Here is a 279,009-nt window from a genome sequence, read left to right on the forward strand (position 1 = left end):
TACAACATACAATAAAAAGTTGAAAAGATGCAGAAACCATAAAACTAAGAACGAAGGCAGAAACTGAGAACTCTAAAGAAATATGTACAGTTTCGAGATGAAATGCCCCACACAGGCTCATGATTTTTTCCCTACTGGGGACACTATTTTGGGAGAGTCTAGAAACTTCTGGAAGTTGAAGACTAACTGGAAGAATTAGGACAATTGCAGGTATATTATCCCTGACCACTTCTTGTCAAACTCTAGTTTCTGTGTGTCTTGATCTGAACAGCCCACCTCCACTACACGCTCCCTCCCACACTGTTCTGCTCAAACTCAAGGGAAGCCTGCCGCAGCCTTTCAAACCATAGCCAAATCAAATCTTTCTTTAGTTCCTTCTGATGGCTGTTTGTCACAAAGATGTGAAAGTAGCCAACTCTGCATAGTCCATCTGCTAGAAAGAATGTTGGGAAATTCACTTCGACTGGAGATAGCCAAGTGATTAAGAGCACTTGTTGCTCTTGTAGCCCATGTGGGGTGGCTCACAGTCACTTAAAACTCCAGCTTCAGGGGATCTGATGCTCCCTTCTGGTCTCCACAGGTACCTGCACTCACACACATACACCCCTACACACACACACATACACATACACACAGATTCAAAATCAATCTTTAAAAATGTACTCAATAACATCTCTGCATATTTGTGAAAAGATTCTTTCCAAGGAATTTGGTCCAAATTCTTAGAAAATAAGATCTGATGTCCAGTCTGTTCTCAAAGAAAAAAAAAGTCTCGTCCTCATCCACAAACCTGAGAAAACACCACTGACACACTCACACATGCACACACATGCATATGCACAGACACACTCACAAATGCACACGCATGCATATGCACAGATACACACTCACACATGCACACGCATGCATATGCACAGACACACTCACACATGCACACATTTGCATATGCACAGACACACTCACACATACACACGCATGCATATGCACAGACACACTCACACATGCACACGCATGCATATGCACAGACACACTCACACATACACATGCATGCATATGCACAGACACACTCACACATGCACACGCATGCATATGCACAGACACACTCACACATGCACATGCATGCATATGCACAGACACACTCACACATACACATGCATGCATATGCACAGACACACTCACAAATGCACACGCATGCATATGCACAGACACACTCACACATGCACACGCATGCATATGCACAGACACACTCACACATGCACATGCATGCATATGCACAAACACACTCACGCATACATGCATGCATATGCACAGACACACAATGGCTTCTGGTCGATAGTTGGGCGGGAAGTAAGCAGGGCTACAACCCTGAAGGACCTCCCTCCAAACTCCTAAAACAGCACCAACAATTGGGGAGAAAAGATTTAAACGAATGAACTTGTGAGAGACATTTCACGCCAAACACATGAAGAACAGGAAAGTTTGAAGGCATCCAAAATAATGGTAAATGCCATACATGTTTGGAGCATAGACAAACATGGATGAGAATCGTAGAAGTCACACTTAGAATGGAGGTAGCTTTGAGGAAGGAAAAACAAGACCAGGTTTGGGTAGAAATACAGGATAGAGATGTATTCTACTTACAAAACTAGGGGGCAGTTGGGGGGATGTTAAGAGTCTATGAGCTGAGAGGCAGGTTGTTTTCATGACTATTCACTATCCTTAAAGATGTGTTTGAAGTCATTAAATTCTTTTAAAGCCCCCAAATTTTAAAACTATGTAAGTGATGTAGTAAGTTCAATTTTCAACAAAATCTGAGGGCTGTAATAAACTCAATTTTGGCCCGCTTGTGGAGAAAACACAAAGTAAAGTATATATAAGCCATTTTGGCTTATTAATTTAGCTGATGTTAATAAGAGTGAAGTGTGGGGAAGAGAGGGAGGACGTGGCCACTCGCTGTTAATGGGAACTTGAAGTGAATTTAGTTAATCTGACAGTTTATGTAAAAGGTCTGGGGAGTGGATTCAAGGGACAATGAGACGGATTGTAGGTTTCCCGGAGAGTAAAGTTTGTTGGAAAAATTATTAACATCATGGGCAGACAGCAGCATGGCAGGGGCTCTAAAGAGTAGAAATTGGGGCTCTCATGACTCATGTGGGAGTTCTTACACCTATTCAAGGATGGGGATGATTTTACAGCACAAGCCTGCAGCCAGGCTCTCTGGTTCTCAGCAGAAGTAGGGGGCGGGGTTGGAAGCAGGATATGTGGCCACCAGCACCCCCTTTAATGTAGACTCACTTCCCCAGGTGAAAGATCCTGGGACTTGGAAGTCTGTTAGCTAGAGATTCATGGTCTCTCAGAAGAAGCCTGTCGTTATATCTCATAGGAGATGGGCTGCTGCTGCTATTGAAGCCTGAGCAACCGCTGGTTCCAATGTTACATTCTTATACTTCCAGCCTGCGGTTTATATGAAAAAAGAGCCAGGCGGTGGTGGCACACACCTTTAGTCCCAGCTCTCAGGAGGCAGAGGCAAGCAGATCTCTGTGAGTTCAAGGCCAGCCTAGTATACAGAGCTAGTTCTACGACAGGCTGCAAATCTACAGAGAAAACCTGTCTCAAACAAACAAATAACAAAATATGGTGAAATGGTTTTCCAGGAAAAGAAGAGAGAGAAGGAGGCCTAAGGGATAGTGAGTGTTGATTTAATATTAAAAAATATAATAAATAAAGATACATGGGTGTGAAAACTTTGCCTCAGTAGTAATAAAAATAAAGCCATCATTTGTGTGTATAACGACTTTGTTCACAGCAGTCTTATCTTGATGCATTAAATCTAAAGAACACAGTAGGTAAATAGAGTCAATTGTGGTACATCTATAGAATACAATAGTCTACAGCTATTCAAATAATATTTTTGGAAACATTTATGCTAGAGCTAAGTGATGCCTGCCTTACCATCAGAGCCGGGTTCAGTTTCCAGCACCCATGTGGTGACTCACAACCATCTGTAACTCAATTCTAGAAGACCTGACACCTTCTTCTGGCCTCCGCAAGCATGCAGATGGTGCACAAACATACATGGATAAAATACCCATATGCATAAAATATTCTTTTAAAAAACTGTAAAGCAATGAACCTTGTTAATAAGTTTTCAGTATACAGGATGCTAACAAGTTTATATACTGTTTTACAGCTGTATTTCTCTAGCTAGAAATATTTTTTATAAAGTGTTGGTACTTCTGAATATTTCTGATACTTTAAATAAGTTTAAAAGACAGCACTCTCTTGACTATTGAAAATGAAAGTTGCCACACAAAAATAGAATGAAAGTGTCTGGGGAAACAATGGGTCTAATAATGGGGGTTGAGTAAAGGAGGGCGGGGAATACAGAAAGAATCTGCTCAACTTATAAACCTGCATGAAATCTTCAACATAATATTTGTATCAATTCTTTGAGAATGTCATACATGTATACAATGCATTTTGATCATATTCACCCCGGTCCTCCCCTGAACTCCTCCTAGATAAAGCCCCCCACTCTCCAAGCATTTCTTCCACCTTCATGTCCTCCTAAATTAATTTAATAACCCATAGTTTTTAAATAATTCACTGAATCCAGTTTGTGCTGCCCATACTCTCATGGGTGTGGGGCCATCCACTAGAGCATGACTGATCTATTACTTTTAGAGAAAATTAACTCTCCCTCCCCAAGAATCCATCAGTGCAGTTGTATTTGGGGATATATATATATATATATATATATATATCACATATATTTAATATATAAAAATTAATTTTGATGTATCTGCATCTCCTAAGTGTTCATCTTAGATGTAAAATTACTGACCCTCTTATGTTTTCTTTCTGTTCTTTACTTTTCCTGGTTTCAGTGATAAACACTTATTGATTTTATAATAGAAAATGTTATGGAAAGCAAAGCACTCACCAAAATAAGACTTGATTGATAAAAGATTTATATTTTTAAAAAACAATTATTAGGGAACTTACACAAAATTGAAAAAAAATTGTTTATCAGCCTTCAGGGTGCTTTGAAGCAATTGAAATGGTGCACTGCTGAAATTAGCATTGCTAAAGACTTTTTTAAAGAGAGAAAATATTTCTATCAAACATTATCAAGATCTATCATAAATAGCTAATTCAAATTTGTAAAATAAATATGGAGAGCATAAAAGACAAATGGGAAAAAAAAACAGGGCCAGTCCCATAAGGGAAATACAATTAGTAACAAACATAGCGGAGAAATATGGATTTGCTATAAACATCACAGGCATGCAAATGAGGACATCTGACGATGATGATTTACATACTCTGAAAGAAAGACAGGAAATGCCCAGTGCTAACATCTCCCATGGGAGAAAATTACCCGGAAGTTGGCCCATATATTCATTTGTAAATCCTATTGTTTGCACCCTTTTACCAAAAAATGTCACCACTAAGAATCCACCTTTGAGAAGTAATTTGGCAAAATCAGAAAGATCCCTTAACGTCTCCTTGGCTTCCAAATGCTAAAATGTCCTCTGGAGTAATCCCACCTACACCCTAGATCTCTGTGCTCACAGGTCTGCAGGGAGAAAGAAAGTCAGCAGATTTCCCTGGGAGGAAAGCAAGGTTCTGGAGAGGACATTAGATCGAAGAGAGGAGGCAGCAGGTAAAAGAGAAGCAACAGAAGAGGGTGTCAGTTGTCTGAGGTGAGCCACCACGGGGTCAGACTGGAGGCATTCATCCCTTCATGTACAGGGGGGAATGTTCACATGCACACACACACACACCCTTTCATACCTTGTGTGCTGGTTAGTATTAAATGCCCATGTGCCACTACCACATCGAATCATCTGAGGAGGGTGCTTCACTTGAATCATCTATAGCATGTCTGGGGAGGGGTGGGTATTGTTGGGGTTTTCTGTCCTGCCTGGTTTCCACAGTCGTTAAATCCCAAAAGAAATCACACAGAAGTCTACATTAGTTATAGACTGATTGGCCCATTAGCTCAGGCTTCTTATTAACTCTTATAACTTATATAGCCCATGAGCCCATTATTCTAGTATATGTCAGCCACATGGCTTGGTACCTTATCCAGCGGGGTAGTCACATCCTGCTTCTTCTGTAGCTGGGCAAGGACTGGCAAAAGAGCTTCCTTCTTCCCACAATTCTCCTGTTCTCATTGACCAGCCTCTACTTCCTGTCTGGTTGTCCCGCCTATACCTCCTGCCTGGCTATGGGCCAATCAGTGGTTATTTAAGATATAATTGACAGAATACAGACCATGGTCCCACACCAGGTGGGTCTTAGGAGTGCATTGATGTTGGAAGACTCAGCCCATGGTGGGCAGCACCATTCCCTAGGCAAGGGCTCCTAAACTGTATGAGAGTGAAGAAAGCTGGCGAGTAGACAGCAGGGATGTGTTTATAATCTTAGCTCTTGACTGTAGATATGCTGTGTGTGAGTAGCTGCTTGAGTTCCTGCCTTGGTTTCCCCTTAAAGATGACCTGTGACCTGGAATAGTTTGGTGACAGCAATATTTCTGTCCACCTATCTCTCAACATGGCATAAAGCTCGAGTCTCTTCCTTCCCTAGCCCTGCTCAGGCAGAGCAAACCCTTGCTGAATGCCCATTTCTCCCCAGCAGGCTCCACATTTTTGCAGGAATCATTTCCCAGTTCCTCAGACATCCACATTGAGACTGGATCTGATGAGTCAATCCACGCAGGTGCGGAGCTGAGAATTCTCCTCTGAGATTAAAGAAGTCCCCCATTCCACCTATCCTAAGAGAGAACACACGCTTCCCAGAAACAGCTGTGTGCGGTTTCTGACATGATGACAGGCACCTAAGAGAAATGATTTACAATGAGGAAATGTTTGACTTGGCCCATCGTTTTAGGAGTTTCAGCATGTGCCCAGCCTGTTCTGTGGCTGCTGGAGCTGGGCTGAGGCACAGCGTCATTCTGACAGGGTGTGGAGGGGCAAAGTTGCTCAGCAAATGATGTCCAGGAAGGAGGGTGGGGGAGTTTGTGTTAGCCAGTGTTCCTCATCCTCCTCATCCGCCCCCTCTGCCTCTGACCTACAGGATGGCACGGCTCATATTGGGGTGGTCCTTCCCCTTAGTGAATGGCCTTAGAAACTGACTTCCAACCCAGTTAGACTGACAGCAAAGTTGAGCCACCACAGCAGCTTCCTTCCTGGGAAGGGACTTGAGCTTTGATGGCTGTGGGGTGGGCCCGGCAAACAGTTTTCTCTAGCACTGGAAACATAACAACAGAACACATCCATGTCACACTCTGTCCCTAGGACACAATACCCGGTGTCTGAGAGACCAGGAATAGACTCAGAGGGAAGTCCTGGATTACCTCACCCTGGTGAGTCACCCACAGGCCTAGGTGTCCGGTCCTAGCAACACAGGGGGGAAACTTGAGGCCTTTCCCACTCCATCAGTTTGTTTTCTCAGGCCATTAACTACAGAACCTCTAAGCAAGTGGCTCATTTAAATTTATATTTAGAGCTGGCTGGTCAATGATACTTGATAAGAATTATTCCAACATGAAAATGTGACTATTAGAGGTTAGGACTGTTCTAGTTAGCTTCAGTCGTCAACATGACACAGCCTAGAGCTGTCTGAGAGGGGACCCTATGCTAAGAAAGTGCTCACATCAGATGGACCTGTGGGGTCTGTGGAGGACTGTCTTGATTTTTTTAACTAATACAGGAGGGCTCGGCCAACTGTGGGCAGCACCATCCCTAGGCAAGTGGTCCTGAGCTTCTTAAGAAAGCTAGCTAAGCACAAGCCAAGGAGTGAGCCACGGCATGTGTGTGCAGGTCGGAGAACAACTTATTAGTTAGTTAGTTCTCTCCTTCTACTGTGTGGGTCCTGTGGCTGGAACTCGGGCCATAAGGCTTGACAGCGTGTGCCTTTTCCTATGGAGCCATCTGGTCAACCCTTGCTTTTAGAGGGTCCCAGGCATGATTTCTCCCAATGGTTTTCCAGGAAATCGGTTGTTAAAAGATAGCATTGGATCAGGTGTTTTGCTGCACAGCCTCATTCTGCCTGCTTCCTGTCAAACACAAAGTTGCATGGACCTTTGCTCTGAGTCCCCTTCTTGGCTAGTCTTTTTTATGAACTATAAATTTTATTATTCCATCCCACTTCCTACAATGTGTGGTTTTCTACCATCAGTTAATCTCCTATGCTATTACAGAACTTATCTTTCTTAAATAGTTGAGAAAAGACTGAAGAACTTTGTTTGACTAAGAATGCATCTGATGTGTGTGTGTGTGTGTGTAATACAAGAGACATAATTCCATTTTAAGACCTTAGATGCATGAAAATCTCACAAATAATTACTGCTCTGCTTAACAAAAGTGTTTTCATTGTATGAACTTTGAAATCAAGCCTACATAGTTCAAATCCCTTTCTACCTCTGACTACAACAAGGATTTGGGTAGTTCTGTAATCTCCCTTTCATTGTTGCCCAGTGTAGAAGGGTAATGGTGTCTTAAGTCAAGGGCTCTTCCTGAGACTCAGATGCCCTCACATAGAGTCTGGCATTGTGCAGGCACTTGGGAGGTTGACCCCTAAATTGTTAGCCCCTGGTATTAAGCATCCCTGGAGATCAACTACTAACCTGGCATTGATTGCTGAGAATAAAGGGAATAAATGCGAACTAATTCCCGGGATTCTTGCAGCCTTGAATTGCAGCTGCTAATCCTAAAAGGCCTCTGTGAGAATCTAAGTCACATGGCACGAAGACCAGCTATCACAGAAAGGCATAGCTCATTTCGGTTTGACCCCAGGGTGAAGACAATTCCCCTGGGGATGCCCCATGGTTGGGAGCATTGGAGCCAAGAAAAAGCAGGCAGCTCCATGCTGGCCATCCCGCTCAAGTTTACCACCATCAGCCACAGCTACTGGTGCCTCAGTTGGTCTCTGAAGAACCCAGTACCCCACCACAAGCATCACCCACTCAGATAGATAGATAGATAGATAGATAGATAGATAGATAGATAGATAGATAGATAGATAGATATAGAGAGATGGACAGACAGACAGACAGATAGATAGAGAGATGGATAGATAGACAGACAGACAGACAGACAGATATAGAGAGATGGATAGATAAACAGACAGACAGACAGACAGACAGACAGACAGACAGATAGATAGATAGATAGAGATAGATATATAGATATATAGAGAGAGATGGATAGACAGACAGACAGACAGACAGACAGACGGACGGACAGACAGATAGAAATGCAGACAGAGAAGGCAGGCCACAACTTCCACACTGTGCCCTCTCTCTTTCCTACAAAGGAAAAGACCTCAGCAAACCTTAGAGAGCAGCAACCATCACTGCTCAAAACAGAGAAAATCTATCTATTTCCCTTTGCTTCTAAGTGTAACACAAAGAGGAAGAAAGGCTTTCCATTCTCCTGGGGCTGCTGAAATCATAAAATATACTAGTGTATAGAATTTAAAGCAGTGGTTCTCAAGCTTCCTAATGCTGTGACCCTTTAATACAGTTCCTCATGTTGTGCTGACCCCCAACCATAACCTTATTTCTGTTGCTACTTCATTACTGAATTTTTGCGACCCATGGGTTTGAGAACCACTGCTCTAGAACCAGAAACAAACTCCTGGTTTGTTTTCCAGCCACCGCTAGAATTCCGATAGGAGGAGTCAGTGGGCCTACCCAGATGGGGAGGTCTGCCAATGAGCTTAGGGAGAGATCACCGCTAGTGCTCAGGTGAAGAGGTTGGAATTCACCTCAGCTCACACAACCAGTTAGAGAAAAGCTGACATGAAAGCACACCCAGTCACCAGTGTGATCCTCAAAATACTCAACACAGCGAGATGGCTCAGAGGGCAAAGTACTGGCCACCAACCCTGGTGACTCCAATCAACAGAACCCAGAGGGTGGAAGAGAGAACTGACTCCCACAACTTATCCTCTGACCTCCGCACATGTGGCGTGGATACCCACATGTATATACACGTTTACAAATCAACAAACAGAAAATCAGTCTTAATGCTCACAATACCTTGTTCTTTCAAGTAGTCTAAAATTGGCTGTTTCTGTTTTCCCCTTCATTTATTGACTCATCCTTTTCCCCACAACATTGATAAGAGAAGGGTCAAATTCCAGCTCAGTTCTTTTCCAAGTGAGGGCATGTTCCCTGCCAAGACACATTAATGAGGTTTCCCTGTGTCCTTGGCTACCCTCTGCTTGTTTTTGGTCACAGAGTAAAAGAATGTCCACCTGGATCAATCAGTGACCCAATAAAAGCTTCTACGTCATTTTCTCCCAAGGTCATTCCCGGGAGTCTGGAGCCAGACAAGAATGCAAGAGGGTAGAGATGGGCTGGGAAGATGGCTTAGTCAATAAAGTGCTTGACTTATAAACACAAGGACCTGAGTTCAACCCCCACAACCCACATAAAAAAGCCAAGTGTGGTGGCCCATGCTTTGTAATCCCAGTGTTAGGGAAGTAGAGACTGGAGAACTCCCTAGGCTCTCTGCCCAGCCTAGCCTAGTCAGGGAGTTCCAGATTCAGTGAGAGAGTCAGTCTCAAAAAAACCAAATGGATAGTGCTGAGGAACCCACCCAAGGTTGAAGTCACTCACACACACATGTACACCTGCACACATGTGAACATAGTGCACTATTTCCCTCACGGTTGAGCCTCACCATAGTCCCTGCTTTCCCCACCCCCAGCCCCCAGCTGGGAATTGCTCTTCCTCAGTCCCACAGAACATTTGTTTCTTACCTCCTGATTAGTTTTCTCACTCTCATGACTCTACAGGAAAAGATTGGTTTCAGGTCACCAAACGCCAGACTCTTGAAATTACTGTTTCTTTAAGAAGTTCTTCAAATTAAAAGACAGCCAGGGCTGGGAACATTTTAAAAAGCCAATGATGAAAACATTATTTTACAAACCAGAGTGCAGTGTTACCCAAATTAGAATGGCCTTTGAGGAACCATGTTAGAAGAAGTGAATGAGGACAGCAGCCTCTTTAGGAGCTTGGGCCTTCCCACAGAGGTTCATGGGAGAAGCTGGCTAGGTGTGGGCCAGAAAGGCAGCTCGGGTGATAGAGACCCAGAAGAGAATCTGTGATACTCTGAGTCCTAGCCCCAGTGTGACATAAACTTGGCATGAATGCACGAGGCCACTCGCTTGTAATCCTGGCACTTGGGAGATGGAGGCAAGATCACATGGGACCCAGAGTCAGGTGTGGGGGGAGAGAAAGAGGAAGAGGAGTAGGTAGAGGAAAAAAAGGAAGGAAGGAAGGAAGGAAGGAAGGAAGGAAGGAAGGAAGGAAGGAAGGCAGGAATGTAACATGAGAGCTAGCTTGTTGGGGTTTCTGTCCCTCCCAGTCCCCCAGCCATTTAGTCCCAGAGAAAATCACACAGAGATCTCCATAAGTTATAAACTGATTGGCCTTAGCTCAGGCTTCTTATTAGCTCTTATCACTTATATTAATCCATTGTTCTTATCTATGTTAGCCACATGGCTCGGTACCTTTTTCAGCGGGGTAGATCACATCCTGCTTCTTCAGTGGTCTGGGCAGGATTGCGGAAAGAGCTTCCTTCTTCCCAGAATACTCCTGTTCTCCTCGCCCCTCCTCTACTTCCTATCTGGTTGACCTGCCTATACTTCCTGCCTGGCCAATCAGTGTTTACTTAAAACGTGATTGACAGAATATAGACAATTCTCCTGCACTGGCTTTCCAGTGATGGGGAGGTAGAAAATTCTTCTCCCTTCATGTCTCTTTAAAACATTTTAGCCCAACTTGAATCCTCCATGTCCTACGACTCAAGTGTGTGGTGTTTTCAATAATGGAATCTTGCCGTCAAGTTCTGGAGGATAACCAAGAGCAATGGCCGTAGTCAGTAATGTTTATAGAACTTTTTGCAATTTATGGCTGTGGAAGAGGGAGGGAGAGCCAGTTTTCTTTAGGGATGCAGCCCCAAGAGGATCCCTGTACTCAGGTAGAATGTCTAACATCTGTTCATCTATCAGCAGCACTAAACAGACTCAGTGAGGTTGTTTTAGAAAGAGCACAAGAAGTTGGGAATTCATGGTGGTTGTAGGGATGTAGAAGAAATTGGAGGGGAGGAAAAGGGGGTGTATTTGATTAAAATGCATTGTGTGTATTATATATACATTATATGCATATCATTTTATGTATGAAATTCAAACAATTAAAAAATAAGTTTAGCCCTTTGCTGGTCTTGGTTGGTTAGAGCACCCCTGCCCTGGAAGACGCGCACCGTGTAGTCTTACATTTCTTTATCGCTCTTAAGCGGGCGAAAGGGAGAAGGGACAAGTTAGAGGGAAAGTACATAGGAATCTTAAAATATTATCTCAGGCCATGCTATCCCCACTTTAGAGATAAGATAATATATGCCACCAATGTCATTTAGCATTCTTCAGATAGCAGGTAGCAGAGCCAGGAAGGCTCTAGAAGCCTGGTGCTCATTAGACTATGATCTTCTTGCCTGCTGGGAGAGGACACTACTCCTCCTTGTCACTGTGAAAGCTTCAGGGAGCATAAGATGGAGAGAGGAGAAACCTGGGGTGGAGCGACTGACTGAGCTAAAGGAGCTACAGCTTTGGAGGTTTCTTCCTCTGTGGGAAGCGGTGTTTCTTTTTCCTTCTCTTTCTTTTTTTCTTTTCTTTTCTTTCTTTCTTTCTTTTTTTTTCATAGAAAAAATGTACTGGTAGAGAATAGAGACAGGCGGGCAAACTCACTGAATTTGGTAAATTCACCTGCAGAGTGAGATGGGGGTTGGGAGTTGTTGCTACAATATCCAGAAAAGAAGAGAGGAGAGCGAGTTAGTGGGAAAGGGACCCAAGGATGCTGGTCAGATGGTTTTAGGGGCTGAACTCTTAGTACAAAAGAAGTAAAAATTTCAGGTCTTGCTTAACTGTGCGAAACAGGAAGGAGACGACCCAAACTCCAGAACCCCAGTCCTTGCTCAGTAGTCAGGAATCACACATCATACTGGTGATGATTCTGGTGTTTCAGGAAGGAGACAACCCAAAATTCAAAACCCCAGCCATTGTCAGGAGTCAGAAATTATGCGTCTTACTGGTGATGGGTCCTGTGTTTCAGGGAGGAAGCACAGCCACAGAGCATACAGGTTTGGGTTGGAATAAAGACTGTTCATAGCTACATACAGTTCACATGTATGTGGGAAGCAAATGTTGACGTCAGGTGTCTCCCTCAAACACTCTCTACCTTGCTGTTTGAGACAGAGTCTCTCACTGGGACCTACAGTTTCTAATTATGCGAAACTCACTACCCAAAAAGTTCCAGGAATCCACCTGGCTCTGCCTCCCCAGCATGAGGGAGGGAGGTTACAAGAACATGCTCATGTCTGGATTTTTTTTTAATTAATGTGGAGTCAGGGGACCAAGTCAGGTCCCCATGTTTGCACAGCAAACAGTTTCACCACTGTCTTCCCAGCCCCTTCAGAGAGTTTTAAGTCAGTCATTGGCAGACAACACTTGACACTTTATCTAACTGCCTGTTGGTCATTTCTACAGTTCACTGGGGGTGTCTAAGGGCCAATCAGACTCCACAAAACCAAATCTGAACTGTTCATCACCCACCACACCAGACCCATTCTATTCATAGCTCCCCCTGTCTCAGTTGGTGGTAACCCCATTAATCTATTTGCTTAAACTGAAAGCCTTGGGTTGTTCTTCACTCTTTTCCCACCTCCCCACGCCCAGAAATCCAAGGAATCTACTAGTTCCACTTCCAAAAGCAATCCAGCCACCCCCCCCCCATTGCTGCACTGAACTAGTCACCATTAAAGCCTGGGGTTCAATGGCAATGCCTTCTTCAATGGGCTCAATTGCAATGCCTTGCTCACCTGCGAACACCACTGATGATGTTACTTACTCTTTGGCTGCTTGTGTCTCTCTGAGTCTTTATGTAAAAGCCATGGGCCTATGATGAGTCTCTCTGTGCTCACTAGCTGTCTTTGTATTCCTAGAACACACTAACCATGTTCCAACCTCAAGACCATTGCCCTAACTATAGCAAACTCCTTTCTCCCACAGAACGACTCGTTCACGTCCCTCAATCCTTTGTCTCCAGTTCAATTTCTGAGCAACACTCATTCTGACCACTCTATTTAAAATCACTGCCTTCTTCATTACCCCTGTCATTTCTTTATTTCTTTTTAACTTTAGTTTTTGAGACAAAATACCATCTAGCACAGGCTGAATTTGAACTCACTGTGTAGTCAGAAATGACCTTGAATTCTTGATACTCTGCCGCCACCTCCCAAGTGCTGGAGTTATAGGCACGTGCCACCATACCTGCCGCATTAGGGATTCAGCCAAGCACTCCTCCAACTGAGCTACGTTCCCAGCCTCACGGTTCTCATACATGTATCTCTGCTTTATTACATCTGCTTTCTATCACATAGTTCTTCTCACCCCATGGTACATAAATCCCCTAAGGGCTGGAGAGCTTATCTGTTTTATTCACTTAACTCTCTCAAGAGCCAAGAACAGTGCCCGGGACACAGTGGTGTTCAATATGCAGCCTTTATTTTTTCAGCGTGCACATACAAAATAAATAAAATATAAACAGCACCAGAGAGCCAAGAAATCCTGCAAGAGTTGCACATCATGGCTTCTTCCCCACTTGCTTTTGCTGAATGACCTTGCTTCATAGCCTTCAGCGCTCAGCTGAACACTAATTAACCCAGTGAGTGAGTTTATCCCAGGGTATCTCTCAACAGGGCTCCCAGAAGACTCTGATCTTTGCTTCTCACTCAGGTCCTTCTTAACCTGAGTGCACCACTTTTCGGCCCCTCTTTCAGCTGTAGAATTGCTGCCCCGCTATGCTTACATTGCAGGCGCCTGAAACTTGACTGACCTCAACAGGAAGCTGAGTCCCTGGAGATGTGGGCTCTTCTCTCTCTTTGGGGTCAGTCTGTTACTTGAAAAATGATGTTCATGACCCCACCTCTCCTTCAAGGGGCTTTAGAGTGAAACACGGCCAATGATGCAGAGGTTACCTTTCCCACCTTTGATAAAATTTCCAAACACAGCACACTAACTCTCGATTGATTCTGAACTATGAGCTTGACTCAAAAGGAAAAGAGACCTGGTGAGGTGTTTTATTTACAAAATTTATCAAAATAAAAGGTGTTTCGGTAGGTCAATCTTTTTGATACTAGATATTGTTAGATTTGGACTGGGGGAGGCAAAGAAAGAGTCCAAACACTAGGTAATATGTTTTAAGGTTAATAATTAATGGGGGCCTTCCCTAACTGAGTACTAAGAAACAGTCTGGTCTCTTTAGTTCTAGACATTAGCAAGAAGACCACGAACCCCAGGGCAAGACAAGAGACATGGGAAGTCCCCTCCATGCTCCCATCTTCTTGGTTGTATGCATCTTTATCCAGTCAAGTGCCTGCGGACAAGGCTTGGGGACAGGTAGGAATTTATCTTTTCTCTAGATTTTTCTTTCTTGAATGTGGTGCAGAGATTGACGGTGGGGGATGGAATTTGCTTCAGAGCACACGAAGTGGTTCTGTTATTGGCACCCGAGGCACCCAGCGCTGTGCAGCTAGATCTTTATAAGAGGGACTGGATTTCCAGAAAGCTGCTTGGAGAGAAGATGTTGTAAAAAAAAAAATTTAAAAAAAAAAAGCCCTTGCAACTAGCAGTGCCGTCTCTTGCCGGGTGATGTGGACACTGTGGGAGATTCCCGCAGCAGACAATGACCTGAAAGACTTGGGATCTTCCTAAGGGTTCATTTGGATTCAAATTTGCCATTTTGGAGTGTGGTGTGCAGTCAAATGTTCTACCTTTCTGGAGTTGTGAGGTCGCCTTGCTGTCTCCGAAGAAGGGGACACGATTCCGAGTCCTGTGTCTAGTCCAGTCTGAAGGAGAGATGTCATTGCATGTTTCCTAGTCTTTAGTGTTCTAACAAAGCTTTTTTTCCTGGACTAAAGAGCCACCAGCAATCTATCTGTTTAGTCTGTTGCTTAGTAAACTTAACTAATGGCCAAGGATACTCTTATATGTTCCATTTCACAGCGGGAGTCGGGTTCCTAGCTGAATGGTATGTTAGACCAGGAAATTACAGAGTTGAAATAACTGAACAATTTGACCAAATTAGACAGGAAGGATGGATGGCTTTGGAGACAGGGTCTATGCAGCTATCTTAGTTAAGGTTTACTATTGTAGTGAAAAGACACCATGGCCACAGCTACTCTTATAAAGAAAATCTTTAATTGAGGGTGGCTCACTTACAGTTTCAGGGGTCCAGTTCATTATGATCATGAAGGGGAGCACAGCAGTGTGCAGGCAGACGCGGTGCTGGAGCCGAGAGTGCTACATCTTCAGGCAACAGGAAGTCATACTAACTGTCAAACTAAATGAAGTCTGAGAAAAAGATCTTAAAGTGTGCCCCCTCAGTGACACACTTCCGCCAATAAGACCACACTTCCTCTGACAGGGCCACACCTCCTAATAGTGCCACTCCCTTTGGGGGCTGTTTTCTTTCAAAACACCACAGTAGCCCAAGTTGGTCTCAACCCTGAGCACTGAGGTAACAGATTTGAACCTCTACCTCCACCAGAGTCTTAGACTTTTCTTTCCTCAAAGGCTATGCTGGGGGCTGGAGAGATGTCTAGTGGTTAAGAGCACTGGCTGCTCTTACAGAAGACCCAGGTTCAGCTCCCAGCATCCACACCACGAAGCCCATTCACAATTCCCTGTAACTCCAGAAGATCTGACACTCTTCCGGCCTCCACAGACGCTGGCACTTATGTGGTATACCGTCTTAGTTAGGTTTCTATTGTTGTGATAAGCACCATGACCAAACAAAACTTGTGGAGGGGAGCATTTATTCCAGTTTACATGTCCCAACCATAAAGGGAAGTCACAGAGCAGGATCCTGGAAGCAGGAACTGAAGCCGAGACTTGGGAGGAGCAGGGCTTAATGGCTATGCTCCTCCTGGGTAACTGAGCCTGCTTTAGCAACAAGGACCACTAGTCCAGGACTGGCACCACCCACAGTGAACTGGGCTCTCCCACACGATCATCAATCAGGAAAATGCACCAAAGAAGACTTGCCCACAGGCCGATTTGGTGGTGGCAATTTCTCATCTTCAGTTCCCTCTTTCAAAACAACTCTAGCCTGTGTCAAGTTGGCAAAACAAACCACACATGCACATGAGTACACACACACACACACACACACACACATCTTTAAAAAAATCCTGTGCTTGAAAGGAGTTCAAAAAATTTGAGAATCAATAACTTTCTGGTAAGATGTGTACCTGAAAATTCCAGAAAGCCCTTATGAAAAATGGCTGTTCTTTTGAACTTATTATTTCATAGCATACATGAGTTATTAATTTCATATTGTTACTTTTCATATTATCACCTACTAATCATTTTGTGTGCCACATATAATGCTAGCATTTTTCCTTGATCATCTTATTCTTAGTGTCCTGCCTAAAAACATCCCCCACATCATAATTTAGATCCATTCAAGTAAAAATCCTGATGATTTTTTGCTTTGTATTTTTATTGACTTCTATACTTGAATGAAAATATTAAAATATAAATAGTTTAGATCAGATTGTAGCAACAGCACTGAAGATCGTTTTCTTGCTGTTTACCACATCTGTCAAAAAGGAGAATAAATATGGCCCCACAGAGCACACGATGTTGCCTACCAGAGAATCAGCCCGAAGATGTGAGGCCGGCTAAGTTCTTGTAGAAACAGTGGGGAATTCTAGAATGCACTGATAGTTTTATCAATCTCTTGGTTCCTCTTTGGAGAGAGGGGCAGGGTAAGACTAGGGGCCAAAACAGGAGCAATGTCTTTTCCACTCTTCAGGCAGAATTTTCTGTATAAGATGGAAACCTACATAAAATGAGTCTGGAGACAGAAGTTAGCTGAGAGAAAGAAAGGAGTGTTAACCATCCACCTATTCAGCTAACAACATTTTTCGAGATTTACTGGGTATTTGGGAAGTGTGCAAGTTGATGGAGAGCCAGGGACAAACATAATCCGCTCAGAAAGACGTGTGACAATTACTCAGATCGTTTTATAACTACAGTGTGTGGCAGACGTAATGGAGGCCAGGGTATAGTCAGAAACGAGCAGAGCAGATTGAGCTCAGGTCTAACCTACAGTGGACGAAAGTGACAGAATTCTATGGAGCAGGTACTCTTTAATCCACACCCCAAAGCTAAGTCTGTATGTGGAGAGGGATGGCTGAGGAGGGGAAAGGATTTGAACTACAAAATCACACGTGACCAGGAAGATCCCTCCTGATCAGTATGTCAATCTTTAGTCCCTGGGTTCACAATGGGTCAGGCTTTCTCTGCCTCTTGGCCAAGCACATTGTACATTGTATTTGATTTTTACTAAAATGTATAATATAGGGGCTGGAGAGATGGCTCAGAGGTTAAGAGCACTGACTGCTCTTCCAGAGGTCCTGAGTTCAATTCCCAGCAACCACATGGTGGCTGACAGCCATCTATAATGAGATCTAGTGCCCTCTTCTGGCAAGCATACATGGAAGGAATGTTGTATGCATAATAAATAAATCTTTAAAATGTATAATATATATTATGTAATGAAATATATATAGAAAAATATATAGCAGGACATCATACCTGGAGCTGCAGCACTGGGGAAGCAGGAGCAGGAGCACTGTTGTGAGTTAGAGGCCTACTTGAGCTATTTCACAAAAGGAGGGATGGCAGAGGGAGGGAGGGAAGAAAGAGCCTATATCATACGTCCTCAAAGAATGTCTGCAAACTGAGCTCACACCCCCAAAGCCTCCCTTGAGAACCTCTTAAACCTTAACATGTCACACTGCCCTTTGGGAACTCTTCCCTTCAGGAGAAATCCCTTGAGGCAGCGTTCTTTCGTTTAGAGTTAAGTCCCATCTACACACTTCCACGTGGTGATACGTTCATTCATTCTCTTTGCTGGTGTCATTGTGTAACTACACAACTTCATTCACCCATCCTACTGCCAGGTGTAGACCGCTGTTGCCATTGAAACTTGGGACTTGGAAGTAATCCATGCCGAGCAGGTTTGGCCTCTACCCCACCCAACCTCCCACGTCTTGGCACTCTCTGGGTTTTTCTCAATGGTCTCCTCATCCCACTATTTGTTTGGGTACTGGTTTATCCAAAAGCTGAGGGAAGTAGTGCTGATTAGCAGAGGTGACCTCAGAACAGAGGGCGAGAGTCAGGACGCCTCTGGTCCCAGGAAAGCAGAATTTTCTCTGCAGAATGCAAGTTCATCTGTCAACATGGCATGGTACAATATGCTTCTAGGAAAACTGCAGGTCCACCAGCATCTCATGATGGAGCTCTCCAGCAAATGGCTCTCCATGGGGGTGACTTTGCCCTCCTGGGAACATCCAACAGTATCCAGAAGCAATTTTCGTTGTACATCATGGAGAGAGCACTTCTCCAGGCAGAGGCCAGGCATGCCACAACCATTCTGTTGTGCACGGGGCGGGGGAGGGGGGGTCCCACAACAATGCAGCGTGGGACCCACAATGCTAAAGTCAACGATCAGCTTCAGGCTCATTGAGTAAAGCGCTTGTCACACAAGCCATGAGGACTAAGTTCAGATCTCCATATAAAGCCAGACAGGGTGGCACACAGCTGTAATCTCAACACTCCTGCAGAGGGGTGGGAGGTAGCCACAGAAGACTCCCCAGAGTTAATTAACATGGTATACGCAATGATGAAAAACAATGAGATCCTGTCTCACGTAAGAGAGAGAGCTGAGGACAAACACCTGAGGTTGTCCCCAGCCTCCGCGCATGCTCTGCACGCCCACACTCGTGCACATTCTACTTACGGAACTTTGGAGCTCGGAAGCAATCGATTGTGCTCCGTGTGAGTGTGCAGAAGCTCAGAATCCTGTCTCTCGCAGGCACATTTCACATCTCCAGCCTTCCACGTTCTTAATGCCCATCCCCGCATTCCAACAGGAAGCTAAAAATAAAAATGACAGGGTAGAGATTGTAAAGATGAAGCTACAGGATTTCATTACTTCAATTCTGTTTCCTTACGTGACACCCATCCACTAAGGTTTTTTTGTTTGTGTTTAAAAACAAAAACAGATTGTGAACCATAAAGTTTAAGAATTTGTTTGGCAAGTAAAAATTTGAGCTCACAACAGAATACTTACTATATTTGAATATCTTAAAGTTAGAATTTAATCTTCTTTTTATAAAAAAAAACTACCCATTTCTTTAAAACTAAAGAATGAGTTGAGAAAATAATTACTACTTTTGCAAAAATAATACTGCAAATATTTTTATATTATGGACAGAAGGGAATTAAAATGATCGATCTATGTGTCAAATCCAATGTATAAGACGGCCCACTGAGAATAATGAAGAGATCAAACATGGGTGTATATTTTTTCTCCACCACAAAGTGGCATACAGTGAGTCTCACTCGAGAGAACTGAGTGTGGAAGAGCTCACTCCCAAGTGCCCGTGCAAAAAAGGCACCTCAAGGGGGTTGCGATTGAGTGAGGTCTTGTAGTCTGGCATTGGGGGAAGAAGGAAGCAAGGCATTCGCCTTGCACCGGCATAGGCTGGGAGCTCATAATGCACCTGCGTCTTTCAAGTTTGAATATCTTCTGAGTGTAAATTATCTAGGGGGGAGGAGGGAAAGGTAGAAATGGAGGACAAAGGGAGAACCAAGGTGATGGAGAAGGAGATGAGACATGGAAGAAGAAGAGGAGGAGGAGGAAGAAATAGAGGCAGGGGTGGGTGTGGGGGAGAAGACAGAGGACATAAGAGAGAGAGAGCGTGTGTGAGCGCATGCACGGAGCTAGGTAAATTGCGACAGACTGGACTCCACCACCAATGGTGGGATCCCAGAAATTGCTAAGTCCACCATTAAATTTAAATGCCTCCTACCAAAAGTTGCAGAAAGTTTGGAGGTTAGTAACGATGGGATTATGGAATAAATCGCTTATTATAGACCCTGAGATGCTCATAGCTCAACACTGGCTATCTTTATTCAGCCCAGGTGGTGAGTTTCAGAATCCCAACCCCGCCTGAGATAACAAGGCTGTGTGTAGGTTGGGGTTTGAGCAGGGGATGGAGGTTCTTTGCCTACTGGTAAAGGTTACCTCTTGGTAAATTGTAAAAGGGACCTATAACCTCAAAAAAGAAAGTTCAAAAGCAATTTATCTTGCTTCTTTTGAAAATAAGTGTAAGGAAATTTGACATGAAATAGCAGGGCAGAAAATAGGAAGGAATAGCTAGCATATTGAATCATTCTATGAACAGTCTGTTTATGTATCTTACTGGAGGTTGGAAGTTTGTTTGAAAGCATACTGAGTTTCAAAACCATGGTACGCTCTTTGGGGCAGGAGTGAGATTTTAATGAATAAGAATAAATGAAGGAAGGGAAGGAGGGAGGGGAAGAGGAAGGGAGAGAGGTAGGCAGGCTGGCCTGATTGCCTACAATTAGTTTAGACTGGGGGGGGGATCTCAGTGGTCATCTAGCGTATGATTGAGTTTGATCTCCAGCTGGGAAGGAGATAGATCAACCTTGGGTTTGTCCTGACCACAGGGCCACTAGAAAAGAGGAATCTTGCACTGACAGTTCTGACCTGTTACCTCCGCTCACCTTTGCAGGCCCAGCCAGCTTCAGATTACTGCCCAAAAGGAACTGCTAATTCCTCCCTTCTAACCACTGTTAGCCGAGGGAGGCAGAAATGCAATGTGTACCCCAGATGAGCACACCCAGGGATGCACAGAAGCTGAGGACCAGCTCCCAGCATTCTGCAGAAATCCCCCTTCCTCTTCAAGAGACTCTCCTGCCCATCACCAAACACCCTGCCCCTGCAGCCCAGTGGGTCCAGAACCCTCCTGGTGGGTGTCACCTAGATAGGCAAGCCACAGACCAAAGGACAGACATGTGATTTGCACCCTGCCTGCCTCCCACCGGGACCTAGCACTGCGCAGGGAACAACTGCAGCGCCACTGAAGGCCTTGGGCCTGCAAACTGACCTAAAAACACAAATCACCCAGAGAGCGCTCAGCCAAAAGCCAAAATTGGGTATCTAGATTCCCACTATGGTCTTCCCCTCCCTCTGCCCTATTTAAGACACCAGCTGCTATGCCGGGTACTCACAGGCGACTCAGCAGGAAGACAGGCTGCCCTGATTTAGGCCTGGTTTACAGACAGAGCGGAGCAGTCCCAAATACATTCTCCAAGATTATATTTCTGACACCATACTGACGGAGTCTACACAGGGCAAAGGGGCCAGCGTTCTCACTGCCATAAAGATGGCTGGCCACTGGTTCCAAGGAGAGTGTTTGTTTTAGAGTGGAGCCTTCTCAGTAAAGAACTGGGGTCCAGCCTGCCAGGGAATGGGGTTAGCTAGGGGTGGGCAGGGCACCCAGATCCCTGTCAAGAGGCCACAGGCACCATAGCTGGACTTGAGCCGCAGTGGGAGATCCAATCCTGCATGGGGCAAAGGAGTCACAGTAACTTGGGCAGTGTTGGGACTCACAGGCACAGGTCTGGGGACCAAGACCAAAATATTGATATGCAGACTGAAGCGTCCTAGGGAGCCTGCTGGGTTACTCCAAAACAAGTGCAGTTCTCAGTCATTGCCACTAGGGAGCGCAGTGACGTCTCCTTGGCTTTTGAAAAGGCAAAGCTATTTGCTGTCTACTATTCTGTTTATAATTCTACTTCCAAAAACACTCAGGGTTTTTATTTCTCCCCATGGGGTTGGGGCTGTGGTGGGGGGATGGCGAAAAGACTCAAAGCAAGGGAAAGGGTGGTCTCCTTGCAAACATTTTCACCTCTGCGCTCTTATCTTCACATCCACACGTATTAGCTCACTTTTGGGATCCACCCTCTGCTACCCAGTAGGGTGTGCGGAGGGTGTAGGAAAACATGTCCGTGACAGCGCAAGTCGTATTAACGTTCCAACAGTAGGTGAGAAAAGGGCAGTGTGCTTAGCTGGATTTGTCCTGTAATCACAATTGTGTGAAACTCTGTTTATTTGAAGTGTTGAAAGGGAAGAACATATTGGAAGAAAAATACACAGAAATGGCTCTACTTCCATTGAGTTTATATCTGAATTTTTATATCTTCCAAATTTTATGTAAAATATAGCATAGTCACTTTAGTAATCTGAATGATTTAAAAGTGTATCAGCTTCACTATAGTGGAATGCAGGGTTCGCCCAGAGCCGTGGAACTCTGGAAACACCTGGAGGATTTGTTAAGTGAAATTCCTGGGGATTGGAGAGACGGAGCAGGGCAGAGACTCAAAGCGTTGGCTGCTCTCTCAAAGACACGAGTTCAGTTCCCAGCGCCCACACTATATGACTTACAACTGCCTGTAACTCCAGCTCTAGGAGACTGACACCCTCTTCTGGCCTCCTTGTGCAGTCCAATTCACGTGTCGGGTGCACGCACGCACACACACACAAAATAAATAATTTTTTTTAAAAAGAGAGTTTCTTTTAAAATAAAGTAATAAATCAAGATTCCTGGCCATCCACAGAGCTCTGAGCTCAGCGGGCCTGGGGTGCAGCTGGTGCTCGGCATTTTGAAGACTTTCTGAGGGATATGCTGCTAGGATGCTGTCCTGGTTCCATTTCTGTTGCTGTGACCAAACATCCTGACAAAAAGCAACATAGTGAAGAGAGATGTTTCTTCAGCCCACCAGAACAGCGATGCCATGGTGGGGGGTGCTCAAGGCAGCTAATCACGTGATGCCCATCGCCAAGAGCGCAAAGAAACGCCAAGAGCTGCTTTCTCTATTCTTACACAGTCCAGGGCCCCTGCCTAAGAAATGGTGCTGCTCACAGTGGACGGGGTCTTCCCACATCAACTAACGATCAAGCAATCTCCACAGACACACCCACAGGCCACGCTGATCTAGACAGTTTCCCAATCAAGATTACCTTTCCCGGTGATTCTAAATTGTGTCGAGTTGACAATTAAAAACTAGCTACTGCAAGTGGAGGTCACGGAGACCCCACTAGAAAATCCCAAACAGTCAACAGAGGAACAATCACCTGCTTCTGTCCCCCATCTTCCAAGATGAACCCCCAAGGTGGACCTGGCTTCATCTCTAACTCCAGACTAAAAAGCTGGGACTCAGTATGTATTAATTCTGTCCACTGACCTCCCTCACCAGTAGCTGTGACATAATTTACTTTTATCTATAATGGGCTTCTTTGGGACATTATATGCATGGACATATTTTGATCATATTTCACCACCATTACATTTTCTCTTTTCTTGTCTTTCTCTCACCCCTACTGATTCCCCTCATCTTCCCAACTAGTCCTCATTCGACGTGTGTGTGTGTGTGTGTGTGTGTGTGTGTGTGTGTGTGTGTGTGCTCGCTACAATGAGTTTCATTGAATTGCTTATACCAGCATGAGTGAGAAGTCATTTACAGGACCGTGATCATTTGCCAGAGGTTATAACACTAAAGAAAATGTCTCTCCTTCACCCAGAAATCACCAACTACATATTAACCCTCATAGAATGGTGGGCCTTGGGAGCTCCTCCCCTGCCTCCATGAAAGAATGCTGGTGGGCCCAATTTTATATATATCCCAAGGTGTTCATAAAAATGCGTTCTTCTAAAATAAAACATCTGCAAGCTGAAAAGAAAGTATTTCTTGAGGAGAAGCATCCAGGCTGAGACTCGCTGGCGATGGGTAGATGAACAGTCAATTACAACAGCTCTGAGCCACTCCTTGCCACCCTGAAGTTCTGCTTGAGGACATTCTTTTCACATGAGTTGGGCATTAGCACAACATCTGGGCAGGGCCTGTGAGCGCGCAGAGGAGAAGATCTGCCCTGCCCATGATTAAGCACAATTTTCTAACTTCAGAGGTTCCAACTCCCTAGTTCTCAGAGGAACCAACGTAATGAAAGAAAAAAAATCTACTAATTTATATTGAAACATAAGATCAACAGCATCAAATGGTGGAGTTTATTAACCACCCACTGTGTTCCAAGCCCTGAGGTCAGTACAGAAATCACCATTTCCTTCCCACAAAGCCCCAGTCTCACAGAGTCCAACCCCGCAGAGGAATGTGTGTGACCACTTCAATTCAGTGTAGTAAGTGTGCAAGCTTATGTGGTTCTGAGAGTTCTGAGGCGAGAATGGTCAGCCAGAGGGCATTTCAGAGGAGAAGTACTTGATTTGTGGGGGTTTTGTATTTGTTTTTAATGCGGTTGGAGTATTTGCCTGCATGTGTGTGTGCACACTATGTTTGATGCAGTACCCAAGAATGCCGAAAGATGGCATTGAACCTCCTGGAACTAGAGATATAGACAGACATGAGCTGTCACGTGGGTACTGGGAGCTGAACCAAGGTCCTCCCCCAGAGCAGCCAGTGCTCTTAACCACGGAGGCATCTCTCCAGCCCTTGATTCACGTCTCAAAGTAAGAGACGTAGAAGAATGTCCCAAGGAAAACGTATAAACCAGTTTTGACTTCAAAGGTTGGGGGAAAAAGGCAAATGGAATTGAGAATTCATGAGACTTAGGTATGGCCCAGAGTAAGACACAGAAAAGAAGTGAGCAGAAGCAAGGGCCTCCAAGCCCACCCTCAAAACCCTGACCCTGGCCCTGGAGACTGTGCTACCCACATGCAGGTTGACATTTGAGAAGAAGGTGCGTGCGGGCAACTTGCTAGCTGACTCCTCAGGAGCGTTATCTCCCAGCTGGTGGAGACCCTGGCCACTGTCTTCTGGAGAGCAATGATATCAGCAGGAAAGGACAAGGGCGGGGCCCTGCGCTCCCCAGTTTTGCCATCTCACTGGGCCCTCACACAAACACTCGGCTCTTCCTTCAGCAAGCTCCAGCTCTGGGCGGATCGGAAGTATTCTTGTCCATTGCTATTCCAGCACTAAGTCACGGGAGGAGTTCCCATGAAACTGAACCAGGACATGTAGGAATCTTCCATCTTAAAAATCCCTTCCTGGAAAAAGAGAACCATGTGCAAATTTCACAAGGTACTAGCTTACTGACCAACAGCAATGTTACATCAAAACATTCACTCCCACCTGTATTAGCCAAACGAGTTCTTCCCGTAACCCTGTAGACAGGCACAAACACCCCAGTTTGCAGGTGTCGATGCTTGCCCGCTGTATTAGTTACTTCTGTCACTGCTGTGACAAAAACACATGACAAAATGATCTTAAGGAAAGAGGGGTTTGTTTTGGCTCACACTTTTACAGCCTGTGTGTCAGGGACAACACGGTAGCAGAAGCATAGGGCAGCTGGTGACAATGGATACACAGTCAGGCAGGAGAGAGAGAGACAATGCTGGTGCCCAGCTTGATTTCTTCCCTTTTATTCAGTCTGGGACCCAAGGCTGTAGGATGGTGCTGCCCACATTTAGGGTAGGCATTTGCACCTCAATTAACCTAGTCTAAAACTCCCTTATAGTCATGCCCAGAGGTGTGTCTAGGTGGCTTTAGGTACTGTCAAATTGACAATCTTAACTATCACAACAGCAATTTATACCAAACGATGTGGGGTGCCCTTCTGTATATGTGTTGCTTTTATTGGATGATGAGTAAAGCAGCCAAGGGAGGTTTCTTTGGCTTACTGCAGCAAGAAAAGGGGAGGGGTTGAGGCTGCTTAGGAGAACTGGGCTTGTGTTGATGAGTCTACAGAAGGCCCAGTAAACAGAGAAATTCTGGGCTAGATTCCATCAAAAGAGAAGGCAAATCTGAGGCCAGGCAATCATCCCTGACTAATTATTACACCAAGTCAAGCATGACCTCATAGGTGAGGTGGGAAGACAAAAAGGAGACTGAGCCGAGGTTTGCAGTCTGAAGGACAGAATCCAGGACAGCAGGCTTGCTGGGTAACCCTCTACCACTGAGCTACACCCCCAAGTCTTGAGCTGAGGTTGACACAGGAGCATCCATCACACATGCCTATAGTCAGAGGAGGGGATGGTTTCATGACAGTTGGGACCTCCACAGCCCCCATCTCTGTCCTAACACAGAGATGGAGGATTCCTACCTACCTGCTATACCCTGTGAATGTTGTGTGTGCTCAGCTGGCCTCTTGGGACCTGGCTGCAGGTGAGGTGAACTGTTGTTTCTTTGTTTTCATGCCCTCTCACATAAAGGACTCCAGGGGATGTCTGCAGAGCCTCCCATCCGCTCTTTGCCCCCTGCCCAGCCTGTAGCGCTCCCTTTACCTCCAATGTGCTTGAGAAATGAGCCCGCTCCCTTCTGCACTGACATCCTAGGTGTCCTCTGGGTAATTCAGTGGCTGTCATGGTGCAAGGAGACCCACAGTGCTCACATCCCCCGGTTCAGTACTTTACATGACAGGGAAAGGAGAGAACAGAGGGGAGGGGGTTCTGTGTCTAATATGACCTTGTGTCCTGATGTAACCCTGCGTGACTCAACTGCCTGAGGGCTTCAGTTCCCAGACAAAGGCGTGATTCTGTGTGAACTGTATAAGCACTCAATGACCAGAACTCCATGTCTTCGTCAATACTCTCTGGAATGGACACGCATCAGTTTTTGACCAAGTGCAAATGAGGACAGTTTAGATTTGATGCTCTGGGGGAAGAAAGGGGCTCTTACACTGCTTCAATGGAGTAGAATCAAGATGTGCAAAATGACAGTGCTGCTCTTCTTCTGATTCATTTACTTTAAGTTTATGTGTATGTGTGTTTTGCCTGTCTGTGCACCATATGTGTGCAGTGCCCGCAGAAGCCAGAAGAGGGTGTCCAATACCCTGGACCTGGAGTTAGAGATGGTTGTTAGCTGCAACATGGGTACTAGGAATTGAACTCAGGGCCTCTGGAAGGGCAACCACTGCTGAGCCATCTCTCCAGCCCAGGCAGCTACTATTTTTTTTAAATATTTATTTGTTTGTTATATATGCAGCATGTTTGCCTGCACACCAGAAGAGGGCACCAGACCTCATTACAGATGGTTGTGAGCCACCATGTTGTTGCTGGGAATTGAACTCAGGACCTCTGGAAAAGCAGTCAGTGCTCTTAAACTCGGAGCCATCTCATCATCTGAAATGCTTTTTCATTTCAGCTAATATAAGGATCCACACTGTGAAATAGGTATTATTGACCCTCTTCTACAGATGGGGACATAGTAGCTCAGAGTCATGAAGTCACCTGCTATGACTAACACAGCTAAGGAGTGGCCAAGTCACTAGTCACAGCCAGACCCGTCTGACTCAACCTCTCAGCCTTCCAGCAAGCCTAGAACTGCTTCCCTGATTCAGTCTGGGAGATGTGACAGGAGGTATCTCCTGGGGTCCCCAGGAGAGCACCTTAGCCTTTAGTGCATCCATTCTATTGTGTATGTCAAGGAACTGGGGACATATTCTGACCCTCTAATGCTCAGCTGAGCTACTTAGGGGTGACAAGCAGAAACAACCTCAGTGGCCCAGGAGCAGAGTCATCCACACACAAAGTCCCAGTCCTCCCTCCCCTCAAATTCCATCCTAGCCTGTAGCTCCCAGGAGTCAAGTTGGAACAAGATATGAGCACTAACCCCAGAGGAAGGCGCCACCCTGGATCAAGGGTGGACATTGTAGGCCCGTGTTAAGGTGACCATGCTTTCTCCAGAGGGCGCCGCCCAAGAGTCCTCTAGGTCCAGTTCTATGAACTGAGCTGGATCCTCATGGCCTCTATGGTTTAACTAACACAGGGACGTCTGCTCTGAGAATAACCTTCTTGCCAATCATTCAACTCGCTCAACTGTCCCGTCATTAAGTAATCCTTGCCACCACCATCAGTCACACATAGGGACACAGACTAATGAGTTATCAGTGTCTTTGTTACTTTACATGGTGTATGATACAACACCTGACAGGTGCCCTTACAGGGGAGAAAGGCTTTATGGGATTCCAGCTTGAGGTTACAGCCCGTTGTGATGGGGGAGGCATGGTGACAGGAGCTTGACCAGGCAGCTGGTCACATTGTGTCTACAGTCAAGAAGTAGAGCCCTATAAAGGCCTGAACTTGCTCACATTTTCCTGTTTATACAATCCAGGATCCCAGTCCAAGGAATGATGTCAGTGGTGTGTCCCAACACCTCAATTAAGCTTATCACGGTAACCACCTCCATCGTAGGCAGGTAAAGAGTTGAGAGGTGATGTTAACGATCGTAATCAGGAAAGGAGCTGCCCAAGCAGGAGAAACTCCATGCACCCTCTCAGGAAGGGACACCCACCTACCTACCACCCCCGAATAACTAAAGAAAAAAAAGCCACATTCGGGATGACTGTGGATACTATCAACTTCCCAGAGATGGAGCCACCCACGATATGTGTGCCAGGTCTTATGCTAGACTCCAGCAAGATTATTGAACATTCAGAGTGTTTTCTGCCAGAACTGTCATAACAAAGAGCTACAGGCTGGGTGGCTTACACACGGAAATTGTTTATCTTGTGGTTCTGGAAGGGAGACACCCATAATCAAGACGTCCATAGGGTCCGCTTCTCTGGAGTGGTCGCCTCAGTTCTCTGATGTGTTCATCTGCCCACCCCATGCCCCATGGTTCTATTTCCTATCCCCTCCCCCCACCTCCCATGAGCATGAGTGTATATGCACATGTGTACATGCAGGGGTTCATGCATGTGTATGTATGCACAGGCCAAAAGAAGTCTCAGGTGTCATTCCACAGGTGCCACCTACCTTTTTTGCTGTTATTGAGAAAAGGTCTCTTGTCCTAGAACCCACCAAGTAGCTTAGGTTGGCTGGTTTCTACTGACAGTTCAGGCCTGATTTCCTTTTTAATGTAAGTCCTCATGTTTGCCTGTGAAGCACTTGACTACCTGAACCATCTCTCCAGTCCCTACTCTCTTCTTCTAAGGTCACGGGTCACGTAGGATTAGTGTCTACACCAATGACCTCATTTAACCCAAATCAGCACTCTAAAGACCCTACCTGCCTGTCTGCACTTTTCACTTTTTGATGTCACTTGAGGCAACACAGGTCCCCTAATCAGGATCCTGGGCTACAGATGAGGATGCTGTAGACATCATACATATGTCTTTCTTTTATAGGCTCAATGACAAATCCTGGGAGAAAAGAGGCTTAGATACATTCACGACATTGGACAGAGAGTAGTAGGTTCCTACCAGACCCAAGCGGGGTCCTTTCCTGGCAGGGTGAGAAGTGATAGCCCAGCTATGCAGGAGCCAGCTGGCGGCTGATAGGGAGGGGGGCAGCCCCCTTTCAGCCAAGTGTTCAAGACCTGCTGGCAGCTCCAGCAGTAACTGGCAGGAACCCAGGAAGGAGTGTTTATCTGGCTCACACAGAGGGGGAGTGATAAACTCACTCTCTGGCACGGACCCAAAATGAAGCACCATCTACTGAGGGTGTGTGTGGCATGAACCCAAAAACATACAGCCTGCCTTGGGAGTGGTTTCTCCCCTGTGTTCACCCAGCCAGGCATCAGCCAAGGAGAAAGGGCCCAAGGCCGTGTGCCACCCTCCTCTGGAATGCCTTGCTTCCTCTCCCCACACTCCTGACAAGCCCAGAAGGAGGGTACAGTGATAGCCAGCGCCCAAGAGCAGAGCAGGGTTGGAAGAGCACCCTCCCACACTCTGGGATCCTGTGCCTAGGCTAGGGCTCCTGATCTGCCAGAGACAAGCAACTCAACGGATATAAAACAGGGAATCTGGGGAGATAGCTCTGTCAATAAAGTGCTTGCCTCATAAGCCTGAGGATATGGGTTCCATCCCCAGAACACATGTAAAGAAAGACAGGTGTGGTGTACACCTGTAATCTCAGAGCTGGAGAGGAAGACGCAAGACACCTGGGAGACTCTGTGGCCAGCAAGCCTAACCTAAGCCCGTGAAAGAACCTGTATCAAAGGAGGTGGACAGTGTTTCTGATGATGACAAGCAGGGGCGTTCTACTGCCTCCACATGCACACCATACACACGCTCACATGTATATGCATGCACACACACATGCTCACACGCATACACGTGCACACCATACACATGCTCACGTGCATACGCATGCACACACACATGCTCACATGCATACACATGCACACCATACATATGCTCACGTGCATACGCATGCACACACACATGCTCACATGCATACACATGCACACCATACACACACTCACATGTATATGCACACACACATACATGCTGACATGCATACACATGCACACCATACACATGCTCATGTGCATACGCATGCACACACACATGCTTACATGCATACACATGCTCACATGCATATACATGCACACACACATGCTTACATGCATACACATGCTCACCATACACATGCTTACATGCATATACATGCACACACACGCTCACATGCATACACATGCACACCATACACATGCTCACGTGCATACACATGCACACACACGCTCACATGCATACACATGACACCATACACATGCTCACATGCATACGCATGCACACACACTCATGCATACACATGCTCACATGCATACACATGCTCATACACACATGCTCACACATATGCATGCTCTCACACACACAGAGAAGCATAATAAAAAGAAATAAATTGTGGGTTCCTGAGAAAGATTCTAGAAAGCCCAAAAGAACATGTGTGGGATCTAGAGACCTGAGTTGTGTCCTGGCTGTGTCAGCTTACACCGGTGGTTATGGGCCAATCACTTATAAGTCTTTGGACCTCATGTTCACTCATGATGAGGTGACCAGTGAGAGCCCCCTAGGCTGTTTTGAGGATGAAATAAGATGAAATGCTTTGCAGTTATTCCTTGATGGTTGTGAAACAAACATTTGCAAATGTGTTTACCAAGTAGTCTGCACTGGGAACTCGCCTGATTCATGTGCCGCCCCCAAGGTGCTTCCCACCTTTTGTTGCAAAAGTTGAAATAGATGAAAAAGTTTAAAGGATGTTGAATTAGCATATTCCCTCCAGACAGTTCAGTAATTGTTAACATTTCCCTGTATTTGCTCTCTCTCTCTGTCTCTGTCTCTCTCTCTCTCTCTCTCGTGTGTGTGTTTGTGTGTGTGTGCGTGTATGTGTGACTTGTAAAACAACTGAGAGGAGCAGGAGACCAACATAGGCACACACACACACACACACAACCTCAAAATTATAGACACCACAATATTTGAATTTTTTCAGTATGTATGCTTGTGTGATGTGCACATGAGTTTATTTGTTTGCGTGATGTGTGTGTACTATGCACATGTATGAAAATATATGTAGAGACTCAAGATTGACATCAAGTGTCTTCTAGATTATTCTCCACCTTATATATTGTGGAAGGTTCTTCTCACTGAATCTAGAGCTCACTTGACTAGACCACTCAGCCAGTTTGCTCCGAGGATTTCTTGTCTTGGCCTGGCCTCTATTTGGATTGCAAATGAGCTTTCATTCCTGGTTTTCACATGAGTTCCTGGAGTTCTAAACTCTGGTCCTTAAACCTGGTAGGGGGAAACACTTTATGTGATGATTTTTTTTTTAAATATTTATTTATTTATTATGTATACAATATTCTGTCTGTGTGTATGTCTGCAGGCCAGAAGAGGTCACCAGACCTCATTACAGATGGTTGTGAGCCACCATGTGGTTGCCGGGAATTGAACTCAGGACCTTTGGAAGAGCAGGCAGTGCTCTTAACCACTGAGCCATCTCTCCAGCCCCCTTTATGTGATGATTTTATATTATCCAGTATCTTGTCCACATTCAAATTTGTCCTTTCAAGAATCTTCTCTTTGGTATTTTTCCTAACAGGATCCAGTCAGGATTCCTTTGTCGCCTCTTGGGTCTCTCTGGTGTGCTTGGCACCCACTTGAGTGCTTGTTACCCACAGTGGCACACAAATGCGCTGCCCATAGTCTTCCACGGCCCCTGGCTTCTTGCTCTTTCATTATCTACCTTGTATATCTTTCCCTGGATGGGGAGCAGCGCCTCCAGGACAGGGCCTGTCTTAACCCCCCCAGACTTGCAGGCCCAGTATACAGTAAACTAGAGGCAAATGACTGTGGAATATTTGCCTCGTCAGAGCATGGGAGGTGATGTACACTTTTAAAAGCAAGTGAGTTTCATGTCATTTTGCTGGTAAATCCCATACCCATGCTAGACGTGAAAACACCCTAGAGGCAAAGAGGACCCAGCTCAGGTCTGGTCTTACTCTCCCACGTAGAACCAGAGTTCTCTCCTGAGCATATGAGCAACTGCCTGTGCTCCTGTTATGGATCTCACAGACGTCCTTTGGGTTTCCACGGAGCCAGGAAACCACTTCCGGATGGTCAAGAGTTGAAAAAGCCTTTTCTCTTGGTGTGTGTTGTTTGTCTGCCTGTCCATCGCCACTGTGTTCACTGCCTTTATGGGAGTCTGAAGCTTCTCCCACCCACCCCCACCCACCCCCCACCCCCGGGCTTCAGATGTTGCTCTCAAAGCAGCACTTCTCAAACTTCCCCATGCACGTGGCCTGCCTAGGGAGCTTGCTGTAGCCAGGGACTCTTCCTATCAGATCTGAGATGCGCTTCACAGGCCTGCACATCTGACAAGCGTGTGAGCGACGCTAATGTTGTGGGTCCCCAAAGGACATTTTGGGAAGCAACATTCCAAGGTGTAATTAGCCTAGTGGAAAATGAAGATATTCTAAAGAGGCATTTGTGTCTCTCCATCTATTAGACTATTGAAACAATGGACCCCAAGAAACAGGAGTGCCACCCCCACCCTCCAGGATTCTCATGTGGGAAGAAGGGAAAGGCACCAGCCAGAAGGGAGAACTTGTCTCCAAGACAAAGACGTACAACTTCTCAGACCATCTTACAGGACGAGACAGAAGCCCAGACAATGATGATTATTGTGGGCCACGCCTTTAGCAGGACGGAGAAATACACATATCCTTGGCTGGTGTGAAACTATAATCTCACTTTGGGACCCCAACTATTGGAGTGGGGTCACTGGATCTCTTCGTCCCTCTTCCCAATGTGTCCACATTAAACAAAGCTCCTTTTTTGTTTTTTATTATTAATTTTTCTACTTCAATTGACTTCTCAGAGAGGGATGACCCCATTTGGCTTGTTGGGGCATAGAGTTTGCCCTCAAGTTCAGTAACAAGGAAACAGTAACTGGCTCCCGTTGTGACTTCGAAATTAGACCCACTAGTAGACTCCAGGCAACGTGTGTGCAAGGGAGGGGCCCAGGGAAGGGAAGAAATGCAAAGAAATATAAAACTCAGCCCCCTGACTCAAATCCGCCTGCAAAGGCTTTTTAGTATGGCTAGGACTTTGCCTAAATCAGAAGCTTCACTCTTGCAACAACCTCGAATCTGTAAAGGGTGTGTGTGTGTGTGCGCGCGCGCGCGTGCGCCCACACGCGCGTCCGTGTTGGTGCTCGGGTATGTGCATGTTTGGAGTCCAGAGGAGGATATCCGGTGTCCTGCTCTATAACTCTGGCTCACTCCCTTGAGACATGGTATCTCACTGAATCTAGAGCTAGGCTAGCCACCGGCATCAAACCCCAGCAATGACAAGCAATGACAATAAAATTGTCTTTATTGAGTTGAACCCTCTAAGCGGGGACCCAGCAGCTTACCTCTCCAGGGGCAGTCTGGACCAAGGTTCCAGCGGTTACAGATGCACTGGGGGATGGTAGCGGGTGTGTGGAGGCTGCTGGGGAATCTCTGGAGCTTGGTGGGTGGGGTTGGAGGAATGGGGAGTTCCTCCCTGGACAAGGGCCTAGAGTGCTGAACCCTGTAAGTGGGGACCCAGGACACCAAACCCCAGCAATTACAAAGGATAGTTTAAAATATTTTTATTTATTCTTTGACAATTTCATACATGTAGACAATGTACCTTAATCACATCCATTCCAACCCTCCCTCCCACTACCCCCAGGTATCCCCGAACCTTCCCCTTCCCACTTCATGTCCTCTCTAAAGGATATGTTTGTATTCTTGTTTTAAATATGAGGAAACGGGGGTTGACACAGCCTAACTATCAGGCATCAGCTGATGGCCTGTCACAGTGAGCGAAGTCCGACTGACTCCATGGTCTGTACTGTTCTCAAGGCTTCATAAGCTTCCTACCAAGTCCTCCAGGAGAGAATGGGCCAGCCTTTTAAACCTATCCAGCTGGGGAAGGCTGCAAGCAAGCAGGAGGCTCTGAAACCCACCAGAGGGGAACTGGGGCCTAGACAGTAGTTGCTTAGGGCTGCTTCTCCGGGGACTGTTTCCTGTTCCCAGCGATTATGTTTACCTCATCAGGTCCAAGCCCTTTGTAACAAGTTCCGAATGCACTGTAAGATGCTGTCCCTACCCATGCTAGCAGGTGCCAGGCATGAGCTAGGGCTCAAAGCTTGTTACCAGAAGGTCATATGACCCTGGGTGACTCACTGTCTTTGCTGGATTTACAGAGTCAGGGGCTCCACACAGCAGACACAAAATCCCCAACAGCCCTCTTTCAGCTTCCAATAAGCCAGGGAAAAACAATTCATTTCACACACACATATTCTTACACACACACACAGAGCACACACTTTCATATATATATACATTATTATACATACACAATATACACTCATCTACACACACACTCATAGATTCTCTCAGGACTTCTACCCCATTTTCTTAGTCCAGGCCAAGTATCTGGGTTCACTGGCTGACTTCTCTCTTTCCTTCCCAACTACCTACACATTGATTGAGTGCAGACACTGGACCAGAGCGTGTGCTCAGTACTGGGAGGGCGGACAAATAAAACCCGCCTCCCCTCCTCCCTCCAGAGGAGACTTAGCCTGAGCCACAGGTACTCAGGCTCCAGAGGAGGGAGTCAGGCTGAAGGAGGGCAAGCAACCAGTCCAAAGTCACACAGTAAATTAGAGTTAATGAGATGATATACGTAAAGGCACTCGGCAGAGTGTCTGGCGCCAGTAAATAAGTAGAAACCAAATGTCTGTTTCCAGTGGCGGACCAGGGAATGGGAGTCGGTTCTCTGCAGTGCGATCATAAACTATTAAGAGAAGAGGCCTCTTGTCCACCCTGGAGGACTGCAGAGAGGGAGAAGCAGAGAGCTCCCCAGAGAGCAAGGTCGCTTGAAAGCACTCACTGAGCACACACAAGGGCAGTGGGCATGCTAGCAAGGGCAGGGGCCTGGGGAGAAGGAACAATTAGCCAAGCCGGTGAGGCTCCCCAGGGCCCTTAGTCTTTCCTAGATGGCTGCTCAGAAGCCCATCTCTGAGTGCCCCCGCCCCCCGGCTCAGCTATTTTGGCTGCCATGCTTCTCATCGGGATAATGGGGTGTTATGAAGCACGGTGGAGGTCATCAATTAGCACTTACGTCCCCGCCCATTGGTCCGTGCGTCTAAGCATGCTCCACGAAGACTCACAGCAGAGGTAAATCTCTCCCCTTCCTCATCCCATGGCTTGGAATTAAAATGCCACCCAACATTCTCTCCCAGCAAAATTGAGATTTATGGGCCACTGTCAATATCAACACATGCTGGCCATTATTTGAAAGTCCCCTTGTTCCTTGGGACGACTGATCGCTATTTACTTTGAAAGATAAATGTGACTTTCCAGCGGGGAGGGGTCTGGATGCTCCTTCCCTGGAGATTTTTCTATTCTTTTGTTCTGCTTTTGCTGTTGATATGAGCCCCAGCCCGCCCTCCTCCTTCTCATTCGGGCCTTCCCGATGCTGAGGCTCTGGAATAGTGCCAGGGGCCAGTTCCTCCTCAGTGACCAGTGTGACAATGTGTAAGGACTCTTCTACACTCTCTGACTTTTTTCTTGTTTGCCAAAATCTTGCAAGAAGCATCTTAAAGGAAGGCTTGTTTGGGTTCACAGTTTAAGAAGGGACTCTGTCCGTCACGGTGGGGAGTGCATGGTTACAGGGGCGTGAGACACCTGCTGGCATTGTAGCCACTGCCAGGAAACCGACAGGAGACAGGAACTGGGGCTGGGCTATATAAAGCCTTTAAGGCTACCCTAGTGACCCACTTCCTCCAGGAAGGCCCTACTTCCTGAAGACTCCACAGCCTTCCAAATTCTATCACCAGCTGGGGATCAGTGTTCAGACACTCGAGCCTCTGGGACGTTTCTCTCTCAAACCACAATACCCACCTTAGCAAGCAACGTTGTCCGTGGCTTCTGGACCTAAGTCACAAGTCTATGGTCCTGGCTCGGGCTGAGCCTCCCAAGGAGCTTCCTGGAGGACCAATAGGTGGCTCCTTCATAAATGCTTCTCACCCTGAGTGCTGTACAGGGTATGGAAACTGAGGCAGGCACTGAATTGTTTCAGTCACTGGGTCCCAAATGAGTGTGTGTCTGAACCCCTGAAATACAAGTATACAGTGTGGATTGCTATGCCCCGTGCATAGCTACTGAGTGGGTGGGTGTTGTGGAGAGTCAGAACTGTCATGTTTCCAGCAAGGTCCTAGACACTACTGATAAACATTCTAATGCTCCTGGTGCTTGTCCTGGATCCTGTGTGATGATCTTAGGGCTAGATCAGAGCTGAGGCTGTGAGCAATCTGGCACTCAGGGAAAAGACTGTCAACCCTTAAGGGTTGGGGTGTCATTCAGACTGTAGAATACCCCTGGGTTTGGTCCCCAACATCATATAAACCGGGCGTGGTGCTCCGCCTGTGACCCCAAGACTTAGGAGGCAGAGTAAGGCAATAGAATCTTGGCGTTCTTCTAAAACTTTTCTCTCACATCTAGTGAAGTGTCTTAGGCCCTCCTTCGTAATAGGACCAGGATCTGAAGAGGCGGGAACCCTGCCTGTCTGCTCTGACTCGCGCGGGGGCACTGTGCAGTGAGGAGGGAGAGCCAGTGGAGGCTCTGGTTCCGGGCCTCTCACCTGCCCTGGCTGGTGCCAGCCCATCAGAGAGGTGTGGGTACAGACAAGATGTAGGCATCCTCATTCCTTGGTTGGGAACCTTGCTCTAGTTAATTCTGGTCCCATCTGCTGCAGATGGCCTTAGGTCACATGACAGTAGTGTGAATACAGTGTATGTGGTTTCCTGATGTCTCATCTGATGCCAAGGAGGATGCCCCCATTGTCCCCTCCTGTGGGCCACACTGTCCCCATTTACAAAGCCTCAGAAACTGCCTGGATACCATACCACACACATACCACAACACATGCAGGCACACACATACTCATAGATACCACAAACAGACACACACACACACCAAACCACACATACACACACAGATACATACACTCACACATATATAAAACACATACTATACCACAAACATAGACACACACACACACCACAACACACACAGACACAAACATTCACACACTCATAGCACACCATACACACACACACACACCATACAACATACACAGAGACATACATATACTCATACAGACCACACACAAACACACATATACTCATATATACCACACGTACACACACATCCCACAATTCTTTTCTTTCTTGGTTCAGCTTCCATCTTCAAATGGGTAAAGTAGCCACATACCCCATGGTCACGCAAACTCCAAAAACCCCACTACCAAGTAGGTCAAGGGCTTAAGATACTTCTTATAGAGGACCTAAGTTTGGCTCCCATCACCGACACTAGGTGGCTCACAGCTGCCTGTAACTCCACCTCCAGGGGACCTAACACCTCTGCTTTCCACAGGCACCTGCACCCACATGGATAGACCCACGCCAACACTCAGCACACACATAATCAAGATAAAAATAAAATCTGTCTTTAGAAAACTGTAAACACCCAGCTTAAGCCCATAGGCCACTTTCTGCCTCTCCCGCGAAGCTCACCCTGATCACTCCTTGAACTTGCCCTCAAGAGCAAAGCTACTACAGGAAGAAGAGATGGAAATTGTTACCCCAGTAGCTCCTATTCCCTCTCCTCCCACTTTTCAATCTCCGTGAACTGGGACAAGGTATTGACATTAACAAGACTGCTCCTTTCGGAGCCCTGGGGTGGGGAGGGTCTGGCTGTAATGACTGGCAACTCTTTGCTGAGAACATGCGTTTCTTAGCACCTGGTGTTGCTGGCAGAGACCACGGTGCAGCGTGCTGCCTGCCCTCTCACGCTTGGTGTCTGTGTAAATATCTCACACTCACCAATCACACCACTGGAGCATGCTCACACTCGGTATCGGTAACATGTGGCCACAGGTGGAGCCATCAACTTCATCGTCCTCATGATGATCCCATGCGGAGACAGATTTAGGGAGGTTGAGGACAAGGCCAGAGTGACACCAGGATGGGAACCCAGCCTCGTGAGCCTGAGCACCCGTCTTTTCCCTTCTGCCAGAGGCAGATGACCCAGTCACGTTTGTCTCCCAGCTGGGCATGCGCCTGTAGCCACCAGCCACAGAAATGCCTGCTTCTGAGCCCACTGAGCAGCTAGAAGGGGAGGACTTAGGGCATGGGATTCCCTTAGTGAAAGTGCCACCTGACTCAAGTCAGTCATCTTCAGAGACACCATATGGACCCTAAACACTGTCATCCCCAAAGTCAGATGGCCCCAGGGACCCTAGGTGGCTTCCGCTGGCCAGGCCCATTCTAGGGAAGGTCAGAGTGGGACTGTACATTGGCACTTCTAGAGCAGAGAGCCCGGCTTTCTGGGTGAACTGCTGGCAGGCCAGACCTTATACTCCCATTCTGTGGTGTGCCCTGCCCAGGTCAGCCGAGGTCAGGGCTCCATCTGTGCTTCCTGCAAGTTCCTCAAGAATGACTCAGTTCCATGTGTGGTGGGTGGAGGGTCACAGTTATCTTCCTCTGCAGTATGTGACTCTCCAGCCCTTTCCTGGGGCAGAGGGCCTCTGCCTCTCGGGGCCTTCCTTCTTCCTGTTTGAGATCACAGCAGAGCCCAAGGGCTCCTGTCCTCATTCTGAGCAGAAGTTCCCCAGGCTGTGTGCAGCAAGCTGACCCACCCCGAGGGCTAGGATTATCCCTATACATTCCTTTCTCCATCCACAATGGCAGCCCACCTCCGTCACACAGTTGGGGGCTAAAATGACAAGAACTTCACGGACTGATTTAAACACAGCAAGCTGTAAAGCTTAAAACGAGCTAAGCTTTGTTGAAAGACATTGTAATAAATACTCCAGAGTTCTATATTTCTTCTCATTGTGTTGCATTTTGCTAGTATCTTGGTCCTTTTAAGTGTTCATTATTATGGTATCTGGAAGAAATGTTCTATTATGGTGTGCTGCAACCCATCTCTTCTCAGGTCAGGTGTGGTGGCACACGCTTGCAATTCCATCCCTTGTAGGAGCTGAGGGCAGAAGGGATGAAGGTTCACAGCCAGTCTGGATTGCATAGGAAGACCCTATCCCCTCAAATAAAAAGTATTATGCCCAATATCACACTGTTAATTTAATAGCAATTGTAATGGGATTTTGGTTGTTGTTGTTTGTTTTTTGAGAGATCTTACTGTTTCCTAGACTGGCTGTGAACTTAAAGACCTTCCATAGCGTTTCCAAGCACTGAGAATATGTGTATGTACCACCACACCCAGGACAACAGTGGTATCTATCACACGGAAATTGAAACACCACAAAGCTATGTTTCATTTATTATCGGTTGACTAATAGAGCAAGGGTCATCAAAGAGCCGGAGAGTAAATACTTTTCCTTGCGTAGGACCTGAGGTCCATCTTGATATTCCACTCTACCACGGCAGCACACAGCCAGCTCTAGGCAATAGATATACAAACAAGTATGGGCACAGCTATGTTCTAGTAAAACTTTATTCACAAAAACAAATGGAAGACCAGGTGTACTTTGGGCAAAGGAGCACAGGTTGAAATTCGGACACAGTCGGAGACCCCAAGAGAAGAAGGCTAGCACAGGGGGGCAGGAGGAATGAAGTGAGGCTGGGTGTGGTGAGGGATGTGGAAGCATGCCATGATGTTGACCCAAGAGAAGAGCAAGCTACAAAATGCACTTTCACCTTAAGAGGAAGAAACTGAATAGTCTAGAAGAAAATGTGCTTAAACGCCAATTGCTCCGGGTAGTAGGACTATAGCTGAGGTCGTTTTCCTGTTTCTTGATGCTTTTCTATACATCCCTATTGCTCTGAAGTGGTGTGTGTTGGGGATAATCATAAAAAATGTATTTCTAATATAGAGGTTACTGAGCACTGAGCCAAACCTGAACAAAGTCAAAACTAATGATAGGCACAACTGGCCAGATGTAGCCAAGAGGCCCCAGAAGGGAGGGAGGCACTGGGTGTGGCTGAAGAGATGGCAGGGGCACCACTCCCTCCTGGGAGAGCTACAGGAGCAGAAGAGCAGCGTGGCCCCTCCTCTGCCTCCTACCCCATAACTTGCATAGCTTTCTCTTCTCTTCTCCACTAACACAGTTTGTAGACGACCCCTTCCCCATTCACAAAGGCGGCCTAGATCAGGAAAAGCAAGGAGTGCTGGGTCTTCATGGCTTTGCCTCGCGATTTCAGCAACTGGAGAAGCATAGTATTGGACTGAATGGTTGGTTCACTTGTTAGATTTTTTTTTCTCGGTCTGGTACCATGCACTGTGCATGGACCTGGAACATGACAGTGGATCTAGCGAATGTCTTACCCAAGTCACTGATTTCACAAGTAAGAAAATGGAAACAAAGGACACCAAGGGTGATGCCTGAAGAGTTGGCTACAAACTCATTCCCAACAGAGGCCCCCATGAACTGAGCCCTTCTTTTCTCAGCACTCAGAGGACAGGCTGCACAGACACACAATCGATTCTCATTCCTCCTCCACTCCATCTCCGGAAAGCACCAGTCCCTCCAAGGCACTCAGGCTGCGATATGCTCTGTGCTGTCTCCAGGGCGGGTGTGTCCCACACCTAAAATATCTCCATGTGTAACATCTTCCGGACTACTTCCAGACTATTAGCGGGTGAAGGCCTTCCAATGCTGTCTTCTCCACCTTTGCAGACTTAGACCATGCCACTCAACACCAGGCGTCTTCATCACCCTAGCTTCTCCTCCCCCAAACCCAGCCAGCTAATCCCATCTAGTAAGCCAAGGGTCAGAAGGAGGATCAGAGTCGTGTCCTCCCCAGACACTTGAGTAAGTTGTTGGGAGGTGAGATGCCGCATCTTACGTGAAGCATGTGTCTGCCTTAGGATTTACATCATTGCTTTCCTGTGTCCCGGGCCCATGGAGCCACTCTGTCACCAATACTAACTCTGTTAGCGTTTTCTAGGCCACCTTCTATGCCAAGGTCATGTTTCCAGTCTTAAATTACTTGCTTCTGGAGTATTGAGGATAGACTGGTTTATGCTTTCTTTGGTCAGGGACACAGGAAGCAAGAGATTTAAGAAATACATTGAGCTAGATAATAACAAAAAATCAGAGGGTAGCAGTCTTCACTGTCCCCAGTAACTAGAGAGTTTTACAAATACAATAAATGAGCACTTGTTTCTGCTGGGGTTTTTTAACTCCTACAGATTCAGGGAACTTACTTTAGAAAAATTATGCCCATGTTCTCTGAGTTGTACCTCTTGGAGGAGGAATAAAAAGTTAAGTGTGGTATCAGAAAGTGCTCACTAAATGTGATTTCGCAAACTGACCTTTCAAGTCTGGAGAAAGACTGAGCAAGATCAGCGTGGGCCATAGAGCAACAGCTGAACCTCCCACCAAGCCTTCTACCTCTGCAGTTAAAGGACAGACCAGTCAGATTCCTATGTGTGCGCATCTACGATGTGGCAATCCACAGCAGAGGCATTGGTCTTCGTCCCTGGCTTTCCCACAAGTCAAACGTCCAGGACAGCACTGTCCGAAAGCTTCCTGCCTCCAAACCTTTCCCCTCGACCCACCTTGGGAGCATTCAGGCTTAACACTTGAGTCCGTCGTGTTTCCCAGCAACTGAGCTGAGGCTTTGCCCAGGGGTTTCCACCTGCCCTGGTCCCTGCAGCACTGCCATCTCAGCTCCTTGCTCCTAACCATTCACCTTTCCTGGAGGGCAGAAAGAGGCTCAGTTTGCACTCTTGAGCACAGGTGTGTGCGCACGTGTGTCTTCAAAAGGCTGTGTGGACGCTGCTCATTCTGGTAGGAGTGACACTTATTTTAGTCTTCGCTAACTTCAGATGACACAGTCTTTGCCTCACCTTCAGAAAAGTGGCTTCACCCCCCATCCTCGTTTGAAGGTCCCTTTTAGCAAGTTAATCATAAATAAATAAATGAAATTAGAAGCTAAAAATACATCAAAAGCTCAGGCTTGCTCCAGGTTTCAGGAAACCAGCAGTTTCTGGAGGAAGTTCCTCCCACTCCTAGACCAGATCAAGTAAACAAGAAGATAGCCCACCAGAAAACAGGCGTTTCATGGTTTTATGCTTTATTTGTTTTATCCATAGATTCTTGCAAGTATGAAAAAGCAACGAAGCATTCCTCATATGGGCACATCCTCCCTTAAAACCTGAACGCGGTGCCATGTTCTAGCTGCTTCCACAGCTGTGGCAGGAAGGGATCCCAGCCCTCCCCAAGGAGGTGGGACTGGAATAGATTCAAGCTCCTTTGTCTTGTGAGGTGAATGGAGTCACCCCAGAGTCTTGGCTTGGGCCACTAGACTTCCCAACCCTCAGAAGGACAGCCAAGCCCTCCCAGTCTCTAAGGAGGATAAACATTTCCTGGTTCACACTGGAGGCTCTCAGACAAGGCCATGTGGGTCACACCTGCCTGTTTCCAAGCTTACCATGGGAGGACAGGCTCCTGATGAACCCCAGTTTCGAAGTACCCACCACCTCTTAGTTCTGCATGCCTCTGCCCACAGAGCCTGCCTCTAGTCCTTAAGGACCATCAAATGGTAGCTCTGAAATAATATTTTGACTTTTCCTAGATCTCTGACTCTGTAAGGAAGGTGATGAGACCCGATGGCAAGCTTTCTAAAGGTGGTAACAGCTCACTGTGGAGGATGGAGGGGCCTGGGGGAGCTAGCTGAAGGCCCGTGGAAGGACTTCAAAGGTGTTTGTGCAGATCAGAACAGAAGTGCCTGGATGAGAGGCAGGTTGGGCAAGCAATCATGGCTGACAGATAGGGCTGCCCACCTGTCTAAGAATCAAGTGGCTTCTCATTCCACCCGCTCAGTAGTGTAGGCCGGACTTTCCACCGAGCCCATGGTTTCAGTTATAATCACATCTCTCACCCTCACTCCCACACAACAAGAGTTCTTTCTTCTACTTCTCTCTCAGTGCCTGGAAAATCCCCACCGGGATAGTTCAAGGACACCCAGCTAGCAAGGGCAGGGCTGGGCTCAAGCTCACTAAGAGCACAGCTCAAGCCAACCCACGCCCCACTCCACCACCACATGTCCCAGGAGAGTGCAGAGACGCTGACTCTCCTCACATGGGCCTCTTTCCCTACACACCCCCTGCTCTAGATGCCCATCCAAACACCAGCTCCCCCGTGAATCTTCCAGGCTCTCTGCTGCCCGCCGATCCTCACCTGCCTCCTGCTCGTTTCCAAGGGGCAGATCCTGTAGAAGACCTGACAGAGCTTGGCTCATGCCACCCCCTTCGTGTCCATCTGACAGTCAACGCTTCCTCCAAATATCTGCATCCCTCCCTCCCCAAGCTGGGTCCACCTTTCTCTTCCTCTCTTTTCCTGTCACTGACCTGTTAAACTGTATTTGTTAAATATATTTTTATATATTATAATACATTGTCTAGTATAGGCCTTGTTTATATTGTTTATATTTGCACCTTCCCAATAGGACTGGGAACACTCTGAAGGTGGAAAGAAGCTGGGCCTTAGACAGTCCACATACAGTGCATGGCACCTAGTGGCTGCTACAATAAGGCCATGAATTAGTTAACATAGTTCATTGATTGGAATGAATGAATGAACATCTGGGTTCAGGAGAGAAGTCTTTGTGACTCCAACCTCATCCCACCATAATAAGCATCATCACCTTGATGTTTATCATAAAGACTTCGGTACCTCTTGAAGGGCTGGTACCAACGGTCTACTTCCTGCTGTGTCCATCATCCATCCTATTGGTTTACACACACACACACACACACACACACATACACATGCACACACACACACACACACACACACACACACACACACACTTCTCTGACTGGACCTCAGATGAAAGCCAAATAAATAAATGTCCTTCCTCCTGTTCTGGTTATTTCTTTAGAGAAATTAATTTTGAGCACCAAAGGCCTGGAACCTGGCAGGAAGGCTGGGCTGCCCCCAAGCCAGCCCTTGAATGCATGGTTTCCAGAAACAGGAACAGTGCTAAAGCAGTTTGCTCGCCTACATCACAACTCTCCATGTCCCCCTCCAACAATGTGACAGCCCAGCCATGGCCTAGAGGCAGTCCCAGGTCATATGCTCCCCCCAGGAAGTCTGAAAGGACCCTTGGGGTTGGGCTCTGGCCTCTGCAGACCCAAGGCAGCCCTTCCAGAAGCAGCTGGCCTGGCTCCTCCCCTGGGCCTGCTTGCAAAGACAGGTGAGTTATTGTTGGTGCTCGTTAGCTCCTGTGACAGCTGTTTAACTCTTGCTGTATTGCAAAGGGCCCCCAGAAGGCTGAGCACTCAACCCCACTTCTGAAGTTGTAGAGAATCTGAGTAGTTGAGACCAAGTCCTCCTTCCCATTAGGGGACCCCATACTGTTCCAGTAGCTGGGTGTTAAAGAGAATGGTGGCCAAGGCCAGGACCCTGTGGAAGGACAGGGATACACATCAGGGTGGGAGAAGCTTGACAGCTTTGCTTTTGTCCACTATGTCCAGCAAGGTGGAGGAGGGACTATGTGTTAATACTGCAGGGTCTTGATGGTGTTTCCTAGGGACACAGAAGACAAGTGGGGTCTTGTGGGTTCCAGTTTCAATAAGTTCTGTGGCCTCAGAAAAGGGACTCAGACTCTGTAAACACATCCACCTCCTTACTGGGCAGATCTATGGCCACCCATGTGAGAGAAAGCTGAAGTACAAAGACGAACATCCATGTGACACAGGGTGGAGAGTGTCACAGGAAAACTGTCTGAGCTGTCACTGCACTCTAACACAGCTCTGAAGAGAAGAACTGAAATCAGACCACACACACACATACATACACACGCAGACACACACACACATACATACACACGCAGACACACACACGCATACATACATACATACACACGCAGACACACACACGCATACATACATACATACACACGCAGACACACACATACATACATACATGCAGACACACACACACACATACATACACACGCAGACACACACACGCATACATACATACATACACACGCAGACACACACATACATACATACACACGCAGACACACACACGCATACATACATACATACACACGCAGACACACACATACATACATACATGCAGACACACACATATATACATACACACATACACATACACACACACACACACACACACACACGTCCTCTCTTTTCCCCTCCCTTCCCCCTCCCTCTCCCTCCCTGCACTGCTGGTTTTTCAGGCAGGTCCGAAGAGCTGGCTTCCTGCTGCTTCCTGGATGCTTTGACTATAGAAGATAGATAGCAAGGGCCCGGTGTCTGGTGGGGGTTCCTGGTGGCCCTTAGCAAGCGCTCTTATCTGGGTCATCTTACACATGGTCCTGGAGGGACTGGGGGAGAAGCAAGGGAGAAAGGAAGGGAAGGGAAGGGTCTCATGACTTGGGATGGTTAATATCTCCTCATAGCCAAACCAAACCAACAAGCCAGGCCATTGAAACCACCCAAAGATACTGATTTGTTTCTCACATACCTGACCAGACCTCTGCCAACCTGTTCTGTGTGAGATCAAGTGTGGGCAGAAGTCAGAGAGCAAGTCACTAAGTTTCTAACTTACTGAGAGCAGGTTAGAAAGCAGCAGAAATAGGATCCCCCCCCCCCCCACACACACACCCAGTCACTAAGTTTCTAACTTACTGAGAGCAGGTTAGAAAGCAGCAGAAATAGGATCCTGTGCACACGCACACACACACACCAGGACCTGATCTCAGTCCCCTACTGTTCCCCTTTCTTTCTAGGATTCTCAGAGGCCATATGACCCAAGTGCCCACAGTGGTCCATCCTAATATTCCCAAGAGGGCAAGCAGTTCAAGGTTTCTGCAACTTCCCTCATGACTCTATTTGGCCCGAGGATGAGTTTAAACTAACAAAACCAACCCTTTCTTCTGCCTGCCTTGGCCTTCCTCCCCGGCTCCTCCTGACACACTTGCTTCGAACAGCTGACTCTCCCCAGGTCCTCTTTCTCTTTTGGGTTTATCTCAGTTGACCTGTTTCACTGACTGAGATCAGGTGCCAGCCCTCACATGGAGGCTTGTGATCCTCCCCCCGCCTACTCCCCTAACTCTGAACAACATAGCATGCCAGTCACAGCCAACTTGCACTGGGCACTGACAGTGGCAGGCATTATGCCCAACACGGTAATGAGCCGTCTTCTTCCATCTTTCCAATAATCCCATGATCTTTCCATCAGATGGAGAAACTAAGATGAAAGGAGTTTCCAAGCTGGGCTGGAGAGACAGCTCGGCCTTTAAAATCACATATACTGCCTTTGCAGAGGACCCAAGTTTAGTTCCTGGCACCCGTGTCTGGCAGTTCACAACCATCTGGAACTCCAGCTCCAGGAGTTGTGATGCCTCTGGCCTCCACAGGCACTTACATACACAGACATACAGGCATACACATAATTAGAAATAATTTTCCCAAAGAGGCTACATCATGACCCAGAGCTACATAGCTAGTAACGGATGAGCAGGATTTAAACTCAGGGCCCTGTACCATGAGATGCAAAGGACGCAGCCTTCGAGCCTCAGCTCTGAGTTTGAATTCAGTCTCCTCTACAATGTCTGGGGAAATCCTGCTACACTGAACTTCAGAGTCAAGACCTAGCTGTGTCAGACTGTGGATGGGGTTCAAGGAATGTCCCAGTAAAGCCTATGTCATTGTACTTGTCTATCCACGCGGTTTTAACACGTACTCTAATGGCTTGTCATCGCCTCATCCCATAAGCAATTCTCAGTGCAAACTTGGAGTATTCTGACTAGTCCAAAGCCCCCAGCATCCTGGGTACCACAACCTAGAAGGTCATTCCCAGGAGGAACCCACAGAAGGGATAACTGGACAGCTGAAGTCTTCTACAGGAGGTTCCCAAAAATGTGTTTGCTTCAAATTAAACCAAGCCTTGGGCGGGTCTACGTTGCATCCTCCATCCTCCCGCCCCTCCACAGCCTTCTCTCACCATGGTGAACCTATGATGTAACTCCCGGCCTCCTGCCCATCTTCATAAGACCCAGCTTGTTGCTCCCAAATCTAAGCTCCTGCAGCAAGCCTAGCACAGCCGCACCCCTCCCCACCAGAAACAATAAGAGCCAAGCCTGGCACAGCTGTGGCCCCTACCAGAAACAGTGAGACGCAGTTCTCAGTTCCTTCCATCCTGCCCTGTCTCACCTACCACCTCCAGAACTGTCCCCTGCCCTCTCCCGCAGGGACCCAAGCTCTGAGTACTGACAAGCTTCCTTCCCAATATTTCCCACTCCCTTGGGAGCCCTCAACTGCTGCACTTCTCTGACGGAGAAAAAAAAATCAAAATTACTCATTGTCTTAGAACATTTGATTTTTACAGAACTTCTTGCGTGGCTCTCAGATATAAGGTCAATACAAATAAAATCATCTAAATTGCCCAATATCAAACAGTTCTAACTCAAAACAGCAAAAGGCCTTTTAAGTGACTGTTGCAAAGCTACGAGAGTCACAATGACAGGTTCCAAAGATGAAAGTAATGGATCAGAAAATAGAACAGTTGAGAAAACAGAGATGAAAGGCAAATAACGCTGTTTGAAAATTCAATGCTTTCATTTAAAAAAAAATGCCAAAAGCACTATCCTTGGTTAAGATGATCATGATGAAAGGAACCGGCACTTGCCACCTCTGGAGCTTTCAGCCCCTCTCTTCTCCGTCCCTGTCCTTAAGTACTGGCGCCTCTGTCGCGACTGCATTGGCATCGACTCCCCGGCCGCTTTGCCCACAACCTGCCTGCATCTTTCCAGCTTTACCAAGGCAAGCTATAGACACCTATGGGCAGGTAGAGTGACTGGACCGAACTCCCAAAAACCTCAGGCCTCATCCCTGTGGTTAATACAGTCAGGTAGCAGCTTCCCATACAAAGCCAGAGCCCGGCAGGTCTTTGCATTAAAATAACATGTTGTAAAAAGCGCGTCGCCAATACAAATAGTGTTTTATTTAAAGCAAGACTTAAAGACATAAGCGTCGGGACCACTGGGTTTTCCAGTTGCTATTTATCACTAAGCCACTTTGGGGGCACGGAGGTGGAGGGGCTCACAAACTTGAGCAGAACACAGTTTCTAACTCACCTTTCACTTTCTGGAGTCGGTGCTTCCCAGTTATCTTCCTTTTCTAGAAATTTCCATGACTTCAGCACATACCAAGATATGCCTTCCCCTTTCAAGTCCACCTGCTGCTATGACTGGTTAGCATGTGAATAAGGAGAAGCCACAGTCACAGCAGGGTCACTCCTCTGGACACTCAGGGTCTTGTAGCTCATCCCTCGGGGACCACAGTAACACACACCTCACACACACACACACACACACACACACACCTCCCACACACCCCGTCACTCCTACTCCATTGGTCAAAAGAGGTTGTCTTCCCTCTTTGCTGCCTCGCTGACCCCAGCTGTCTGACCTTTGGAACAGGATGTGTCTACTGACTGATGGGCATTTACACCCATCAGTTGTGAAGCCCAGTGAATTTTTATACCTATTTGTCTTCTGAGACACCATGAAAACTGAAGGTTTTTATTTTGTTTGTTTGTTTGTTTGTTTTTTAATCACACTTGTAGAGAATTCAAGGAACCTCCACATGAATAATGAGAAAGGATATAAATAGTAAACCAAAGCCATCAATTAAATAACAATTATAGACAGTTATTGACACATAGACCCTGTCTGGACAGAAGAGACAAAGAAAGTGACAAAGTCACTTTTCAATTTCCCAGCAAAAACGTGGTGACATATCAGAACCAGATCGGGTAGATCCAAAGAGGACACAGAAAGTTGGCGGGAACTGGGTGACTCATAGGCAAAGGTCAAGGAGAGCTGAGAGGAAATAGCTGGGATGTAGCTAGGCTGGGAGGGTTGTGCCTAGCATGCACGAAGCCCCCAACATCAAAGAAACAGGACGTGCTGTACTGCAAGCGCAGTTGGAGATAGATGAACACATCTACCTGTGTACAATACAGTCTCCAAGAACAGAATAGCTCTCTGAGCTTCCATTTTCTCACCTATAAAACCAAAGTTATCAGCAGGCTCTGTGGTCGCTATGGCTCCCTGCATTATATAGCTGAAGAGTTACCTTAAGCATTTGGTTAGCTCTCTTGACTAAATAGCATCATGGGTAAGAGACAAAGACCGCATTCTCTTCTAGTTTATAAAGGTTAGGTCAAAGCTAAGCATGTTATCTGTTGCTTAGGTCCATTTGTCCCACCACACCATGACTTTCTCTGCCCTGAAGGTCATTTTCTATTTTGTCTTGTAAGATTCCATCATTGCCTTCTACCAAGCATTGCATTTTCTTTTTTCATATATATATTTAGATTCCTGGTTTGTTTGATTAATGTGTATGTATGGGTATCTGTGTGTATGCACACATGAGTGCAGGTAACCAACAAGACCGGACAAGGGAGTCAGATCCCCTGGAACTGTAATTACAGGGACTTACTTGTAAGTTGTCCAACAGGGGTGCTTAGAACCAAGCTCCAGCCCTCTGGAAGAGCAGTAAGTGCTCTTAACTGCTGGGCCATCTCTCTAGTCCCCCTTGTAATTTGTGGAACACATGTGAATTCTTTCTTCTCTTCTATTACGCAAAACTCAACCATGGTGGTTACTACAGCTACTAGGTAATTTTTCCTCTAGACAATTGTCCCAATTGCTGTGTGCATATTTACTCTCTGAACAATTCCAAATTTTAGAGCACTTTTGAAATGCTCAGTGTCTTATCTGCTCCTCACAACTTCAGCTTCTTTAGTGCAATTTGCTCTACGGCATTCCTGTCTATGTACAATGGCAATAACAACCCTTACTTCTTAATAAACTTTGACATGACACGTCATCAAACTCAAATTTTTTCATCTATTGCATTCTTATTCAAATGTTTAGTTACCGAGGGGAGGGGCAGGAATTTGGTATCTCAATAGAAATCAGATCTAAGAGCCAAAATAGAGTTCCATGGTCATCGTTTTCAGTGATCAAAAGGCACATGTTCATCAGGTGCTTCCTGACTTGAAGAGCAAAGCCTTTGCTCAAAGACCTCATGGATCTGCAAGCTCACCTGAGTTGCTCTTGAATTCACAATGTCTGATTTGACCATATTGGTTCCCAAATGATAACATGGTAGGTGGTTAATCTTCTCAACTTGGAGGGATTTAGAACCGCAATGAAAACACAACTCCTGGCAAGGCCGTGAGGGAGTTTCTAGTCTGGGCTAACTGGGGTGACAAGACCTACCCTAAATGTGGGCAGCCCCATTCTCTGGGCTAGAGTTCTTGACCGAATGGACAGGAAAAGGTGAGCTGAGCACCGGCGTTCAACCCTCTCTGCTTCCTGCCTGTGGATACAACGTGAGCAGATTCTTCGTTCAAGCTCCGCCCACCATGACTTCCCCGCCCCGATGCCCTATACCCTCAAAGAACAACTCATAATAAACCCTTTCTTCCTTACGTTGCTTTTATCAAGTATTTTGTCATAGCAAGAAGAAAAATAACAAACCAGTAACCTCTCTGTCCCCTCGCATGAGCCCTGTCTCTTCCAAGTTGCCCTTTCCCCAAGATGACCGCATTTCCTACTTTGGTGAGTCAGTGGCCCAGCTTGCCATCTGGCTCCAGGCATTCTGAGAGGCAGCCTCCCTGGGCTTTAGGCAGGCTGCTGCAGGGCCCCTTTGTCTGCCTGCAGGCAGTTTGCTCCTTTCTCCTCCTAATTAATGCCCACATCCTATCAGAGTGGCCCATTCTCAGACAGAGCAACTGAGTCATAGCTCTGTTGTGTTTTCTTCTGAAACCCACCGTTCTGCCCAGACCTGAATAATTGGGGTTTGCTCACCTTAGCATAGGGATTTGCCCTCTGAGCATGCCTTTGTGTTAAATCCTGCCCACCACTTAGCAAAACCACAGCTTCGAGTTTGGCTAGTCTCGGTTTTCACAGGTTTACCATGAGAGTCAGAAACCATACAGTCATGGGGTGCTTGTCTGGTGCTTACCCACTCCAGTCAATGATTGGGCCTAAAGACAGCCCAGGTTGACAGCCTCAGACCTACAGGGACACCAACCAAACCCCTGAGCTGGGCTCAACTGCTCATCTTTTTATTTTATGAAAGTTTCTGTGCTCTTGATACCAGCAGGAACTTCCCTTAATGAAGCCAGAACTTTCTAAACTCAGGCTCTTTCTTTCCTTCTTCTTTCCTTTTAGTATTTTTTCCTTCATTTTATTTAGTTATTTATTATTCGTGTGGGGGTAGGCATGCTATTTTGGGAGTCAATTCTCTCCTTCCACCACAGAAGCTTCCAAAGCTGTGGCCCCAACACCCACGGCAGCAGCACCTGGAACTTCTTAGATTCGGCAGTTTAGGTCCCATGCAGACCTAAGGGATCAGAAGCTCAGAGGATGGGGCCAGCTGCCCCTCACAGTAAGCCCTTTGTGAAACCTAGATACACTCTGAAGGTAGAAGCACCACTGTAGTCATTTCCTCTGACCTAAACAGGCCACGCATTTCTGAAGCTGAGTCCAGGGAGCTTAAGGTGACCTCCAGCAATGACTTCCAAAGCCTTGGGGCAGGCACACAGGATTCCTGGTCAATAAAACATTCCGATTCCATTCAACTGTGACTGTGGTTTCCTCAGTCTTGGATCCTGGGGGTGTAGGGTTGAAATAACACAAAAAGCCCAGCCAGACCAGTCAATGTTCAATTCTAAAGATGGCCCCGATGGATAGACCCAGACCTACGGGGCCACCGTCCGGCTCCAGGGAACCATTTAGGCTGGCTGTCTTTTTACATCCCAGAGGTTTCTGTGCTTTTCAAGCCAGTTCCAGTACGCTGGCTTCTCCTCCTCTAGACCCTGAACTCTCCGGTACAGCCTCCACCTCGTGCTCACTCATTGCTACAGCTGTGATTGCTCATGCAGATGTATTTACCCAATGGCGCCCAGCTCCCCTGCCCAAGGTTATCATGCTGATCTCAGCTGGCAATGAGGAAGCAGGGTGAACATCAACACTGATTCACCCTCGTTCCTGTTTTTCTTCTCTTAGGAATAGAGGGGGTCTTATGAGCCTTGCTAGCGTAGTGACATCCCACGTTTACCCCCATAGCCCACCAAAGTAACAGTTATTCACAAAGTGCTGACTGACAAAGAAGGAATGAGGTCAGCTTTCCTCTCCCGACAGAGATGGATTTGTCTTTGAACCTAGACAGGTTTTTCCTGTGACAGGGGCACATTGATTAGCTAATTCAAGGCTGACCTTGAATTTACGCTTCTCCCACCTCTATCCTTCGTCTGCTGGGATTACAAGCATGCATCAGTGTGCCCAGCCTTCCAAACCCTTTCATCTAAAGGTCATGTTGTTTTCCAGAAAATGGCACCCCAACTGGCCTAGGGAGAGAGGCTGTGAAGTTGGGCCTGGCTCATTCACCAGTCACCAGGGAGATGGACAGACTAGGCAATGGGGGGGTCTGTCCCTGGAGGCCTGGTTCCCAGTCTTAAAGCAAGACTCCATTGAGGAGGTGCCTTGCCCTCTAGGAAAGTAGTCAAGCCACCCACACAGGCTGCAAGTTTCCAGGCTTGCAGAGTGCAGTGTCTTTGAGCTCTTTGAACCCTAGAGATAAGGCTCCATATACCTCAGCCTTTAGTCCTTTACTGAATACATCCAACTTAGAGGTGAGAAGAATAAAAGCCATCCATCTAAAATATAAATAGATCCTCACAATTCTTTAAATTCTGGAAATAAGAGCAACTGAGTGCCGGGCACAGGGTTCTCTCTCTATTTATTTTCTATATTTTTCCCTTGTTCATATTATGTATTTCCTGGTCTTGTTACTACAGTTCTGTGAGATTTACAGTGAAAGAAACTGAGGCTCAAAGCCTTTAAATGACTCACTAGTCAGTGGGTGTGTCAGGAACTCTTCTGGCTGTACCAAAACATCTAACAAGAGCAACCTGAGGGAGGAAGGGCTTCTGTTGGCTCACAGCTGAGGGCACAAGCTTATGACCAGGAGGTAGCAGTGGCAGAGTGGAAAGCAAGTGGTCGCATTGAACCCAAAGTCAGGAAACTTTGGGGAGATGATGCTGGTGTTGGGCTCCCTTCCTCCTTTTTCAGTCCCCGACCCCATCCTGTGGGAGGTACGGCCCATTTATTGTGGAGAAAGTCCCTCACAGACAAGTCTGCTAGGTGAGTGTCCCAGGTGAATCTACATCCCATTAAGTTGCTGGTCAATATGAAGCTTCAAATCAGAGAAGCCGTGACTCAGACCCAGGTCTGTTTGAGTATCAGGGTGTATGTACTTTCAGTATGGAACTTGGAAACTACCTTCCTGTCTGATAGAGGGAGCTAGACAACTGAGAGAGGCAAGAGAGCAAACAGTAGGATCTTCTTCAGGGGCTACCCAGACCAGGCCTGGCCCGTGAGCAACAATGAACTCAGCTCCAGGAAGGTGCAAGGCCTACACTTCCTGTTTGCTGTACTCATGCTCCTGGGGCGTGTTCTATGGCTAGAGAGAGGCCGGGGAAAACTGAAGAGAAACCAGAGATCTGTCAGGGAGCCAGAAAGGAGCCTCAGGAAACGCTTTATCTAAAAATATGCCGGTTCGGAAAGGAAAGCAGTCATTAGAGGGTGTGAGAAGCCCCCGTGGTGAGGGAGGCAAAACAGCGAGATGCACGAGGAGGCCAGTGGAACAACACAGAGACCCATTACCCACCCACTTCCTGTGCGATTAGCCAGGCAAGCAGACAAAATGACAACCCACAGACAGCGCTCCAGGGGAAGTGTCTGAGGACAGCAGCAGAAGACGCAGCAGGGAGGTGGGAGGGGAAGAAACTGTTCCAGTTAATATTTCTCTCACATCAGCTGGTCCAGCTACAGATTCAATTCGGCTAACATTTCCTGTGTACTGACTAAACACCACCATCTCCCACAGGCCTTCCAGTGACAGGCAGGGAAGGGAAGGAACCTGTCTGGTCAAGTGGCTTGCCCAAGGTTACACAGCTGCTAAGGGACAGAGGCAGGACTCCACCCCAGATTCCTTGACTCCCTAACCTCACACTAAGTCTGGCAGACCTAACTGCTCCAACAAATCAAGAGGCCTGACTGTCCTCACCCACGAAGTTCAAGGCCACTCATTTCAACTTTCCAGGCAGGTTACAGGGATTTTACGTTCTTTTTCTTTCTTTTTTTTAAATTTAAATCTTTTCAAAAGATTAAATTTATTTACCTATTTGTGTGTGTGTGTGTGTGTGTGTGTGTGTGGTGTGTGTCCGTGTGTGTGTGTGTGTGGTGTGTGTCCCTGTGTGTGTGTGGTGTGTGTCCGTGTGTGTGTGTGGTGTGTGTCCCTGTGTGTGTGGTGTGTGTATGTGGTGTGTGTGTGTGTGTGTGGTGTGTGTGTGTGTGGTGTGTGTGTGTGTGTGTGGTGTGCCCGTGTGTGTGTGTGTCCGTGTGTGTGCGTGTGTGTGTGTGTGTGTATCCATGTGTGTGGTGTGTGTGTGGTGTGTGTCCGTGTGTGTGTGTGTGTGTGTGTGGTGTGTGTCCGTGTGTGGTGTGTGTGTGGTGTGTGTCCCTGTGTGTGTGTGGTGTGTGTATGTGGTGTGTGTGTGTGTGTGCGCGTCCGTGTGTGTGCGTGTGTATCCATCTATGTATGCAGGTATGTACAGAGGCCAAAAGAGAGTGATGTGCATCTCCTCTGTTTCCACCTCCTCCTTTGAGGCAGACTCTCCCAGAACCAGAGACTTGAATTTCCTCTATCAGTCTAGAAGCCAGCAAGCCCAGTGACCCTCTTATCTCCTCCCTACTTGGAGCTGGGTTACTGCTGTTAGCAAGGACACCTACCTAGCTTGTTATGTGGTGTTGGGATCCCCACGATTACAGAGTAAATGTTCTCTACGGCTGAGCAGTCTCCCCAGCCCCCGTTTTTACATTCTTTGTCTTGTCTTGTTTGAAGTAAATCTGGTAAAAGAAACTTGCTGGTTTTTATTAGTGTTGCAGGCCCTAAGATAGTCTGGAGAGGTCTGCCCTTGAACTTGGAAGGGGATTGCTGAGCCACTGGGCCATGAGTCCTTCTGCAGCAAATGCGAAGCAAACGACCCGCCTCTGCTGAAATTGCCAGGCACTGAAGCAGGAGACATAGGAACCTTGGGTAGAGGGAGAGGGGGCAGTTCCTTTAGAAGCATCCAGCCATTGAGGTGTAGTAAGAGGAGCGGCCACGTCCCACCGCCCGGCTAGCTTAACCCCAGAAATAACCACACAGAAATTGTATTAATTAAATCACTGCCTGGCTTATTATCTCTAGCCTCTTATTGGCTAACTCTCACATATTAGTTTAACCCATCTCCATTAATATGTATCGCCACTTGACTGCGGCTTACCGGCAAGATTCTAACCAGCATGCATCTCGGGCGGGAGAACCATGGTGTCTCTCCCTGCCTGCCTTCTTTCTCCCAGCATTCAGTTCTGTCTACCCCGCCCACCTAAGTGCTTGGCCCTATCAAAAGGCCAAGGCAGTTTCTTTATTCAACCAATGAAAGCAACACAAATACAGAAGGACCTCCTACACCACTGAGGTATGCATCCTCTCTTCCAAGCACAATGAAGGGTGGTGTGGTTCTCGGCTGGCTCTCATACCCTTGGCCCAGGCAATTCCTTGGTGTGTTGTAGATGAGATGCTCTGACCTTGAGCTCAAAGCTGGCTCCTTTGAGTCTGTAAGGGCACATTAACTCTTCCTGCCCTCTGAAATTCTGATCATTGAGTCTATGAAATAAACTGACAGGAGACAGGACAAACCGAAAGGCACACAGACGTCTGCCGCATACAGAGCCATCACAGAAGAGAAAGAGTATGTCAAGGCCCAGTAAGATTTAGAAGGAGTGAGTGGGGTGATTAGCAGGAAAAAAGGAACGGACCAAGGAAGAGGTGGTGAGTAGAAACAGAGTCTGCGTGGGTGTGGCACCCACCTGAGCCCTCCTCTCTCTGGTGCCAGGCAGTCCCCATCCACGATGAGATTCCGTGGAGATGGGGGACTCATTGACAAGTGAATTCTTTCCAGAAGGTCCATCTAAAGGCAAATAAAGGGGCAAGCGTTATGGTTCAGTGAGTAAAGGCAACTGCCACCAAGAATCCCGACCTGAGTTCAATTCCCAGAACCCACAGAGTGGAAGGAGAAAACCAACCCCTGCAAGATGCTCTCTGATAGACACACATATGGACTAGCAGGTGGACCCAGACCCCCCCACACACACACATACATACATGCATACATATACATACATGGAAAGGCAAATACTAAAACCCCCAGCCCCCCTCTCTCTCACACACACATGATTGTGATAGGTCAAGTCAATAAGTCAGTTGCAGTAGTATACACGTACAATTCAAGCACTAAGGAGGATGAGGCAAGAAGATTGTCAGATCAAGGCCAATCTGGGCTACATAGCAATACCAAGAAAGTGACAGATCATTTATGGTACAGCCCTTATGCTCAGCAATATGCCCAGTATGTTCTGTATACCATCATTTCCTCACAACAGCCATGAGCCCACTCCACAGATGAGATGCTGTGTTGCTCAGGGACCTGGATAAGGTCTTTAGCTCAGAAGGAGTGGACACTGGTCTCTCACTTGGCACCTGGGTTCTCAGAGTCTCTGGCCATCCCTGGCACAGCTGAGAAGAAAGCAGGCCATGATTTTCCAGACAGAGCCAGATGGGGTGTCCAGAGAAATAACGTGCTACTAGAGGACTTGCTCTTTCGCCTCGTGTAGTCAAATATTCTACTTTACATACCGTCCTCACAGGGGTACACTTTACGGGACACCATGGAGCCTGATTCCTCTTGATGTCAACGATATCTAGTTAAGCTTTCCTTATGAGAAAAAGGCAGGCGGAGCCACCCCCCTACTTTACACAGCTGGGTAAACTGAACCATGGCAATAGTGACTCACACGAAGTTACATGGTGGGCAGGGTCAGTTGTCAGTGATGCAAGACTCATTCTGCTGGCTGCATTCCAAATGGCAGTGCCATGGAACCTCCGGAGGCCAAGGGATGGGGACCCTGGATAAGTCATTTAGCTTGCCTGAGCCTGTCTTCTCATCAATGAAACAAGGCCGATGTCTCATTGCTCAAGGATCTCTGGTCAGAATCAAGAAGATAGCTGTGTCTTCATGTTTAGGGATCTGGAGAATGTTCTAGCTGCCACCTGTTAGCAGTGAACTCAGAGGAGAGATTATTTGGTCTGATACTTGTTGATCTATTTCTGGGAAGTTTCTGTGTGCCCAGAGTGAGCCAGGCCCTATGATAGCAATGGAGTTCATTCTAGCCCAATCTGTATGCCGTTTGGGATGACCTGGTCTCTAAATCAGTCAAACTGGTTACACAGGATCATCAGACTGAGTTCCTGTTCAGTCAGTTCCGGCCGAGCCCAGTGGGGTTATCGCCCAATCTGTTTCCAGCTGCCATGTTTTCTTTTTTAAAGATACTTCTCCCTCTTCAGGCACTGGATGATGAAGCCAGCAAGTTGTACATAGACTTTCTTCCAGGGCAGAAAGTGTCCCCACCATCTCCTATCTTTTTAAACAAAATCCATCTTGCTTCTCTCTCATGAGGTATATCTTTGATGGGGAAATGTTGCTTCTAAGGCTCTATGAGCCACATTATAAGCAAAGAGAGAAGGGAAAGAAGTGGAGGGGGAGTAATAAACACAGCTGGGGTGGGGTGCACTCCAGCTTCCTCAAAAGTCTGACTAGAGCTAGTCCTAGTGGGCCCTAAGGTTTTGAGGACAGACTTTGAAAGGGCAGAGAGAACTGTGGATGGAGCCTAAAGACACTGTATGGGCCAAAGACTTCTTTTATTCATTATTTTTCTTTAGTAACAACCCCCCTGGCACTTTCATAATACTTAGTTTTGATTTATGCTTGTCCCCATTGTTCCCTTCCTTCTCCATATTCCCCCTTACACCTGTATATTACTACCCTTCCCTTCCCCCTCCCTTAAAGCTTCTTTTTTTAGATGTCATAGGCCCCTTTCTAGCTTCCTGGCCTCTCCCCACATTTACTTGAACATCTAGTATTAGCAGCTAGGCTCTGCATGTGGGAGAGAACACCCCATATCTGTCTATCTAGCTTAGTCAATACATTCTTTTCCATTTCTATTCATTTTCCAGTAAATGCTACTGTTTCATTTATAGCTATATATTTATAGCTAAATAGAATTCCGTTGTACAGACAGACCTCATTTTCACTATTCATCTGCTGATGTCCCTCTAGACTGTTCCTAGAGGTTCCTAGCCATTGTGAATAGAACAGCAATGAACTTGACCATACAGGTGTCACTGTGGTAGGATGTGGATTAATGGGACAAACACATGTGAGGTAATAGTTTGGATAGGAAATATTCCATGTTATCTTAATAGGAAAGAAATTCAACACAGGAAATAAAAGGATTAGAGAATCATTATGGTGTTTCCCCTTTATACTTATAGCTGTCATGTCCTCCCACTTACCAAGACAGTTCTCTGCTGAACATCCATCTCCGCGGAGTCTTAGAGACAAGTGAGGGAAAACTAGAAGACACCTGTGTTCTGTTTTCATTTGGGAAATTGTCTCGCCAAGTACTGACTGAATTTCACTGATGGAATGAAATAATTGATCCCTTCCTTACTTTTCCCATGTAAGCATCTTCCAAGAGGATGCTTTTATTTGGGTTTATAGCTTCAACAGGAACAAGTACATCACGCTAGCAATAAGGCCCAGTGGAAAAAGCACATGGCAGCTGGTCACATGGCCTGCTGCTGCTCGGTTCCCTTTATCCATTTTTTGTGGTATAGGATTCCAGTCAAGGGATGGTGTTACACACAGCGGACAGGTCTTCCCATCTCAAATAGTGTAATCAAGATAATCCCACATTGGCAGAGCCAGAAGTCCATCTCCCAAGTGACACTAGATACTGTCAAGTTGACAGTGAACACTGGCCATACAGTGACTTGTCCACCTTTCTCCAAGAAGAAACACTACTGAAGAACATTATGTGACTGAAGCTTTAGCTCAGAGGGAGAGGCAAGAGTTGGCAGCTCTGAACTGATTCTACATCCACAGCACACAGCCTTTCCCAATAAGCTTGTTTTCGCATTCCCCATCAGGCACTGCTAGACTTACTGTATGCTTTGGTATCCCTTACTGAACTATGCTAGTGCCCCAAGCCATGCATGATTCTCTTTTAACTTTCTTTTTATTTATTCTTTGTGTCTTTCACATGTTTCATCTCAATCCCACTCATTTCCCATCCCTTCATATCCGCCCTTTGCCCATGCAGTCCCCCACTCCCCAAAATAAAATTTAAGAGAAAAAGAAATGGAAAAAAATCTCATCATGGAAACTGCAATGTGACACAGTGAGTCACACAGTAAATCCCTTTGTCTGGGTTTCTTTACTTGCAAGTGTTCTTTGCCAAGAGTCATTGGTCTGGTTCGAGGCCTCTGGTTTCTGCTACCCTATCAATGCTGGGCCCTCACTGGGACTCCTCTTGGATATCCTGCTGTTATCCTGTATTGTGGAGATCCTGAAGCTTTGGGTCTGCAGGACTGATCCCTTCCCGTGCTCCAGCAGATCACAGATAGGGTGAATATGGGGGTTGGCCAACCCATAACTCTGGTTCTGGGCCTGGGTAGTTGTAGGGTTGGTTGATCAGCCCGCCAGCTCTCCCTTGTCCTCACCACCAGGGTGAGCTCTCCCAATACATGATTCTTAATGTCTCCAACAGCACTGAAGCCTCAGGAAATAATTAATTAATTAATGGGGAAATGCCCGCCAGACCCATACAGTAACTTTTATAAACATTAGTAAGAGATTACGCCATCAAAGATCCATGAAACAACCATGCACCCCAGGTGAGATTCTGGGACTCCCAGACTTGAATTTGAGGTCCCCCAGACACTCAGAAGTTCTATGAATTCCTATTTTACAACCTATAAGACCAGCCTTCTCTCAAGGGCTGATTTTTTAGTCTCTTGGCAGCTTCTCCACTTATTATTGCTTGGCAAACAATGTGATTTATGCAAGAGAAACACACACTAAGATGCAGTGTAGTTATTCCAGCTGCCATAACTACTAAATTGAGTTGACTGGCAATCTACTGATAACCCAACCTCTGTAGGGAAAAAGACATCAGCCTGAAAATAACCGGAGTAGTCGGATTAGAGACGTCACCAGAAATGACTGTGCAAAACAGAAGAGGTGGCAGAGTGACTGTCATTTATTAATGGACAGAGTTCAGATGCTCTGCACTGAGATGACGGCCACTGGAATGTGAAGTTAAACTGTCCAAACAGAATTTCTAATAAATGCTTCAGATTCTTCCTTTGTCTCCATCCTTCACCAAAGACAGGCAATTAACAGCTTTTGCAGTATTACAAGCAAATGAAATTGGGTCTCTGCCCAGCCTGCCAACAAAGGACTTTTGCGATAATAAAAATAATCAATTGAATTCTTCATTTATTCTGGGTCCATGTGATTTCCTTAACAATGTCAAGGCAGATTGTAATTTTCAGTGAGAAAAAAACATATAATAAATACTGCTTGCATGATGTGTGAAATTTCGGGCCACAGAAATGTCATCTTTTCTTATAGAATTGTTTTCTTACAAGGGCGTGTGTCTTGGCAATTACAATAGACCTCAAGGCTGGTGCCCACATTATCTGTCATAGACTGACCTGTATTCTTTCTCCTAAGCATAGCCCAATGATTACTGAAGACAGGCACAGTTACAACTAGAACACTAACTCTGATCCCTCCCCTCCCCCTCAGCTTGGTCACTCACTCTCTAGGCATTGAACCTGTGAGCTCCTCTGTAAAGGAGGCAGACCAATGTGAAAGTGTTTGAAATCTAACTTTCAAAGGCACCTAAGACAAAGCCAAGGGGCATGAGCCGACAAATGAGCCCCTTACCCAGAAGTTGGTGTATGGTCACTACCAATTAACTGTCTCTTAAACGTTAGTGAGCTGCCTTCATCTTAATGTTCACCATCTTCCTCTTGGCCCAGCAAAATGTTACCCATTGGTTAAAACTATCATCAGCCTCTGCTTTGTCTGTGCAACTTTCCCAAGACCACACCAGCTGCGAAGGGACCTGAGTCCAGCAGCTCTTGATGCTTCCAGCCTGTAAGGCTCACTGTGCTCTTGGAAGTCTGAGACTTTAACGTTGCCTCCTAGGGGATTTCTAAGAGGTCCTGTCAGATCTCACATTTCTTGGAGACAATTCAAGGTGTTTGGTTTCTGGTAATCCCCACAGTTTCAGGTAAAGAAGACAATACAAGGGAGTGGAGAGCTATCTTTGCAGGTAAAGTTATCTTTCACCAAGCCTAATGACCTGAGTTTGATATTTAGGACCCACATGGTAAGAGAAGGGAATCAACTCCTGAAAGTTGTCCACTGACCTACATCCACACAGAGAAACACATAATAATGATAATGATGATAATAATAACAATAACAATTTAATTGTAATTTTTAAAGAATTTTTAGGGCTGGAGAGATGGCTCAGTGGTTAAGAGTACTTGCTGCTCTTGCAGAGGACCTAGATTCAATTCCCAGCACCTACATGGAACTGTAACTAAAGTTTCAAAGGGGTGATACCTTTTCCTGACCTCCTTAAATACTCCTTAGAGTGTTTTGCATGCAAGCAAAACACTCACATATAAAGTAAAATGAATAAATATAATTTTAAAAGAATATTTTTGAAGACTAGAGACAATTTAAATGTTTATTAACAAGGAACAGGGTAAATAAGACACGATTAATCCACGTAGAAAATACCATGCAGCCTTTAGAAAGAATGAAATACATGCATTTATATACATAGGGAATCATTGGTAAATGAAAAAGCAAAGTATCAACAAGAATGCCTGATCTCATCTAGCCAGTGTAGGGGCAGTGTGTGCACATGTGCCTGACTGTACACAAAGTGTCTCTAGGACAAGAACTGTGGTTGAGTTAAGGAGTAGGCAGGAGGCTGGGGTGAGATACCATGGGAGATTGTCACTGTGTGTGTCCCTGTCTGTATGGAATAAATTCATTAACAAGAATATGCATGAGCTTTCTCTCCTTTTCCGATAAAATTTTAACTTCATAGCTTTCTATAAAGTAAGCCGTTCACATGCACACAATTATAAACAGCACAAAACCGTATAAAGTGAAACATCTCCCTCTTGGCCTGTCTCCAGTCATTGAGTCCCCACTTTGGAGGCGATCACTGGGATCCTTCCGCTTCTTTTAAACATGGCCCATGAGCTTAAATGTTCTTTTAAAAAAGAGTCGTCATGAAGTGAAAGGAGATGCGTCTCCGACTTGTGCTGTTCTCTGGCTGTGGCTTCTATGGAGTGCTGTTGGCATGCAAAGAACAGAGCAAAGACAGACCCAACCCTGCAATAAGTCACCTAACCCTTGTGGGCTTTGCTGTGTCATTGACATAATGAACAATTAAGTCCCAGCTCTTAGGTTGTAATAAAGGTAAAAACTGCTCACAAAAGGTCCACGGTTTACTTAACCATGGCTGTTCTAAAGTTCTGGAGACCAGCTCCCTCTGCCTCAGACACAACCACCCTGAGCAGAGTTCCTCAAAGCCGTGGAACACCACAAGACCTCTGGCTGACCCTGCATGTCCCTCAGCACACCCCATATTTCTGAGGCAGCCAGTGAGCAACTTCCAGAGCTCAGACTCAAGGCCCCTCTCCACCTGCATCGAATGCCTTGGAAAGGGTTCAGGGTTAAACCACAGGAAAGCTGGCAGTAAGATATCACTGGGCCTCTCTGCTCTCACTGTGCCTCCCTCCCAGGGAGGCTACCACCGGTGCTTTACATAGCTGGGTGATTTCTGATAGTCAGGGCCTGGCCAACCTTATGGCCTCACCTTTAGGGCTACATGTTAAAAAAGGCTTCACTCCGGGAGCAGGTAGCTGAGTTGGTGATGAGGTAGTAAGTGTCATTTACAGTCCCAAACAGGATCTCCCTAGAATGGATTTACACGTATATAGAAAAGCATAATCATCTCAAACCAAGTAAATTTAAATTGTTTAAAAAGGAAGAACTCGGGTTTGTCATTACTGAAAGTCAGTGAAAATCCACTGACTATGAAATATTGCAGCACAGCCCTCTGCCTATAGCTAAATGCCAAATTACTAAAATCATAGTGTTCAAGAAATGGCCATTAATATCAAAAGTCCCCACTGCAGAGCAGGGAAGAGAGAGGTGAGCAGAGATCCACAGGTCCTCTGATTCCAGCAGGCTTGGATCTGGTGTTTGACAAGGCAGCAACTGTGAAGTTCTGACAACCTATAAAGTGACTCCTGTGACCCTGGAGGCAGACACTTTGCACCTGACAGGTCTCTCTGAAACAAAACATACACATGTACACACATAAACATGCATATACAAGTGTGCACATGCATATGCACACACATACATGTATGTAAACATACATACACACATATGATGTATACACATAAGACATGCATGCACATATATAAACATATACATATAAACATATATACATGCACACATACACACAAATATGCATGTGTGTACACATGCATATGCCTAAACAAATACACACATGTATACATATACATACATATGCATTTACCCAAGTGACATGGATGAGATCAGGGAAAGCCTGTTGTTAGGAAAGAAGGAGTACCCTGTTTTCCTTCCCCCATGTCTCCGTTACCACCTTATTCAGAATTCAAGCACCATTCCCCCAATTTGACCACAAATAGAAAGGAAAGGGTTTCCCATCTGTTTTAAGTGTATCTAGGGCGTTAAAGAGCACAGGCTCTGATAAGGGCAGGCTCATTAAGTAAAAATATCTCCTAGCAAGTTGTCCTGAATCAATTTTTTTCTAATGAGTCCACGTTTTCCTTACTTAGTGTTGGTGATTTAAGAGTGCCAAGGAAGTGCTATTCGGGCAAGAAAACTAAGTATTTCCTAATTTGTTCCCTGGGCAATATATCTGCTAAATCAAACATCTTAACTCTGGCCATTTTGAAGTGACAACCCCAGCCATTCTAGGTCACTCCTTGAAGCTTATTGTTTTTTTTAAGTTTATATCAAACAGGAGCTGTGGGGGTGGAGCTTTATCCAAAAACCTCAGTGGGAATTTTAGGTGAATATCCAGTGGTGTCCTATTTCTCAAGAAAGTGGTTCAGGAACAAGGCCAGGGCAGACCTCTCTGCCTCTTGGCTGTCTTTCTGGCTATTTCCCTTCCAGTCGTAGGCAGAGCTAAGCACACAGGCAGCTCTGGCACCCGGTTCCACCAAAGCTGCCCCCTTTCACGTGTTATCTCTTCCCGTGCATCCCATTTCCCTATTCCATCTCCCTCTGTGGAGGATCCACCATGCTCTCCAACCTCTCTTGGGGTCAGTGCACAGTGAGACACCAAGGCGACAGTTCTTGTCCTCTGAAGCGCCTGACTGGGGGTGGGGGAACTGCTCAGTCAGTAGAGTCCTTGTCACATGAGCATGAAGTCCTGAACTCGGTCCTCAGCACCGATGTAAGAAGACAGGCACAGAAGTAGGCCCAGGCTGGCAAACACAGGAGAATCCTGAAGCTTGGCTGTCCAACCAGTCTATCTGAAGCAGTGTTCCGGCTCAGTGAGAGACCCTGCCTCAAAGACTAAGATGGAGAGTGAGGAAGAATGGCCTGGTGGCTACCTCTGGCTTCTGCATCACATAGGATCACACACAAAAAAGCTGACAACATCATGGATCCCACACCCACAGTGTAACGAATGCTTGTATGGTACTACTAGGGGGTCACAAATGGTGGCAGTGAGGGGTTTGCCACTATTAATCCACTTAATCCTCATACCAGTTCTAGATGGGTACTTTTTTTCCATTGGGATTAGGGGAGAAATTGAGGCACAGAGCTGGGAAGTGACTTGCCTAAGGTTCAGCAGCTAGTCAAGTGGGGACTCCAGGTGCTGACCCCAAGCACTCCTGCTCCGGGCTCCTACTCTTGCCATTGGGCAACACTATCCCAAATTGGAAGACTTCTCATTCAAGTCCGTCTCCTGACAGAGGACAGGCAGGCTAAGGCTGTGGATGCTGCTGAGGAAGTGGCGCTTGCTGAAAAGCATGAATGACAGACAGGAGTTAACTCGGTTAACCAAGGAGGAAGTAGATTGCAAGCTGTGGTTCCGGGTGGGGAAGGAGTGAGATGTGTTCTGGTAGCTGAGCAAGTCTTCTGTGACAGAGGGTGAGGGAGGAGGAAAGCAGCCCCATCACAAGCAGGGCCTTATCTTGCAGCACCTACGTGCCAAGGGCTATTTTGTGGTTGGATTTCCCCGACAATAAAAGGAATCTGCTCCTCTGGTTGGGCAGGAAGAGGTAACACCAAATTCAATTACCTTCAGTCCCTTTAGGCTAGTGGTATAGACTGGATAGGGCAGGTGGGTGGGGAGTAGAATCCAGAAGAGAGATGTGGATCCATGGGTGGGGCCGTGGTGGGTAAACGTGAACTCAAGAGAAAGCACAGAGGACCAGCATCGTGCTGATCGAGGAGGGGGAGACATCAGGGGTGGCTCTAAAGAATCTGGGTACTCCAGGGTTAGGCAGCAGGAGGTTAGCTGGATGGAACACGAAGAAAGGGTAGTAGTAGTCATCTCTGCCCTACCTCACACATTCCTACAGAGCCCCAGGCCCTCGTCCACTGTGATCCCTCTGACAGACCTTCTCCCTCTTCACCTGAGCCCTCATCCAAGCAATGACTCTGGCCTGCAGCCTCTTTCTGCAAACTGGTAAAGCCATGAGCTGGCAGCGGGAGCCCATAGCATCTATGTCAGTTCTCTTATTGGGACCTAACAAGATACCTAATAAGAATACATGGCCACCTCCACTTTATAGATCACAAATCAGAAAAGTCTCTGAGAGAGCCCGATCATCCCATTGCTGCCTCCCAGGGACATCAGAGTAAAGAAGAATATGGCATTGAGGACTCTTCTTATTGAGGCGTTGAGGTCACCTGCCATGTCAATTAGGGTTAAAAGCATGAGAAATTCCAAGAAGCATGCTTTTTGTATGTGCAGACATCAACCAGGGTCCAGGTGTAACATCAGCTGGCAAACAGGTACCAAATGCCCCTCTTTTCATCTCTGGGATCCATCTAATGAAATGTCTCCCAGCATCTAGTAGGAGGGCTTCAGTTTGTTCCCAGAAGTTAGACAATCCCTATCTCAGACTACATGACTCAGTTTTCTTACAGAGCCCACTTTGCTTCCTCTCCTACCTCACTGTCACACAAACGCTCCTCTCCCACCATGGCCCTCCCTGATGCCTGTGCCCAAGACTCTGCCCAGCTCTTCCTCCATCTCCCGTGGATCCTTCTGTAAAGACCACACTCCCAGAATCAATCTGACCAGAGTATCCCCTCCACACCTCCTCAGCCTGGGTGTTGGTAACTCTCCTGCTTTGCCTGCAGCTGAAATATCCTCTGGTTTGTGGGACTTTGCTAAATCAGGGCAGCTACATACACAGCAGGGTGCTTGTGCACCCTCATTAGGCCCATGAATTGCTTCTGCCTGCTGCAAGCCCAGCAAGGGTCCAGGCTGCCTTGGATATCTCTCTCTTTCTATAAATGTAGGCATTTCGGGTGGGGTCCTGTGTCTGGCCTTTTGTCTGGTCCAGACCAGTCATGGATGCTAAAGTGGGATGTGTACTATGAGCATAGCCTCCAAGTGAGTGATAGAAAACGGCCCCTGGGTCCAGAAGAAGTCAGGCAGATAGAGAACACCATGCCAAGGAGCCCACGAGAGGAGACCTGAGAGCAGTAGAAGCCTGGCCCATGGAAACAGCTGTTTGCTCCCTTAATGGCTTTATCTGCCCACATAAGCTTGGAGGATGATGCAGTGGGATCCCTCCACAAGTGCATTTCACTCAAAAGAACTCAAATGCAGGTGATTGGCAAGCAAGTCTGAATGAGAGACAGGCGACTGTCAAAGTGACAGAGGGTGAGCTGAGCATTTCTGGTGTAGGAAGACACTTCCCACGTAGTGCAATCCCTGAAGTTAAAGATCCTTTAGCCAGGGCTCAACTGAGACAGACGCCAGCTGCAAAAAGCCATGCTTGATGTGTGCTTGCTTGTGTAGCTCTGACAGCAGATTTCCATGAGTGGCACACAGGGTCCTGGGTTCAAGTCCCAGAGATGCAATTGAAGACTGACAACCTAACCTTGCAAGTCTTTGGTCGTCATAGGTGAACTAGGATAGTCTCTGTCTTTGATGACATATTGTGAGGGCCAAATGAAGAGACGGCGCGCCTGGACGGCATGCTGGTACACAGTAAGTGCTCAATAAGGCAAAGCTAGTATTTTTAGGGTTGGCAATGGTGTCAGTTTGGCACAGGAAGCTGTGTAGGCCATCTGGGCATATCACCAGCTTTCTGAAGCAAAAGACGGCCTCTTAATACGTAGCTTCCAGAAGGCCTGTTGTTGAAAACTGACTGTATCTTTGCTTCTTGCTTATCGGTCTCATTATTTCCAATCTGATGGTCTTGCACTGGAAGGTTCTGGCCCAAACAAGCTGTCTAATTATAACATTTGTAGAGCTCATGGCATCTGTCAGAAGCAGCTTTCTCAAGAGCTGGGACTGAAATAAATAGGCAATTAGCAGGTTTTGCTGGATATTTTGCCTCGCCCCGCCTTTAGTACCTCTAACACATAAAGCTGATCACAACTATTTCAAGGGCATTCAGCTGCGATACAAATGGGGTTAATTGCAATCCTGTGTCTATCATAAATTCCTGCTACCGGCAGCTATGTGGCCTGGGGTCGGTCTTTCCTCAATTCTGGTCTCAGTTTCCTGCAGATATAAAGTAAGGAAATTAGGCCAACCAATCCCTAAGGCCACTTTCAACTCGGGAATCAGATGGTTCTTAGAGGTCAAAGATCACACTGGGGTTGATGCTGAATTACACAAAGGTGTATGCCTCAGTTTCCTTATGGCTATATGTTTTGCTCTCCTCTGTGTTTCTGTGATAAAACACTCTGACCAAAAGCAACTTGGGGTGCAAAAGTTTTACTTGGCTTACACTTCCAGACCACAACCAGTTACTGAAGGAAGTCATAGCCCTAACTCAAGGCAGATCATGGGAGGCAGAAACCATGGAAGAAAACTGCTTCCAGGCTCACTCTTGTTGCTTGCAGGCATCTTCTTGGGCTAATGCTTAGCTAGCTTTATTATACAGTCTACGACCACCTGCCAAGGGATGGCGTGGCCTCCAGAGGGCTCTGCCCTCCTCCAATCAAGGCAGTCCCTCACAGACATAGCTACAAACCAACCAGATAGAAACACTCAGTGGAGACTCTTGCATTCTTCAGATGATTCGAGGCTATGTCTGGGTGACAGTTAATTCGAACCAGGACACTGCCATTCACTCCCCAGCTGTCCTTTAAGCTCCTTGCAGGGTCTAAGAGCCACGCTGGGTGTTTGGGATAGCCCCATGCCCACCTTGGCTCTGCAAACCTGTAGGAATGCCCTCACTTTCAGCATGTTTGCCCCAAAGCACTTAGTCCCAAGCTTGTTGCCCTGCCCATCTCTACCTCAATGGAGACTGTCACCGTCACAACATGCCCCATTCCCTCAACTGTCGGAGGGGCAAAGCAACAGCTTGGGACCTCTGGCACAGAGGGCCTGGTCTTGGGAAAGGAAGAAGTTTAGGAATAAAGGCATTCTGGGAATGTTTCTTGCGCCCCAGTATCCAGAGATAATAAAATGATTCCAAAGAAGAGTAAATTACTCCTTTTCAATATTCCTTTGGACTGTGTCCAGGAGCATGTGCCCCAGTGTCTTCTAATAACTAAGGGTGCTTTCCTTCTTCCATCTCAGTGGGAAAGGGAGAAGATTTAGGAGTCCTGGTTCTGTCATTTGAGAAGGAAATTCAATTTTGGGGGTGGTTGTTGTTGTTTTTATGACAAAGTCTCATTATGTAACTCTAACTGTCCTGGAACTCACTGTGTAGACCAGGCTGGCCTTGAACTTACAGAGATCTATCTGCCTGCCTCTGCAAGTGCTGGGATTGAAGGTGTACGCCACTATGCCCACCTGGGAAACTCAATCCTAATTTTTCACTTCTGGTTCTATGACCTTGTTGGCTACTTGACAAAACTGTAGAGGGGCTAAAGGCAGGGGAATCTGTGAAAATAATAGCTATGGATCTCTTTCAGCCTTCAACTACATGACCATACAGAACTGACCATTCAAATAACCCAAAGAGACAGTCACTTACATAATAGAATTTGAATACCAAAAATTTCACCTCTCCAAAAATATCATCCCAGTGGCCCCAAATTCAGCTGTTTATGACCACTGAAGGGAGCCTGGAAGCCTTGTTATTGTCAGCAGATGCCTCCTAAGGAGTCTTACCAGCCATGACCCACTAATACGATGAAGAAAAATGATGCTCACTGGGCCCTTGACCTCTCTCAGACTCTATGAGATTAAACTCATTTTTCATGAAACTAGTCTATAAGATAGGGTTTATGAGCCAATGTATTAAAACCAGCAAACTGAGGCTAATGTGGTTTAGGGACTTGCCATAGGGCCACAGAACTGATGGAGTCAGGACTTAAGTAATGCAAGTTGGGTGGAGGCCGTGGTAGCTCATGGGAAAAGGTCAGGGAGGAAGTGTCTACAGGAGAACTGTGCACCAGCCAGTGACCCTCCCTCTAGTTACCAATGCCTGGCCCTGCTCCCCAAATACCTCATCACCCCCACCAAACAACTAGAGCTTCCAACAAGAAAGGAAGAAAGAGCATTGATCCTGTTTCTTCTGCAATGCAGTGGGCGCCACCCCCATAACCTGCAAGTATTGTGTGCAGAGCTGTCTGCAGCCTCCTTCTAGAGGCAGCAAGGTGCCCTCTCTCCAAGCCCCGTCCCTTCCACTCACATCACTTGTATTTTTAGAAATTGCTTTACCGTGATAGTTTCACAACCTCTAATCTCTATTCTCTCCAGGAGAATACAAATTAAAACCCAAAAATGGAATACGGAAACATGTTTCACCCCCGTCGTCATCCCCCTGCTCTCTGAACCCAGAGTCTTTAAGTGGGTAGAGCCCCTGATCTGTCTCTCAAACAAGAAAGGAGAGGCGGTGAGGAGAGGCGTCACCTGACTGCTCGTGGCGCTGATGAACGGCTGCCAACCGGTTATTAAGGACAGGAGACACACTTGCAAAAATTTCAGGTCTCAGAGAGCCGGGAGCTGGGGAAGTGTGGAGGACCTGTAATTACAGCAGGTGGAAGCCCAACTGTAGCACACCTGCCAAGCAAGAGTGATCCCATTACAGAGCCTATGGGAGCAGGCTTCACAGGGAATTGAATTTCCAGGTTGCTGCCTCAAAGTCCTTCTCAGATTTACCTCCTACACCGGGGGTGGTGGAGGAGCGGTGAAGGAACAAAAGAGCCCTTGCAGATTCAGGAAGGGAACTCTATCCTGATCCCGAGTCCCTGAATGTCAGGGCTGCCGGGAGACAGACATCCAGACTTACCCAGAAGCTAGATGATCAGAAACTGGCCTTTCATGGGGTGATCGTGCCTGCCAAATAGGAAGTCACACAATAGTCTTAGTCCCCAAGACAATGCCACAACCTGACCAAAGCTGGGGCTTCCAGACAGAGTGGAAGTTTCTAACCCTGGTCCTGTTCTTCACAGTTCAACTCTATTCCTCGGTTTCCTGGCCTGTAAAGTGGGAATGGTCAGAACACTGTCACGGTTGGGACAAAATGACTTTAAAATTGCAAACATGCCCAGCTTTTTGATATCCCTACATGATGTTAGGTACAAAATCCACACTCAAGAACGACACAACTGAACTACCAAAAATTTTTTTATAAAAAAATTAATGTTCCAGATAAGTTTACAGGTTTGTATTGGGCTGTATTTGCAGCTAGGCTGGTCACAGAGCTGGACATGCAGCAAGGGTCTTGTTGATCACCAAAACAAGAGTCAAAGCTAGCTGAAACTGTCTCCTCCATGGCCTGCTTCACACTCCCATATGTACAGCCAATCCTCAGTGTGCTCATAAGTGACATTTCTGCTAAGTCCTGACACCAAGTATGGGGCGACACACTGCTTTGTAACCAGTTGTCAGGTAGCAACGCCATGGCAGATAAGTCCCCTCTGTCTGTTTTGTTCTGTGTGTGGTACAGATTCCTGGAGGAGACTCAGACACCTGGGGCAGTGAGGGGAGGGGGGACACCTGTCATTGCCTGAACAGCAACACATAACACTGTCCCTTCTCCACCCTGGACCTGACTGTAGCTGCTACCCTAAGAGGGCTGCCACACCACAGGACTGTTGATCTCATGACAGCTCAGTGGTGCTTGAAATACCACCTGCCACAGATTCCAGTTGGTCTTTCCAGGACACTGCCTGGCCTGGAGGCTGAGAGGCCTCTCTGTCAATGCTTTCCCATGTGACCTGGGATAGAGGTATTGTTCTTGTCCTGCCTTTCTGACCTAGTTGGATAGCTTGACACAGCCCCAGAAAGCAACAGGGCACCCATTGTTCAGCCTCCTTGGCCACAGGAGTGGATTGCCTCTGCCAAGTGCCCAAGTGCTACCCAGACTCAGGCAGCAGGGAGAAGTGCCCCTACACTTCCATCCAGAGGTGCCTCACCCTCTCTTCTGTGGCTTGGAGCCCACTTGGCCCTCAGTTATGTAAAGTCCTTGAGTCTTGTTTGGGAAGAGCAGATAGGAGAGGACAGCCAAGTGCTTAAAGTCTAAACCAAGTCCTCCACTAATGGTAAGGGAAAACATACACATCATTATGATGTCACCACATTAATGTTATTATAATTAGTCATTGCATTACTATATACATAGCTACAATATAAGCAAGCTTTAAGATATCTTATGTGTGTGAGTATGTGCACATGCATGCAGGTGTCTGGGAAGGCTAGAAGACGGCATCAGGTCCCCTGGAGCTAGAGTTACTATAGGTTATGGGCCACTGGGTGTGGATGCTGGGAACTGAACTTCGGTCCTCGACAAAAACAGCAAACCCTCTCAATAACTGAGTTATCTCCACAGCACACAGTATAGGTATACTTTAAACTATGAAGTCTAGCCTTTACTCCTACCACATGGCTAGTCTCTGCTAAGCAGTAGCCCATTCTTAGGCCCAGATAAAAATTAATTGGCAACTATATCATTCAGTCTCATTTATAGATGACAAACCAAACAGGTTGTGTGATTTGCCCAAAGTCACACTTCCTACCAGAGTCCATGTTTCTCCTTAGGGCAGCGAGTCCTCAGCCCCAGCCTGTCCGTTCTGTAAATGTGGCCAGCAAACCCACAAGTTCACTATGCTGGTGGCAGAATCTAAAAGCTAAGCCTAAATCCCCTGCCAGGTTAGGTGCCTTGCCCCACACAGTCCACCCCACCCTCACTCTGAGCCTGAATTTCCTCTCTGTGTGTACTCTGGTTTTAGCTTATCAGCTCTTCCAAAAGGTCAAATTTCCCTTCTCCCGAGAGGAGGGTTGAAGTCCAGTCTGAAGTCTGAGCCACATTCATGAACATCACCTTCTCTTCCAAGGAGCCATCAAAAGCCAGAAGGGAATCTATAAAGAAACCCACAAAGCGCATCAGGGTCCTCTTCTCAGGCCCTTTCTTTTCAGCACACTCACCCTTTCTCTCGCTGACCCTCAGCTCTCAGGTTGTCAAGAGGAAAGTTGGCCGATGAGACAGACAGCTTAGTAGATAAAGACACTTGCCACTCTGCCTGAGGAGCTGAGTTTGATCCCTGGGACCCACCTAGTGGAAGGAAAAAAGTGACTCTCAAAAGTTTCTCCGTGACCTCTAACACACATGCACCATGGCATATACACACATAACACACCACATGCACCATGGCATATACACACATAACACACGTGCACCATGACATATACACACATAACACACATGCACCATGGCATATACACACATAACACATCACATGCACCATGGCATATACACACATAACACACATGCACCATGGCATATACACACATAACACACATGCACCATGGCATATACACACATAACACATCACATGCACCATGGCATATACACACATAACACACGTGCACCATGGCATATACACACATAACACACGTGCACCATGGCATATACACACATAACACACGTGCACCATGGCCATACACACACGACACACCACATGCACCATGGCATATACACACATAACACACCACATGCACCATGGCATATACACACGACACACTCAATAAATAAATATAAACGCAAACCTCGGCAAGCGAAATGACTCAGTCAGTGACCCTTGCTGTCAAGCCTGGGCGCCTGAGTTTGATCCCTGGGACATACGCAGTGGAGGAAAAGAAATTATTCCCATAAATTTTCCTCTTGGTTCCACATATGCACCAAGGCATGTGAGGCCCTCCCCCAACTAATAAGATGTCCTTTTCAAAAATCTTCTTTTGGGGGGGACAAAGTTTCGCTATGTAGCCTTGGCTTGCCTAAAATTCCCTGTGTAGACCAGGCTGGCCTTAAATTCACAAAGATCTACTTGCCTCTGCCTCCCAAGTGCTGGGATTAGAGGTGTGTGCCACCATGCCTTGCATAAGATGTAATTTTAAAAATTTAAAAAGAAAACTGACTTCTTAAACTCAATAAATCTGTTCCCTACCCCCAACCCCCGTGGTGTCTTAAAGATGTGTCCCACCCCTACTTCCACACTGTCCCATTTCTTCTTTACACCAAAAGTGTCCATAACCTTATTAGAGACTCTTGAACAAAACAAACTTCATCTGAGCAAAACAAGCTATATGTGATTAGCAAGGCAGGGTTCTCTCTGCCCACTGTCCGGGTCCTCCGGCTTGCTTCCTGTCTGCTTGCTTGGATCAGCACCTCTTCCTGTGGGGGCTTTGGTGCTGCTGCTCCACTTTAACTCACTAAAATGATGCCGGAAAATTGAGACATCATGGTGGGGGGGTGGTCTTGGGAAAGCAGACAAGCAAGAAAGGCTCCGTATACATGTGTGTTTTGAGTCAGGTCCAGCATGCATCCATGAGACTGTAGTTCTCCACTGACGTGTTTTTTTAATCTTTATTTATTTATTTGTTTAAGATTTCTGTCTCTTCCCCGCCACCGCCTCCCATTTCCCTCCCCCTACCCCAATCAAGTCCCCCTCCCTCGTATTTCTATGTGTAGATGGAGAGACATGTGACCACACAGAGTAGCTCCCGGGAATTCTGAGCCATGGCTTCCTCTCTGCTAATTCCTTGTAAGTCGCTTGTGGAGACAGAGATGGTTAACCCCAAGAGATGGAGTTCCCCCAAGGTAGAACTCTGCTCCCTAGAACTTCAGACAAGGGTAGAAAGCTTTGGAGGGCGGAGGGACTAGCTGCCAGAGATCGTCATACCTCACACTTCCTGGTAGTCAGTCATTGCTTCATAGCAAATAGGCTGCAGATTAAGGAACTTAAAATGATAAACATATCTTGCCTTTAAGTTCCCCCAGGGCAGCCACCTGGGAAGAGGTTAGTCAAGTGGACGTGGCTTTTTAAGAGCTTGCAAGGCTGCTAGGTCTGTGTCATCTCAACGTTTAGCCAAGACTAGAAAATCCACCAAAGAGCTCGCTCAGGGGATGACTGTAGCCACGCCCAGATCAATCCTGCCTAGTGTGGCAACAGACCATATAAGGTCATGAACCTGGGAGGTGGGAGAGCCACGGTAGAGAGTGGCTGCTTTAGGAGGCTCTAGCGCTCTCTGAGGTCTATGGTTGAAGTATCCAGACCACAGCCACATGCCCTTTGGCAGATCACCTGATCCAATGGGGCTCAGTTTGCACCTCTGGAACATGAGCCTAATAGGACTGTCAGGGTTCCACAGTGTCTAGGGAGGCAACTGAGCAAGGTGAAGTGCCCCACAGATGGATGGGGGCAGTGTTCTGATTGGTAGCACTAGCCGCAATGGCCCACGGTTTGCAGACTCCTCCCCTATGAGCTCCGGCTGATCCTCCTGTATAAATCATCCTGTGTGTGTTTCCAGTTGCCAATACCCACTATCAGCTAATTAAGGGCGGCGAAAGATAGCTTGGACAAGACTTATTTTCTCTACCAACCCGATAGAGCTGACTTATAATCAGCTGTTCACCTGAATGCAAAACAAGGCCTCGGCTCTTCCTGCTGCTACTTCCTGCTTGGAAATGATCTGGCCTGGTCATTTGAATGCCTTCCCTTCAGATTTGCTTAGCAACTCTAGTTTTTCCACCCTAACAGACAATGCAAAAGTACACACCAGTCCAGTCTTGGATGCCATGGTTGCCGAATATCTGGTGTCATTGGCCCCAACCAAGATCCTTCCTCCTTGAACCTTCCTCTACCCTAAAGACCCTGAAAACAGTCTTCAAACCAGGCACTTAGGGAAACGTGTGTGACCCTGTGTCCCCATAGTGCTGTTCAGACCAGATCACTAGACTTGGAATCAAGATCCTGGGCTGTGAAGTATGGCTCTCAACCTCACCTTCAGAATGGCCAGAGCAGGTCACTCCACTGCTCTGAGCAGCTTGGTTCTGCTTGTCTACACCTCCATGGTTCCACCGATTCGTCTCCAAGATTCTAGGACCTTCTCCAGGGAACTCTCCCTTCCTGTCCTACAGATCCCTGCTATAGAAATAAAGTCTGTGCAGCCTTCAGAGACACTCCCATTTCATTTATTCTTCTGTGGGATTCTTTCCTCATGATGATTGGCAGGACCATCACTGTGGGCACCACACACTGAGGTCTACACTGCAGAACCTCGAGAACTAGTGAGTTAGTCTCGCCTGCATAATCTAAGCCATAGCTAACCCTTGGTAGTCACTCGGCCAGGTAGTACTCTGCCCCGCTAAGCCTTGGCAACAGCTCTGAGATCACAGTCATCATTATCTCCAAGTTACAGACGGGGAAACTGAGGCGCAGAGAGGGTATGTAACCCAGCCAAGCCTCCCAGTCTGTGTGAGGCAGCACCAGGATCAAACATTTGGACGAGCTTTCCTAAGACGAGGATGTCCTCTTCCATGAGCAATGTAAACTAACTGATCACACAGCCAGCATCTGTTAGTACCTGGTGACTGATGACAGGCTTCTGTCCTAGACGTTTTAAGCATATGGTAAAGCATCAAGTTCCTCCCCTTTCTAATGAGTTGTAGCAGACATACCCAAAATTCCTTCAAGGGAGCCGGGGAAAACGGCTTAGTCCCGTTCAAAATGGTTCTTTCCTCACAAGTATAAGTTCTGAGTTCAGGTAACCAGCTCCCACATAAAATCCAGGCTTGGTAACATGTGTCTATAACTTTAGTTCTGGGGAGTGGGGAAGGGCATAGACAAAGAAATCTCTGGAGCTTGTTGGCCAGTCAGTCTAGGCAAAATGTTGAGTTCCAAGTTCAGTCAAAGACCCTGTCTCAAAAAAAAAAAAAGTGTGGGCATATGCACACAATAAATAAATAAATAAATGTTTTCTAAAATTAAAATAATAGGAAGGTAAGAATGACTAAGAAAGACACCCAAGGTCAATCTCTGGCCTCCACAAGCCTGTACACAAACATGCGTGCATGTACACACTCATGCATGCACACTTGCACAATGCTTCCTCCACTTTCATTTTCCAAACAAAAAAAGAGGAGCCTAAGGAAATCCAGTCAGCTGCTTCTGAACTTGCAGCTCAGTATAGGAAAGCACAGCTGGAGTCAGAGCCTGGGGCCTTTCTGGGGTTTCCATCAAGGTGAGAGTTCACAACCATTCTTAACTAGAGTGTTGTTGTTTTCCCCAAAACATTTCCCCAAGTCAGAGTATTTGAGGTTTGTCACATCTGGAGGAAGAAGGAGCTGCTGGCTTTCAGCAGATAGAGGCCGGGATCGTGCTAAAACTCCCACAATGCACAGAGGCAGCCTCATCACATACAGCTGTCTGGTCCAAAATGTTAATAGTTCCAAGGTGAGGGAGCTGATCGCCCAGGACTTGCCTCTTCCCTAAAAGGCTCTCTGTTGCTGTGTGTCCAGATGTGCTCACCTATATCTGGGTAACTTGCCTGACTCATCTGTAGTTCTGGAAGGACCCGGTATGAGGCCAAAGTTACACGAATGAGAAAAAGAGGAAGAAGAAGAGATGCAGGAGCAAAGAGGGAGAAAAGATGGAGGGGAGGAGTGATAGAAAGATATTAGCGTTTTCCTGTTAGGCAAAGAAAACCCAACATTATAAACAAGGCCTGTAAACCAGGGTAGTAGTGTACACTTGAATCCAGCATCTGGGATGTGGAGCAGGAGGATGGAGTCTGTAGGCCAGATGTGGTGATGCATGCCTGTAATCCCAGCATTTGGGATGTGGAGCAGGAGGATGGAGTCTGTAAACCAGGTGTGCTGGTGCATGCCTGTAATCCCAGCATCTGGGATGTGGAACGGGAGGATGGAGAGTTCAAAGTAATCCTTGTCTACATGGGGAGCTCACCAGCCTGAACTACATGAAACCCTGCCTCAAAAATAAATAAACAAAATAAAAATAGACAAGATGTGTGTGTAGAAATACGATCTTTGGGCTCAATACTTACACACCACAGAGATGACACTGGGAACACCTCAATCACATTTTAGCACAATTAAGGCCAGTACTAACCCAGGTAATCAAACAGGGCACCCCAGCCCTACTGCAGAATTCTCCCCATCTTAGAGTAAGCCACCATGACAACTGCCCTTTCTCAAAAGAACTGGTTCCTTAGAGGTGTCCACTGGGGAAATTGCTGTAGTGACAGCTGCCAGGCAGGTAGCTCATCCCAAGGCCATGAAGCAACAAAAGGCCATCCTTCCTCTCCCCAAGCAGGCTGTAAATCCAAAGATGCAATGGACGCAGGCTCCAGCTCCCTACTAAATGACAAATGACTCCCAAGGACAAGCTGGTGGGCAATACTCTGGTCCTCCACCCAACCCCCACCCCTGGGGAAGTCAATATGTAGGCAGCCAGCAGTTCTCATCAATAGATGCAGGAGGGGAAAGCTCAGGCTGTATCTCTTGACAAGGAGTGGAAGGTCTCTGAGCCAGGGACTTCCCAGCCCTTTATGGCAAATAAGGTCCAATGGCCAGTCAAAGAACAAAGTTTCTGTGTACTTTCTTCTAACTAGAGAAAGTCAGGTCATCACCTCCAGAGCCATGTCACAATGAGCCCTTCCCCATAAACTAGCATATCTACTCAAAAGTCCTAAGCATGCCTCCCAGTAGACACCTTTCCCAGGCTCCAAGTCAGTATGCCCAACTGTTCCCAGTAGGGACACTTGACACATCCACCCCTCTATGCTCAACTCCCCCCCCCATCCTGACCCCTCCATGCTCAACCCACCTGGGCTTGGCCCCATAGGCTAATTCGCCATGGAACCAGTACAGCTTAAGTTTAAGGGCCCTTTGCCCCATAAGCCCCTTCCGGAGCCCCCTATCTAATCAAAGAGTTTGTGGCATTGGGTTCTTTTTCATAAACAGGACCTTCAGTTGTAGAGAAAATTCAGGCCCATAGAACTTGACTCTCTTATCCAGCCCCAGCAGGGCTGGGTGAACCGGAGTGTGACATCTGTTCAGGTCTAGTTGCAGTAAGGAAGGGTGGGTTAAATCCTCGTGCATATATTTGCTAGTTTTTACAATGCTGTTTTTAAAACTCTCTGCAGAAGCCAATTTCCTCATGAGAAAATTATCCTACCAAGATTTTTTTAGAATGAAGAAACCCAAAATTTCTTTCTTAACCTAAATCAGTGCATCTGGCTCTAACTGTGATTCTGAGCTCAGGGCCATCTTGGAGCTGTTGGCTCTCCACACTTGAGGAATTTCCTGTAGCCTCAAGTAGATAGGGAAAATTGAGGAGAGGAAAAAAAAAGGAAGAAAGAATCAGACTCTGTTATGCATCTTGGTGTTAGGGGGCAGGAGTGAAATCCCAAGCAGCCCCATTCCTGAGTAAACTGGACTGTGAGGGGTCCCTTGAGATGCGCAGGCTGAAAGCAAGGCAGTAGCTGAGGATGCTCGAGGCTAGCCCACAGGACTGAGTCACTGAAGGGCAAGATCAATGAGGCCTGGACAATACAGCTCCCAGAACACATCAGGTAGAAGCCGACACACCACATCATCTTCTTGTTTTCTGTCTTTCCTTGCTACTCTTTGGATGCTGTTGTGCTTTGAATGTGAAAAGTCTCTCATAGGCTTGAGTGTTTGAACACTTGGTCCCCAGTTGTTGGTGGCACTCTTTGGGGAGGTTAGGAACCTTTAGGAAGAAGCACATCGCTAGGGCAGCTTGTCCCCATTTGCTGCACCACTTCAGCTTTGAACAGTCAACACAGTGTGACAGACAGCCTCATGTTCACGCCGTCACACCGTCCCCAATGTGATAGGCTCTATCCTGCTGGAACACAAGCCAAAATAACCCTCCCGCCTTGAACTTGCCTTCACCAGAGTATTTTTTCACAACAACAGGAAAGAAACTAATGTAGATAGATATCTTCCCCATCATCCATACACCGTCAACCCTTTCTCTCCACCCAAGCAAGGCCTCATCTATATCCTATGCTGCTCTTTAAGCTCAGATCCCAGACTGGACCCTGTGGACAGATACATAGCCTACACCTAGCACACAAAGGTGCTCAGTAAATATTCCTTTAAAAGAAGCAACATTCGTGTCTTCTCACTGCTTAGCTCCCGAGCTTGGATTTGCAAATTTTGCACAGAACCTCCTGACATTCCTCCCCTGCTCTTTCTCCTTTTTTCTTTCTTAAAGCATTCTCCTTTGCTCTGTCACCACACTTCCTTTGATGTCACAGTTTTCAGAGTGGCCAACTCTGTCGCCAATGCATAACACCTAGGGTGAAGTATTCCCAAACCAGATTAAGTTTTCCGACCAAAGGCGTTCAGTGCTGAAGAGAAGGTACTGAATGGCCAGGCATATTCATCCACTCCATATGAATACAATAATCAATGTGTGGAACTCACTCATGAGCCAAGTAGCCCACTGAGCTTTGAGAGCACAGTGATGAATACTATATGGTTTTCATCATCCCCAAGAAACCCTGTAGACGGAAGCTCCCAATCATTCCACAGCATGTAATGACCCAGAAGGGGCTGAGACACTCTGCCTGCCCGAGACAAGGCGCACACCAGACGATGAGTGTAGAACAGACAAACAGAGGAGGGTGGTAGCAGAAACCAAAGTCAGCGAGCGGGTATACAGGTCCTCTAGGTATAAGGACTCACCCAAAATTGTGGATGAGCTTTCATACACACACACACACATACACACGCATACACACACACACACACGCATACACACACACACATACACACGCACAGAGAGAGAGAGAATATGAGGGAGCAATCCTATTTTGGGGAATCCATAAGAAACCCCATGATAGGTTAAGCAGATGGCCCCAGCATGTAAGCGCCTGCCTTGCAAACAGAAAAGACCTGAACTTGATACCTGGAGTCCACATGAAAAAGCAAGACATGGCATGCACTCTTTTAAGCCCTGCACTGAAGAGGTAGAGACAAACGGACCCCCGGGGCTCATTGGCCATCCAGCCTAGCCTACTTTGTAAGCTTCAGATCAACAAGAGACCCTGCCTTTAAAACAATGGTAATGGACAACACCCGAGGGGAAAGCATCCAGGTTGTCCTCTAGCCTCCACATGCACACATACACACGTGTGTCTGCACATACATACTCAGAGAAAAGAGAAAACCAGTGAGCTACACTGCCAGTCTTATGATCTATTTTCAGATATGGCAGGACATAACTTTCAAGCATAGAACAAAAGAAATTCCCAGAAAGCTGTGTTTCCTGCGGAACTCCATACTCCACTTTAAAATCTGATTGCAAAGGGTCAGAGGTCAGAGCGCCCTGTCCGGGCTGGGGGTGAACCAGCTCCCTTGGGGCTCCATCAAAACTCCATTCCTACAGCCATAAAAGCCTGCTTGATGGTGGGGTCATTCTAGCCCATTTGGGGTGGTAACCTCTTCAGGCAGAGGGAAATAAATATGCTATCATAAGACACCCCAAGGCAGGAATAATGAGAGCCTGTCCACTCTAAAATGGTTTTTCTTTTTTATACTGCAGGATCGCCTTTGGGCCCCAAAGAAAAGAGATGGTTTATGAGTCCCAAAACAGGCAGTTGTTAAATAAAAGCTACAGTGGGGGGGGGGCTGGGGTGCAGCTCCACTGGTAGAATGTGGGCTTAGCATGCCTGCGGTCCCAGGGCTGAGTCTCTGACAATGTATACACCGCTCCACTGATAGAATGTGAGCTTAGCATGCCTGCGGTCCCAGGACTGAGTCTCTGACAATGTATACACCAGGCATGGTGAGTCACAACTGCGTCTTCCTAGCACTCATGAGGTAGAGGCAGGGGGATTGAGAGTTCAAGGCTATCTTTGGCTGTGTATCGCTGTGTAAGTCAGTCTGGGATACATGAGATCCTTTCTATCCCAGTATCTTTCTCTGCTGTTGTGAAAACAAAAGTATACTGACAAAAGCACCTCCCCGAAGAAGGGGTTGATTTGGCCCACAATTCCAGTTTCCAGTACATCATGGCACGGAAATCACTGGGGCAGGAGCTGGAAGCCACATCACATGCCGTCCGGCAGCAGGAGAAGAACGCATGCGTGCCAATGCCCGGCTTACTCTCGCTACATAAAGCCCAGGGTCCCTGCTCGTGGAATGATCACGACCACAGTTAAGATGGGTCTTCTCATACCAACTCATATAATCAAGATCACCCTGCCCCTGCCAGAGATCCATCTTCTAGGCAATTCTAGAGCCTGTCAAACTGATAACACTAACTTCACAAAGTTTAAAAAGAAGGAAACAGAGCTGTAGAAAAATCCTCACGTTCTGTTTCTGGAGGTCCAGAGCCAAGGCCAATCAAAGCAGCGCGAGAACGCCCTTGGCACTCGGCCTGCAGCCCGGGCTGGACTGGCCCTCTCGCCGCTCTTGACAACTCATTTTCTAGCTCTTTCAGTTGTTAAGAATAAATTTAGATTTCTTTTCTTCTGTTTCTCCTCCCGGCAATCTCAAATGTGTCAGTAGAAGGGAAATTTGTACCATTATTGTCAGAAACGAGACTGAAATAACATGCCGCCATCAAACACTAATGTTCTTTTCACCAGAAGGCCACACACAGGGACGTCACAGACTGCTAAGTACTACCCAGAGCTATGAATCCAAACGGCCCCATTATCTGAACCCGAGGAGAACTAGGCAGGCCGTGCCTTGTTTCATAAAGGCTGTCGCGCTCCTGGTGACGAAGAAATGATCTCTCTCCTTTCTTATGTGACACTGGGGAGAGCAAGACAGCCGGAGAGAAGGAAGAGGACCCACTCGTGCAAACATGTGTGGTTATTTTTCTGAGTCATGTAGGAAGCGGTGCTGGGGGAACCACTATTGCAAAGAAAGTGGACAGCAAAGGTCTCAGTTGTCTAGGACTTCTGAAACTTGACATCACAGCAATGGGAAAGGCCACAGATCCACAAGGTAGAGACAGCCTTGTAAAGCTACAAGATCACTGGCTTACAAACAGGAAATGGCTACATACTGTCTTTCTTCTCTCTCTTCTTTGATCCTCCCTAGGTCTGGGAACCGTGGCATAGATACCCCATTTAGGTCGGCTTTGGCCATCCCTGTTCTCAGCACTCTGACAAGTTAGGAGTCTCTGCCTTGACCTTTGCCCACTACTAAAAAGCCACAGCCCTGGAGAAGAGAAACCACAGTCACACCCAGCCTGCTTGGGCACAGCTGTGCTGGAATGGGCACCCTCGCACCAAAAGCCCTGGTCATCCAGCTCAGGGAGGGGGCCCCTGAACAGTTCAGGGACTGTCAGAAAGGTCCAGCAAAAATATGAGCCACTCCCTTCCCTCTGTGTTCTCTGCTAACTCAGCTCCCAGTTCCCAGACCAGACTCCCCACTCTGAGGAATTCAACCAGGCCACAATAGTTTCCTTCTGCTGTTGATATCACATTCTCCTAGGAGCCTTCAATAAAGCCCTAGTCTTCTCCCTGGGGACACAGCCTCAAATTGTGCTCTGCTCAAAGCCGGCTCTGTTCCTGGAAGCACCCCTAGCCTTCTCCATTGCCATCCCCGGAATTCTACCCTTCACTCCTTTCTCCCTCTCCTTTTCCCTCCTTCTGCTCCTGCCAAGGAAAGAAGCCCCCAGGTGCCTGGACCTGCTGCAAGCACCGCAGCACCTAGTTCTGCTGGGTCAGGAAGGGAAATTGACTTTCCCAATGTGTGTGCTAAATCGTGTGCTGTTCCTACTGCTTGTATCCTCTTGAGAGAAAAACATGGTGTTGGTGGGTGGAAAAATATGTTTCCTTTGTTCTCACTTAAAAAAGAAAAGACCACCGGTACAAGCCAGACCCCCTTGATTTTGCTCAGTATTGATGTAGAGAAAGTACCATTGCGGTCCTAGAAATGCTGCCAGCCTCGGTAAGGACCACGCAGCCTGTGCGTGTTTGAATTACTTCTTTGGCTCAAGGGTCCTCACCTTGGGGAGAGTCCCCTTACTTTGGATAACCAAAGGACTCCCTAAAGTGGCTATTCCTCAAAGGGAAACAGTCCTAGGGATGCACTTCAACTTACATAGTTCTGGGATTTAGAAAAGATTATTGGCCAGTAGATTTGCAGTTACTCCAAAAGGCACGGCCATACTGTGGTAGAAGGAAGCTGAATGCCCCTGAAGCAGTCGTTAGTCTGGCCTGATCCCAGGTTCCTGGGGCTCAGAGGTTTCTCAGGAAGTATGAGAACCTTACACCTCTGCTTGGCTAAGACAAAAGAAGCCTTTCTAGTCACCAGGTCCTTCTTATAGATGATCTTCAGCCACCTCAGCACTGAGCTAAGTGAATAGTTAATATGGGAATATTCCGCATATCGACCCCACTCTAACGCAGATCTATCGATCCACAAACCCAATGTTGAGAGTTAAAGGTCTGAAGACTGAAGGTGTCCCAACCAGGTTCACCTTGGTCTCACCTCTTTATCTCCCCATTCATTCTTGGGTCTCGTCTGAGTTTGCTTTCTGTTGCTGTGAAAAACACCATGACCAAAAGCAACGTGGGGAGGAACCATGGAGGAGCATTGCTTATTGACCTGTTCTCCATGGCTTGCTCAGCTTCAGGAATGGCGCCACCCACAGTGAGCTGGGCCCTCCTACATCAGTCATTAATCAAGAAAATGTTCCCCTAGATGTACCAACAGGCCAGTCTGATGGAAGCATTTTTACAGCTGAGGTTCCCTCTTCCTAGATAACCTCAGCTTATGTCAAGTTGACAAAATAATAATAAAAAAATAATAATAATTTAAAAATACATAACCAGTCACTCAACTTGACCTTGGCAAAGGGAAATGAGTTTTAGTATTATCTATTATTAGTATTATTATAATATTATTATTACTTGGTTAGCTCATAAAATGATGGTTCTTATGATAATATTTTGATAGATGTTTTCATCATACCTGGTCACAATGGGTGTTTATACCCCTCACTCTTCTGCATCTTCTTGGCCTTCCTCTTCCTTTTCACTTCTCATTCTTTCAAGTGTCACTTGTGATGGGGCCTCCTTCCATCTCAGCATCCTTATGCGTTTGTCCTGTATCAAAGCAGATCTGACCCCATAGCTCTTTCAGAAGCTGCTGAAGGATGCAGGAATCAAATCAAAGCCATGAAAATGAATAAAGAGGATACGCAGGGATGGTAGTGGACAATGGATCAGAATCATCTCTTATTTCACCCATGCCTTCACGTTCTCAGTGTTGCCTAGAAAACATGTCGGTCCGCTGCAACTGTTCAGAGAGAGAAATCCGTCTAACCCACCTGCTGGGCTTCTCTCTACCATGAGTTCCCTCCTCTGTTCTCACCTCTGTGGCTCATTCCCCAGCTCCCAGGTCCTCTGAGTCCAAGTAGAGGTACTAGAAAAGCCATGACCGAAAAGTCGAGACTCGGGCTAAGCTACACGTCTCAGTTTCTCATTTTCAAACACAGCAATGCTTTCTGAATGTACAAAGGTGAGGAGTTCTTTGCTACTCCCACATGATATTCAGTTCTTCAACAACAGTCCTTCTTTCATGCTGTTCCAAAGGTTAGTGGCCACATTAGAGCCAGCAAGAGGCCCAGTGGGTTAAGACACTTGTGTTGCCAAGCCTGAGGCCCTGTGTTTAGTCACCAGAGCCCACATGTGGAGAGACTGGCTCCAACAAGTTGTCCTCTGACACACACGCATGCACAATGACCACATTATTACCTTGCGTGCCTACTGCATTACCACATAACTAGCATGGATGTGATGTTGTTTATTGTCCTTCCAAATCTATACTGTTGGGTGACCAAGGGTCACCTCTGTCACTGTCAGTAGTTGATACTGAGTCTCTGTCTGGAAACTAAATGTGTTATCCAAAAAGATTTCATAATAGAATGAGTCCTCTGCCAAGTAGTGACTCTGCCATCATATTTCTCAGCCAAATTTCCCATTCTTGTAATTGGTATTGCCACTTAAACTAAGACAGAATAAAGGAATTTTTAGAAATAGCAGAAGTGATGCTGGAGAAATGGCTTTGTGGTTAAGAGTGCTGATTGCTGTCACGGAGGATGGGAGCTCTATTCATGGCACTCATGTTGGGTGGCTCATCACCACCCGTAACTCTAGCTCTAGGTGATCCGACTCCCTCTTCTGGGCTCTTCAGGTACTACACACATGGGGTGCCCACACATGCACGCAGGTACACACGTACACATAAAATAAAAATAAATGAATAATTGAAAAAAAAGTTAAGAAATAACAGAAGCTCTCCATGAGTAACTCCTCTACTCATTTAACATGTGTGTGTTGCATTCCGTTTGGATGTGTGAGGTACTGAGCACACACAGGCAGTCACAAATGTCAGGGACCCAGTTCCCTGACACAAAACACAGAAACTCTGCCTTATCAGTTCCTCAGCATATCTTCATTCATATTTAATACCTTTAAAATTGAATGCATCTTACTGATGTTCTTGGCTAGGTCTTGGCGGCCACATCAATCAAAAGTGATCATTGGCTGTCATTTCAATGGAGTTAATTCATTTTTCAATAGGATGGCACAGGCTAAGCTTGAAATTTTTTTTACATGTATTTATTTATTTGTGTGTGTGCACATGGGACAGCACGTGGAGACCAAAAGATCATTACTGGAAGTCAGTTCTCTCTTTCCAGCTTGTAGGTTATAACCTACAAGGGATTGAACTCTGGTTGCCCGGTTTGATTGACAGCACCCTTTACCAGCTGAACCACCTTGCTGACCCAGCAAGTTAAGATTAATTGGCAGATTAAATGTTTTTGAACCGGCCACCTATGATTTGCACACAAAAAGCCAGAGATGAAGGGAAGCCATAAATCTAATGTTGGAGGAGTGGCCCGTCATCTGGGATTTTCCTATAAAGTAACAAGTGTGTTGTGGGAAGATAATCACAATATAAGCTGAGCTCATTGGTGCGTGTGCAAAAGGATTGTCCATCATGTGCTGAGCAAAGCTCCCAATGGCAGAGAACCGCTTACAGGAAATGAACAAATTCTCTAGTCAGTGAGGGGTCACTGCAGCCCACCCAGGCATGGCGCCAGGCTATCATTAAGGCATCATGTCACTGTTTAATTTGCGGCTTTCTTTTTCATTCTCAGTAGAATAGATGGCCATGGTGTAGTGTACAATCTAGGGTGTATTAGATTCTGAGAAATACTCTAATAAGCAGGAAGGCAGAGCATGAAATCATTGCAGGTCCTGGAAGTATCATAAAGCAAAACAAAAACAGAAAGGGGAAAAACGCGTCAAACGAGATACCGTGAAAACGAATAAGAACAAAGAACCTGATCCGGATAGGAGGGGAGGCTAAGCCGATAAAATGCCTGCTGCACAACGTGAGGACTTCCATTTGAACCCCTAGTGCCCATATGAAAGCTAAAAAAAAAATCTGGGTGTGGTGACACCTGTCTGAGATCCTGGTGCCGAAGCTGTGGAGACACATAGAGACCCCAGAGCTCACAGAGAATCCAATACGTAAATGCCGGGTTCAGGGAGAGACTATGCGCTCCTCAAAAAACACTAAGCTTGAGAATAGCAGAGGACAGGAAGACATCCAGAGTTAACTTCTGACCTACACACATGGGGGGAGGGAGGGAGAGAAGGAGAGAAAGGGAACAGGGACTAATGAATACAGAGGTGGCAGAACAGGTCTCCCAGAGAAGGTAAAGCCAAGGAGAAGCCAGGTTTACAATGAGCCAGTGGAACATTCCAAGCTGGCAAAGAGAACCATTACTGCCAGGGACCCGAGGTAGTTGAGATTCTTCTGGAAGGCTTTTCTCACTGCTTGTAAAGCCCTAGCTGGCTGAGAAGTGCCAATGACACACTATGAGGTGCATATCCTCTCTAGACAGAGCTAATTTGACAAATGCTATAAGAAAAAAATTTACATTTAGTAAAATATTTCATATACCTCATTCTGGACAAATATGTGAACCCAAAAATATTCCATTTACTCTGGTAAAGGCAAGCTCATTTGGGGTCACCAGCTGTGATAATTGTCAACTTGACATAGCCTAGTTTCAACCTGGGAAGAGACTATCAATAAGGGATTGTCTAGATGAAGCTGTGTTTGGGAAAATGGTCATGATAACCTTAACTGATGCGGATGGTCCCTGCCCACTGTGGGTGGTACCATTCCCTGGTTTAAGGCACTAGACTAAGTAAGAGCGGAGAATGTAGACTGAGTGTAGGGATATGATGTGTTCATTCTGTCTGCTCTTGATTGTCATGTGACTAGCTGCTCCGAGTTCCTGCTCTGACTCCCCTGAAACAGACTGGAACCTGGAACTGTGAGCTGAATTAAACCTGTTTTTTCCTTAGTTGCTTTTTTTCAGGGTATTTTACCAGAGCAACAGAAATGAGACTTGGACACCACCCACTTAGAAATCAACCATGGAGGGGGAAAGTACCAAGTCCCATGCTTCCCTCTCTTTAACTCAAACGATGTGGTGGTTGTTGTTGTTGTTGTTGTTCTTTGGAGTTCTCGAGTGTCCCTATTCTCACATCCTTTACAACACACATTGGACCAAAATGTCCTTAAGTCCTTCAGAGCAATGACCAATTTTGCTGGATAATTGTAGGGACTGAGTCAAGTCCTGGGTATGTTGTTTGATCGGAGCTATCAGTGTCAAGAGACCAAAGCCTCAGACCCATGGGAAAACAGCACAGCCTCCCCGATACTGGCTCAAATGTGAGTGTTTACCCATGATTGACCAAAGTGTACAAACGCTAGCCGCTAGCTGCTGCAGTTTCCTCTTTCCAGATGCTTACAGCCTGAGGCTGCTGCCTACAGAGACCTCTTATCAGGTCCAGCTAATGCCTCACCTCTGAAATCAATAATAGTGCCAAGGTTCCTGGTTGTCTAACTCCATCAGAACCCACACAATCTGTCCGACCCCAGCTTTCTGTACCCATGTGTCTGTGTGTCTGTCCTGTCTTCAATCCCTTGCTGCCCCAGTTAGAAGAAATAATTTTTTTGCACAAGTATTTTCCTAATACTTCATAGAATATACTTCTACTCTTTTTTTATTTTTTGAAATGTCTCTGTTTATCTGAAATTTGGTTCTAACTGGGGCTGCTCCCTAAATTTTCTATGCTGGCCGTCTCATCACATTTGCGGATGCTGCCTCTTCAAAACCTTCTATGTCTTTGGACCAGTCTTTGTAGTCACCTATCTTTTATCTTCCAAATTTTAATTTTAATTCCTTTAAATTAGGGATTCTTGACGTTGGATCCAGACACGAACCTTTTTGAGTGTCTATGGGTAGAGCTCAGAGAAGTTCTTGAAAGCGAACGGGAAAACCAGCTCTCCACTAACCTTTAAGACTTACCTTTAGCCTTCAGTTAGCCTTTCTTTCCATTATGAACATGGGCAACACAGGACAGTAAGTTCCAACAATGTTGTTACAGATGTTCCAAAATATCGTTTGTATTCACACTACTTCAAAATCACTATAGTTACTAGGGGCTACTCTGTTATGTACACATGGGGGCATGTGCATGCGCACATGTGTGTTGTGTGTGTATGTGTGTTGAAGCCAGAAGTTGAAGTCAAATATCCACTCAATTCCTTTCTTTTCTTTTTTTCTTTTCCTTCTTTTCTTCCTTCCTTCCTTTCTTTTTTATTTCTTTTTTTGTGAGATAAATTCTCCCCTGGAACCTGGTGCTCACCAGTTCAGCTAGACTGACTGGCCAATGATCTTGAGGGATCCACTTACTTCTACCTCCCCAGGTAGATACCTAGGATAACAGGCAGGCACCGCCATGCCCAGCTTTGTATGTGAGTGTCTTAGTTAGGATTTCTAATAGCTGTGTAGAGACACCATGGCAACAGCAATTCTTACAAAGAAAACATTTAATTGGGGTGGCTCGCTTACAGTTTCAGAGGTTCAGTCCATTATCATCATGGTGGGGAGCTTGGCAGCATGCAGGCAGACATGGTGATGGAGGAATAGCTGAGAGTCCTACATGTTACAGGCAACAAGAAGTCGACTGAAAGTCACACTGAAGGAAGCTTGAGCAAAAGAGACTTCAAAGCCCACCTTCACAGTGACACACCTTCTCCAACAAGGCCACGCCTCCTAATAGTGCTACTCCCTTTGGGGGTCATTTTCTTTCACATAACCACAATGAGTGATGGAGATCTGAACCTGAATCCTTGACTTGCCAACTGAGGTATCTCGCCAACCCAAAGGTCTTCTTTAATGTGCATTGGAGTTCATGTTCTCCAAGAGGCAGGAAACAAGACAAGAGGTGGGGGAGGAAGTTTATTCGGTAGAGATCAGAAGTTGAGGACAGAGGGATGAGCCAACCAGCAGCTTCCATGAATGGATGCACTACAAGATCCAGACCTGACATGGTCTAAAGAATTGTCCCACACTGAACTGAGGTGGCCAGAACTTTGACCCCCAACTAGATTAATAAGGTGGTTGCCTGCAGCTGAGAGAGACCCTAAATACATCAGCCCTCACTACAACATGCTACCCCTTCCCTACAGCATGCTACCCCCTCTCTAGAGCATGCTACTCCTCCTTACACCATGCTACCCCCTCCCTACAGCATGCTACCCCCTCCTTACAGCATGCTTCCCCCTTGCTACAGCAGGCTACCCCCTCCCTGCAGCATGCAACTCCCTCACTACAGCATGCAACTCCCTCGTTACAGCATGCTACCCCTCACTACAGCATGCAACCCCTCGCTACAGCAGGCTACCCCCTCACTACAGCATGCTACCCCCTCCTTACAGCATGCTTCCCCCTTGCTACAGCAGGCTACCCCCTCCCTGCAGCATGCAACTCCCTCACTACAGCATGCAACTCCCTCGTTACAGCATGCTACCCCTCACTACAGCATGCAACCCCTCGCTACAGCAGGCTACCCCCTCACTACAGCATGCAACTCCCTCACTACAGCATGCAGCTCCCTCGCTACAGCATGCAACTCCCTCACTACAGCATGCAACTCCTTCACTACAGCATGCATCTCCCTCACTACAGCATGCAACTCCCTCACTACAGCAGGCTACCCCCTCACTACAGCATGCAACTTCCCCACTACAACATGCAATTCCCTCGCTACAGCATGCTACCCACTAGCTACACATTCTGAGTCGTGTATTTGCACAGAGACCTGAGAGAATCTCGGCAGTTGGTAATAAGGAGTGAAATAGTCAGTTTGGAAAAAGAGGAGAAAAAAAAAAGGGAGCCAGATGATTCCTGGCTAGTTCACCAATTGAGCAATCAACCCCAGTCTGCCTCAGCCATGCTCAGAGGAAGAGCACCCACCCAGACCTAAGGGCACCACACTGTAGCTCCCACTTCCAGGTTCTACTAGAACCAGACAGCCCTGAGTCTGAATCCGGCTCTCCTCCTGGCTGCCTATGGGATGCTGAGCAAACCAATCCTCCACTGAACTATGATTTAACATAAAGCACTGGTGCACTCCTGTGAGGTTGGGGATTGGGTAAAATTAGCCTGAAGCATGTCTGGCACTCAGCTGCTATCATCAAATGGGTGTTTTATTATTTCTCTGCCTTCCAGCCTTGCCTTGCCCCCATCAACAACGCTGTCCCGCTGTGCCACTGTGTGGAGAACAGGGGCCACTCCCCTTGGCTCTCAACCTTCTGTAGCTTCCCAGACAGAACCTTTGCTGGCTCTCCAAATTTCCTCCAGCCAAATCAGCAACAGCCAAGAGCCACAAAGATGTGACTGTGCACACAAACCCAGCCTCAGGCGGATGTTTGAAGAACAGGGCAAGACCCTCTCTTTGAGTAATCCCAGGGTCTTCACTATCTGGCTATGAGCCCACTCTAGTCTTCTCCACAGCTCCTATAGGCTTTCCAGTTACCCAGTGGACCCCTTTCCTAAGAAAACGTCTCAAAGGCCACATTCCCACAGCTTTCCCTAGACCACGCCCCTCACCGTCCCACCTGTAGAAACAAGAACCCTCCCTGCACTGCACACTGCAAGAACAGATTTCGTGTGATTTTTTACTTAACAGAGCTCCTGCTGCCTTGCCATAAATACTAGCCTTGCCTAAGCTCCTGTCCTATTCCTAGCAATTATCTTAGAACACAGTACGTTTTTGCAAAAGAAAAACAAATACATGTGCACACATGGATTTCTTAATTTATTCAGTGAATGAACTGAGCGTGCTTTATAGGGTTCTAGGCACGCAGTTGGCACATAAGGAGTTTTGTTTTCCCCATTGATTCCTATGAAGGTCTGAATGAGAAATGTCCCCTGTAGTCTCTATTGTTTAAACACGTAGTCCCCAGTTGGTGAAACAGTTCAGAAGGTTTAGGGGGTATGGCCTTGCTGGAGGAAGTATGGCACTGGAGGTGGGATTTGATAGGTTAAGGCTTTGCCCTATGCCCTAGCTTATTCTCTATGCTTGACGCTTACAGTTAAAGATGTGATCTCTCAGTTTCCTGCCCCTGCTGCCAGGCCTCCCTGCCAGGAACAACTCTTCTCTGTAAACCAAACAATCACCTTCTGATGAAAGCGGCCTTGGTGGCTGTGCTTTATGGCAGTGACTTGAAGCAACCGTACCACTTCCTGGATTTCTAACTTCCGCCTTTGCAGGGCACCTGGCCACACCCTCCAGAGTGCAGAGACTCTGCTCACACTCCCCTTCACCAAGGAGGAAACTGAGGCTGAGTCAGTCACTGAGGCAGAGGATTTGGCTGAGGTCACAAGGCTACCGGGTGGCTCCTTGAAACCACATCTGCCTTCCCAGATGCATCAAATTCTACAGAGATGACTGTGCATTGAATGTCCCTTTACTCCAGGGTTTGTTGTCGTTTTAGGTTCTTCTTCTCTCATTTCCTATGGTGTGTATGTACATATGGAGGGTTCACATGTGTAAACGGGTGCACATGCATGAGTGTGTACCTGTGTGTGGAGGCCCAAGTTTGATGTTGAAAATAACCCTCAATTGTTCTTGTCCCTTCTGCACGGAATCCGGGCCTCTCAATCAAACCCAGAGCGTGCCCATGTGCCAAGTGTCACCAGGCAACTCGCTCTGGGGATCCCCTGCCTCCACCTTCCCAGGCTGGAATTCCAGGTGGGACACCATGTTCACGGGACATTTATTTTGGCGCTGGGGATCCAAACCTTGATCCTCATGCTTGCTGGGCAAGCTTAATCACCAAGTCATCTCCCCCACATGGTTTGGTGTCTATCACTGTTGTTTTTGTTTTTGTTCTTTGAGCCAGAGTCTCACTATGTTGCCTCAGGAGATCCTCCTGCCTCCACTTCCCAAGCACTAACCCTATAGGCATACAACACTGCACCCAGCCTTTTGACCCCGCACCCTGTTTCTGATAGCCTGCAATACGTGAAGGCAAACTCAGAGGACTAAAGGCCCAGAGGTGCTGTTCTGAAACCCAGCAAGAAAGACATATGGCCAAATAAAGGGCCCATGCCACGGCAGGAGGCGTGGGAGAGGATAACCTCACTTCCTTCTGGCATGCGTGGCAGAAGGGCATTTCAGCCAACAGCAGACTTCACACACCGCGGCAGCAGTGGGGGTGGCGCTGGAGCCTAGTGATGTCATACACATTACTCACCATCTGTGGGGCTGCTGGAGTAAGCAGGCCTGCGGCGCTGTCAGTCATACGGACCACAGACTCACACACACTCAATAACGATGATAAATGACCGCATGACTGATTTGTTTGTTTGCTGGGCCCAATTTTTATTGTCCCTAGTATACTTCTATTTATGAAAGAAAGGGCTATGAAACAATGCCACGTTGCGCAGGCAGCAGCCTCTCACAGTTCCTGCTTCCCAAGCCTCTTGATTGCATCATCTTCCCTTGTGTAGGATTTACTCTTACCTGGTTTTGGGCAATCTGGCTTTGGGAGCACCACACACACACCACACACACACACACACACACACACACACACACACACACACCATGTAGCCTAGGTATACCAGTAGGCTCTATCTCTGTGTCTGAGAGCTCTGTCCATACTGAAGAATCACCTAATGATGCAGTCACTCCCATTCATATCCCTGTCGCTAAGCAACGTATGAGCTGAGCTTCAGGGTACCAGCGCTGGCAGGCCACACCTCATTTCTTCTTCTCAACAGCCACACCTGGGAGGCTGATGGAGGAAGGTCGCATTATCACTGAATTCATCTGGGGCACAGATAGCCTCAGAAATTCCCCAAGGTCACTGAGCCAGCTAACACTAGATCCCAGAAACTCCAGACTCTCCAAATCCCCCCTCGCTTTACAGGAAATAACACAAAATGCAAATTTCGTGGTTATCTGCGACCTTGCATAATTATGAGGTCTCCTCCAGCTTCTCCTCTCTTCCTTCTAGATCTATTCCTTCTCTATTCTCAGTTCTTCTTCTCCACCCCCTTCCTCCACTGAGAAAGGAAAGTAACTGCTTCTTTGCTAAGCCCAGGCACTGACTCAAAGAGATGGGAGTAATGATTCATCCCAGGGGAGTATACCATGGGGCTCTTCAGGCAACGGGGCAGATGCTGCCCAGTTATGAATGATAAACACCGTGGCCCCAGGGACTGGGTCCCGGACAGGGTCTGGTAAGAGAGATAGAGGTCTGTAGCTGGCAGGATCCGTATATCTAGAAAGACAAGGGCATCGTTGCTTTCGTTAAGGATAGATTCTGGCCAACAGACAAATGACATCATGTACTGAGAGTGATTTAAAAGTCCGGGTTATCTAGAAGTCCAGCTTTAGGAAGGCCTTCAAAAACACACTATTCTGGAGCACAGAGAAAGATTTATGATCCAGTGCACCCTGGAACCCCGGTATTCAGGCGGTTGAAGGCAGGAGGACCATGAGTTTGAGCACAGTATGGGCTGCATAGAGAAAAGAAACAAGAGAGAGAGGATCTGGAGATAAAATTGCATCAGGGCGATGTCTACATTTGGTCACAGTTCTTGTAGCTTAGGATACTGCGATATTCACGTGGATGAATGCCAAGAGGAAGTGTCCAAGCCAGTGTGAGTTTCAAAATCAGAATTCTAATCTAAATTCATGTGTCTTTATGTATGTATACTTAAGGTCATATAAACACATGCAGATACTTGCATGTATGCATGCATGCCTGCGTGTTTCTGTATGCACCATGTGTGTATAGGTGACTGAGTAGGCCAGAGGGCATTAAATCTTCTGGAATTAGAGTCTTTGGCAGTTGTGAACCACCTGATGTGGCTGCTGGAAACCAAGAGCAGTAAACACTCCAAGTGCTGGGGTTGAAGATGCGTCCGTGACACCCAGTGCCTTTTAAGTTAGAAAGAAAGCATTAATGATTTCTCTGTCTGTGAGAGTGTAGACAATTTTGGTTGTTTTTTCCTTATATTATGAGGAAGCCCCCTCCTATTTTAAAAGGTTTTTTTTTTTCAATAAACCTCTAGTTCTTTTTAAGTTCAGGCTTAAATTTTTTGTGGGGGCTTTCAAGTTTTGATTTGTTTCATTTGCTATTTAAGAGAAAAGTCCACTCAAGTCCAAAGCAGGGATGCATGTAAAAACACATCGTTAGAAAGGACCAAGCAGGGCAAAGTAGCTCTGCCGATCTGTTAAGAAAACTCGCCAGGATCAAAGCCCAAGCAATGTCATCTCTAGGTCCCCATATTTTCAGGAGACAGATGGGGTCCCAGATGTGTGGCCCTCATCTTAAAGAGGCCTCTTCATGGTGCTGGAGACCCAGTTGCAGAAAAACATCCTACCTTGTAGCTCTGATTATATGCTGGAGGCCACTGGCAGGAAAGGAAATAAAATCCTGTTCCCTATCCTCACAATCAATGTAAGGAAGTTAGACAGTCTTGACAAAATGACCTGCCACAATGGGGGTCGTTTCACAAACATCTTACAGACCACAGCATGAAGTTCCACCTCCCAGCCCCCCTGAGGTAAGCAAAACATACATACATACATACACACATACATACATACATACATAAAAATATAGAGAACAGAGACACAGAGGAGCATGGGAAAAGCAAAACTCTCCTCTGAACTGATGCGTGTCTCATTCTAAAAGCTGCTCCACTTTCTGAGGCGCCCTGCTACCAAGGAGCACAATTGTTCATTGGCCACCAGCCCAGACTCCACACAACACACCCTGGAATCAAGGAGTTCGGTTAACGGGCACTGAATAGATTCCAGTTCCTCTGAAATCCCACATCCCTTCCTGCCAAGGAGCTGTTTTGAAAACTGACACTCCCTTGATGTGAATCTGCAGCCCGCCCACTTCACTGAGAAAACAATTTCCGATCAACCCTGTTCCACACTTGCTCCCAAGGACAAGCTGGAAGAGACTGCACCGGCGCCGACCTTTCTGAGCTTTTTGAGGGTGAGCAACACTAGGACAAACAGTATTAATCCAAATAGTCTCAACATCCTTCAAAGCAGACCACTCCCCGGTGCCCCTAGGAGGGACAGCTCACTCAGAGCTGGCCTTTTTGGCCCTGACTCCTATCAGACAAGCCAACCCCCGAAAAAAACAAACAACCCTCAGAACAATGGAGGGAAGTGTTAAAAATCAAAGGTGAAGAAAGAAAAGGGAAAAGGAAGCAGACAAATGGAAAAGAGAAACAAGGACTGTCAGACCAACTGCAATTAACATGTGCCTCCTTTGAAAATGAGAAAAGGGTGAGGCTCTCCAGTAACAACGCAGTCCCCCGGGGGGGCGGGGGGGCCTTAATCCATGCTCCTGCAGCTGAGAAATCAGAAAGCCCAGCAAGGAAGCTGGAGCCGGAGTCTTGGAGCGACTCACAAGTGGTTGCATGCACAGGAATCCTCTACCATATGCAACGCTGCATGGCTGTCGGGTGTGGCAGGTGGGGTTTTCCGTTTCCAAACCTCCCAATCATTTTCTCTTGGGTAAACAAACATCTCCTCTGGCTTTGCCAGCCTCACCCAGCCAGAAAGCCATCATGCTAAATTAGTAGTGTTTCAGTCAAGCCTGTGACAAGCTGGTGACAGGCCCAGAGAGAATGACTAAAGCTATCAGATGCTGTTCCGGGAAAGGGGCGGAGGAGAGAATAATAGCAGAGGGGCTTAGCAATCCCCGTGGTCCCTGCGGCCCTGACTGCCAGCGGAAATGGAGGGACTTGGCACCTGTTGGTGGTCTAGCAAGAGGCTTGACCATCTGAGCCTCTGCTCTGTAGCTGTTGAAGCTGGATGGCCTCCATTTTTGTTGTGTTATTCACAACTTTAAATAAACAAATAAGAGGCCGGATGTGATAGAGTGCGCCTTTTCATACCAGCCTGTCAGAGGCAGAGACCGGTGGGATCTCTGTGAGTTCAAGGTCGATCTAAGCCTACTTATCAAGCCAGAGCTACAGAGTGAGACCCTGTCTCAAAAGAAAAATAAAAAAAAAGCCTAAAATAAGATAAAATAAATATGAGGACAATGGAAATGTTAGTCCCGGAAGTAGAAAGAGCACTGATGCTGTCAATGGTGGCTTCATGCTTTGTTTAGTGGGGCTACTTGTTCATTTGCTGCTTAGTTGTTTTTCGGTTTGGGTTTTGCTGAGACCAGGTCTTTTGTAGCCCAGGCTGGCCTTAAATTCATCACGTAGTCAAGAATGACCTTAAACTTTTGATCCCCCTGCCTCTACTTCCTGAGTGCTTAAATTACAAGTGTGAGCCACCAAGCCCAGTTTTATGTGGTGCTGGGAATGGAACCCAGGGCTTCATGCATGGTAGGCAAGAGCTCAACCAACTGAGCTTCAACCCCAGCCCTATAAGCAGAATTTTCTACTGTTTCAACAAACGTTACGTTCTGTACCGATTTACTCTTACTTCAAGTACAAGAGAGTAAGACAGATCTAGGAAGAGCAACTGTCTGGCTCAGTAAACGTAAGAAGTTAATGGCGGGAGAGGGGGATGGACAGGGGCTGTGCGTTCATTTCTACCGTCTCTGTAACAAAATGCAAATTAAACTGAAAGTAACCCTTTGGGCCAAGATGTAGCTTGTTTTGTGGGATGTGGCTATTGAGAGATGGAGTTCTTGCATTACTTTCTGCTTTTCTATTTAAAATTCTTATCAGATATATTCATTTTATTTTATGTGTGAATGTGCCTGTGGAAAGCAGAAGAGGGTACTGGATTCCCTGGAACTGGACTTATGGGTGGCTATGAGCCACCATGTGAATGCTGACAATCAAACCCAAGACCTCTGAAAGAGTAACAAGTGCTCTTAACCACAGAGCCATCTCTCCAGCCCCGTGCCCTTAAACTCTCTAATTTACCCAGCAAACACTGCGCACTAGCTACCCCGTCAAGACACACTCATTCTTTCAACACGCACCTCCCTGTGTAGAGCTTCATCAGAATCTAACTCCATCAGTGTGACACAAAAGTGATATATACATGCTATATAAATACGGTCTATAAAGGGGAAATTCAGAGCCAGAGAGGTGATAAACCCTTCCTAGTGTCAAATAGAGGGTTTATGGGAGCATCTGAGGTCTGAATTAGAATTAGGAAGCAGGGTTAAACTGGGAGACATTTTGGAGAAAAAAAAAATCAGTGGACTTTGAAAACTGAATCAAAGTTGGGTAAAGGAGGTACAGAGTCAAGAAAACCTGAAGTTCATGGCTTCAGGTGTCAATCACTGACCTGCAGATAGCAGGAGGAGGTGACCTCATGGGGGAATAACGGGAGTCTGATGCTCTAGGCTCCTTTCTGTAGAGCCAGCTGGCATTGCTATGTGACTTCCCACTACCTTCATCCCTCTCATTTCCAGTTCTTTCGCAAGTGCAGCCACGGAACTTCTGTCGCCTTGACGACCACCTGCCAATGCTTTTTCTCTCTTGATGATACCGAGTGAGTACCTCCCAGCTTCCACCTAACCCCACAGCAGTGGACTTTGCTGTGTGACTGAACTTTAAAGATGCCCGTAGGGTTTCTTCCCACTTTTCTTGTTTCTGGGGAAATGTTCCCAATGAGCAACAACAGGACAGCCACCTTAGGAGAGAAATAAAGGCACAAAGCTCTACCCTTTGCTGCCTGGAGGGCCTTCCCAGCCCACCAGCCTCTCCCTTTGGAGAGAGAGGCAGAGTTTAGGGGTCAGACAGGAGGCAACCAGAGCTGATGGAGGAAAGAGTTCCAGAGAGATGCTGAGTGACCATGGAGTCTTCAGTTCAGTAGAGATCACAGAGGAAGCATTGCAAAGAGAATAGATAGAATTAGCTACTCACAGGGCCATCACCTCAGGCCTGGGCACAATTAACCCCAAGCTAAAGCGATTCTGGTCCTACCTAACAAAGTCTGAAAGCCTCAGAAGGTTCAAACCATTTCCAAGTAAAGTAGCTGTACCTAGAACACAGATAAATACTATTGAGAACATTCAACAATGGCCAACATCAAGAAGATAAAATTCAGAGTGTGGTATCTAATCAGAAATTACATGAAAAGAAGAAAAAATCCTACAATTTAAAAAAAATCAGTCAACTTAAACAAAGCTAGAAATGACAGTAATGACAGATTAGTGAGAAAGAACACAGAGAGACTGTATTTGTGTTGTTATGAGACAAGATCTCAGGAAGCACAGGCTAGCCTCAAACTTGCTAAGGTAGCCAAAGATAACCTTGAACTTCTGCTTCCCCTGCCTTTCCCTCCCAAGTTCTGGGATCACCGGCCTGTGCCACCATGCCTACTTTTATGTAGTGCTAGGGAATGGAATTCAGGGCCTCATTTATCTTAGGCAAGTTATCAACCAACTGAGCTGCAGTCCCAGGCCGAGTTCCAATAACTGTATTCCATACGTTCAAGAACAGGAACGTAGGAGAAGGGGTACAGACGCTAAGCGGAAATGTGGGAGCTATTTCAAAACCCCAAGTAATGCTCTAGAGATTGCAAAATTAGATCTGTGGAGAACGGCACATTGATGGATTAATATTGGATCAGATGCCATAGAGAAAAGATTGGTGGACTCAGTGCATCATAGCCGAAAATATCCAGTGAAGTACAGAGAGAGGAAAAACCTGGAAATAAACCAACAGCAGCATGTTGTGCTGAAAGCGGCTTTAAGAAACCTCATGTGTATTAACTGGTGTATATATATATATATATATATACCAAACTAACTAGTATATATAAACCAAAGTATATGTGAAGAAAAAGTGACCAAAAAATGTCTAAGCATGATAAAATAATGTTACAGAAATCCAAGCACCCAAATGACTCCCAAGTATGGAAAATATCAATAAAAATAAGCCCAAGTCATAGCACAAGCAAATTTCCTGACAAGAGTCTCTCTCTGTCTCTTTCTCACTCTCTCACACACACATATATACACAGACACACACATATACACAGAGATATACAACATATACACAGACACACACATGCAGACACACACACAGGTGAACACGGGTGCACAGAATCAAACAAAGATATGACATGGACACATGCACACATACACACACATAGACACAGACACACATATATACATTGACACACACATATACACACACATGCATGCACATGCAGGCACACACAGGTGTGCACACACACAAGTCACATACGATATGCATGCATGCACACATACAGGCACACACACAAACCAGTGCAAAAAGCCACATTACAGGGAACACAATCCCACAGATACATTTTGATTGAGACATTGCCCTGTTACAATATGTTAGAAAATAAATGTGGATGCCATCCCTCCATCTATGAAGCAGTTTCAAATTATAGAATTGGGGGCAGCTAACTGAAAAATATTAATACCATCCCCAAAACCTTGAGAACAAGTTGGTCCTCTTGAGACTTCCATTAAAATGTTAATACATGGGTCTAGTTAACCCGTCTAAGGCTAGTTAACCCCCAGATTCTGAACAGCAGTACGTGTTATTTGTTAATGAGTGAAATATGACAGCCAACTATCAGAACCCAGCACTACGCACCATTAATTCTCCCTTCAACGACTGTATTGTATGTGTACACATGTGTGTAGGTGTACCCACACATGTATGTTCACACCATGTGGGGGCCAGAGGTTAATATCAGGTATCTTCCTCATTGGCTCTCCTCTTTATTTTTTGAAACAAGGTCTCTCACTGAACCCGGAGCTCACTGATACAGCTAGACTGGCTATCCAGAGAGCTCCAGGAATCTGTCTGTCTCTGCTCTCCCAGTACTGGTGTTACAGATGCGTTCTATGATACTCAGGTACTGGGGCCTCAAATTCAGGTCTTAATGTGTGTACGACAAACCCTTTACCCACTGATCCACCTCCCCACCCCTGTGTTGATAAAACCTATTTCTCCCTCATCTCATTCTTATTTACTAAGTAAACTTCCTTAATTATTTTATGTATGTGAGTGTTTGCTTGAGTGTATATATGTGTACCATGTGCACACAGTGCCCACGCATGTTAGAAGAGGGCATCGGACACATTAAACTGGCGTTTCAGATAGTAGTGAACGTCCATGTGGGTTCTGGATCCTCTGCAAAAGCACTAGTGCTCTTAACCACTGAGCAGTCTCTCCAATTCTCTGCCCTTCCTTTTCTGCCTGCTGAGCACAGCAGTCCTATTGGTTCTTACAGAGACCGGTCCCCTCCTTATGCTGCACAGCACCGCAGGCTAAGCTCACCAATGTTCTGTTCCTCTCATCTTATCACTGCCTCCCATGTCCTCAACCCTATGTCTACAGCATGTCTACAGCTCTATGCCTCTTAAATGACTGGAACACACATTTTAAAAAGTTTTTTTAGAAGACCCTTTTACAGGCCTCACAAGAATTTCATTTTAGGTCAAAAGTCCTGGTGTGCAGAACTGCAGCCTATGGGAATTGTGGGTATTTGAAGTGCTGCCTACAGCTCAGGAAACACTCTTTGTGTGTGAGCTCCTTTCTCGCGCAGATGGAAGAGCGAGGCTACTGAAGGTATCCTCCACCGCCATTGCACACAAAAATCCCCAGGCACTGTTTTCTGTCACCATCACATGAAATAATAGAGAAGCATCCTGAACAGGTCTAGACAGGAAGCCTGCAGGCAGAGGGGCAAGCATCACAGCTCCCAGCAACAGAGGAGCAAACGGGCCTGCGGACGTTGGGTGACTTGAACAAGGTCAGAGGACTAGCTAGTGGCAAGTGTGTCCTGACCCCAGGCCTCCTGACTCCAGGGCCAGAGTTCCAGATAAAGAAATAGATGCCAACTGCCCAATGGTGACATGCAAAGGGGTTTTCAATAGCAGTGTGAGTGAGATGCAGGCCTGCATAATTCCTTACTGGAAGGCCGTTGATGTGGGAAGTCCTTCTGCATTTGTGCTGCTTTTATTGTCTAATGAATAAAGCGGTTTTGGCCAATGGTTTAGTAGAGTAAAGCCAGGCAGAAAATTTGAACAGAGATAGAGAGAGTAGGCGGAGTCAGGGAGACTCCATATAGCTGCCTAAGGAGACAGACAGAACCTTTCCCGGTAAGCCACAGCCTCATGGTGATAAATAGATTAATAGAAATGGGTTAATTTAAGATGTAAGAGTAAGTTAATAAGAAGCCTGAGCTAGTAGGCCAAACAGTGTTGGAATTAATATAGTTTCTGTGTGATTATTTGGTCTGAGCAGTCGGGGAAACGTAAGAGCAGTCTCTGCCTACAGGCAAGGCTTGTCCTTAGCAGGACCCCAGATCTCCGCCCACTAGATGCCAATAGCTCTCCATTTGTTCCCAAAGTTCAACAACTAAAACACCCTCCAGATATGTTAGGGATGTGGCTCAGCGGGTAGAGTGCTTAGCATGCACAAAGCCCTGGGTTCTTGTCCAGCACAGCATAACCAGGTATGCTGTTGTAACCTGTAATCCAGCACTCTCAAAAGGTAAGTACAGGAGGATCAGAAGTTCATGGTCATCCTCAGCTACATAACAAGTTCGAAACCAACCTGGGATACTTCAAATCCTGACTCTAAAATAATAATAACAACGACAATCATAACAATAATACTTTAATTCTTCAGATAATGCCATGAAACCAAACATCCCCAGGGTAGTAAAGGAAGAGACAATGAACCCCAGCCCCAAAGGTGAGTCTAGCTTGGCCAGAGCATTTGGTGAGAAGTTAAAGGCCTGGACAGGGCAGACAGGAAGTGTATAATTCAAGGAACTTCCCTGCCGGGCACAGAAAGGTTGATTCTGAAGAATGTGTCTACACATCTGAGAAAGCAGTAGTGAAGAAGTTGGTTCTGTGCACAAAGAAACAAAATCAGAAGAGGAACTTGTATTCTGGCTACGCGTCTGGGTCCAGGAAACTCGGGGGTTAGGGAGGAAGAATTGTCCAGCCAGGACCTGCTCTGAGAAGTCCTCCCTTCTCAGCCCACCTCTGAAGTCAGCCTGCTCTTCTCACTCTGCCCACAAAGGCTCACACCCCCATCTGAGCCATTTTGAAGGAGTCGCTGCTTGGAGGCAGCATGGAACATGCCTGTATGGCAAGATTCAGGCTCTGTACACGTAGCACCTCCCACAGTGTTGGATAAAGCAGCTGGGCACAAAAGAGAACCTACTGTGGGAATCCATTGACCCAAAGTTGAAGAACGGGAGAAATGCGTAACTGGTGATGGTATTGCTTAGAGAAGACTGAGGGAGGCCTTCTGGGCATGGAAACCTCTGTCCTGATCCTGAGGGAGTCTATCCTGCTTGTAAACAGGTTTACAGAGCTATACATTTAAGATGATCATGACTTCCTGTATACTTCTTACAAATAAACTCTCTGTCCTTGAAAATGAAAGGCGACTCTGGAGCCAAGTGGGTGTGAGTTCCAGTCCTGCAGGTGATTCTGGCCATGTCAGAAGATTTTTGTAAGAGGGTAATGACCAGGGCAGGCCAGACAGGAAGTGCACAGTTTGTTCAAATAGCTCTGTTGTTAAAGGAGCCACACTGCCGGGCACAGGAATGATTGAGAAGAGCTTGGCAGCCTGCTCTGTTGCCCCCTTGAGCTCACCTGCCACTACACTGAGTGCTGAGTCTGTGTAAGTGATGTCGCAACAGAAGTTCCTTCCGCACCCCAGCCACTGAGACAGGCATCAGCCTCTCTCTCGTCTAGTTTCTGCTCTGGGAGCTGTGCTTAGGCACCGCCTCTATTTGCCGAGCTCTTTATCAGCGGATAGAATATTTACAGAGCACAGCAGAGTTGATTATAGAGTTCATTTTACTGGAGACTGGAATTGTACTGTCTCCTCCAGAGTTATTCTTGGCACGGTAGCCCTTGCTCCCAGCGTGCATTTCTTTACATCTGAAGGCCTCACTCCAGAACCTCAATGACACAGAGATAAGAACGGGTTTTCTCTTTCCCTTTCTCCAGCACTGCCTCAGGATGGTCTGCATGGTGTCTTCACCGCCACTTGTCCCTTGCTCTCTTTTATTCTTCCCTTTGGAAACTGGCTGATTCTGAAACCAACCAGCAGGTGCAGCAGCGTGTATCCGGCATCCAGGGACAGGCTGATGGACTTGTGCGTCACCTTTCCACATCTCACTATGGGCCAGGCTTTGGGTTTTGTTTGTTTCGCTCATTTCTTTCCAGGGTGGAGCCTGTGCGTACCACAGAGTATGCACGTAGAGTCAGTACAATTTACAAGAGCTGGTTTTCTCTTTCCACCATGTAGGTCCCAGGGGTCAAACCCAGGTTCAGGCTTGGTACCAAGTACCTTTACCCTCTGAACTATCTTACACCATCCCATTTCTTTCTTTCTTCCTTTTTTCCCTTCCTTCCTTCCTTTGTTTATTTATTTATTTATAAGTAGCTGGTCTAGATTTGTGGTTTTTGAACCTGTATTGGCCATGAAGGCCTTTTTACAAGCAGACTCTCCATCAGAAAATGCTAGAACCCCAAAACAATGATACTTGTGTTGAAAAAGTAGAAGTGGGCAGCTTGGGAACCTGCCCTCTCATCCCTGCATTCCCTCCTCACTCCCACAGAAGGCCCTAACCACTCCCATAGGCTCTCGGGCGTGGGTACTAAGCCTAGTGACTGAAAATTGCTGCATTTGACTATTTAACCAGTTACTTCCCTGCCACCTAAAGCACTGCTTTCAAGTATGTTGTTCCCATTTGTTCCACAGATTTTAACCAAAAGATCCCCTGTAGCTAACATATATGTGCACAGACATGCTGAAAGGAAATATACAAAAAGTCAAGAGCTATCATATCCAGGGGAAGAGGACAGGCAGCACTGGGAGGGGGTGAGCTCAGGGCAACAGACTACGCTGCTTCTGTCTTCCTGGAATGATACATTAACACCAAAGCTTTCAGGAAGCTCTGTGGGACAAGGACGCAAAGGAAGCTGCTCACTGACAGAACTTCCCCAAGAGTCCAGAAGTACCCAGCCAAATAAGAGGAATGCAGTGACTGGGGGAGTTGGCACCATAAATGTTGTGTCTGAGAGTCACTGCAGACATCGCATCTGAGAGCCGCTGTCTGTCACTGGTTCCTAGGAAAGATTATCCCGAAAGCAGCAGCTTTCTAAAGTTTCTCTCTGGCCAGCAGAAAGCCACCATTAAAGTCACTTAACACGGTTCCAAAGTCACATGGCCACAAAGCTTAACTACACATAACCCATTCTGATATCTCCAGAAACGGTTTAGAATCAGAAAAGACATCATAAAGACCACTTTTTTAAAATATTTATTTACTTATTATGTATACATTGCTCTGTCTGTGTGTATGCCTGCAGGCCAGAAGAGGGCACCAGACCTCGTTACAGATGGTTGTGAGCCACCATGTGGTTGCTGGGAATTGAACTCAGGGCCTTTGAAAGAGCAGGCAATGCTCTTAACCACTGAGCCATCTCTCCAGCCCCATAAAGACCATTTTTTAAATGTAATTGAAAAGCTTAGCATATAGCCAGGTGTGGTGGCACACACCTTTAGTCCCAGCACTCGGGAGGCAGAGGCCGGAGGGTCTCTGTGAGTTTGAGACCAGTCTGGTCTACATGGCAAGCTCCAGGACAGACAGGACTCCACAGAAAGAACCTATCTCAAAAAGCAATTATTAATTAATTAATTAAATTCAATCGCTTAAAATAAAGAATCAGAGAGGAAGGAAGGGAGGAGGAAAATGGGGTGGCGTCTAGAGGGCTTTGAGAACTTTCCTCTTACCTGCAATGCCTTCTCCCCACACAGAGAACGAGATGGCTGTGGAAGTGCACCAACAGCTCCTAACTCCAGGAAAGGGGGCGGGTATTAGAAGGGAAGCAGGTAGACCACGTCTAGACTGCTCTTCCTCCTGGTATTGGCTCCACTGTAACAAATCTTTCCCTAGAAAGGACAGATAAATGGAATTATCGTGTTAATTTACTTCAGCTAATTAGCTCACCAATGTTCAGGCCTTGTGCTGGGTGCCAGGATCCACGAATTCATAACACGCATACAGCTCAGAGCCTGGTCATGAAGCCAACACCTTACAAAGGGCCAAGTCCACCCTGGAAGGTCTGTGTAAGGCTTCTGAGGGCCAGAAGGAGCCCCCCCCAGTCAGTTGCCAAATGAGCTGACTGTGGCTCCCCAAGGTTGAAGGCTGAGGTACAAGAAGGTGAGAGAGAGCTTCCACGCTAGGCAAAAGGCCTGTGGGCAGGAAGTTCAGACAGAGGGACAGCCTGGTGCTGGAGGATGGAGGGCTGGGAACAGGACAGTGTCCCTACCGCGGTGAGTTGCCGATGGCTGGTTTGAGAGGTGAAGGAACAGGAAGAAGGAGTGAGAGATGACTGAATGGGGATGCTTGGGTGCCTGGAGAGGGTTCTGAGAGCAGAAAGCAGAAGTCAGGACACACACTTGCAGGGGAGCCGCTGTAAGCTCAGCCCTTCCCCCATATAGCATGTTATCTAGGAAGTCCAGGCTCAGGCGACAATCAGTGGGATCGTTATAGTGATGAAGAGGATTGGGAGTCTCTCCCCTACTCTCTTTCTCTCCCTGGGGTCGCTGAGAGGAGGACAGACAGTAATCAGAAGGTACCAGACTTTCTGCGGTAGACTCCTTGCATGGTTCTCACACCGTTCATCTCTGACACCCCACGCTGCTAATTCCTTTGAGACGGGCTATGCTGTGGTCCATATGCAGGGTCCTTGACACTCCTCAGTCCCGGCGACTTACCTAAACCTACATATCCTACCCTACTTGCCTACTCTAAACAGCCTGAGCCGAACCATCTCCCTGCAAAGGCAAAGAACCAAGGATATTCCAGGCAGAACAGGACTGGGCTGGGGGCTGAGCTCCAGGTTAGGTTTCCCTGAAAACACACTACCTTCAGGGAAGAGACCAACTTCTAGTAATATGTTCCCTAATGTGTTTTCAAGTCCAGACATACAGAAGCTTTGTGTCCCAGTGTGGGCCAAGGCTCCAGGCTCTTCCCAACCTTGTGCAGGCTTCAGCTGCTGCCCCAGGATGGCCCTAGAGAACAGCACTCAGCAGGCCCAAGCCTTAGACTCCTGCTTACCTGCTTCTGTTCTGGTAACTCTTGTACTTTGCTGCTTGACTGGCTGACCTCTCTGTAGGCCACCTCTTTCTGTGAAGGTCTCAGGCATTCCCGGGGTGGTCCCCATCTTCACTGATCCCACAGAGACCCCCCCCCATCATGACTGATTATATCTGGGGTATATGGCTAGCAGTTGCCTGTATTAAAGACTCTCATGGCCTACCTGAGATCTGGTTCTTCCAAAGATCCTGGCTCATCTCAGCTGCCAGTGTGAACTACAAGTTCCTAGAGAAGCTGTTGCTCCTTCGAAACATTCATCACATTTGACATGTCTAAGCTACGCTTGTTGCGAGGACTCCATGGGCACCAGCCCAGAAGGACTGCCCGCTAGCCAGTTGTCTGAATCTCAAAGACACCAGAACAAAGGAGGAAAGGTCTAAGGCAGAATGAGGGCGTTCTCAGCAGGCCTGTCTTCCCATATCCCTTCCAAAGCTCCACCAACAGGGCAGGCACCTCCGAGCCCCCGCCCAGCCCTCGCTGCTCTGTCTGCCCCTGGTATGCTCTGCTCCTTGATGCTAAGCACTTGTCCATCTTCCAGGACCAGTTCTGCCCACGGAGGATGTTACCCATGTGGGAAGTTCCCTGCGGGGCCATCTTTAGCCTCTTGGGTCACCCATCCTGCTCTCTCAGGCCTGTCTCAGAGAGGGTGGCCTCTTAAAGAACCATTCATCAGCCACAATGTGTGTTATATCACGGTGTCTGGGTGTCTGGATAGCAGACATCATATCCAGGCATCTATCTGAATGGGAAACTAAGAAGACTCTTGGGCTTCACAGTCAGGCAAGGAGAGGTCAGCTCTCAGAGTCCTTTGGGGCAAAGGGAGGAACTTCATGAGCAGCTGCATGGTATTTAAACAGCCAGCATTGAAAACTGAAGAAAGAAATAACAAGTCAGCAACTTTTACTTAAGGACTTAACATTAGGTTTTAAAGAGATCAACATGCCAGCAGGTGGGGTAGTTTATGCCTATAATCTCAGCACTTGGGAGGCTGAGGCAGAAGAATGCCCAGCTTGATGCCAGCCACAGATCTGGTCAGACTCTGTTACAAAAACAAAAGAAAACCAAACAAAAGAAGAGGCAACCCTCCCATGGCTTAGGAGTTTAAAAAGTACAGAAGAGAACAGATTTGCAGCCCTATCTTCCCTCTCCTTCCCTCTTCTGTATCTTTTCGGTGTCTCTTCACACAGATAGAAGCAAATCTGTCTGTATTTACTGTAGCCCCCCCACCCCGAAAGGCATCACAGGCAGCCTAGCCAGCATTTGGTACAAATGATCACCATGAAGCAGTACATTCTAGAGATCCTTCCAGACTGGCACCAAGGGATTTGTCTCTGATTAGTGATCTGGACTCTACATGGACACTGGGGACATTTTCAGTATTTTATAATTATAGATGATACAATTGGGAATGGTTCTGTATTCATTATATTTCATAAATGCACAGACAGATCCACAGGGTAAGTTCCCAGAAAGTGAATACAGAGTAAATATATTTAGAGATCGCTAAGATGGCTCAGCTGGTAAAGGTGCTGCTGCCAAGCCCAAGCCTGAGGGCCTGCTCTCAATCCCCAGGACACACGGTGGAAGGAGAGAAACAGCTCCGTACATTCTCTTCTGGCCTGCCCAGGAGTGCTAGAGCATGGTCAACACCCAAATAAATAAATGAGTTTTTTCAAAATCAGTGTGTTTAAGAGTTGTGTGTAGCTCAATAGGAGAGCACTCCTGTAGCGTGCATAAGACCTTGGGTTCAGCCCAGAGCTCTGGAGAAGGAGGTGGAGAATAAATGCTTTTGTAGCTTTTGTAACCTGCCTGCCTCTCCTTGGGAGTTGCACAGTTTTTCATTCTGCCAGCCTGTCAAGAAGGTATGCGGTCAAGTAGAAATGCGTACCCCTCAAACAGTGAGATTGTATCGGCACACCTTCAGTTTGTGTTTCTCATCTGAAGACTGAGGTTTGGATCTTCCCGCGTGTTAAGGACCATCTGCATTCCCTTTTCTGTGAAATGGCTCTGTCCTATGAAGCACCTGCTACACCAGGAACTGCAGGTGGTGCTTTACACACTGTCTCCTTTACCTAGAGTCCTATGCAGTGCTATACAGCGCTACCTGTAAACTTGCCCAAGGTGTACCCACACATCAGTGCACATGCCAGTGTGCATGTGGAGGTTAAAGGATAACCCCCTTTTGGAGGGGTGAGACAGGATATCTCTGTGTAGCTCTGGCTGTCCTGGAACTCTCTCTGAGTCCAGGCTGGTCTTGAAGTCACAGAAATCCTCCAGCCTCAGCCTCCCAACTGCTGAGATTAAAGGTATGCACCACCACGGCCCTGCTAGAGTTCAACTTTCAAGAGTCAGAAGTTCTCAACATCTACCCTGTGAGTTTCCAGACTCAACTCAGGCCAGGCTCCTTCTCTTAACCACAAAAGACAAGGCCTTCTATGATAATGCAGGTTTAGAGGCTTCCCAAGAGCTCCCAAGTCAACTGCCCCAGGCCAGGTGCCAAGGAGTCTGTACGCTAAGCCCATGAAGCACAAATTGGGTAAAGACCGCAAAGACTAGGAGGGCAGTGTCCTCTCAGTGGGGGTCAAGGGCAGCAAGCTGGCCGGGTGTGTCTCACTTCCCTGTTAGAATGGCGACTGAAAGTCTAGTCTGGCCACTGGATTTCCTCCTTTGGACAGAAAGTCCCAAGGCCAACAGAAGAAGGGACTCAGCAGACTTCGAACTGGCTGTACATCCGAAAGGGAACTAGGAAAGAGGAATCCCCCCTTCTCCAGAGGGGCCTGCTTTTCCTGGCACAGAAGAACCCCGTCAAGCCAGTCATCTGAGGCACAAGGCTACCTAAGAAATACAGAATTCACAAACCTCACAGAAAGCTGCTAAACAGGATGGTGAAGACTTGGGTGGAGAAGAACAGCCAAGTATCTGGAAGGAACTGTGGGTTACATCAGAGAAGAGATCTGACATGAGCTCGGACAGAAATGGGGGTAGGGGATGCATTGACCTCCAAGCTCCAGCTAAGTGCAGTGGCTCAGCACTCAGGAGACTGTATGGGGGCGGGGCATGTAAGTGTAGGTCAGTTGGTAGAGTGCTTCTTTAGCAAGCACAGAGCCCTGGGTTCGATCCCCAGTGCTGCATAAATTCAGTGTAGTGGTGCATTCCTGAGGTGGAGACAGGAGGATGGGGAGTTTCAGATCATCCTCAACTACATAGGGAGTTTGAAGCCAGCCTGGGCTACATGTGACCCTGTTTTAAAAAAGGACAAAAAAGAATGCAATGGAATTGGGCCTAAGTATACCACGGTTGGTGATCTCAGTCCAGGCTTTTCTACAGGAAAGCCCTAATGAGGGTCAGGCCCAGTTCCAGCCAGCCCCCCACTCCGAAGAGCACATCCCTCATGCTTCAGCACACACTTCCCATACTGGGACGACTTCTGCTTTACAGCATAATCTTGGGGTATTTAGCCAAGCTAAGGCCTAATGCTGTTCTGATGGCACAAGCATTCATCTTTGGAACAGAAGGCAGCAGCAGCTCTGAGACAGGGTGCACCTGCAGAGCACAGCCCCTGAAGCTCTGAGGTGGGGTGCACCTGCAGAGCACAGCCCCTGAAGCTCTGAGGTGGGGTGCACCTGCAGGCCACAGCCAGCAGCAGCTCTGAGGTGGGGTGCACCTGCAGAGCACAGCCCCTGCAGCTCTGAGGTGGGGTGCACCTGCAGAGCATAGCCAGCAGCAGCTCTGAGGTGGGGTGCACCTGCAGAGCACAGCCCCTGAAGCTCTGAGGTGGGGTGCACCTGCAGGCCATGGCCCCTGCAGCCCTAAGAGGGCATGCCCAGAGACCAGAGCAGCACCCATACGCCCTGACTGCCACTTCCCTTTTTACTTGGTTAACTCTGACCTCGAAGAAACCTTCCCCCTGGATCTTTCCATACCGAAAGCCGGCGGTGGCCTTAGCACACATATATCTTAGAACCAAAATGACCCTGGCAGTTTCCCCAAGATTTTTGATTGTCGGGGATGGAAATCGGGATCCAGCTGGTTTTCAGGGTTAGAACCTTGGTCTGGTTGAGTCAAGAAGCTTAGCGTGCCTCACTCTATCACCCAGGAGACCTCAAGAGGGACCCAGTGGTTCACAAAGTAGGTGTTTCAAAGCCCTTATTGTCCAAATGAGAAGTGAAAGAGCTTGCTCGGGGTCAAAGGTCTCTTGAAGACACATGGAGGAGGGATCTTCCTGTGCAAGGGAGGCATAGGAACATCAAGAAAGTTCTAGAGTGCCCAAAGTCAGATTGTCTATAAAAGGAGATGTACAGACTCAAAAAGGAACCTGCTCAGGCCAGGGGTGTGGCTCACTCAGTTGAGTGTTTGCCAAGTCTGCATAAGGCCTTGGGTTTTATCCCCAGCACTGCACAAACTGGGTGTGGGGATGTGTCTGTAATTCCTGACCCGGGGAACTGGAGGAAGAGGATGAGAAGTTCTAGACCTTTCTTGGGTATATAGTAAATTTGAGCCCAGCCTGGGACATGTGAGACCTTGTCAGCAGGAGAACGAGATGGCTCAGTGGGTGAAGTGGTTGCCACATAAGCCCGGTGGCCTGAGTTCAATCCCCAGAATTCACTTAGAGGTGGAAGGGGAAAACTGACTCCACAAGGTTGTTCATCACAGACAGACACACACACACACACACACACACACACACGCGCACGCACACACACACACTTCTTTTTAAGGTAGGTAATTAATTTAAAAGGTTCAGCATCTATATTGCTGGAAATGCCTTCTCCTGGAGACCAGTCCTCTATGAGGTCTCTCTACACCTGCCATGGAGGGGTCACATTTCCACCACTGGAAAACAGTTATCAAAAGTGTTGTAGACTTCGTGTTTAAGAGTGTATCCTGCAGGCTTGGCCAAGCAGGTGAATGGGTCTGTCCCAGAGGTGACTTGGCTTCCAGAATTCTGAAGGAGCACCTTCATGTCCTAGTGGAGCATACGCAGGAACTGGGTCTCTTCAAACCTGGTTCTGAGCCCTACATTCAGTTATTTAACCTCCCTAAAGACCACAACAGCACTTACCTCCCGGCACTGCGAGGATGAAATGGCGTCTGTGCAGACCGTTTAGGGAAATGGCGGCAGAGTAGTGGGTTGCGGGGAAATCTGGGTTGACAATAGAGCTCCGTCAGTAAAAGTACTTGCTGTGTAAGCCTGAATTCAATGCCAGGAACTCACGGTGGAAAAAGAGACCAGAATCCCCCAAAAGTTGTCCTCTGACCTCCACATGCAAACCATGGCATGCACACATGCACACACATGCCCCATACCCACACAGTGATAATGAATAATAAAAAGAAACTTTATAAAGAACTAGATCTAAGACTGGCCAAGCTTGAGCCCAGCACATCTGCTTCCTATGTGACCTTGGCCAATACTCTTAACCTCCCTGAGTTTGGATAACTCCACATGAACGGGGGCCAGGCCTGCTTGTTTTGGGGGGTTTTGTCCTGTCGGGTCCCCCAGCTGTTTAGTCCCAAAGAAAATCACACATAGGTCACCATAAATTATAAGCTGATTGGCCCATTAGCTCTAGCCTCTCACTGGATAACTCTCACATCTTGATTAACCCATTTTTTGATCTATGTTAGCCATGTGGCTCAGTACCTTTTTTCAATGGGGCAGATCACATCCTGCTGCTTTGGTGGTCTGGGCAGGAATGGGAGGAATCAACTTCCTCCTTCCCAGAATTCTCCTGTTCTCATTACATCATTTCTGCTTCCTGTTTGGTTTTCCCGCCTATACCTCCTACCTGGCCAATCAACATTTATTTAAAACATGATTGACAAAAGACAGACAATTCTCCCGCACCACTCCTCTTTCATAGGGATGTCAGGAGGCTTGGATAAGAGAAGGGACATCAAGTGACAAGAATGTGATAGTCTCACAAACATTGCCTCTATTTATATTGACTTTTTAAATATCTTCATCATTTTATATTGAGTCCTGTGTCCTCCATTTTACTCACCCCACATCACTTTTATTTATTGTGCGTCTGTGTATGTGTGTGTACATGTATATGTGGGTACATGTTTATAATTACCATATATAGGTGACACGTACACTGGTATGTGCATGCTGTAGAGGTCAGAGGTCGTATATCTTCCTATATCATTCTACACCTTATTTTCTGGGACAGGGTGTGCATACTAGTTTTTATTGTCACAACTGACACAACCCAAACTCACCTAGGAAGAGGAAACCGCAACAGAAAAACTGCCTCCATCAGTCTGGCCTGTGGCTTGTCTGTGAGAGATCATCTTGATTGAGGATCACTAGGAAAGCCCACAGTGGGGCTGTAGCAACCCCCAGGCAGGCAGGACTGGGCTGTATAAGAAAGCTAGCTGAGCAAGCCAGAGAATTAATGAGGGACCCATCAAGAAGCATTCCTCCTCAAGTTCCTGCCCTGGCTTCCCTCAGTGACGGACTGTGACCCGGAAACGTTAGATGAGATGAGTCCATCTCTCCTCAAGCTGCTCTTTATCATGGTGTTTATTATAGCAGAAAACAAACTAGAACCCAACTTCTCTCACTAAACCTGGGACTGTCAGAGTCAGCTAGACTAGCTGGCCAGCAAGCCACAAGCGTCCTCTCATGTCTGCTTCCAACAGTGGGATTGCCGGCCTGTGCTGCCACACCTAGCTTTTCACTCATGGTCTAGAGACCCAACATCAGGTCCTCACGCTTGCATGGCAAGTACTTTAATAGCTGAGCCATACCTCCAGCCCCATCATCACCTTTAATGAGACTTCTTGGCTTCCGCATGAGTTCTGTCTTGATTAGGGTTTCTGTTGCTGTGGTGAAACACCATAACCAAAGAGCAAGTTTGAGAAGAAAGGGTTGATTTGGCTTACTCTTATAGTTCATCCCGGAAGGAAGTCAGGGCAGGAACTCAAGCCAGGCAGAGTCCTGGAGGCAAGAGCTGATGCAGAGGCCATGAAGGAGTGCTGCTTTACTGACTTGCTCCCCCTGGCTTGTTCAGTCTTCTTTCCACCAGCCCAGGGATGGCTCTACCCACAGTAGGCTGGATAAAAAAATGCTGTACTGCCAGATCGTATGGAGGCATTTTCTCAGTGTAGGTTCCCTCCTTTTAGATAGCTCTAATTTACATGTGGAACTGACGTAAGAGTAGCCAGCAAGGATTCCTTGGTCCAGAGGTAAGTCCAGCTGACACCTAGGGAGGGTTTTAGCTGTAAGATGCTTTACCATCATGTCAAAACAGCAATGTCAGTTAATCAAGTCCTCTCATACAAGCCAGCCAGCCTGGGGGGAGCAATTCTCTAAGGAGAAATGTTCTCTGTGAAGTTAAGTTTATAAAAGAGACCAGTCAGGAATATATCGCTTATCCTGTGACAGGGAAGAGGATACACACATTAGCAAACACTCCCTGGGTGGAATATTACATTAACACCACAGAAACATGGAGGAATGTTTATTGTGTTCTGTGAAATAAAAATAAAAAGTCACCTGCACAGTTGTGTAAAAATGTATATTTACTTCTGCATGTAGACTAGAAACACAGAAAACAAGAAGTCTATCTGTTGGAGAATAAGCTTGTAAGGTATTTTAAAAATTCTATTTTCTATTGTTAACTCAGTTTTTTATGCAACAGATATAATTTTAAATGAGGGGGGAAAAAACCAACAAAACAAAGACATCTAAAAACTAAGCTTGCTCCAGAAACTGGTTAGCCAAAAGACAGATCTCTGCTGGTGGAAAGTGGGGAGCACACACAGTGTAGATACAGGGAGGGGTGAATGAGGAAGTGAGCCAATAAATAAACAGGAACCACCCACCACACAGGGCCACTGCAGGCATGAATTCAAATCCAGCCCATCTACTGCTCAGTAGGTAGATTGTCCACGGATGATAAACCCTAGATCAAAGATCAACTACCTGCATAACCATAGAGGAGGCTGCACTTGGGGCAGAAGCCCGTGTCCTGCTTTTCTCCTCATGGGTAACCAGCTGTGTGAGCTGCAACAGATGGACCAGATTCCGCACCCTCACAGATAACTGCTGTGGGAGCTCCTTCCGCTCCTTGAAGGCTATTGGCTGAAGGAGCCAAAGGAGCTCCCACAGCATAAAACAACCATTTGTTGAGATATTACTTAAAATCCATCTTCTCATTCCCACCATTCCTTATCTCTGAGGGGTTTTCAGGCTTGGAAGTAGAAGCCATCCGAATCCAGCATATTTCTCTATCTTCTGTGGAAGCCTAAACTCATTGAAACAATTGTCTAGGACCTGCAAGATGGTTTAGCGGTAAGGATGCTTGTTGTCCAGCCTAGTTACAACCACCAAACCCATGGCATAGAAGAGGAGCAATTCCCACAGGTCTGACATCCTCTGACCACCACACATGCATACCACAGATGCAGACCCACACATACATGCACAACACACATGCACAACACACATGCCGACACACACACACACACACACACCACACATGCAGACACACACACACCACACATGCACACCATAGGTGCACACCACACATGCACACCACACATGCAGACCCACAACCACACATTAAACACATTGTCAAATTAAATTCAATCTGAGTTTTAGACTCCACCAATTTCTGAAGTGTAAATACTCCCCTGCCGCCAGTTTCAAAGAACCATGGCAGGGCTGGAGAGATGGCTCAGTGGTTCAGAGAACTTGCTTCTCTTGCAAAGAACTTGGGTTCAATTCCCATCACCCACATGGTGGTTTCCAATCATCTCTAACAGGGTGGTTTCAGGAAGATCCAACACTTTCATTCAGCATCCTTGGACACTGCACTCAGGTGGTGCACATACGCGCAACTCATACATTTATACATAAAAAATAAAATTTAAAAAATATATAGAAACCAAAGTACTGAGGTTGCAATGTGGAGCATGGAGATTGGAGAAGCATGGCTGAGTGGGGTGACAGCCCCCACCCAACACACAGATTCCCACAGAGTTCTTTCTAGAAAGTTCCCAGAGATCTTTCCTGGGACTAGGACTCCAGGAAGTTGGCGTGTGGCTAACTCTTAGTAGTCAAAGCCATTCTCTATGCCTCCTGTTGGCTGCTTGACAAGTGGGATTGTTAGATGTGCCTATCCCTCCTCAAAAATCGCGGGCCCCTTGTCAGTCAGTCTATATAAATGACCCTGATTAAATCCAGTCTCTCCTTTTGTTAAGTGACTCATGCTTCATTCCCCACCACTTCCTAAAATAGGGTGGTAGAGGCACACACAAACACACACACACACACATACACACACACACACATACACATACATACACACACAGACATACCATAAAACACAGACACTCACACTCAAGTACACATACATATACACACAGGCACACCACACATGAACACATGACACACAGAAGCAGACACACATGCACCTGCACGGAAGTACATGCACACACACACACACACATACATACATATGTGCATACACTGTAGAGGTGAAAGCTGGAGAACCAGGATTTCAGGGGATTTAAAGAGGAGACTTAACTCTTTCCCTCCGTTTAGTTTCAAGCAGGTGCTCTCAGCATAGCTATGGATGCCACCAGACAAAAAACTGTAAACTTAGTTAAACCATTATGAGATTTGTGTGTATTTGGGGGAGGGGGGTCTGTTTTTATTTTATGGTTTTGTAACTGAACTCTTAGGTCTCCTACATGAACTTCGTGCCCCAGTGTCAGAAAAGATAAACATATATACTCTCTCTAAACCCACGGGCTGGATACTACTGTGTGGCCCGAGATGATTCTTTTTCATCCAGTGTGGCCCAGAGGAGCCAAAAGGTTGGACATCCATGGGAAACAATGTGTTTTCACCTCTGACTTACAATAATCCTACTGTGGGTGTTTCGGTTAGTCTGTTATTACAGAGGAGACTGAGAGGTTAAGGCCACGGAGCCTTAGCAGCAGAACTGGGACTCAAGCCAGGCAATTTGGCTACAGAGCACCGGGCCCTGATATTCTCCAGCACTGTGCCCCACCGTGCATCAACAAGCTAGGCTCAGATGAGGATCACTAATGGATTCCTACAGGACCAGATAGGAAAAAGAAGCCAGAAGCCTAAGAATAGCATTCCCAATTCATGAGCTTTTAAAAAATATTTATTTTTATTATTTTAATTATGTATACAGGAGTGTCCCTGCGTGGGCATATTGCGCTTGAGTACTGTTGCCCAAGGAGGTCAGAGGCGTCAGATCTCCTGAAGCTGAAGTTCTAGGTAGTTGTGAGTCACCTGAAGTGGATGCTAGGAACCCAATTCAGATCCTCTACAAAAGCAGTTTGCAATCTTAACCTCTGAACCATATCTTCAGCCATCTCCCCCTTTGTAAGACAGGGTTTCATGTAGCCCAGGCTGGCCTCAAACTCCCTGTGTAGCTAAGGATGATCTTGAGTATCTAATCCTCCTGCCTCCCACTTCCAATGGCTAGGATGACAGTTTGTACCACCACATGGGGCTTATGCAGTGCTAAGAATGAACCCAGGGCTTTGTGAAGGCTAGGCAAGCACTCTACCAACTGAGCTACAATGCCTAAGCCCCACACAAGGAATTCCAAAGTCAACATGGCCCAGCTTTAAACCATTGGCTTGATGCCAGCAGCCACAGAGTGGCAGCTACATTTATTTCGTGGGAATGTTCCATCCTGGGCAGAGGATGTGGTTGGAGAATTTTCAGGGACACTGAGAAACTATGGTCTTCCAGAGGACTCCTGCCAGGTCTGGGAATATTTTCAACACTACGTGTTTACAGAACAAGAGTGTGGTAAGCACACACACAGACACACACACACTCGCACGTATACACACTCAAGCACAATTAAATAATGAATTTGTAGAGATGTTTTGCAAACAGCTCTGCAGGGGTACATTAGTACCCGAGGCCTCCATCTCCTGCACTTGCTTCATTAACTTCACCCAGTACCTGGCAAGCACCTGGCATGCGCTCAGCCAAGCAGAAACACCCTGCACAGGCATTGCAGGCAGAGGAAGTAAGGCCAAGCAGAGCCTTCAACTGGCTTTCTCCTAGGCCAGATGGCCTAGCTCAGTTGCCCGGAGTCACCCACCTGATGATGTCTTTGCCCAAGAGAAGAGGAAGTAATTTGTTCTGGTATGGATTTCCAAGGATCTTCTAACACAGAGCTGGCTTGAGAATGCAGAAATCGAGGCAAGGAATAATATCCAAAAATCCTTTTGTCTAAAGGAGAAGGTGTTTGGCATCCTCGGGAACTTGATAGACCACAACCCAAGGTCTCCTACGCCCCCACCACCTGCTTTCCCAAGAAAGAGAAGTAGATTCTCCTGAAGTAGCTGACTATTTACTTCAGGTAATATTGCCTCTCCAAACCACAGTACCATCTGGCTTCATATCACTGGAGTCCTTGTCTCTTAAGACGTGAGAGACTGAAGAGATGGCTCAGTGATTAAGAGCATTTGCTGCTCTTGTAGAGGCCCTGAGTTTAGTTCCCAGCACCAAACACAGGCTATTCATAACTATCTGTAATTCAAGCTTCATGGAATCTAATGTCTTCTTCTGACCTCATGTGTACACACACACACACATACACACACACACACACACACACACACACACATAAGCACCCACACTCATGCCAACAAACACACAGACATACACATGAACGTCCCACACAAGAAAAAATGCTGAAAACATGAGCTGTGAATGCAGGTCAGGGGAAGAGTGCTTGCCAACATGTGTGAGGCCCCAGGTTCGATTCCTAGTCCTGGGAATACCAAGATGCTGAAAACACGGTGAGTGTGTATGAACTTACACAGAGCTATAAACAAAACTAACAAGACTGCTCTTAGGAATATCTACTGGAGATCACATAGATTTTGGCAAAGATTTAAACATAAAGATGGCCACTGAAGCATTGTTCTAAATGCAGAAAAAAAAATCTGGCAACAAACTAAATATAAATGAAACAGATAAATCATACCACCTTTCAAAAACATGTTTGTAAAGAATTTTTACTGCTGTGAAAAACTGCCATGGCAGGAGAAGAAGCATATAAAAACCATTCATATCTAATCTCAGAAAAAGGCCAAATAGATACCTATAGAGAGACTGTTGAAATGGGTTGGTGGTTAAGAGCACACACTGCTCTTATAAAGATCTTGAATTCTGTCTCCCAAAACCCATGTTGGGTGGCTCTCAACTGTCTGTAACTCTAGCTCCAGGGAATCTGATGCCCTTGGCTCTATAGATGTGTGCCTTCATGTGACAGTCTCACACACATGCATATAAATACAAATACAATAAATCTTTTTTTAGTGTGTTGGCCAAATGTCTCGGGTGGAGGGGGACTGAAAGGAAATGCCCCAAATGTTACATGATCTGAGGCCCCTCTCAGCAACCTGACCTCACAGTATAAGTTTTAAGATGTTTCCTTAACAATCTGTCTTGGGGACTGTGAGACGGCTCAGTGGGCAAAGGCCCTTGCAGGCAAGCCTGGCAACCTGAGGTCAATTCTTGGGACCCACATGGTGGAAGAAGAGAACCAACTCCCAAAAGTTGCCTTCTGAACTCCACACATGTACCGAGGCACATGCATACATTCATACAATACACATGAATAAAATATAATACAAAATCACTTAATCTATCTTGCTTGGTTTACTACCATTATTCTGTCTCCCTGCCAGTCTCTTCAACTAAAGTCGAGTATCTTCTCTGTATCATGCCCTCCCACGGGTCCCACGGGTCCCACGGGTCCCACGTCTAAGTGCTGGAGCTGCGCAAAGTAGCACGAGGCCCCTCTCCGCGGCATCCCTCCGACTTGTACATCCTCCACCGAATCGCATCAGACTCCCTTTTCTTCCTTCATTTCTCTTGGACATGAGTTTAGAAAAATCTTCAACCTAGACTCCACCGCAGCTTCATCTTCTCTGGACACCTCCCCAGCCCCCCTCATGGCATCCTCACTGTAGCCTTAGGGCAGCCATATGTTTTCCCACCTACTTCCAGCTCAGACCCAGCCAGGCCTGGAGCATCAGCAGTGAGCAGCGTGTGTTAGCTGAGAGCTGTCTCCCTCCTCACACGCATGCGCGGGGAAGGAATCCAAAGGCAGAAGGGGAGAGCCGATCGCTCTGTTTTCCCTGGGCTTCTATCTGAAAACTCTTTTCCATCCTGCTCAGCTGGCAGGCCCTGGGTACCTGGGCTAAGACACGTTCTCAGATGTAAATCCAGAGTCAATATACACAGGAAGGAACTGGCCCTGGGAGGCCAGCGGGGGTACATTTTCACAGAAAGACAAGATTCACAGATGAGAAGGACCAGATGCCAGGGCTGGATCCAAGCTTAGTCCCACAATCCACCCTTACCTAAGTGCTAAGTCTGTGGTAGGCGTTGTTCTCAGCTCTTGACAAAGCAGCTTGAATCTTCAACAACCCCAAGAGATGCCTACTGTTTTCATCCTCGTTTTCATTTCCATGTATGCGTATGGTGTGTGTGTGTGTGTGTGTGTGTGTGTGTGTGTGTGTGTGTGTGTGTGTGTGTAGGGGGGCTTTTGTGTATTAGCGAGCATGAGCACACCCCACAGCATATGTGTGGAGGTCAGAGGACTACCTGTGTGATGACTAATTTTAACTGTCAACTTGACACAACCTAGACTAACCTGGGAAGAGTTTCAGTGAAGGGTTATTCCCTAGGTCAGTCAGGGTGGCCTGTGGCATTTCTGCGAGGGGTTGTCTTGATTACCTTAATTGATGAGAGAAGATCTAGCCTGAAAGTGGACAGTTAGCAGCCCTGGACTGGCTTAGAGGATGCTAGTGAGGGCTAAGTATGCATGCATTCAAGGTCCTCTCTTAACTTCCCGAACGGAGGACTGGACCCTGGAATTGTAAACCAGAGAAACCTTTCTTTCCTAAGTTGCCTTTGATCGAGACATTTTATCACAGTAGTGGAAATGAAACCAGAACAGCCTGGGATGCCGAACACGCATTGCAGGGCCCGGTTCTATGTGTGGGTGCTGAGGACTGAACTCATATGTCATTAGGTTTGCAAGGCAAGCACATTACCAACTGACCTGTCCTCCCAGCCCCCACTGCATTAAGTCCAAGGTCTTTGGCATCCATGCTCTCTCCTGCTCAGACTCTCTCTGTGTCTTTGGTCACGAGTTCTCATGCCTCTGAGTCATCCTGCATGCTGTTCCCTCAGCCGGAGGGCCCCACTCCCCAAACACACACAGCTCCAGTAACACTCAGCATTCAAGGACAATCTGTCACCCTTGAGATTCTCCGCTATTGCTCTACAGTGAATCCCTTCAAGGTTTAGGTTGCATATTATGTCTACAGTGAGAGCAGGCTGAGCTTGGAGGGGTGACATGTAGTGACATCCTCTCTCTCTGCTGGCTCTCTACCCTGGAGACAGAGCTGGGTTCAAATCCTGACTGCCTCTTCCTACCAGTGTAACCTGGGGTGAAGCTCACTGTGTGCCGGCCTCAGTCCCAGCGGCCTCACCTACATTCCCCAAGCCTCCGAGCCAAGCAGCTAGTGCCTTGTTGGCTACTTACCAGGTGGAAGGTCAGGTCACTCCGCTTGTGTGGGGACTTCCCAAGTCCCCCACTACCATCTGGCCATCCCACCATGAATATCCTTGGGTTCCTCAAAGATGGAGTTCATGCTGGTTCCCGGGACCTCTCAGTAATCACCAGCTGGAGCTTAGAACCACCTGTGGACCATCCCAAGATCGGCTTTGATGGGACATATGCCAGGCTTCACCTGCAATCCTGATTTTGAATTCCAGAGCCATTTGGGAAAAGCTATGGAGCTGCTGAAGTAAGGAAACCATCACAGGAGATGGGGACGAGATTCCTGCTCTTCAAAGATGAAAATGATCGTCGAGGCTGTCAGCTCCGAGTCCAGAGCCCAGAAACACTGCAAGAGTGTGGCTTCAACACCTCCCAGCCGCTGGTCATGATCATCCACGGGTGGTCGGTAGGAAGTGCTGATGTGCTGTATTCTCTGTGTGTTCCTGCTCGTTGTCTTTCTTCCTAGTGCGCTGGACTTTAACAATGTCAATGATAACCTCACATTCCTTGTTGGTGAAGCACCGCCCAGTTTTCTCAGTTCCAGGAGTAAGCAGGGCAGAGGAAATGTTATGTGTATGTGCTGTCTCTGTGTATGTGCATAAGAGTGCAGGTGCCCACCAAGGCCAGAAGAGGGTGCTGGATCCCCCGAAGCTGGAGTTACAGGTAATTGTGCGCTGCCAGGCATGGGTGCTGGGAGCAGAACTCAGGTCCTCCACAAAGGGAGTATAGACTCTTAACCTTGACCCATCTCCAGCATCACATCAAAAAACTTTAAGTGGGTTCTCAGGATCAAATGTGGGCTCTGGGTAAGGCTGGTGCTTTGCCAATGAAGTCACCCCTCCTACAACAAATGGATTAGAATTTATTTTTTGTCATCTACTTGAAAATTATTTTTTGAAGAGCTGGCCTCATCATGTAGCCAAGGGTGACCTTTAACTCCTGTTCCTCCTGGCTCCACCTCCAAGGGCTGGAACAACAGTTGTGTGACACTCTGTTTATTTTATACAATGCCAGGGACCAGACCTAGAGCTTCAAGACTGTTAGGCAATCACTCCACTGATATATCTCCAGACACAAAAAGTCTTCTTGAAACCCCCACCTCACCTGCTCTAGAGAATAAACTGGCTCATCGGTCCACCTTGTCACCTTCTTTTGTCCCCTCCCGTCCTCTGCCCGCTTCCTAGTGTCCCCTTTCTCATTCTCTTCTCTGGGTTAGCTTTTCTTTCCCAGTAGGTACAGTCTCAATCAGGATCTCCTTCAGGCCATTCCTGCCGCAGGGCAGCCCTCCCCAGGGTGTGGCAATTGGTCCCTGACTTCCTAGACCTCAGCACCCTCTGGCTCTTCTTTCTGTGGGGCTTTCTCATTTAGTTGTTGTTCTGACCCACTAGGCTTTAAGTTCCTGCTTGGAAAGGTTCTGTCCTATTCTTATCTGACGTTGCAAGCCAATATTCACCACACATTAGGTGCTCCAAAATGTTTGTTCACTGAATTAATGATCAAATGAACAAATTTGGTTTTGATATGCAACCCAAAGCTGCAGGCTCCTATAGCAAAATGTGTTCTTTGGTCTCAAAATTTGTTTTTCCAGAGTATGCAACCTCTGCAGACTCTAACATCACCACCACCACCATCAATACCACCACCAACACCACCATCACCACCACCACCACTTCCTCCTCCACCACCTCCTCCAGGACTACTACTGCCTCCACCACCACCTCCTCCACCACCACCTCCACCATCACCACACTACCATCACCAACACCACCATCTCCACTACACCTCCACCTCCTCCACCACCACCTCCACCATCACCATCACCATCACTACAATCACTACCACCACATGTTTACCTAGAAACACTAATGCTGATAGCAACAAGAGCTTGGAAGACTGTGGGTTTCTGCACCTTGCCTGGGCTCCTGGAGTTGTTCTAAGAATTCCACACCCACCATCCACTCCTTTGGTCTTAACAACCCTACTGGAAACCAGGCAACATTCCCATGCTGCTGACGAAGAAACGGAGGCACAGGGGCCAAGTAACGTACATGCAAAGTAGTTCAGCTGGTATATTTGGCTCTCCGTAAACATTGCTTCGATAAGCATAGCTCAGTTCCCCTGGAAGGATGGCAGGCTAAATGGGGGTGGGATAGGGGTGCAGTGGGGTATGAGGATGGAGCTCTACCATTTCCCCTCCTGCAGTTTGACCTTGACCTCTCCTAAATCTCTCCACTCCTCAGACACCTTTATACCCCCTTTAGGCCTACAAGACTGTCTGGAATGCCCTAGACTCGGCTGTGACCTCCTTCTTGCCTGTCCTCCCCCCTCCCTGACCTCTACTTATTCTCCAAGGTACAAACAAACACTCAGCTCTGGGAACACAGCGAGCACCCCCAAGTGTTATCCCAAGCAGGGGGCACACAAAGCAAGGCTCTAGGTCTCAGGTTCATCCCACCAAAAGGGAGAAGAGGACAGGACAGACCTTGTGGGACCCCAGGCACTGAGGAGCTGACCTCCACAAGTCAACTCTAGGACCTCATTTTCACACACTTTTCCGTTGTTCTAGGGCTCAGAAAGTGCCACCGTGGGGGAAAATTCAGACAGTGATTCTCAGGTGGGGAGAATGTGGCAAGGTCTGGGCACACTGTGTCTTCAAACTCTGGGGCTGGAGATGGGGTTACACCACATGGGCGGAGCTAGAGATGGGCTGACAGCTGGGCAAGAGCTCCTGAACTCAAACGTCCTCAGTTTGAGGTTGAGGAATCCCAGACCTTTCTGTTGGAAGGGAAGATCTAGTGTTGTATTGAGACTGTGTATTCAGGGACCCCAGGAACAGGGCTCCCTCTCCCCTCTCAGCTAGGCTGACAACCTGTGGCACACCCTCAGGTGGATGGCTTGCTAGAAACGTGGATCTGGAAGCTAGTAGGCGTGCTGAAGTCTCGACCCGTGAACGTAGGAATGGTGGAGTGGATCTCCCTGGCTTACCAACATTACGCTATCGCTGTCCGCAACACCCGTGTTGTAGGCCAAGAGGTGGCCGCTCTTCTTCTATGGCTGGAGGTAAGTCCACTGGCCTGCTCCTCTGACAGCAAGGAAGGTGAGCGGGTCTCAAAGAGAGGTCTCACTGCTGCCCCAGGAGACACACAGCTTGCTGGTCTGAGGCCAGATATGAGGCCTCCCTTGAGCATCTTCTCCCTCCTCTACAGCCACCACTCCTGTTTGCAAACCCCTCCATTATCCTGAAGCAACAGTGTCCCATCCCTACCTAGGCTATCTCGTGCATCCATGGTGTGCAGGTTAGTGTACTGTCAACTTGACACACAAGCTAAGGTCCTCTGGGAAGAGGAACTCAATTGAGAAAATGCCTCTGTCAGAGTGGCCGGTAGATAAGCCTGTGGGGCATTTTATATATCATCAACATCATCATTAATGATTGAAGTGGAAGGCCTAACCCACTGTGGGCAGTGCCATCCCTGGGCAGGTGATCCGGAGTTATACAAGAAAGCGGGCTGAGCAAGGCTTGGAGAGCAAGCCAGAAAGTAGAGTTCCTCCATGGTTTCTGATCTGGTTCCTGCATCCAGGTCCCTGCCCTGACTTCCCCTCATGGTACACTGTAATCTGCAGAGTAAAAGAAACCCTTCCCTCCCCAAGTTGCTTTTGGTCAGTGTTTTATCACAGCAACAGAAAGCAGACTAGGACATATGGAGAGCCTTGAATGCAGTCCACTACAAAATCATAAAACATTATCAGAGAACAATGGACCCTCATGGCAGAAAGAGAGAACCGACTTCCTCAAGTTATCTCTGACCACACACACACACACACACACACACACACACACACACACTCATGTACACAGTTATCCATTATGAACTTTGTAAATGACAATGTCCTGTCACCATGTCACACAAAATAAATATATCTATGCTCTTGAAACCTGTGGGTCATAGTTTGGATGCCCCAGTGTGGCCTAAAACTATACTTCATTCGTTATGACTCAGAGAAGACAGAAGTTTGGATACACCAATCCTGAGGAATCTAAACACACTTAGGAGCCATCACGCCTGCACAAGTGTGGCATCCCCCCTGTAATCACAGCCTTAAAAGGCGAAGACAAGGGGACCCCTAGTTTCCACAGGGCACCAATGGAACTTTTCAGCTGCAGCCAGGCAGGCAGGAGGCAGCAGTCACCAGGATATCCCAAAGAGGACAGTCAGTGAGTGAGGTGACAGCTTCCCAGTATAAAGCATTGATTCATGGACAGCGCCAAGCAGGAATGGGTGCCCCCGCAGAAGCAGGCCCTGTGGAAGCTCTTGGCTTCATACCGCCCCTTCCTTCAACCCTCCTGCCCTGTCTTGCAGGAATCTGTGAAGTTTCCTCCAAGCGAAGTTCACCTAATCGGCTACAGCTTGGGAGCACATGTCTCAGGGTTCGCAGGCAGCTCCATGGATGGAAAGCACAAGATTGGAAGAATCACAGGTGACTGTGGCCGCCAGGTGCAGGGAGCACATATCTGCTTCCCTATGTTCGTCGATGACTCTTAGTTCAGGGGATGACACCACACACTCCCCAGCAGGTCTTCTGTCAGGAACTGCTGCTATCCCATGGGAACGCAGAACAAAGGACAGCCTGTTTCCTATGACCTTTCTTCCAGGGAACTACTCTCAAAGCTGTTCCAAACGGGTTCAAAAGAGGATTCCAATTACATTTTAGAACAAGAAACTTCAAACTGGTTTTGTTGTTTATTTGTGTTTTTGTTTTTGAGACCTGTCTCATGTAGCCCAGGCCAGCCTCCAGCTCTGTATCTAGCCTGACACTCCTGCCTCCAATGTACATAAATGCCTTACCTTGCTAGAAGCTTTGCTAGAGCGGTCAGAATTCCCCAAAGTTTGGGTTTAAATATTGCAAGCAAATTTGAGGATTGGAATTTGCTGGGATCCCCAGAGTATGAATAAATGCCCAATGGGTGTGGAATCTCACCCATAATTCCAGCCTTGAAAGGTAAAGATAGAGAGGGGGAACCCCGAGGCAAGCTGCATAGCCGTGTGAGCTCAGGCTTGGATTGAGAGACCCTGCTTCATTGAATACGGTGAAAGAACAATTAAGGTAGACTCCTGACATCAGTCTCTGGTGTCACATGCACACCTTCCTACCTGCAAAGGTGCCCACACACATGTAAACATGCACACCACACATACGCGTGCACGCGCGCTCGCACACACACACACACACACACAAAATGGGGAAAAAAAAAACAAAGAATTCCACAAAGTGAGACGTTATCAGGCCTGAGCCCTCAGCCTCCCATTCCAGCAGGCCTTGTCACATCCCAGCATTTACAACCAGGCCACCCACACGGGCGACAGCAGAAGGGCTCCTTATGCTCTAGTCATCTGGCTGTCAGTCTAAAGAAAGAAATGTGGATGGCACCAAGGCCGCAGGTGGGGTGGAGAGCAGGGGACCTAACAGCTCACTGTCAATTCCTCCCTTGGCTGCAGCAACGATGGCAGCCGGGGCTGAGGCCTGCCACCAAAGGGTCCTCCAGACAAATCCGAGGAAGAGAGGCCGTGCTGCATAGGTACTCTCCCCGAGCAGGCGTCCACGAGCCATTCTTGTTCCTGCAAGTATGTCTGCCACTCGGAGCCTGGGGCTTACTAAGCCCCCACACGTTGACACTTTCCATCCCTTCCTTAGCTTGTTCTGGACCTTCCAATCAGATGACATGAGCGTAGGAAGCCAGCTTGTTCGAGGAGACTACTGAGAACACACAGGCAAACAGATTCTTCCTTTGCCCAAGGAATCAGACCTGCATATAATGAGCACCGTGGGCTGCTGCATTTTTATGCAAACAGATGCTGCAGAAACTACCAGGGGAGGCACTTAAAATTGATTTGCTTAAATAAATCAAGCATTCACTCATAACCTGATTGTTACCTCCTGATCTGTAAACCTCTTTCCCCTTAGAATAATGCCTGGCCTGGGTGATTTTCCGCACCGTGAATGACTGTGGCTCTACGGCAATGTTAGAGTGGAAGGTTCCAGAGAAGCACCAAGCTCTTGTCTTCCTGCTCGCCCAGAAATGTGCAAAGATATCAGAGCTGGGAGGAGAGCCTTCTGAGGCTGATCTATGCCTGCTTTCGTTTTCTCACCAGGACTGGACCCTGCAGGCCCTATGTTTGAGGGATCGTCCCCTAGCGACCGTCTTTCTCCAGATGATGCCATATTTGTGGATGCCATTCACACCTTCACCCGTGAGCACATGGGTCTGAGTGTGGGCATCAAACAGCCCATTGCCCACTATGACTTCTACCCCAATGGGGGCACCTTCCAGCCCGGCTGCCACTTCCTGGAGCTCTACAGACACATTGCAGAGCACGGCTTAAACGGTAAGAACAGAAAGTCAAAGCCTAGAGCCTTTGCCTATTTCTGAGGCCTCCAGGACCATCTCAGCAAGGCTAGAGACCCTGCTATAGGGTCTCAAAGGTCTTTTGGGGGGCTGGTGGTCCCCCCAGCTACTCCCTGTGACAGTTCAGAGGGCCTTGGAAGCCACGTGGAAGAACACCATCAGGAGCCATCTCTTCCTACCCCTGCCCAGAGTGACACAGAAGCTGCTCAAAGGGCATTTGCCCTTGAGAGCTGAGTCCTGGCCCTGCCTGTTGTCCTCTCCTTTCTGGAACTTTCCACCTTTGGAGGCTTCCAGTCTCTAGGGTCACAGGAGGGCATTTGACTTTGTGTGTGTGTGTGTGTGTGTGTGTGTGTGTGTGTGTGTATACAGGTGCGCACTCTATCTTGTTTTTTGAGACAAGGTTTCTTACTGGTTTGGTTCTCACTGATTCAGCTAGGGTAGCTGCCCCTAGCCTGTCTCTGCCGCCCCAGCATGGGGATTGCAAGCACTCCACCATACTTGGCTCTTGCTCTTGAGTTCTGGGGGTTGAACTCAGATCCCTGTGCTTGCATGGCGATCACTTTCTTCCTGACCTCTCCCCAGCCTAGGCCTGACTTCCCGACCCCCGTTATCACTCTCCCCCAGGCCCACATGCCCCCATGCAACTTCCAGCAGCAGATCTACTGACATGCACATTGACAACACACAAGGGATAAAAAGGAACTAAAGAACATGCAACCGCGCCTTCCAGGCCCGTGGAAACTGCAGGCATTCCAGAGTTCTCATTGCTATGCTACCCTGATGGGAGCATGCCAGGTCACTCTGTGACAGCTGGAGACCCCCTTCCTACACACTAGCTTCCCACCTCGGTCATCCAAATCCAGGCTGAGCATGCCCTGGGGATTCCATCACCACCCTCACCTCTCCAGTATCAGAAAGACCTTCGCACACCTCACCGCCTCCCCTGCCGCAGTTGGCTGCTTTCCCAGCTTCCTGCTACACCCCAGAGCCTTCTGGGAAGTTCCCCTATCTGTCTTTGCATCTCCCCAGCGTCACCACTCCTCCGGTCAGCCACAGGTCTCAGCTGATTCACTCACACTTTCTCAGAGCTACAGCCCCTCCTTGCAAAGCTCAGCACAGACCTTAGGAGAGTGTTTGGTCACCACTTGCCTGGTAAACACATTTTTGACCAGTCACTGCCGTTTTCTTTTCCACGCTAAACTTAAAATGGCATAGCTAATTGAATGCAACCTGTTTGCCTAACTGGGGGTAAGGAGGAATTCTGAGTCCTTCACCCCTTTGTTTAAAGGGCTCCCATTCTGGAGAATTTCCCCCAACCACACCTATGCAGAAGACAGCTTGATAACAGCTTTCCACCCTCCCCACCCTCCTCACCCCACCACACCCACACACACACAGGCACCACACCCAGAGAGCTCCCAGAGCCCTGCCAACGTCTTTGAGGCTATTTTCTCATTTTTGATAACAGCTGCCTCCAGGCACTGCTGGGGAGCTGTGGGGAATGGTTGCGTGGACAGCCAGCAGTATAGCCCTCCTAACAGACACCAGCAGCAGAGCTGATGGTGACCGAGATGATCAATATTGCATTTAGTTTTAAAACACTAAAGGAAGTGGCTCCAGGCAAGATGCCCTGTGCCTGACCTGGCTTTAGGTATTGCTGTATCTTCTGGTTGTTCCCTGACTTCACTTAAGAATAATTTGCTACAGATTAGATTAGAAATTGGAAGGTTTTCTTTAAAAAGGTCAGATTTCATGATGGGAGGATGGGTGTGTAGCTTCCAAGGCAGAGTGCCAGCAGAGCTTACAGGAAAACCTGGAACCTGCTCTGCATAAAACCAGGCACGGAGTAATCGCAGCACTTGAGAGACAAGAGTTCAAAACCAGCCCAGACAATACGAGACTTTGTCTTGAAAGAAAAAGGTTGATGGAGCAGGAAGATGGTTCAGTGGGTCTGGGCCTTTGCCATGCAAGCTTGTTGATCTAAATTGGATCCCCAGACCATGTAAAGGAGGAAGGGGAATGTCAGCTCCTGATAGTCGTCTTCTGGCTTTAGCACTCACACTGTGGTACATGCACACTTGCATACACTTACACACATACTCACACACACACACACAAAATTTAATTTTTATCTTTATTATATTTCTTTTATTTTGTGTGTGTTGGGTACGCGTGTGTGTGGAGGCAACTTATAGGAGTTTTATCTTAGTCACATTCAGGTCTTGAGGTTTGGCAGTGAGCCCCTTTCCTTAACAAGCCATCTTGCTGTACCCCCAACCCACCACTACCCCAGAATGTTAAACACTAAAAATTTTGCTTTGGGGATTAGGCCCTAGACTTGGAGGGCCTGGCTGTGGTAAGAAGAGAGGAAGCCCACAGCCCATATCCAAGTAACTCTCTGTCCAGACCTCAGCACTGGGTCTTTGCTAACCATGTGAGGACACCTCAGAAGTGAGCTGTGCGATCTGGATTTTACCTAGGAACAGCAGGTGCCTATAAAAACACCGTCTAATCCATGTTATCATAGCAGGGTGATCTCAGTGACTACAGAGGTCTACTTTCTTTAGCTTTCTGTTGCAACAGACCCCTATTGTCTGGGAGAGCACCGCAATCCTGCTACACACACACACACACACACACACACACACACACACACACACACACCTAGGACTGAAACCATGAGTCTTTTTGCTGGGGCCACTTGGGGCTCAGAGTGCTAATTGTCTTTTTGTCCTGTGTCTCAGCCATAACCCAGACCATCAAATGTGCTCATGAGCGCTCGGTGCACCTCTTCATTGACTCCTTGCGACACAGTGGCCTGCAGAGCACAGGCTTCCAATGCAGTGACATGGACAGTTTCAGCCAGGGCCTGTGTCTAAGCTGCAAGAAGGGCCGTTGCAACACTCTGGGCTATGACATCCGCAAGGATTGGCCAGGCAAGAGCAAGAAGCTCTTTCTCATCACCCGAGCCCAGGCTCCCTTCAGAGGTGAGTGTCCTACCTGAAGGTTCAGGAACTCTTTCTGGGCTACAGTGACCAGAGAAGAAAGCCAGGAAAGAAGAGCTGTACGCATGTGCAGAGTTGTAGGGACCAATCAACGCTCGCTGCCCTTCTTTGTCTTGCCCAGCAGTGACCCACCAGTAATCTTGTCCACTGACAGAACCCATCTCAGGAGCTCGGGGCAGCCCAACAGGCAACAGGTCCCTTGGAAACAATTATTTCACTATATTTCAGTAAATTATCTTGCTCCAGGCACATCCAGTGAGGACAGTACCCCCTTGCCAGTGATATGAAGGGGACTCGCCAGGACTTCCTGAAACCAGCCAAGGATAAAGCTAAGGACTGAGTTCTTAGTCTCCCAGTTCCTCTTCACTCCTTCCAATGAGCAAGGTTTCATGTATCCAAGCTAATGTCCCTCACCATGGGATCAATGTGTCAGTGGCCACATCATCCTGCCCCGGGGAAGCTGTAGATGACACCCTGTGAGACTTAACTGGTCAGCTCTGTCACCAATATATCATTGTACAGGAAAGGTAACCACCCACTCTTACGTGGCTATTTATACACTTTTTACACTTTTATTACTTTATTATATAATATATGAGGAGGGAGGGGGATTGTGCATGGTGTGCACTTATGGACATCAGAGAACAATTTGCACAAGTCAATTCTCTCCACCATGTGGGTCTCAGGGATTGAACTCAGGTTGTTGGACTTGTTGACAAACACCTTTACCTCTTGAGCCACCTTCTAAACCCTCATTTAAATACTTCAGGAAAAAAAAAACCAGGATGCCATTACTCATTCCAGCCTCCATCCAAGGGTTCAAATAAATTCATGGCTGCTAAATCAGACAGCACAGAAATGAAACATTCCAATCTTGTAGAAAATTCTCTTGATGGTGCTGGTACAAGGCCTTTAAAGCAGCCACATGACTCCCCCTTCTCCAATGGCCATGACCATGGTCATCTCTGTTGCGGGCTTCCAGTCACATGCAGAACCTTAAGAAGACCGCATTGCCCAACCCCGCGGTACAGAGGAGTCACTATTTACACTTTCCTAGGACACGCACTGTACATTTTTGGTCAGGGTCTGGTGTGTCAAGCAAGATAAATGTAACGCCCTGATTATAACTTTACTAACTTGGCCCACTTTCCCCTGGCCCCTGAGATATTTGATGGAGCCATCAAAGGATCTGTTTCCCTGCAAACATCCCTGCCAGAATTCGGGGAAAGCTGCTGAGTGCAACCTTGGCAGAAGAGAATCAGGAAATGACCACCCAGTGGATCCAGGCAATTTATCAGCCGCTCCTGTCCTCACTCCGTCGGGAGGAAGTGTGGCCAGTTGGGAGGCTGTTTTTAAAGGATAGGAAGGAATCTGTATTAAGTCCTTCTTAGCTAGTGATGGGCTGGTGTCACCCTCTGAGGAAGCAGGTGAGGTAACCCGGTGCAGGGAGAGCCGAAAGCACTCCGCTGCCTTATTATCAGAGGGAACGCAGGGAGAGGAGACAGAGACAGGCGGGAGAATGCCGTAATTTATGGGATGTGTTTTGTTCAGATTTCCTATAAACACTTTGAGATCAGAGAGGTCGCACCATTTGTGAGTGTAAGCATTGTATTTAGTCACAGCTAGCCTTTCACTTCTTACAGTCTCTGAAGTCTCTGATCCAGACCCAGACCCAGAGTGATCTCCCAGTCCTTACTCTTCCTCTAACGGCCTCCCTCCTGCCTCTCCATTCTCCCCAGACCTCCTCTAAGTGACCAGACAAACTGTCACTTGAGGGATCTGTCTGTCTTGGGCTTTTCTCAACTAATTCTTTGGAAAGTTCCACTACATTCCAGGGAGAGTTCCAGAGAAACAGTGAGAAACTGAGATCAGCATAAGGAAGGTTGATTTTTAGCTGTAAAGTAAGGAGTGCCAACAAGTGTGGAGATGAGCCACTACAAATGGGTCTTTCTATTGGACCTCACCGCCCGGCCAGTGCCACAGAGGGGGAGTAGGAGAAGGCTGCAAGGAGTGATACCTTCAAGAAGGCAAGGGCGTCCATCACGTCCAGGTGCTGTGAGGAGTTCTATCTCAAAGGCAAGGCATGGTGTCAGTGACAACGAGAACCCAAACTCTGGGCTTTGCCTCCCATGTAAGGATCATTATGACCACCATACAATGAAGACCCAGAGTACAAGGAGCTGGAAGCAGGAGGTCAAACAGCGTTATGTTCCACATGTATGTATACACACAAATGCACAAACATGTATATACATACTTATTCACAAGCATGCAAACATAAATGTTTATATATACCCCTATATACACACATGTATATGTATACACACATATACACATGTAAATTATATAAACACATATACACATTTACATACACATATGCATACAATTCACATACATGCATGAATGAATATGCATACATGTAGACATGAATATAGTCATGCATGTGTTTACGCACATATAGACATATGTATACATGTGCACAAATATACATATACACACAAATATACACACATACACAGATGCAGCAAGATATTCATACACATGCATATTCAAGTACATACACAAATATACAATATATGCATATATACAAGTGCATATATGCGTGCATATATATTCATATACACATTTACTTACATAAATGTGTGCATTTAGATACATGAATGTGAATATATACATGCCAGACACAGAGACATACAAACATATATACTCAGATGCACCATACACAAATGTGTAAGTGGAGATTGCTTGTTTGTTCCCAGCCACTCATACCTGAAATAATCACACAGAAATTGTATTAATTAAAACACTGTTTGGCCTATTAGCTCAGGCTTCTTATTAACTGACTTTTATATCTTAAATTAATCCATTCCTATTATTTCATATTTTACCATGAGGCTCATGGTTTACTGGTAAGGTTCAAGAGTGTCTTTCTCCTTTAGCAGCTACATGGCATCTCCTTGACTCCACCTACTTTCTCCTCTATCTCTGTTTGGAATTCCTGCCTTGCTCTATTCTGTCCTGCCATAGGCCAATGTAGCTTTATTCATTAGCCACTGGTAACAAAACACATTCACAGCATACAGAGGGGAATCCCACATCACAGATGCATACATATACATACAGACACACAAGCATTCTTATGTATTTCTCTCCATTCTTAGGCAGTCAACAAAACACTAAAAAACTCCCCACAGAAGGGATAGGCATCTAGTCTCATGGCATCTGGGCATTAGGCCCTAAGTGCGGAACCCAGATATGACTGCTAGAATAAACACATACCCCACAGACACATACTTACAAAGTCCCATGACCCTCCTTCCTTCCCTTTCCCTGCTCTGGGTCAATGAATCACAGGCCCATGGGCTGTCCCCTGCCTCAACATCAGGACCACACAATCCTTGGACCCTTAGTCCTGTGACTGTCAGCTTCCCTGAAGTATAGGAACAAGTCTTTGGCACTTCAGAAAAGCATGGGAGAGTTCATTCCTACGGCTCAGTGAGATAAAATCCACACCCAGGGGAACAAAAGCCTTTTGTGATGTTTTCAGAGAGGTCATAAGACCTACAGACCCAGTAACAGTTCACAGAGAAAAAAAAGGACAGGAAACAAAACATTTTCTTTCCACAAATTCTATACCTTGTGTTCATCATGGCCACTCTGAGGAGAAAAATTTGGGATGTTGTTTGTTTTAATAAATGGCACTAGCAGAGTCCACAGTGAACGAGAATCCAGGACTTTCCACAGTGTGGACTCACCCCAGGTCTCTGCTCGGGAGGGAGTCGCCTCATTGCGTTCCAGGTCAGCAGACTCCTCCAGGCCTTTTATCTACAAGTCGTGAAATCATTTCTGTGTCAGAACACGGGCTTATCTGGACTCTTTGAAGTCACAGGGTAATTTTTTTTTTGGCTAAATCATTTATTAGCAGCCCAGTTAAACACATCATAAGGTAAGCAAGCAAAGCAGTCATGCTTTTCCTCGCTCGCTTTGTAATTCTATGAGCATCTAAGAAAAACATTTATACACATTCAAGTAGGAACCAATAACCAGGCTTTGGCTAGGGACTGAACCCAGAGTCTTGCATATGCTAGATGAGCCCTCTCCCTACTGAGCCATAACCACGCCTAAAAGGCTTTTTCATGTTGAATTCATTTTACTTCAAGATCTCTCCAAAAAGGTGGCTGAATTCATGCACTGACAAAGCAGAGTCCCAGTTCGGACACAGGGTCTCCAGGAATGTGTTCTGAATATTGGTGGCCCCAGCATCATGGAGAAGATGCCCCAGCCAGGTCTGATGTGAGCTGCCCAGGGTCCCTCAGCCTCATCTCACACATGCCTTTTGTGATCATTTCATTTATTATGTTCATTTAACTGTTTTGGATTATTAAGATAGGACCTCGCTGTGTAGCCTGAGCTGGTATTACAACCGTATGCCACCACACCTGGCTTCTACATCTGAACACCTGCCCCCTGAACAAGCAGCTGCCTCCTGGCATCAAGGCAGCTCTCCCTTGTAGGTTGTGCGAGCTCAAGGGGCCTTGGCAATCAGGTCTAACCGCACAGCCCCAGGACCCTAAAACTGCAACCTCCCTGATGTGGAAGTCTATCTCCTCCCATAGAGCACTTAGGAAAAGAGGAGAGAAAAAGCACATATCCAGTTTAGGGACAAGAAACTCTCTCCCCGCCAGTGATAGCTGGACCCTTGGGCTACTTCGGTGTCCGACATTTGCCATTGATTTCAAAGGGCACACATCACTTGCAAGATGCCAACATTAGATGACATGAAAAGGGTCTTTTGCAACCAGACACCAGGTCTGGAGTTCTGTCCCGCTTTTCACCATCTAGATAACTGTAGATATCTAACCCTTGGTGCCCTTATCTGAAATTCATCAGGACCATCAGAATCTATCTGTGTAGGGTTCAGCTGAGAAACAGGACCCCACTGTCTGGCCTGAATGTATGGAAGAAGGAAAGTGGAACTCTTATAGAGAAGGATGATGGAAAGGAAGTTGGCAAGGACTGTGGCATCACCTGACTGTGACATCAGAAGGGAGTGAGCGGAGGAAAGAATAGACCTTGGGATATCCTGGAAGAGCTGGGAGGAGGTGCAGCTGCTGCAGAGGCAGCTCCAGAGCATACAGGAACAGAGGAAAGTCCCTGGGATCCCCCCCCAGAACCTCCCTAGTGCCCAAGCCTACCCAAAAGCCAATGAACAAGAGAACATGCAGATACAGTCAAAGTCACATCCCAGATCCAAAGGTAGGCAGAGAAGGGCAAAGAGTGAATAAAACCCCAGCGAAGAGAGCCAGCATGTTGCCAGTATTTAATTTCACTAAGAGAACAAAAAATGAGGGTTGAGGATGTGACTTGAGTTGGCAGAGAGCTTGCCTAGCATGGCTGAATCTCTGAGTTCAATTCCCTGCACTGCACAAACTTGGTGTGATGGTACACGCCTGTAATCCCAGTACTTGGGAGGTAGAGGCAGGAGGACCACCAGCAAGTAATTCATGGTCAACCTCTGTTATCAAGTTCAAAACAGCCTGGACTGCTTGAAACCTTGTCTCGGAAAACCAAAGTTGAAAAAGAGAACCAAAAAATGGGGGCAGGGTAGGTGAGTAAAACATTTAGAATATTAGGGTATAGCTTGAGGTACCATAACAAAGGTGCTTGATGGGTGTTTCTCATTATAGTTAGGGAGGGGGGACTTTAGTGCAGCTTGTCTATTTGTGGCTCTTTAATAAACATCCCACTGTGTACTGACTGCATGGATGTCTAATGAGTTTTGTCCTATTATGGCGACTCTTAAAGTGACAAGACTCCCTCCCCTAAGATTGTGCTCGGGGAGCGGGGCTATGCACACTGAAGGCCACCAGACACGGCAGAGGGTGGCAGGTCTCTGGCTAGACAGCCTGAATGCCAGCTCCTTCAAGGCCAGGGCACTGTAGCTTCTTGTTCTCTTGATTGCTTTTTAAACATTTTGAAAAGCTCCTCTTCCCAAGAAGAGAATAATTAAAACACTTACTGTAGGAGGTGCGGACCTTGAAAAAAAAAACATCGACCCTGGCTCCCTGCCCTCTCCAAGTGCTCACAAGTTCTGCCCATATCCAGATTCCTGTGACTTCCGGGAATATGCCTCCTGTTGTGCAGAGTTTGCTCTTAGATGCCGGAGACAATTTCATGCACTGTGGTTATAACTTTTGTTTTTCTTTTCATTCCTTTCCTTTTCATTTTTTTCATCAAGTGAAATTGCCTGGGAAAATATCTCTTTAAAATGTTTATTTTATATTTAAGTTGGGGGGGGGGGTATGTGCTTATGAGTGCAGGTGCTCATGGATGTCAGAAGAGGGTGCAGGAGCCCCTAGAGTTATAGGGCAATGTGAGTGGTGAGTGCTGGGAATCAAACGCAGGTCTTCTGCAAGAGCAATACATGCTCTTAACTACTGAGCCATATCTCCAGCCATCTCTTCTGCTCTTGAAAAAATATATATATATCTTTTAATGGCTTCTAAGAGTCGATCACACGGCTGGACACATGACCTCAGAGTCAACTGTACCACTTCAGTCATTAGTCACTAGAAGGCGAGTAATGCACTCACCTCCCAGAAGCCTCGCTTTCTTCCTTCAGAAGATGCCATCACAAGGACGATAAAGCTGGTACCGTAGAAACCACGTGAAGAAAATTAAGGTCATTGCATGAGAAGCTTTGCCTCTGTGGTTCAGGACTCTAACTACTAGTAGCACACACCCATCTTCCCAGCTGCGCAGTAGGCTGAGGCGGGATGATCACGTGAGCCCAAGAATCCCAAACTAGCCCGGCTGACAGAACAAAATCTTATCACAGAAACAAGTTTCTGATCCTACTGCACGCACTGGCTTTGTGGGAGCCTAGGCAGGTTGGATGCTCAACTTACTGGACCTGGATGGAGGTGGGGGTTCCCTGGACTTCCCACAGGACAGGGAACCCTGATTGCTTTTCAAGCTGGGGGGAGACTTAATTGGGGGAGGGGGAGGGAAATGAGAGGCGGTGGCGGGGAAGAGACAGAAATCTTTAATAAATAAATAAATTAAAAAAAAAAGAAACAAGTTGCCAATTTACCAGTATTGACTACTAAAGGTGTTCCTGGTTTCTATTCATTTATTTACTTATTTAATTTATTTGGATTTTTGGGAAAGGATCTGTCTATGTAGTCCTTGCTGTCCTGGAGCTTGCTCTGTAGACAAGGCTAACAGCATACTCACAGAGATCCTTCTGTCTCTGCCTCCTCAGTGCTGGGATTAAAGGCATGTACCACCATGCCCTGCCCTGATTTATTGTTAGTTAAATAATTATTTCGACTATTTTTTCAATTTAAATCTCTTTTTACATTTTAACTTTTTCCTTGGGCTATACAGGGGCTATTGGTTCTAGCTCAGCTCAGCTGCTAGAGCTAGGCTGCCTGGGCTTACGTCTCTGAGATGCTTCTTGCCACTAGCTGTGTGGTCCTCAGACAGTCACTGAAGTTCTGTGTGCTGCACATTGCCCTGTGAAATGAAATAATAATAACATTGATTGTTGTGAGAGTTAAGTGAGATAATATCTTCAAGGCACCTGGGGAAACCCCCACAGTTCTACCCACTCCGCCCCAGTACCATGGGACCAAACATGCAGCCAACGCCAAATATCTCCTATAACAGAAGGCTGAATGGAAAAACCAGAGCTCTGGGTACTGCATAGGTGCTTAGGAATACACCACCTCTTTCTTGGAGCAGCACAAGAGGCCAGGCCCCTGACTCTCAGTTTTGTCCACATCCAAGGCTCCTACCCTAGTGTCTGCAGCCCATGTCCTAAGTAGATCTTTCCTTTCTGCCTTGGTTCCCTGACAACCACCAAATAGTGTAAGTCCTCTCCAAAAGTTCTAGGATGAGAAGCCAGGGTCTTTCCTCCCACAGTTGCCATCCAAGTGTTTAGGACTCGGTCTTACCCAGTAGCTCTTGTCTGAATTTTTCACTCACAGCCTTTTGTAATGTGGTCAGGGCATCCAGTTCGGGGATCTGAGCATGAAGTGTAGGGTCTAACTGTGTTAAGGTAGACAAAAGGTTTCCTCAGAATCCTGCGGAAGAGAACACTGCTACAATGGTCCAAGAGATCTAGAGTCAGTGACACCCTCTCCCCACCAGAAAGTGGGCTCATGTCACTCGCGGAAGCTTGATTCTAGGAACTACCTTGAACATGAATGTGTGGTCATCAGGACCAGGAGAACAACAGTGGGAAATGCTCCGAGTCCTGAGGTCAGAGGGCAACCTTGGGCGTCTGTACTTAGGGGCTGTCTACCTTTTTGAGACAAGGTCTCTTATTGTCCTGGACCTTCACCAGCTGGCTAGCAAGCTCCAGGGATCCCCTATATCTGCCTCCAATCTCGCAGCAGCTGGAATTACAAGCAAGTATGCCACATGTGGCTTTTTACGTGGAGATTTTACTCAGGTCCTAACGCTTCACTGACTGAGCCATCTCCCTAGTCCCCAGTTCCACTGTCTTTCACAGACAATACTATCTCCTTTGCTTTTTGGTACTAGGGATGGAACCTAAGGCCTCCCACATGCTAGGTCTCCTATAGAGCTACATCCCCAGCCGCCATCATCACTGCTATAAAGACACTATGAGTCCTGCGCCATATTCAGGATGCAGAGAGAGGAGAAAGAAGGAAGCTGAGAGCATCCAGAGCTCCACTGCTCAGGGTGAAAAAGCAAAGAAACATTGTTAACATTTTGGTACCTATCTATTTAGGATGTTTCCTCTGTATTTTTAAAATTTAAAAAAGCAGAGGAGTTTAAATTTGTAATTCCTGTTTAAATAGTTGGGCAAGGGACCGTATGCCTATAATCCCAGTACCATGGAGGCTGAGGCAGGAAGACAGTGAGTCTAGGTCCAACCTGGGCCACACAAGATCCTGCTTCATTTAAAACATGTACTTGACCGGTAGAGAGTTTGCCTAGCATGTACGGCCCTGAATAAACCAGGTCCGGTGGAGCACGGAGTGTGTCTGTGATCCAGACACGCAGGGAGGCCAAGTAGAAGACAAGAAGTTCAAGGATGGGGCTGGAGAGATGGCCTGATGGTTAAGAGCACTGGCTGCTCTTCCAGAGGTCCCAAGTTCAGTTCCCAGCAACCCCATGATTGCTCAACTCCGTCTATAACAGGATCTGATGTCCTCTTCTGGCATGCAGGTATATATGCAAAGCTTTCACACATAAAATATAAGTAAATAAATAAATTTAAAAAATAAAGAAGAAATGCAAGGTCATCCTTGGCAGACACAAAAAAAGCCCTACTTATTTTTTTTTCTCCTCCCCATCTCTGGTCCTCGCATCTCTCCTCCACCTCTAGTTTATCATTACCAGTTCAAGATCCAGTTCATCAATCAAATTGAGAAGCCAGTAGAGCCCACTTTTTCCATGTCCTTGCTGGGAACAAAAGAAGAAGTGAAGAAAATCCCCATCACGCTGTAAGTACCAGCGTGGCCCCATCTGTGGTGATGGCACCCTTGTTTCTCTCACAGGTTCCAGACAGACTTCACTTTTCAATGGCTACTTCCCACGGTGGCTGCCCCAGAGATGCTGGTCAGTGGGACACCGACCCAATCCTGTCTCTCACATTGTATCTCAGGATCCCTGAGCAGCATCTGTGAGAGTGAAGGGGGTCATCGCCCTGGGAGCAGAGGGAAGCCAGAGGTGGCTGCACTCGGTGTGTGCAATCCAGAGGAGACCTGGAGGGGAGAGGGGAGAGGCTGTGGGGGTGGGGCCGGGGTCCTCACAAAGATTTCCAAGCACCTTTCCAGCAAGGTCAGGAAAACACACCCGGAAACAAAACTGGAATCATTGCCTTTGTCACAGATGGGCACCCTCAGTCAGCAGGGCGTGCCAGCCCAGCCCTGCCCCACCCTTGGCATATCTGCTCACACCAGCAGCCTCACAAGGGAGGCTTCACACAGAGATTCCCCAGCTTTCCCAGTCAGAAAATGACCACGCCCTTTTCTGGCATTTCAACCCCCCCCCCCCCCCACAGACTCCCTTTGGGAGTGACAAGGGCTGAGCATCCCTTTCAGGGCCAACTCTTAGCTTCCTAAAGATTGTCCCCAGTTTGGGTCCCTGAGATACTGATTCAGACATTCACCAAATTTACTATTGCAGTGTTCTGCTGGGAGGGTAAACTGAGGTTTTGCCCTTAGGGAGGATGCTCACAGCCCAGCAGCTGGGTAGATCCCTACACCAGTCACCTTGACAACACATGGCAGAAGGATCTGAGCTGAGTCATGCCGGGAAACCCTCCATTCAGCTTGTGTCACCTAGACCCAGCATTACCTCTATATTGTCAACAATTTCTCCTGAGAGATTGTTCGGGAGCATAGACAGGGCATGGAGTTGGCCTCTCTCTGTCAGTGATGGGAACTGGGTGGTCTTGGAGACCAGGAAGCAAAAGCAGTAACAACACCTCGCAGTAGAGCTTGAGTCTTGCTGAGTCGATGAATCCTTTCCTAGGTGCTCTTTTCTGTCCCGTTAAGCTGTGTTGCTTTAATGGATGGTTCTGTTTATACTGAGAGAGCCCTCTTTATACGGGGGGAGGGGGGATTGTGGTATGGGGTGTCTGTGTGTCAGCCGCAGAGACCGTCCAGATCCATAGCCCAGCTCCGCCAAGCCAAAAGGCGTTAGCTCTATTCATGACAGCAAAATATCTCAGACCCTTTTGGAAGTGATTAATATGGAAAACAGTATGGTTCCCTGATTGTATTGTCAGAGAAACCCTCCTAAACTTCTCATACCTACTGCCAGCATTGTCTATTGAACACTGATTTTGGAAATGCAGCGAAAATCCCCCAAAGTCATTTCAGTGTCCTGAGTGTATCTGTGTCACTTGGCTGCTACAGCTGAGCTCAATTAACTCGTTTCCTTTGTATATTTTCAAGGGGCGAAGGAATTACCAGTAATAAAACCTACTCCCTCCTCATCACACTGGACAAAGACATTGGCGAGTTGATCATCATCAAGTTCAAGTGGGAAAACAGTGCAGTGTGGGCCAATGTCTGGAACACGGTGCAGGTCATCATGCCATGGGGCATGACATCTCACTACTCGGGCCTCATTCTGAAGACCATCTGGGTCAAAGCTGGAGAGACACAGCAAAGGTGATACTAACATCTCCCCACGCTGGGCCTACAGGTTCCAAGCAACTTCCCAGCTCAGCCTCCCATCAGTCACAGGAAGTGGGTACCATGACGCACTAGTGATGGGGCACAGGGAAGACATGGGGCCCTTCCTGGTTCACTCAGCCCAGGGTAGAAGACAAAGATGAGCACTAAGGTTTTCTGATGACTTGGCCAGCTTCTCTCCTTCTCCCCATCTGTGTCTGTCAGCTACTCCTCTGGAGTCAGAGGCTTCATGAAGCCCAGGGTCACCAGGGAAGGACTACTGAGAGCTGTTACATTCTGCCTTGTTATTAAGTCAGAGACAGGCCTGGGAGACTGCAAAATCTCTCTCTCTCTCTTTCTCTCTCTCTCTCTCTCTCTCTCTCTCTCTCGCTCGCTCGCTCGCTCGCTCGCTCGCTCTCTCTCACTGTCACTCTCTTAGTGTGTTTATCTGTTTTTTCTGTGTGTATTGCGTTTGTTTCTCCTTTTCTCTTTCACTGTCTTGGTCTCTGCCACTTTCTCTGTGTCTGTCTGTCTCTGTCTCTCCATCCCCACCCCCACCAAAGAACCACTGGGAAACTTAGTAGATATGCTAAGTTCTTGGACCCACGTCTTAGAAGAGACCTAGGAGAACCCTAAGGAAGCTTGATAAGACAATGTGACCCTCACCCCAAGAAATGCCACTTTTTGTGCTGTGTCATCTCTCCTGGCTTCAAAGTTCCTGGGGACACAAAGGGTTTGGGATGGGAATAGGAAAAGAAGAAAAGGAAGTATGGTCCAACGGTGCTTACAGACTCAGCAGAGCAGAGGGATGCTCAGCGTGCTTTGTCATGGTAACCACGTTTTCCTGTAGCTTTGTGTGCTCCATGGCAGGACGCTTCTGTGCTTCTGAAGGCCCTTTCCTAGCTCTGCCCTCTGTGTTCAAGAAATCCTTCTCTGTTCCCCACCTTCCTCTGGGAGGAAGTCCAGTTCCCTTTTCGGCTTAGCAGAGAAGGCAAAGGTAGGCTGCTTACCTCTAAACCCCATGCCTTCTCAGCCTCAGTTTTCACTGCCTGGAGCCTGCCCACGGCAGATTTATGCCTCAGTCCCTTATGCAACTGTACCCTGAGACTTTATCTCCCTGGAATGCAAAATAATGGCGATTGCTGAAAGCCTACTCCGCAGCTATGCAGTAACCTCTACACCATCAATCTGAGAAAACTAAGCCGCTCCTCTTCTCACATTCTGAGCTATTCTTGCAACCTGTAGGTTGACCTGTCAGTCAGCCGTCCTGAGCACTGCCCCCTCAGCGTTCTCTTAGCTAGAGATCACTGCTCACGTTCACTGTGGCACTCTGTGTGCCTTGCCCTATGAGATGGTATAAACCACCGCACTGCCCTCTACTCCGCTGCACACCGGAAAAAGGAAAGAGAAGAAGGGAAGGCTTAGTGAGCTCCCAAAGGACAGAGGACATGGGGCAGAGTGATCTTAATGTTAATCTCCCATGACCTCACAGAGGTGGCTTGGAGTGTGAATCAGGAGCCTAGGGTTCACAGAAGTCCCATAGCTAATGGGTGTCTAAGCCTAGTTCTGCCCTGCTTGGGTCAGGTTGGCCCTTTGCTTCCTGGTTTGCTGTTTTAAGTGGCGCCTCCCTTCATGAGTCTCAGCTCCGTTAATCTAACTTTCTCTAGTCCAATTTATCAGAATTGCAGTACTGGATATTAACATATAGGTGCATCAGTTCCTTCCTCTGGGCCATAGGTCGTACACATTTAAAAGGGATGGAGGAGGCATGGGAGAAGCTAGTCAATGGTATGCTTGTCTTATAAGCACAAGGGCTCACACAAGAAAAGTTGGGTGTAGTGGCATGAACTTGTAATCTCCGTGCTAGGAAGGTGGAGACAGGTTGCCTGGGGCTCCTTGGCCAGCCAGACTAGTCTTCTTGGTAAGTTCCAGACCAACGACAGACTCTGAGAAGTACAAGGTGGGCAGTGTCTGAAAAATGATGCCTGGGGTTATCCTCCGGCCTCCACGCGTGTACACCCCCCCCCACACACACACATGCACACATAGGAACACACAATACACATATAAAGGGGGGGAACTGTGGAGCTACAAGCTCTGTAATTTTCCAAGTTGTAAATACTCCTCAATGTCTACGCAGTATCATGTGCCACTGGGGGGGCACCCCCAAACTCTGGAGCTGTGGCTTTCTGTATAGATTCCAGGACACCATTAGGAAAGGAAGACAGATTATTGTTGCTCACTGTGTGCTCCAGTCAAAGGCTTCTCCAATTTTAATGAACCTACAGATTTTTCAGAATGCAAGTCCTATCTCAGCAGGCCTGGGCAGGACCTGAGATTCCTGAGTTCAAAAAAAGCTCCCAGGTGCTACTGCTGCGGTCTGTGGACTTTAAATGCCAAGATCCCCAGTGTTGCATAATCCAGGAAGAGTAAAGACAGGTGGTTCAGTTCGTAGACACCCGGACTTGACTGCAGCAGGCTTTGAGAGGGCCAAAGGCATTCCTAGGAGGCAGGCAGTGAGCTAAACACCAAGGCTGACAGAGCCAGTCGGAATTCTGTTTTCACAACTCTCTGACTATATTGCCTCAGACAACAAGCCCACCTCTTTAAGACTGGGGTTATAACACATGGAAATCATACTGCCTGTCTCATGAGACCAATGGCCAGAGACAAGATACAAACACAAAATCCTATACTCCCAACCACACTGCTAAACACATGGACTAAAAGAAAAAGTAAGTTAAATAACTCACCCTATGCCTGCAGGGGAGGTGGCTCAGGTCTCTACTACTGTGACAAAGACCATGACCAAAGCAATTGGCAGAGGAAAGAGTGGATTTCATCTTACACTTCCAGGGAACAGTCCATCACTAGGAAAGTTCCGGGCAGGAACTCAAGGCAGAAATCTACCTACACACCAGTAGGTAGAAGGGGAGGGCCGCAGGGTTGAATTAGCAAGGCTGAATGCTGGGGTACTGAGCCTGAACAGGAAGTTGAGGAGCTATGAATGTCTGTCCTGGAGGAGGGGAAAAGTAATGATGATGCTCACCCTCAAGTTTTTGAAGAGCTGTTACTAGAAAAAAAGGAAGCAGGCCCCTGGGGTTTCAGTGTTGAGCCCCCTGAGGATTGCTTTCACCAACTTAGGTTTTATTTTTCTCTGAAGTTATAAAACCATATTCAAACCTAAGCATCTAATGTAAAAAATCATATCACATGCATTACACAACTGGACTGGTATTCGATAACAGCTGAATACTTCAATAAGCCCCCTCTGAAACATCACACCGTGGTTTTTTGTTTTTGTTTTTATTCAGAATGACTTTTTGCCCTGAAAATATAGATGATCTGCAGCTTCACCCCACCCAGGAGAAAGTCTTTGTAAAATGCGAAGTGAACTCAAAAAGACTGAAGCAAAGGAGCAAATGAGTCAAACAGACACTTGCAAAAAATAAATAAACCTTGTCCTTTATCCACAATGGTTGCCTTATTTGGAAGTCAAAATCACACAGAGAATCATACATACATTTAAATAAAGCTTATATGTAAAGAAGGGTGTGTTTTACTGTTATAAACTGAGCTTTCAAACTATAGTATAAGGGGACAGTGAGATGACTCAACAGGTAAAGATGTTTGCCACCAAGCCTGATGACCTGAGTTCTGTCCCTGGGGCCCACAAGGCAGAAAGAGGGAACAGACTCCAGCAAGCTGTCTCTGACCTATGTGCTTGAGTATACACACACACACACACACACACACACACACACACACACACACAAATCAAAGGTAAAATGTCTTAAAAGAAATATAAAAACTGAGCTTAAACAGTATGTTATATAACTATCTTCAAGTATCAGTACACTAAAAATTTCCCAAATTTGTCTCTGATTAAATGTTAATCTATGCAAATAAGTTTGTATGTAAGAGCCATTTTAGACTTGGTATTCTAATTGACAATGTCTTTTACAGTTAAGTCAATTTCCCTATATTTTCTTGCTATTTTTTCCTGACCATTTTTTAACCATGGAGGAAAAATACTCTTTTAGTTTATCACTGACATTTGATAAAACAAAATTCTAATTAACCCCTAGTTAGATGCAATATACCTGCCAAGACAGTACAACTCCCTAAAATAAAAAAAGACTACATTGTAGAAAAGAGTTACATCATACACACCACACAGCTATCTCACTGAGCCAAACACAGAAGAATTCTACTATCCACCAGGCAGTGGTGGCGCATGCCTTTAATCCCAGCACTCGGGAGGCAGAGGCAGGCGGATCTCTGTGAGTTCAGGGCTAGCCTGGACTACAGAGCGAGTTCCAGGACAGGCTCCAAAGCTACACAGAGAAACCCTGTCTCGAAAAACAAAAACAAACAAACAAACAAAAATGAAAAAGAAAAAAAAATCTACTATCCTACTAGCAATAACAGTGAGAGCCAGACAGTGGATATTTTAATTTTTAACTAACTAACTAATAAATGCAATTCTTTTCTTCCACCAATACAACAAAAGTGGGTGGGACACGAACTATCTCGAGGATTCTCCCTGGACTACGGAATGTGTGTTCTCACTCTCTCTCCTCCTGTGCATGTAGCAGGGACTTGTAAACAAGGGTTCTTCCTCGCCTCTGCTGCTCCCAGTGAACAATTCTGACGCCTCTACTTAGGCATCAGGACTTCCCCAGCCCCTGGTGAAGTGTTACACAGGGATTTGGCAGATTCTGGCTAAGAGCCCATACTGCAGAGCACCCACGTCAGCTCCCAGCACACACATTGGGCAGCTCACAACTGCTCATAATTGCAACTTGTAACTCTGATGCCTTCTCCTGGCCTCTATGGGCCGTACACTTTGTCATACATACACAAGCACAGACATGAATACGTATACATTAAAAATAAATATTTTTTAAATTTTGAAAGGAGAGAGATTTTGTACCCATCTCTTTTACTTTGAGTTATCTCTCCTCATGATCTTTCTCCTCATAACACCTAGAGTCCCCCCTCACCCCTGCTCAAGGCACCATCATGCTGCCTCTGGTACAATGTACCATCCCTCCTAATGCTCTCCCTTCCAGGGCCTGATCATGGCCTCCACAGAACCAGACTCTCTAATAAAACTTATTCTGAAAGGTAATTTTGGTCTTAGCATCCTTCTCCATGAACCAACCAAATCTGCATTTTCTTTTTTGCTATGATATTTGGAAAGTGATTAGTCACGAGAACTCCACTCTCCCCTGGGTAGGGTTAGTGCCCTAGAAGGGGATAAAGAGACCTGAGCTCTTAGCGTTCCACTATTTGAGAATGTGTAACTGTGTACTTGCCAGACCACATATGTGCAGGCAGCTTGGTCTCAGAGTTGGTTTCAAGAATTGAGAGATGAGGGGCTAGAGAGATGGCTCAGTGGTTAAGAGCACTGGTTGTTCTTCCAAAGGTCCTGAATTCAGTTCCTAGCACCCATATGGTGGTTCCCAACTATCCGTTTGAGATCTGATGCCCTCTTCTGGTCTACAGGCATACATGCAGGGAGAACACTGTATACATAATAAACAAATAAGTAAATCTTAAAAAAAAAAATTGAGAGATATTGTTTAAGCTGTAGTAACCATAGTAGCCAGAACAGAGTCCATCAGACATCGAATCTCAAATTGTCCAATAAGTGAATTGTGTTTTAAACAGCAAGTTCTATCACAAAGCATATGACGGAAGTGGGCGTTAGGCATTATTATCAGTTGGATTACTGTCTGAAATAATTCAGAGAGGAGGAGTGTGCTGTATGCATGAGACAGGGAGCCTGGGATGTACAGAGTCTCGGCTCCACATGGCTCATAGCTCACCTGCTCTTTGGACCAGAGCTCAAGAAAAAAAATCCCAAAGTGATGCCTGCCTCTGACTCACTAATGTTAAATTATCTTAATGATTTACTTTTGTTTCCCATTGAAAGACCTGTAAAACTACAGGGGATAGGGCAGGGAGGAGCAGGGAAGAACAAATCGTTCCGTGATGAAGCCATCTAAACTGCAAAGTATTTCATTCATTCATTCATGTGTGTGGGCACATGTATGTGCACATGTATGTATATGGGTACACTCTCCTGCTCAGTCAGCTTTTACATGGGTGCTTGGGATCTGAGCTCAGGTTCTCAAGCTCGCAAAGCAAGCGTTATACCCACTGAGCCGTCCTCCTAGGCCTCATCTTACCTTTAGATAAGGTTTGTGAATCTAGCTATATATATTAAAATTAGCAATATTTTTTCAGTGTGTCTGAAATGCTTAAGGGTCACGATAAAATCAGTTCACATTGAATCACATATTCGATCACTAACTCTCTGAGACAAAGTTCAAGCATCCTTTATAGAAGACACTCTACTCTAGTCTGCAGGGTCGGTGCACGTGAGGCCCAAGAGACATGTACAGGAGAATTCATATGAAGACCGGAGATGCCACTCAGTGGGTAGAGTGCTTACCTAGCATTTGCGAAGGCCTGGATTTGAGGCCCAGCACTGCATGAATTGAGCATCGTGGCACACACCTATAATCCCACCACTTGGGAGGTGGAGGTGGGAGGACCAGAAGTTTGATTGTCCTCAGCTACATAGTTAAGTTCAAGACAAGCCTGAACAATAAAAGACCCTGTCTAAAAGTAAAATAAAATGTACATACAGTAATAATTTTATCAATACACACACATATACATAGATATATAGATATAGCCATTACAATAGGAATGTATTGTATTTCAGATATGAAGCCTTCCTTTACTAAGAGAATGCTATGCAGTGATGAAGATGAACCAAAGTCCCAAGTCCACACCTCTGTCCCAACAAAGAATGTGGTCAAGCTGGCCTGGAGAGGCAACGAAGCAACTGGGGCTCAGCCCTGAAGGAAGCATTCCTAGATTTTTTTTACAGGGACACCGTAAATGCATATGGCATGATATAAAGATGGAACTAAACTGAGCTGTGTCTTAGTCAGAGTTTCTAGAACTGTGAAGAGACACTATGAGCACAGCAGCTCTTACAAAGGGAACATTTAACTGGGGCTGACTTACCGTTCAGAAGTCTATTGAGGTTATAGCAGGAAGCATGGCTGCATGCAGGCAGACAGGGTGATGGAGAGGTGGCTGCGAGCTTGGTACCTCCACAGGCAGCAGGAAGAAAGAGAGAGACACTGGGCCTGGCTTTGAGCACTCAAAGCCCACCCCCAGTGACACACTTCACTTTCTCCAACAAGACCACACCTCCTGATGCCGCTCCCTAAGCGTTCATAATATGAGTCTCCAAGGGTCATTATTGTTCAAGCGACCTCACACTCTCAGGAATGGATACACATGGTAGAACTCGAAGCAAGAGCAGCAAGCTGCTGCCGTGACTGTGAGGCTGCAGCCCCTCCAGGAAGACAACACAGTACCCCAGGAGCCAGCGGTACCCTGCATCATTTCTAGGCTCTGGAGATGCAGATGTTCATGGTGACAGCCCTTCTACAAACCGTGCAGAGACACGCTGTGTCTATACCACGTTTCACATGATGGGTAAAAAAGAAAGAAAGAAAGAGCAGAATTAAACAAACACATTTCTACTACAGCACCATGTCTTCTGACATTTATGTAAATTTCACGGATGATATAATTAGCAATTATTTCATCTTTAGCAAGAGAATTTGAAATGACACGCACATCATAACATTTTGGGCCGAGAACTCCACAGGACTCCAACATGGCAAGTGGTTAACCTAAGCATTTGAAACTCCTTCTTGGTGCATCCAAATCTGGGTGCCAGTTCTGTTGGTGGTGGATTTATGTTCCCTGGGGGAGGTGCGTTCATCAACATCACATTTTTAAACCTACATTCGAGCAGGGAAGTCAAAGAAGGAGCCTGAATAATGCAGCCACATCTGTTCATTGCACATGCGACACACTGGCTCGAGCAGTGATTACACGTGCCGCTCTCCAGAGACCGCACTGATTTATGAGCCCACTCAGGAGACACCCTGGAATATTACCGTTCTGGCAAAAGCATGTCTGTGCTTCTCCTCAAGAGAAAAAGAGATGGAGGGTGCCCTGGGGGTACTGTAGCTGGGCTCTGAGGCCTGTGAGGAGAGGCAGGGCAACACTACATCCCACATTCGGGATGCGTTCAAGGCAGGTTGATAACAAATAGCACAAAGGCTTTGTTGGTCTCGCGCATGTGTGGGGTAGCCAAGCAAGGTGTCCAGCGATGAGCTCATTCTTCCACAGGAGGAGGATCAGGGATAGACAGGCAGGTCAAAGGAAGACTATGGAAGTCAACCCCTAAGGTCACCAGCTGATGGACGACCTTTTCCCACAGCACACACTTCTCCTAGAACCCCAGCAGTCTGCATATGATTGACGGCCCTCAGCACATCTCATTCCTTCCCACTGGTGTCCCTTTTGTTCACAGAGCCCAGGCTATCCTCAGACTTGTTATATAGCCAAGGATAACCTTGAACTCCTGATCCTTCTGCCTCTTCTCATGTGTTGGGATAACAGGTGTGTGTATGCACGCCACCATGCCCAGTTTATGCGGTGCTAAGGATGGAACCCAGGACTTCATGCATGTAGGCAAACACTCTACCAACCCAGATCCTGGAGTTCTACCAAGTGTCCAGGGAACTTATCTCAACGGATTTGGGATAACACTAACCTACTTGTTGGCGTGGGTCTTGGAAATTTCTCCTTCTCAAGTGTTTTACAACAGTTCAAGGCAAACTTGTGAAACAAGGGAAAGACATATATAAAGAAACTAGCCTCCTCAACTCCCGCTGCCGCCTGTCCCTCACCCAAGCAGGGGAGGGAGGTAGCAGCCTGCTGCTGCTGATCCTTCAAATGTCTGCAGATGTTCACATGAGCCAAGGCTTTTGCCCCTCCCCAAACTTGAAGCCTAGAAAACAGATCTCTGTCACTTGCTTTTTACTCTCTACACTGATGATACATCATTAATACTTTTTAAAGCCAAGACATATGGATCCTTTTCTAATTTCTATTTGTATGTAAATAAAATATTTTCACATAAACACATTTCACATGCTGGAGATGCCAGTGCAGTTTCCTTTGTATTTTTTTCTTTCCTTGGGCTGAAGTGTAAGCTCTGAGATGTTTCTAAAGTCTCATAGAACTACCAGCACATATGAACATTCTCATAGAGAATGTGGTCATTGCTGGGTATAGGGACACATACCTGTAATCCCAGCATTTGAGAGGCTGAGGCAGGGAGGCTTACTGTGAATTTGAGTAACAGAGTCTGAGAAACAGAGCAAGATTGTATCTTTAGGAGACAGAGGGGGCTGGAAGAGGGAGAAGAGGAGAGAGGAGGGGAGGGGAGGAGTGGAAAGGGAGGGGAGAGTCATTAAAAGCATTTATTGCTCTTGTAGAGTTAGGTTTCCAGCATCCCAACCAGAAGCCCACAACTGTTTGCAACTCTATTCCAGGAGAACCAATAACCTCTCTTGACACACACATTCACACACACACACACACACACACACACACACACACACACACACGGCGGGGGGGGGGGGGAGAGACAGAGATGTTACCACACCACTTTCCCAAATCCCCCAACATTGAAGCCGTAACAGCCATGTCTAAGAACTCATTCTTGCTCACTACCTCCTTCCAAAGCAAAAATAAGCATGTGGTTCACTTGAATTTTTGCCATCTTTTAAGTATGAACAAGGACCTTCTTGGTGTATTTCCTCACCTACTGCTCAGTTTGAGGAACTTCCTGCCTTTATTTGTGTGAATTGCTTGTTCAATTCTATTCTTCCATAAAATCTGCCTTCTTATTAGTTTGCAAGTGCACATTATTTATGAAATGCGCTAATCCCTTATATTTCATCTTCCTTGTACATAGTTCCCCAAATACACTCCTATTTTACTTTGTCTCTATCGTTTTCTCCGTCTCTGCCCCTCCCCCATATGCATGCGTGCATGTGCGTGTCTGTGTGTGTCTGCGTGTGTGCACCTCTGTAAAAACCCCTGGAGTTGCAGTTACAGGCATTTGTAAGCTGCACAGTGTGGGTTCTGGGAGCTAACCCTCCAGTCCTCTGCAAAAGCGCAAGCACTCTTTACCGGCTGAGCCATCTCTCCGGGCTCTCCATTGCTGGTTTTAATTACATTATTTGCTAAACAGCAGTTGGCTTTGTTTTCTGTTTTTTGAACTCCAGAAAAAAAAAATATGTGTATTGCATAGCTTACTGGCTTGGTTAAAACTTCTATTTCCACTGAATTACAAATTATACCAAATAAAGATTTTCTTCTGAGATTTTTTTTATTTCATCTCCTACAGGCGTTAATCCATCTGAAATTTATTTTTGTATTTGGCACAAGGATAGATTGCCAAACTTTATTTTCTTCTATCTGGATAAAAACGAAGCCAACATGTGTTAAAGCTTTTCAATGTAGAGCTATGATCTCACTTTTATCATAAACCAAAAGTATACGCTGGGATTGTTGGCTGTTCTAGTCCCACACACGTGATTTTTGGATCTTTTTGTTTTGGTTGGGTTTGCTTTATGGCAGAGTCTTACGCTGAAGCCCAGTCCAATCGGGAGCTCACTATGTAGGTCGGGTAGGCCTCAAACTCACCGCAGTCCTCTTGACTTCGGCCTCCCCAGTGTAGGATTACAGGCACTAGCCACAGCACAGGCTGGCTTCTCAACCCTCACTGGCCTATAGACACTGTGGCTCACTCACAGCCTTTCATGTGGAATGTTAGGTAACTACCTGATTTGTCTATAATCCCTGTTAATTTTCCAACTGGGCACCAGAGAGGCATCAAGATAAATACAGAACTAGCCTTTTCTTACCTGAGTTCTTGTTCAGCAATGTTCGTTGTGTGTTACGCATCTATTCAAACATCACTTGATGTTCAATAAGATGTTATATATTTTTTCTATGTCTTTCATTTTTTTAAGTATTAGGTCACTATTATGAGCAAAGTCACTCTATTTCATAGGACTTACTGTTCCTGCACAGAATACCTTGTGAGTTTGTTTATTCCGTATCTTCATCTTATCAAATCATTGGCAAGTGCCAATTCCATCTGTGTGTTCCCTTACTAGGATCTCATGGTGGACAACCATCTCCTTACTAAAACCATGCATTCTGCTGACTCCATTTCCTCACCTTCCTGGATTGGTCAGAACCTCCCAGATGACATTAACTAGCAACGCCCATGGTAGGCACTATTGCTTCTGTCTTGATTCACTACAATTTTAATGATAGGTCTTAGTATACTTTTTTTTTGTTTAGGGCTTTATTGGTGTTTTGGCAAATAAGCCTTACTAAATTTAAGGGATTTTTCTATTTCTATTAGTTGTTGCTGCTAAAGCTTAAGAAATACTAGGTGTTTTCCTTCTTGTTAATTTCCTTCTTTGCTAGAGGGGTGGCTCAAGAGTTAGGAGAACACACTGCTTCTGCAGAGGATCTGAGTTCGGTTCCGCACCCATGTCAGATGGCTCAGAACCATCTGTAACTTCTGCTTCAGAGGATACTATGCCCTCTCCATGGGCACTGGCACTCACAGTGAGCATACACACACAACTTAACATGATTAAAAAAAATAGGGCTGGATAGAGATGGCCCAGTGGACCCAGCGGACCCAGGCTCGCTTTCTGGTATCCACATGGTTGTTGACAATCATCTGTAACTCCAGTACTGGGGAAAATAAAATATTTTTTTAAAATAATGTAAATTACATTTATGCATTTCCTAATGCTGGCCACACTTGCATTCCTGGAAGAAGTCTCCCACTGCTGTGGTGCACTGTTTGCTAAGATCTTAACATGCGTACTTAGTTTTCTTTTTATGGATTACTTATTGATATCGTGTACATGGGTGTGTGTGTGCATGCCATGACTTGTGTGTCGGGTCAGAGGACAATCTTCAGGAATAACTTCTTTCCTCTCACTGTATAGGTTCCAGGGATGGGACTCAGGTCACCAGGCTTGGTGGCAAGCATCTTTGCCCGCTGAGCCATCTTGACAATCCCCTTATTTTCATAAATGATATTGGCCCACATTTTTTAGAGGGGGTAACATTTTTATATTTTGATTCTACAGCAATGACCTGTGGCTTTTGTCTAAGCAATACGCTGATATTTAAAGCTTTGATTACCATATATTACTTGCACCGAAGGATTTCTTTACGACATTCTCATTACTCATATATACTATATTCCCATCCTGTGCATCTTTTCTATTCCTCCTCTCCCTTCTCTTCCTCCATCCCTGGTCCTATTAGTTCCCCTTTCAATTTCATGACCTTCTTTTATAACGAATTTTGTTTTGTTTTTGTTTTTCTGATACAGAGTCTCACTGGTAGCACCAGATAGTCGTGAATTCAAGGTAATTGTCCTGCCTCAGACTCTGGAGTTTTGGAATTACAGTCATGATCTGCCACAACCAACATAACTTAAACAATTGTATTTATTTGTTTATTTGTGAGAGGAAGAGGGCACATGTAGATGTCAGAGGGTTTAGAGAATTGGTTCTCTCCTCCACCTAGTGGGTCCCAGGGATCACACTCAGGCCAGTAAGTTTGGTAGTCCCTTTAACCACTGAGCAATTGGCCCTTAATCATTTTTAATTAGAAAATCATATATTTTGTTTTTTTGCACGTAACAGTCTCAGAACCTCAGCTTTTATAATTACATGTCACATTCATTTTAAAAATGTTCTGAAGCCTCTTCAGGCAAGAGAGTTCCAGAGACATATGACCATAATAATAAATAAAATAAGGGCCTTACCATAAAAGCAGAAGGAACCAAGAACTCTGCAGTTCCAGCAACTCTGAGGCAGTTGAAATGGCCATAAACTGTGCTCTGTTTAGCATTGTCTACAGTCAATCCACAAACTGAGTAGGATTTCAAGTTAAATAGCACAGTTAGTGGTCAAGAAAAGACTATGGTGGATGGTGGCCTTCCTCTGAATTCCTAGAAGGCTGGTTCAACCCCAACAGTGAATATACGGTGGTGGTGTGTGGTGTATGGTGCCAGAATATGAGTATGTGAAGGTATGCCCCTGTGTGTGCCCATGTGGAAGCCAGAGCAAGACAGCTGGTGTTTTTCTCCATTGCTCTCTGCCTTACTGCCTTGAGAAAGGGTCTGTTATTGGACCTGAAACCTTTCTGCGCAGCTGGCTCACAGTGAGATTCTGGGATCCAAATATGTCAACCCCCACGACGCTGGGGTTGCAGGCACACAAGGTCCTGCCTGGATATTTACATGGGTATTGGAGATTTGAACTCAGGTCTTTATACTGACGACACAAAGGCTCTTACAGAGGCATCTCCGCTGCCCCTAGTCAGCACTTCTTTGATGACAGTGGTTTCTAAGCCTGGTCATGTTCTTTTGCGTGGATTTTTGTGGAAATGGTTTTCTTTCACTGCATTCTAGATAATCTACAGGGTTTGCTTTATTTTCTTTACACTAAAGGTTATTTGGGGTGCATTCTTCAATTCACAGTTAAGCTATTTTGGTCATTTTAGAATCTTTTCTAATTTTATTGAATGATGCTATAAAGACTTGTCATTTCTAAATTTCTAAAGTCTTTAAGACTTTCTTTGTAATCCTTACAATGATTGTAAGTCCTTACAATGTTCTGTGGGGTATATGAAAAAAATAGGTTTTGTTTTGTTTTGCTTTTTACTTTATAACTATAAACATATGAAATAAACTGAGTTTACTAGCTGGATATAGTGGTGTATATCTGTAATTCCAGCATTTGGGAGCTGAAGCAGAAGAATCATGAGGTCCAAGCCAGCTTTTCCAAAACAAACAAAAAAAGCTTTTTAAAAATAAAATGAGTTTGTTGATTGTATATTAAAACTAACCCTGCAAAAGATTTTAAAATCTCCATTTTTATTAAATTGTATTTGCAGTTACACTGATTCTCATAAGCTTACTAATATTGGTTCTGACTCATAAGATGTTCCTTATTATGCATTTTATAGTGTTTTTTTAATCCCAAACTCCTAAGGGCCTCACATTTACTAGGCAAATAGTCCACAACTGCATTATCCCCACTTTCATTATGTCTTACAGACTTTATCTCTTCACTAACAACTTTTTTTAAAGTTTCTTTACAACTTTGTTTTAGGGCAGACAAGATGACTCAGTAGGTAAGGGTACTTGCTGACAAGCTGCTGATCTGAGTTTGATCCCTGAGATTCACATGGTGGGAGGAGAATGACATCAGCCAGTTTCCATCTAACTTCACTTTTGCCATGACGTGAATGTACATACACATATACACAACACACACATACACACACACAAATAAAACAATTAAAAATATTTAAACTTTAGAAAAATATTTTTGTTCTAGATGGATTATAGATAACCAATTTAAAATTTTAACTCAACTAATTGCCTCTGACTTTAATGTAGAAATCTAGCCCACTCATACTTAGTGTAATAACTCGACCTCATGATCTTATTGGCTTCCTTTACTAATTATTTCTTCTTTTCATGTTTCTTTATTTTTACACACTGATAAAATTTCCATTTCCAGCTCCTTAATTTGGCTTCTTTTACAGATTCTTGGCTACTTTCCCTTCTCTGTTGCTCACAACCAAGTATTTCTTTACCAAGCTATGAAAACTAGACACATATTTCCTCCCACCCAAATGCTCTGTTCCTCCCCTGCTTCATTCCTCACAGCAGACCTCAAGACTGCTTTCACTTCCCCTCCAGCTGCATAGCCACTCCAGGGAGAACACTGGAATATTTCTTTTCTTCCCACCCACCCCCATGCCCAGATCTGCTGAGATTTGCTTACTATTTTTAGTACCAGACTGTAGAAGAGTTGTCAAGGCAGATGGTGATGTGATCCACTCAAGATGGGAAGAGACTTTTGCAGAGTGGCAGGCCAAAGGCCTTTCAGAGACAGAAGGACATGTATCTCTCATCTTTGAATAGCGGGTATCAGAATACATCTTGATTTAGGCTCAGTTTTTGCTTTACTGTTCTTCTGAGATTTCATATTATCTTGGCTTTTCCAAGTTCTACTGTAAACACTGGTTTATTTAACCAACACCAAGTAAAAGGAAATGGGAACTCATTCTTAGATGTTTCTATAAAACTTAGTGAGCCTGAGGTGGGGGAGGAGCTTGGTTGATAGAGAGCTTGCCTAGCAAGCACAAAGCCTTAGTTCATCCCTAGCACCACATATACCTAATGTGGTGGTGTATACTTGCAATCCCAGAACTTGAGAGGTAAAGGCATGAGGATTAGAAGAAACTCAAAGACATTGTCAACTTTATAGTAAGTTTGAGGTTGGCACTGTGCTGACTAAGGTGTAGTGGTAATCCTAGCACTTGGGCACAGAGGAAGGCAGATTTCTTTGAGTTCAAGGCCAGCCTGGCCTACACAGTACGCCCTTAGGCCAGTCAATGTTGTGTAGTGAGAACTTGTCTCAAAAAAAAAAAAAACCCAAGCCGGGTGATGGTGGCGCACGCCTTTAATCCCAGCACTCGGGAGGCAGAGGCAGGCGGATCTCTGTGAGTTCGAGACCAGCCTGGTCTACAGAGCTAGTTCCAGGACAGGCTCCAAAGCCACAGAGAAACCCTGTCTCGAAAAAACAAACAAACAAACAAAACCCCAAACAAAAAACAACAAACAACAAAATGCCCCAATAAGGAAAAGGTAGAAGAGAGCCAAGCTACAGAGTCTGCCCAGGTCATTTCCATGTTGTCCTTTTCGCTCCCTGCTTTTTGGTTTTCCATGTTGTAGCTCTAGTGCAATTAGCAGACCAATACCAAGTCAGTTCTTTCTCCATCAACAGAACCTGTTCCTCCCTGAGGGAACTTGTATGCTCTGACTCGTGCTCGTAGTTTGGAGACTGATTGTGCCGAGGAGTGTGTCCTCTCACCGCTGATGCTTCCTAGAACTCCAGGTGCAAGTTCCTCCCCATCTCAGACACTCCTTACTTTCCTGTCTCTTCTCTCACACACTTGCCCTTCTGGATTTCTGTTATCTCTTGTTTTCTGGCTCTACTTTCCTTAAACGCTTGCTGAGATATCAACAAATAACTCTTTTCTCCAATTCATCTCTTGACAATTTAGAGCTCAAAAGTATGCTTTTGGCCCGAAAAAGCAAACAAAAACCCCTGTGAATTAAAATAAATCTTTCCACCTTTAAGTGTATTGTTTCAGGAATTTTTGTTACCGTCACAGGAAGTTGGTGTGACGCTTCCAGTTGTCAACTGGACAAGATCTAGAATCACTTCTGGGAAGTGGACTCTCTGGACATCCCTGTCGGAGATTATATTCCTATCTTGATTGTGGAAGGAACCATTCCCTGGGTACAGGATCCTGGGCTATATAAAATGGAGTAAGGGGATTGGGCAGCTGCATCCTGGCTGTGAATGTGGTGCAGTCAGTAGCATCACACTTGCTGTTTTGACTTTCCTCCACGATGTACTAGACCCTCAGTGGTAAGCCCCATAAACCCCTTCTCTCGTAAGTTGCTCTGGTCAGGCCATCTCATTACAACAGGAAAAGAAACTGAGACACTTACCTAACACACATGACTATTCCTAGACTTGGAAAGGATAATAACAGGCCTAACCACAGACCCACTATCCTTCAAGTACATGACTGTAGTAGGGTTTTTACTCTTTTACTCTTAGCTCTTTGGGTGCTCACTACCCAGTTCCCAAATAAATAGAGTCTTATTATTACTTATAAATACCTGGCCTTCCTTTGGCTTATTTCTAGCCATTTTTTTTTTTTGAGACAGGGTTGCTGGCCTTGACCTCATAGAGATCTGGCTGTCTCTGTCTCTGGAGTGCCACCACTACCCAAGTCATCTTTCCTTAACGTAAATTAACCCATCTACTTTTTGCCTCTGGACTTATACCATTTCTATTTCTGCATCTTTGTTTACTTCTTACTCTGTAGCTGGTTTTGTGGCTGGGTGGCTGGCCCCTCATGCCCTCATCTCCTTTTCTCGCTCTTTTTAGCATGCTCTCTCTCTTACCTTCTCCTTCTACTTATTCTCTCTGCCTACCAGCCTTGCCTATTTTCCTCTTCTGCCTTGCTATTGGTCATTCAGCTCTTTATTAGACCAATCAGTTGTTTTAGACAGGCAAAATAAAACAGCTTCACAGAGTTAAACAAATGCAACATACAAGAATGCAACATTTTTGCATCATTAAACAAATATTTCACAGAATAAATGAATGTAACACATCTTCAACTAATATTCCACAACACATGGCCATTTGAGAAGAGACCTAAAGTCAGGAAATTAAATAGACTTAGTTCAATAAGCAGTTTTTCATACAAAAACAGGTTGGTATTTGGGTATCCCCTACATGCAAGGTGCCTCATGTACATTCTCTTTCTTCAGCATACTTCCCTGAGGTGCTTGATATTGCTTCACAGATGAGACACCAAGCTCGAGCTTTACTGGACTTTACAAGGTCACATGGGTAACAAACCATCAGCTCCTTCCTTACAAATTCTGTCATCTATAAATGTAGCTACTACTGCAATCAGCAACCGAAACCATCCTTCATTCTTTAACCCACTGGATCCCATGTTGTAAGCATTCTTCACACAGGATCCACTGTTTTTTCATGTTAGAAAGTCACTGTGCCCCATCCCCCGACTCCTCATCTCCACTTGAATCCTTTCACAGGAGCTGTTAAGATGGCTCAGCCAGCAATGGCACATGCTACCAAGCCCACTTCCCTAAGTTGTCCTCTGACCTCCATACGCCATCCTTGGAGGGCTACAGGGACAAACTTCAGTCATGTAGTAGGTGAGCAATAGGAGTTGCCAAGGCCTCTGAGTGAGCGCCATTCTTTTAGTTTGACCGAAGGCTGTAATATGGCCTGAAATGGTAGGCTTCCGGAAGTGTGGAGCAGGTGCAAAGAGGCTCCATGTTCTGAGCCCAAGTTTATGGCATTTATGATACTGAGGTCATGGTTTAAAAGTCCAAGAGCCTTTCATAATTCTAAGACTATTGGGCCAACATCCTAAGGAGAATATCACATCTGCTAATTTCCTCAGCAGTCATTCACAAATGAACAGTGTCAAGTACAAATAAACAAACAAAAACATTGAAAAAAATAGAGGAGTCCAAATGACTAGGGTTACATCTAATAACATCAAGAGCAAAACTTACCTTTCCCCAGAATAAAAAAAGTTAGTTATTAATGGCCAGCATAGAGCCCATCCGGTGTCATTAAAATCACTATATATACACTATTTAATGCTCACTTCAGCCTTCTGGTGCAAGCACTGTTTTCACACATCTTTCCCCTTTCCAACCAGGTCCTGCCTCCTCCCACAGACCCATCCTCACTCTAAATTCCGATTGCTGAGGGCCTCTCCCTCAGTACTAACCACAGTAGGAATGGCAAATTTAACTATATGAGTGCTTAATCAACATCTGTTTAACCTACTGGATCACAAACTTCACCAGAATGACGACGTGGTTAAGCTGGTTATTTTTATGTAGCAGTGGTCTTACACAATCAAACCCTTAAAAAATGTCCAGGGCCAGGGGAGCTGGCTCAGCAAACAAAGGAATTACCATCCAAGCTGATTTCCATACAAAAAGCCAGATATGGGGGTCATGAATAATCCCAGTACCATGGCACTAACTCCCTCAAGTTGCCCTCTGACTACAATCACACCGTGTGTGTGTGTGTGTGTGTGTGTGTGTGTGTGTGTGTGTGTGTGTGTGTGTGAGCCTAGACAAAAGTTCACAGGTGGGGAGGGCATAGACCCTAATGCGGGAACCTACCGTTACGCCCAAATCCATGGGTCCCCACAAAAGCCAACAAAGTCTCATACGTAAAAGCAAAGAGCCTTTATTTTAATCAAGTTTGCAAACTCAATCTCTCTGCATGTCCAATGTATTGGAATATCCGGAGAGTCCTGAGTTCAATTAGAATTGGGTTTTTATAGTAGTAAAGGTGGGGGTGAGGGGGGAGGGGGGTCTCTGAGGTTCAGGACCCGATTGGCTGACATTTGTCTAGGGGTGTTCTGGTGCAGTACGCGGGTAGGTGATCTTACCTACAATGGTTGGAATGTCAGGCATTTCCTCTGAATGGTCTGCTCTTGGGTGGGGGTTGGGTAATCTCAGCCTGCCAGGCATCATCTCAGGGTAAACTATTGAGACTCCAGACTCTACTTAAATTTATAGATAGCCAGAGTCTCAGGTGATAATAGTTAGAAGTAAAGAACTTCCTTTGGGTGACCTGCCCAGACTTAGCTTCCATGGCTGGCCCCCACCCTACTACTGTTATTTTGATAAATGGACATGTTGTCAAGCTGCTGCCTAAATAGTTACACTTATATCCCTAGAATAGTGCTGCTTCTTTCTGCAATATGCAGCAGTTGATGCAGACCCAGAACTGAGAGAGAGAGAGAGAGAGAGAGAGAGAGAGAGAGAGAGAGAGACACGCTGTCTTCTAGACATGGCATGATCATAAACTCACAACCGCTCTGGTTACCTGCGCACGATCAAGCCCATCAATAACTCCATCACGGACAGGTGAGGCACTCATGAGACTCAACCTCTAGCTGAGGAACTACTAACAATTGATGGGTGATAAGGGAAAGGGTCATTTTTGTGTGTGTGTTAGGGGGCAGTATGGTCACTAGTAGGCTACTAATGCTCTTGCAGGCAACACAAAGTAGACACAGTGGGTTATTAAAAATGAACATGAAGCTGATGGGACATGTGCTGGTGTTTGGGCCTGGCAGGGGCAAGTTGGAGGTGAATATAAAAATGTTTGCACAAAACTGTCAAGAACAACTACAAAGTATTTAATATTTTTTTAGTGTCTGGTTTTTTAAAAAAAACTTACTCTCTATTTTATGAGCATGAGTGTTTAGCCTGCATGTATGCCTATATATGCCTGGTGCCAGCAGGGCACTGGATCACCTGGGACTGGAGTTATGGTTGAGTGTGAGGGACCATATGGGTGCTGGGAATCAAACCCAGGTCCTCTAAAAGAGCAGCCAGTGATCTTAACTGCTGAGATATCTCTCTAGCAGCTAACATAAATAATTTTTCAAACAATCTGCCCAGTGAATGACAGATGGATAACCAGTGCATACATTTTAGCATGTATGCAGAGAATAGGTCGTAGAATTCCAACCCTGCTCTGATGGAAGTGAGGGGGGAAGAAAGGGCTAACAAAGATGCTAATATATGTCCCCATGAAAAATGAAAATTAAGAACCATAACAGAACTAAATTAGGAAAAATGAATAACATTTAACACCTTAATTTATAAAAACTGACAGTCTGTGTTCAGAAACACACAAGGTTAAAGCCTATGCCTGAGTCAGGGGCAGAAAAAATAATAAAACACATTATGACAACTACAGTAACTGGATTACCAGCAATACTCAATACTAATCAGCCTTCAGTCTCCCAAAACTCCTTTCATATAAGACAACCCACACTATAACTAATTATTCTAATCTGTTATGAAAAGAAAGAGAAAATTCCAAGATAGCTTTTTAAAAAACATTTTCACTGCCAGGGATCATTATCACTTGAACAGGAAAGACGACAACTCCAATTTACTGTACTGAGCTACTTAACATTTACCCCAAAGCAGGATTTGTAAACTTACTGTGGCTAATCTGACCATTACCCACATTCTGATGTTTAACAGAAAAGAGTTCTTTTTCTTAAACAGTTAGCAAGCCACACAAAAAGAAGGCAAGGAGAGCTCAAACAGTTGCTAACTAAGACTCCCTAATGACTGATAGTTTCAAAATTTACCTCATATTCAAAACCAATTAATCATTCATTGGAACTGAAGCAGAATATAATTATGTTAGACTGATTGGTTCATGCTTAATTCCACTAAAAATCATGAATAGAGGTTATAAATTAAGTCTTGAGTAAACCTCTATATGAACTCAATCCATATTTAAAACATTTTTAATGAAAACATTTAAAAATAGGTAGAGAAAATAGTATAATGAGTTGCTAAGCACCCATTGCCTACTTCAAGCAATTATCAACTCATAACCAATCCTTTTTCAACTTATCTTCCACACACTGGCCAACTCCAATTCCTTAGTTATTTTCAAAGAAATCTTAAGACACTAAACATCACTTTTATAATATTTCAGTTTGCATTTCTAAATGATATTGGCTCCCTTTAAAAATGTAACTGCATGGCACTATTACATAACAATAAAATATAGACGGACTGGGGAATGTAGCTCAGATGGTAGGATGTTCGCCTAGCATGCATGAAGCCCCGTGTTCAACCTCCGGCACCTAACAAAAAAATTAAAATAAAATGTAAACACTATCACCAACTATCAAATAAATTTTCACATACCCGTAATGCTCTTTAAGTTTTTCCACTGCAAAATCCAAATAAGTTCATCAATTGTCTTGGCAAGCTAAGTTCCTTTTAATTAATCTTTTCCTTTCTTTGAATTTTAGCTCGTCACACAAGATGGGGTTATTTGCTCTGTAGTTTTCCGAATTCTGAATTGTGCGAACTTTCCCCCATGATTTTATTTGTTCCTTTATTTCCTCCATTTCTAGAAAGCAGTGTCAGTTCTGGAAGCTAGACTGGCGAGCTTGCTCCCGAAGAGATGATCTTCCATTGAGAGTGCAATCCACCTGCTATCTCTTCCAGAGGTTGTCAGTGGCTGGGGAGATGAGAGGACAGCGGAGTCAGTTCCACCCCCTAATCACCAGAGGGTAAAATGGTGACATCTTAATTCTGTATTTTTTTCTTCAGTTTGTTGGCCAGCATGTCTCTAAAATTTGCATATTCCAAAGGCAAATATGAATTTGTAAAGCTGGGGTTTCAGTCTCTTGAAGATATTTTACTGTTGTTAAGATTATCTTCAAAGTACTTCCTGGATCTCTGTATAGACCTATGGGGTGACAGAATTCTCTACACCCAGGATTTATCCAAAGAAGTCTGATTCCGTTGAAGAAGAGTATTTGAAGACATAGCTGGGATACCAATTTTTTACCTTCATGAAATCAATTAAACAGAAGTCTCTCACTGCTGTTTCTAGTAAACTTATGTGGCTGCATATTTACAGATTTTCAAAGTGTGAACCCCTCTTTAAGAATTTCTTTTGAAAGATGAAAGACACTAGCACCTTTTTATATCAATGACCTTTCATTTCAAATATCTTTTAACGCAAAACTCCAGTTTTAAGAATGATTTATCATTAGGTTTAGGATTTCCACAAAGGACTATTTAAAACAATGAGCCATCTGGAACTTAAAGTAAAAATGCATACATACCTCCATAGGGTGCAATCATTACAGCCATCAGAATGGTTAATACAGCATCATTATTTTGTTAAACAGGAAAGGTGGATTTACAAATTATGCTTTTAATCATATGTATTTACTCATAAACTGTGCCCTCAAATCTTGACAGTGCAAACCATACCTCCTCTATCTCACTCCTGGCTGCCCATTTCCATTTTGTGTTTAGAATTTGGTGTCTCTAGATCTGCTAAACCAGACAGGACTCCTTTGCCTGCTTCGCAGTTGTCAAAAATATGTTCTTGTTTCCATGCCTTTCATTTCATCTGTTCTTTGTTGGACTAGCCCTGCCATTTTCATGGGGATTTCAGGACAGAGAGAAGGTAATAAACACTGCATTCAACCTTCTTATATTTTATCTAGTGCCCAGTTGCTTTTTAATAGAAAACACATTCTGAAAAACTTAGCAACTGTAAAATATACAATTTCTGATAGAAATAGCAATATGTACATATCTTAAATCACAAAGCATATAGGAACATAGAGTACAAAGGTTCAATCTCTGTCTTAATAAAGAGCTGGCTCCAGAAACAGTACTGAAAATGTTAAACTGGTAGTAAATGCGGAAAGGGAATCAAGTGGAAGTCTTTATTTTTGTTGTTGCTGTTGTGGCTTTCCTGTTTTGTAACTTGTCTGCTCTGTTGCCCAGGCTGGCTTCTATGGAAACAAGCAATCCTGCCTCAGCCTCCCAAGTAGTTGGGTCTACTGGCAAATGTGCTGTACCTGCTTAGTAGTTTTTAATTGAGAATCAAAACTGCTAACACCAAAGCTGCACTCTGGGTTTTTGCTTCTGACACAGAAAAGTTTTCCTCAATAATTCTTAACACCATTACTGACCCCTCTAAAGATGAACTATCCTCACCAGCTGCCGTTAACTAGCATCTTCCCTGCTCTCTCAATTTGCTCCCTGACCCTTTAAATTCGGAAGATGCCTATCTCCCTTGTACCAGTGAAGACAGGAAGCCTATGTTCACAATGCATTGGCTATTTCGATGCTCTGAGACCTCAGATTAGAAATACTATGAGAACTTAAGGATTTTCCAAGGACAAGTATACACACCTCACAGCCACCAAAAATACCAGGTCGAGAACAGCAATTGGGTTTTAAAATGCAATAGTTTCCCAAGATGGGACTTAGGAATAGAAAATTTGGCTCAGTTTAGGCAAATCTTTTCTTTCACATCCCAGAAAATTCAAGTACTCAGAGAACAAAGTACTGAAGATACTGAAAAGTCAAGACTAATCTTAAAAAGCTATTTTTTCCTTAAATAAATCCTTCCCTGACCTGCACACTGCCTAGTGCTATGGAAATCGCTAAATTCTGAAACAGTAATGATTTGTTTATAAACTGGAGTCAAAATTTAGAAAACTACGCCAAAATAAATTCCAAACAAAATTTAAGCAACAGTAAAAAAAAAAGCACCAAATTTGTAATTACCTGGGGTGGGGGTTGGTGAAAATCACCAGTTTCATGGAAAAAACAAGTTTCCCCCTCCGATTATTATTAAATAATTCTACTGTGAAAGTATTATAAGGTGGGCACAGATACAGATGCCCCTGATTCCAGCACTTGGAAGGCGAGGGATGGTGAGTTCAAGCGAAACCTCTATTTCAAAACCAAAATAAATAATATTTATTATGTAATAGATCCAATCATTTATAGCTAGTCTTAATTTTAAAAAAGGAATTTGGGGCATATTATTCCATGAAGAGCACTACTTTATGTACAAAATAATTTCTTTTGTAGGTAACACTATGATATCAATTCTCTACAATAAATCTTACAAGATAGGAAAACATTAGTTCAAAATTTCAAATATATCTCCATTAGACCAGGTCTTGTTTTGTGTGGGAGCACTCGGGAAGTGCTATGAATTGAAGATGGAGTCCATGTGCATGCTAGGCAACTAGTCTACCAGGATTGTTCAGAGATCTTGCATTTAGCCCAGGTTGGCCTTTAACTCCCCGAATCCTACTTTAGCCTCTGCAGTACTGAGATTATAGACGTGCACTCCCAAACCCAGATAAATTAGACATTAATAAGGCACATAGCATGCAGAACTTTGGAAACAGAAAGAAGACTGCAGGTTTCCAGTTAGGCTCGGCTCTTCACTAGACAAGTCCTGGAGACTGACTACAGTGAAAAGCAGTGCTGCGGAGTGATTTTTAACTGTGTGTGTGTGACAGTGATACCCAATAGGACTGCTCATTGTGGCTCTTCCCTGTGAGCAAGGCTGCCTGCACTCGCAGGAGGACACCGTTCTGCTGAGCAGTCTTTCACTCAGTAGGGCAACTGCCTCTGACAGTTCTCTGAGTTCAAAGAGAGGACAGACCCGTCAAATTGATTTCATCAAGTCTATTTATTAATGCATTTCAAGTTTCAAAAAACCTTACATCTTTGCACAATACTTTATTTTTTGCAGGTTTTAGTAAAAATTTCCAAAGTGAACAAAAAAAAAGATACTGTATAAAACACAGTGGACATTAAACTGACAGTAGTATTAGATCTCACTGGTCCTGATCCTTTCATTTTTTACCACATCTTAATTCGCAGTGGAAACAGTTCAGTGCATGTATCTCTTCAGAAAACATTTAACTTAGACTCAAAATAAAACAAGGCAGTGTACAACTGCCAAAATCCTACCACAGGATAACATTACAAGCAAAAAATGTACATGTTCCAAAGTCTACCACACTCAAGAAGTTACTAAGAACTCTTGCAGAATAAAAGTCACCATTTCAGAAATGCAAACCCACTTCCAACCTTTGCACAGTCCAAAAACAAAGGCATTTGAATGACTTAAAGCAGTGTCATACACAGCTACCTACTTGTTGGGTTAGAATTATTTATAGTCTATCTGGGGTTTCATGTACAAAATTTGTCTCTAAATCATGTACAAAAAGCTGTTTTGAAAAAAGTCACCACGTACTGTACAAGTTTACAAGGAGAGATCCCATTGTTTCTCTAGCGTTTTTGGCCTTGCTGGCTCGCGTCACATTATGAGTGATTGTGTAAACCTTAGACTCTTAAGAAAAAAAGAAAAGAAAGCCAAACACAGTAATCTTGTCAACCTTCCCTAAATTTGCCTCCTATGTAAAGCCAGGAAAATCACTGCTGTTGACTTCTAATTTAAGTGATGTAGCTGGAAAACAGAAGCAATGAATATGTCACAAGCTTACAGTTTTTAATGCCCCCTCCATTTTCTGCATAGCGATAAGCCTGTTGATACACTAAATGCTTTTGCTTTCTCCTTCTTTAAAAATGCCAATTATTTATATCTGCTTTAAAAAGAAGTTTGTAATGGGACACTGTGCTGTCTACCTTTATTGTTGTTAAAATGGCTTACGGGTTGGAAAAACAATGTCAGAAGGCCTATCTACAATTTCAACTACCTGCCAAGCAAATTACTAATTTCTAGTGGTTACCAATGATCAGTGATGGTGTGCTGAAGAATGGTCCAAATATTTCAATGAAGACACTGATTTTCTTTTTCATATCAGATAAAAACAGAATTGGCAAACTTTAAGTATATGGAATACACAAAGGAATAAGCAGGCCACAAATGAAAATAATTATTTCTGACATAATTCCTACCAAGGCATCAAGGCATGAATAAAATTTCACCTAACAATTTAAAAAGGGAATTGAATTAGGAAGTGTAAAATACTAAGCAGAAACCAAACATTTACATAAAGAACTGACTCTGAAGCCAAATGTTGTTGCTGTCCAGTTCGTACTCCGATCAGCTGTGTTCTTCAGCACAGTCTTTCCTGCTCACAACAGCCATGCGACAAGACAAAAAGATCTATGTAAGAACCAACTCCATGGTAAGAAAAGGGAAAATGATTCTATTTCAAAACCGCCTGTGTGAAGCATTACAGAATCCTGGACCACTGAACACCACCATTCTCTGTTATCCTGAGTATGTCAATTAAACAGTAATTTTTCATTAAGAGCGGGAAAAATTTATAATACAAAGAAACATCCATATTGCAATTTCTGTTTACAATTGCACAGAGAAGTACAGTGTACGTAAGAAATACATGTCTGCATATAACAAGGTATGTACATTGGCAAGTGATATATCCAATGTTGAGGTGGTCGAGCCTCCCAGCCTTGATTGGCAGTTGAAAAAAATATATTTCAATTTGTGATAAAAGTTCATCGAGAGCCAAGTGTGTCTGCAATGAAGAAAATGCAGCAACGAAGAACAGGGAACACGGGGCACATCATAATATTCTAAGACTTTGTGCCATTAGGTTAAAAATATCTGTCCATAAGAAAATTGGGTTCCTTTTCCATCCACCCCCCAAAATTGGAATTTTCAGGCTTTAAATTTTAAGTAATTCCACCTGGTCTGAGGACATGATCTCTTGCCATTTTTTCTTCAACTATGAACTGTGAGGGTTTCGTCTGGAGATGATGACTTAACAGGTTTCTCTTTGGAGTGAAGTTTTCCCACTGTAGGCACTAGGAAGAACCAAGGCAAAAGCTGCAGTTAGCGTCGCATGTGTCCCATTTGATAACTCTCCCGGGGCCTCTGACGCGGGGGCTGCTGAATGGGTTGCGGCGGTCTCCTCCTCTTTAAAGTGCCTGTAACGAAAGCAAAACAGTTTATTGTTCATCACCTCCTAAAAGCAAGAAAAATTATTCTTTGTGACTGATCAGCAGAAGTATTTGCCCTGTAACACAGTTTTCAATTTTCTGGTGGCCATAATAAGAAAGTAATAATACTAAATAATTTTAATACTTATTTCATTTAGGCCAATTCAAGTTAAAAACACCAACTTTAACATGCATTCAATATAAAAATTACTATAACGTTACACCATTTCATGTTGACTTTAAATCTGATTAGTATTTAATGGTTAACAGCCTTAAGAATTAGACTGATTTAAAAAAAGAATTAGACTGATGAGTCTAAATTAACAGGTTTGAGGGCAGAATCTATGACTTGAACTCTGACAAGACAAGACACTTGAGGCTGGTCTGCACAGCAGGATGGCAACTAACCCATCCAGTCTGTTGTAAGGACGTGAAGACTATTCCTCTATGTGCTTAGCACTTTTTATGAAGGTTTAACAAATGACAATCAGTTTTCAGAGGTGTTAATACACAAATCAAATATCTGTTCCACTGAAGGAGAATGTCATGGTAACTGTGCCTAAAAGTGCCCTGTAGTTCTTGGAAATGTGTTAAAACATCCTCTCATCCCCACCACAACTTCTGGGCTCTCTTGTCCCAACACAGGAACAGAGGGAAAATACAAAGTAGAGGAAACTACTTTATGTAGGGGATTATAGTTGACTTGACAAGGCTCTCCTAGGAAAGGGGAGATGCTAGCACCCAACCCTGGCTTCCTTGCCACTGTCTCAGGTAATGTCTTCCCCACACATATGATGACTAGCCACTACACTCTGGAGAGGGAAAAGGAGGGACTGTTAAGCCTGACTAATGTGTAACACAAAGAAGCTGATTCCTCTTGTCTTCTTCAAATGCCCAGACTTGATTTATCCTAGTGGTGGTATCCTCCCAAGGGAAAGGATAGGGACTACTTGATAGGTCCTTAACATTTAAAGCTACTACACCAAGACTCCCCCACATAAAGATTTGTACTTCTCAGTAGGCCTCATCTAGGAGGAAAATGTGCTTCCGTGCCAGAAACTATTTCAAGAACACAGACATTACAAATAGTATCAGAGCCATTAACTATTCAGAGGAAAGACCAACAATTTAAAAGCAGTTTAACTACCATAACAAAAACAAGGTATGGTAACAGACTGAGACAAAAACAGGGGGTGGGGGAGTCTACTCAAAAATCAAAATGTTATTCTAAATGTTTCTTGACACACGATAAATCAGCATTACACTGGTAGTCAGTGACTACTAGATTGGACTGATGAACAAAAATACAACCAGTGAACATTTATCAGGTAATTTGTCAACAACAGAGCCCATAAACTCAGTTACTAAAAGCCTTGTAGGTGCTGCATCCTTCATCCTCCCTGTCTGAAAGCTCTGGCTCTGCTCACAGCAGCACCCATTGCTCAGCACCTTACCTGGAAGTGGTTTAGGAGGAGGCAACTTTGGATTACTACTTGGAGTGTGAACACTGCAAATCTTGATAAATCCAGCCATTAACATGATCAGGGCAATTCCCATAAGAAGGACTGCCCACCAATGAGCCTGGACAGGAACAGAATTAAACTGTTTTAAGACAACAGATACTAACAACTATCATATGTAGTGTTTACAGCTTCTAAACGCTGAATATCCACATTGGCATTAATAGAGATTATTGTAACACTTATGCAATTACTACTCATTATTTCTAGAAAAACAACATTCAAAATGCCTCTATCATCTGAGACTTTACATTACTTATTACCTCTGTAGTTGTGTTTACTCAGATCCTAAAACAAAAATACATGCTGTGCCAAAATACCCCCCAGCCACTTTTTATGCATATATAAGCTCTCACATTAGAACAACTTTTGTTTTACTTTGAATGACTCTCGGCAAACACCTTTCAGAAATCTGACCCAGAGTCAGCTGCATGTACCACATTACGCTCCTGAGCATGTTAGCATGAAAGGCCCATAACAAGGAGCTCAACTGGCACTCAATGGGCTTGCCTTGCCACCAAGATGAGGACCTAGGTTCAGATCCTTAGAACTCATGTAAAACGCCAGGAGTGAAAGCAAATACCTGAGGAGCAGAGACAAGTGGATCTCTGGGGCTTGCTGGCCAGCCAGTTTAGCCAACCAGAAAGCGACAGGTTCAGTGAGAGACCCTACACCAACAACAAAATAGGTGGAAAGCAACATCCAGTATCAAATTCTGCCTCACACATGCATGTGCACATGCAATCCCCAAAGCAGACCACTGACAGAGACAGACAGACACACATAGACACTCTTTCTCTCTCCCTCCCTCCCTCCTCTCTCTCTCTCCTATGATATAAGAGTATTTCCTTAGTCAGGCCATGGTCATCACAAACCCATGCAAGCTTTGCCATCTGTTCCTCTCTGTTGTCCTTCAGTCTGGACGGGTCCCACAGATCCCCTCTGACCTTTAAGACTTTGAACCTTTTGGGACTAGAGAGATGGCCCAGTGGGTAAGAGAACTTGCTGCACTTACAAAGGATCTTGATATGATTCCCAGCACCTACATGACAGTTCACAATGATCTGTAAATCCAGCAACAGAGGATTATATGCTCTCTTCCAGCCTCCATAGAGCCTTCATCCAGCAACTGATGGAAGCAGAGGCAGAGCTCCCTAAGTCCAGTCAAAGAGTTAGAGGAGCAAGAATATGAGCAAAGGGGTCAAGACCATGATGGAGATATCCACTGAAACAGTTTACCTGACTAACGGGTGCCCACCGACTCCAGCCTGACAGTGGGAGAACCAGCATAGGACCAAACATTCGCCTCTGAATGTGGGTGACAGTTGCATGGCTGGCACAGACTGTCGGGCCACTGGCAGTGAGACCAGAATTTATCCCTAATGCTTGGACTGGCTTTTTGGAACCCATTCTCTCTCTGGAGGGATACGTTGCTCAGCCTAGATATAGTGGGGAGGTCCTTGGTCCTGCCTCAAAGCAATGTGCTAGACTTTGGTGACTTCCCATAGGAAGCGTTACCCTCTCAGAGGAGTGGACAGGGGGTGAGGTGGGCAGGGGGTGGAAGGAGCAAGAGGAGGGGAGGGTTTGGGAACTGGGATTGGTATATAAAATGAAGAGTTTCTTTAAAAAAATTAATTAAAAAAAGAAAAGGAAAAGAGGATAGTTTTATTTTTAATTTAAAAATGAACTTAGAAGGATTTATATTACATGTGGCTTGTCATTAGTCTCCTACAATCCTCAGGTTATTTTCTTTCTTTCTTCTGTTTATTTGAAGCAGCATTTATTTCTGTACAGCCCTGGCTGTCCCTGAACTGCTCTGTAGAGCAGGCTGGTCACAAACTCACAGAGATCCACCTGCCTCTGCCTCCCTATTGCTGGGATTAAAGATGTGCGCCACCACCACTTGGCTCTATTTTCATTTTTATTCAACGGTCTATGACAGGAGTTTCCAGTTTGTCACTCTTATGCTCACTAATTGCAGGAATTGCAAACTTAAGTGCCCACATGGCAGTAAGGTGCAATGCAATTTAGCCTTCATGCTCAAAGATCTGTTTTTTTGATCAACGATCTTCTTTTCAGATGAAGTTACAAATTTGAATTTTTATGTGAATTTTTTGTTAAATACTGCCAAACTTGCTCAGGGTTTCTAAAAACTACGGGTAGACCACACAAAACATGTTGATGGGGGCTAAATCTGGCTTAAAAACCAGGTTTTTTTCCTTCAAGTTATGTACGGCAATTATTGTGTTGGTTTATGATCTATGGGTAAAATGAAAGTCTAAAAGACCAAACATCAGTTTTTGTTGTTTCCCAACTGCTCCAGATATGCAGATATGTGTTCTACTGAATGTGCATTTGGAGACTTGAAGCCTACAATGTACTCTCTAAACTACTGCTTCTATCCTGCCTTAGGTTGTCCATTTTCTATAATGTTCTTTTATTTGCTATAGAAACAATTTTCTGAGTTCCTTTCTTTTTTGTTCTCAGGATGACATCATCCTTGTTTCAGAAGTTTTCTATGGATTCCTATTATTTTTCTATTCTTACTCACTGTCAAGAAACAGACTTGCTGTTATCAGGAGGCAGGGTATAGGACCTGTCCAAATTGGTCCAGAACCAATTTTGAGCAATGTTTGAAGCTCAATATTCCTGGAGCCCAGTTGGTAAATACCAGTAGAACCCTTAGTTACTCTAACAACTACTGTATACTTCTGAGTTCCTACTGGGAGCAGTGACTCCTGTAATAATGTGACCAATTCTTAAGCTCAGAGGACAATGGCCATCTTACCTCACTCAAGCTAAGGCCTGATACTGGCACAGCAGCTACTTCCACCTTTAGTGTTCCTCTCATTTTTCTTAAAACCTAGCCTCTAGGCTTCTGTGCTCCAGATACATTCCATGTAACTATCAGTGCTACTGCTCAAGCAAGGGGTTTGATTATGTTTCCTTTCCCAACAAAAGTCTGCTGGATGGTCTAGGGAGTGGGAGAAAGGGACACAAACATGAAACCTGAGTGTAGAATAGAGCCACACAGCTCTACTTAGTTCTTTTACAGTATATATACAATACAGGTAGTTTCTAAAGAACACACAGGAAATTCATCCTAGGCAGACAAGCTTCAGAGCACAAAGCTGGCCTGCTTTTAAACAGAGCACTTTATCAATGAAAAGAACTCACCAAGCTTTACAAAAGACTTTCAAACTGTTTCAGTGTTGAAGGCTTTTGTACATGTGGCTTTTCCATGTACTCCCTTCTCCATGAAACATTTCTGATGTCTGCTTCTGCCAGCTCTTAAGAATGTAGTTCTAGTGTCACCTTCTTTAAGAGACTTCCCAGTGGCTGGGGCTGAGTGATAGAGAGTTTGTCCAAAGTAGCTGAGACCCTGTGGTCACTTGCTGCCAGCATCACCAAAACACAAACAAACAACAACAAAAACCAAACCAATAACAACAAAAAAGTCTTTTTAAGATTTCTCCAATACAGTCTGCTGTTTTCTATGAAAAGGACACACAGAATTGAAGTACACTTCTATATCTGTCTTCCATGTCCCAAACTGAACTGAGTTCCTGTACCTAAGAAACCACTTGTTGGGATAGTTATTACAGTGACTCACCATTCTATCCCACTATGGCCCATGTACCTTTTTCTAGTTTGTCTAACACTGACAACGTGGACAGAGATCCATTACCAGAGTCACAACACAGAGATATTTCAGTGCTATTAACACTCCTTCTTCAGATAACATTCTACAGTGGAGCAACACAAATACCATAACACTGGAATAAGTAAAGTCTGGAAATAACTGTGGTTGAAACTTGGCTTAAGGGCTAGAAAGATGGCTCAGTGATCCAGAGGATCCAAGTTCAGTTCTCAGCTTCCCCATGACAGTTCACAACCATCTGCAACTCTAATTCCAAGAAATCTAATGCACTCTTCCAGCCTCCATGGGCATACAGACACCTCAGGCCAATTCCAAGAGCTTTGACTTACTTGGTCTAGGCCCTGTGGTGCTCTTCGACAATGTTCACCAAGTAAAGTCTAAGGACATCCTAGTTTTGCAATCCTTCCATGAGCAAATGCTCCTATGGTTGTTTCGAAAACAAAGCTAAAATGATGTATGAATTCCAGGACTTCTCCCAATTTCACCAGCCTCCAGTTTTCTCAGAGGCATGGATAATCAAGCTGAGAGCAACTGTAGTCTGTGATTCACTTGGGAACCACTGCCCTAAATCTTCCACTCAAAAAGAATACCAGATACTTAGTATTTAAACTCATAAAGTTAGAACAAAACCTAAGGGTAGAAACTGATTAAAAAGTGAGAAAGTACATTTTGGAGGTTGAGGTAGGATTAGGGCTAGTTTGAGCTCAGCTTGGGTTACATAGCAAGTACCAGGTTTAGGGCTATGATACAAGGCTTGTCTCAAAAACTTGAGGGGTGTGTACTTGGAGTCCAACTACTCAGAAGCCAAGAGTAGAGGGACCCCCTGAGCCCAGGGGTTAAAGACCTAGACACCATAATAAGAAGGGGTATAAGGAACGTTAATTCTTATCAAAACAAAAACTGAAACACAAACTTTTGTCAAACTTAAATAGTCACAACATATCAAGCGATGAAAAAAAAAGGAGGCACATACTGATAAATTAAAAAAAAAAAGGTAAAAGATGGTTCTCTGCAATATGAAACCTAGCCAAAAGGTGAAAAGAGAAACAAGACCATATCAACTATAGGAGAAACTGGAAAAGAATTACTACTAATGCCCTTAACTCCCACTTAAAGAACAATTGATAACACCCAGGATCTCAATATATTTAATGGTGAGTGCTCTCAGTCTTCTCAACAACTACATGACGCCTGCTAAAGCTATGGAGTGTATCACTGCCTCCAAGATAAACAAATCCAGTAAAGGTATGGAGCATACTGTGGAAAAGCTTAAACATGGCTGTCAAAATAACTCTCCACAAAGAAACAACAATAACAACAAAAAATATTTCCATGGCAATAGGAAGTGTTAAGGTTCTTCCTACTCTACAGAATTTCTGAAGAAGAAAGGGGGACATAAAACACACCAAGAAGACAAAAGGACACCAGGTAGCACTGGAAACAAAACAGTGAAGGGAGCCCTTCACTTCTTACACAGTCTCTTTAAAGCAGAATACCCTAACAGGATACATTACCAAACAAAAAAATTGCCCTGATTGGTAAGACGCCAAGACACAAACTATTATTACTACAAAACAAACCTTTTTATGCAAGAAAAGTCTGCACAAAATCAAATGAGACAAACAATGTAAAACATCTCAGCATTTACTGTCTTACTTCTTGACCTGGCAATGCTCACCAAAGCATCCAAAATCTCCTCTCCAGGCACTGGGAGTGGTGCTAAGGATGTTATACAATCATATATATATATATATATATATATATATATATAATGCTGGCATTATAAAATAAAAGATACCCGTTACACTCACTCATGTACAGCAAACCTGTATAAATTCAGAATTGTCTGATTAATCTATTCCAGAATATAAGATAAGAACATTCTCAGTGCTAATTCACAGAAAGGGATCTTTCATTAAATCTACTTTTAAAAAAAGTAATAACCCTTGGAAAAGGGAGAGTCTGAGTTCTAAGTCAATTTGCAAAGCAAACTACTCCATTTTGGGCATAGCACATTCTTAAACATACTACTTGCAAGTATGTGTCCGACACAAATCATTTGAAAAGCATGAACATTTAGGTTAATCTCAGAAATCCTTTAAGAAAATTGCAGCTGATGCTGGAGGGATGGCTCAGCAGTTAAGAGCACTGGTTGCTCTTCCAGAGGTCCTGAGTTCAATTCCCAGCACCCACATAGTGGCTTATAGCCATCTATAACAGCAGTTCCATAAGAACCGATGCCCTCTTCTGATGTACATGCAGACAAAACACTCATATACATACAGTACATAAATACATGTATTCCTCCCCTCCTGATGTACATACAAATGTACATGCAGACAAAACACTCATATATATAAAGTACATAAATAAATATATGTATGAGTGTACCTGTTAAACTGAAACAGGAAAGAAATACATAAATCAAGTAGCACTTTCCCAAAAGCCCAGTGAAAACACTAATATAAGTACCACCAGAAGTCACCTGCAAGAGACAATGTAAGCAGCAGAGGGAAGCAGAGTGACTCCTAGAACATATAACAGAGCTTTAAATGATATTCAGGTGGAGAACCCAATCACTGCAAAAGGAAATAAGAACCAGAGTTACTATACATACAGTAACTCTAGTATGAATAGGCAAGTGTTCTTCCTCCAACACTGGTGACCACTGCCAAAGTAAAATTAAGCCCAAACATTTTAAGTTAAGGTTTTTATGAATGAAGACTGTACTTACTACAATCCACTCCGCAATATTTTCATAGAGCTGTGGACTAAAAATTGCTTTTTTCAGCCTAGCTAGAGGACCATCAGCATCTACTAATCTGCACCGCATGAAAACATCACAGTAGCCTCTGAAGTCATTACACGGAGAGCCCGGCTGCAGAGTGATAGTCCGACCACTGAACTGCTTGCTCCACTGCAAAGACCCTGTACTGGCACAAGTTGAAGGAGCCACTAGAAAAAGAAGTTCCAAACACAGAGGTCAGAATACCTGGCGGGACAATCTTGGAAAACAAAAAGAAAGACAGAACTACCTAAATTCATTCCCATATTACACAGACCTATATAAGTTTGTCAGAGTAACATCATTAATTACCTTAAATGTCAAATATAAACAAACATTAAATCTTGATTTAATGCCCACAATGGCTTTAAAACCATTGAGCTTTGTTTATATAAATTATTACCTGAAGGTAAAAAGATTTGGTCAATACATCATTTAACATTATAAGGACCATAATACAATGCTACATTTAAATTTTTCTCAAGAGAACCAATTTAGCTAGAAAATATCTGTCCAAATTGTGTATCAGTTTAATAAGGGAAACTTAAAGACAGGGATCTTCTCTGTCCTACCCTACTCCACCCATGCCACCACTCTCATGGCAGTTCACCTAACGCTCCTCTGCATGTTTAAAAGGAACCCTCTTTCCCTTTAAGGCTCTGCTAAGGTGTTTCTGATATTGCTGTTTCTTTCTTGTGCTCACTTAAAGGCTCAATCATGATCTTGAGGTCCTTACTCCTAATAAACCTCATTCCCAAAGGATGAAAAACAACTTAATGGCAAATAACAGATTCTGAAAGTAGACTTTAAGCTGATGTATTGAAAAGCCTTACTTTTCTTCATGCAGCAAACATGGCATAACTCTTTATCATCTTTGCCATCAGAGCTGGCACAGGTGCACTCTTCCAAGTCATACTTCTCACAGATAGAACCTGCACATTGCTGGGGGAAATGCAAATTTTATTTAATATCTGTGGAGTCAAAACTACTGTCCATAGTAACAGGTAGGTATAAGCTCTCACAGATAGAACCTGCACATTGCTGGGGGAAATGCAAATTTTATTTAATATCTGTGGAGTCAAAACTACTGTCCATAGTAACAGGTAGGTATAAGCTTCAGATGTCAAAAAATAAAGTAGGTATATTTAATATAATAAACAACAGGGCTAGAAATGAGTCTCGCTGGCAAGCAACTGCAGGTGCATACAAGGTCCTGGGTCTGATCCCAGGCACCACAAAACAAAAACACAGATGACTATCAGAACCAATAATATCACATAAATATACCTGAGACGGAATGAAAGTAAGCTGTGTAACCTTTAAATAAATTTTAAAAAAAGAAAAAAAAACTAAACAAAAGCAGAGAAAGAGGCCATTCCACATTTGTGTTGGTTATGTGACTCCTCTACAAGCAGAAAAAAATAAGTTTTCTTTATGCAGAAAAAGTAACATTTAGCCATGGAAACTCAAAAGATTTTACCCTAAGAGAAAATGACCAGATGAGCTCTTTTATTCAGGCTCCTGAAATATTAATTTACACAACTTAAAAGCAGTGCGGATAACACCACATGCCTAGTTGTACTCTTGTGAATACCAGACATATGGTTGCAAAGATGAAAGGTGAGTCAGGAACTAACTGTATGTCACCAGGCAATTGTCACATTATACATTCATGGATTTGTGGGGAACAGAGAGTGATATTATTGAATGGGAGCCCCAAAGTAGTTACCTTATGGAGCTTTCAGTGTCAACTATTATTTTGAAAAAGGAGGCTCTATAAAATTTAAATTTAAAACATCTTAAATCAAATACTTACCCCATTAATACACACTTGCGTATGCCTGTTACAGTCTGTAAAGTTGGGCTTGGGATCAGACGCTGGGCAGAGAGCTGTGAATCCATTGCATATGCCTTCCTTTGCACAGTCAGAATCATCCCGGCATTTCTCGGACTTTGACTTGAATGTACACTGTGCTGTACAGCAGGGTCCTTGACTTGGACTAGGAGAAGAGTGGTGAAATAAAGTAAATCTCTTGATGGCTCTGATTTTTACATCATCTTAAATGGTAAGTACATTGATGGAACACAACTTCAAATATTACTACTAACAAACTACTCTATTTGAACATTCTAGCAAGTGTAAAAAAATGATTAAGCATCTGGTTTCCACAGTCAAAAACACGACAGTCAGCATTTTTACTCAGCCTTTTTGTGAAGTGAATTCAGGATTAAGAAAGTTTTCAGTGCTTTTTTCCACAGCTACTAACATATTAGTCAATTTACAGATTTTTGTACTGAAGCTGCACTAGAATACATGCCTAACCATCTAAAAAGTTTGTGCAAACTATAGTCTATTGCCTGTAACCACGACTGCATTTGACAAGAGAAATAACCATATGACACTAAATCACAGAAGCCTAATGCCCCATTTTACCTTAATACTTTCAAGTTAAGACACTATTTGGACAGAAGATAGTAATGTTTTCAAAGTTAGGAACTAAATGATACGTATTTTAAAGGGCAGCATTTTCATATTCTTTTTCTCAATGCCCAAATTATGAATTGTTCCAATTGTCAACAACAGGATATGGTCCAGAAAAATAAATAACAATAGAACAAAGCAGGGAAATTTTCCACAGCCTTATGAATCTCTTGACAGTAGCATTAAATCTGTCTAACTGCTATGCGTGAGCCTGCAGGCATGTTCACATCAGTGGGGTTGGCAAGGCAGGTACCTGCACTGCTTGCCAGGCTTCAGTTTGCATTTCTTCCCCTCTGGCTGGTTAGCATCGAAGCAGCACTCATCTTTACACTGGTCACTGTAGCCACAGTCACATTCTTCACCTTGCTCCACCATCCCATTTCCACATATAGGCTGGCCGGACTCTGAAGAAAGTAACAGCACAAGATGGACACTGTAAATACACATTAATCTTCTTCAAAATTTACAAACTCAGGGCTGAAGAGATGGCATGACGGTTTATTTAAGAGCCCTTGCTGCCTTTCCTGAGGACCTGATTTCAGTTCCCAGCACCCACATGGAGCTTATGACTCTCTATAACTTAAGATCTAGGGGATCTGACACCATCTTCTGGCCTCCAACGGAATCAGGCTCACACATGATGCAGACATACATGTAGGCAAAATACCATAAATATAAAAATAAAATAAAATTCACAAACTCTTTAGAGCTTTACCTCCAACCCCCCAAAAAGGACTGATTTCATGGGTCCTTCTTATTATGTTCTTTACAGAACTAGTAACTTGCTACTTAGGCCAGATCACAGTTGAGCTTTGCTGACTACACATGTGTGTCATAATATGCAAATAAAGTTAGTGTTTTTCTCAACCAGGCGAAAAGGGAAAATCTGTTATAGAAAATTTCAAACATACATAAAAGTATTAAGAAACTAAGTACAATGACCTCCCATGTATGCTTCTCTTGTCTTACTTATTCCCAGCTATTTTTATTTATAGCATTTTGAAATCACCACACCTAATATGTTGTTCTTTAAGTAGTTCAGGCTACATGTTTATGTGACAAACCTTTTATAAACCTAACTATATATCATTATCACAGCTAATAAAATCAGCAAGATGCTTAATAACTAAGCTTCTAATAGCCATCAATGTTCAAATTTCTTAAAGTATCAGTTGGTCATTAAATCAAGTTTCAAACAAGGCTCTCCTAACTCCATCCCTTCCCTCACAGGAACTTTAGATGATGTATTCTTAAGTTATTTTACTATAGAATATGTTCATCCTGTCTTTTTATTTTTACATCATTTATTTGTTAAGGAAGTTAGATATTTTTATCCTATAGAATAACTTTTAAAAAGTGATCCTAACATTGTCAATAAGAACTTTCAAATTTACATTATTTTTTTTCTTGATGGACCAAGTCTCTTAAGAGAAAAAAATAATTATTAATTATTAATATACTCTCTGTAATCCCAAGCAGCTTAACAATACAAGAACAGATCTTAGATAATTAAGAGTTAGAAAGTCTGGTCTAAAAATTGGTGGATAATTTCAATATATTTCTTTAACTTCTAAAGTTCTCATTAAAGCTCGAAATTAGGGTAGTGGATTCAATCCCCAGCACCACTAAAACAAGTGATGTGGGGAAAAGAATCAGACTAGAAATGCTGCTTTGTGAGATAACAAAATCACCTCAAGACATTACCATTTACTGAGAATGACAAGCATCAAATGCCTTTATTTTCTAGTAAGCAAAACTAACTTCCAAGGGGCTTGTGACTTGCTAGAGGCCATATACCCCAGTATGACCAAACAGATGAGGCCCAGGGGTTCTTAGATCTTAAATCTTAGGTTCTTCTCTTTCTAATGCACCAATTCAGGTTTTAAAATGGGAACTAAATGAATAGAAGGAAATCCACGCCCAGCACAGCCTCATTTACAACACAGATGAGTGAAAACCACTCCCAGAAGATAGACTTACACTTTCGTTCTTAATTCACTAAAGAAAAGGATGGAAATAGAATACACTATCCTAAGTGAGGTAAGCCAGACCCCAAAAGAGGAACATGGGATGTACTCACTCATATTTGGTTTCTAGCCATAAATAAAGGACATTGAGCCTATAATTAGTGATCCTAGAGAAGCTAAATAAGGTGAACCCAAAGAAAAACATATAGGCATCCTCCTGAATATTAACCTTCATCAGGAGATGAAAGGAGACAGAGACAGAGACCCACATTGGAGCACCAGACTGAAATCTCAAGGTCCGAATCAGAAGCAGAAGGAGAGAGAGCAAGAGCAAGGAACTCAGGACCGTGAGGGGTGCACCCACACACTGAGACAATGGGGATGTTCTATCGAGAACTCACCAAGGCCAGCTGGCCTGGGTCTGAAAATGCATGGGATAAAATCGGACTTGCTGAACATAGTGGACAATGAGGACTACTGAGAACTCAAGAACAATGGCAATGGGTTTTTGATCCTACTGCAGTACTGGCTTTGGGGGAGCCTAGGCAATTTGGATGCTCACTTTACTAGACCTGGATGGAGGTGGGTGGTCCTTGGACTTCCCACAGGTCAGGGAACCCTGGTTGCTCTTTGGGCTGATGAGGGAGGGTGACTTGATCGGGGGAGGGGGATGGAAATGGGAGGCGGTGGCGGGAAGGAGGCAGAAATCTTTAATAAATAAATAAATTAAAATTAAAAAAAAAAGGCCGGGCGGTGGTGGCACACGCCTTTAATCCCAGCACTCGGGAGGCAGAGGCAGGTGGATCTCTGTGAGTTCGAGACCAGACTGGTCTACAAGAGCTAGTTCCAGGACAGGCTCCAAAACCACAGAGAAACCCTGTCTCGAAAAACAAAACAAAAAAAAAAAAAAAAAATCTTGGCAGTCACTGAAACTCCAGCCCACTATCTGATCTTATATGATGTCTTTGGACTCTACAACTAGAACATCCACACTAAGTAAAACACTGACTTTTAAAAGGCTAGCAGTAACTTTGTCATTCATGTGACAAGTAATTCAAGAGAAAAGATCAGAAAATACATGTGCAGTATCTGACACCCAATCTTCTTCCTAACACATACCAATCGATACATCCATTGTTATAATCAACTTCAAAGTTTATTGTGAAAACTCTTACCCTCTACAAGGCAATTCTACATTCAGAACTAACAGTAGTAAGTGACAGAAAAACAACCACCAATGACAGTAACAAATAATTGCACCAATGTAATGTCAATCTACCCTATGGGAGAAAAGTCTTAAAAGAAAAAGTCAGAGATTCTGTGACAAAGATAAAGCAATATACTACTGGCTGTGAGAAAACATGTATAAACCATTATCTGCGTCCAGCAAAGTGGTACACAGCTATAATCTAGCACTTAGAACACAAAGATAAAGAAGATTGCTCTTTATACCAAGAATAATCAAAAAACTCTCCCAAGTTATCTGAAAAACCACCAGTTATTATATGAAGAAATCCCCAAATTCAATGGATAAAGCAAAAACAAACAAAAGAATTTTGGAAACAGCTGAGAAACATGAGCAAACGCCTCACCAGAGAAGATAGCTAATAAGCTGTGTGTGAAAAAGTTCATCACTGTCACCAGAGGAGTGCAAAATAAAATAAGGAACTATTTCCTCACTCCTGCCAGAATCGATTGATCCAAAAATAGTGAATATGCTAGATTCTGACTCCGATGATGATAAGACTGAGACTAGTCATAACCAGATCATGAGAATGTAAAATAGTACAGTCACCCTAGTAGAAAACAAAACAAGTGACCACTATATGGTCTATTAACTAGACTTAAGGTATTTATCAAAAGAATAAAAAAAAATGTATGTTCATCCAAAAGATCCTCTACAAGAATTTTATAGATATTTAATTGATAAAAACAAAACCTTGAAAACAGCCAGCACAGCTGTTTTTAGCAAGTGAATAACTAAACAATCCATTAGATACTGAGGAGTACTTCTTAACAACAGAATGGACAAAATACTGATAAAATTTGGATAAATCTTTAGCAAATTCTTCTAAGTGAACAAAGGCATGCCCTAAAGCTATATACTGTACAATTCCATCTATACATTTTCAAAAGGACAGTACTTTAGAAATAGAAAAGATGTTAGTGCAGTAGGCAAGAGATAGCTTGGTGCGGTTATAAGTAAACAGGTGTGGTTATAAGCCGATAACACTGTGTATCCTTGACCCGATGAACTGTTCTAGATCTTGTCTGCGGTGGTGGGACATAAAACTACACATGCATTCAAATTATATAAAAAGAAACAAACACCCTGAGAAGATATGAGTGAGGAGTGTGGAGTGTGCACTGATGACATCATCACACTGATGATACTACCCTACTTGAAAGTTATTACCAATGAAGGTACTAAGCACCTACTGCTTATTCTAACTGTACGTGAATGTAATTATTCCAATAAAAACTGTATTAAAATCTTATCTGTTTGTAGGGACAAAACTTATCTGGAAGTCTTCCTCAATTCATCAACCCTTCTTAGAATATTCTTTATATACAAAAGTGACCGTGAGTCCATATTTACATTCAAGTATTTTACAATCTTGTGGAAAAGGAGTATGCACAAAAAAACCTTTAAGACTAGGCAGAATATTTGCAATCTGGTAAACATCACAAGAGAGATACACAGCTGAATGTAAGACCAAAATCTGGTATGCTTACACAGTGGAATATTGTTTGCCCTTAAAAAGGAGTGGAGTAGTGACACATGTTATTACAGGGGAGAACCTTGAAAAGCTTATGCTAAGGAAAACAAGCTAGACACACATACACACACACCAAAAAACCAGAAAACATACACTGTATGAGTTCTCTTTGTGCCCACCAACAGGAACAATGAGTAAACTAGATCAGTCCTACAATACAGTTATTCAGCAACAGGAATAAAACATTGTGATGAACCTTGAAACACTATGTAAAAGTAAAAAGTAAAATTCCATAAAGGGAAAAAGCTATGAATTCCATCTGTATAAAATCTTAAAACAGGCAAACAACTTCTGGTTAAACAATCAGTTAGCAATTGCTTCTAGGAGACTGACTGCAAAGTGAAATAAAGAACTTTCTGAACTGACAGAAATGATGTTCTGTACCTTCAGAGCTACTTGGTTTACACAGGAAACTTACATTTGCCAAATTCACCAAATGGTACAATTAATACTTGTGCACTTATATATCTCTGTTTACTGCACACTATCCACAACAGCTCAGCTGTGGAATTAATATGGGTGTCCAACAAGAGGAACAGATGAAAAAACTTCACATATACACACTTTGGGTTTTGGTTTGTTTATTTGTTTTCATTGTTGTTCTTTGGTTAGAGACAGGGTCTTGCTATCTGGCTGGCGTGGAGCCTGCTATGTAAACCAGGATGGCACTGAACTCACAACCTTTCGTATGTTTCTGCCTCCCAACTGCTGGAATTACACCCATGCAGGACATACACAATGGAGTCAGTCAGACATGAGGAAGACAGTTTTTGGTGTTTGCAGGAAAACAGTTTGCAACTGGAGATAATCATATTAAGTGAATTAAATCAATGTCACAAAGACAGATATCATATTGTCTTCTCATTTCTAGTTCCTAGCTTTTATACAAACACATAAAACCATGTACATATTGTGACAAGAACACAGAAGCAAAACTATCTAGAAGAACGAGAAGTAACAAGAGGAGACGAGGTGAGAAAGAGAAGATAAGAGGTGTGAAGATGTTCACTATACAGTCAAATCTCTCTCTCTCTCTCTCTCTCTCTCTCTCTCTCTCTCTCTCTCTCTCTGTCACACACACACACACACACACACACACACACACACACACACACACACAGACACAAAGTGAAATTCACTTATGAGTGGGGAAGGAGGAAGAAACTCAAACAATACTGAACTCTAGCTACTGAGATATAAGCTGGTATTTAGATGTAAATTACTCTGCCATCTACAACTCAGTTCCAAAGGGGCAAACAAATTCCTAAGCATTTTGATAAAGCAAATACAGCAAAGTCTTAATTGGAAAACATAGATGGGAGATATTCTTAGAGTAGAAGAGTAGACTCTTTCTAGTTTTCTGAATGTCTAAATATTTTGGGCTGAAAAGATGACTCATCAAGAGAAAAACACTTACCACCAAGCTTGACAAGCTAATTCAATCCTCAGAACCCATCTGGTAAAAGGAGAGAACTGACTCCAGCAAGGTGTCTTCTGACCTCCACATACATGCCATAGTGTATGAAAAAGTTAATAATTAAAATATTGAGAAATATACATACCAACAAAACAGTTGTTTCTCTTCTTCTCAAGCACTTGGCTTATGTTTCTAATACTGCAGAGTGAAAATTTGTTGTTGTTAAGTTTGTCCCCAGACGTTGCTCTTGCATACATGATATAATTACCATTTTCTTTTTGTCCTAAGTTCTTAGACTCTCCTGGTGTGCACTCTGTTCCAGAATCATGCTGCCAAATAGAATATGATGTAACATTAATAGGAAGTAAAATAGGGTTTCCAGGTCATCTGCTTAAGTGGAATTCTCTCATCAGAAGAACAGTGGAAATTATACTTTCCTTGAGGAAGGATCTAACAACTGCCTAGGATGGTGGCACTTGCTCACAGAAGGAAAACTGAAGGTCTAAACACAAACTATCTTAGAGCTTTGTAATTTGGGACTAGAACTGAGCATACACCATCATAAAGACTATTGAAAAGAAGCTTCTAAGGTTGGCAGTAATAATATGGATTACTTAGCATTTATTAAAATACATGGTAAATTACTTGCTAAAACTGGTTCAGGAAGGCAGAGAAGAAAATGAAACCCAGACCAGTGCTGGGGAAGGTATGTTCCATCACTGCCCGGTGAGAGTTACATTCTTAAAAACAGCAAATTGTGGCCTACCTGCCTAGTTTTAATTTATTCAGGAATGGTGTAACAGATCTCATCAATGCTTATAGAAGGAAAACAGATTGTAAATAAGGATGCTTACTATTTGCCACTTCAGATACAGGAACAAAACTGACAAACAAAGAAGTAAAAAGACCCCCACCCCCACCACTCCTCTAATACAGACATATACACAAAGGACTACTTTGACTGGAAGCCAAAAGGATTCAGAGTTCAAATACAGAGTAAAGTTTCACAAGTATACTACAACTTCAGTTAGAAAAGAAAGCAACAAAACTACTTCCTAAATTCAAAAGCTACCTTTGGTGGGATAGACTGCAATTCCAGCATTAAAAAGGCTGAGGCAGAGAGATTACAAATTTGAAGTTAGCCTAAGCTATCCAGTAAGAACCTATCAAAGAAAAGAAGACATAGAGGAAGAGGGTGGCAACAAAGAGGAGAAAATATTCATAGAAATTTAGAAAAAGATTTAAGAAAGTATTTAAAAATCAATACTGATTATCTATGTTTCAGTGTGCCTGTGTAAGATAAGCACTGAAGAGTCTAAGTTTTTTAATGGTAGCAGTTAGAAGCACTTGCTGCTTATGCAGACCTGGGTTCAGCTCTCAGTACCCACATGGTAAGCTCACAACCATCTGTAAAATCCAGTTTTAAGGGTTCTGACACCTTTTGCTCTATAGACTTGAAGAACCCATCTGGTACACAGACATATGCAGACAAAACACACATATAAAAATAATTTTTTAAAAGATTTCTAAGTAAGGTAGGCTGAAGCAGGAGAGACATCGGATTTGAAAGGTAAGAGGAGACAACATAGAATATATACTTTGAATTGAATTATGTCAAGGCCTAAATACAAGATAGGAAAATCTGTAGTGATAATTCATTTATATTTTAATAAATAAAGCTTGCCTGAAGACCAGAAGGTAAAACCAAGCCACTAAAGGCCAGGCAGTGGTATCTTATACCTTAATCCCAGTACTAGGGAGGAATATAAGACAAGATGAGACAGGAACTCATTTTCTTTCAGTCTAAGGATTTCTTAGAGGTAAGAACTCTCTAGTGGCTTGGCTGCTTTGCTTTTCTGATCTTCAGGTTGAACCCCAATATTTTTCCCTGGGTTTTTATTTGTGCTACAGAAACCTTATCAGTAGTATCATCCATCACCCAGCAGAAATAAAGTCAGAGTGGCATGATTTAAGCTAGATTTGCACAAAGACCACTCTGGTAAAAGCAGAAATACATCAGACTTCTCATACTAAGAAGTAGGACCCTTCTCATTTGTGACTACAGCTTTTTACAACATTTTTAAAAAGCAGCTTACAAATACACAATAAATATTTGGGATAATAAAAGTGAATATAAAGAATAAGGCAAACCACCAGGAGAAAGTAACATTCTGTGGCAGAGACATAGCAGGAAGGAAGTGGGCAGAACGAGATTTCAGAGGAAGATGTCAAGGTGGAAAGGTTTGGGAGTTTATGTTCAGCTCATCTATAAATCACTCAATAAATACTTATTAAGAATCTACCATGCATATGTAGAATTCACAACATGCACAAAGAAAGAGTGTGATTAAGTATGACAAGGTCATTAAAAGTAGTCAAGTAGGAGAGGAAAAGGTTAGCAAAACAGACAAGGAACAAGAACCAAATTATCTATTAAACAATTTATAAAATAAACAATAATGTTAATTTACTAAATGCCAATTCATTGGCAGTCAGATAAAGATTAAGATGAGAAGTGAGGGGACTAAGGAGATGTGGCTGAGCAAGTAAAATCCTTCCCAAATACGCAAACATGAGTTTAGATTCCCAGAACCCACATCAAAGTTGAACAAGGCAATAAGTTGGCAGTAGTCAGACAAATCCCAGGGGTTTACAGGCCAACCAGTCAGACTAGATAAAAGGCAAGCTCCAGATTCAGTGAGATATCCTGCCTTTAAAAAAAAAAAATGGGTGGCATGTAATGGATAAAGAAACTTTACACTGGCTTCTGGCCTACACACACACAAACTCAGACTCCACTAAGAATCTGTATTTTGAGCTCCTTTGGAGGTTTATATGAACATTAAAGCAAAACAGGTCAGTCAGGTGTGGTGGTGTATGTATGCCCTTAACTCCAGCATTCAGGAAGAAGAGACAGGCAGACTGCCATGAGTTTGAGGCCAGCCTGGTATACACAGAGTGACAGACAGCATGGTCTACACAGTCTACAAAAAAAAAAACAATAATAATAATAAATAAACAAAAATAAAATAAGCCAGGCTCTAGGGCAGTGAAAAGAAATGGTATTGGAAAAAAGGGTATGACAGCACCTCTGGCAAGGCTTGTGATGGAGAAGGCTGTGAAGAAGGGATGTTTTTCCTTGCACCTGAAATTGCAACATAACCATCGACATCAGCCCTCTGCTTATCGCTGATACTTTAAGAACGCTTCTGAAAATAATTTCTCATTTTCTGATGGAGACTTAGACAAGAAAAGTCTGAGACAATGCATTTTAAAAACTTAGAAAACTCAGAAGTGCCTTTCAAAATTTTAAATCACAAGTTCATGAAATTTTTATTAGTTTATTTATTTTGGTGCTAGAAATTAAACCCTGGGCTTCATCTATGCTACATGTGCACTCTATATTGACCTATGCCCTCAAAACCAACAAATTATCCTTTTGTTTGTTTGTTTGTTTTCTATTTTGAGACACGGTTTCTCTATGTAGCTTTGGAGCCTGTCCTGGAAGGAACTAGCTCTTATAGACCAGGCTGGCCTTGAACTCACAGAGATCTGCTTGTCTTCGCTTCCCAAGCACTGGGATTAAAGGTGTGTGGCACCACCACCCGTATGTTTTTTAACAAATTATTATGAAAATAAATGATTCCATGTTTACATATGATAAGGTTCAAGTAAGATGAATTTAGACAGTTTTCAAGTGGAATTCCCCCAAACATGCACTTGATAAGCTCCATTAAAAGCAGACATAATCTTTAACTATTTCCTACTTCTAAGTTGAATAAATGTTTTAGAGCACTTAAAAATCATCAGAATGGACCAAGTGTTGCAGGGTAGGAAAGACAGCTGTTGTAAGTGCAATAATCATATTGTGGTTATATATGAAACCTTTTTAAAATATGTAATGATGTTTTAATGTAAACATCTTAGCAAAGAAAAAGGAAGAAATGCAAAAAGCAGGTGAGGCAAAACCTTGATAACTGACTAGAGGTCAGCAAATGAGTCCCTATTACCTATAAGCTGCTATTACACAGCCTAAGTTAGGAAAGGCTTTCCATATTTGAAGAACTGAGAAACACATAACATGGAATGTGAGACAAAATGTTACCCCCAAAGCCTAACAAAAATGTTCAAATAGGCCCTTTGGGAAAAGCTTGCCAAATCCTGTTCTACATGGTGGGAACATGGCCTATTCTGCTATTTCTTCTTCTGTGTATCAGAAATTTATCATAAGAAAATGTAAAGTATCAATCAGAACAGAAAAATACACTCAAGTAAATCACAATACTGCTTTAACAGAAACAAAGCTAAAAGACATCATACAATGTAGTAGATTATTAAAAAGAGACTCATTGAAAAGAAATTTGAGTGTATTATGTGTTGGTGACTATTTCAGAACCAGCAAATACAGATAGATCACTTTCTGTCTGAATGAGCCAGGCAGAGTCGGGACTGGCTGATGCATCCACAGATCGTGGGAAGCAGGGACAGGAGGGTCAGGACAAGACTGCCTAGGCTGCATGAGACTTTATCTCAAACTTGTCTCCCCACAAAGAAGCCAGATAAAATTCTGTGCTTTTACAGAATTCTTATTTTCAGTATGGTCAATTACATCGCTGTGCTCTGGCACAGTAACACTAAACATTCATTTATACACTACATGACAGCAAAATATCATTGGAAATAAAAGTCAAGCTAATCACTTTTTAAATTTTTTAATAATTAGGCTGTACTTACTGGAGATCCAAAGTTATGTCCAACTTCATGAGCAAAAGTAATATGAGAGACTTTAGGAGGCACGTGAGAGCCATAGTTCTGAACAGTAATAATGCCAGTGTTCAACGACTTCTTCTTGCCATCTGAATACAACTTGCTTTTCTCACATATTCCTCCAGAGCTTCCTAATTCAGATTTTTAAAAAATAATAAAATAAAGCAAAAAGTCTAAATTAGTGATCTATTCCCCTCCAAAAAATGGGTAAACAGTAAATGAAATCATTATATGGAGTTAAAACATATATACTTTTCAATGTAAAATACATCTGGTACCTAAATGACTCAAATACTCCAAAGTTCCTGTAGTCCAAGATTTAAAAAAATTATTTAAAATAAAATGTTAATGGTCCCTGCAAAGAAACCCCAGTACTGAATACACAATCTTTACATGTTTCTCAGCATCAAAGTTTCTGCTGCCATTAACATACCAAAACAAATGTTTTCTTTAAATTTGAATATGTACACATTTATACTGAATCAAGGATATACCCCTTCATATTTTAAATGGAAAACTTATAAATTAAACAAAAGTTAAAATATCCTTAATTACATTCTGCAAAAGCCACATCTACAAACAGAGAAGAGCATTTAGCATGTGATGGCAGTCCTTCGATTCAATGCATCTATCAAGAGTTCTACTGGTGAAACACTAACTAAATGATACGAATTTAAGAAATAAATTAAAATTTATTAAATTAAATGAAAGAAAGAAGGGTAGAGAGAAGGTGGGAAGAAAGGAAAGGAAAGAAAGGAAATATGGAAGAATACGAGTATCTAGTTTGCTACAAGGTTACTGGACTAGTCACACAACTCTTTAGCAGCTGTGAAATTAAAAAAAAACTGAATTATGATTTTGCAAGATTCCCTGAATTCATTTTCAAATTTTAAAAGAAATTACTTATAGTAAGCAGAGTAACCTATTTTGTAGTTTGTCTTTTCATTTAACAAAAACTCTGGAGTTCAAGACCAAAATGACAATATATTCATAGCCAAAGGAATAAAAGAAAAAAATAAATGAGAAAAATCTACTTAGCTGGCCATCTGCCATTCACTTCATCTCAGACTCCCAAATACAGTTACAAACATATGTCACCATGTTTATTTTTTTTAACTTTATAAATATTTTAAGAAGAAATTCTTTAGTCTATGTTCACATTTAAAAGAACGTAGCTCAGGTGCCAAGATCCTGGATTTGGTTCTTAGCATCACAAAAATTTACTATTTAAATAAACAGTTTTTCTTATTTAGTATTATTTTTAAAGATTCATTTTTAATTTTATATATGTAGGGGGTGAGCATGTGCACATGTGCGGGTAAATATAGAAGTCAAAAGAGGGTACCAGATCCCTAAGGTTACAGTTCTTAACCACTGAACCATCACCCCCACCCCAGTATTTTAAAAGACAAAATCAAATTGATTAAAATATTCTGATAATCAAATTATTTCATTTTAGTTTCAACACACTAGGATACAAACATTTTACTAAGCCATTTAAAAGTCTAATGTTTTAAATTCCTGATAAGACATTTAATAGAAGGCAACTGGAAACAGAACTGCAAAAATGGCATGATTACAGCCAGGCATAGTAGAATATACCTGTAATTTTAGCAATCAAGAAACTGAAGCAAGAGAATAATAAGTTCAAAACTAGCCTAATAAGACCTTGTTTTGTTCCCATGTCCTCATAAAAACAACAAAAATCTATTGTTTTAATCCTATTAAATATATGGCAACACACATAAATTTGAAAAACTGTTAGGATTTAGCAAACTGAAATCATAATGCATTTCATGGAAAAGGAAAGTGAAGAATAAGCCAAGTGCAGAGTTAGCCCACAAAGATTCTCTGTGCAAAGATCCTTCCTGTTCTTTTTCTGAAGGTTACATCATTCTAGGAACTAGGAAATTAAATTCATGAGTAAGTACTCTAGAACAATTATACACCACACATTAACTCTGAGCAAGTAGTAAATTAATATCCTGTCTTGGTGAAGAATCGTCATGTGAAACTGATACAAAATAACTCCTGTTGAACTTGAACCAGGCACAGAAGACTCCACACTGCACAACAGTTAAAAAAGAGTAAATAAACACATTTAAAAAAAAAATAACAACCCGACATATTACTGTAGTTTTTAGGTTTAACTAACTTAAGGCAAGATCGTATATAAGTCTGAGAATATGCTTCTTAAATACAGTCTCTGTGATTTATATATTGCTTAACCTCCTAAACAACTGTTCTGAGTCTTGAGTTTAATATAATTATAGACTAATAGCATATATTGAAGCAACTCAAATCACACAGGAAAAAATAAGATACTAAATTTTATTTTATAAACTATGGTTTTTAAATACTGCAACTAGTTTTGACATACTAGAAAATCAATTAGAGATCTAACATCTTGCTAAGTTGACTCTAACTCAAGCTCAGTAACTACTTTACATTATGTAAGGTTATGCTGCAGAGTAATCACAGAGAAATAAAACCTGTGAACAGAATGAGGAATGTTTTTTCATTCAAACCAAAAGCAGTAACTAACTGAGAAAGCTACAGCCATGTTCACTTATCTGATACACTGAGACAGGTTATTACAGGACAGAACACACCTCAACAAAACCATGTCGGAGGTGTGTTAAAGAGGTTCAGCAAATGAAATGCAATAGAATGAAGGTGAGAGCTATCTAATTTAAAGGTTTTACTTGTAATCCCAGCACTAATGCTTGGGAAGCTGCAACAAGAAGGTCCCAAGTTCAACATAAATTCAGTGAACCCTCTATCTCAAAAATAATATTTATTTTGTTACAAAATCACTATATCAAATGATAACAGGTTATCATTTAACCCTGAAGAAAACTGTATAGTAATCTTTCCTGATTTTGGATTGACTTTCTCCCCTGGTGCTGTAGACCAAACCCTAGGCTTTATACATGCTAAGCCAGTACTCTGCCACTGAGCCATACCCCCTGTACGTCTTTATTTGGGAACCAATCTCCTGATTGTGCCACTAAAGGCATGGCATAATTTTAAGTAGGAATCTCCAAGTCAACTCAGTTCACTGTGAAGATACTGGGTCTTTGATCAAAGACACTTAAAATAGCACTCAACTACAAGAAAGCCTTAAGTAAGAAAGAAGAAACAGAGTACATGATGTCTTGGTTCCGGAACAAAAGAAAAAGAAGAGATAATTTGAAAAACAACAAAAGATTTAAAGATAAGAACTTACTATTAATATATTTCAAATCTCATTTTCCTGCATCAACTGGGTAAGCAAAGAGGACTGCAGCTCAAAATCTACATACATACTCTGCGATAATTAACCAGAACATAACATCTTCTCTATTGCCAGTTTTTGAAATGTGAAATAACTTCAGAACTTAATGAATTAAATTTAGGGCAAATTAAACAACAGAATAATTAATGAAGATTAATTAGATCAAATAAAAATAAAAGATTAAGAAATACTAACAGACTATTAAACCCAATAAGTCAGCTATGAAGTATTATCTTTAAAATACAAGATAGCAACAAACACAAGTAAGACATAAGCAAAAAGATGGAGTCTCAAAGGAAGGAAAATAAATTATAATATAAATTAATCTGATGCAACATAATTTACCAAAATGTATTTAAAAAAATAAAAGCAAATAAGAGCCCAGGGCTCTTAGTGCCACTTGTATTCCCACAGAGCCTCAACGATTACTCCACATGATAATGCTGGATTATAGCAGCGTTCCCATGTCCAGTTTCTTTTCTTAAGAAAGAAGAAAATGTGTGTCTTCCAGAGTGTTTTACTCTAAGGAAAAAAAAAATGACAAATCTAGCTGCACTTTTTAGGAGAAATTCAATCAGGGTTACAAAGAAGCCAAAATGCAGCAGCAACCAAACGTAGCATAACTATAGGCCTTGACCAGGTGGCTTAGCACAACCAGACAAAATTCAATTTATTTTATTTTCTTGAAGTTGATATGCCCCTTATATTTTTACTTCTCTGTGATTACAAAAGGAAGTGCTTATAATTATTGGCTCTCTGTGTAATGATTTTCATGGGTTTTGTTTTTTAATTTCAGTGTAAACACCTCTGAAAACACATACCTTGTGGTAACCTGAAGCCCCTATCTGGGTAAGATTCTGATTGATTTTAACAGAACAAAGGGACAATGGCCTCTCATTTGAAATCCAGATGAGACATTCCCTATTTCTTTTTAAGCTGGGAGTGAAAAATGGTTGGGTGGTCACTGTTTCAAAAAAAAAAAAAAAGAGGAAAAATACAATACTAAACAGGGCAAATGTACAGTGACTACTTTTCTGACCTGGAATTGCTGTATTATATGTGACATCAAGAGCCCTAGAATGTGGGCACATTTCTACCTTGTCTGCCAAGCATATTGCATGTGCCAACTCAGGACATGATCACTTGATTCTTTTGACATTAAGAGAGCCCCATTTGATCCTGACAGGTGGTCAGGAAATGCAAATGTACTTCTGCTCCTTCTTTTGTATGAGGTCACCTGGGGAGTGGCTGCCTTCAGGTCTAGAGTAACTTCACTACCTAAACAACAGAATGCTAATGATTTGATGTCTCAAAGTGTTAAAACTTTGACTGAGTTATCATTTGTATCATGTTGATAAAGTCTTTTGCTACCTCCCCCCCCCCTTTTACATTGGGTATAAAAGCTATGGAAAAATAAATGAGGCGATTTTAGTAGAAAGAAAGAAAGAAAGAAAGAAAGAAAGAAAGAAAGAAAGAAAGAAAGAAAGAAAGAAAGAAATGCAGTCAGTAAAATGTAACAAACCTCTACTGAGAGGCAGAACCTATTATCCCGGGATAATCAAGTAGATTATATATGCAACATTCCTTGTAAAATCAAGTGTATATCAAACTCAAAATTAGTTCAGTTACTGAGGACAAAGCTGCTGGTGTTATTTCAAGGCAGAAACCCTGTATGAAGGCAACTGAAAAGATTCCTTCCTTCCCTCACTCTGGCCTCTAATCTCTCTGCCTATCCTCTCTCTAAGAGCTTTTGGGAAAATCCTTTTAAGACCCAGAGTTGAGGATTTAATAGTCAAGTTAGAGGGCATTTTTCACCTGAAATAAGGGGGAAAGGTTATTAACTCAAAAGGAAAAAGCAGAGAAGGGAGAAAAAATGAGGATAAAGGTTGGAAAAAAAAGGTCACATTTTCCATTCTGAAGACTCACTCTTCTGTCAATGCTCATGATAGACCAAAGTAGAGTCCTATTTCACCCACACAAAGAATCTAACAATAAAAACTTACCCAGTGCCATTTTAACAAAATGACTAGTATCACAAAGCGATGGTCCAAATATCCCAAAATCTAGGCATAAATACTAAGCATCCCTAAGCCCACACCCCATCTAATCATAAGAAAATCATTTGACATCAGCATACGACATCCTACAACCCTGCTAAACAGCATTCTTTAAAACCAGTACGAGGATGGGAGTGGAGAACTCGCCATAACACAACTCTAAAAACTGTTCTAAGTAACAATAAAGCTTCTTTAAAAGGAAAGTAAGCAGTTATGTATGTAAAAGACATGAATCTAATATTTCAAGAAAGATGGTCAAGCTCCTTTCAGGCTGCACATGTCTACTGTTAAAATAAAGACCCAAGGAAATGAAGGTTTTTTCTTTCTTTTTTTCCTATCTGTTGCTTCTTACCAGTTTCTCTCTTCTTTATCTCAATGCAGAACAGAAAAGACAATAAGGTTTTTGGTTTTGTTTTGTTTTCTTTTGACAAAGCAAAAGCATAGTTTTTTTCCTCTTGACTCTCAGGCCCTATTCCAGGCGGCAGGGGAATTTAGTAGCATTTAGTTTTTATGGGAAAATGTAGGTTTCCCTTTTATGATGTCACAAGTACTACTTCTTCCCCCAAAAATTGTGTCAGCTTCTAGAAATGCCAAAATCAGGGTACTTCCCATATTTCTCTTTTAAAATTTTTACTTAGTTATTTATTTACTTAGTTGAGATAGGGTCTTCCAATATAGTCCAAGATGGCTTTGAATTTACCAAGCCTCCTGACTCAATCTGAGAGCTGAGATTACAGGTGTGTACACCACAAGGTCAACTCTTATATCCCTTTCAAAACAAAAAGCTGTTTCATCTATCCCACCATTTGCATTGGTGCATCCACTGTTGTGCATCTGGTCTTAACTCAGGTTATGTGAATTGAAGTTCTGTACAGGCACAGTTTTTTCCTACACTCAGTAAAACCTAATCTTCCCCCAAGGTTGCTTTTTCTTCCAAGTATTAAGACATTACACAACCTACCTGAAGGTGCTCCAACCCATGCCAGACCAAGAACACCATCATCAAAATCCCGGTCGGTGAAGACATAGGCCAAACAGTAGTCATCATGATTCTGCTCAGAATTCAGCTCCAGGAACTTCTCCACGCCAATATTTGGGAAACGGAAAGGATTTGTAGGGTCCTTTTCATCAGAAGTTGTATTGATCTAAAATTCAAAACAATAATTTAAATAAGTAATTACTACTACTGTTCTCTACCCACCTCCTCCCACACAGTCCTGAACTTGTCACAGAAACCATAAACACACAAACAAAAAGAACAAAAGGGAAGTAGGACAAGGAAAATGAAATTGAGATGTTCAATTTCTCAGCATCTGCCAGAGTCCTGAACAGAAGCCATGGAGAGAAGACACTGGACCTCCCCAAGTTCCAATAAGGGAAGTTTGGGTTCTCAAACTCAGCTGTCTAAGCAGGCTCTTTATGGGAGCTCTATAAATGAGGATGAGTATAAAGATACAAAACCTCAGAATCAGCTAATAACTAGAACATCAAATAAGTATGGAATTTAAGACTGATTTTCCTGGTTTTTCTTGAACATGAGTTAAACCTAACTAACTTCTTGATTTATTGTATTTTCTTGGTATACACAAGAATTCTGAATTCTACTTTCAACTCTTCTGTTTTAAACTGTTCCTGCAGATCTTTTGATACTTAGCTATTCTTCTCCACAGTCTCTCCTTCCTAATCTGAAGAACAATTGACAACAGATCTTTACTGAACAACACATTCAAGTGTCAACCTTGTTTCCTCCAGAGATGCCCTCCTAACAGCTTAACCACTAGAGCAGTTCGCTTTCCTGAGAAATCACACTCCAACTGGGTAACAGGTCATATAAAAGGTATAGATGAAAATAAACGTTTTTCTAGAAAGCAAATTTAGTCAATCTGAAAGGCCAGCTTTAACTGATACAGTGAGAATTACAGATTCCTAGGCTCCACACCCTCCAGAAACCAAGAGGCTGGGAGGCAGTATTAAACACAAACACCACTGGAAACAATAATCTAAGGACATGCTTCAGAATTTCTGGCTTAAGTATCAATTAACTGTACACCTTTGGTTATAGTCATTTAATATAAAACTATCCAAAATCAGGCAAATATATATATTATCATAACCCATTAAAATGGGTTTATCTACTTCATATGGAAATAAGTTTTTGACATTTCTTATACTAGCCATAATTAAAAACTGCATCTAAATTTTTGTCAGCTACATTAAAAATGAAGTTAATATTTAAGTACTACTGATCTAAACTAAAATGATAATCTCAGTTATGATGTTCCAAGCTGCCATATTCTTACTGATACACATACATCTTCAGTACCAATCATTTTACTAAGCTCTACCTTTCTCCCAAAGTTGCTAGATACCCACTACTTTCTATTATGTTACATTTTATTGTTTTGCCAATAAATCCAATACTCAAACCACTTTTTACATTTACTTACACATTTAAGGATTTCTATTGATTAGGAGTGACTCATAATGTAAATTATATTGCCCTTGAGATAAACCAATGCAAGATCTAATTACACTACCTTTGAAAGTAAGGAACATCTTCAGCTATTTTTATATATATTGTATATGTACTAAAAGTGTCTAGTATTTATAGTTCTTATTGAGTTACTTTAAGAAAAATATTCAAATATAAAGAAACTTTATGATAAAAATTTTGTAAGAGGATGAAGTCTTTTAAAACTTAGGTATATCCAGTTAAAAACTTAGAGTCTTAAAAGATATGCACATATATTTGAGAAATTCAGAAAATTATTTACTTAGCCTAATTTATCAGTTATTCAATATTTATTTGCATATAAATTAGAACAATAATTTTCCAAAGCAATAAAATACAACAATAGAAAATAGTGAATATCTAACAACTTTTGGTCAAAGGTAGAGTTTAGTAAATTTATTGGTACTTTGAAGATATGTGTGTATCAGTGAAGAATATGGGAGCCTGGAGGGCTGTTACTGAGATTATTTTAGTTTAAATCAGTAACACTTAAATATTAGCTACCTATTTTTAATATATCTGAATTTTAGGTTCAATTTTTAGTTATAGCCAGTATAACAAAAACGTCAAGAAATTACACTCAGTACCCTATGATTCTGTTCAACAGGTCTGGAGAGTTACAAACAGAAGAGGTTCTGATAGCCAAATGTAGAGTAACAGCTTTATTTCTTAGAGATCTTCTCAAAATCTTATATATATTGTAAACTGTGAATTTTCAAGATTATAATTGTTTCTCCACTTAAACACTGTATCTATTTTTCCTCTGCTCTAGAATAACAAAAGAGATACATCCAAAACAACATGCACAAGGCAAACCTTAAAAAACTAGCAATAAAAAAGGAGAGAAGTCAAGCAACGTTTATCAGACAAAAAAAGTAGTACTGTTTTACCTCTAGTGTAGTACAGATTAAGGACTTGCAGATTTGATTCTTGCAGTGATAAGTGTACATGTTCATGTGGCAGTCACAGGTTGACACTGGGTGTCTTTCTCTAATACTCTCCACTTAATTTTTGAGACATTTGCTCCCTGAACCTGGGGCTCATCAAACTGACTAGCCAGTCTAGCCAATGAACTTCAGGGACCAGCCTATATCTGCTTTCTCAGTACTGGAGTATGAATATATGAGGCCACACCTGGCTTTTACATAAATTCTGAGCACCCAAACTTGCACAGCAGGTATTTTACCAATTGAACTAACTCCCCAGGTCCCTGAATTTGTTTCTTAAATCATAAACTCAAGTTTGTATGTGTACATGCATACAAGCACACATGCACCAAGAGTAAAGAGAAGCAGCAAGAGTAAATATGATTTAAATTATATTATTTCATGTATAAAAATGAAGTAAAAAGCAAGTATATTCTTTCTTTGCAAACTTGGTCCTTACTTTTTAATTTTAAGCTTTATTTATTTTTGTTTTATGTGTATTTTGCCTTCATGTATGTAAATTCATCGCATGTACGCAGGTGCTCACAGAGGGCAGAAAAGGATATTGAATCATCTAGAATAGGAGTTATAGACAGTTTCTGAGCTATCATGTGGTGCTCAGAACCCAACCAGTCCTCTGAAAGTACATGAGTGCTTTTAACTGCTGAGCCCATCTTTCCAGACCATTTATTACTTTTTAAAATGCCTTTTCTAGAGTTTCTTACCCTTATGCGTTTCACCATGAAACTGATGTTACGGATTCCAGAGAAGTCTGTAGTCTGGTAAATTGTATCAATTGCTTTAACATGACTGGATATCTAGTGATTAAAAAAAAACATTTTAGGGGTATTGTTGAAATATGAAAACAATTATCAATTTCTTTTTGTACCATACAAATAAATTTTAAAATGTCTATGCTGTATGTTGAACAGAATGGAAAAGATGATTGAGCTAGGACACTGTTTTTCCCAGGCTCTGGCCAATCAACCAACCAATGAACCAATCAGTAAGTGCACCCCTACTTCAGTCCTATTAAAAACTGCTTCATCAGTCCAGCTTGCAGAGTCCCATGTCCCCTTCTTTTTACAGACCTTAATGCCTGGAATATCTTTATTTGTCCTTAAGACTCAAACACTTCTACACGAACCTAACAGTATCAGGGTATGCATTCCTTTCTCAACAATAGTCCTTCTGTTGCTGCACTGGCAGAAATTCCAAAGATTTGTTGATTACTTTCTATGTAATAGGCACAGCCTCAGGGGCCAGGGATAAACTGGTAAATGATATAGAGAAGATTCCTATAAATTAACAAAAGGTTTACTATAGTGAGGTATATTGGAGGTAAATAATCTGAATTCTAAAAGGGTATTACATGTATTTAAACACGAAAAGGAAATAAATTTAATGAATGATCTCAAGAGTTATTTGTTTACTTAGTTGACTTCCACCTAAGCCCTGGCTCTGACCACTCTGCATGCAACCTTCCAACTCATCTACAAAACAGCACCCTGGCTACTGCTTACATGTAAATATGTATATAAACTTTCAAAACTTGTTGGCAAGGCACAGAAAATGGCAAAGAAGTAGCATTAGTAAGAACATTTCAAAAGCAGTCTCTGCTGATAAACACTCTAAAGAACAGGAAGGCAGGACTGAGGGGTTGGCTCCCAATGCCTGTTCAGTTTTCTCACTGCTTGTGCTCCACTCTCATCTGTAGTGATTCATGCCGGGCGATGGTGGCACACGCCTTTAATCCCAGCACTCGGGAGGCAGAGGCAGGCGGATCTCTGTGAGTTCGAGACCAGCCTGGTCTACAAGAGCTAGTTCCAGGACAGGCTCCAAAGCCACAGAGAAATCCTGTCTGGAAAAGCCATATAAAAAAAAAAAAAAGAAATCATCTGTAGTGATTCAGGTAATTCTCTAGGCATGATTATATTGCCTGCTTCACAAAGAGTTCCTCCCTCTTTGCCTTTGAGTTTCCCATCTTTAGCCATCTCTACCTTTCTCAAATGGTGACTCCTCCTTAAAGGGTCACTTTTCTTCATGACCTCAATCCTTAGTGAATGACCAAGAGCACTTTATCTTCAAAAGATACTGTGGATATTTAAGAATATCCATGTCCTCTCAATTTACACTGTCTATCTATAAAGCTGTTTCCTGCTCTTTGAATGTTCTTATTGCTCTCCATTTTTCTTTTATCCCTAAACTATAGCTTATTGTATTCTTTCCATTTTTCACATTTCTTAAAAACCCTGTCTATTCCCACCACCAAAATGAAATCATCATTTATCGCACAGTACCTCCATCTTCTCAGACACAAATCCTTTGAGTCAATCATAAATTAAACTTTCTCTTGGTATCTTTAACATAAAAAGACATTTTAAAGGGTACCCTCAAAACATTTCTATTTTTATACGGATTAATAGACATTACCATAGTTGGTGTGGTAGACAAACCTGTAATCCCAGGACACTTAGGAGACTGAAACAAAAGGATTATCATGACTTCAAGGACAGTCTCAGCTGAAAGAGAACTCAAGCCACCCTTGTTCTCAGGGAGAAAGGTGGGGGACAGCTATAAATAATTTTACTTGGAAAACACTATGTAAGTACAATGAGATACAAAACAGAAATTATACACTACTCATTGGAAAAGTTCCTGTTTTTTCTTTCGAATTCAAAATAAAAATGGAATTGTTTTCAAAGGTAAGTTTCATACTTGTCTACCATGCATGAGGCCAGCCCCAAGTCCAAACACTTTCCTATCAAAACAAAACAAAGAATAACAAAAGCCTAAGTTTCAGCGTCATCAGCAAATTTAAAAAATTATTTCCTTTATCTTCTGCAGTCCAAAACCTAAACTGGTCTTCCCATCTTCTTTTGCACTTAGTTTACAGACTTCCCCATGGCACAGCTGAAACTATATACTTTCTTTAGCTTTTATTTAAGAAAACAAGCCGGGCGGTGGTGGCGCACGCCTTTAATCCCAGCACTCGAGAGGCAGAGGCAGGCGGATCTCTGTGAGTTCGAGACCAGCCTGGTCTACAAGAGCTAGTTCCAGGACAGGCTCCAAAACCACAAAGAAACTCTGTCTCGAAAAACCAAAAAGAAAAAAGAAAAAAAGAAAAAGAAAACAATAGAAGAACTCATAACACAGTGAGCAATTTTAAGTACCTGGGCAATCACAGCTTCTCGTGTTCCATAGTATTTAAAGAACAGGTGGTCTGTCTGGATATAGAGCTGACAAGTATTTCTTTCAGCCAGAGTTGTGCGCTTTTTCCTCAGGAGCTCGGGACCAATATTAGCAGCATGCTCCTCTTGACGTGCCTGTATGTGGGTCATTTCTGATAATTAGCTTGTTTCACAATTATAGTTTTATGGTTTAGAACACATATGCAAAACAATTTCATATCATATGACTATGTAATATTGCAAGTATTTCTAAAGCCATTAGTGTAACAGGGGCCGCTAGAAGTTAGAAAAGAAGCCAGGAATGTGAAGGGTAGCTAGTGGACACCAAAACTTAAAGGGGGTTGCCATGCTCTGGTGTTGTATGGCTAAGTAGAGCGACTACTCTCTACTGCAGCTAATGGCAAACTGCCAGGCAAAAGAAATGGTGAAAAGAATTAAGAAACACACACACACACAAAGTAGTGAAATCCAAGGAGATGGAAATAATGATGACTCTGATCATCTCACAAACACACACACACTAAAGGTATATATGCATTAACCCAACTAATATGTACAAACATGTCACTTATATTTTGCAATATTATACATAAATAGCACTTTTATCTACTTTAGCCAGAATAGTCTCTGCACAGATAATTTACTATTCAAGTAATTCCTTCATTTTAAAACATTTTCAAAGTGTATTTAAGATATATTCATTTAAATATAAAGTAAGTCAACAGCCATGCATAGTAATTTCTTCTTCGGTTCCCATCTACAACCTAATCCTATCAAACACCTAAATACCTAAAAAGTCTGGCATTTTCTTTTTTTTTTTTTTTTTTTTTCTTTTTTTTTTGGTTTTTTCAAGACAGGGTTTCTCTGTGGCTTTGGAGCCTGTCCTGGAACTAGCTCTGTAGACCAGGCTGGTCTTGAACTCACAGAGATCCGCCTGCCTCTGCCTCCCGAGTGCTGGGATTAAAGGCGTGCGCCACCATCGCCCGGCTTGGCATTTTCTATAGCTTTGACATTCCAGCTAAAGCTACCTACCATCTCTGGACTTTTAACTGGTTTTCATACTGTAATCCTTGTGAAAAAGAAAATGTATTCACCTGCATACTATATTTCACTGAATTTCTATTACTCAAAGGATAAATCTTTCAATTCTACTCAATGAGATCAGTTGTCACACAGCCTCTCTTTACCAACCAACCACTTTCCCTTTCCATGTTGCTTCCAGAAAAGAACCTATATGACCAAGGCCTATTCTCCAAAGTCTAACCATAGGAGTTTTCTATGGTTCTCCAGTACACAGCCTGCCTGTCTCCGGTCTTTCTTTGTATATAATTATGCTGTCTCTCTCAATCTGATTAGTATCTTCCCTCAGATGTAGAGACTGTCAGTTCAATCATTATGTTACTTCATTTATCTATCTTCCTTATTCAGAACAAACTTATATTTATTATTTGTTTAATTTCTGTCCACAACTCATCACTATTACTTCAACCACTAGAATGTAAGTTTTTGAAAAGGAACCTCATTGTGTGTGTCTTGCACTATATCATTATCACCTAATAGGTTTAGCAGAAAGTATTTCTTTAACGAATTACACTACTGTTGAATTCAAACACTCAAAAAAGTTTATGACATCAAAAACATCATTTTAAACCTAATTTGACAGTCGCATAGAATCTGAATTAAATTTTAATCCACAACTCCAAATTTACATTAACAATTTATATTTTCCTTCTCCCTGGACAATTCCCTGTTAATTCATATAAACTATAAATGCTAAATTATGTTCCAAAAAAAGGAGTAACAGTGAGATAATGAATGTTAATTTGCTTTACTATAATAATTTCATTCTCTCTATATATCTATAATATAGAGACTATATAATAAAGACACACAATTTTTAAAAAGAATTTTAAGTGGTAAAAATAAATTCTACTGGGTTAGTGATATAGCTTAGTGGTACAGTGCTTGCCTAGCATGAACAAGCCCTAAATTCAATTCCCAGCCATGAGGGAGGGAGAAATCAATACTATTAAAAAGCTACAGTCCTAAATAGTACACTTGGAGGAAGCATGCCTTTAATACTAATTTCCTCAGGAGACTTTCATTTAGGTGGTTTCTAGATGATGCCAGTCTGTTTAGCTTGAAAACGACTGAAAAGTACTTCATATGCACAAGTTTATGTTATACAGTTCATATTTATAATCATGTTACTTCATACATAAAGGATTTGAATGTTAATCTTAGCTACATTTTAAAGATGCATTTACTGTTAAAGGATCTGAATATTAATCTCAGCTACATTTCAAAACTGCATATACAGTTTTAAAACAAAACAAAAAAAACTTCAGGAGAAAAACCTGAATGCTCCAAAATGAAAATATTTTTTGAAGAAAAATTTAAATTAAGTTAGCCTTAAGTGTGAAGGAGATTCCCAAGTAGAGGAGATAACATAAATTAAGTGGTCAAATTTATTAATCATATAATTCAGAATTTCCATATCTTTATTGGGCTTTATTCTTTATCCAACTATTCCCTAAGAAGTGAACTGAAATCTCTGTCATATAGTCTTTCTACTGTTCCTTCTGGTTTAGTCAATTTCAGCTGTATTATTCTGTTCAGAGACAAAACCTCATGTAGCAAAACTGGTCTTAAACTCAAAATGGAGCTGAAGACAATCTTGAAATTCTTATCTTGCCTATTCTCCCAAGTGATAAGAAACCAGTATCCAACAAGTGAGCTACAGATGCAGGCACGGCTTTATATATGCTGAAGTTATAGTATAACATTACAACAAAAGAGAACAAAAATCTTTAAAAATATATTTTTCTAATGCTTTCTTACCTGAAATCTACTTCAATATTAACAAAGTATATATAATACTGATTAGAGTTTGAAAATTTTATCTCATATATTTTTACTTTCCACCTTTCTAGATTCCTATCTTTTAGAGAAAGAAGTTAACTTAGTAACTATATAATCCTTTACTTAATAAAATCAAATATACTTTTAAAATTTCACAGAAAATTTAAGAACTTGAGAACACATTCACTGCATTTTCATCCTGCTTCAGTCTCCCAAGTACTGGGATTCCAGCATGGTGCTCACAACCATGGGCAATTGTACATATTCTTAAAGTCTGTTATTCTCCTGGAGTGTTTATCTAGCCTTTGCTTAGATACTTAAATGGTGTAAAAAATTAGGGGCATGATAACATAGCATAGATTGTTTATGACTATAAAAAGAAAAGCTCAATGTCAATTAAAATGTCAACAGCACTGAGCTTTCATTTAGGGTGAGTAATCATCTTGGTTTGTCCAAAGACTCAAGACTCAGTTTTAAAAAGGGAGATCAGCACTACCTCCTTACTACTGCTAAATTATGTGCATGGCCTTTTTGAACATTAAATGAGTATAAATATTTCATAACAGTGGTATAAACATTTACTAACTCCTAGAATATATTGTGAGAAGAAGAAACACTTGCCCAAGTACATTTCCATGTCTTAAGTTTAACAAATGCTGAAATCCTTACCTGTGTTCCTTCCTCTACTCCAGTCATTTGGTACTTCCTCATCCTTTCAAAGACAGAGTGATCTGCACAGCCCCCCTGTGGGCCATACTTATGGGGATAATCTAAAGCAGAAGAAATATCATTGTTACATGTTTAGATAGAGACAGCATATTATCAATTAAAAATTAACTATCCTAATTTGGAACTGGAGAAATGGTGTAGTGGTTAAGAGCACCTACTGCTCTTCCAGAAGACCTTGGTTCAATTCCCAGTACCCACATGGTGGCTCACAACTGACTGTTCTTCCAGTTCCAGGAGATCCAATGTCTTCTTCTGGCCTCTGTGGATACCAGGCATAGACGTTGTGCATAGACACACATGAGGCAACATGCACACCAAATAGAAATAAATTTTAAAAACTGAGTATCATAATTAATGAAGGTCATAAATGTTTAATGAACATTCCTGAGAAAGGCACTGTACTAGGGACTTGGACTCCTGGTTCTAGCTTTTAATCTAATTCAAAAACAGAACTATAGCCACTCTTTATTTTGGACTTAATTTTCCCACATTAATGAACAGAGCATCTTAAAACTGCAATTTACCTCGTTTTGTTATTTCCCTTTAGTACATTAAATTTCCTACACTACAAATGTACAAATTCCCCCCAATTTGAGCACAGTAAAGCCAACATAAGACTATCTTTGGTTTGAAGTACTTCTATGAATACTAACTGGCTCAGATAAGTGTTCTCCAAAAATATTCTATGGCATGAAAAAAAGTAGATTGATTTTAAATTTATCCCATGTATAATTCAAATCCATGCTACACAAACTAATAACTATGGTATCATTTGTTCTCCCTTCATGTATTAATTTATCCTCAGCTAAACTGGTTTTGATTTCAAATAAACTATGTAATTTAAGTGAGTCATTTAAATGTTTATTCTACTTTCTCAATAATCTACAAACTTCTTTCTTATTAAGATTCTCCTTAGTTTATGAACACATTTTACAATCCAATTCAATAACCACAATTAATAAGAGAACTGACAAAATAAAATGCCAAGATACAGGCAGGAAAGAGTATGCACTGAAAAGCCTCAGCAGTAACTGTAGAAACCAGGAAAGTAAAACACAACCATTGCCAAGATGGGGAGAGGGAGAACAGAAGGACACAGTGATCTCGTAAGGGAAATGGGAAAAGAGGAATTCCTTAGGAAGATGGGGATAGGATAAATGGAAAGAGAAGGATACAAAAGATCTAATATGGGAAATGGGGAAAGGCAGGCTCTTTAGGAAGTGGGGAGGAAGGTAAATACAAAAGGAAGGTAAAATAACAATAAGGATATCTAAAAATGCCATTGGGAATCATACTATTAACTATATACTGATGTAGGATTCCCCCATGTATGCTATGAATATGTTTTATTACCATTTGTTAATAAAAAAGCTGCTTTGGCTTATGGCAGGGCAGAATATAGCTAGATGGGAAAACTAAATTGAATGCAGGGAGAAAAAAAGTAGAGTCAAACAGACACCATGTAGCCACCCAAGAAGCAAGATGTGAGGTAATGAATCATAATAGCTCAGTAGGTAGACCATGAAACTCTTAATCTCAGGGTTGTGAGTTTGAGCCCCACGCTGGGTGCCATTATGTAAATATGGAGACTGAGCTTTCATTTCCTGGCCACCCAGACCTGAATAATTACACAAAACTATACTAATTATAACACTGTTTGGCCAACAGTTTAGGCATATTCCTAGCTAGCTCTTACATCTTAAATTAACCCATTTCATTTATTGTATATTTTACCACAAGGTTTGTGGTTTGTTACCTCACATCTTGCTTGTTGAGAGAAGGGAGAAATGATGTAATTATAATATTAAAAAGTTTAAGCAAAGAAAAGATTATTCTATTTCTCATAAGACAACAATGTAGAAGATGATGGATTCTGCTGCTGACTTAGCTGATGTGGTTGTTTGGACAAACATGGCTCCCACAGGTTCTTATGCTTGAATGTTTGGTCCCCAGTTGGTAGAACTATCTGGAAAGGATTAGGAGGTGTGTGGCCTTACTGGAGGAGGTGTGTCACTATGGTGTTTCAGGTTTCAAAAGCCTATGTCATCTCCAATTAGCTCTCTCTGCCTTGTGGTTGTTGTCTCAGCACGTAAGCACTCACCTACTGCTCCAGACATGCCTGCCTTTCTGCTGCCATGCTCCCTGCCATCATGGTCATGGACTCACCTTCAAACTGTAAGCCCCTAATAATCTCTTTCTTCCATAAACTGCCTTGGTCATGGTGTCTTCACAGCAAAAGAAAAGTAACTATAACCCTACTTGATTTCTGCACCTACTGTTGTCCTGTGATTCTGTGTTGGTTCATGGCAGTAGTGGCAGTATGGGTGTGTGATATGTGGTGAGCTTGCATGTGGAGACAAGAGAACAACATTGGGGGTCTTCTTAATCACTCTCCTCTTTCTTCCTTTCTTTCATGCGTGATGTAGGTGGGTCTTCTGTCTATGTGTTACTTTCATTGGTTAATAAAGAAACTGCCTTGGCCTTTTGATAGGCCAGCCCTTAGGTAGGTGGAGTAGACAGAACAGAATTCTGGGAGGAAGAAAGCAGAGTCAGGCAGACGCCATGATTCTCCGACCCGAGACAGACGCAGGTTAGGATCTTTCCTGGTAATCCACCACCTCGTGGTGCTACACAAATTACTAAATATGGGTTAAAGCAAGATGTGAGAATTAGCCAATAAGAGGCTGAAACTAATGGGCCAGGCAGTGTTTAAATGAATACAGTTTCCGTGTGATTATTCTGGGGCTAAGCTAGCCGTGTGGGATGAAAAGCAGGCCTGCCCGCAGCTCCTTCTACATATCTGTTCCTCCCTCACTCCCTCCCTACTGCTATCTCTATCTGTATCAATGTTTTGCCTACATATATGTCTGTGCGTCACTTGCATGCCTACTGTCTGCTGAAGCTAGAAGACACTACTGCTTCTCCTGAAACTGGTGTTACAGGCAGTTGTGGGCTGCCGTGTAGATACTGAAACAGAGTTTGAGTTCTTTGGAAGCAGCCAGGGTTCTCAACCACTGAGCCATATTGTTGGACCCAACCACCACCACACACACTTTGATTTTTTTGGGGTGTAGGAGGAAGATGACAGGGTCTCTTGATGAACCTAGAACTCACTGATTCAATTAAACCACCTATCCAGCAAACTCCAGAGATCCTTCTGTTTCACCTCCCCAGTGCTGGAATTACAGGTGTAAGTTGTCTGTTCTAGTTTATTAGATATGTCTTGGTTAGGGTCTCTCTTGCTGTGAAGAGACACCATGACCACAGCACTCTTGTAAAGGAAAACATTTACCTGGGGTGTCTCACTCATACATAGTTTCATAGATTTAGTCCACTATCGCCATGATGAGCAGACATGGTGCTTGAGAAGGAGCTGACCCACAGGCAACAGAAGTGATCTGAACTAGATGTTGCTTGAGCATAGGAGACCTCAAAGTCTGCCCCCACAGCGTCACACTTACTCAAATAAGGTCACATCTACTTCATCAAGGGCACAACAGCTAATAGTGCCATTCCCTATGAGCTTATGGGGACCAATTACATTCAAGCTACCATAACATGCATGCTAGGGATCCACTCGAATGTTATGCTTGCATAGCAAGCACTTTACTGAGTGAGTCATCTCCCCAGCATTCTTTAGAATGGAAAATCCATTCTGCGGACACTCATATAGAAATCACAAAATTGGCACATGATATACTAGTGGTTAAAAATGCAACACTGTAGAACAAATGTTCTCTTATCCTATACTGCACATAATTATTTTCAAACCAGCCCAGTAACAACACTGTTGTTAATTCATTGAAAACTCTGGTGATCTCATCAGCTAAAAGAAATGCAAATGCAGACCAAAAAAGCCTTGGGCTGTTTTTCTTTGTTTGTTTTGCTTTGCTTTAGGCGGAGTTTTCCTATGTAGTTCAGGCTGATTTAAAACTTACTATGTATTCCAGCCTGGTCTCAAACTTAGATCCTCCTCCTTGCCCCCCCCCCCCCACACACACACGTAGTGATATTTTATTTGTATTTTAATAAAGCTTGTTTATAATCAGAATCAAAGCTAGGCCACTAGAGGCTAGGGAGTGGTGTCATACACCTTTAATCCCAGGATTTGGGAGACAGAGACAGATGGCTCTCTGTAAATTCAAGGCTATCCCGAGCCACACAAGATCGATCCAGAAATAGATACAGGTGGTGGTGGTTTACACCTTTAATCCCAGTGTTTGGGAATCACACACCTTTAATCCCAGCATTAGGAAGATGAACAGAGGAGCAATATGGTTGGGGGCAGAGAGGAATAGAAAGAGGGAGAGACAGGAACTCACTGGAGTGTGGAGTCTGAGGATTCATGGAGACCTCACTTTTTTGGTCTGAAGATTTGGTAGAGGTAAAAGGTCTCTCTAGTGGTTGAGTGCTTTGTTTTTCTAATCTTTAGCTTGAACCCCAATATCTGTCCCTGGGTTTTTATTATTTGTGTTACACATACACACACACAAGAAAATGTTTTTTTTGGAGATTTCATCTTTTAGACATCAACATTTGAGATTTTTTTTGGAATGGTGAGGTTTTGGAGTGAAGCGGCAGGGCCTGGCCATTATTGCACAGGCTAGCCACAAACGTTTGAACTGGACTCCCCTTCCTTAACCTCCTTAAGACGACTTGTTATACATTACTATGCCTCGTTTATATAATTTTTGCTATTTTATACTTTAAGGATTTTGCTCTTTGGGGATATTTCAGTCTGGGACTGTGACAGCTGAGATTATGATTAGCATTGGTTATCATCAATACATTGTTATGGATGCAAGCTATATGTTTCATCATTAATCCTAAAATAATCTAACAAATAATATCTACTGAGCATTTTACCTTCTCTACTGAAAAAGATGAGTTAATACATTTACATACATAAACACATCTATTTGTAACAATGTATACAATTACATATACTTGATATTAGAGGGAGTTCCCAGTCTTCATATAGTAGTCAAATATGTACCAGTATTCAGAGTATACCAGACTGCCTATATGAGCTACCACCAGCAGGAATTGAGGGGAAGTCAGTAGAAACTTAACAGAACCAATATCCAACAGGTTGTCTGTCATGCCTAAGTGAAAAGGCAGCCTAGAATTACCATAAAACTGCCTTGCTACTACATCACTGTGAAAAGATTACAACTATCTATAATCAAAAGAGTATGTTTTGATAAAAACAGCTACTCTAAAGTCCATCATCTGGCAAAGGTCAATAGCATTTTTACCTTTATCATGGAGTTAAGGACAACCTACTGTTAGAAAATCATCTCCCCCTGCCCATTTCAATAAGCACTCAGGGCTATATACCATTTTCTGCCTTGGATTAGTTAAAAGAAAAAAATAGCCGTTAGATTATAGATATTTATGTATGTATATATATATGTGTGTGTGTGTGTGTGTATATGTATAATATATGTTTGTGTGTGTGTGTGTGTGTGTGTGTGTGTGTGTGTGTGTGCTGATTCCTGTGGCCTCTGCAGCCCTCAAAGTCACGTCCCTTTATTTCTTCTTCTAAGATCTTGATTCACTCTTACTTCCATCACTCATTATAATTCTTTGAAACTACAACATCCATGTTGATGATCTCTCTGGAATATATAGATCTTTTCCCTAGTCTACATTCCTACTTTTGAACTTTCTCATGACTGATAACCAACCCCTTTACAACCTCAACTTTCAGTATCCTATCTTCTGTCTACCATTGCCTGTCTAGACAATCCCTCTAGACCTATGAATCATTCAAAAACAATAAACTCTTTTAACACACCAACACCTACCATCCTGTGCACTCTCATAAGAGAATTTCCTCCTGTGTATTTCTTTTATATGTCACCAAGGATAATAATTATCGCTGCATTCACCTGTAACTTCTTTGTCCCTACCCTACCCCCTTGACTTAAACGAAACCAAATTTCTTTTAAATTCAATTCTTTACCTATACCCCTGGTAACAAAGACTATTCTCATTCAAAAGTCATGACCTGTAGCCATAGCTTTAACTTACCAACACAGCCTGGAACCTCCAATCTATTCTGAAATCTGTTTTCAGTTTCACTAGCATACAGTTAGCAAGAGGCAAACCTTATTTGGTACAGATCATAAAACTGATCCTGCAAACTTCTTGAACTCTGGAAGTGACTTCAATAATCTGTAACTGTTCTAATGTTTAAATGTCAAAAGGCTAAAACTTCCTACTGTTACCAATGCACATAAAATGAAAAACAATAAAGGTATATTTAATAAACTGTAATTTTAAAATAAAAAGTGTTTAAACATTTAGTGTTTTATTTCTTTGTAATATATATATAGTTTGTTCGGTTGGTTTTTTTTGGGACATGGTTTCTCTGTGTAACACACCTAGTTGCCCTGGAACTAGCTCAGGTAGACCAGGCTGGCCTCGAACTCACAGAAATCCACCTGTCTCTGCCTCTCGAGTGCTAGGATTAAAGGTGTGCACCACTAGCGCCTGGCTCTGTAAATTATATTTTATGTAAGATAAATACATAAATTATTCTGAAATCTTTTTAGGGTAAAATTCCAAAGCAACAAAACACTGTTATATATTTCAAATTCTGCAACAAAACACTGTTATATATTTCAAATTCTGTCAGCACAAAATTTTCATGACAGGAAAAGGACAAAGGCCAAGCACAAAAATTTTTCTGTATACTTCTAAAATTTCTAAGAGACTATTTTCCCTGGCTACCACATTAACTACAAAAACGGACAATGACATTTTCTCTCTAAAATTACTAACAATATAATCCTCATTTCTAGAAAAAGCCTTTGTTCAACTAATGAATAAGCCCCCATTGAGATGCAAAAATCATAGGATGCACTGCGGTTCCCTGAAAATGCCAAACAGCGATTCTTTCAAAAGAATGAGCAATGAGTGGAGAACATTAGCCAGTTTAAAACAAAGATGGCTTTAGAGTTCCTGCCTTTTCTCCAGTTCCTCTGCATATAAACCACTTGCTTTTGTTTTGTTGTAGGAAGCACAAATATAAATAACACATACACACATACACACGTACACTAAGGCACCACCTAAGAGAGGAAGTAAGTAGTTGACTTTCAATTATCCACTCTGCTAAGGCAGGATATTTACAGTTTGAGTTATCTGGCCCGTACCACCAGTCACAAAACACCCACTTCAGCACCTCTATGTAGTTAATTAAGGTCTAGGGTTCACCATAGCTCTCTAATAGACAAGAGCAGTTCTAAAATCTGATAATAAGCTATTGATCAACAAATCCAATCAAATAATGCAATCCTTAATATGAACTGAATTTAAAATACAATAACTCCACAGAGAGATAATTATATGAAAACTATTGCCATATTATGGGACATGTTCCTTAACTAAGAAAATTTCCATTTATTCCAAAGTTTCCCAAATAGCAAGGACCAAGAGAAAAAAAAAAAGGACCAAGAGAAGAAAGGATGAAGAATGTGAAGGTAGGGAAGGACTCCAAATGCTTCTCTTCAATTCCAATGGACAGGGCCCCTTTTCTCACCAACCCCACTCCCAGTTTAGGAGACATGGGGAAGGTGGAAAGAGCAGCACACATGTCACTCTTCTCCCAGGAAACAGGTGAGAGAGCTGACTCAAGCACATCCTTCCTTCCTCTGGCTTTTGGAACAAAGGGCTAGGGTCGGCAGGGAGGCGCATGGGAATCAGAACAACAGGGAAAATGCTGTTGTATTGTGACCAATTATAAACAGAATCACTAGATTCTGAAATTTAAAAGGATGGAACTTTGCAGTAATCCACCACTGTGTACAATGACCTAAGGAGAAGATCAGCCATTCAAATAATGTAAATTAAGAAATGAAGTAATCATTAAACTTGCTAAAGAAGTATTTGCTGAAGGCCTGGCCACCTATTATGCTCAAAGGCAGTGGAAAAAACCTAGCAGGAATTAGGTCACTAAAAGCAAGCACTGAAGAAGTATCATCCAAGGCCTTTCCTATCACTGTCTCTCTGGATTCCCAGAGGACATAAGGTAAACAGTATTCACAGACTCCTCACCATGATACATTCACTGTTGCCACCAGAGGCCCAACAGGACAAACCATTGGCTGAACTCCAGAACAAAAGATAAACCTAAATCCTTCCTCTAAAAGTTTTTTCTTTTTTTTTTTTTAAATCTGAAGTAGCAGTACAAAACTAACAGAGAACCTGTGAATTGTAAAATTTACAACTGAAACACAGTATGTCCATCTTTGCTACTTGGCATCGCACACCTGTCCACAGCCTAAGTGGGTGCCTCTAAGACAAAGCCAATATGTGGCTCATGGTTTGTTTTTGTTTTTGTTTTTCTTTTTTCTTTTCTTTTCTCAAGTTCACAAGCTGTAGCAAGTAAAAAAAAAAAAAAAGAATATTGTTGCAAGCTGGTAACAGTTTCTGTAATCACAGACTCTTTTCTCTGGAAGTCTAAAGAAGACCTCTAGTCTTAAGGTTCAAATTCAATGTCACAAACCCCAGGAAACTAAATTCAACTAAGGATTCCTGGGTTTGTTCCACTCTCAGTAAGTTACAGTATTAGGTTTTTGTTTTTATTTCATTTTTTTATTTTTTACTTTATTTTATTTTTTGAGACAGGATTTCTTTTTCTTCTTTGTAACAGCACTGGCTGTCCTGGAACTCACTCTGTGAATCAGGCTGGCCTCAAACTCACAGAAGCTGGCCACCGGCCTCTGCCTCCCAAGTGCTGGGACTAAAGGTTTACGTCACCACATCTGGTGTACATTCTTTCACTAAGTGAGAATTCACCTTCAAGATGTATTTTTTAAGACAGTATTTCCTGTTTTACATTCATAAACCAATATAGCTGAATTTAATTTTTCCATTCAATAGCTGGTTTCTATGTCTCTTTCTCAAAGACATCTATCATGCAGACATATATTTAAAAAAACAAAACAACAAAACACCTCTTCAATAGCCTCCTACTGGTTTTCATGCTACCAACAATGACTAGAAATCATCTACCATTTCTAAATGAGTTCTGCAAAAAGCATTTTTTAAATTTCTGTTTTTACAGACTATTATAAAAGACACAATCAAAATAGGATACAGCAGAACTTGCCCAAAACACATAAGGCACCTGCTCTTCCAGAAAGCTTAAACCAATGTGTGCTACTATTTCCCAGAGCTGCATTAACTTACTCGTCAATACTCCAAAAGAAAACACTGATCTTTAAAATGAACAGTTGTAACATTTGAAGATCTTTTGAATTTAGTCTTCTTACTACCAAATCAAATGTTCACAAACACTTCACCACATTGTACTGAAAACTACACTTGAAATTATACCCAACTATAATATCTAGATTGTACAATAAGTTAATTTCTGCTCTTCTTGTTGATATTATTTATTTATTCAAGACGGGGGTCTTGTTATAAAGTTCAGGCTATCCTGGAAGTCACTATGTAGTCCAGTCTGGCCTCAAATCCTCAACCCTCCTGCCTCAGTCTCCTGAATTCTCGGCTACAGATGTGAGCCATCAGGCCCACTAATTTATTCCTTTTGTAAAATAAATACTGTAAAATAGAAAAGTGAAACAGTTCGCAGAAGAAAAAAAATTCAATGTCAGTTCCTAGAGTTGTTTTATGACAGATCTTTGATGTTTTTAAAGCATCATATGCTTCTGAAATGAGGCATTATAGATCACTGCAGCTATACTTTATTTTATAATTAAAGATATAAATACATACAGCCATATATGGTAACAAATCAGAAAAGGTCTTGATCTAAAATTTTCTTAACAAGTTCTACTTGTATAGTTTCTGATTGAATAAGCCTTTTTAAATTTTTGTTTGTGCGTTGTAATTTGGTTTTTGTTTTATTGTTTTGGTTTTTTTTTTAAATACAGGGCATAGTTCTGTTGCCCTGGCTAGCCAGAACTCCCTATGAAAAACAGGCTGAACTTCAAAATTGGAATCTTCAGAACTTGCATCACCTATGTGTTGATATTCCTCATACCCTTTGCTTCTTTTGATCTAATTTTTAACTAAATTAGATTTCTAATTAACTATAGCTTTTTAAATAACTGCCATTTTTTCTGGCTTTCTCAATTTTTCCACCTGTAAAACGGTTGGAGAAATTTTTATCTCCCCAGGTGAGCGAGGGGACACACACAACGAAAAAGCACCTCCATCTATCTAACACTAACCATCACACCTGCCTAGGATTGTGTGAACCTCAATGTACAAAAAATTTTGAAAGTTAAAAACATTCTCTAATGTTTTATATTTGTTCCAAATACTTTTATTGTGCCTATGTTCAATATTTAAAACCAAAACAAAACAAAAGCTATAAATTAAATCATGTAGTAGAAAGATAACTAATACCCTTGCTCACAAAGTTCCAACATCACTATTTCCCATCACTTGTCTATCTTAGCTTGTCACAACTCAATAAATGCAAGATTTCCAAACTCCACACTAGCCCTATGTATGGCTAGTAGAATACTTTAAAGGTAATCCTCAGAAATTTGTGTTATAAAAGTGACATTACAATCTGACATCATAAAATATTAACAATGCTAGTAATCCCACTGATACCACCATCTCATGGTGACACAAAAGACCAGGAAAGCATAGTCACCAATAAAACTCAATTGTGCCAACAATTTCAAAAACATATATGGAATTAACTAATTCCTGCTTATTCACTTTCCAGATTGTTTGCTTGATGTTTGAGACACGTTTTCATGTAGCTTGGGCTGGTCTTGCACTTGCTGAAGATGACTTTGAATTCTGATTCTCCTGCCTCCATCTAGCATTTGCTGAGATGACAGGCATGGTGTGTCACCACATCTGACTTCTAACTGATATTTTAAAAGTATTAAAAGCAACATACTGAAGCCTCCACAAATAAACCTTCTACATGAATGAAGTCCATCTTTAAATTGTAAAACAAAGTTGTAAGTATCTTAATTTTTATGAAATTATGTGCCTTCTCACTGAAACACAAGAAAAAGGAGAGGTACATATAGCTATAGCTAACACAGGCTTGAGAGCAGGGGCACCTACATTCCTAAGAGATACAGGCAAGATTCCATATACAGGAAAATAGATAATAAATAAATCTAAATGGAAAAGTAAACCAAACATTCTCTACATAGCTTCATACACTTAATTAAAAGGTGTTTTTAATTCAGAGTTTAAGTATTATTATGAAAATATAACAAGAAAAACTGACTTAGACCTTTGCTTCAGAGTACATGAAAGGCCCCAATAGGGAAATAGTCAAGCATTCCAAAGATGAACACATATCAAAATTACTATTAGAGTTTACCAGACAGTGTTTTTTTGCTGTTTCTTCAAAATAAACTTATTTCTTCAAAATAAGCAGGCAGAGAACTAAGTATTTAAGTAAGTATTTGTATCTTGTCATAACTGTAATACTAGGAGAGAGTGTTTTCACTGCTGCAATAAAGAACGGAGCATATATGACTCCTGAATTGGTGCCTGATGTAGTGAGCAGCATCACATCCAGGTGTGTATCAAAGTACCTGGAGAGGCTACTCAGTGTTTCTGCTGAAAAAGCATCAGCTAATGTTCTCCTGAACAACAACATCATTTTCTACATGGATTGACATCTATACCAAGAGATCCAAAAACAGTATTCAGAAAGCATAGCTAAATTCTAATCAAAACCTTTATATAAGTTCACTTATACACAGCCACAGTATATAAACAATCATATAGCACTTCAGTTGTGAAAATAAATTACTGGCACTAAGATAATTAAGTGAAATAATAACATGCATTAAAGAATATACCCTTTCTTCTCATTAGTTAAAAAAACAGCAAGAGGACAGATTTTGGTCTAATGGGAGTGAGGAAAGTGGAGAAAATGTATAGCTCAATAAAAACAATAAAAAGAAAAGATTTCGGTCGAACACAGCAATAGATGCAAATGTGTAATTTGGGGAGGGGTGCAGATTTCAGAAAAGCCCCAGAAATCCTAGTAGCAAAAGATAATAAGGATTTACAGTTTCTTCCCATGGGCACATGTTACAGAAGATGGTGTCCATAAGTCAGACAGGACTCCAAGTCTTCCTTTCCTCACCTATAAAGTTTGCCTATACCTCACAGAGCTACTGAGGATGAAATAATTAACACACATAAAGAATTTTATACAGTGTCAAACAACATTAAACAACAACTACCCTTCTTACTAATGCTGCTTCTTTTAGGATCACCAATACCCAGGGTCAACTAAAAGTAAGTTTACATGTCCATTCCCTAGAATGGGAATACATAAACTACAGTTTGCAAGAGAAGTAAGTCCAATTCTGTATTTTTGTTTGGTATGCTTGCTAGAGGTGGTTTTTATACTGTGTGTGATACATATCTGTGTGGGGGGGGGTTTACACATGTGTACAGGTGTGTGTGTCATAGCCAAAACTGGATACTGAGTGTCTTCCTGATCGCTCTCCACATTATTTATGAGTCAAAGTCTCCTGGTGAACCTGAAGCTCGCCAATTCTGGATAGTCTAGCTAGCCAGCTTGTTCTGGGAATTCCATTTCTACCTCCCAGATGCTGTTGTTACACCTGTCTGGCTTTTATGTGGGTAATGGGATAGCTTTCACACTTGTGTTACAACCACTTTTATCCACTAAACCATCTCTCCTGTTCCAACAACTCTGTTTTTAATATGAATAAAGTTTAAAATGCATTGTATGAGAACAAAACCAATTCATTTTATTGTAAAAAGTGATGAAAACATTTTATAAACTTTTACATATTGACATCAGTACATTTCCACTTAACAGAGAAGTTATAAGCAAAATTATCTTAAACGTACTACATCTTAAAACCACTACTGATATCTACTAAGAAATGTTGACATAAACAAGATATTTGGAAGTTATGGTAAGACATAACAAGAGGTAAATGTAAAGAAAAACACAGAACCTATGTACACCAGAGACTGACAGGAGGAAGAAAACAGGAGGGAGAAGCCATCTGAGGAGTTGTAAGAAGCACAAAGACACAGCAAAGACACTGGCAGCAATAGAGAAGCACACAGCAGGACAGCCACAGTAACACAGGGAGGACCAGCAACCTATCTAATCACTCTGCCCAACTTCCTTATCCAGAAAGGCCTAACTTAAGTCTGAAGGCACTTGCTAGGGAACAGATGTCAACATTTTATTAGAAATTTTCTGCTTCACAGATAAGTGTTACTTGAATATTAAAGAAGCAAAAACCACAGAACTTGCATTTGTAAAACAATACATTGTGATAGTGGAGATAAAAACCACAAAAAGACTAAATTAATAAGAAAATCTTAAGGAAAAGCACAAGCCCAGTAAAGGAAAATTCTGTCAGCAGAAAAAAAAAGCAAAGGAATCCACATTCTTACTTGTGGAGGAGGGCTGTAGCTTGGTGGCCAAAAGAAAAATAATAAGGGCTTGGAATACGAGGAGGTGAAGTGGGAAAGGTATTAAAAATAAGGATGACTAAAAACACAAGCAAGCAGTATTAATAAATTCAAGAGACAGCAAGCAACAACAGTAAGGACATCTGTAAGTAAACCTGGGCTATCCTCCCATCAGAATCAACAGGCTGTTTGGTCAATAGAAGTAAAGAAACTGTCAGAGCTAATGGAGCAAAAAAAGCAAAATAATTCACTTCTGCCAGCATATTACTAAGCATGAGAATGAATTATGGATAATAAATTTCTATCTGTAGAAAAGAAAATGAAACCAGGAGGAAGCTGCCAAGTCAAGAAAACAGGCAAAACTAGAAAAATTAGCCTAGATACATTAAAAAGAAAGAAAAGTATTCAAGATGCATAGAAATTACAGGAATGTGTTTCTGTTTTATTTTAATGGCATATTCTCACAATTGGATAACCATGGAAACACAGAAAATGACAGAATTTAAATATAAAATCTAAATGAATTTTCTATCCTTAAACATAAAAAAAGAATTATCCCAACAAATCCATGGTAAGATTGGAGTCTTACCAAGCTGTGGTCAAGTCAATGTTTCAAGATTCTAAAAAGAAGTACTTAGTGGATGTAAAAATTTTAAAAATCCCATAATATTACACAAATATTCATACAGAAATTGATATAAAAAATATGACATTATTATTCCTTCAGCAAGTCACAGACACAGATGTTACGTTGTAATTAAGTAGACCAGCTGATACCAGAACTTAGATTGCCAGTTCAAGTTGATTTGGTTGATTCACAGTTCAAACAGAATCAGTTGTTTTGTATCAACAGAGATGACTGGCCTGTGCTGACAACTGCCATACCACATAGAATCTTTATTTACTAAATGGAGACTGCTTATTAAGCTCTAGATGTTTAACCTGAATAAGTTTAGGAAAGAAAACAGCTCAGGCTACACTTGTCTCCGCATAGTCAGGAGGACTCCTAGGCCTTTGCAAAGATCACCTGGTACAAAATGGGAGTACTTACTAATATCATCTTCATGATAAATAACAGAGTGAAACGGCAGAATCCGGTCTTTAATATATCTCTCTGCTGGCTCAATATAAAACGTGCCGCCACGAGTCTGGATGAAACCTTCAAATCTTCCATCAATGACAGACCCATGACTAAAACTTCCTTCTTCACCTATTGATAAACGCAACAAATTCTTGAAATTTTAACTTGCACATTCTGCTTTTTTTTAAGTCATTCTTACATTTTTTTGCAAATATTCTGAGTACAAAATGTACTGGAAAATTAGTTTTCACAAAAATATACGAAGCTATTTTGAGGTATGAATTGCAATCAGTATGTAGTTGAAACAGACAGTTATGTACTCAACAATGAAAATGGAATGTCTGTCATGATGGTCAAATCCTAGCACCTCGCACAGACAGACATGCAGACAGCAGTAACTCAATAACCAGTACATTAACTTACACTGTGAAAAAGCAAGCAGACCCTTTAATAAACTATGTATTCCAGAATAAAGATACTCAAAGTACCTTTTGAAACTTTTCCTAATTTGTTACAAGTGAAACGGACCTTCTAGCTTGACACTATAGTTTTTAGCCTCGTTGTCACCTACAGATCTTACAAATAGATTTTTAAATAGAAAAAAGCCAAGTAGTTCAGAAGTAATAATTTAAACAAAAGCATTTCTACAATCTTGTTTAAAACGCTGGACAACAAAGCCAGATGTAGTATCTCACATCTATATTACCACTACTCAGGAACCTGCAATGTCAAGTGAAAATGAACTGCATGCTGAAAATTAAGTCAGCTTGGGAGATGAGTGACATTTTGTCTTTTAAAAAAAGGTATTGGAGCCGGGCGGTGGTGACGCAGGCCTTTAATCCCAGCACTCGGGAGGCAGAGGCAGGCGGATCTCTGGGAGTTCGAGGCCAGCCTGGTCTACAAGAGCTAGTTCTGGGATTGGCACCAAAAGCTACAGAGAAATCCTGTCTCGAAAAACCAAAAAAAAAAAAAAAAGGTATTGGACAGATTGGTAATACTATCTCACTATTCTCTAATGAGAGAAATAACAGCAAAAGGGGGAGTACTTTTAGTTCTATCTAAATAAATCACAAAATCTAAGTACCAAAATTAAATGAGATAGAAGCATACAGTTTTGCTTTGCTTCACTTTGTTTGCTCTGAGGGTTCTGAATTCATGACCTCCCATGTGCTAGGCAAGCATTCTACCTCTGAGCCATGTCTACAGCCACCACCAGCCATTCTGGCTTGTTTAGAGATAGCATCTTGACTATGTTGCTTAGGTTGGCCTCAAACTCCCCCTACCTCAACCTCCCAAATAGCTGAGACTACAGACACATGCCTTTAAAGATAGGATTTAAAGTTAAATTTATCAAAGTTTGGTATGACACTGGGATAGGACTTGAAATAAAGTCTGAACACTATTAGCAACAATTACAAGATCCAAAATTTTATTTTTAAAAAATTTTTCTTTCACTAAAAACAAATTTTCTGGGCTCAAAACCAAGCATTACAAGGAGGGGAGGAAGAGAAAAGGAGACGCGATAAAAGGAAAGAGAAAGGAAAGTAGAGAAGAGGTAAGGGAAGAAAAAGGAAAGAAAGGGGGAAGATAGAAGAGAGGTAGGATAGGTTAGGAAGTGAGGGAAGGAGAGAGAAGAAGGGAGGGGAGGGCAATGGGGAAGAGAAAGGGAGGAGAGAGGAGGAGAGGGAGAGGGAGAAATGAAAGAAGAAAAAAGAAGGGAAGGGAATGACAAGATTGGACTCAACTCACAGGATTTTCTGTAATTCTGAGGCCATCTGTCCCTGGTGCATGCTAAGTAAATACTCTGCCCATGTGAAATATCCCTAGATTCAGTCTCTCACAATTTCTAAGTTACAGGTTAACATTAGTTGATTTTCAATTAATCACAAACTGTTAAGATTTTTTTGTTTTGTTTTGCTATTTTTTGTTTGAGACTGTATGTTATGTCCTGAGCTCATACTCCTCTTGCCTATGCCTCCAGAGTACCAGAACTACAGCTATGTGCCATCAAATCTAATCCTCCAAACATATATTTTAAATGACATCATGTTTCTCTACAAACTCACTTATATTTTTACTTTTGATGACCATTACCTACCAAAGGGGTAAGAGTTTGCCCAGTAAGACAACTGATAAAGAAAGTAAGAGAATACTAAAAACAACCAGAAAAATACTTTCCTTTGGCTATGATTATAAGACTGCAAAAAACCTAAAATTTAGTAACTTGGGTTAGTTTTTAGGTAAATATAAAAATGTCTCATTTATCTAGTAAAATAAAAAATTAAAAGCTCTTCTTTAAGCATTTAATTTTTCAAAATGTTATAACTTTGGGCAAAAAAAACTTATTTACTGAAGAAAATTTTGACTGCTCAAACTCAATAATTGAGTACTGTCTTTAGTAATTATTAATGGAAAGTTATAATAGCCTAGAAGACTAAATTACTTTAGCCATATGACTTCCTTGTCTGTTTGTCCTACTTTGCTGACATGAACTTCCTGTTGGGCTAAGTATGTGCCTGTGCCTCCCAGCAACTTTGTAAATTGGTGAGAGCTATTTGTTACAAGTGTCAAGAAAGACACATGGATTTTAGAAAGGAAGGGCCTGGGAAATCATTTTTAGGTGATTTTATTGCATTGTTTTATGCTAAAATGATCTCTACGACCAGTTTCCTTTTAGGTTTTTCAATTTTTTTTCATCTTTTTAAAAAATATTTAAATAAAACCTGGAAATCACTGTTAATTTCTTCCCTGAAAAATTAGAATGTTATAAAAATCATTGAAATTTTTTTGAAAATTCTGAATGTGGGGGTTCATGCCTGCAGTCCTATCCCTTAGGAAACAGGTATGAGGATTGCTAGTTCCAGGCCAGCCTAGAATACATAACAAGATATTGTCTCAAAAACAAACAAACAAGTGGCTAAAACAATTGGAAACTCTTACCACTTGGAAGCACCAAGAGTTAAAGAGTTATAGATTTCAGAAGTGGCACAACATATAATTCACTATTAAACATCATGTAAAGTGGGTTCATAAATGACTTCGTTTTCAAAGACCATTTTCCTATATAATATGCTCTATTTCCTCAGGTTTTGTTTTGAAAACAAAAGAATTTAATTAACTAAACTAGTTAATTTTTAAAATTTAATTAACTATTTTAGTTAATTAATTTTTTTTTTTTTTGATTTTTCGAGACAGGGTTTCTCTGTAGCTTTTGGTTCCTGTCCTGGAACTAGCTCTTGTAGACCAGGCTGGCCTCGAACTCACAGAGATCCGCCTGCCTCTGCCTCCCGAGTGCTGGGATTAAAGGCGTGCACCACCACCGCCCGGCTAATTTATTTTTTTAAACCCACAAAATTCCCTACATGCCTTGGGCATGGGAATACTGGGCTCAAAGGCAGGCGAGACAGGTGACTATATATAGTTCTCATCTCTGCTGGGGCTTGTGTCTCTGCTGCATGCGGTGGTCCAGTCTATGGAAACATGCAGGAGGGATATACACCAAGAGTCGGACATCGTTTCGTTTGTTTTTGTTTTACCAAAGTTGGAAATACATTAAGATAAGTTTTAACAGGGTTTATCTGAGCAAGGGGCATTAGGGACAGAAGTACTTAGGGAAAGACTGGCCTTCTCAAGAGACAACTAGTCCCCTAGACTATCTTGTGGTAAGCATTGCACTGACAGTCACCTGGGATCAGAGGCCAACCTCTTCTTGCCTTTCTCATAGGTGCATTACTCCTGTCCAGAATTCACCCCCAGGTACAAAGTTGAACAAGGAACCAGAGAGGCAGTGGATTGCTTTCTCAGTCGTCTCTGTATCTTTAAGGAAAAGGTCCCTGGCCAACAGATCGGCAGCCTTGACTAGATCTTAAGGATCTGAGAGTCTTCTAGAATTCTTGATACTCTGGACAATCAAATGACAAGACATTCTTTCTCTGCCACTTTCTTCCCTCTCATGATTTATGCAACCTTTTCTTAAATATCTGTCTATATTTATAATATATGCTGCCTTTTGTAGAAAAAAATCAAAGGAAAGTCTGATAAAGGTCCAACTTACCATAAATATGTCCAGTGTAAATATGAGAGGTATCATAATCAAGTACTTTATTTGATGTTTCTACTTTAAATTCATCACTAAAAAGGGAAGTGTCCCTCTTCATTCGTAGGTTGAATTGTCTGCAAAATGAGACAGGAAAAGAAATTAAAAGGACCCAATCTTAAATGATTTCTTTTACTGTTAAAAAAAAAAAGTACACAAAACAAGGACTGTGTCACACAATTTGTCTATTTGGGAAATATATATATATTTATATTTATATATTTTTATAAATATGAAGTCTCACCAGGCCAGGTGGGACTATAAAATGATACTTTGTCTCAAAATAAAACTAAATTAAATTATAAATTCTGCCTATCTTGTGAAATTGCTTTAAGGATTAGAGATTATAATGTAATGTAGCACACGCTTGGCCTGCAGGAAATGTGAGTAAATGGCAACAACTTAACTCTCATTACTAACTTCTTCCATAATTGCTACAGAAGTCTGCACACAGCAGGATTCCAACCCCTGATCTTTATGACAAATATAACAAAGTGGACTGCTACAGCTTATCTTCTCAAGCACGTTTTGAATAGTAGAAAAGGAAGGAAACTTTTCGTTTAAAACACATTACAAATTTGCACCATAGTCATTATTCTTGTCTGTGATATGAAAAAAGCGGTATAATATCTGCTTAAGAAAACTGATCAAAAGAATCAGTGGCAGTGACTTCTAGTATAGGAATTATTCTTCTAGAATTCATATGCATTCTTGTATATAATGAAATGACCTCTAGTACAATAGACTACAACAAACTGGCCTTTGTCTCCATTTCCTGTGGCAAAGCCCTTAAAACTCTGGGATCTCCAGAAGAATAGGAGTGTCTTCTTTCCCAATAAAGAGTCCATTTCCAATCACATCAAAGTCTATAAAGAGGTGACTGAACATGGGACCCCCATATAGCCTCAGGATGAATTGATAAGGGATTGTATAATGCTTGTATAAAATTTAATAACCATCTGTAATCTCTGATCTCCAGGACTGAAATTTCAGCCCTCAGTCACTTAGTCTTTCTGATGATCAGTCCAATTTGAGCTGTCCCATGTTTGGTCATTTCATTATCATAAACAATGAAATCTGATGAGCATCCACAGGTGGTTAGCACATGGCAGTGGTGCAAAGGTAATAAAGGACATGGAAGCTCGATGCTCCCATCTGTCCTTTGCATCTCTTCCATTTAGCTGTTCCCAAGTTGTATCCTTTAAAATAAATTGTTATTAGTAAGTAAACTGTAGGGCTCAGGGTGTGGCTAAAAAAATATAGGGCTTACTTATCATGCTTAAGGTCTATCTGGGTTTGTTCCCTGCACTAATGAAAATAGGTAAGAATGTGTATGGATATGGGAAAAAGAAATACTTACTGCTGGTGCAAGTATAAACTGGTACAGCCACTATAGAAATCAGTGTGGCAGTTCCTCAGGAAGCTGGGAATCAATCTATCTCAAAATCCAGCTATACCACTATTGAGCATATACACAAAGGACTCTACATCCCACTATAGAGATACTTCTTCATCCATGTTAATTACTGCTCTATTCATAATAGCCAGAAAGTAGAAATGGCTTAGATGTCCATCAACTGATGAATGAATAATGAAAATGTAGTACACTTAAACAATGAAATATTATTCAGTCATTAAGAAAAATTTAATTGTGAAAACTGCAGGTAAATGGATAGAGCTAGAAAAAAAAATCATCCTAAGTGAGGTAACCCAGACCCCAAATGACAAATATTGTGTATTTTCTCTTACATGTAAATATTCACTTTGAAGCTTTCAATATATGTGCTACAATCTGAAAATGCACAGACGTTAGGTTCCCAGTAAGGGACTAATGGGAAAGAGAATCTCAAAAAAGAGGAAACAGAATATAGTGTTATGGAGAGACAAGGAGGAAAGTGGAATAGAAAAATTAAATAGGTAAGGGGATGGGAGAGAAGGGTAAACAATGATAATTGATGAAGGACAACTAACACTAAAGGCCATTGAAAAACCATACGGAATTCTATTACTATAAAAGCTTCTTAAAATAGATGCATATATGAATCATCAAATAAGGGAGACAATCTTATACCCTCAGTATAAGTATATAGACATCTTATACCATCAGTAAAACCTCCAGTGCCAGAAATGGGCTGCTTCTTGTTGAGTTATTGGCCAAAGGGCCACACAGAAACCCCAAGCTAACCTGTTGGTGTGGCCTTACTGCTGAAGACAACACTCACTTAAATCAATGAACAAGGAGAATAGTTGGCACCTAACTAGAAACTTTACCTCTACTGAGTAGCATCCATGGTAGTGGAAGGTATTCTGCAGTTATCAAAGAAGAAAGGTAATCATCAATATCACACAACTACAAACCCTGTGACTAACAACAGTGACCTGCCTGCAAGACAGAGTGGTGAAATATTGGTATATATACTATTGGAGTAACCAACCACCTTTCTGATTGGATTTAAAGCCCAATCCATGAAATGTAACCCATTTCTGGTACTGCTAAAATGGCCAAAAACCTGAGAGTAGATCGCAGGACTAGGAGAAAACCTACCAGTATCATTTTGCTAAAGAACATGATAAAATGACTCCTAATGACATACTACTATACCCATAGATCAGAGCCTTGTTTAATCATCATCAGTGAAACATCTTCTTGCAGTAGATGAGATTTAACAGAGATTTACAACTAGACAACATCCAGAGAGACTCTGAAGCACTCAGTCCTAAACGGGATGTTTTCATCAAGCCCATCCCCCCAGAGCTCAGGGATCTATGCATAAGAGGATGCAGAAAGATTTTTAAGAGCCAAAAGTAATGGAAGAGTTCAATGAAGTCATGTCTTCCAGACACAATAGGACTGATACACATATGAACTCACAGCAACTGTGGTAGCATTCACAAGCCAAGCAGGGTCCCAGTAGTGAAAGGGGAAAGAGGACACAGGATCCTACCCCTAAACAGAAAGCTATCTGCAACAGATACTCACTGTCAAAGAAAAAAATCTGTCTCACTGGGTATATTAACTGCACTACAGAGCCCTACACCCAGGAGTAGTTGGCTAACACAAAACAAACACAATGGTAATTTTATCCACTTTTGTTTTATTTTACATTGTTTATGGCATTTTTTTTGGTCTTATTAGACTTTTGCTTGTTTGGATATTTGTTGTTGTGGTTTTGAGGAGTTTCCGTTTCTTGTTTTTTCTTCCTTTTTCTTGTTTGGTTTTTAAAAGAGAAAGAAAAAGAATATAAAGGTGGGTGAGTTATGGAGGTGAGGCGGCTCTAGAAGGAATAGGGGGAAGGAAAAAACATGGTCAAAATATATAAAATGAATTTTTTTAATAAAAAAATAAGGTAACTGTTTCAAGTTCTTTGATCCATTCTTAAAAATTAACTTTAGGAAGAAGTTGCAAGCACACCTTATTTATAGCAGGTTGGTCATACCTAAAGATTGCTCAGAATTTACCACTGTATCTGAAGGGTTAGAGGAGGGACCTTTGTGGGTTTGAGCCCTCAAGCTATGAAGTCTACACTAGCTCCACACAGTTACTATCAAACCTGAATTAATTAACTAAATTGTTGAATACTCATTTAGTGTCTAAAGAATAAGAAAACTGTCAATTAACACAAGAAAATATCCCAAAAAGCTGGGTGTGGTAGGACACTAATCTCAGCACTTAGGAGGCAGAGTCAGTATCTCTGAGTTTGAAGTGAGTTCCAGGACATCCAGAGCAACATAAAAGACCCTGACTTAAAAAACTAAAAATTAAAATTAAAAATTAAAAGAAAATACCCCCAAAAGAGTATTCACTCTACAACTGATTGGAAACAACCAATCAAGTTAAAGAAACAATGGTTACCAAAAAGAAACAAACAAAAAACCTGGGGGGGAAAAAATCAAAGAAAAATTTTAATGAAACCAAAAATATTAAGTTTTTAAAGGGGAATATAAATAAGAAAAAAAATATGGTAGCTTAAATGAGACTAGCCCCAATAGGCTTACATATTTGAATACATGGTGCCCAGTTGATGAAACTGTTTGTTTAGGATTAGGAGGTGTGGCCTTATTGAATGAAGTGTGTCACTAGGCATAATCTTTGAGGTTTCAGAAGTGCCTATCATTCCCAGTTAGCTCTCTCAGTCTCCTACTTGTGGAAAGGATGTGAGCCCTCAGCTACTGCACCTGCACATGCCTGCCTGCTGTCATACTCCCTGCCTCTGAAACAGTGAGTTTGCCTTAGTTATAGTGTCTTATCATAGCAAAATATAATTAAGTGTATTACAGGTTTTTAGATTTTTATTTTATTGTTTTATGTATATGAATGTTCTGCCTGCATGTACGCCTGTGCACCATGTTTGTGCCTGGTACATGCAGAAGTCAAGAGAAGGCTCTGAATCCCCTAGAATTAGAATCACAGATGGTCTGAACCACCATGTTGGGGCTGGGAACCAAATCTAGACGTGCAAGAACAAATGCTCTTACCCTAAGCCAACTTCCCAGTCAATATTATATTTTTAAAAAATGAAGAATATTAATGAATACATACATATGTAACCCCCTAAATTTATGCAGAGAAAATTTTAATGTGAGAGACAGCGTCAAAATGTATGTCAAATGTCCTGAAGGATATAAAAGCAATAAAAAGTAATGGCTTAATAGTCAAGAACACTGGTTGCCCTTCCAGAAGACCTAGGTTCAATCCCTAGCACCCACATGGCAGCTCACAACCATCTATATAACTCCAGTACCAAGGGGTCCGCCTCTCTGGCCTCTGAGGGTACTACATGAATGTATAATACAAACAAAATACCCCCAAACACAAAATGTTAAGAAGAATAGGAATAAGAAGAGGAGTTGGGCAGTGATGATACATGCCTTTAATCCCAGCACTTGGAAGGCAGAAACAGGCAGAACTCTATGAGTTGAAGGCAACCTGGTCTATAGAACAAGTTCCAAGACAGGCTCCAAAGCTACACAGAAAAATCCTGTCTTGAAAAACAGGAAGGAGGGAAGGAAGGAAGGAGGGAAGGAAGGAAGGAGGGAGGGAGGGAGGGAGGGAGGGAAGGAAGGAAGGAGGGAGGAAAGGAGGGAGGGAGGGAGACAGGGAGGGAGGGAGAAAAAAAGGAGGAGGAGGAAGGGAGGAACTGGGGGTGGGGTAAGGGTAGTGAATGAGAAGGAGAAATAACACAAGGCACCAGACATGGTAGCTGTGTAACATCCAGGTCTGAGCTATATAGAGAAATGCCATCACAACTGTACCCGCCTCCAAACTGTAAAAATTAGGAACTATATATAAGAGGACAAAAAAAGGGCAGAGGGAAGAGTTGAGAGAGGAAGAAAGAGAAAAAGAAACAAAGAGAGAAAGAAAAAGAGGGAGGGAAAAAGAGATGAAACTAGAAGATGAGAATTTTCCTGCATACGTTTTATAACCATGTTCAAAAACTAAAGCAATGGTTTTCAACCTTCCTAACGTTGTGGCCCTTCAATACAGTTCCTCGTGTAGTGGAAACACCCAACCATAAAACTATTTCATTGTTATTTCATGACTGTAATTATGCTACTGTTATGAATCGTAAAGTAAATATCTGATATGCAGGATAACTGATTTGTGACCCCTGTGAAAGGGTCATTCACCCTCGCCCCTGAAAGGGCTGAGAACCACAGATTGAGAACCACTGAATTAGAGGGAGCATATTAGCATAATTAGAAGAAAACATACTACAAGAGAAAGGACAATTAAAAAAAAAAGATCATGTGATTTGAATGAGAACTGTGCCTCCCACCCCCAGTTTCTCTGAAGGTGCTACTGTTTTGGGAGGTTATGGAATCTCTGGGTCATTGGGCTTAGTCACTGAGGGCTAGGTCTTAAGGATTGTAGTCCAGTCCAGGTTCTGCAAGCAAGCAGCCTGACGCTTCTGCTATTATTTGTTATGAGCTACTCCTGCTGCCCTGTCTTCCCCGTCATGATGGACTGTGCCCTCAAACCATAGCCCAGAGAAAGTCTTCTCCCTTAAGCTGTTTCTTATTAGATATTTGATCATAATAACCAGTAAAGTACCTTAATAAAAATAATATTTCACTGGACAATGATGGCCCATGCCTTAAATCCCACGTCTTTAATTCCAGCCCTCAGGAAGCAGAGCAGGCAATCTCTGTGAGTTCATAGTCAGTTTGGTCAGCAAAGCAAGTTCCAGGACAGCCAGGACTGTTACACAGAGAAACCCTGTCTCTAAAAACCACCACCACAACAACAAATATTTAAAATAATGATGATGATGATAATAATATTATTTCATGATCAATTTAGTTTATTCATGGATAAGGTAGGTCTGCATTTTAAAATCAATGTAATTCACTGTATTCAAAGAAGAGAAAAACACACGATCATTTCATTACAGGAAAAAGCAACTGAAACCTTCAGCACCCACACAACATAAAATTTTTAGCAAACAAGTAAAAGTCAGAATTTCTTTAACCTAACAAAATATCTCCAATATATTGTAGTGTTAAAGACCAATCATTCCACCTCTAAGGTAGGAATAAAATTGTACTTTCCAATTCTTTTCCGCTAAACAAAGGCCCCAGTTAGTACGATAAATTCAGTGTATAAACAAAGAAATAAGCATGCCTTTATTTGTAGATGACATAAAAAATTCACCTATGTAGCAATAGTAAGGAATCTACTGGACATTAACAGAAGTAGTGAACCTAACAGAGTTACAGGACACAGGAGTAGCATACCAAGACCAAAATAAACTCCACCAGCCTGTTTTTATACATAGCAGCAAACACATGAAAGATGAAATGTAAGGAACAATGAGAGAGAGAGAGAGAGAGAGAGAGAGAGAGAGAGAGAGAGAGAGAGAGAGAGAGAGAGAGAGAGAGAGAATGTTTTTCAATGGGGGTCTTGTTTTATTAGACAGGTCTCACTATATAGCCCTACTAATCTTAAGATCAAGAGCTATACTTGTCTCTGCCTACCAAATGCTAGGGAATTCACACCATGATCAACTACAATAGTACTTTTTTCAATGTCAAATACTCTTTATTTGTATCATATATAAACCACAGTACATGCCTTTCAGTGGTAAAAGGCAGCATCCTTGACATAGGGAATTCTAATTAAAACCATTAGCATTGTCAAGAACAGACAGTTGCTTCCTGACATTTAAATATTGCCTGTAACAGACCAGTGAACACAAACACTGAAACACAAGAGAGCTTTGTTTCTGAGATGGTGATAGAATTTTCCCAGTGTTTAAACATATTCATATGCCCAGTTATATAAATCTAAGTATAAAACCATTTAACAGGTTTGAGGTGACATATCCATCTGTGTGGAAAGTAGAACATTATCAATTAATTTCAACCTTATGTTGAGAAAGGAAGAGTAGTGATAGTATTTATGCAACTAGAATTGTTATTTTTTAAAAAAGATCATATCCACTTTACTACATACAAGTCAATTTTACTTAAATCAGGACTGTACAACAAGAAACATTATTAGCCATTTGTAACCTGAATTTTGGTGTATACATTAAATTATAGTTTGTTTTGTAATAAATAAGGCAGTGGTATTGCTTATTAGTAGGCTTTTTAACATAAGCTATTAAGTCTGCCCTTTCTCCCTTCTTAATCACAGTGAAGATCTCTTTTGTTTTCAGGGATTCTCCAAACACTCCTTCAAGATATTCTCCCCCCAGGTGATATCTTTGCTCTTGTTGGCATATGTGTAAGAGAATCCAGCCACATGACCTGTCTTCCTCCCAAACAGACCATGTAAAGAGAAAAGGCTGGGCCTGATGTTACATGCTTGTGATCCCAGCACTGGAAAGCAGAGACAGGAGGATCCCTTGGGCTCCTTAGTCAACCAGCTTAGCCTACTTGGCAAGTTCTAGACCAGTTGAGTGGCATGCCTCAAAAGAGGTAGGCGAAACCTGAGGAACAACATCCAAGATTGTCTTCTCACATCCATGCTCATTCACATGGATGGACACCTACACATGTGTACACATACAAAAGAAGCATAGGTCTTACAAGACTGCGGTAAGAAGATTGTACTTGTTCAAGTTCCAGACAAGCTTATGCTACATAGTGAGTTCCAGGCTCATGTGAGCTATATATGTGAAACTTAAAAGAAAACAGCATCAGGAGGCAGAGGCAGGAAGACTGCCATTAATTCGAGGCAGTCTACAGACCTTGCTACAAGAGTCCAGGCTATTGACTTACCAAGGCTGGTAAGATGACTCAACAGGTAAGGGCTCTTACTAAACCTTCAGCTTGATCTCCAAAACCCACATAATAAAGGTGGAAGGAAAGAACCAACTCCATAAGAGTTGTCTTCGTACCTTCATGTGGTGGTTTGAATGAAAATGGCCCATAGGCTCATAGGGAGTGGCGTTACTGGCAGTGCAGCTTTGTTGGAGGAAAATATGGCAAAACAAAGTCCAAGATATGTCCAACCTAACCTACAGAGATATTACATCACAGAACGCAGAACTGCAGAATCAAAACTTAAAACGAGGTTAAACTTGCATTTTACAAAGACCACATCAACTAAATTCCCAAGGCGATTATAGCACATTAGTATTATAGAAGCCTAAATGCATGGTAGTAAAGCCATGGATACATGATAGTTAAAGCAGGAGGTATAATAGTTATATAGCAGGATGCAACATGTCACTGGCTAGTATTTAAAAGGAATACAGGAAAACAGTTCCTGGTACATTATACACTACTACCTGAAGACAAAGATTGAGAAACACAAATTATCTGAAATTACTATAAAAACCCTATGTCTTATAATATATCTGTCTTTTCTGCATATTCTTAATATTTCTGCGTTCCTTCCTTCTTCTTCGTACCCCCTCCCCCCATTCTTTTCCTTGCTATGACCATTATCTATGTAAACCCCAAAGTAACACTCAGGCTCTGCATCTCAAGTTCACAAGGGAAAATAGACATATGTGGACACAATAAAACAGGTTATCGAATAAGGAAAAAGGAACAGCTGACATAAATACAGCACTAAGTAACCAATCTCACTTACCCAAATGAAGCCATTTCAGAAATCCAGAAAATTTTATATCTAAGTTACCTTTAAATTAAACTTAAATTACCTTTGATGAATTTTATCTTAGAATCTATTGACATATTTCTAAAATACCTTTCTTAAACAACTGCAGTACTGGCACAAATAACACTTTCCACAAGCTTTCAACTTTATTTCAAAAGCAATAGCTTTTTGTAGAATTTTTAACTTTGGTCTTGGAAGCCTGGCAGGGTAGTTAACACCTGTAATTCTTGAACTCTGGAGGCTAAGGAAGGAGAACTGCCACAAGTTCAAAGCCAGAATGGTCTATAATCGTCAGTTCTAGGCCACCCTGAGATGCAGAGTGAGACCCTGTCTCAAAAAAAAAAAAAAAAGATGTGGGTTGGGTATATACCTTAGTTGGTAGAGTATTTGCCTAGCATGCACAAAGCCCTGGGTTCAAGCCCCAACACTACATAAACCAGGTATGGTGGTACCAGGTATGGTGGTGTACTCCTGTAATCTCAACAATGGGGAGATGGAGGCAGGAGGATCAAATGTTTGAGGTCATCTTTGGCTACATAGCAAGTTCAAACAAGACCAGCCTAGTATATATGAGACTGTGACTTAAAGAAAAATGTGGGGAAAAAAAACCACACACACACATACACACACACAGTGTTTTATTCCAGGTTGTTTTTTTGAGACAGGTCTCTCTACATAGTCCTGGCTGTCCTGGAACTCATCAAATAGACCAGACTGGCCTTGAACTCACAGAGACCCACCTACCTCTGCCTCCTGAGCTCTGGAATTAAAGGAGTGCACAACCATGCCTATGCCTGGCCTGAAAAAAAACAAAAAAAAAAACCTTAATATTAAGCAAAATTGAAAGTTTGTTCATATTCTTAGTTATAAAAGAAATACAAAAAGGACTTTAATACTTAAACACACAGGGGCTGGAATACTTCCAAAAATTTAAGTCATAATTGTCTAATCATAATGTTGTACAACCATATTCTTTATGTGTCTAAGCTAACTATGCTATATTCAGCATGTTCCATGGTTAACTTAAGTAGACAAACTTGGTTCTGAGGAGCTAGGCCCTACTTTATGAATAAGATAAGCTCTTATTGATATTTTCTAAAGGTTGAAAAAATAGGGAAGTAATCTAGCCACAATGCATATGACTGGGATATTTTGCAGCTGTGACTACAGTTAACAATAACCCAAAGTTTTCAGTGTACTCACTAACAAACCCAAACATACAAGAGATCATTTATTAATCATCTAAAAATTAAATGCAAGTTACTTTTTATCCTCAAAATAATAATCTGGACATAGATATATATTCTCTTGGTGGTGTTATGATACATTTAACCAGAATTTCAATTTGTTTTTTGTTTTTTGAGACAAGGTCTTATTACACAGACTACACTGTTCTAGAACATGATCTGCCTGAACCTCTCAAGTACTAGGGATGGATTACAGTCATGCACCATCACACCTGGTTTTAGTATTTCTTACAAGACAGAGGAAATATATCTAGTAAGAAACATATAATTAATTTCTTACACAACTTCATCATTGTATTTCCTAGTTCAAAGAAAGGGAGACAGATGTTAACACCATCAAACTATCACCTCAACAGGAAGCTCTCACACTATAAGTTTCTACAGTATTGTATCTCTAAAATGCAGTAAGTGTTCCTTCTCCCCAATGACTTCTGCGCACCTTACTGTTCCTATTAATCTATGTTCATGTTTCTATAATCCAGGGCTTAAATGAGGTTACCTTTAACCAGCAATCAAATTATTTTTTTTGATGACTACATGCCTGCATGGTACTCATGCAGTAACTCTCACTCATATACACATAAAAGAACTAGGAATTTGGTTTGTCAAATATAAAATATATAATTTACCTAGTAAAAATCTACCTACACAATAATGTGACATCCAAATCAAAGGCAGCTAACTGAAATTGTATCTTCTGCAAGCAAGGAATAAAACAACAGTAGTATATTTGGGAACAGAGTGGCAAGTTTATTTTTGAGAGGTTACTAAAGTTAAAAAGGCCAATGACATTATCTTTTCATGAAGCTAATAAAGAATGGGTAATTTTAATAATATCTAAAACTAAGAGTCATAAAAATGTATTTAGTGTGATAAACTGCTAGCTCTAAATTTTTTAATGTAAAGAAACATCTTCAAATTAATCTTTTGATTAATTTATTAGCATCTTTCCAAAGCACCTAGATCATGTGTAATATACTGAATAATACTAAATAATAAAGTGCTTGCCTGTGAAGAAAAAAACAACACATATATAGAAAATAAGCTGAGAGACAGCTCAGTGGTTAAGAGCAAAGGCTGCTCTTGCACAGAACCCAGATCCATTCCCAGCACCCACTAAGCAGTTCACAAACACCTGTAACTCCAGTTCTAAGGGATTTAATACCCAGGTCTGGCCTCCATGAGTTTCAGGCACACATTCGATGTACAAACATACAAACCAGCCAAATACTCATATACATAAAATAATTTCTAAAAAGAAAAGAAAAATAGGTAAGAAATACATGGAAAGGAAGAAAGCACAAATCAAATGTCAATGAAACAGTGAGAAATTTGAAAGTTCAAAAGAAGGGGGAAAGATGACTAAGAGGCAGAATTTGAACTACACATTAAAAGATGATCAGAATGTAAGATAAATGTCACAAAGAACAAACTATATATGCACCTCAGGTACTAAGAAGACCATTCTGGCTGAAAAAGACACCTGAAGCTAGATTTGACTAATAAGCTATGACTAATTTTTTAAAAAAAATATTCAACAAAAAATTTAAAAATCTGGCTAAAACTTGTTAATAGAAAGCTTCAAAGCATGTACGCTATAAGCTGACATGAAAAAGGAAACATTTAGGGGCTCACAGAGTGTTTGTCAGTGAGTGCAAGGTTCTGGGTCCTATACCCAGCACCACAAAAGAGGGTATGGTAGCATTTAGGGAAAAGCCACATTGTAGCCATACATAGAATAATATTAATGAGAACAGGTTGGAAAGTTAGAAATCTACTAGGAAGTAAATACAGATCTCAAGGTTACATCAGTACAATAAGTTACAGTATAATTATAGCAAGCAATACAGAGTGCCTGACCAAGAGTACATAAGAAAAAATGAAGGTTTTAGTCACCCAGGTCTAGCTAAAATCTATACTGTGAAAGTTATTTAACTTCCCTGAGCCTATGTTTCCTCATCTTATAGACATACTTACCTTTGTCTGAGTGTGTGTTAGTTATTTTTAACTATCAACTTGCCACAGCTGAGAATACCTCAGAGGAGAGTTTCAATTAAGGAAATGGCTAAATGAAATTGGCCTGTGGGCATGTCTATGGGGAAGTGTCTGGATTATTAACTTGATACGAGGACCCACACCATTGTAGTGTGATGGAGGAGAGTCTTCTGTCTTTATGTTACTTTCATTGGTTAATAAAAAAACTGCCTTGGCCCTTTGATAGGACAGAAAATTAGGTAGGCGGAGTAAACAGAACAAGATGCTGGGTTGTAGCTCCTTACTACAGCAGTGATACCACCCCTAGGCAGGGATGCCTGCTACCTAAGAAAGATAGCTAAGTGTAAGCCAGTATACAAACCACCTAGCAAGCAGCAACCTCCACGGTTCCAGCTATACTTCTTTGGTGATGAAATGAATTCCTTGGTTGGAAGTAAGGGCATGTGGAATATCAAGCAGGTCTCCCTGCCCTGCCCTGCCCTGCCCTGCCCTGCCCTGCCTCAAGTGATGGATTGTGACCTGGAGTTGTAAACTAAAACGACCCTTTCCTCCTTTCAGTTGCTTTTTGTCAGAGTATGTTACCACGTTGGGGGGTGGGGGTCAAACTAAACAGTGTTAAGAAGACTAATATTAAAATAAACATGAAGGACATTTGAATGACTCTGTGGATAGAGGCAATTTCTGTGGAAGCCTGACAGCCTCATGCCTGAACCCCACATAAAGGCAGAAGGAGAGAAACAATGCCACAGAGTTGTCTTCTGACCACTGCATGTGCACTATGTTATGCATACACCCATATACACACACAACAACAACAATTTTTCAAGAAAATGCAAGTAAAACACTGAAAATAGAACAGTCATTTAATAATTAATTTTCTTTTTCTCCCTTAGTTCTCCTTTCTGTGTCCCGTCACAATTCGGTGAAACTTGAACAATATTAACAGGCAATCTGTCTACTGGTTGTTATTACAGAATTAATGCAATTGAGTTAATAAAAGATTAAGTAACTTATTCAATAGTAAATAATTAGTTACTTTATCTGTTGGTACCAGAAATGATACATTAAACACAAAACATACAAAAAGTGGAAAGACAAACACAAGATCTTTTATAAAGGTTAGTGTATGTTTAGAAAACATGGTGCTGATATGAATAGCTGGTATGAGTTAGCTAAAACATAGCTGACACCCAACATCTGAGGATCTATGAGTTGGCACAAAATGGCTGACTCAGATATCCAAGAACCCCAAAAGTAAACACTGATGCCATCTGTTTCATAACTATTTCTAGCAGAGTGCCACTTTTGTGTAATATATGGCCTTAAGATCACAGGTGAGTGCCTTCTCTCTCATCAGCCTGCCTGTGTCTGTCTGTCACCGTCCCTACCTCTGTGTGGTCTATGTGCATATGTGTGTCCCCTATGAGCCAACTCCTGCCTGAGTACTTGCCAGCATCTCGCTACCTAACCACGTGTATGTTAGTGAATAAAATGTGTCTTGCCTGTCTATGACTCCTCACATTTTCTGTAACCACCTAGCCTGTTACCCTCCATCCTTTATAAGCATCCGAGATTAGACCTCATATTCACAATTTTTGAATTGTAAATAGTTACATCCGACTTAAATATATAATAGGGCAATCCATTTCAAAAGACATTTTTAAATGTATATACCAAATTCCAGTGGAGGATGAAGTTTTAAACAGGAAGCTTTCCATTAGGAAAAAAAAAAGTTTCTTCCTTTAGCAGACTGAATCAAAAGACTTCAGACACTGTCAACAATAAATTTACTCACCTTCCATGGGCATGGAAATCTAGAAGTAAAAACTGGTCCTCATGTGAAACTGCTCGTTTGGCACGCTGGTGTTTTTGGTGTAATGAGTCCACGTTGTAAGATAATCCTTCATAATGTCTAATATATTTATTTAGAGGATTTCCATACTGACCTATAAAACAAGCAAACATGTAACAGTCTGTATTAGTATTATATTTTTGAAGACCTCTTCTCGTTCTAATTAGTCCTAATACATAATTTTCAAATATATATGAATAGTATATACCAACTGTTTTGTTAATCCTGATACTAGGATGAATCTCCCACTAACAACATTCTCACACACTTTTAAACTTATTATGAAGGTGACATTTGCCAGACCTGGTGGTACATACCTTCAATCCCAGTACTTGGGGGGCAGAGATAGGTGGACCTCTGTGAGTTTGAGGTCAGCCTGGTCTACAAACTGAGTTCCAAGACAGCCAGGGCTATGAAGAAAAAACCCTGTCTCAAAATAACCAAAACAAACAAAAAAAAAAAAAAAAAGAAAGAAACTTATTGTGGCATTAATCACACACAAAAGCTTTTGAATTTGCTGTAAGTTTGTCTTGGATATGCTTTATCAGGCTGAACAAAGTCACATTAATCACATTTTGTTGATAAAAAAATACCACCATAGAAGCCAATTTTGTCACCTGTTCCACTCAGTTTCTACTATGATTATCAGAGTAAAAGATAAGTGGAAAAATATTATGTCTTCAATTTTCAAGATAAATTTAAAAAAAATAGTAAAATTTCCCCCTTCAAGTTTTCTCAAAATTAACCAATGAAATCATCTTGTTCTAAAATTGTTTTGTGGAAGTATTTTAACGACAATTTCATTTTATAGTACATGGTAGGTAGTATAGAGCTTTAATGATAGCACTCAGGAGGCAGAGATAGATGTCTATGAGTTAGAAGTCAGCCTGGTCTACAAAACAAGCACCAGGACGGCCAGAACTACATAGTGAAACCCTGTCTCAAACAACAGCAAGTAGATTTTAAAAAGAGGAGGAGGAGGAGGAAGCAGAAGCAGCTAGTCCTGGTTGAACTTTATATGCATTCAGGACTATAAATGTTCTCTCAGTTCTGCCTCAAGAGGTAAGATCAACTCTGTTATATTCCACTTCTATCTCCACTCCTCATTGTTTCTAATTTATTCTTGGATCCATATGTTATTTTAAAGACTATTATTTAGTTTCCAAATGCTGAAGATTTTTCAACTATATTTTGATTATTTGATCTGTTGTTTTTGTGGTGCTGGGGATCAAGCCCAGAGCCTCATACATACTAGGCAAGCAGTACCACTGAGTACATCCCAGCACCTATTTTTGTTACTGACTTCTAGTTTAATTGTTATATAGCCAAAGAATACAGGTTATATGACATCCTTTCAAATACACTGAGATTTCTTTTATAACCCAGAATAAAATCTCTCCTGAAAAGTGTTACATGTACACTCAAATATAATCTTGCATAATCACATTAGAGCAAAACCACCAAAGAAACAAAATCAAAGGAGAAAAAATCGACCCAACTATGATGGAAACAAATATCTAAAAAAATTCAGAACAAATCAGAATCATTCTTTGATAACATTGAGAAATTCTTGTTACTTTCCGTTAGTACAATACTGTAATTACATAATAGAAGGTCTTGAATTTTCAAAGGAGTTTTTTTTTTAAGTATTTTGGGGGTTAAATGGCAAAATATACATAATTTACACTGAAGTGAGTCTAAAAAAAAAAAAGGAAAAAGGATATTGTTAAACTGTCAATATCCAGTGCTGACTAGGATGAAAAAAAAGACAAACTAAATTTAACAAAACGCCCTAACAATGAGAAACTGGACAAAGAAACATATGAGGTAAATTTTTGGGGGGGGGGGGGTGATTTTTTTTGAGACAGGGTTTCTCTGTGTAACCACCCTGGCTGTCCTGGAACTAGCTCTTGTAGACCGGGCTGGCCTCAAACTCACAGATCCACCTGCCTTTGCCTCCTGAGTGCTGGGATTAAAGATGTGAGCCACCACCACCCGGCTCAAATGAAGTAAGTTCTATCCTAAATGTCCACAACTTTTAAGAAGAAACTTAAGACAGCTGAGTTCAGTGAGGCCAACCATTTAAGACCTGTAGGACAGAGTTGCCAGAAGGAAGAGAGCTAAAATTTCTCAAGTTTTGATGAGTAATGATCTGAATATAAAGAATAAATTATCCCACCACAGTAAATAAGAACCACCAGAAGAATAATTCTTTTTATTTTTTAATTTTTGAGATATGCTATCTCTATGTAGCATCACATGTCCAGGAACTCACTATATAGACTAGGTTAGCTAGCCTTGAACTCACAGAGATCTGCCTGCCTCTGTCTCCTAATTGCTGAGATTACAAGTATATACTACTGTGCCCAGACAAAACACATCTAACACAGGTCTGATAAATATTCATTTTCATATTACCAAGAGAAGAAAGTCCTAAAAGTATATGAATCACTGGGGATAACCTTCAGAAAAGTAACTCCTTAGTAGTGGGGTACAAGTAGTCATGAACTAACAGATGTTCTAGATTTATCTTAACTAAGCTTAAATACGCATGGTCTTCCAAATTTAAATAACAAATTGGATTTAACTGATTCCAAGCAGTTTAACTGCCAGAAAAGTTTGAATGTGCTTAAAAGAAAGATACAATCAAACACCTCCAAATATAAAAATAAGAATGTTTGGCCGGGCAGTGGTGGCGCACGCCTTTAATCCCAGCACTCGGGAGGCAGAGGCAGGCGGATCTCTGGGAGTTCGAGGCCAACCTGGTCTAAAAGAGCTAGTTCTGGGACGGGCACCAAAGCTACAGAGAAACCCTGTCTCAAAAAAACCAAAAAAAAAAAAAAAAAGGCATAAAAATAAGAATGTTCTTTATCCAACAATTACCATGCATATAATGTGTATATGTGTGTGTGTATGTATTCTCACATAACTAAAATAAAAATCAGTCCTTAGTAACAGAGATGATGTTTGTAGATGAGGTTGTAAAAGCAGTTATTAAAAATAATCCCATTAAGTTAGGCAGTGGTGGCGAATGCCTTTGATTCCAATACTTGGGAGGCAGAGGCAGTCAAATCTCTGAGAGGCCTGCTTGGTCTACAGAGCGAATTCCAAGATAGTCAGGGTTACAGAGAAAACCCTGTCTCAACCCCCCCCCCACACACACTACTTAAACAAGAAAACAAATATTTTGGAGAGGGATAAAAAAAATATAACTCTAAGTCAACACTATGCCAAAAAGAATACATGTAAAAAAAAAAACTAGATAAAAGCAAATCATAGGCTAGTGGTTGAAAACTAGAGGTCAACAATGTTGAAATGAACTGTAGCAAGGAAACACCAAAAAATCCAGAGGAAAAGACACATGCCACACAGAGATACATGGGTAAGAATGAAGGCACAATTCTGTGTACAATCACAAAGTAGGAGTTTATGTTTAAAGTTCTGCCAAACTTACAGTCAGAGATCCTATAACCAGTTAAATGAAGGGTCTTGGAAGTCAAAACCAAGACTTGTTTGGATATCAAAGCTTCTAAGCTAATTCCAGACCTGTACTACTAAAAATGTAAGAAGACAACTTTCAGGCAGGAAAAACAAAAACAAAACAAACAAACAAAAAAAACAGGGAGATGGAGAGATGGTTCAGCCATTAAGAGGGTTTACTGCTCTTGCAGAGGACTTAAGTTCCCAGCATCCAAAAAGCAGCTAAGTCTGTAACTCCAGCTCCAGGGAAGCTAATACTCTCTTCTGGCCTCCAAGGGCACCAGACATGCACATTGTACACATGCAATCAAAATACCCATACACATAAACAAATAAAATTTAAAATTGTTTTTAAGTATTCATAATAAAAAGTACAGAATAAACACAACACAAATCACAGACAACTCAAAATATTCCAATTTGTTCTCTCAGAAATTTAAGTATCATCACTGTTCTAGTAATTTCTAGTAAACTATTAACCCACCTTTTAATAATCTGTTGTTCCTAAATATCTCCATTTTGAACAAGACAGAGTAAGAAATAGGCAAAAAATAAAAGATCAATTCCAGGTATGAAGAGACATTTGTAGAAAAACAACTTCAAGAAAATGCATCAGTTAACTAAGCCATTTTCAACAAAAGAACACTTCTATGATCCTCTGCTCACAACCAAGAACTTCTTAGAACACTGGTAGGTCTGACTCTGCATTTAAGACCAACATCTAAAAATGAAAACCTGGAAAACCTACTATTTACCATATAATCAGATAAATACATTAATTTTTTTTACTGTTTTGTTTTTGATTTTTGCTGTTGTTGATTTTGAGGGGGTTGTTTGTTTGTGACAGGGTCTCACTATGTGGTCTGCCTAGCGTGGAACTCGTTTTGTAGATCAGACTGGCTTTGAACACACAGAGAGGCATGCACCAAACACCCAGCAGCATAAACCCATTAACTCAACACTGAGATTAGAAATACACTTCTGTGCATGTATTAATCCTATGAAAATAAATACTTTTCCATGCACAGATTTTGCATTTCCTATGACAAGAGACCACATTATCTAAACTAGATAAACTAGACTAGAGTAAGGGTGCACCCTAGGGAATTGTTAATAGGGCAGATTCTGGAGCACCCTACAACATCTACTGACACTCCCAATAACCCAGTGTGGTAGGTAATCTTGAATGTTGCCTTGACTGGATTAAGAAACATGCAGAAGATCAGTAAAGAGCCTGTACTGTGTTTGTACAGATACTGTTAGATCATCAGGCCTCTGACATAATCAATGCTCTCAGCCACCGACAGAGTTGAAATGCTACTGTAAGGAGATGGAGCTATGCAAAGGTGGACCCTATTTTGAGGAAGTCACTCACTGGGGGAATGCCTTTCAAACACCTATTTAACTTGGCCCTACAACCTTCTATTACCTTTCCTTGTTTCCTGGCCACTATGAAGTGAGCAACTCTGTTTCATCAGAATGTTCGGTCTGCCTCACCACAGGCCCAGAAATAATGGCAGCACTGGCCCATGGATTGGAACCTCTGAAACTTTAAGCCAAAGGCAGCCATTTCTTCTTTAAGCTGATTTTCTCAGGCATCTGTCATAGCAACAGAAAGACATTGTCTAAGCCCAAAGTTGATTTCCAAAGTCATCCATATGCACATTCAGGCTTAGGAAGCACTGCAACTTGTCTTCATGAAAAAATTTCAGACTTCAGCCCAGGAGCTATTTCCCCTTTTATCTACAGAACTGCTTGAAGCATCAACAGGGCTAAGGACCACCAATGCTTCTAGGTAAAAGAACTGGTTAAAAAAATAATAATAATAATGCAAGAATACATAACCTATAACCCAAAAGCCAGTTTTCAGACAGTATGTTTTTAATACAGATAATTTACTTGTTTTTCTACCACTGCTTTTGTGCAACAGCTGAATAAACTTGTCATCCTAGCACTCAGGAGGCTGAGGCAAGTAGAGTTACAGAATGATACAGAAGTCATTAAAGACACTAAGTTTCTTAGTGCTGACTTAACTACAATGCATCCTTTTTTCTATTGCAGTAAGAACACTAACCTGAGACCAATAGATCTCTGTGCTAGTTAATCTTAGTGTCTTCCTAACTAGATTAACAAAGACTTAGAGATAGGGCAGGAGAGACTGTTCAGAGGTAAAAAGCACTGGCTGTTCTTCCAGAGGACTGGGGTTTGACTCCTAACACCCACATGGTGGTTCACAACTGTCTGTAACTTCAGTTCTAGGGGATCTGATGACCCTCTTCTGACCTCAAGATACCAGGTATCCATGTGGTACACAGATATACATGCAGGCAAATACACACACATAAGATGAACTTGCTTTTTTATTTAATTTAAAAAATAACTTTGAGAGCTGCCAAAGTGCTATTTCTGGGTGTGTCAAGGAGACTGTCGCGTGAGTCTGGGATGTGAGTGTGGAAGATAGACACTGACCCAATCAATGTGGGCAAACATCACCAAACTGCCAATTGTTCATAATCATTTTCTTCTTTTCTCTCTACGATGGCCTACCATGAGACTTCTCAGCCTCCATAACTAAAAGCCAAGTTCCTCTAATAAACTTCCCCTAATACAGCTAGGTCATCCAGATCCATTTATCTGTCTCTTATTGGTCTTATCTCTCTTGAGACTCTTAGGAGAGAACTTGTAAACACCATGATTATGCATGAAACTTCTGAAAATATTTTTCATTTTCTTTCCTGGCATTGTTTCTGTTTCTCATATTTAAATCTCTCCATCTACTATGACCTTATCTGTTTTTAACTTATTATACTACACTAATTAGGATTACCCCAAACCATTCACCAAACAAGAAACAAGGGCACTTTTACTTTTCTCTCAGCTTTAGTAAGAATACCGTTAGTTCATTGCATATTCATAAAATCATGCTAATGTTTTCCTTCCATTTCTATTTTAAAAATCTAGTATTTTAAAATTCACATCAAAATCTGGCTAGAAAACACACACCAAAAAAACCTTAAAGCTTCACATTTTACATCTTAAGAAGAAAAATTAAAATGCCCAAACTACAAAGGGCTATTTTATTTTTTCTAAGTACTTTAGTTGTAGGATTTTTTTTGTTTTGTTTTGCTTATTTTTAATGAACACTGACAGCTTATTATATATGGTGGGAGACTATCCTGATGAGGTAGTTTTTGCTTAATTAAATGCTTAATTGTGACAGGAAAGATGACTTAGTATATAAAGCTGCTTGCTAGCAAACCTGGCGACCTGAGTTCAATCCCTAGAACCCATGCAGTATAAAAAGAAAACCAACTCTCAAATGCTATCCTCTGACTTCGACACACACTATGGCAGGCTCATAACCCCATCCCACTCCCATTAAATAAATAAATAAATAAATAAATAAATAAATAAATGTAATTTAAAATAAATTTATAAATTAGCACTTGATTTAAAAATAGGTAAGTAAAATAAATGAAATGCTAAAGCAAGCTTGTTAACTTTACATCATGGTTACAGAAAAAAATAAAAACAACAACAAAAAAACTTTAGAGAACTTAAAGGAAAAAACATTTAAACACGATTTCAGAGGGTCGGCCTACCAAGGCAGAGATTGTGTGGTAAAACAAGGCAGCTCACATCATCGGCCAGGAAGCATGGTAGGATATTTGTACCCTGTGTGAAGATATAGTGGTTTAATAAAGAGTTGAACAGCCAATACCTAGGCAGAAGGTATAGGCAGGATTTCTGGGGAGAGAAAGGAAGAGGAGGAGGAATCGAGGGGCAGGAGAAGCCAGGAGACACAAAGAGGAAAAGGGAAAAAGAGCAAGATGGAGAGAGGTAAAAACACATGATAGAATATAGATTAATTTATATGGGTTAAGTTATAAGAGCTAATTAGGAACAAGCCTAAGCTATAGGCTGAGCTTTCATAATTAATAAGTCTCCATGTCACTATTTGGGAGCTAGCTGGTGGGGCAGAGAAAGATTCATTACAGCAGAGAAAATGTTTCTCTCTTTTTTTCCTTTGATTCCACCTAGGCCCTAACCTACTAGATCGTAGCACCTCCCATATTCAGAGCAGGGATGACCACCCCCATACACCCAGACTCCTAATCTGGGCATCAAGATGATAATCAAGGTTAACATCACAATAATAAGTTGAATGTAGCAATAATTAAAATTTATTGAGCACTTGTTATTTGCCAGGCTATGCACTGCTCTGAACTTTTCTATTTGATCCACCAAATGGATCTACTGATTAAAAACTATTAGGCACTTTAAAGAAACTGGTGGTTTAAGATATCTGTAACAAGTCCAAGGGTGCGGAACAAACTAGGAGCAACGTGAGGAAGGTAAGTGAGGTATCAATGAGCTCAAGACACAAAGCACATTTGATTATCTTCATAAAGTCAGGCACCATTCATGATGCTTCTGTGACTACAAAAAAACCAAAATAAAAAAAAAATCAGTGACATGGCCTTCAAAACTAACATCTACCTTTAAGATATATTTTTAAACCCACATATAATGAAATACTAAAGAGGAATGGAATGTACTTTTTATAGATCAAAAGTATGTGTATACCCTTGATTTCCACAGCTAGTAATTGAAATTGGCATGGTTTACTCCACAGGAACCTGAGCCAATCTCCGACCCCTGCACCACTTACCTCAGTCAGACATCACAGAATTGCCTGTTTCTACATGCAGAGTCTGGACTGACTCAACTGAGCTTGTTCTTATACTTTAGAAACTAGTCGGGAACTCAAAAGGTAAAGACAGAACACAGGTTATCATCAGGTCTCACCTGCCTCTATCTAAACAGAGCACAGCCTCCAGCCATCCTTGGCATAGCTCTCCAGATTTCCCCAATGCCAATGTGCCAACTGTCTAGTCCAATTCCTTGCCATCTGCTCTAGCCCTGATTCTTGTCACCTGTTATTCTTCCAGTTCAGGTTCAATCAGTCTATAGATGCCTTGGGACTAACAATACTATCCTTCCTATAATATCAACCTAATCAAGAACAATCATGAATCAGGCCAAGCAACACTGCACTCAAATAGAAATCTAAGACTTTGTGTTTCTTACAAATCATCTTGTAAATCCTCCTCAGAAAAACTGTTCCCATAGATACTGAAGTATTCCCCTATGTAATTGTATTCAATCTCTACACTTCTCATACAATACTATCTTCTTAGAATAAAATTCCACACTTTAAAACTGTAACAAACTCCAGTCAGGCAGTGGTAGCTCACGCCTTTAATCCCAGCTCTTGGGAGACAGAGACAGGCGGATTTCTGTGAGTTTGAGGCCAACCTGGTGACACAGAGAGATCCAGGACAGCCTGAGCTACAAAGAGAAACCCTGTCTTGAAAAAAAACCAACAAAACAAAACAAATAACAACAAAAAATAGTAACAATAAACCTCTCCACTTTTATCCTTATAATTCCCAGAAGCAAGCAGCATGTACCATAATTACCATCAAAATATGTTTAAATATTAAAAGTGCTGCCTTTCTAATGTCATCTTTGTCTCTCTGTGGTGCTGGGAACTTTTAACACAGGAACCTCATGATTGCTTCAGCCCTTCTAGTATCAAAAACTCAACCTAAAAACAATTAATAGAAAACCTTCCAAAAGATGTACACTAATGTCAAAACTTCATCAAGGAAAGCATGTCTGCTTGGCTCAGAACCTAAGTCTCCAGGGTAACTCTAATTACAGGTGCCTATAGCTATTCTTTACATACCTATAAAGAAAGAAAGAAATTTGCTGCAAAGAAATTTCAAACTCCAAAACCTCAAAATGTACCAAACACAGAAAGGTTCAAAAGTATCTCAACAGTCAAAACTATGACAAATAACTGACCTCTTTTTTTGGTTCTATTCCTACCCTTCTACCATCTACCCTTTACACAACAGAGCAATGCTATTCAAAAAAAGTGTAAGTATGTTAGCCTTCCAGACTTAAAGTCTAAGCTACAGCTTACGAAGCTGAGTGTGATCCTTGTAAGAGGCAGCATTCCCTCCACCCAACTCCTACCTATTCTCATCTTATCCTCCCCCACTTTTCCTTCGATGTGTAATATCTCTATTCATCACCTTTCTGTCATCCTGAGTTCTCTGACCACCCTAAGTAGACATTCCCATCACTCACACTATAATGTCCTACTCTGGTATTCCTTTTGAGTTCTAATGAACATGTACTACCAGCCTCCACCATTAGAATAGAGTCACAAGTTAAATAGGCACTTTGCTCACTGATGGATCCTCAGCACCTGGACAACAGTCAGGTATAGACATGGTGGTGTAGACCTTTAATCCCAGCTCTTGGGAAGCAGAGAAAAGAGGACTTCTATGGGTTTGAAGTCAACTTGGACTGCACAGTGAGTGTTGGCCAGCCAGGGAGATATAATAAAAGTCTATCTCTAAAAAAGAAAATAGTGATCAATAAACACCAATATAAATAATTAATGAACAAATGTATTCAAATGTTCCATGGAAAGGGAAACTATATTTTAGAGATTAAGAGTCATAAACTAATCACTCGAAAACATGTGATCCTATGAACCTAAGTATACATAACAAGCCTGGCAGTAGAATAAAATTTATTCAAAAAGAAAAAAAAAGAAAGAAAAAGAAAAAAACTTCTAGTCAGGTGGTGGCGGTGCACACCTTTAATCCTAGGACTTAGGAGGATCTCTGTGAGTTCGAGGCCAGCTTGGTCTACAAGAGCTAGTTCCAGGACAGGCTTCAAAACTACAGAGAAAATCTGCCTCAAAAAACAAAGAAAAAAAAAAGCTTCTACATCTATGTGCAAGATAAGGGAGGGATTATTTTACTGCTGTTGTGAATGTAGTTCAGGAAATTTCCATGCAAAATATCCATGTAACTTTCACAACTGTATGATGTATTTACTTCACTATGCCTCAGTTTTCCCATTTGAAAAAGGTATAAGATACCAGTACCTATACCTTAAAGTGACATTATATGTATTAAATATGTGTGTATAAAATGTTTAGAATGGTGTACAGCACAAACTACCTAAGAATATAATAAGTTATTATTAAAAACTACTGCTAGACATGGTGACAGATACCTATAATCCCAGCATTAAGAAAGCTAAGGGAGGAAGATAAGATAATTCTGTTTCAAAACAACATATTTATCCTTTTAGACTATTTTTTTTCAGTGAACTAATACATGCTTTAAAATGCTTTCAGGGACTGGAGAGATGCTCAGCAGTTGAGCACTGCTCTTTCAGAGAGAAGATCTAGATTAGATTCCAAGCACCTACATGGCAACTTACAAGTGTCTGTATCTCCACTACCAAGCAATCTGACACCTTCTGGCCTCCACAAGCATCAGACACACAAGGACTGCACACATACATGCCAGTAAAACACCTAAACACATAAAATATACTCAAATGGGAAGACATAGTTGTTTTTAAAAAGCAACTTAGTTCTTATAGAAACAATTCTAACTCACTCTACCTTTAATTAAAAGGGCATATAAAAGTACTTAATAAATAAAATGAATACTCAAGCAAAAATAGCAATCCTGTTCTATTTTAAAGTTGATTAGAGTATGACTGAAGCACAGCTCTGTGGTAAAGTGCTTAGCTAACATACTGAAGTCTTAGGTTTGATCCTGAGCACCACTCAAAATGTTAAGGGGGTCAATGAAAGAGAAAGGACAAACATGAATCTCCGGAGGCTTTTCCCCCACTACACACTCTCAGAAATTTGAGGAGTCTTACTAATTTGTAAAATGAAGAAATTACTGACTTTATGATTCATCTATTCACACAGCACATACATGCTGGATACACCTAGTAGAGTTTTGTGGCTTTACTTTAGATACTGAGAATACAAACATTAAAAAGTTACAATATATAGCTACTGATCTCCTGGAGCCTTATTCTCAGATGATGAACAATAAACAAAGCTATAAAAGTTATTAATGGAAGAAAGATATAGGAAAATGGTGGCTAGATAAGCCCAAGGAAGGAATTGATATTTTTATATAAGGTAACCTGGATGATTAACATAAAAAACAACTCAATAGAGAACAAACCCAATATGTGAATGTCCATACCACTACTGAACTACATACTCTGAAATCATTAAGATTTTATTGCTTTTTTCTTAAAGTTTCCAAAATAAAAGAGCGCTCATAATGGAGCCATATTCAGAAATACATGTTGCATGCAAAGGACCAGAAAGTACAAAGGCCCTCATACAGGAGCAAATATGGTTATAACAGAAATGAACAAGAGATGCAAAGGCACTCATACAGGTTTTTACAAACTTGACTTTTACTTACAATGATGAATTACTTGATAGGTGTATTATTGTCTATTCAATTGAGATGTTTTAATTGAGGTAAAATTCACACAGTAAAGTCTTGACTTTAGTCACTGTGAAGTACACAACCACTGGCGGGTTCTGACTGCTAAGCTGAAGAGAGACTGAGTGGGACGGATGCAGGGAGAACAATGGGTACATATAACAGTTACTGAAGAAAGATGACTTTAACCTAAATCAGGAGGGCAGTAGTAGTGAACTGGTGGCTGAAATCAACTACTTAGCAGTACAAAGCTTGTCTAGGCTACAGAGAAAGTAACTACTAACAAAGAAATTATGTCTTCCAAAAGCTTGCTTCTATTTTAACATGGAATTTATAGTTCACAATGAAAATCTTCCCCTGCCTTAAACTCTTTAAATACATCAAGCAGATCTGTACAAAATGAACAATCTCCTAAAGACTAGGAGTAAAACCAAAAAGCACAGAGCTAGAGTATCTTTTCACTACTGATGTACTACCAGACAGGGACCAATGAACAAGTTAGCAGGAAGGGCTCAGAGGACACCAACCACAGGCCAACGGTATAATGGCAAAAAACTTGTCTAACATCCAATCCACAGAGCCTAGGGGTTGATACTCAACATTGAAAAAGAAGTTAAAAAAAAAGAAAGAAAGAAAGTTGCCAACTCAAACTCCTTTTATCTCCAAACACAGAGAATATAACTGAAGGTGTTCCAGTGTAACCTAGAGTGCAGAACGAAATGTTCCTTATCTGAGGTCAGTGGAAAACGGCAGCTTCCAATGAAGGGCATTTCTAGACAACCCAAGTTTTTCCATGTGCCATATATCTTTCCACTTGAACTATTGCTAATTTCTCTCCACGGTTTAACATCTTAATCAGTTTCATTCTTATCAACATCTTCATCGGGGTGGCCACAAAGATGTCATAATCTCAGGACTATTTTACTACAGTACTACATCTACATTAAGTCACTCCGCTCTGGTTGTCAGGTAAGTTATCTTTCTCTTCTGCTACGTTATTTCACCTACACAAAAAGAGCATGCCAGCAGCATCTTGCCTTCTTTTCCTTTGCTGTGGATTTCAGAAACCTGACATTGTACAAATACACAATAAAATGCACACAGTGCCTAACACTTTACAGGCCCAGTGGAAATTTTGAATTCCCACTTTTAACACACACATACACTTGCCACCGCATCTGAGGAACTGAGTCCAACCACTGAGCCTCACAGGGTGGAAGGAGAGAACCATCTACCCTACAAGTCATTCTCTGATCGCCACACAACTGCCATGGCATGCACACAAATAAATGAATGTAAAAAAAATTTTTTTAAAACACCCTCTACCCCAATTACAGAAGTATACTGTGAAAAACACGTAAACTGTCTCTCACAGCCAAGAGAGTCTCTCTTTGATCAACCTTTTGAAGCTGAGTATGCTAGGGTCCTGGGTCCAATCAAAGCACTGCAAAACATTATGAAAATAAGTAAATCAAGAGTGACAGTGCACACCTGTAATCCCAGCTATTAGCCTACAGATGATGGGTTAATAGCATCACTTTTGGACTAAAAAGCAACATTACTTAAACATTTTTCCCTATCTATAATCCATTTTTTAAAAAAGTGATTTATATAGGCAATTAGTGCTATGAATTTTTCCTCTTAACACTGCTTTTATAGCATCCCATAGGTTAGGATTCTGGGAAGTCTTTAATTTATTTCTTCCTTGACCCAGAGGTTATAAAATTGAGCATTGTTCAATTTCCATGCGTTTGTAGACTTTCTGCAACTAGTTGTTGTTGTTGTTATTGTTGAATTCTAACTTTAAGCCATGATGATCTGATAAGATACAGGGGGTTACTCCAATTTTTTTGTATCTGTTGAGGTTTGCTTTGTTAGCGAGTATGTGGTCAATTTTAGAAAAGGTTCCATGCTGAGAAGAAGAAATATTCTTTTGTGTTTGTATGAAACATTCTATAGCTGTCTGTTAAGTCCATTTGAGTCATGACATCTGTTAATTCTCTTACTTTTCTGTTAAGTTTCTATCTGGCAAACCTGTCCACTGGGGAGAGTGGGATGGTGAAATCTCCCACTATTAACGTGTGGGGTTTGATGTGCAATTTAAGCTTTAATAATGTTTCTTTTACATATGTGGGTGCGCTTGTATTTGGAACATACATGTTCAGGGCTGAGATTCCATCTTGATGGATTTTTCCTGTGATGAGCATGAAGTGTCCTTCTCCATATCTTTTGACTGATTTTAGTTTGAAGCCTATTTTTGTTAGATATTAGGATAGCTACACTCACTTGTTTCTTAGGTCCATTTGATTCGAAAATCTTTTCCCAACCCTTTACTCTGACGTAATGTCTGTCTTTGAGGTTGAGGTGATTATACAATCTTAAGAATGACAGCCGGGAAGTGGAGGTGTATTGCCTTTAATCCCAGCACTCAGGAGGCAGAGGTAGGGGATCTTTATGAGTTTGAGGTCAGCTTGTTCTGCAGAGAGTTCTATGACAGTCAAGGCTACACTGAGAACCTTGTTGCAAGAAAGGAAGGAAGGAAGGGAGAGAGGGAGGGAAACGGAGAAAGAGAGAGAAGGAGGAAGGGACAAAGGGAGGAGAGGGAGGGAGAAGAAAATTTACAAAAATATTAACATAATGAATCTTCTACTTAACAGAAAACCCAATTACAACACATGAAAAGGTAAATAAAGGACAAACTAAAATTGGCACATCTCTAATGCCTCCAAAGAATTACCTGCAATCAAGTTATTTCCAACACTTCACTTACATTAACTTCAAATTCTGATACTGCATTTATTAAGTTACTGTCTCACTGCTGTGGCCTGGCAGTCTAGCCCACCAAGGAGAGGAAGATGTGGTGCAGGAAGCTCACACAGATGGTCACATGACATCCATAGCCTGGAAGCAGAGAGGAAATCTAGAGCTCAGTCTCCTTTCTGGTCTTTTGTTTTGTTTACAATCAGGCCAGAACCCCAATCCATAGGATGGCACCACCCACATTCAGGGTTGCTCTTCCAACCTCTGCTAAACCTCTTTGGAAATACCCTCAGATACCCTCAGAGTTGTGTGCGTGTCCCAGGTGATTACAATTAGTCAAGTTGGCAATTAAGGTCAATAACGTAATTTCAAGAACATTTTCCAACATAAAAACAGATTTTCTTTCTTTTCAAACCTTCAACTGTACCTCAAGGAACATCCTTGACCAATGTTCTTCATGCTGATATATATTCACTCTGAGAAATACTACACAGCACTTACAAAACTGCTCTCTTGTATAACAAAAGTAGACTTCTAGGAACTGTGTTCTATATTCCAGCAATATAACAAAGCACTCTAAGGCACTTAGTCAAACCATTTCTACACTATGACTTCAAATTGAAAACAGTATCCATTTCTTCACCAGAAACAGTCAAATAATCTAGAATCAACTATCTACACCTCACAGTTACAAGTGAAAGTTCAAGATAATAGAGTACATTTATATTAAAAGCATATTTCAACACATCCATTATTAAATAAGTTGGACTCTTATAAATAAAACAATAAAGCCAGCCGGACCAGAAGTAAAACTAAGTAACCCTTTCACAAATTACAACCTGAATCAATCAATCACTCAGGGCACAGAACATGAATGATTAAAATCCACTGATTATTCCATTTCTATCATTCACTTAAGAAATAAAGTTTCAAAATTCCAAAATGGAACCATGTACATCATTTAGATTTTTATGCTTATATCTGAAAATAGTTCATATACTTTCAAATAAATACCACCAGTACAGATGGTAATCTACATAAAGACTGTAGTTTTCAACCCACATACATTATTCTCCCACATAGACACAAGAAGTTCCAGCCACCATTTCCATTGTTGCTGTCCATCTACCTGGCATTTCACTCTAAACCCATACCCAATGCCTCACTTTCCACCCATGTCACACCTGGCTGGGAAGTACTGTTCTATTGCTTATTCTACACATGAAGGATAAAGACTCTCTGGATTACTAAGGGATTTGTACTACCGTATGGGCAAAATAAGATTCTACAGGTCACCAGGGAAATTAAACATATTGAACAAAATAAAGTTAAAATATGTAAGTAAAAATAATTTCCAAACCAATTTGTAAGTACAAATAACTATCTACTTCCAAGGCTGGCAGCCAAATAGTTCCAGATTAAATACCTAATCCTTATTACTGTTCACCTGGAATTCTGATAATATATTGTATTAATTGAAGAGGGTACTTTCTAATATATTACAAGAATATTTAATTTTAACAAAAATCATTATGATATTTATCTTCCTATTTGAAGCTATTTCTATAATTCAAGGGCTGCGTCACCAGACTACAACCTTGCTTAATGAAAACAGCTATGTAACATGCATTCAGGAATCTAGTCTACTCACTAAGCAATATTGTTAACAATTCTGTGTTTTTCTGAACTGTTTAAATATTTTGTGTATTATGTGTATGTGTATATGTATATGGGGTGTGTGTGAATGTAAATTTGCCACGGTGGATATTCGAGGACAACTTTTGGGAGCTGGTTACCTCTTTTCGCTGTGGATTCCAGAGCATAGCTTGTCAGGCTTTTTAAAAAAAAAAAATGAAAAATGAAAACAAAAACCTGCCAGACTATTCATCAGCTATAATTCTGTAGTTTAAATAAAACATTTATTATAAATCTTGATGTGAGCTAGGCTTTGTGCTAGGTTCTAAAACACATAAACTAAGAATAAAATCACAGGAATGGGTAGATTGTTCAGTTGATAAAGTGTTGGCCACACTAACATAAGAACTCCAGAATACATGTAAAAAGCCTGATGTGGTGGCACATGCTTGTAAACTTAGTGTTGCAGAGGTGGAGACAAGCAAACCCCTGAGATTCATTGGCTGGATAGCCAGCCTAGACTATAATCAGTAATCCCCAAATCCCAGTGAGCGTTTAGACACAAACACATACCTAGATTCTACATATGACAGAATACATTCAATATGTATCTGAGTCTGGCTATTTGTTTAATATGACAATCTCTAGTTGTATAAATAGTATAAATACAACCATTTGCCTAAAATTTAAAGAAAATCTATTTTCCCCAACTTATTTCTGGAGTAGAAAGTTTACAGTCCAAACTTTCTTTAATCAAACTACTCTTTTATCAAGAGTACTAAGCACAGTCTCAAATTCTAGAAGCTAATTCTAACAAGATAAATTAACAACAAAAATGGAGGATAGAGAGACAGTTCAGAAATAGGTCAGCAGTTAAAAGCACTAGCAGCTCTTACAGAAGACCTGGGTTCAGTTCTCAACACCCACCAGACGGCCTACAACCATCTATAATTCCAGTCACAGAAGATCAGATGCCTTCTTCTGACCTTCACAGGCACCAGACACACACATGGTGCACATACACACATACAGGCAAAACACTCACATATAAAATAAAAATAAACCACTTTTTAAAATCTTCAAAGCTGATCTCTCCCCTCTGCCCTGAATTCACTAGACTCCTACCATTCAACTCTCTAGAACATTACTTCCCAAAATACCAGTCACAGAAAATTGAAGAGCAGTGCAAACTTTTAAGCAGTCCCAGGAAGAATGATGGTATCAAGCCCCAGACTGACACTCTCCCCCACCTTCTATCTAAAATCAAAACCTCAAGACAATTTCAACTTCAAAGACTAAGATCCTCAAAAGGCTTACAAAGCCACTCTCCAATGTAAAATCTCCTAAGATCTCAACTTAACACTAAGTCCTCAGTACTTTTTGTTAGCTTAACATTAAACATTTGCCAAGTTTTACCAGTGCTATTTCAAGTGTGTGTGTGTGTGTGTGTGTGTGTGTGTGTGTGTGTGTGTGTGTGTATGTGTGTGTCTGTTTTGGGGCGCAATACATGAGAATGTCAGAGGACAACTTATGGGAGTTGGTTCATTCCTTCTACCATGTAAGTTCTAGGGATCAAACTCAGGCTGTCGGGTTTAGTAGCAAGTGCCTTTACCTGCTGAGCCACCTTGCCAGCCCTCATAACTTTTTAAATCTGTATTTTTACAATGACTACTCTAACCTGAAACTAGGTCACACAATTCATCAACAGCTCACTTACTCCTAATTGTATCACATCCCAATCACTAAACAAGGATACTCATTTCACTCCATAGGATTCTGCCTCCTAGTAATAGCCCAGAATATGAACAATACAAGTCCAGGTCATTACCGCCCAGTTAGCAAGGGCCTTCCTGCCATTTAAAACTCAAAGATCAGATTATTTTCCCAACTAGTCTTTGAAATGGTAAGTTCACAATTTGCATATAACCAAGTGTACCAGGCAATCTGGAATCAAAGAGATTAATTCCAACATGTTAAATTAACAAAATCAAAGACAATTGTTTTTGTTTCTCAAACCTAATTCCTAAATCTACGTGCATCATCATTCTCTTTTACTTCACAAACTGCCCCAGCTTGCAGAATGACATCTCTACAGTTCATCAAATTCCACCACTTCACTTGCAACTACAATACATAATTGGAACTGTATATTTACATCCTGGCATTTTATCCACTTTGATAAATTTAGTATTTCTTACTTTTCTTCTCATTCAAACTGCTGCTTCACAACTCTAGATACACAACAATCCCTGGTTCTTACTGGACATCTTGCTCATTATTTTGTTGGAACTGTAGTAAGCTCAGGATGAATTCTTTTGGTGGCAAAGGAAGAGCACATTATCTGAGACTGTTCTCATATGCATTTCTGCAACCTACTTAGATCAGAACTATAGCAACAATTACTAACTCAAGACCTTCTCACTGCTGAAAAATAACATTTCTGTCCATGTAGGAATCCAACTGATAGGAATTACTGCAGCTTCCCCACTCCTCACTGACATTGCTTCTTTGTCTCCAGTATAAAAACTGACAACTAGGGCGTGTGGGTGGGGAACAGGGATATGGCTCTGTGAGTGAGAGCGCCTGTTAAAACATGAGGACCTGAGTTTAAATCTCCAGCAGACAAATAGAAATCTGGGTGTGGATATTCACACCTGTAATTCCTCTATTAGTGGGTACAGAGAGGCAAACTCCAGCAGCAGCTCTGTCACCAGTCAACCTAGCTAAAAAGACAAACTTCTGCTTCAGTGAGAGAACCTGTTCCAGGGAATAAGGTGGAACAAAATACAGGATGGCACCTGGGGTCTTTCTTTGGCCTCTGCAAGGTGCTTATACCAACACAGTCACACAGATACAATACATATAGTAAATAAATAAATGAACAAATAAAATAACCCTTTAAAAACACTGGCATCTGGACTAGTCAGCATTACCACTGCTAGATTGTTTTTAAGAACAAGCCAACTTTGTATAAGTATGGTCTGAGTACAACTTGCAGGAGTCAGTTCTTTCCCCTGAGTGGATTCTGGGGATCTGACTCAAGTTCTCAAGACTTGAAGGCAGAAACCTTTATCCATCTGAACCATCTTGCTGGCCACAAGCCAACTTTTTAGAATTTCCTGGAAGTATTACCAAGTAATAAATAAACTCTTCCTTAAACAACAACAACAACAAAAATTAAACCTTGAGGCTCTACCGAACCTTGTCACACTGAGCTGCCTACATGGAAAGCAGACCAAATACCAATCAACTGCTACTATCTGAAGTGTCTGCCTCCGTAATCTGACCTTGGGGCTCCAACTTGAAGCCACCATATACTTCTCTGTCCACAGGCTTTCCTAGTTTACAATTTTTCTCCCCAGTTAGTAGTCACATGGCCTCTCAGGGAAAGGCATCAGTTGAGATAGCCAGTAAGTACCTCTGTTTTGCTCCCCAAGAGTTCCCATATATGCAAGCTATATTGTTGGGATTCACACAGGTTTAAACTAGACTACTGAAAAACTATATCCCACAAGATTGAATATACCTGTAAGTTCCAGTGCTATAGTACCAAGTGATTACTTGAATTCAAGAATTTTAAGATAGCTTGGGTAACACAGCGATTATGTGCTACGTATATCACAAAAAAGAAGAAAAAAAAACAAACAAAAACACCAACTTCATGTGGCTGGACAGATGGCTCAATGGCTAAGAGCACTGGCTGCTCTTTCAGGGGACCCAGGTTCATTTTCCAGCACCCACGTGGTGGCTCACAACTGTATGTAACTCCAGCTCTAGGGGATCTGACATCTTCATAACAAAGCATATAAAATAAGTTAAATAATTTATTATTAAAAAACCACCAACTTTAGCAAAATTTTTCTAAACATTGTAATTAAAAGACTGGGCTGTAGATGCAGCTCAATGGGAGAACATTAGTAATAACCTGGGTTCAGTCTCCAACATCAAAGAGAAAAAAAAAAGAGAAGGGGCAAAGAGTTAACTTCACCTGGACCTACTACAATCCTAGCTACTATTGAGAAAGATTACAAATTCAAGGCTTGTCTGGTCTACAGACTGAGTTCAAGGCCACCCTGAACAAGTTAATGAGACCTTGTCTCAAAATTAATCATAAGGGCCAATGAAATTGGCTCAGAAGCTAAAGCCTAACAATCTGAGCTCAAGTCCCAGAACCCACTAAGTAGGCAACAACTTCCAAATGTTCTCCTCTGACCCCGTAAGTGTGCTGTGACAGGTACATGCAAGTAAGTATGTGCACATGTGTACACATACCACACAAAGTAAATAATTAAATAAATAACTTTTTAAAGTTCAAGCATTAAAAAGGGTTAGGGACATAATGCTTAGTAGTCAAATGCTTTCCTAGTGGGGGCCAAGTTGTTCAATACTCAATACTGAGAAAAAGGGGTAAAAAGGGGAAAAAAAGAAGAAATTTAAGACAAATTAAAAAATCAAAACTAGAACAGAGTCCTATAGCACAGGTCTAACAGTAAATAAATTTAAAAAAATATGAAAGTTTCTAACATTCAGCTTTTACTGAGTTTACGTACAGAAAACATATTTTCTCAATTTGCAGTTTATATTACTGCAGGGAATATTATAATAAACATTTTAAACTATGTGTTTCCTAACTAACACATTTGTACCATATCCTAATTGTTGAGAAACTAAACAAAGCAACCTCAGTACTAAACTCTACAAAACCAAAACATACATTAAAAAATAAATAAAGCTACGAAAGGTCATTTACTTTATTCCATAGAAAAGTCAGAATTTCCACTTTGTATGAAAGTGGTAAATATGTCTACTCAGTTTTCTCATAGGGGAAAAAGAAGCTAATTTAAGATGATAATCTGGTTAGATATGGCAACACACCTCTAATCCCAAAACTCCATAGGCAGAGGTAGAGACAAGAGGATTAAGGGTTCCAGGCCCCTCTGGACTATACGGTGATTCAAGGCCAGATTAGACTTCACAGTAAGGTCATGCCTATCTTCTACTCCCCATCCCCTGAAAATAACATCCTCAAATTTCACAAGGAAACCTAATCAAAAGGCTATATGATTAAAACTACATATAATACCAAAAAGCATAATCAATTACAATAAATTCAAAGGAATAGTAAACACGTCATTTCAATAATTTCTGGGAAAATAAACAGAAACTACAAGAAAGTCCCTGTCCTAATCATTTTTCCCATTTAAGAAAAGACTGAATTTGATTTGTTTTGGACAATAAACACTGATGCATTTTAGAAAGCTATTATCTAGGGGCTGAAGAGATGGCTTAGCAGTTCAGCGTAGTGGCTGCTCTTCCAAAGAATTCAAGTTTAATTCCCAGCATCAGCACAATAGCTCACAACTGTCTGTAACTCCAGTTCTTGAGGAATCTAACGCCCCCTTCTGGTCTTGGAAGGCACCAAGCACACAAGTGGTACATAGGCAAAACACCCATATACAAAAAAATAAATCTATTTTTAAAAAGAGTTTTCTTCTTTAATTTTCAATTAAAATTTAAAAAGCAGAAAGGGGGGTAATTTGTGTTCTTTTGGGGTTTTTTTTGTTTGTTTGTTTGTTTGATTGTTTGAAACAGGGTTTTGTTAGGTAGCTCTGGCTGTCCCAGGACTATGTAAACAAGGCTAGATTTAACTCACAGAGATCCACCTGCCTCCACCTCTGAAGTGCTGGGACTAAAGATATATAGTCTGGCATGGTGAAATTCACCTGTAATCCCAACACTGAGTAAAATGAGGCAGGAGACTATAACTTTGAGAACAGTGTGGGCCACACAGTATAACCCTGTTCCAAGAAGGAAAAGAAGGAAAAGAAAAAACAAAACAAAAAAAAAAAACAAAAGGCAGGTATTAAGGTACAGAGAACAGTAGGTTAAAACTTTAGCCACTGAGATTTCTATCTAGTCTTAGGTAAGCCAGACCTGATGGTACAGACCTATAATCCCACCTACTCAGAAGGATCCCAAGCTCAGACCAAACTTAGTGAGACTCTGCCTAAAACAAAAGGAGGAGGGGCAGGGGAGACTGGGTATGCAGTTCACTGGTAGAGTACTTGCCCAGCATTTGGGGGATGGGGGGCAAGTTACCCAATCCTCAGTACCCAAAACAAAAGCCACTGGTTTATGTTTGAATATTTCACCACTTAGCAGACACTAGAAATAGTATCCCTTCAAGCCTACATTTGTTTAACTTTCATAAATGTTTAAAGGAGAAACTCCTAAACAGTATTCAATATATGATGAACATCAGAGAAATGTCCTTTGCGTTCCCCCATCCAACCCTTCAGGTTAAAGTCTTCCGGAAAAAGAGATCCAATAATACAGTATATGAAGGTCTGAAGAAAGTTATTAAAAGCACACTGGGAAATAAAAAGGAGTGCCTACTATGCCCATTCCCTTCAACCCGGCCAACAGAGGTCCTGTACACAGAGATGAGAGAGGCACTGCTAATATTGGGAATGACTTGAAACTGGTCTTGTTTGGGTGACAGAGTGTGTTGGACTCTCAAACTCTAGTTTAAAAGATAAAAAGTCAAAGTTCTTAGAGGCAAAGATTGAAAGACTATCTTTCTATACTCCCACTTGCTGGCAGAAGAAAGTTCAAGCTTAAGCACTGATACTTTAAATTCTTTAGGCTAAGTGTTCATAAAGTTTGTTTCTGTAGAACATGTATCATACAAAGCAAAGCATTTATACCAGATTTTTAAATTAAAACATACATACATACACACACCCAAAGTTCATTACATGGGTGACTTCATCAAGCCAAACATTACAGGATTAACTTCTTGCTATAAATAACACTTTCTGAGTTCTCAAGAACACAAAATAATTTTTCTTTCTTTTTGTTTTTTGTTTTTTGATTCTCTGTGTAACCCTGGCTGGTCTACTCACTCTGTAGACCAGGCTGGCCTTGAACTCAGGGATCTGCCTGTCTCTGTCTCCCAAGTGCTGGGATTAAAGGTGTGCGCCACCACGACCCACAAAATAATTTTTCAAAAGAAGGTAAAGATTTTAAATTTCCCATTCTTGTGTGCAGTAACAGTCAGTGATGCATAAAGGCCTGCACCTGTAGTTCTAGCTACTATGAAGGCAGGAGGATCACTTGGGCCTAGGAATTACAGCATAGCAACATCTGTTTCTCAAAAAAAAAAAAAAAAAAAAAATCACATAGGTTAATCAGAATAATACCAGTGCATTCCTAACCAGTCTCCAAATAACTTTAATTTATTTCATTTTATTATTATTGTGTATGGTGTACATGTGTGAATGTGGGCACAGGGAACTATGGCATGCATGTGGAGGTCAGAGGACAATCTTCTAGGAGTTGGCTCTCTCCTTCAATCAAAGGATAGGGGCTGGACTCAGGTAGTGAGACTTTCAAAGCAAACGCTCCCATCTACTGAGCCATCTTGCAAGGACACAAATAACTTTTTAGACGCATTTTGTATATATGTTTTAACACTTCCATACAGACATTTTATAAACTAAAAATACCATAGTATCTTTCTACAAATACAACATAGGGCAGGACAACTGCTAATACAGAAAGGGAAACTAGGAAAGTTTGTTTTATTTTTTTAAACATTTTATTATCTCCTTCCAGCTTCCCATCCCTCACATAAGTGGAGTAAGAAAAACTTCACACACAACAGTGATAAACAGACAAGATGAAAGCAACCCACAGAGTTCAGTTGCACTTAAACATGATTCACACCTTAAAACTCTCTGTACTGCTACAGCCTACCTAACCATACAGTCAACTTTCCCATGCACTAAAGCCAACACCTACTCAGCCTGAATGCACAGTAGCCTACAAAGCATCACAAAAACATACAAACTTAGCTACACTTGGCTCAGATAAAAACAACATAGAGTACAATAAGTTAAAAATAAATGCAGGAGAGCTTTTGTTTTTGTTTTGCCTTCAAGTGGGAGTCTGAACCCAAAGCCTTGCATGGCCCTGCTACTCAAAAACACAAGTTATACAATCTTGGTATCAATACGTAAGTGAAACTTTGGTGTTGTTACGTTTTTTTAAGTTTTCAACACAAGCACAATGAAAAGTGGTCTTTGAACCAACGCTTAGTGGGGTACCAAGCTTAGTGGAGTAAGACACTCCAGAGTTCTGAATAAAAGTCTTTACCCACAATGATTACACTGTCAATTTACTTTCCCCCCCAGAGAGCCTACACTGGTTTGTTTTCCTTAATAAAAGGCATTTTATATCACTACTTATCAGTCAAAGTGTCTCGTGTTTGTCTAACTTTTTATTACCTCACAGAGAACAGTGTCTAATTCCTGGCCATAATCACAAAAAGTGAAAAACACCCAGCCAGGGCTGCAAACAGTGTTTCGACAAGAAATACAAATGTTAAAGAAACTCCTTACAGACAGTTTGAGCCTGGTTCTTTAAAAGAAGGAGGAGAGAGAGAAAGAAAAAGAAAGAAAGAAGGAAGGAAGGAAGGAAGGAAGGAAGGAAGGAAGGAAGGAAGGAAGGAAGGAAGGAGAGAGAGAAAAAAGAGAGCATCTACTAGTGGCTATCATCTAAAATGTGTACCTAATAAATGAATAGTACAAACGACAGCAGAAGTCTGAATACACAAAACCAACTTCAGAGTAAGCAGAAAGCAGGACAGAACTAGGTTGGGCCCTGAGCTTCTAAGTCAACGAGACAAAGGGAAGAACACGAACAATACACTACAGAAAACACTAGGATATTTTTTAAAATTATCAAATTAGGCTGCAGACAAACATCCCAAGCACTCTTGCATGTTATGGTTTGGGGTTTTTGTTGTTGTTGTTTTAAATTCCATGCTTTTAAGTTAAACTCGATCAGGATACCTCGATGGCAAGTCAGCTTACCTAAAGTAAAGCACTTTCTCAAAAACAAAACAATAATGTCTGTCCTAGGAAACACTGGGAAGGCAAAGTCTCTCAAACTCCAAACATCAAGAAACTGCCTACTTTAAGCAACTGTGAACTCCAATTTGCTAGGGGAGAGAGCACCATTTGACAATCCCCTAACTACGCGATAAGTCTGCTCCACCTGAGTTGAAGGAAACTCCGCAAGTTGGGTCGCCCAGGAAATGTAGCTCTTGCTTCTCTAAGGGACTCAAACAGACGGCTGGAGGGAAGAGCATTCTAAAACGGCTTGCCGCTCTCCTAAGTCAACTAAAGCCTTGCCCCAGGGCGACAGAGGAGACGCACACACTCCGGTAGAGGTGACACACACAGACACTCACACTCCGGCGCGCTGGCCGCAAACACTCCGAACCGAGCGCGATGGGGAGGGAAGTTGCCCGAGCTGGACACGCACACCGGCGCCCGACACCCAGCCCGGCTCCGGATCGCCGCGCTCGCTCGCTCCCTCTCGCCCGCTTCCAGAACAATGCACGCGCCGCGCTCCCAACCTCGCAAGTTGCTGCGAGTCTGCGCGGACCCCAGGGCTCGGACCCGGGCAGGGCTGAGGTGGCTGCGGGAGTGTGCGAGGGCGGCTGGCCTGGGCTCCGCGGCTCCCGGGAAAGCGGAGCGAGAAGCTGGGCTGGTAGGGCCGCCCGGCCGTGGGGGCGGGGAAGGCCTGGCCCGGGGCTCCGCAGCCTGCTCGGGCCGCCGCCGGCGGGAGCGCGGTCGGGACTCGCGGGGGACAATAGCGCGCGGGGAGCGCGGCTCGGGGTCGGCTGAGGCAAGCTGAGAGAGCTGACAGAAGCCGAGGAGACCTGACACGCGCGCGCGGTCCGGCTCCGCGACGCTGCGCTCGGCCGGGCCGCCGCTCCGCCGCCGCCCGGGGTCGTGTCTCACCTCCCAGCCCCGCCGCCCAGGAGAGGAGAAGAATTAACACTGTCGGCAACACCATCTTCCGCGGCCGCCGCCTCCTCACGGGTTAACCGCGGTGCATCGATCCTGAGGGAGCCGCGACCGGCGCTGGGTCCCGACGAGCCTTCCTCGGCAGCTGCACCGGCGAAGCGCCTCCCTCTCGCTCCACTTCAGGGGCCCAGCCGCGCGCCCCGCTCCGCCAAAACAGGGCCCTCCCTCCCCCTCGGCCTCTTCCTTCCTCCCTTCCCCGCTTCCCTGCCCTCGCTCTTCGCCTGGTCTCTGCCCCTTCCCTGAGCCGCGGCTCTCCGCCTCCTTCCTCGCCACGTGACGCGCCGGCACCCAATGCGCTCGCCAGGCCGCGCCCCTGCCTCCCGCCCCGCCCGACTCCCCCAGGCAACCCGGGAGAACGCGCATGCGTGCCGAGGCGGGCGCCCCGGCCGCTAGGCCCCGCCGCTGCTTCCTGTCCGCTGGCGGAGAGCAGGGATTGGCCTGGTGGGGCGGGGCGTCCCGTGGTCCCGCCCACCGCCCCGGGCGGGAGCGCTCTTTTGCCTGTGAAAGTGCATCCCGGTCCTTCCAGCTGTCGCGGACTAGTCCCCGGGGCTAACGCCCGAGGCAGAAGCTCTCCGGAGGAACGGCTTTCCGCCTCTTCGCCTCCAGGAACCGAGAGGTTTTTCGTTGCTTTTTTAATCTGTTCCTCTTGAAGCGCTGCAGCTGCCAAGTAAACAAAAGCAGTCCCAGCAAGCACTGATTTTAGCCGCGATAGACAACAGTGTTGGGGACCTAACTAGGAAAGACCCAACAGGAAGAAGAGACGCCCTAAGGGGTACTTTTTCCTGAACCCTTAACAAATTTATGTCACATACTAGGCCTTAGCCGTGGCGGGGGTGGGAGGGGAGACGGAGGTCTTTGATCTCCAGCTTAGAAAATGCCCCTTTGTTAGTCTGTCCCCTCATACTGCCTTCACGCCAACTTCTACAAAGCTGGTATTTGGCGACTCATTAACTCACTTTGATTCTTTGGTTTTGTATGTCAAGAACTACAGCTTCTCAATGATACTAATTATTCCTCATCTTTTTAGTATTCTGCTTAGGTTGACTCCCAGAGTTTAGATTATAGATAAGAAGAATAAATTGAAATTCTTTTACTTCTGCTCGATATATTTCCTACAACCAACATCGTTAAGTCCAATGTGGTTCTTTAAATAGAACAAAAATAAAGGCGAGTGTACTTATCCCGCCCCCATCTCTCATCACCTATCTGTGTATCCCAGGCTACCCTTTGACACATTATTTAATCAAGGATAAAGTTGAACTTCTGCTCCTCCTGCCTCCCATCCTCCATCGCTGGGATTATAGACATGCACTGTCTCACCTTGTTTAGAGAATATGCTTATGTTCTTTGTTTTGATAAATGAATTACTGTTTTGTTTCACATGGCTAAACTCAGTTCTACAGTCCGAAGTTCCCACATCCTCGTGATTATCCTGTCCATTCGTTTCTACTAAGGTCTATGAAATCAACACAGAATGACTGAATGTTGTTATTTCTTTTTCCTTCCGTAGAGGATCTACTCTTAGGAAAGCTGCCTCCAGACATGTTGCTTATCACATGCGCTTTCTACTTCTCCCTTACAGAGAACTCGTCATGAGTTTGCGTTTTCAAGTTATTAATCCATCTTTGTGACAAATTTGGTGTTAGGCAGTAGTGTTTATAATCAATCCCAGTAATCATAGGCAAAGAGCATTTTCTTTGTAAATTCAAAGTAATCACTAAACTTACATCTGAGATGCTGTTTCTTTTCTTTGTAAAACATGATAGCACTTCACTCCCACATCACAATGAATGACACTTTCAAGCTACAATTTTGGATCGTTACTTTCCTTAAAGTCTTACTTCCATTACTGGCATTTTGCAAGTCAAGAGGACACTGAAAAATGCAACAAGGTAAGGTCTTCCTCTATACCATCCATTACAGACCTACTTGGGTTTGACTCCCTCCCCTGCCATTTGTAAGCTCATTGACTTTGGCCAAGTTATTCAAAACCCTTTGTAACTTCAACTTCCCTTTTAAAATGAAAATTGGCTTTTGTAACCATTTTTTGATGGATTAAATTCAGGTTAGTTACTATTGTAAAGCAGTTACAAGTACCTAGCAGGTAATTGTTATACATTAAATAAAATACATAAATACTATTTTCCTTTTTCCTTTATTTTTAACTGTGTGTGTGTGTGTGTGTGTGTGTGTGTGAGAGAGAGAGAGAGAGAGAGAGAGAGAGAGAGAGAGAGAGAGAGAGAGAGAGAAAGAGACATGGCCCACAGTAAGCATGAGAAGGTCAAAGAACAACTTAATGGTGTCAGCTCTCTCCTTCTGCCTTTATTTGGGTTCCACATGACACAGGTCATCAGGTTTGTGCAGCTAGCCTGCTCCAAGAGTTACTGTAGCATTGTTGTTTCTTAGTCAATAAGAGACGATTTTGATGCTAACAGTAGCAGGTTTTATGTTTTGTTTTACTTTTTGTTAAGACCTAGACCATAAAAACCGTCTTTAACTTATATCTATAAGACATTTTCTAGTAAACAAATAGCCATGTATGATATATCAGGCAAACAATGTTAAAGAAAAATGCTTGCGGCACAGACTTAAGACCAATATTGGCTATGTAGCAGAGGACAACCTTGCATTTCTGATTCTCTTACCTCTAACTCCTGAGAGCTAGAACTACAAGCACATACAGCTAGGGACTGAGTCTAGGGCTTTATGCAAACTAAACCAGCACTCTAGAGCTGAGCTACATCCCTAGCCCAGCAATTTCCTTTGAAATGTCCAACTCCTGGAACTAGCTCTGTAGACCAGGCTGGTCTCGAACTCACAGAGATCCGCCTGCCTCTGCCTCCCGAGTGCTGGGATTAAAGGCATGAGCCACCATCGCCTGGTCAGGGAACCCTGATTGCTCTTCAAGCAGATGAGGGAAGGGGACTTGATCGGGGGAGGGGGAGGGAAATGGGAGGCAGTTGCGGGGAGGAGGCAGAAATCCTTAATAAATAAATAAATTTAAAAAATAAATAAATAAATAAATTTAATTAAAAAAAAAGAAATGTCCAACTCCTACTAAACCACCCGCTGATGTCTCCTTGTCAGCCAAACTCAGGAATCTCTTTCGTTCCTTTTCCCTGGTCACAGCATATCCATTCTCTCGGGAGCCAGAATTGAGAGTAGGGCCAGATGGCTGGAGAGAAGGATCCGTGGCTCCAGAGCACTGGCTGCTCTTCCAGAAAACCTGGGGTTCCATTCCCAGCATCCTCAGGACAGCTCACAACTGTAATTCCAGTTCCATGGGGTCAGATGCCCTCTACTGGTCTGTGTGGGCACCAGGCCGACCCATGATGCACAGACATGCAGACAAAACTCTCATGCACGTAAAAATAGATGTTTTGACAGCCAAAAAAAAAAAAAGTGGAAGCCGGGCAGTGGTAGCACATGCCTTTAATCCCAGCACTTGGGAGGCAGGGGCAGGCAGATCTCTGTGAGTTCAAGGCCAGCCTGGTCTATAGAGCTAGTTCCAGGACAGGCTCCAAAGCTACAGAGAAACCCTGTCTCGAAAAAAAAAAAAAAAGTGGGGTCATCTTAGAGTATCACATTGTCACCTGTAGCCAGTCACCAAGTCATATCGAGTCTTCCCTTTCTTGTACCCTTCAGCTTTCCCTCTCTGCTCTTACCCTGCTTTGGACAATTATTTCCTCTTGCTGAGTCAGATACAGGACTAGCTCATCTCCCTTCTCCAGTTTCCCCTGCTTTCAAACCTCACTTTAATTCATAGCAATCTGATGCCACCTCATCATTCCTGAGGCCACTCTTGCTAGAGCCATCAAACATCCATCCGTTGTCAATAGCAGTAGACACCTCCATTCCTTATCTTACCAAACCTCTTGGATGGTTGACACCGTAAAGACAAACTCGCTCTCACCATGTTCTGGAGTGTTCTGCATTGTCCCCTCCTCGCTTTCCTCCTGCTTCGAACTGAGCTTCTGTCTTTGTCTTCCCAGGCCTCTCTCCACTCTACCCCTTAAATATCATTGGTCCTCAGGACTTGATCATTTGGCTTTGTTCTCTAATCATTCTCTTCCTTGGTTAGTTCTTATGGCCATCATGTGACTGTGACTAGGCTGCAATCTCCATACGAACAAAACCTGGGTCTGCCTTGTTCTGGATTCTACTCTGGGTCTTAGCATGTAGTCAGCCTGTTCTCCTGGACCTCTGTCCCAAGTCCCCGCCCTATCGATAGCTTAGCTGCCCTACTGTTTTTAAGCATGTGCTCTTGGCTAAGATAAAGAAATCTAGGAAGCTGGAGCAACGGCTCGGCAGTTAAGAGCACTGGCTGGTCTTTCAGAGGATCTGAGTTCAATTCCAAACACCCACCTAGTAGCTTAAACCAGTCTGTAACTCAATAACAGAGGGTTCAGCCCCATCTTCTGGCCTTTGGGAGCACCAGGGATGCATGCACATAGGCATGTCTGGGTACATATGTAGCCATACACACGAAATAATAATAGAACAAAATCTTTATTTTTGTATTTATTTATTTTATGTGTATGAGTGACTTGTCTAGTCTTCATGCATACCAGAAGAGGAAGTCAGATCCCATTATAGACGATTGCAAGCCACCATGTGCTTGCTGGGAATTGAACTTGGGACCTCTGGAAAAGCAGCCTGTGCTCTTAACCTCTGAGTCTTTTCTGCAGCCCTGACATCTATTTTAAGGTATCTGGGTCTCAGTTTCCTAGTAATCATAATGGGGAGAATAATACTGCTTACCAAACAGGATTGCTGCTAGAGTCAAATGAGTTAACAGGCGTAAAGCACGGAGACAATGCACAGTACATAGTAAGCACTATAAAATTCTAGGTGATTCTATTATAATTACATATGTAATTATCTGTATTGTTCACTAGCTCTTCCCTGGTGTTAGACAGTCACACCATCAAGTCTTTGTTTCCAGACCTAGGAATTGAACCCAGAGTCTGGTGTGTACAGTTCTGCCACTGAGCTACAACCCCAACCCTTTCCTTCTCTTCCCTGGAAATGCAGCTCAGTGGAGACTTGTCAGGCACGCAGGAGATCTTAAGTCCAACTTAGCACCAGGGGTGGAGTGTGTGTGGCAGGGGTGGGGGAGTGTTAATAAAATAAAAATAACAAGGGCAAAATCAGAGTAACAGGAGCTGACGTTAGAAAGGAAGTAGGAGTTTAAATCACTTAAATAATCACACAAAGTCAGAAGCTCAAGAGTGGCAGAGCCAACCAACAAAGTTAGATTCATTTGGAGAACAGGCTGACTTTAATCAGTACAATGTGTTACTGTTAACAGCGGTTAGTTTCCCAAACACACCACTCGCCACTTCAACACCTTTGCACATGTTCTGCCCTCCCTCCAGGAGTGCCTCTCCCACTCAGCCCACAGAGTCTACAAAATGAGGCTCAGAAGAGCCCCTCGGTGATGCATTTCTTAGTATGCTTTTTTTGAGGTGGGATTAGGATTTTAGTTTTCATGAGAAAGAGGGATTCAAAAAGAAAAGCATAAAATACATTTCTAGAAAATAATAAAATATGCTGTTTACGACTATAGGCATTTAAACGTATTAATTTCTGGCGGGGCAGTGGTGGCACATGCCTTTAATCCCAGCACTCGGGAGGATCTTAGTGATTTTGAGGTCAACCGGTCTACAAAGTGAGTTCCAGTACAGCCAGGACTAAAGCCTTGTCTTGAAAAACCAAATGGTAGATGGAAAGATAGATAGATAGATGGATGGATGAATGGATGGATGGATAGATGGATGGATGGACGGACAAAAATAAAATACTTACCCTAGGTTAAGTGGTACTGTCTATACTGCATACACTAACCGAGTATATGCAATACTCTGAATTTGATCCCTAGACTAATCAAACATTCTCCTCTCTCTCTCTCTCTCTCCCCTCTCTCTCCTCTATGGATTAACCCATTTGTAATGCTGGGTTAAAACCACTCTCTCCCTAATTCTCAATGACAAGTGTGATTCCCATATTATAGGAGTTTTAGAAAGACCCACACAGTATAGCAAACATATGTCCCACACACACCTATTACATTTCAATACTAGTATGGGCTAAGTTTGAGTACTTTATTCAAAAAATAGAAATAACATCTTCCTGCCTAAAATTCTAGTATCTTACTCAAAACTTAAAAGCCCCCACAGACCTCATCTGTCCACAGACCTCTCTCTTTTCTCTTGTTCCTCTCCATTCGGTTAAACTGGTCTAGTCTTCTTGTTCCTCTCCATTCGGTTAAACTGGTCTAGTCTTGGTCACGTCAAAAACATCTCCAGCTTTTCTGCCAACACATTTCTGTCCCGTTTCCTTTCACCTTGTAGTCTTTAACTGAGCCTCTCCAGGGCAGGGTGCAGTCAGATGGCTCAGAGAGCGTGTCACACTCATAGACACCTTTAGTTTGATTTGAAGTGAATTTTTAAAACTTCATTATTCATTTGAATCAAACAGTTAGGAGCTTTCCAGGTAGAGCCATGATTCTATGCAGACCTCATTCTTCTACCTTCCTTGTCAGGAACTGAGTAGAGACTGCCCTCTTTGGACTGGGCTTGTCCTCTGTCACTCGGGTACTCATTATTCCCATTAGTGAACTTCCTATGAGACCTTTGGTTTAGAAACTAGACCAACTTCCGGATAGTCCTTGATTTTGCTTACACATACATCTCTGGATCCAGTAATCTCGATCACCTTTTAGTCCAAAACACCTTTTACATTTAGCCTTCTTCCACAATTAAGCATGTGTTACTTCCTGGAAAGTCTATTATTGCCTTGACAGCTGACATCAACAGGCACTAAGGCAAAAACAAAGGACCAGAAAACCTTACAGAATGGCAATGATTACTGTTGTTCTAAAATTCAATGAACATTTATTCTGTTCTTACTATGAGTATTCCCAGATTATCAAATAATAGTCCTGATATGTTAATGAAAACCTTTATACACACAATCATGTTTGTTCTTTGTAACAGTGCTATGAGGTAGATACACTGTGATCTGTTTTACAGATGGGGAAACTGAGACATAACAGGTATGATAGTTAATTTTCATGGTCGACTTGATTTGGAATCACCTAGGATTCACACGTCTTGGTGAGTCTGTAAGAATGTTTCCAGAGAGATTGAGCTAAGGAAGGAAGATTTACTCAAAATGTGGGCAGCACCATCCTACAGGCTGGGGTCCAGACTGAATAAAAGGGGGAAGAAGGAGAAAGTCCATGAGCATCAGCGTTTATATCTCTCTGTGTTTCCCAACTGAGAACACAATGTGACCAGTCACTTGCTCCTGCTGCCATGCCTTCCTTGCCATGGTGGACTGTACCTCTCAAACCGTGAACCAAAATAAATCTTTCTTTTCCTAACTTCTTCTTGTCAGGTATTTGATCAGAGCAATGAGAAAAGAGAGTAATAACCTGGCTTCTAACGTGTGTGTGCGTGTGTGTGTGTGTGTGTGTGTGTGTGTGTGTGTGTAGAACCTGCAAAAAAAATTCATACAACTCGATAATTGTAGGCACTCAAGCACTTACCCAAAGCCTACACGTGTCAATGAACTTCTATACAATTATACAATTAGACTTTTTGAAGCTGGGGAACTTTGCTTTGGATTTTACACTTTTATGATCAATTACATGTGTATGTATTTATCCACCACAAAAAGAAAGAAAAGATAATCTATGACAGGGTTAAAACTAGAATTAGATTTTCATGACTCTGTGTCCTTTCCCTGTATTCTGTCTTTTCTCATCATCCAAATATGACCCTATCTAATACAACCTTAACTCTGAGTCTTGTAGTCTAGTCACTAGATTTACTTGGTAAATAAAGATGTATTGTCATTGCTATAGTCCAAAACCTACTTCTTAGCTTGTCTTTTGTTTGTTTGTTTGTTGTTTTAGGCTGAGGAATTACATCCAGAGCCTCATGAATGACAAGCACACATTCTATGGTATTTCTGAGCCACACCCTCAGCACCTGAAGGTCCACAAACATGACTTTAAACAAAACTTTTATTTATTTGTGGAAGTGAAGATGTACCATGGCAAATGAGTGGCAATCAGGGGACAGCTCTTAAGTTCCTCCTGTCCACTCTGTGGCTCTGGGGATAAACTCAGATCATAAGGCTCGGTGGCAAGTGCCTAAACTCACTAATCCATCTTACCATCCCCATTCCTCAGAGCTATCTGAATTTACCAACTCACAAGGACTAATGAATGAGAACTAAACTCTTAAGAGAGGGGTCTTTCAAGGTTACAGGCATGGTCACATAGTGTGCCAGTGATCCCAACACTGAGGCAGCAACGTCAGGAGGACCACCATCAACATTGTGACAGAGGTACATATTGAGACTGTCTCAAAATAAATCCCTCAAAAACATCTTCAGGTAGATTTTCATGTTATCAAGCCAGTGAATTCATCTTTATTATCAATACTTGAGAAGCTGAATCTTAATTGAAAGTGACCTAGTGACTGTCACTGGTGCCAAAGAAATGCACCAAGTGATTTTACTGCTCAGCTACCCAGCTCTCCAACTTACCACGCCACCGTAGAGGTCGTTTAGGGACCAGGCAGGTAGATATCAGGACACTCGCTTGTTCAGGAAGCTCTATGTAGATGGTGATCAAAAGCACACTGTGACAAACAAACCCACGTGCATTGGGACGATCCCAGGAGCCATGCTCACCACCATTTCCCTTTCAGTAACTATGGTTTCTTCAGCACTTCCATAGATAATTAGGCCAGGCTTCAGTTCAGTTTCTAGGTTTTACTTTGTTTCTTTTATTTATTTACATGTGTACAAATGTTGTACCACTTTTTTAAGATTTAATTTTTTAAAATGTGTGTGTGTGTGTGTGTGTGTGTGTGTGTGGTGTGTGTGTGTGTGTGTGTGTAGGTGTGTGTGTAAATGCAGGTGCCTATGAAATTCAGCAGAGGCATCCACATGCCCTGGGGCTGGAGTTACAGGTGGTTATGGACCACCTGATATAGGTTCTGGAAACCAAAGTTAGATCCTCTGAAAGAGCAGCAAACACTCTTAACCTCTGAGCCATCGCTCCAACCTTCCATCTTATTTACTGAGATGGGGTCTCTCACTGATCCTGGAGCTTGCTGATTCAGCTAGAGGAGCTAGCCAGTGGACTCCAGGGATCTTCCTCTGTGTCTTCCCAACCCTGCTCTACCCAGCTATCTTACTGTGGTTCTGGGAGACTGAATTCAGACACACATGCTTCTGTGGCAAGCACTTTAATGACTGGGCTATCTCTCCAACACTATTTATTTACTATTATATATTCATTTCTGGGCTGAAAATTGTCCTTGGGACCTCACATATGCTGAAAGAATTCTACCCCTGACCTTCACTCCCAACCCTTAAACATAAAAAAAAAAAAAATCCCATCTCCTGGGAACTACTACAAATAGCTACGCTGATTCTTTTTATATTGTTTGGATTTTTGATTTTGGGGTGGGAGGGGATTTGAACCAGGGTCTCACATATTCCAAGTAGTCCTACAATTGCTGTGTAGCTAAGGATGACTTTGAATTCGTGATCCTCCTGCCTCCATCTCCCAAGTACTAAGATTACAGACATTTTCTATCATGCCTAGTTTTAATTTAGATATTTAATTATCATTGGTGACTTAATTCCTATCACTTCCCAATCTGTTTGGCATTGCCTACAAGGGTCATATTTTCATTTCATTTTATATACTTATATTGTATCTTTCTAACTAGACTACTATTCATTTGAGAGCCCCAATAATAATGATGAGATATTTGAGCCAGGAGTGTAGCTCAGAAGAAAAGTACTTGCCTAGCATGTGCAAGGTCCTGGGTTTACTCCTCACTACAACAACAGCAGAACAGCAGTCTCAACTGAAAATCTGTTCATAATTCATTAATTTTTGCCCTAAGTTTCCATTTAACTTACAAAATACTATAACATGGGCCGGAGAGACGCCTCAGTGCTTAAAAGCCCTGGAGGTGCTTTGGCACCTTCTAGAGGACCTGGATTTGGCTCACAGCACCCTTGTTCTGTAGCTCACAGCTACCTGGAACTCCAGTTGCAGGGGATCTGATGCCCTCTTCTGGCTTCAGCAGGCACTGCACACATCTGAAATCCCTTCATGTATACAGACATGTGGATAAATAAAAAGAAATATAACAAAAAGAATAAAATCATTTAAACTATTACTGTCCCTTAGGTTTTTTAATTTTTGGTTTTCTTTGACAGGGTCATATGTGTAGTCTAGGCTGGCCTCAAATTAAGTAGCTGAGAGTTACTTCAAATTTCTAATTCTCTGGACTCACTTTGCAAGTACTGGGATTATAGGCACGCACCACTCCACCTGGGCACATTCTCAGGGCCCATCCCCATCGTCCCCCCTTTTCTTTTTCCTCCTTCTCCTCTCTCTCTCTCTCTCTCTCTCTCTCTCTCTCTCTCTCTCTCTCTCTCGTTTTCTTTTTACAAAGAGTAGCAATTAAAGTTAAGTAAATTGACCTACCAAAACTTAGAAAATGAGTGAACAGATGGAGCATGTTCTAACCAGGTCTGTGGGCTCCGTTCGTCATACTTTCTGGTCCATTAGCCTGCTTCCATGTTTAACGTTCTCTTCTGTGCCCCCCAAATAACAATGTTATAATTAATTAAGGAGATGTCTCATGCAATTATGAAACAAAGGTAGCATAATTATTACTATGTGCATCTTTTTAAAGCTGATTTTGCTTGTTTGCATGTTTTAATTTTATGTGTATGAGTGTTTTGCCTGCATGTATGTATGTTCACAACGCATATGCCTGGTGCCTGAAAATCCCCTGAACTATGGTTTTCAACTTCCATGTGGGTGCTGTTAACTGAACCTAAGTCCTCTGACAGAGCAGTACATGCTCTTAACTGAGCCATCTCTCTAGCTCCTACTATAGCAATCTTTTTTTTTAATATTTATTTATTTATTGTGTATACAATATTCTGTCTGTGTGTATGTCTGCAGGCCAGAAGAGGGCACCAGACCTCATTCCAGATGGTTGTGAGCCACCATGTGGTTGCCAGGAATTGAACTCAGGACCTTTGGAAGAGCAGGCAATGCTCTTAACCACTGAGCCATCTCTCCAGCCCCCTACTATAGTAATCTTAACAACACATATTACACGACTCAACAATAAGGGTGCTTCCCATCAGATAGTGCTCTAGACCAGTGTTTCTCAGTGCACAGGCCAGGACAGTTCCTACAGGAGAATCACTTTGCTTGCTTGTCAAGAGATGCAAGTTCCTGGGCCTTTCTCCAATTCTGCTGGACCAGAATGCCAGGGGTGGAGTCCAGAAACACACCTGAACAGAATTCTGATTCTTTTGATTCTTCAGAATTAATAGTACTGAAGTGTGACCGAAGTCTTCTAAGCAAACATAATGAAGTATCGCTAAAAACAAAATAGACCAAGTTGTTTCATATCTGTTTTTAGTTTATTTGTTTTTGGTTGGTTTGGTCTGTTTTGTTTTTGAAACAGAAACAGAATCACAAAAATACTTCCCAAGTGCTAGGGTTACAGGCATACACTACCTGTATGTCATCAACTGAGCTACATTCCTATATTTGGATTTTGGTTTTTTTGTTTTAAGACAGGGTCTAATGTATCCCTGGCTGGCCTCATTCCTAGTGTAGTGGAGATCACCATGTTTGGTTGATTTGAGACAGGAACTCAGGTAACCTAAGAAGGTCAACAACTCACTACAAGACTGAGGATGACCTTCCACTCCTGACCCTCCTGCTTCCACCTCCTGCGTTTTAGATAGCAGACCACCACACCCAATTGACGCTTTCCTGGGGATGGAACACAAGCCTTCAAGTGTGTACTAGGAAGGCACTCTACTGAGCTACATCCTCCGGTCCAGTGATCAAACTTTACAGTGTATTTGAATCACATGGAGGATTTCTTAAACATCACATTTCTAAATAAGACCAGAGAATGGCCCTCCTCCACCACAAGACATGCATATCTGGAGCCTTGCCTACAACAGGCCAACACCCTACCACTGATCGATGCGTTCATTCTCATTCCTAAGGATTTTTGTTTGTGATGTTTCCAGACAATGTTGGCATTGTCAATCAAAAAATACATACTTTGAGAATTGTACCAGAGTTGAGAGTTATTTGGTAAAAATAGTAGGTTGGCAAGACAGGATTTTGTTAATTGTTTTCATTCTGGAATTAAACCCTTAGCCTCATGCATGCTAATTACACACTTTACCAATAGGCCACATACATCCAACCCTTGAAAGAACTTTTTTTTTTCTTGAGAGACGTCCTGTGGAAAGAAGGAAGCAGGCACAATTAAACTCGACCCAATAATAAACTGGTCTAAGACTAGAGGAACAAGTCATATACTAGGGAGTATTTGGAAGTGATGGAATATACTCCTTGGATTCATTCCTAGAACAACCTATAGCATCCAAATACACATTTAGGTTCCATTTTTTGATAAGACTATATGAGGGCAATTGAGAGAACTTTCACTATTCCAGCACATAAGGACTACAATAGAGGGGGGGAAAGGTTGTTTCTCTCCATCCTTTCACATCACCAGGACAGAGGAGCATCTGCTAAAGCAGCATGGTGCAGAGGCAGCACCTGGTCGATTATCACAGCACTGAATTTGTTTCTGAACAGGTGCAGGGCTCCTCATGGGGGCCAAAGGAAGTAATCGAGTTGGGGATGTACTTTGCAGGAAGCTGGAGTGTCTGCAAGCCGCTGAGGGCCAAAGCCAGGGTCACTGAGTTACATGAAAAACGTGGATTTTAACTCACATATGTTGAACTGAAAACTAGATGAGGTGGAGCTAAGGTACATATGCCCTGCACACGTTCCATGTTCTGCTCAGGGCTCATTTCGATGCAGCTAATTATGATATCTGCAACGGTTAATCTTGATTGTCAATTTGATTGGGTCTGGAACAAACTAAGAGACGTGGAAGTGTTAGAGCATTTCTTGGAAGAATTAACTTCGAAGATCCTCCTCCACACAGTGGGTAGCACCTACCGGGTGGGTGGCCCAGATATAAGGAGATCTAAGGAAGCAACGGCACTGGTTGTCTGCCTGCAGTTCCTGCTGATGAATGTGTCTTTCTCTGTTGCTGTTGCCATTGTTGGCTGCCGTCAGGCTCTAGTGTGGACTGAAGACCAGGGACTCTCCAGGAACTCTGCAGCCCTTCAGCACCAGCACCAGACTGGGACTGCTAAGGAGCATGGCTTCACTGACTGAGGAGCTACCAGGTTCTCAGCCTCTCCGGCTTGTAGACTATTGGACCACCCAGTTCCTTTCAGTCATAGGCGACTCTAGTTAATCCCTTTTTAATATGCATACATTCTATCAGTTCTGCTCCTCTAGAGGACCCTGGGCCAGTCTGAACTTTGGAATTAGTACTGTACCAGGCTAATTGAGCTAAATAAAAAGACCGTGGTCAAAGACAATCCAAAATAGTAACTAAACAATAATTAATAATAATAATTTTGATATTTAAGAGATATATATTTTGTATCTCAATTCTAAGGCAATACTCACATGGGTTTCTTTCCTCTAATTTTTTTACAATATTTGTTGTTTATTACTAGTTATTTAATATTGTGACATATTCTCTATAATAATTTCATGTCAAAATGTCTCAGTGTGAACAATGGCAATGGGTTTCTGATCCCACTGCACGTACTGGCTTTGTGGGAGCCTAGGCAGTTTGGATGCTCACCTTACTAGACCTGGATGGAGGTGGGGGTTCCTTGGACTTCCCACAGGGCAGGGAACCCTGAGTGCTCTTCG

The 279,009-nt window shown here is 43.0% G+C and overlaps 2 protein-coding genes across 2 annotated transcripts; one reads left to right on the forward strand and one right to left on the reverse strand.

Moving 5' to 3' along the window:
- The first annotated feature begins 14,335 nt into the window (after positions 1-14,335).
- Lipc (lipase C, hepatic type) lies at positions 14,336-145,940 on the forward strand. Its single transcript, XM_075965315.1, is given in 11 exon segments — positions 14,336-14,469; positions 122,110-122,300; positions 124,461-124,508; positions 124,781-124,954; positions 126,256-126,373; positions 128,047-128,280; positions 131,045-131,287; positions 140,667-140,784; positions 142,243-142,461; positions 145,779-145,864; positions 145,867-145,940. Coding segments are annotated over 11 exon segments (1,566 nt in total). The 5' UTR covers positions 14,336-14,384; the 3' UTR covers positions 145,917-145,940.
- Positions 145,941-167,104: 21,164 nt separating this feature from the next.
- Adam10 (ADAM metallopeptidase domain 10) lies at positions 167,105-265,429 on the reverse strand. The gene is made up of 16 exons (XM_075965316.1): positions 265,116-265,429; positions 239,018-239,168; positions 224,869-224,987; positions 220,785-220,943; positions 206,243-206,343; positions 202,694-202,846; positions 200,246-200,338; positions 197,044-197,227; positions 190,716-190,879; positions 186,127-186,310; positions 180,071-180,221; positions 179,152-179,335; positions 178,169-178,277; positions 177,285-177,505; positions 170,824-170,950; positions 167,105-169,357 (listed from the first exon to the last, which is right to left on the reverse strand). The coding sequence occupies exons 1-16, from the start codon at positions 265,168-265,170 to the stop codon at positions 169,263-169,265; spliced, it is 2,250 nt and encodes a 749-aa protein (XP_075821431.1). The 5' UTR covers positions 265,171-265,429; the 3' UTR covers positions 167,105-169,262.
- Positions 265,430-279,009: the final 13,580 nt, after the last annotated feature.

This window comes from Microtus pennsylvanicus, chromosome 3 (assembly GCF_037038515.1).
Source record: "Microtus pennsylvanicus isolate mMicPen1 chromosome 3, mMicPen1.hap1, whole genome shotgun sequence".
NCBI lineage: Eukaryota > Metazoa > Chordata > Mammalia > Rodentia > Cricetidae > Microtus > Microtus pennsylvanicus.

Excerpts from the sequence above, each read along its gene's own strand:
- Adam10 (XM_075965316.1), bottom strand. The coding sequence starts at position 265,170 with ATGGTGTTGCCGACAGTGTTAATTCTTCTCCTCTCCTGGGCGGCGGGG. Across the intron at positions 202,847-206,242 it reads GAGTAGAGGAAGGAACACAG|GCACGTCAAGAGGAGCATGC; the intron begins GTAAGGATTTCA and ends ACCCACATACAG. Across the intron at positions 186,311-190,715 it reads GACATAACTTTGGATCTCCA|CATGATTCTGGAACAGAGTG; the intron begins GTAAGTACAGCC and ends TCTATTTGGCAG.